Source organism: Tripterygium wilfordii, chromosome 13 (genome assembly GCF_013401445.1).
Source record: "Tripterygium wilfordii isolate XIE 37 chromosome 13, ASM1340144v1, whole genome shotgun sequence".
Taxonomy (NCBI): domain Eukaryota; kingdom Viridiplantae; phylum Streptophyta; class Magnoliopsida; order Celastrales; family Celastraceae; genus Tripterygium; species Tripterygium wilfordii.
This window is the reverse complement of record NC_052244.1, coordinates 16,609,653-16,847,979: the sequence shown is the minus strand read 5'-3', so window position 1 is coordinate 16,847,979 and position 238,327 is coordinate 16,609,653. Positions and strand designations below refer to the sequence as shown.

At 37.9% G+C, this 238,327-nt stretch overlaps 36 protein-coding genes, 2 non-coding genes and 2 pseudogenes across 67 annotated transcripts; 23 read left to right on the top strand and 17 right to left on the bottom strand.

Annotated features, from left to right (window-relative positions):
- Positions 1 to 12,032: 12,032 nt before the first annotated feature.
- LOC120013553 lies at positions 12,033 to 13,047 on the top strand. Its single transcript, XM_038865386.1, has one exon. It carries the CDS (start codon positions 12,089 to 12,091, stop codon positions 12,794 to 12,796), a length of 708 nt encoding a protein of 235 aa, XP_038721314.1. The 5' UTR covers positions 12,033 to 12,088; the 3' UTR covers positions 12,797 to 13,047.
- Positions 13,048 to 14,934: 1,887 nt separating this feature from the next.
- On the top strand, positions 14,935 to 16,093 carry LOC120013806. Its single transcript, XM_038865741.1, has one exon. It carries the CDS (start codon positions 15,083 to 15,085, stop codon positions 15,764 to 15,766), a length of 684 nt encoding a protein of 227 aa, XP_038721669.1. The 5' UTR covers positions 14,935 to 15,082; the 3' UTR covers positions 15,767 to 16,093.
- Positions 16,094 to 16,538: 445 nt separating this feature from the next.
- Positions 16,539 to 20,052, top strand: LOC120012687. The gene is made up of 5 exons (XM_038864121.1): positions 16,539 to 16,641; positions 16,687 to 16,848; positions 16,930 to 17,093; positions 17,169 to 17,242; positions 17,657 to 20,052. Exons 1-5 carry the CDS (start codon positions 16,539 to 16,541, stop codon positions 18,090 to 18,092), a joined length of 939 nt encoding a protein of 312 aa, XP_038720049.1. The 3' UTR covers positions 18,093 to 20,052.
- Positions 20,053 to 20,242: 190 nt separating this feature from the next.
- Positions 20,243 to 22,984, top strand: LOC120013354 (transcription factor bHLH147-like). 2 transcript variants are annotated; one of them, XM_038865135.1, is made up of 2 exons: positions 20,243 to 21,953; positions 22,094 to 22,984. In XM_038865135.1, exon 2 carries the CDS (start codon positions 22,139 to 22,141, stop codon positions 22,793 to 22,795), a length of 657 nt encoding a protein of 218 aa, XP_038721063.1. In that variant the 5' UTR covers positions 20,243 to 21,953; positions 22,094 to 22,138; the 3' UTR covers positions 22,796 to 22,984. The 2 variants fall into 2 exon arrangements, with proteins under 2 accessions (XP_038721063.1, XP_038721062.1); XM_038865134.1 differs by having other exon boundaries at positions 20,250 to 21,953; positions 22,091 to 22,984.
- A 7,942-nt stretch (positions 22,985 to 30,926) lies between these two features.
- LOC120012807 (calcium-binding protein CP1-like) lies at positions 30,927 to 43,791 on the bottom strand. The gene is made up of 2 exons (XM_038864334.1): positions 43,108 to 43,791; positions 30,927 to 31,018 (listed from the first exon to the last, which is right to left on the bottom strand). Exon 1 carries the CDS (start codon positions 43,738 to 43,740, stop codon positions 43,273 to 43,275), a length of 468 nt encoding a protein of 155 aa, XP_038720262.1. The 5' UTR covers positions 43,741 to 43,791; the 3' UTR covers positions 30,927 to 31,018; positions 43,108 to 43,272.
- Positions 35,649 to 36,310, top strand: LOC120012808. Its single transcript, XM_038864336.1, has 2 exons — positions 35,649 to 36,011; positions 36,099 to 36,310. The coding sequence occupies exons 1-2, from the start codon at positions 35,785 to 35,787 to the stop codon at positions 36,232 to 36,234; spliced, it is 363 nt and encodes a 120-aa protein (XP_038720264.1). The 5' UTR covers positions 35,649 to 35,784; the 3' UTR covers positions 36,235 to 36,310.
- Positions 36,731 to 39,121, bottom strand: LOC120012685. The gene is made up of 2 exons (XM_038864120.1): positions 39,118 to 39,121; positions 36,731 to 39,069 (listed from the first exon to the last, which is right to left on the bottom strand). Exons 1-2 carry the CDS (start codon positions 39,119 to 39,121, stop codon positions 36,731 to 36,733), a joined length of 2,343 nt encoding a protein of 780 aa, XP_038720048.1.
- Positions 43,792 to 44,499: 708 nt separating the features above from the next.
- LOC120012804 lies at positions 44,500 to 52,945 on the bottom strand. 5 transcript variants are annotated; one of them, XM_038864328.1, is made up of 16 exons: positions 52,501 to 52,944; positions 52,159 to 52,353; positions 51,912 to 51,986; positions 51,638 to 51,802; positions 51,246 to 51,409; positions 50,147 to 50,365; positions 49,317 to 49,443; positions 48,329 to 48,517; positions 47,873 to 47,959; positions 47,525 to 47,682; positions 46,551 to 46,670; positions 45,541 to 45,766; positions 45,370 to 45,429; positions 45,126 to 45,299; positions 44,931 to 45,039; positions 44,500 to 44,848 (listed from the first exon to the last, which is right to left on the bottom strand). In XM_038864328.1, exons 1-16 carry the CDS (start codon positions 52,519 to 52,521, stop codon positions 44,808 to 44,810), a joined length of 2,130 nt encoding a protein of 709 aa, XP_038720256.1. In that variant the 5' UTR covers positions 52,522 to 52,944; the 3' UTR covers positions 44,500 to 44,807. The 5 variants fall into 5 exon arrangements, with proteins under 5 accessions (XP_038720256.1, XP_038720257.1, XP_038720258.1 ...); XM_038864329.1 differs by lacking the exon at positions 51,638 to 51,802 and having other exon boundaries at positions 52,501 to 52,945; XM_038864330.1 differs by lacking the exon at positions 52,501 to 52,944 and having other exon boundaries at positions 51,912 to 52,051; positions 52,159 to 52,299.
- A 520-nt stretch (positions 52,946 to 53,465) lies between these two features.
- Positions 53,466 to 55,183, bottom strand: LOC120012806 (putative ubiquitin-conjugating enzyme E2 39). The gene has a single exon (XM_038864333.1). It carries the CDS (start codon positions 54,800 to 54,802, stop codon positions 53,696 to 53,698), a length of 1,107 nt encoding a protein of 368 aa, XP_038720261.1. The 5' UTR covers positions 54,803 to 55,183; the 3' UTR covers positions 53,466 to 53,695.
- Positions 55,184 to 56,144: 961 nt separating this feature from the next.
- LOC120013908 (probable pectinesterase 67) lies at positions 56,145 to 58,401 on the top strand. The gene is made up of 5 exons (XM_038865886.1): positions 56,145 to 56,449; positions 56,663 to 56,825; positions 57,403 to 57,609; positions 57,696 to 57,943; positions 58,066 to 58,401. The coding sequence occupies exons 1-5, from the start codon at positions 56,157 to 56,159 to the stop codon at positions 58,217 to 58,219; spliced, it is 1,065 nt and encodes a 354-aa protein (XP_038721814.1). The 5' UTR covers positions 56,145 to 56,156; the 3' UTR covers positions 58,220 to 58,401.
- Positions 58,402 to 59,239: 838 nt separating this feature from the next.
- Positions 59,240 to 64,881, bottom strand: LOC120011982. 6 transcript variants are annotated; one of them, XM_038863190.1, is made up of 13 exons: positions 64,210 to 64,880; positions 63,594 to 64,008; positions 62,850 to 63,513; positions 62,591 to 62,631; positions 62,089 to 62,157; positions 61,715 to 61,815; positions 61,427 to 61,520; positions 61,228 to 61,326; positions 61,026 to 61,109; positions 60,879 to 60,928; positions 60,698 to 60,779; positions 60,287 to 60,381; positions 59,240 to 59,783 (listed from the first exon to the last, which is right to left on the bottom strand). In XM_038863190.1, exons 1-13 carry the CDS (start codon positions 64,668 to 64,670, stop codon positions 59,657 to 59,659), a joined length of 2,382 nt encoding a protein of 793 aa, XP_038719118.1. In that variant the 5' UTR covers positions 64,671 to 64,880; the 3' UTR covers positions 59,240 to 59,656. The 6 variants fall into 6 exon arrangements, 4 of the variants coding, with proteins under 4 accessions (XP_038719118.1, XP_038719120.1, XP_038719119.1 ...); XM_038863192.1 differs by having other exon boundaries at positions 61,026 to 61,094; XM_038863191.1 differs by having other exon boundaries at positions 61,442 to 61,520; positions 64,210 to 64,879.
- Positions 64,882 to 67,232: 2,351 nt separating this feature from the next.
- On the bottom strand, positions 67,233 to 73,392 carry LOC120011984 (ATP-citrate synthase beta chain protein 1-like). Of its 3 annotated transcripts, none has more exons than XM_038863194.1 (17): positions 73,127 to 73,392; positions 72,287 to 72,407; positions 72,047 to 72,149; positions 71,531 to 71,596; positions 71,321 to 71,444; positions 71,037 to 71,171; positions 70,326 to 70,386; positions 70,144 to 70,220; positions 69,624 to 69,779; positions 69,380 to 69,508; positions 69,091 to 69,223; positions 68,867 to 68,994; positions 68,661 to 68,766; positions 68,474 to 68,550; positions 68,315 to 68,385; positions 67,918 to 68,202; positions 67,233 to 67,594 (listed from the first exon to the last, which is right to left on the bottom strand). In XM_038863194.1, the coding sequence occupies exons 2-17, from the start codon at positions 72,384 to 72,386 to the stop codon at positions 67,519 to 67,521; spliced, it is 1,827 nt and encodes a 608-aa protein (XP_038719122.1). In that variant the 5' UTR covers positions 72,387 to 72,407; positions 73,127 to 73,392; the 3' UTR covers positions 67,233 to 67,518. The 3 variants fall into 3 exon arrangements, with proteins under 3 accessions (XP_038719122.1, XP_038719123.1, XP_038719124.1); XM_038863195.1 differs by lacking the exon at positions 73,127 to 73,392 and adding an exon at positions 72,962 to 73,097; XM_038863196.1 differs by lacking the exon at positions 73,127 to 73,392 and adding an exon at positions 72,918 to 72,941.
- A 120-nt stretch (positions 73,393 to 73,512) lies between these two features.
- LOC120013966 lies at positions 73,513 to 73,652 on the top strand (annotated as a pseudogene).
- Positions 73,653 to 74,138: 486 nt separating this feature from the next.
- LOC120012126 (peptidyl-prolyl cis-trans isomerase CYP21-4-like) lies at positions 74,139 to 78,020 on the top strand. Of its 3 annotated transcripts, none has more exons than XM_038863407.1 (8): positions 74,139 to 74,279; positions 75,151 to 75,352; positions 75,474 to 75,516; positions 75,663 to 75,713; positions 76,209 to 76,294; positions 77,081 to 77,218; positions 77,305 to 77,452; positions 77,534 to 78,020. In XM_038863407.1, the coding sequence occupies exons 2-8, from the start codon at positions 75,204 to 75,206 to the stop codon at positions 77,609 to 77,611; spliced, it is 693 nt and encodes a 230-aa protein (XP_038719335.1). In that variant the 5' UTR covers positions 74,139 to 74,279; positions 75,151 to 75,203; the 3' UTR covers positions 77,612 to 78,020. The 3 variants fall into 3 exon arrangements, with proteins under 3 accessions (XP_038719335.1, XP_038719334.1, XP_038719336.1); XM_038863406.1 differs by having other exon boundaries at positions 74,212 to 74,364; XM_038863408.1 differs by having other exon boundaries at positions 74,212 to 74,364; positions 77,305 to 77,977.
- Positions 78,021 to 81,773: 3,753 nt separating this feature from the next.
- Positions 81,774 to 87,643, bottom strand: LOC120011963 (aldehyde dehydrogenase 22A1). Its single transcript, XM_038863166.1, has 14 exons — positions 87,395 to 87,643; positions 87,235 to 87,275; positions 86,630 to 86,734; positions 85,981 to 86,108; positions 85,622 to 85,744; positions 85,055 to 85,208; positions 84,744 to 84,847; positions 84,594 to 84,672; positions 84,209 to 84,304; positions 83,927 to 84,064; positions 82,821 to 83,036; positions 82,362 to 82,553; positions 82,057 to 82,200; positions 81,774 to 81,962 (listed from the first exon to the last, which is right to left on the bottom strand). The coding sequence occupies exons 1-14, from the start codon at positions 87,504 to 87,506 to the stop codon at positions 81,807 to 81,809; spliced, it is 1,788 nt and encodes a 595-aa protein (XP_038719094.1). The 5' UTR covers positions 87,507 to 87,643; the 3' UTR covers positions 81,774 to 81,806.
- Positions 87,644 to 88,192: 549 nt separating this feature from the next.
- Positions 88,193 to 89,121, top strand: LOC120011730 (pectinesterase inhibitor 4-like). The gene has a single exon (XM_038862836.1). The coding sequence runs from the start codon at positions 88,250 to 88,252 to the stop codon at positions 89,051 to 89,053; it is 804 nt and encodes a 267-aa protein (XP_038718764.1). The 5' UTR covers positions 88,193 to 88,249; the 3' UTR covers positions 89,054 to 89,121.
- Positions 89,122 to 89,513: 392 nt separating this feature from the next.
- Positions 89,514 to 91,828, bottom strand: LOC120012106 (ubiquitin-conjugating enzyme E2 32-like). Its single transcript, XM_038863380.1, has 5 exons — positions 91,534 to 91,828; positions 90,754 to 90,885; positions 90,590 to 90,674; positions 90,222 to 90,385; positions 89,514 to 90,140 (listed from the first exon to the last, which is right to left on the bottom strand). Exons 1-5 carry the CDS (start codon positions 91,642 to 91,644, stop codon positions 89,712 to 89,714), a joined length of 921 nt encoding a protein of 306 aa, XP_038719308.1. The 5' UTR covers positions 91,645 to 91,828; the 3' UTR covers positions 89,514 to 89,711.
- A 277-nt stretch (positions 91,829 to 92,105) lies between these two features.
- LOC120011949 (DELLA protein GAI1-like) lies at positions 92,106 to 95,921 on the top strand. 2 transcript variants are annotated; one of them, XM_038863136.1, is made up of 3 exons: positions 92,106 to 92,298; positions 92,681 to 92,815; positions 93,419 to 95,921. In XM_038863136.1, exon 3 carries the CDS (start codon positions 93,594 to 93,596, stop codon positions 95,190 to 95,192), a length of 1,599 nt encoding a protein of 532 aa, XP_038719064.1. In that variant the 5' UTR covers positions 92,106 to 92,298; positions 92,681 to 92,815; positions 93,419 to 93,593; the 3' UTR covers positions 95,193 to 95,921. The 2 variants fall into 2 exon arrangements, with proteins under 2 accessions (XP_038719064.1, XP_038719063.1); XM_038863135.1 differs by lacking the exon at positions 92,681 to 92,815.
- A 1,020-nt stretch (positions 95,922 to 96,941) lies between these two features.
- On the top strand, positions 96,942 to 98,007 carry LOC120012684 (DELLA protein RGL1-like). Its single transcript, XM_038864119.1, has 2 exons — positions 96,942 to 97,098; positions 97,208 to 98,007. The coding sequence occupies exons 1-2, from the start codon at positions 96,942 to 96,944 to the stop codon at positions 98,005 to 98,007; spliced, it is 957 nt and encodes a 318-aa protein (XP_038720047.1).
- A 1,355-nt stretch (positions 98,008 to 99,362) lies between these two features.
- Positions 99,363 to 102,205, top strand: LOC120012029 (DELLA protein RGL1-like). Its single transcript, XM_038863262.1, has 2 exons — positions 99,363 to 99,483; positions 100,019 to 102,205. The coding sequence occupies exon 2, from the start codon at positions 100,225 to 100,227 to the stop codon at positions 101,665 to 101,667; it is 1,443 nt and encodes a 480-aa protein (XP_038719190.1). The 5' UTR covers positions 99,363 to 99,483; positions 100,019 to 100,224; the 3' UTR covers positions 101,668 to 102,205.
- A 5,604-nt stretch (positions 102,206 to 107,809) lies between these two features.
- Positions 107,810 to 109,246, bottom strand: LOC120013803 (nicotianamine synthase-like). Its single transcript, XM_038865737.1, has one exon. The coding sequence runs from the start codon at positions 108,848 to 108,850 to the stop codon at positions 107,888 to 107,890; it is 963 nt and encodes a 320-aa protein (XP_038721665.1). The 5' UTR covers positions 108,851 to 109,246; the 3' UTR covers positions 107,810 to 107,887.
- A 1,764-nt stretch (positions 109,247 to 111,010) lies between these two features.
- Positions 111,011 to 132,131, top strand: LOC120012130 (PH-interacting protein-like). 3 transcript variants are annotated; one of them, XM_038863412.1, is made up of 25 exons: positions 111,011 to 111,298; positions 111,439 to 111,596; positions 112,809 to 113,172; positions 113,416 to 113,570; positions 114,218 to 114,457; positions 115,231 to 115,340; positions 115,441 to 115,518; positions 115,611 to 115,711; positions 116,164 to 116,258; positions 116,390 to 116,505; positions 116,671 to 116,774; positions 116,845 to 116,922; positions 117,020 to 117,098; positions 117,264 to 117,432; positions 117,883 to 117,953; positions 119,430 to 119,510; positions 119,593 to 119,663; positions 121,324 to 121,420; positions 121,517 to 121,576; positions 127,838 to 127,892; positions 127,997 to 128,397; positions 128,488 to 130,491; positions 130,592 to 131,158; positions 131,290 to 131,348; positions 131,630 to 132,131. In XM_038863412.1, the coding sequence occupies exons 3-25, from the start codon at positions 112,814 to 112,816 to the stop codon at positions 131,823 to 131,825; spliced, it is 5,346 nt and encodes a 1,781-aa protein (XP_038719340.1). In that variant the 5' UTR covers positions 111,011 to 111,298; positions 111,439 to 111,596; positions 112,809 to 112,813; the 3' UTR covers positions 131,826 to 132,131. The 3 variants fall into 3 exon arrangements, with proteins under 3 accessions (XP_038719340.1, XP_038719341.1, XP_038719342.1); XM_038863413.1 differs by lacking the exon at positions 111,439 to 111,596; XM_038863414.1 differs by lacking the exons at positions 111,011 to 111,298; positions 111,439 to 111,596; positions 112,809 to 113,172; positions 113,416 to 113,570 and adding an exon at positions 113,651 to 113,667.
- A 509-nt stretch (positions 132,132 to 132,640) lies between these two features.
- LOC120012716 (serine/threonine-protein phosphatase 4 regulatory subunit 3-like) lies at positions 132,641 to 148,075 on the bottom strand. Of its 6 annotated transcripts, XM_038864166.1 has the most exons (25): positions 147,761 to 148,074; positions 145,552 to 145,628; positions 144,620 to 144,700; positions 144,377 to 144,476; positions 144,176 to 144,260; positions 144,047 to 144,096; positions 142,994 to 143,073; positions 141,997 to 142,056; positions 141,280 to 141,379; positions 141,111 to 141,188; positions 140,579 to 140,646; positions 140,375 to 140,443; positions 140,222 to 140,299; positions 139,017 to 139,112; positions 138,187 to 138,257; positions 137,806 to 137,883; positions 137,563 to 137,656; positions 137,154 to 137,252; positions 135,461 to 135,678; positions 135,249 to 135,363; positions 134,424 to 134,555; positions 134,232 to 134,339; positions 134,047 to 134,156; positions 133,877 to 133,960; positions 132,641 to 133,797 (listed from the first exon to the last, which is right to left on the bottom strand). In XM_038864166.1, the coding sequence occupies exons 4-25, from the start codon at positions 144,417 to 144,419 to the stop codon at positions 133,248 to 133,250; spliced, it is 2,466 nt and encodes an 821-aa protein (XP_038720094.1). In that variant the 5' UTR covers positions 144,420 to 144,476; positions 144,620 to 144,700; positions 145,552 to 145,628; positions 147,761 to 148,074; the 3' UTR covers positions 132,641 to 133,247. The 6 variants fall into 6 exon arrangements, with proteins under 6 accessions (XP_038720094.1, XP_038720092.1, XP_038720091.1 ...); XM_038864164.1 differs by lacking the exon at positions 145,552 to 145,628 and adding an exon at positions 147,614 to 147,677 and having other exon boundaries at positions 134,047 to 134,339; positions 147,761 to 148,075; XM_038864163.1 differs by lacking the exon at positions 145,552 to 145,628 and adding an exon at positions 147,614 to 147,666 and having other exon boundaries at positions 134,047 to 134,339; positions 147,761 to 148,075.
- Positions 148,076 to 149,022: 947 nt separating this feature from the next.
- LOC120012986 (dihydrolipoyl dehydrogenase 2, chloroplastic-like) lies at positions 149,023 to 156,387 on the top strand. Its single transcript, XM_038864575.1, has 15 exons — positions 149,023 to 149,507; positions 151,061 to 151,207; positions 151,505 to 151,639; positions 151,830 to 151,947; positions 152,146 to 152,270; positions 152,970 to 153,095; positions 153,174 to 153,254; positions 153,557 to 153,619; positions 153,715 to 153,789; positions 153,863 to 153,941; positions 154,030 to 154,130; positions 154,355 to 154,468; positions 154,616 to 154,729; positions 155,773 to 155,844; positions 156,087 to 156,387. The coding sequence occupies exons 1-15, from the start codon at positions 149,181 to 149,183 to the stop codon at positions 156,132 to 156,134; spliced, it is 1,725 nt and encodes a 574-aa protein (XP_038720503.1). The 5' UTR covers positions 149,023 to 149,180; the 3' UTR covers positions 156,135 to 156,387.
- A 1,344-nt stretch (positions 156,388 to 157,731) lies between these two features.
- LOC120012988 (60S ribosomal protein L29-1-like) lies at positions 157,732 to 158,497 on the bottom strand. The gene is made up of 3 exons (XM_038864577.1): positions 158,366 to 158,497; positions 158,158 to 158,261; positions 157,732 to 158,043 (listed from the first exon to the last, which is right to left on the bottom strand). The coding sequence occupies exons 2-3, from the start codon at positions 158,257 to 158,259 to the stop codon at positions 157,960 to 157,962; spliced, it is 186 nt and encodes a 61-aa protein (XP_038720505.1). The 5' UTR covers positions 158,260 to 158,261; positions 158,366 to 158,497; the 3' UTR covers positions 157,732 to 157,959.
- A 273-nt stretch (positions 158,498 to 158,770) lies between these two features.
- Positions 158,771 to 161,215, top strand: LOC120012987 (GTP-binding protein SAR1A). The gene is made up of 3 exons (XM_038864576.1): positions 158,771 to 159,083; positions 159,172 to 159,303; positions 160,793 to 161,215. The coding sequence occupies exons 1-3, from the start codon at positions 158,955 to 158,957 to the stop codon at positions 161,111 to 161,113; spliced, it is 582 nt and encodes a 193-aa protein (XP_038720504.1). The 5' UTR covers positions 158,771 to 158,954; the 3' UTR covers positions 161,114 to 161,215.
- Positions 160,096 to 160,221, top strand: LOC120014006. Its single transcript, XR_005471537.1, has one exon. It is a non-coding gene; the product is annotated as a small nucleolar RNA snoR83 (small nucleolar RNA).
- Positions 161,216 to 161,528: 313 nt separating the features above from the next.
- Positions 161,529 to 171,451, bottom strand: LOC120012770 (calmodulin-binding transcription activator 5-like). 2 transcript variants are annotated; one of them, XM_038864253.1, is made up of 14 exons: positions 170,808 to 171,451; positions 169,899 to 170,044; positions 169,580 to 169,705; positions 168,782 to 168,897; positions 168,332 to 168,420; positions 168,150 to 168,192; positions 166,982 to 167,099; positions 166,709 to 166,825; positions 166,553 to 166,611; positions 165,586 to 166,005; positions 163,521 to 164,218; positions 162,680 to 163,226; positions 161,991 to 162,290; positions 161,529 to 161,901 (listed from the first exon to the last, which is right to left on the bottom strand). In XM_038864253.1, the coding sequence occupies exons 3-14, from the start codon at positions 169,683 to 169,685 to the stop codon at positions 161,854 to 161,856; spliced, it is 2,661 nt and encodes an 886-aa protein (XP_038720181.1). In that variant the 5' UTR covers positions 169,686 to 169,705; positions 169,899 to 170,044; positions 170,808 to 171,451; the 3' UTR covers positions 161,529 to 161,853. The 2 variants fall into 2 exon arrangements, with proteins under 2 accessions (XP_038720181.1, XP_038720180.1); XM_038864252.1 differs by lacking the exon at positions 169,899 to 170,044 and having other exon boundaries at positions 170,808 to 170,871; positions 171,020 to 171,451.
- Positions 171,452 to 172,370: 919 nt separating this feature from the next.
- LOC120013638 (AMSH-like ubiquitin thioesterase 3) lies at positions 172,371 to 179,808 on the top strand. The gene is made up of 14 exons (XM_038865520.1): positions 172,371 to 172,689; positions 173,167 to 173,231; positions 173,321 to 173,396; positions 173,486 to 173,692; positions 173,962 to 174,053; positions 174,561 to 174,666; positions 174,819 to 174,865; positions 175,041 to 175,368; positions 175,514 to 175,603; positions 175,693 to 175,755; positions 176,334 to 176,408; positions 177,160 to 177,222; positions 178,201 to 178,253; positions 179,133 to 179,808. Exons 1-14 carry the CDS (start codon positions 172,591 to 172,593, stop codon positions 179,305 to 179,307), a joined length of 1,539 nt encoding a protein of 512 aa, XP_038721448.1. The 5' UTR covers positions 172,371 to 172,590; the 3' UTR covers positions 179,308 to 179,808.
- A 1,248-nt stretch (positions 179,809 to 181,056) lies between these two features.
- Positions 181,057 to 185,746, top strand: LOC120012023 (annotated as a pseudogene).
- Positions 185,747 to 185,967: 221 nt separating this feature from the next.
- Positions 185,968 to 190,937, bottom strand: LOC120011939. Of its 2 annotated transcripts, XM_038863118.1 has the most exons (7): positions 190,691 to 190,937; positions 189,404 to 189,533; positions 189,228 to 189,286; positions 187,471 to 189,100; positions 187,265 to 187,419; positions 186,859 to 187,012; positions 185,968 to 186,753 (listed from the first exon to the last, which is right to left on the bottom strand). In XM_038863118.1, exons 2-7 carry the CDS (start codon positions 189,522 to 189,524, stop codon positions 186,089 to 186,091), a joined length of 2,784 nt encoding a protein of 927 aa, XP_038719046.1. In that variant the 5' UTR covers positions 189,525 to 189,533; positions 190,691 to 190,937; the 3' UTR covers positions 185,968 to 186,088. The 2 variants fall into 2 exon arrangements, with proteins under 2 accessions (XP_038719046.1, XP_038719045.1); XM_038863117.1 differs by having other exon boundaries at positions 187,265 to 189,100; positions 190,691 to 190,936.
- A 5,513-nt stretch (positions 190,938 to 196,450) lies between these two features.
- On the top strand, positions 196,451 to 204,240 carry LOC120012781 (protein FAR1-RELATED SEQUENCE 11-like). 3 transcript variants are annotated; one of them, XM_038864275.1, is made up of 6 exons: positions 196,451 to 196,833; positions 196,969 to 197,087; positions 197,686 to 198,678; positions 199,095 to 199,538; positions 199,611 to 202,078; positions 203,845 to 204,240. In XM_038864275.1, the coding sequence occupies exons 3-5, from the start codon at positions 197,710 to 197,712 to the stop codon at positions 200,439 to 200,441; spliced, it is 2,244 nt and encodes a 747-aa protein (XP_038720203.1). In that variant the 5' UTR covers positions 196,451 to 196,833; positions 196,969 to 197,087; positions 197,686 to 197,709; the 3' UTR covers positions 200,442 to 202,078; positions 203,845 to 204,240. The 3 variants fall into 3 exon arrangements, with proteins under 3 accessions (XP_038720203.1, XP_038720204.1, XP_038720202.1); XM_038864276.1 differs by lacking the exon at positions 196,969 to 197,087 and having other exon boundaries at positions 196,451 to 196,710; XM_038864274.1 differs by lacking the exon at positions 196,969 to 197,087.
- Positions 204,241 to 205,662: 1,422 nt separating this feature from the next.
- Positions 205,663 to 207,003, top strand: LOC120013337 (GATA transcription factor 15-like). Its single transcript, XM_038865117.1, has 3 exons — positions 205,663 to 206,134; positions 206,231 to 206,374; positions 206,465 to 207,003. Exons 1-3 carry the CDS (start codon positions 206,117 to 206,119, stop codon positions 206,726 to 206,728), a joined length of 426 nt encoding a protein of 141 aa, XP_038721045.1. The 5' UTR covers positions 205,663 to 206,116; the 3' UTR covers positions 206,729 to 207,003.
- A 2,224-nt stretch (positions 207,004 to 209,227) lies between these two features.
- On the bottom strand, positions 209,228 to 210,311 carry LOC120013266 (leucine-rich repeat extensin-like protein 3). Its single transcript, XM_038865019.1, has one exon. The coding sequence runs from the start codon at positions 210,116 to 210,118 to the stop codon at positions 209,612 to 209,614; it is 507 nt and encodes a 168-aa protein (XP_038720947.1). The 5' UTR covers positions 210,119 to 210,311; the 3' UTR covers positions 209,228 to 209,611.
- A 924-nt stretch (positions 210,312 to 211,235) lies between these two features.
- LOC120012903 (two-component response regulator ARR2-like) lies at positions 211,236 to 215,437 on the bottom strand. 3 transcript variants are annotated; one of them, XM_038864460.1, is made up of 7 exons: positions 215,247 to 215,437; positions 214,995 to 215,178; positions 214,346 to 214,498; positions 213,868 to 214,248; positions 213,368 to 213,444; positions 211,972 to 213,162; positions 211,786 to 211,860 (listed from the first exon to the last, which is right to left on the bottom strand). In XM_038864460.1, the coding sequence occupies exons 2-7, from the start codon at positions 215,164 to 215,166 to the stop codon at positions 211,786 to 211,788; spliced, it is 2,049 nt and encodes a 682-aa protein (XP_038720388.1). In that variant the 5' UTR covers positions 215,167 to 215,178; positions 215,247 to 215,437. The 3 variants fall into 3 exon arrangements, with proteins under 3 accessions (XP_038720387.1, XP_038720389.1, XP_038720388.1); XM_038864459.1 differs by lacking the exon at positions 215,247 to 215,437 and having other exon boundaries at positions 211,236 to 211,860; positions 214,995 to 215,166; XM_038864461.1 differs by lacking the exon at positions 215,247 to 215,437 and having other exon boundaries at positions 211,236 to 211,857; positions 214,995 to 215,166.
- A 5,813-nt stretch (positions 215,438 to 221,250) lies between these two features.
- On the bottom strand, positions 221,251 to 221,324 carry TRNAT-AGU. The gene has a single exon. It is a non-coding gene; the product is annotated as a tRNA-Thr (tRNA).
- A 229-nt stretch (positions 221,325 to 221,553) lies between these two features.
- LOC120011792 (protein DEHYDRATION-INDUCED 19 homolog 4-like) lies at positions 221,554 to 224,407 on the top strand. The gene is made up of 5 exons (XM_038862915.1): positions 221,554 to 221,790; positions 221,907 to 222,052; positions 222,609 to 222,686; positions 223,252 to 223,511; positions 224,062 to 224,407. Exons 1-5 carry the CDS (start codon positions 221,724 to 221,726, stop codon positions 224,168 to 224,170), a joined length of 660 nt encoding a protein of 219 aa, XP_038718843.1. The 5' UTR covers positions 221,554 to 221,723; the 3' UTR covers positions 224,171 to 224,407.
- Positions 224,408 to 229,684: 5,277 nt separating this feature from the next.
- Positions 229,685 to 230,305, top strand: LOC120012683. Its single transcript, XM_038864118.1, has one exon. It carries the CDS (start codon positions 229,685 to 229,687, stop codon positions 230,303 to 230,305), a length of 621 nt encoding a protein of 206 aa, XP_038720046.1.
- A 196-nt stretch (positions 230,306 to 230,501) lies between these two features.
- Positions 230,502 to 232,378, bottom strand: LOC120013471 (glutathione S-transferase T3-like). Of its 2 annotated transcripts, none has more exons than XM_038865297.1 (3): positions 232,154 to 232,378; positions 230,945 to 231,984; positions 230,502 to 230,813 (listed from the first exon to the last, which is right to left on the bottom strand). In XM_038865297.1, exons 2-3 carry the CDS (start codon positions 231,335 to 231,337, stop codon positions 230,517 to 230,519), a joined length of 690 nt encoding a protein of 229 aa, XP_038721225.1. In that variant the 5' UTR covers positions 231,338 to 231,984; positions 232,154 to 232,378; the 3' UTR covers positions 230,502 to 230,516. The 2 variants fall into 2 exon arrangements, with proteins under 2 accessions (XP_038721225.1, XP_038721224.1); XM_038865296.1 differs by having other exon boundaries at positions 230,945 to 231,972.
- A 797-nt stretch (positions 232,379 to 233,175) lies between these two features.
- Positions 233,176 to 235,350, top strand: LOC120011990 (major allergen Pru ar 1-like). The gene is made up of 2 exons (XM_038863203.1): positions 233,176 to 233,404; positions 234,892 to 235,350. Exons 1-2 carry the CDS (start codon positions 233,233 to 233,235, stop codon positions 235,191 to 235,193), a joined length of 474 nt encoding a protein of 157 aa, XP_038719131.1. The 5' UTR covers positions 233,176 to 233,232; the 3' UTR covers positions 235,194 to 235,350.
- Positions 235,351 to 238,327: the final 2,977 nt, after the last annotated feature.

The following is a 238,327-nucleotide window of genomic DNA, read 5'->3' as shown; positions in this document are numbered from 1 at the left end:
ATACATAGGAAACTTGTAGAGTAAGCTAACTAATTTACTAAAAATAGTAAAATACATTTAAGTTTGTTAATCTGTTATAACAGATTCTAACACGTGAGATATGCAAGTTGCAGGCTGTATGACATCACGTAATACTCCCCCTCAAGATGAATGAATGTCAAGCACATTCATCTTGGATAGAAGATTATGGAAAGGAACAGCTCCAAGTGGCTTGGTAAGTATATCAGCAATTTGATTATGAGAAGAAACATGAAGGGTCTTGATAATTCTAGCAACTAACTTTTCACGAACCACATGACAATCAATTTCAATATGTTTTGTTCGCTCATGAAACACAGGATTGTCAGCTATATGCATTGCAGCCTTACTATCACAGAAGAGCAAAGCTGGTTGAGAATGAAAAATATGAAGATCCTTCAGCAGATAAAGTAACCAAGTAATCTCACATGTTGTTGTTGCTAAAGCCCGATACTCTGCCTCAGCAGATGAACGGGAAACAGTAGATTGTTTCTTAGATTTCCAAGAAATCAGAGACTGATCCAGAAAAACACAAAAACCAGTAATAGATCTTCTGGTATCAACACATCCACCCCAATCCGAATCACTAAAAGCCTTCAAATGGAGAGAAGATGCAGCTGAAAAGAATAAACCCTGAGCAAGATTCTTTTTGATATATCTTAATACCCTATATGCTGCATTCAAATGACATTGTGCAGGCTTATCCAAAAACTGACTGAGCTGTTGAACTGAAAAAGAAATTTCAGGTCTAGTAGTTGTGAGATAAAGTAACCTGCCAATGAGTCTTCGATAAGAAGTTGTATCTGATAATAAATTCTTAGTAGTTCGTGACAACTTCAGATTGGTTTCCATTGGAAAAGAAACAGGTTTGCATCCTAAGTAACCAGCATCTTCAAGGACTTCTGTTGCATATTTTCTTTGACAAAGTGAAATGCCTTTGGAAGTTCTTGCAACTTCAAGACCAAGAAAATATTTTAGAACTCCCAAATCTTTGATTTTGAATTCTGCATCAAGAGAAGCTTTCAAAGTAGTAATCTGGGACAAGTCATTACTAGCAACAAGAATATCATCAACATAGACCAATAAAGCTATGAAATGAGTATTATGATGCTGAGTGAAGAGAGAATAATCTGACTTGGATTGAAGAAAACCTTGATTGAGTAAAAAATTTGTCAACTTGCAAAACCACTGCCTGGATGCCTGCTTGAGACCGTATAAAGACTTATTGAGTTTACAAACCAATTGTGCACCAGTAGTAGATTGCTCCCCCTTAATATGATAACCTGGAGGAATAATCATGTAGACTTCTTCATGGAGATCTCCATGTAAGAAAGCATTATTGACATCCAATTGATGTAAATGCCAACCTTTAACAGCTGCCATCGCTAGGAATAATCGGATGGTGCTCATTTTAGCAACGGGTGAGAAAGTATCCAAATAATCCACACCAAACTGTTGAGTGTAGCCTTTTGCCACCAAACGAGCCTTATACCTCTCTATACTTCCATCAGCCTTATATTTGATTTGATAAACCCATTTACAGCCAATTGGATGTTTTGAAAATGGCAAGGGTACTACAATCCAAGTGTTGTTGGCCTCCAAAGCATTTAATTCAGCTGTCATAGGAACGAGGTACTTTATGTGAAGAAATGGATAGACAGAATTTCTTGTGAGAATTGGACAGAGACTGATATGAAAGAACTGTGGAGATTGGATATGGTGTAGACTTGGAAACTAGAGAAGGAGAAGTGGAAGAAAGATGACAATGGTAATCTTGGAGATAAGAAGGTGGTTTAGTTGTTCGTGTGGATTTTCTAGGAGGAGATGAAGGACGAGAAGGTATGGATGAAGAAGAAGTTGGTACAAGTGGTGAAGAAGGAGGTGGTGGGAATGAGGAAGAAGGAGGTTGTGGTGGTGGTAAAGAAGTAGAAGATACGGGGATAGAAGTTGGATCAGGTGGTGGATATGAATTACTACAAGTAGATAAATCAACCATGAGAGGAGTAGGATATGGTTTGTTGAAAGAATGAAAAGAATGTAACATGGCTGGATTCTGATAAGGAAATGTGGTTTCATGAAAAACCACATCTCTAGAAATAATGACAGATTGAGATTGAAGATTATAGAGCTTATAGCCTTTTAACTCCATAAGGATAGCCAATGAAAATGCAAGGAATGGCTCTGGCATCAAATTTTGTTCTATTTCTATGTAAAGTGGATGCAAAACATAAACAACCAAATACCCGTAAATGAGAATAGACAGGCTGCCTAGAATGTAATTTTTGATAAGGAGTTTGATTGGACAGAGCAGGAGAAGGAATTCTATTTATGAGATAGGTTGCAGTTAAAACACATTCCCCCCAGAATTTTAAAGGCAAATGTGCTTGAAATCTAAGAGACCTAGCCACATTAAGCAAATGTTGATGTTTTCTGATAGCAATTTTTTGATCACTTAAAATCAGCAAACAAAAATTCCAAATTAAAATACTCGCAAGCGCACAAGACCGTAGTAGAATAGGCTATGCAAGAACGAGGTCGAACCACAAGGATTGGATAAACAATACGATTAACTACTATACTAAACTTAGCAAAAGGAATAATTATTGGGAGATGATTGATTTTGGATAGCAAGTAACGAAATTAAAGCAGCGAAGTAAAGGAAACACAAACTTGTTGATTTTGGTTGTGAAAGCAAATTTATGAAAGCACTAGGACAATGAATCCATCTTAATAATCCTCTCTAGTTGTTGATTACCTCACCTTTAATCCACTCAATCGATGTTGTTGGCGAATCCACTAAGGCGTGAATTACCTATGGTATCTAGGCTAATTCTTTTATCTTAACATGCAATTTGGTTATGGTATCTAACTCAAATATGAACATGCAAGATGTCCTTAAGTTCAAGAATTCATTAACATGCCATGTAAACCCTAGGAGCATGGAATCTACCCTAGGCGTTCCCAATTCCTAATCACAAGAAGCTGGTCCCAAACCCCGTATGGTATCTACGTGAGCTTGCATCAATTTACTTAATTGAAAACTTAGTTGGTGGCCAATCATCCAAGCAATCAAACAAGTATATAGCACGGTGATTAGAAATCCAACATCAAAAGAGCAATCAAAGATAAGAACAATAAACAAACTAGAGAATCATATTAAGACTTCATCAAGCCCTAGCCAAAGCGTTTAGTTACACATAGTCAAGAATGAAAACCACAAGAAAGGTTGGAGAACACCCTAGAAAAGTCGGCTGAATATCTGAGTGTCTGAACCCCCGAAAAGTTCCTCAGAATCCTATGAAGTCCTCCTTAAATAGCTCTCTCAAACCCTAGACTTCCTCTACAACAATTACTAAAACTCCAAGGAAATTTACCCTTGGTTTCCAAAACAATAAACCCAACAAAAAGGAAAGAGGTTGACTTCTTCTTTGATTAGGAAACTGGACTGCTGGATGTCTCGGACGTTTTTCCCATGTTACGCCCTTTAGAAAAATCTCCAAAAATATCTAAATTGAAGCTTGATGTCTTAGCTTTCCAGGGCTATCTCACACGTCTCTAGAAACATTATGTGGAATCTTCTAGACCCACTTCTTCACAGATAGCGCAGTTCTGCCGAGATCATATTTTAGGTCAACTTGTCTTCAAATTCTGGGTTAATTGGCTTCACCGAAAATTCCCAAAATATTCTCCAACATTCTTCAAGGTCTTAGCTTTATTCTCCAATTGACGGTTCTTCAAAATACTCAAAATATACCCCTTTCCATCAAAAACCATCCAAGTGCTCGAGAAAACTGAAAATGAGGAAAACAAAGTAATAAGTCTTTTTTAAAGCCAATCCTCTAACAAAAACCAAGTTTAAAGAGTACTAAAATGAGAGAATATATCAGCTTATCATTTTCTCTCAACAATACTGTTTTGTTGAGGTGTTTCAACACAGGATTTTTGATGAATGATACCTAAGGCAGAATATAAATCAGGCATATGGAATTCAGCTCCATTGTCACTTCTCAGAATTTTGATTGTCACACCAAATTGAGTATGAATGAGATTAATGAAAGACTGTAAAGTAGAGGTTGTTTCAAATTTATACTTCATAAGATACACCCATGTGCATCTGGTATGATCATCCACAATACTTAAAAAATAATGATGACCCCCTAATGTAGCAGTAGAACAAGGCCCCCATATATCACAATGAATCAAATCAAAAGGAGAAGAAGAAATAGTAGTACTATGAGGAAATTGCAACCGTTTTTGTTTGGCCAAAGGACAAATTGGACACAACAAATCTTTATTACAAGAAATATGTGGTATATGAGTACTAAGAATTTTCAAAGGTGGTAAAGACAAATGGCCTAATCTGTAATGCCACAAATCAAAGAAAACACAAGAATCAGCAACTGCAGTAACATTGTTACTGATTTTGCTATTACAAGAAGATGAATGAATAACATTCTTTTTATTTGAAAAAGAGGAAGCTGATGACAATTGCTGTGATAAGTAGTAGAGTCCATTGAATTCTTTACCCAGTCCAATCGTCATCCAAGAAGGTAGGGCCTGAATGAAACAATATGAAGATGTGAAAATTAGTGAATGACAATTTGTTTTAGCAAGTTTACTTGCTGATAAGAGATTGGAAGAAAAACTAGGTATGCATAATACTCCAGTAAGAATAAGATGAGGATTAAGCTGAACAATTCCTATATGACTGACTTCTGCAGTGTGACCATTTGGTAAGTGAACAACACTTTTTATGTGAGTAGGAGGTGAATTATAAAGAGATGAATCAAAAATCATATGATCAGTGGCACCCGTGTCCACGATCCAAGAATATTTAGAATTCTTGATAGTAGAACACAGAGATGATGTAGAGAAGATAGAGGAAGTCACCGATATACCTGTTGAAGCATTAACAACATGATTTGCTTCTGAAGAAACAGGTGGTGAAGAAGATATCAGTGCTAGCAGTTTTTGGCATTGATCCATTGTAAAAGGCATTTGGACAGCAGAGGTAGGCATTGTAGAGGAAATAGGATTTTCAGATTGCTGGACATTGTTAGCATGTGAAGTGCGTCCCTTTGTAAACTTGAAGCCAGTAGGAAAACCATGCAAACGATAACACTTTTCTTGTGTATGACCAGTTTTCCCACAATCAGTACATAAAGCAGTCTTGTTTGACAAATTTTTTCCTGTGCCAGATTTTGCAGATTTTGCCAGTAATGCAGATGCTTCCAGTGATGGTGAATTAATATCAGTAAGATCTCTCTGAATTTCTGCTTGAATAACAGTGGAAAATACTTTGTTTATAGAAGGTAAAGGATCTGTCAGTAGTATACGATCCTTAACAGAATCATAATATGCATGTAAACCATTCAGAAACTTCACCACATAGTCTTCATGCTGATAAGTAGCAATTCGTGATAGTGCTCCACAATGACACGCTGGTGTGCATTCACAAGCAGGTATTGGTCGAAAAGCTATTAATTCATCCCAAAGAGACTTCAACTGATGAAAATAGGTTGTAACAGAATTTGATCCTTGAATCAAAGAACCCATTTGACGTTGTAATTGTGAAATTCTTGCACGATTACCTCTTGAGAAACGCTCTTCCAGATCCAGCCAAAGTTCTCTAGCAGAGTTACAATATGCCACTGTAGAAGCAATTTCTTTGATAGTTGAGTTGCAAATCCAGGATTGAACCATGCTATTGTTAGCGATCCATATAGTAAAGTCAGGATGTGTGATTTCAGGTTGCTTCAAAGTTCCATCAATGAAACCGATCTTCCTTTTGGCTTGGAGAGACATAACCACAGTTCGTCTCCATGGTCCATAATTCTCAGAATTGAGCAATTCAGTAGTCAAAACATGATTTGGATTATCATTGTTTGACAGATGATAAGGACTTTGAGGATCTTGAAGAGGTGAAAGGGTTTTGACAGATTGTGAATTAGCAAATTGCAGATTGCGAATCCATGAGTGAAAGAGATGAGAAAAAAAAATAGAGAATTCTTTTGGCAATTTCAGATGCGGAAAGAAAAATTAAGAATTCAAGAAAGAGAAAAGCTTCGATACCATGTTGAATTGTATGAACGAAATTGCCATTGAAGCAAGCAAGTGAAGAACAGAGAAAAAGATTGTTTGAGAAGATGATTTGATCGTATTCTCATAAAGTTAAGTCTGTACAGGCTAGCTACAAGTTTATATACATAGGAAACTTGTAGAGTAAGCTAACTAATTTACTAAAAATAGTAAAATACATTTAAGTTTATTAATCTGTTATAACAGATTCTAACACGTGAGATATGCAAGTTGCAGGCTGTTTGACATCACGTAATAGAGTCTTCCTCAGGAAATAGAAGCTTTGAGGAATGGCCATTATGGGTGTGCTAATTATATATGGAATTTCAGATGCTGCCAATGGAGCAGATGCATGCGAGAAGAACTTCTCAGGCTCCAATACATCACCACTGACTGAAAGGAACAAGCTTGTGCTGTATCAGTCAGCGATTTGCTATTGCTATTCCTAATTATCAATGTTTTGTGGAAGAAAGGTCTAGAAGGGTTGTTGATTGTTGAATGCTCTGTCTCCAATTCTCCGTGCGTCTTCGTTGGGATTGTTTTTGTTTTTGGTTTTGGGCTTTAGCTTTATGTCTTATGGGATGGGCCCCAATGTCAGTTCTTACTATGAAATTAACATAGACGGAGGTGAAGAACTGAAGATATTTGAGATGGCCCAAATGTCTCTCTCTCTCTCTCTCTCATTTGATCCAATAACGCATATGGATTGGCTTGTTCTTTGTTAACGTAGATAGTTGACTTTTGTAATCGATACCTTTTATTTTTTTTATAAACACCAGATATATTAACAATTTAACATGAAAAGAAGGAACAGCAAGGCATCTGAAATGATGGCTGGAATCAACAACAATACACATCATATGGGAAATTAACCAAGCTGTAACGACTGAGACAAATGAATGCTTAACCCATCATAGACATAGAACATAATCTGCTCTCCGTCTGACTCCCTCTTTTGCTAGGATATCAGTGACGACCTCGTTTCTTTTTCTCGGAATATGCTTTACTTCATGTAACATTTGCTAGCTCATGAACCTTAATTTGCCACCTATATATATTTACTTATTTGATTAAACTTCCATGGCACCCTAGCCTTTACTGTCCACGTAAATAAATGCATTCTTCGAGTTTGTCTCTATGATGATTTGATTCTGAGCTAATTAATATGCATGTGATCCTGTAGATAGCTCCATTGCCTTCCTGATAGCTCTAAACTCTGCCTCATTTGAGTCACATACATGATACACCCACACTACATGAGAATAGACACAGGAAGGTTCCTCCACCACCAATACTAGCTGGACTTGGTTTCCTCCAATTAGCTGACCCATCCACATTCCATTTCACCTGCCCAAATGTAGGGGGATCCATTGGGGTGTTTTTTTAATTCCTGCTGCCAAACTCCAGCTCTGTAGTGTGATTGATGAAATGCCAAACTGATAACATGAATAACGGCCATGTCTCAAAATGTTAATGTAGATAATTGACTTGTAAATTTGTAGTTGATAGTGGTATACATTATATTAAACTTAATTCTAGGCATTACTTATCCCATTAGTGTCAAACGGTCTTCACAGTTTTTACTTTCTAATGCATACGAATACATTTGACCTTTTGAGTGTCGCAGTAGGAGCGCAACACGTGTGTCACAGTTGTGGTGCATTAGCGGGAGAGAAAAAGGGCAAAATGGTCCTTGCGTTCTTTAAATTTCAACTTGATCACGCCAATCGATTCGTACCTCACAAGACATCAAGACACACAGGCCGGCTTCTCTCTCCGAAAAATGGCAACCATCTCGATCGTTGAATACACGCCCTTCCTCAAATTATTGCCTCTATTCTTTTCTACAATTGCTCCTCAAATATTCCATAATTTGAGGAGCAAATTATGGGACAAGGTTCCATAATTTGAGGAGCAAATTATGCCATAATTTGAGGAACAAGTTATGCCATAATTTGAGGAGCAAAGTTGGCCATAATGTGAGGATTTAATGTCAATACTCCCCCTCAAGCTGGATCAAGAGGATTGATTGAGCCAAGCTTGGACAATAATCGGTGAAAATGACCAGAAGACAGAACCTTTGTAAAAACATCAGCAAGTTGATCATGGCTTCGAGTGTAAACTGTTTGAATAACTTGATTCTGAACTTGATGACGAATAAAATGACAATCAACTTCAATATGTTTTGTGCGTTCATGAAACACGGGATTAGCAGCAATATGCATAGCAGCCTGATTATCACAAAAAAGAGTCATAGGAAGACTACTTGGAAAACCCAAATCTGCGAGCAAACTCTTAAGCCATATTAGTTCACATGCACTGGATGCCATTGCACGATATTCAGCTTCAGCACTAGAACGAGCAACCACATGTTGTTTTTTGCTACGCCAAGAAACAAGATTTCCACCAACAAACATACAATAGCCGGAAGTGGACTTTCGATCAAGGGCATTTCCAGCCCAATCAGAATCACTATATCCTGTAATCCGTAAGTGACCGTGCTTAGCTAGAACTATGCCACGACCAATAGAACCCTTGAGATAACGTAAGATTCGTTTGACAATGCCCAAATGGAAAAGAGTAGGAGCGTGCATGAACTGGCTAACAAGACTTACACCATAAGCAATGTCAGGTCGAGTAATAGTGAGATAAATGAGCTTACCAACCAACCGTTGGTAATCACTAACTCCTTGTAAAGGTTCACTGGCTGTATCAAGATTTAATTTGCTATCCAGTGGAGTGGATGCTGGTTTTGAATTCATCATTTCGGTTTCCTCTAGCAAATCAAGAATATACTTCCTTTGATTTAGAAATAAACCTTTGCTGGAAACTGCCATTTCAATGCCAAGAAAGTAATTTAAGGAACCAAGATCCTTAATAGGAAATCGAGATTGAAGAGTGGTTTTGAGTTGAGAAATAGCATCAATAGTATTCCCAGCAATAATAAGATCATCAACATAAATTAGGACCACCACTATAGTATTGGAAGAATGACGAATGAACAAGGAAGAATCAACTGTACTGCGAGAGAAACCAACCTCTTGAAGAACGGTACTTAACTTGGCGTGCCAAGCACGCGGAGATTGTTTCAACCCATAGATTGATTTGTGTAGGTGACAAACCAAAGAAGAATCCGAACTCTGTGGATGTCCTGGAGGTAGTTTCATATAGACTTCTTCTTCAAGATCCCCATGAAGGAAAGCATTTTTGACGTCCATTTGACTCATAGACCATCCACAATTTACGACAACTGAGAGGAGAGTACGCACTGTATTCATCTTAGCAACAGGAGCAAACGTCTCTTTGTAATCCACACCAAAGGTTTGAGTAAATCCCTGGGCCACAAGGCGAGCTTTATGCCTGTCAATGGTGCCATCCGAGTGAAATTTAGTTTTATATACCCAGCGGCTCCCCACTGGTTGTTTTCCAGGAGGAAGTTTAACAACACTCCAAGTTTGATTTTCTGCAAGAGCTTGAAGCTCTTCACCCATAGCTTGTCGCCATATTTCCTGAGAATTTGCTTCCTTGAAATTCTTAGGTTCATGAACAGTAGAAATAGCGGTGAGAAATGCCACATGAGCTGAGGAAAGACGATGATAAGTGACATACTTGGAGAGAGGATGACAAGCAGAAAAAGTGACGTAATCTTGAAGTTTTGTTGGAGGGACGCGGTTTCGAGTAGGATTCCGTCGAACCAATGACGGTGAAACCTCATGATTATTAGTGGAAGCAAGCACATGCACATCTTGGAGATTCTCGGGCTGTTCGACTGGAGGATTTTCAACCAGATTTTCAGCTAGCACATTTGGAAGGAGTTCAGCCTGTCCAGTTGGAGGATTTTCAGCGGCCTGGTGCGGAACAAACTCAGCAATATTAGGCTTGTGAGGAACCCCTTCAGAAATAATCTCGGATATAGGCAAGGGAAACACGTCCTCTAAATCATCTTGAGAATTTGTATAATAAGGTGTTGCTTCTTCAAACATAACATCTCTGGAGACAAATAATCTTCGAGAATCAGGATGATAACATTTATACCCCTTCTGGGTCGAAGAATACCCCAGAAAAAAACACTTAGCAGCTCGGGCATCAAGCTTATCACGATGAGCTGCTTGTATATGCACAAAGCAAGTGCAACCAAATACTTTCAAGTGAGACACATCAATAGTTTTCTCCTGCAAAACTTCAAGGGGAGATTTAAAAGACAACACTCGGCTCGGAAGCCGATTAATGATATAAACTGCTGCTAATACTCCATAAGACCAAAAAACTTTTGGAACATGCATGTGAAGCATCAAAGCACGAGTTTTTTCCAACAAGTCTCTATTTTTGCGTTCTGCTACTCCGTTCTGTTGAGGAGTACCAACACAACTAGTCTGATGCACAATGCCATGAGAATATAAATACTGTGTCATATTTTTAGACATGAATTCTGTGCCATTATCAGAACGAAGTGTTTGAATTTTAGAGGAAAATTGAGTCTGAACAAGCATATGAAAATCTTTGAAGATATTCATAACTTCACTTTTTGATCTCAACAAGTACACCCAAGTAACACGTGAGAAATCATCAATAAATGTAACAAAATATTTAAAACCATCAATTGATTCAAGAGTAGGTCCCCAAATATCGGAGTGGACAAGTTCAAACATTCTAGTAGTTCTAGAAGAAGAAGACACAAAAGGTAATCTAGTAGATTTTGACAAATGGCAAATTTCACAAGAAAAATAATTGGTATCAACATTTGGCAACAATTTAGTGAGAATATTATCTGAAGGATGTGCTAAACGTTGATGCCAGAGAACATGATCTGCCGAGGAAGAAGGAAAAAACGAGACTTGAGTACTTTTGTTAGGTTGAAAATTTCCTGAGATGTAGTAGAGACCTTGTAAAAAAAAGCCTCTACCAATGATCTTCTTGGTGACAAGATCTTGAAAAAGTACCTCATGAGGAAGAAATATAACACAACAATTTAAAGCTTGAGTGAGTTTTCTAACCGAAAGTAACTTGACTGGAAAAGATGGAACATATAAAGCCATTGAAGTCACATCTTTAGACAACAATTTAAGTTTACCTTCACCAAGAACAGGAACACCATTCCCATTGGCAATTGACACATGGGATGGAGTAGAAAATTTTTTGAAGTCAGACAAATTGGTTAATTTATTTGTCATATGATCGGTGGCACCAGAATCAACAATCCAAAAATCATGCACGGTATTAAATTCTATAGCAGTAGAGAATGCACTGAAAATACCTTCAAAGTTGTCATTGGATTGATGTCCCGAGTCTGATAAGAACCCAGCAAACTTACCAAGGAGGGTTGTGGAATTAGAGTGTCCTATACCAGAAGCTCCATGTATTGAATTTGAGGTGTAATTTACTCTTCCCTTCTCCTGAAGATAGGTTGCAAACTCATTTATAAGGGAAATTGGATTTGAGGTGTAATTTACCGTATCTCCCTGTAATGTTTCTACAACATGACCTGCTCCGATACCATGTAGAAAAAAATAGGAGCAATTGTAGAGAAGAATAGAGGCAATATTTGGTGTGTATATATATTAATTTTACATTACAATTACAACCTCATATATATAGGGATCAAACATTACACCCTAAGACAAATGTTCCATAATTTGAGGAGCAAATTATGGGACAAAGTTTCCATAATTTGATCCATAATTTGAGGAACAAGTTATGCCATAATTTGAGGACCAAAGTTGACCATAATGTGAGGATTTAATGTCAATAGCATTACTTATCCCATTAGTGTCAAACGGTCTTCACAGTTTTTACTTTCTAATCCATACGAATACATTTGACCTTTTGAGTGTCGCAGTAGGAGCGCAACACGTGTGTCACAGTTGTGGTGCATTAGCGGGAGAGAAAAAGGGCAAAATGGTCCTTGCATTCTTTAAATTTCAACTTGATCACGCCAATCGATTCGTACCTCACAAGACATCAAGACACACAGGCCGGCTTCTCTCTCCGAAAAATGGCAACTATCTCGATCGTTGAATACACGCCCTTCTCCGACCACCGCGAATTCACTGTCCTCTTCTTCGGGACTCCCGTCAAAGTTACTGTTACCAAGACGTCCTCTGTGGTCCGTAGCTGGCTTCACACGGTCTTCTATCGTTACCGTCGCTTTTATCACAGGAGCCGCCTAGTGGTAGGCCTGGGCGTCCAATGGACCCCGTTCTCAGGCCCAAACTCACCGGCCGACACTCTCCAACTCTGCGTTGGACAGCGATGTCTGATCTTTCATCTTTGCAACGCCGACACTGTCCCGCGCAAACTCCGGCGGTTCCTGTTAGACCCACAAATCACATTCGTCGGGTTCTGGAACAGTATGGATGCAAGAAAGTTGAGGGATTCCTGGCATGATTTACAGGTCCATAGTCTGCTTGATCTGAGGAAGCATGTGAAAACTGATTTTGGAGAGAGCCTGGCAGGGGCTAGTGTAGAGAAGATTGTGAAGGAGTTTTTAGGATTTGATGGGGTGAGATTGGACAGGGAGATTAGCATGAGTTACTGGAATGCTTATGAGCTTACCCATAAACAGGTTTTGCAGGCTTGTGTTGATGCTCACGTGGCCTTTCTGATTGGGAAAAACATTAGGGCTTGGGAGATTGATGAAGATGATACTGGTACGGATGTATTTCTGGTTGATACTTATTCGGATGTATTTCTGGGTTTTTAGTCCTTCCACATTACTTTTTGCCGTTTTGGTTATTTTGAAAAGCTCTATGAAGTATGAACCTATTTGAACAGGATTGTAATACGTTCGCCCTCCATTTTGGTTATTATCAACAGCCTGGTGAACCCTTTTGGATAGTTTTGGTGAATCAATCAGCGATTGATGTAAAAGTAGACTAGATTTTGTTTCTGTTCATGAGGACTGTTATCTTTTTTACATTGATATGAGCACTAAGTTTCCCTGGTTCTCTTTGAGATTTTCTCTCTTCCATATATATATATTTTTTGGTGATGGCACTTGTAGAAAGATGGATTTCCTGATAAATCGGTTAATGTGTTATCTACCTCTCTGTTCACACCGAAATCAGATAAAACTTTCAAACATGCGTTTTTCTATTGAGGATAATGCAAGGCAGCTTTTCCAATTTATCATCATATCCAGTAATTTCTATTGGGTAAGATTCAATTAGATAATTAATTTTTAAATTTTGAACTAAAAAATGAAACAAGAAAAAAATTTAACTAATATATGTTAAAGATGGAGATAAAATTAAAGGATTTTAATCCTACTGTGGTTCGTCATTTTTAAAGATTGAAACTGTAGAAAATCTCACTATGGCACAACCCAGAGCCAGCCTTCCCACCATCTCGGTCCATTGGGCCGTGGCAGTTCCCAGCCCACCTTCCTGGAAAAGGCTGGACAATGAGTTGAAGACTTGGGCAAGCTTATAAACTAGACACCAAGCTCCTCAACAATCGATGTGGGACTTTTATCCCTTTAACACCTTTTAACACTCCCCCGCACTCGTGGACTGGGTACCAAAGCCCACGACCCAACGAGTGAAAATTTTTATCGAGGACGAGTGCACACCTGCTCCGATACCATGTAGAAAATCCCACTATGGCACAACCCAGAGCCAGCCTCCCCACTATCTCGGCCCATTGGGCCGTGGCAGTTCCCAGCCCACTTTCCTGGAAAAGGCTGGACAATGAGTTGAAGACTTGGGCAAGCTTATAAACTAGACACCAAGCCCCTCAACAATCGATGTGGGACTTTTATCCCTTTAACACCTTTTAACACTCCCCCGCACTCGTGGATTGTGTACCAAAGCCAAATTTTTATCGAGGACGAGTGCACACCTGCTCCGATACCATGTAGAAAATCCCACTATGGCACAACCCAGAGCCAGCCTCCCCACCATCTCGGCCCATTGGTATCGAAGCTGGTGTGCACTCGTCCTCGATAAAAATTTGTGGGCTGGAAACTGCCACGGCCCAATGGGCCGAGATGGTGGGGAGGCTGGCTCTGGGTTGTGCCATAGTGAGATTTTCTACATGGTATCGGAGCAGGTGTGCACTCGTCCTCGATAAAAATTTCCACTCGTTGGGTCGTGGGCTTTGGTACCCAGTCCACGAGTGCGGTGGAGTGTTAAGTGTTAAAGGGATAAAAGTCCCATATCGATTGTTGAGGGGCTTGGTGTCTAGTTTATAAGCTTGCCCAAGTCTTCAACTCATTGTCCAGCCTTTTCCAGGAAGGTGGGCTGGGAACTGCCACGGCCCAATGGGCCGAGATGGTGGGAGGCTGGCTCTGGGTTGTGCCATAGTGGGATTTTCTACATGGTATCGGAGCAGGTGTGCTCGTCCCCGATGAAAAAGTCCACTCGTTGGGCCTTGGGCTTTGATACTCAGTCCACGAGTGCGGGGGAGTGTTAAAAAGGTGTTAAAGGGATAAAAATCCCACATCGATTGTTGAGGGGCTTGGTGTCTAGTTTATAAGCTTGCCCAAGTCTTTAACCAATTGTCCAGCCTTTTCCAGGAAGGTGGGCTGGGAACTGCCACGGCCCAATGGGCTGAGATGGTGGGGAGGCTAGCTTTGGGTTGTGCCATCGTGGGCATTTTCTACAGAAACTCTTTAATTTTATCTCAATCTCTAAGAAGCATTAATTAAATTAATTTCTTATTTTCTAATTAAATTTTTTTTATCTAATTGAATTTTATGTAATTGCGATTATTGGGGATCCAGCCGTCCAACCCAGGAGGCTACTATTAGTATTAGTGTCAGATGTAGGTGCGATCATCGTTAAAAATTTGAAGTAGTATTTGCAGTTTCTACTGCATGTACTTTTTGCTTTTTTGAGTGTCACAGTAGGAGCTCTATCCCTATTTCATCACCATCGGCGGGAGACAACAAGGGCAAAATGGTCCTTGTCTTCTGCTAAATTTCAAATTGATCACGCCAATCGTGCCTCACAAGCCAGAAGACACACAGGCCACCTTCTCTCTCAGAAAAATGGCAACCATCCCGATCGTCGAATACACGCCATTCTCCGATCACAACGAGTTCACCGTCTACTTCTTCGGGACTCCCGTCGAAGTCACTGTTACGGCGACCCCCGCCGTGGTCCGTCGCTGGCTTCACACGGTCCGCTATCGTTGCAGTCACTTTTATCACAGGGGACGCCTAGTAGTAGGCCTCGGCGTCCAATGGACACCGTTCTCAGGCCGAAACTCACCGGCGGACACTCTCCAACTATGCATTGGAAGGCGATGCCTGATCTTTCAACTTTGCAACGCCGACCGCGTCCCCCTCAGCCTCCGGCGGTTCCTGCGGGATCCAGACATCACATTCGTCGGGTTCTGGAACAGTATGGACGCAAGCAAACTGAGGGCTTCACGGCACGATTTAAAGGTCCGTAGTCTGCTTGATCTGAGGAAGCACGTGGAAACTGATTTTGGAGAGAGCCTGGCAGGGGCTAGTGTAGAGAAGATTGTGAAGGAGTTTTTAGGGTTTGATGGAGTGAGATTGGAAAGGGAGATTAGCATGAGTCGCTGGAATGCTAATGAGCTTAGTCGTGAACAGGTTTTGCAGGCTTGTGTTGATGCTCATGCGGCCTTTCTGATTGGGAAAAACATTAGGGCTTGGGAGATTGATGAAGATGAAGATACTGATTCGTATTCATCTCTGGGTTTTTAGTCCTTAATTTCACACTACATTTTGCCGTTTTGGTTATTTTGAACAGCTCTATGAACCTTTTTGAACAGGATTTAATACTTTCCCACTACGTTTTGGTTATTATCAACAGCTTGGTGAACCCTTTTGGATAGTTTTGTGAATCCATCAGCGATTGATGTAAAAGTAGACTAGATTTTGCATCTGTTCATTTGAAATTTGAAAAACTGTTATCTTTTTAACTTTGATTTGAGTCTATTTGAGCTGTTGGTTACACTGATCCTTATTGTGATTTCCCTCTTCCTTATTGTTTCTGGTGATGGAACTTGTACAAAGACTCTGATTCCCTGACAAAATCGGTTACGAGTCATGGACCTTTCTCTTCTGTCTTCATACTGAAGTGAAATTCCTAAAATTTACACTATCTGAGACATCGGGGCACTGGGGCATAATGGTACGAATGGGGAAACCCTGAAAGAACATTGGCAAACTCATGCATTCGATGATGAAGAAAACTGAAACTTCCATCTTCTATACAAAAGAAAAGACTCAAACTATGGCAGAATTTTACTTTGGGCATGCAGTTTTTGTGGCATAAAAAAAAATGTAGTTTTTGTGAATCAAGAATGTCAGGGGCAAATAATTTGGGCTGTGTTTTGGGCTTTCGTTTTAAGGACGGTTCTCAACATGGACTTTAGACTTTGGAGTTGTGACTTGTGAGTAATGGTGAGTGGTGTCCATCGGGCCGGGTTCCGGGTTATCGGGCCGGATTTGACCCGATCCTATGTTTTTTGACATGGAAGTGACCCGCCCGATAATCCTGATAAGAGGTCACCGGGTTACCAGGTCCTGGGTCATTGGGTTATCAGGTTTTCCGAACCGGGTCACCGAGTTACCCGGTAAAAGTTGCATCAGAGGAATTGGATAATAATGGTGACTCGTAGGAGTCTTGCAATTGGAGTGGGAGAGAATTGATTCTGAAGCACCTCTTGTACCCACTAATCTTCAATTCTTTATGGATCTGTTACATTGCAAATGCCCCTTGAAAAATAAGAACAAACAACAAGAAAGAGCACTTTCAGCTTTGTTGATCAAAGTGGATCTAGGTAAATATATATTTTATTTATATTAGGAAATCTTATTGACAAGCTTGGTCGCATCTTTACACATTTGGGACCATTCTTCAGGAGCTTACACCGATACCGAGTCTTCATTTCCCAAAACTGAAAGTAAAATTCAAATCACTCCCGCCAAGATGAAGGACTACCAAACTTCGCAAAAGGAGCACTTGCGCTCTCTCGATCTTGGCAATCGCAGATCCAAGGAATCGCAGTTGAAGAAGCTACAGAAGGTACACTCGAAATCCTAAATTCTTTCATTTTTCTCTTTGTATTCAGCTCTCACCAGACGACTCTCTCCCTTGCAGATAGCTAAGAAAAGCTTGGGTTCTGTGTTTAGCGAAACACATGAAGATGTTTCAGATCCTTTTGATTCAATGATGTATGATTTGGTTCCAAATCTCGAGTTTTTTATACGTTGCTTTTGGTGCTCTTGACGATTTTATTTTTGAATTTTGTTCGAAATAACTTCTTTTAGCAGAAATATCACTAGTGTAGTTCAGATGTTGCCTTGATGTCTCGTTAGTTGTTATCTAATACATTGTATCATTTCTGATTTGCTCCGGTTTTTTTATTCGAAGAGATTAGAATCTACAAGGTAGTAAAACTAGGACGTGTGGTGGTTGATCTGTTAATATCATGTTCCACCAAAGAATTGCTTGAATATATGCTGTTTGATGCATGATTAGGGCTCGTGTATCTGTTTTTTGTTTTCATTACTTTGTATAATTTAAATTTATTGTTTTATTTTTTCAACATCAAGAGTTGAACCTTTAGTTTCCCTTGTTTGTGTCAGAGCTGTGTCAGAATTGAATAATGTTATCTCAGCTTCATCAGAAACTTCAATTCTCTCTGATCTAACTCCAACTTCAATGCGCACCACCAAGGAAAATGAACAAGTAGAGTTTTCTGCAATTAATCTCGCAACAGGTGCGTCAAATGGCTTCTCAGTAAAGGCTGAAATTGTGGCAAATCTTCTCATAGAAGCAAGATCTCAGGTCTTGAACTCAGTCGGTGCAGATCACCGATCCAAGAGGCTTCTGGACACACTTGTTAATATCGTCGTAGATGACTTCTTCACTCTGCCTGAGGAGAAAGACTTGTGCCTGCAAATTGTTTTTAAAAAAGCCGTGCTAATATGTTTTATGTTTTGGATGGTCCTAGCAATTGTTGCTCTGTTCTTCCTCGGTTCTGTAGCTCAAGGAACATCTGCTCGGCCTCTGCCTACTTGAGCCATTGCATGGAAAAAGGAAAGGTAAGTCCAGCACATCTGTTTTGCTACTCCAATAATTCAATTTTATCGTTATTACTATAATACTATGCTAGGATGATGTTGCCATGAAACACTTTAGACCTGCTTGCAATAATTGATGGATCTGAGTGATTTAGTAGAGCATTGTGTTAAAGAGTTGGTAGTTAGTACATTTATGTGATCTTCATAATAACATCTTAGGCGTGGTTTGTATAGAAAGCGACTTTAATGAGATTAAATGCTCATTTAATATTCTTTGTGCGTGATTTAGCTCAAATGTCTTAGTGCTTTGGCTTGACTCGTTGTAGGCCCTAGGAAGTAACTGACACATCTATCATTCTGCTGCTTCTGAATGAGGCTTAGTCTGTGTGCTTAAAAATGCCTGTTTAGTTAGGGAAGAAAGCAAATAAGCATGCTAGAAGAGATTGTTGTCCATGTGTTGTGTTGTATAGATGGTGCCTTCTTACTTCCACTTTTCTTCATAAACAGATGAAGAGTCCTCAGTGGTTATTAGTTATTACAACCAGTCATTCATAGATGTAGGGCTGTTACTGGCTGGCTGCTCACATACTTTCTTCTTTCAATGCAATATCGTTGGCCAGAGAAAAGTATTAGCTTGCAAGTTGGTTCACTGATATCTGATATTGTGTTTTCTAGAACCATCCTTCCTAGAATTTTACATTGGAGCTATTAAGTGTGGTTTTTGTAATAGGTGTTGCTTGTTTGTCACCCAACCCATTTTCAAACAAAAAGGTCAAAAACCGAGTATCTGATATAACCTTATCAATTTTTGAAGCTTTATTTCAAATGGATAATTTTTAATTATGATAACAAGACTTCATTGTCCAATGTAGAGATAGCGGTGTGGCAATGAGGAGGAATGAGAGAATTTTTATAGGAGATAGTAAGAGGCAACGAGGTAGACCTAAAAAGACATGGCTTGAAGTTATAAGAAATGATATGAATTTAATAGGAGTGGATGAATGTATGATCATTGATAGAAATGAATGGAGAAAACAAATACATGTGGTGAATTTCCAATGATATTCTCATAGACTCGTGTAGTCGATCCCAAAGTTTTGGAATAAAGTCTCGGATGATCATGATGATAACATGACTTCATTACAAGGCCTAATCGGCTATTTGACATAAGTAGTTAAACTTAGAAGGGAAGAGAGGATCAGACATAAAGATGCCAAATTAATTCTATAGGCTCTTTTGTTAAAAGTAGCTTTACCAGGGGGCAATAAGGAATCTAATTTGACATTCATGGAGATCTATTCATCGCCCAAGGGAAAACCCTGAAGATCCACTAGCATAAACTAGAGTTGTTACACCTAATGATGCCTTTGCTTGCAATAGTGTCTAGTTTTAATTTTCCATTAATCAGCAGTCATCCATCCATGAATGAGAACGAGAGGAGGGCTCCTTTTAGTTTTTCTGGGTACAGAGGTTTTTTGTGGAGGATATTTTTTGCTGTAACTTAAAGTAGGTTATTTTGCATAATCCGACAAGTTTTGTTGGTTGATTCTTGATTATGACTCATGAGAGAGGAAACCTCTTCAGCTAGCTGTACTCAAAGGTAAAGATTTGGTCTAATCCACCAATAAAAGATTTTAAACCGAGCCTTGTGTATCGAACTAAGATTTAAGTTGATAGTGGGTTTTTAGCCTTATGATAGTGGTTTTCGTTACGGGGAGGCTGTCAATGTTTATGTGTTTTAAGTTCTAAAACTTCTTGAGCACAGAATGACAGAATATAGTGTTGCTAGCATAATCAAATTATTATCAGGTCGGCCTTGTCACCTCTCCGGACATTGCTTTCTATATCTGAAGGGTATTGATACCTCATTCTTTCGATTTGTTTTATTTAATCTAAATCTATAAGCAATCAGTGCCACACTTTCTGGTGCTGTTTAAGAATCTTATCCCTTTCCGTCGCTCTTCATTGTGTCTCACTCTCACACAGGAAAGGCACTTACCCTGGAAGTATAATAATCCCCAATAGTGTCTTAGATCTTTTGAGTTCAAACTGGACACATGGTACCATGATCCATGATTCTGATAGGTGTTGTTGATAAGTATCCTACTATTGGTGATTATTTTGCAGATAAAAATTAGATATTTGGGAGCGGATTGCTGGAAATGTGGAGCACAACTGTCCACACCTCACAAAAGGAGGAAAACTCCAAACCACGTTCAACAAATACGAAACAAAACCTCAAGAGAACAAACAAATGCCAGAGAGAAAAACCACATTGATCTGCATTTTTTTTTCTTTGGTTTATAGTTCCTTGCCTAGGGATCATCACCTCCAATAATCATTGCACGGAATGAAAAAAAAAAGGAAAGTATTTTAGAGACCCCATTCTTTAGGTTAATTAGTGGAAGCCAACGCCAAAGTTCCATGTGATTACACTTTGTCATGTCATCAGTACGTGCTCCTTTCTTATTTTATCGATCTTTCGGGTCTGGGGGCTGGTCTTGGATTATATAATGAATTGTGTTAAAGAGTACACATAAATGGGTAGACCTCTAAGCATAATATGGGGAAAATGAGGCAGTAGGTTATTGATCTTTGGATTTTTATATAGCTAGCGACTCCCATGATTAATTGCTTGTGGATTCTTTCTTATTTTTCCTTATGCTGGTATGTAGATTACCTTCCGTCTGTATTTTTGTTGTCTGTGTCAAAAGTTGAAGACGATTGAGGATAGTTTTTGGGATTTGTGACAAGCTAGTTAGTCATGATAAATACTAGCGGATTTTCGTTGATTTTGCGTTCATATAGAACATCTTCTGTGGATGACTTCTTTTTAACATTTCCCTGCAATTATTTTCGAGTAACAAGCCCCACTTTAGTGATATGTCTTGTTTGACCAATATGATATTTATAACATTACAAATTTACAGGTCTCTTCTTAAATCATCAGCACAAGTTGCTTTAGACATGAACTCATTATGCTTAAGCTTCGCTTCCTGAGAAGACTGTTAGATAGTGAAGGCAATTGGTAAGCCTTTTTTTTTTGGTACCACTGCCTATGGCTATGCGGCATATATTTAGTACGAATTTGATAAGTGTTTTTTTTTTTTTGGTTTGAGCTATTCAAATGCTGACATGTTGTATATGATCTATGTGAAATGGTGGACTCATATTATTCATATGAAATTGTGTGTTTATCTTAATATCTTAGATGAATGTGACAAAAAGATAATGGATTCAGTATTTGAGATAACTGTGACAAAAAAATAATGGGTTCCGTAGGTAGATTGCTGTATTTAGTATGATTAAATATAATACCTTCTTCAAATCAATTATACCTTTCGTGTATTTTGCAATAGTCCAAAGAAACAAGTCTAGAAACAAATTTAGGGGAGTCAATTTAAGACAGGGGTGTCACCATATAAGAGGGCCAGCATTACAGTCAAAGGGATTAGACAGCTTGCTGGCCTTCTTATATCGTGCTATGCCAACCTCAATTATCCTGTCTGTTGCAAATTTGCAACATTAGAAAATAAATAATACTGTATAAAACAAAGAGTCATAAAAGAAAAGTAGTAGAGCAGAACAGTAACACGGCCTTTCATAAAAACCATTTAACTAACCAACCAAAGCGCACCCACTAAAGTAAACGCACAGCTTCATCCACAGAAGCAATAAATGTAGTTTTAAGGAAATGACGGGTGCTCTCTCTTGATTCCTTTATAACTCTCCTCTTTCACCGTTCCTCTCTCTACCTTCAACGCCCCACCCTCCACTCCGTCCCGTTTATTCTCTTCGTCCACAGATCCACCCCTCTTGTTGCACATGTAAAGATATTCACTCGATCGTATCTCAAAAGGTAACTCATCTCTCTTAAGCTCGGGATTCTGGTTTTAATTCTCGTGTTTTGCATTCCGATACCCGATGATTTGAATCTGAATTGTTTCCTTTTCTTCTTCTTTGTTTTTGTTGTTTTGAAATTTGATTCGATAACAGCAGCCTGCAAGAACAGCGAATCTTTTGAATCTTGTGAACTCTGATTGGATGGCGTCATCTTTGATCTCCAACTCTGTAACGAACTCTACCGCGGTTGTTGACCGCTCAAAAAGGAAAAAGAAGAAGAAATCGCTGGCGCAAGCAAGGGACCAGGACCAAAACGACCCTGCCAAGTGGAGAACCGAGAAGCAACAACAAATATATTCTTCCAAGCTTATACAGGCTTTGGGCCAAGTCCGGCTCAGTCCTCCTTCTCCATCGGTCCCGCGTCAAGGTCGATCTGTGCGAGAAGCTGCCGATAGGGCGTTGGCTGTTTCGGCGAAGGGGAGGACCAGGTGGAGCCGAGCGATACTGACTAACCGGCTGAAACTCAAGTTTAGGAAACAACAGCAACACCACCAGAAGAGACAGCAGAGAGTAATTGCAGCTGCTTCTGGTAGTACCCGGTCCAAGAAGCCTAGAGTGAGCGTGTTCAGGTTGAAAGGCAAGAGTCTACCAGCTGTACAGAGGAAAGTCAAGGTACTTGGCCGTTTAGTCCCTGGTTGCCGGAAACAGCCGTTGCCGGTCATTCTAGAGGAGGCCACTGATTACATAGCAGCCTTGGAGATGCAGGTCCGAGCCATGAGCGCTCTCGCAGATTTGTTATCCGGCTCCGGATCCATCTCTTCCGCAGCCTCTAGCTCCGCTCCTCCGCCGAGCCAATGACTCGAATATTTCTTTTTTTTTTCTCCCTAATTTTTTTCTCCCTCTCTCTTGCAAATAATTTCTTTATTTTTCAAGGAATTTTATCCGCCAAGCCTAAATACGAATAAACACATGCATACATACATATTCTGCATATTAATTATTAATCATGTTTATATTGAAATATATTGGAATAATCCAGTCCCAGTAGTAATGACTTGGCAGATCTATTATTGATGTAGTTTTTGGTATATATATCTGTGTTTTCTCTACCCAATCTACGGTGGAGGTGATTGTGTTGCCTTTCATCGTCAGATGTTGATGAGGAATCGTGGCTTCCAGGTCCTACAGTCAGCAGTTATGGGCCAATTAACATGGTTGCTGTGGTTTCAGCTCTTGCAATGAACTTGGCCGGGAATGGAAAAAGGGGGAGGGGACATCCAAATTATGTTTCATTTGACATGGCCAATTTGGGCATTAATTTAATAATCTCTCTCTAGTGCTGTCCCATTACACATGTGGGTTATTGTCCCACATTTGAATCAAATTTCAACTCTTCCGAAGTTCCAATGGAGTGCACTATGAACCAACTTAGCACTTCATATGGGAAGTACTGTAGAAAGTAACAGGGTCACTGCCACGAAGCCTCATTGAGCTTACACCTGCCTACTGTGTCCGTTTACGAAACAGCAATGAACTCTTTTGCCAGTATTTGGCTATCATTATAAAATATTATCTGTTATTTATATCCAGCTTATAGGCTTCCCAAAACCTTTCAGGTTATTTCAGGGTTCTATGACTTTAGGACGTGTCTTCCTAAATATGAAAATTCTTGGCTTATAATATGTCTATTACTATCTAAAACTTTATTTTAGTGTTGTGGGATTTTCTCGACAAATTCAACAGGAGCCACCTCTCATTTTGGGTGGGAAATCCAACTTTAATCAGACGAGTGCTTGGTGTTTTAACACTATCAATTAGAAAGCAAATTAAGGAAAGGCCATAGTGTTCGTGATGATTGTTTGTTGAGGATAACACATGGTGTGTATTCATTCGGGCATACAAACACCAGAGCACACATGCACCCATGTGCTTTGATTAAGCCTCTTTTGCACTCTTGTCAGTCTACAGAACTCCAGACTTTCTTTTTAGACCCAAATTTGAGTTTTATTCAACATTGGAGTGATCTGAATTCAACCCAGTTTGACTGACTCTATTTTAATTAGATTTTTCAGGTAAAACTCTTTTGGGTTGGGAGAGACTGAGTAGTGAGATAGAGAAACTTTTGTCATCACGTATTTGGATTTTGATCCAATTTATGCTGTTGTTAATTGAAAAACTTTTAGACGTATACAAATATAACGGGCCGAGTTTACGTCCGCCCATACGAGATGGCAAGCAAAAAGAAATGTGGAAGGGAATTCCAAAGATTAGTACAAAAAAACACAGACTTCTTAGGCATATTCCAGTGAGAGAAGATATTGATAGAAGTGGGTAAGTTGAAGTAGGCCATTGTTGTCGGCTCCATTCAGCGTCAAATCATTAGCGCTAAGCATGTGGCTCACGGGGTTATGGGTTGATTCTTATCTGCTGCTACTTAACATCATCAGTACCAAAGAATGTTTATGCTTCGATTATTAATTAGTACATTAAACTATGAAACAATAATTGAAATTTTGTTATGCTAATATTGTTTAATTAAGGGATTTTTGTAAGCCGGTATATTAGATTGTACTTAATTGTAAAAAGGTACAACCACTAAAACATCTTTTTAAAAAAGTACACTGGGACCAGCTTTTACCAAAATAACCTCAAATTTGATTTTCTCTTTCCACGAACTGTGATACAATAGTGATACTTTTAAACAGAAAGTCTAATATAGTGTTCAATTTATATCTTTTCCTCATAAAACGATGATACAAATGTTGGAATGTAAATTTGATTGCATTGTATCATTTTAGTGGATTTTTAATAACCTCAAATTTGATTTTCTCTCTCCACGAACTGCGATACAATAGTGATACTTTTAATCAAAATGTCTAATTTAGTGTTCAATTTATATTTTTTCCTCATAAAATGATGATAGAAATGTTGGAATGTAAATTTGATTGCATTACATGTATTTCTAGACCAATTGTATCATTTTAGTGGATTTTTAATAACCTCAAATTTGATTTTCTCTTTCCACGAACTGCGATACAATAGTGATACTTTTAATCAAAAGATCTTATTTAGTGTTCAATTTATGTTTTTTCCTCATAAAATGATGATAGAAATGTTGGAATGTAAATTTGATTGCATTACATGTATTTCTGAATCAATTGTATCATTTTAGTGGATTTTTAATAACCTCAAATTTGATTTTCTCTCTCCACGAACTGCGATACAATAGTGATACTTTTAGTCAGAAGGTCCAATTTAGTATTCAATTTATATCTTTTCCTCATAAAATGATGATACAAATGTTGGAATGTAAATTTGATTGTATTACATGTCTTTCTGGTTCAATTGTATCATTTTAGTGAATTTTTGGTGTTAGTGATACATCTCTACAGATATAAATATTTTTCAGAACAACCAAGAGAGGTACAAACCAAGAAAAGAAAATCAAGAAAGGAAAAATAATTAGGAAGAGGAAGTATGCATACTAGTTCAATTTGTATCTTTTTAGTGAATTTTTGGTGTTGGTGATACTATAGTGATACATCTCTGCAGCTATACAGTATCAATTTCCCTAAATTTTCTTCTGCTTATTATACGAGAAGAATAAAAGACAAAAAATATAAAACAAGACTAAACAAGAGTCATTCCGATCAATTTGATGAGGATCACCTCATCAGTTCTCACTCTCTATACTTTATAGTGTTGAGAAAATTTTCTATGAATCATACCGTAATATTTATTGACATGCTCCTCATACTTGCTGTACAAAGCAGGAATTATGATGGATAAGATGGTTCTTGTAACAGTATCAATGACAAAGATTCATAAAAAGCCAAATGGAATTTGAGATGAGAGAAGAAGAAGAGAGGAGAGAAGAAGAAGACGAAGAGAGGAGAGGAGAGGAGGAGGAGGAGGAGAAGAAGAAGAGAGGAGAGAAGAAGAAGAGTATTATAGGTATAAATCAAAAAATGTATGAAGCGAGATGATAAAATTACCCTTAAATTGCACTTCTTTACAATTTTAAAAAGGCCTATGACCTTTTTATAATTAAGTTATCCAAAGTGTTCTTAGTGACAATTGTCCGTTTAATTTGAAGTTTTTATTTTTTAATCATTCTTAAAGGAGTGGCATTCGTTTTGGTTCATTATTCTTTGGTATGATTTTTTTTTTGTTATAGAAAAGATTATGCCAAATAATTAATGTTATGCTCTATTTTACGCAATGCATTGTGGACAAAAATAAATTTCCCATTTGATTTCCAGTGTATTTATGTGTCTGAAGGTACTATGTCATATCATTGTCCTTTCAATACAATTGTTATAGCTCCTGCAAAAGGGTGCCCGGGACCTGCTGTAATTTTATTACAGCAGATTACAGCAGATCCCGTTGTAATATCCTTTATGGGTAGTAAAAAAATTTATTTTTATTTTTAAAAATCATAAATATATAGTATTTTTCATAACGAATCCAACGGTATATTTTTTGTTTAAAACAAAAATCAAATGCATAGTGATCAAAAACATCAAATATTTTGAGTTTATATCCGATGGTCTAGAATTGTCGTATCTTTTTCATGTTGAATTTGATTTTTGTTTCTAAAAAAAAATATATCGTTGTGTTCGTTGCAATGAACACTAAATATTTATAATTTTTAAAAATAAAAATAAAAATTTTTAATGTTAAAAACAGGTATTACCATGGGACCTGCTGTAATAAAATTACAGCAGGTCCCGGGCTTCCCCTGCGGAAGTATGCCCCAATGAAAATATTTAGTGTCTCAGTTGTTTAGGGTGTGATTTCAAAATTTGTCCACTGATTTTGACATATTTGAATGAAAGATGGGGACAAGAAATGTAATTTGACCTTTGAATTGTCCCAATACATAAATTTCACATTTCAATTTTGAGGCTTAATTCCGCTACCTGCCCTAACACTAGCTGCTTGTTTTGCATAGCAGAAGCGGAAGTGGACTTGCTTCCGACTTCCACTGTGTCAAACGGCACAGTGGATCCTCTGGCAATGGCCAGCAAATTCGTTGGAGTTTTATAAGTGGGAGCTTATACAACATTTCCGTTGTATTTTTTTTTTCAAAATTTTTTTTGTGGATCCCACATAATGATTACACTTTAATTACTTTTTTAATAAAGATTGGGCTCACATGCATTACAACATCAATTTCTTTTACTTTTTTATTAATATTTACAACATTATTTTTTATTTTAAACATTTTTAACTTAACACATTATCTTAATTAATTTTAAATAAGTAATTATTATAATATTTAAATTTTATACTTAACATTAATTTTATTAGTAAATTTTATTTAATAAATTAAATGTAAGATTAATAAAAATAAAAAATTATTATAAAATCATTATATTTATATTTAATAAAAATAATTATTTTATTAACAAAATTATATTTATTATATTAAATTTAATAACAAAATTCAATATAAACATTATAAAATCTAATATTATAATTCTTCAATTCAACAGCATTTTTGCTAGCATCAATTTTTAATTCGTCAAACACCTCACAACATTTTCGTTAGCATTGAAAATCAATCTATCCGCTCTACCAAACGCACCCTAGGATTATATCCATAAGCAGAAACAGCTTTGTCAAATATGTGCAATCCACAGCTAAATCTTTTGAATGCACTGGAAGTGAGTGATGATACATTTTTATATAATCGTTTCCTAAGTGGGTGTGAATGTGATTTTTGATTTGGGCATATCTCTCTCTGATTTGGTTTTCTTTCTTTTGTTCTTTAAAGTGATTATAGGCTAGCCTGGGTAGGATTCTCTCTGTCTTTGCACATTCAGTCCCAATTATTGATTAGTTAAAACGCACTTGGCTCCCACTTCATAAAATTATGTAAAATCATAAACCAATCTCTTTGAACCTTTCTTTTTTTTTTTTTTTATAATTGAAAATGACACCAATCTAAACTCAAGCCGTAAGAGCCATGCAATTTCTTTCAACTATGGCTTCCATTGGAAGCTAGTTGAGTATCTTAATATCTCCCAAACCACTTGTGTCCTTTCAGCTCCACCTCTCTTTACTTTTACCACTACTTTTTGTCCAGTGGCAAATATTTAAGGCTTGGACAACTTTGAACATGTAACTTGGATCTAAACAACTTATTGGGCCTGTAAGATATTGCCAGCATTAGAGTCGGACATTATTCAAGGTCCAATAAGTCAAAAGGGTGCTTGTGCATACCCACTAGCCTTACTTATTAGGACAGGAAAATTTAACACTTAACAGGCTTGGAGGACTTAACTACATCTATAAGCCTAGATCAGGATAATAATAACTAACTTTTAACCACACCCAAACGAACAATTAATGAATGTCTCTAGTGATGATTGAATCTACTATCATTGCAACTAAGAAAATTATTATTTTCCAATCACCCATTAATTGTCCACTGATCAACCCTAAAATGGCCACATAAACCACGATTAATTCCGAAATAATTGACCGCCAACGTTGAAAAGTTTATTAATTTATCAAAATCTCAACACATTCAAATCAACAATATTGTTTGCTTTGGACATATCGATTTATTGTGAATACATCAAGTCTGAACGACTTTATTTTTGTGAATCGCCACTAACAGTATTTGAGTCCAAAAAAAACATTGTTGTTTGTGAGAGATGTTTCGGCTTTTCTTATAAACCACATCGTTGGTCCTCTTCAAACGGCGTGCAATTACAAGTATGACATAATTATCAAATTTAATCATAATTACTTTCTTTAGTGGCCATCTCCCCTACTCCCACATATGGTGGCTACATTCATTTTCATTGTGATGATGCACCCACTACATTCTTTTTCACTGCTCGTATTTATCTAGTTGACGAAGCTTGCCTATAAATAGAAAACCCTAGACATCTCACTTGCAATATTTCTCCTCACACATCACAGGCTTCATTGATCAGTTCTTCTGTCAGTTAATTTCGGTCTAGTTGTGTGAGACATTAATTTAGTACTTATAAGATTTAATTGTTATTTACAGGGTTATATAACTTGGCATGCAAGAAAGCCACCATGAAGGTCTTGCCAGTGTTTCTTGTGATTTTTGTCTTGGTCTTGGAAACTAATGCAAAGGTGTTCACTGCGCTCGCGGAGGAAAACAAGGCAGCGATGACCAATCGTCGTCTCCTCGGTGAACCGACCGATCTCGGTCGAAAGGTCGGCGGTGGCAAGGTTGATGTAAAGAACGATGACGACAGCAAAAACGATGGTTTTGGCAACTATGACCAAGGAGATGGATCGTCTACAGAGACTCATCACCGTTTCACAACCACAACAGACCCAATAGAACCCAATAGTCAAAATTAGTGTGTGTGTATATATGTATGTGTGTGTGTGTCATAAATGGTATGTGCATGGCTTGTGTTTGTGATTAATAAAGTGAAAACTAACACCGGCCAGGTTGGAATGAAGTTTCACAGATCAAAATCCTTGTACCTCGCTATAGTTCGCGAGTTCAATTATTCTCCCCTGAGCCCTTGTTACCTTATGTGAAATTAAATTCAATTTGTACGTGCACGTGTAGTGTGAAATAAAAACGACAGCCCAGTGCACTAGTCTGTGATCCCTCGATCAAACTGAGCTGTACGGTTTGAAATTTGAGAGCAGTGTAATATATGTTGTGAAATATACAAGTAATTATTGGCTTTGTGTACAATCCACACGTGTGTACTATCCATTTCTTTCTTCTTTTTTTTTTTTTTCTTACAAAAAATTTAATTATTTACAATTTAACTTGCGAACAGAACAGAGTGAAAAATACACTAGATGAACGCAACAATAATGCCTATGGTACTTTATTTCAAACAATTGAAGCTTATGCTTCCAGTAATTGTGGAGAAAAACAAATAGCTAGACTGATATTGTCTACTGAACCCCAATAGCTGGCTACTGGCAACTGGTTGGAAAAATTGGGCTTTTATATGCTCAGTTCACTTCAGGTTCAAATCCAGATGCCCCTCCTCTTCTTAATTCTTCTCCATTAAGAAAGGAAAGAGGGGGAAAATATAGATACTTGTTGGGAGAGGAAACTAAATGCGCTTGTGCTGAACCACTACTCCATCAATTTTTGAAAAGGGCGCTTGCGCTTTGTATTGAAATGCTGCAATTAGATTATTATATTATGGTGTTCTGTTTGTCAAGGTACTCTTTTTTAATGACAATTTCTCATGGAACTTGTATTGCAGATTGAGAAATACGTGTTTCACATTTTCAAAACTGATAACCTGCGGGATCGGCTTTCCGAACAAGAACACATATTTGCCAGAAGGTGAAGGATTTATTTACTTTTGTTTCTTAATTTTTTTTCTTCAATATATTTTACAAGGTTGTAAAGCTAAAGGTAGAGAACGGCATAATATATTTGGTCTAAATATCCAACATTCTGCATTTTGCTAGTCAGTGAGGAGCTGTTCTGCTGCTTCCATCGCAGTAACTGTACTGTAATTCTACTCCATTAGATGCGCTTCCAATTTCTGCTGCCTTAAGCTCCTATTCAGTATGCCAAACAGCCAGCCTCCTTTTCTTCTCCTTGGTTCTGAAACTCAGGTTCTGTATTTGTGGGCTTGCTGCGTACTTGTTTCAAGGGAGCAAGCAGAAAGCCTCTTGGTTACTGTAGGAGAGGAGTGTCAACAAATCCACTTCTGCAGATTCGGCCCATTTCTTAATCTCGCAAGATTTAGAGCCCATTTGAATGTCGAAAGGCACAAATTCTCGTTTGATTGGGTTTTTGTCTTGTTAAGTGGGGAGGGGAACTTGAACTTGGGAATGCCTTAACTACCTCGGCTGAGGTTGTTGGCGGATAATCCTAATATGTTGTCCGTTTGATATATTATTCTAGTGCAAGCTTAGGTAGGCTTGTTTTGGATAGCTTATATTGCAATCTAAAGTTGGGCTCATTCGAATTCAAGTATCCCGCTAGTTCAAGACTGCCCTACAGCCTTCATGAATGTAAAAGAATATTTGGCATTCACGAGCTACAAAACAAAAACGACATATAATCGACAAATCTCTGAAATAGAAAAGTAGGCTTCTAAGCTGGCAAAGAAGGGTTTTTCGGAAAAGTAACACTTTTTTAAACCAAATTTTGAAAACTAACCCACTTTTTTAAAAACATGAAATCTAACACTTTTTTGAAAGGAATTGTCCCAAATACCCTTATTCCACATTGGAACGACATAGTTTTGGTTCAAAGGCCGGCCTCCACTTCCCGCGACATCCTTCACCTTCTTCTTTCTTCTTTAACGTTCTTTTTCGACGATTTCCGATAGTCTCCATTCTCGAATACACTGTCATATACGATTTCTGTGACATTCGACCTGGTACAGCATGGGTATGTTATGTATTATTTAGTGTTGTATTTGTGTTTCGTTCCAGTAAGCAGTGATCACGGTTTGTGTTTTTGATTTTATCAGTGGTGGGTGCTTAGGGTTTTAGTTTTTCCTGCTATAGGGTTTCCATATTTCATTAGCGTTTATGGGTTTAGGTTTCCAGTATGTTGTTAGTGGATTTGGGTATGATAGGTTGGTGTTCGAGTTTTATGATTTGATGTTCGGGTAAATAGATTATCCTGTTTGAGGATTTGGGTTTGACTGTTCTGTTCGAGTAAATATGGTTTACTGTTCGAGTTTTATTGGTTGATGTTCGAGTTTTCTGGGTTGACTGTTCGGGTAAATAGATTATCCTGTTTATATATTTGGATTTGAATGATCTGTTCGAGTAAATATGGTTTACTGTTCGAGTTTTATTGGTTGATGTTCGAGTTTTCTGGGTTGACTGTTCGGGTAAATAGATTATCCTGTTTATATATTTGGATTTGAATGATCTGTTCGAGTAAATATGGTTTACTGTTCGAGTTTTCTGGTTGATGTTCGAGTTTTCTGGGTTGACTGTTCGGGTAAATAGATTATCCTGTTTGAGGATTTGGGTTTGACTGTTCTGTTCGAGTAAATATGGTTGACTGTTCGAGTATTTGGCTGTTCTGTTCGAGTAAATATGGTTTACTATTCGAGTTTTCTGGTTGATGTTCGAGTTTTCTGGGTTGACTGTTCGGGTAAATAGATTATCCTGTTTGGGGATTTGGGTTTGACTGTTCTGTTCGAGTAAATATGGTTGACTGTTCGAGTATTTGGCTGCTCTGTTCGAGTAAATATGGTTGACTGTTCGAGTATTTGGCGGTTCTGTTCGAGTAAATATGGTTTACTGTTCGAGTATTTTTATTTGACTGACTGTTCGAGTAAATATTGGTTTGATTGTTCGAGTAAATATTGGTTTGATTGTTCGGGTAAATATGGTTTGATTGTTCGAGTAAATATTTGTTTGATTGTTCGGGTAAATATTGGTTTGATTGTTCGGGTAAATATGGTTTGATTGTTCGAGTAAATATTGGTTTGATTGTTCGGGTAAATATGGTTTGTTGTTCGAGTATTTGAGTTTGATTGTTCGAGTAAATATGATTTACTGTTCGAGTATTTTAGTTTGACTATTCGAGTATATATGATTTATTGTTCGAGTATTTTAGTTTGGCTGTTCGAGTATTATTAATTTTGTGTTTTAATTAATTGTCCCATGTAGACTATCTGATAAGTGAGGAGCAACATTTCCCCGCCCGGGTAACCACATTTTCAAACATATCAGTTGTTACCACTTCAATTAAATTGAAGTTGAATGAGGAGCAACTTGAGGTTTTTAGGCAATCATGCTTTGGCATGATGCTGGATGTACATGACATCAGTTGTTCTTCACAACTGATACACCAGCTTCTACTAAGTCAAATTGTTTCTCCCCAGGGTGATTTTGGAGAAAGATTGCATTTCAATATTGGTGGAAAGAAGTGCACATTTGGTATTGAAGATTTTGCGATTATCACCGGACTATTATGTACAGAATCTGTGCCCGATGTGTCAAGTCTGGTTGATACATCTGTTAATAGGCTAAAATCCCTTTATTTTGAAGAAAAATGTGGAAAGGGCAAGGGTAAGGGGAAGGGGACCAATGTAAGCAGAGCTGAGCTGGAAGAGGCATTCGATAAATGTGATAATGCTCATGATGCTTTGAAGTTAGCTTTGGTGTATTTTGTTGAGTCTGTATTGATGCCTAGAGAGAGAAGAAATGCCATTAATATTAAGTGGCTCCAACTTGTGGATGATTTGGATGCCTTCAACCAATATCCATGGGGAAGCGTTTGCTACGAACGTACTGCTACCTCTCTTGCATGTGCCATGATTGGAAGGGCTGAAAAATACTTGAGTAAGGGTAAGGCAAAGGAGACATACAGCCTTTATGGAATGCCAATAGTACTCCAGGTAAAAAAAAAAAAGATCATTCTATTTGTGTTCTGTTTATTATTTATTGTAATAATAGTTTACCAATATTTTTTTTGATTATTTGAAGATTTGGGCGTATGAAATTGTACCCATTATAGCCCAGAGGTATGCCACCAAATGTGGTGAAACACACCCCAGAATACTCAAGTACTCAGGGAATCAAACCCCTACTTCAGATGACATCGTGTCAGATGTATTTGAACTGATAAAGGTTAGTGAAGTTAAAATGTTTAATAAAATTTGTTGTTCGGGTAGTTTTAGTCTTATGTTCGAGTATTTGTAGTTTTATAGTTGAGTATTTATAGTAACATGTTCGAGTAGTTGTAGGTTGATGTTCGAGTATTTGTATTTTGGTGTTCTAATTTCACTCATCACTTTGTTTTAATCTTCACAGATTGAGGTTCATGATGCTCTAGTGCCAACGGAGGCTGAGCTGGAGAAGGATTATGTTAGGGAGGTTATGAAGAGAATTAAGAAAAGAGAAATTAAAAGAAGCAGAGATAAGTCTGAAGAAGATGAAGAAGAGAAACAGAGAAAAGAGAGAAGAACTAAGAGAAGGAGGGATTACAATGTTAATGTTGAAGAAAAAATGAGAAAAGAGAAAAGAACGAAGAGAAGGGATGATCACATCGAGCATGCACATGCACATAAAGCTGGAGGGAATTTGATATTGAAGGCCAAGTTCGATGCCATAGAGCAGAAGTTGGGAGAGCATGGTGGTCAACTTTTGGACATGAAAAAGGAAATTGTTGAAAGCATTACTGGTTTTTTTGAGACTACCAAGGCAATTTACGAAGGTCTGGCAGTGTTAAAAGGAAATTGGGAGAAAAAGGAGGATAAGGATGGAAATCAAGATGAAAAGGATGAGAATGAGGATGAGGGAAAGGATGATGAGGGTGAAAAGGATGACGAGGGAAAGGATGACGAGGGAAAGGATGATGAGGGTGAAAAGGATGACGAGGGAAAGGATGAGGGTGAAAAGGATGATGAGGGAAAGGATGATGAGGGTGAAAAGAATGATGAGGGAACGCATGATGAGGATAAAAAAGAGGACCAGGAGGAAACGTATGATGCGGATAAAGAGGAGGAGGACAATGAGGGAAAGACAGTTTCCCCTGTTAGACATGCCGATGATGTTGAGGATGCAGCCGTAGTTGCTGGATTGATGGATCTCACAGAACAAGTGTTTGAACAGCCAATGACAGACAAAAGTTCAATTGGAGTTGAAGAGATTCCAAAAGCCAAGTACACATTTACACGGGGAAGAAAAAGAGGTTCCACATCGAGACGTGTAAATATATATAATCCAATGCGAACAGAGTGTTAATCACAAGAAAGAAGCACCAACCAAAATATTGATGGTCCTTGGCCAATCAATTTAAAGAGGTCGTATTCGACTCTTTGGAGACAAGGATTTGAAGCATGGGTAAGAAACAGGGCTGAGGATACATCTTATTTGGTTGTTGGTGGAAAGAAGTTATACAAAAATTGGTTTATCAACGCAATGACACCCGATTACTGGTTGACAGACCAGGTAACATATATATAACCATATTTAAAAAAAAAATTATTCGTAATAGTTACTTATAGTTATCTTTGATTTTGTAGCATATGGACGTCGCAATGTACCTCCTCATGAAGAGGATCAAGCAATACCCTGCCATATTCAAGAAGAAGGTTGTGCTGTTGGACACTATATTCACTGTAAGTATTTTATATGTGTGTTCGAGTATGTTTGTTAGATGTTCGAGTTGTTGAACTTGATGTTCGAGTATATTAGTTCACATGTTCGAGTATTTTAGTCGGATGTTTGAGTATTTTATTTCATATGTTCGAGTATTTTAGTCGGATGTTCGAGTATTTTTATTTCATATGTTCGAGTATTTTATTTCACATGTTCGAGTTTTTTAAGATACATGATCGAGTTTTTTAGTCAGTTGTTCGAGTATTTTAATTCACATGTTCGAGTAGTTTAGTCGGATGTTCGAGTATTTTTATTTCATATGTTCGAGTATTTTATTTCACATGTTCGAGTTTTTTAAGATACATGATCGAGTTTTTTAGTCAGTTGTTCGAGTATTTTAATTCACATGTTCGAGTAGTTTAGTCGGATGTTCGAGTATTTTATTTCACATGTTCGAGTTTTTTAAGATACATGATCGAGTTTTTTAGTCAGTTGTTCGAGTATTTTAATTCACATGTTCGAGTATTCTAGTCGGATGTTCGAGTATTTTTATTTCATATGTTGGAGTATTTTATTTCACATGTTCGAGTAGTTTAGTCGGATGTTCGAGTATTTGAGAAAAAATAATATAGTACATTTTACAGGTATCAGTTGAATCCCACTTTAATGAGTTCACTAAAGATCCTCATAATGTTGGAGAATGGGACAAACATGAAGTCTTTGAGCACTATATTTCTGGAAAAAACCCTGAAGGGTCCATACCATTGAATGGTGTAGATTACATTTACTTTCCCATGAACTGGAGAAATATCCATTGGGTTGCAATTGAGGTTGAAGTTGGCAACAAATGGATCAATGTATATGATCCCAAAATTTCAATCACCAGCAAGGAGGATTGCAATAATCATATGAAACCGTTGAGGACTATGTTGCCATACATCCTTCGTTTGGGTGGGATTGATGCAGGAGTCGCCCCATGGCCTGCTCATAGATTGCAAGTTGTTCCTCAGCAAGAGACCGGGTAAATGTTTCCAGTGTTAGATAAATTTTTCATGGTGGTTAACGTTTATATATTTTTGTAACATATATGCTATCTTATGTTTTACAGGGGAGATTGTGGGATGTTCACAATAAAATTTATAGAGGTATTGAGTGCAGGAATGCCAATACAACTTATTAATCAGACAGACATGATGTTTTACAGGAGGAAATTCGCAATCGAGTCATACGGACAACATTTTTAACTTACTTTTGTAAATATTTATTTTCATCCTATTAAATTGTATATAACTCAGTGTAATACAAATATTGGTTCGAGTAATGCAAGGTACATTTGTTCGAGTAATTACCTATTATCATCGAGTAATATACTATAATGTATATTTGTTCGAGTACTTTTCTTATTTGATCGAGTAATATAATATTCACATGTTCGAGTAACCTATTAAATGATCGAGTAATTCACATGTTCGAGCATTTGTTGAGTATATTCGAGTATATAGGTGTACCATTTAGCGTATTTCTTGGGTCTATTCGAGTAATTGGTGGCACATGTTCGAGTATTTGTTGAGTCTATTCGAGTAAATGATGGCCCATTTCGAGTAATTGTCCAGGCTATTCGAGTAAAACATTTAACTGTTGGAGTAATACATTGATTCTGTTCGAGTAATACAGTTAACTGATTAATGAATTTATCAAAAATCATAACATTAATGATGTTGGAGTCAATGCATGTTACATCTATGATGTTGGAGTCAATGCGATTGGCTCTTTGCATGTTTGACGATTATGACCTCGCTGTCGACACCGGGAACATATCCTCATTGCTATAGTTTCACCAGATGATGGGATCCTTCGTTGTCTTGGCCTCCCCCCTTGACGTCTAGTCGCCGGTGGGAGCAATACGTTGTCCTCGCTAACTTTGCGTTGATCCTCAATAGTTACTGGGTATATAGCTTCAGCATAAGCTAACATTAGAGCCTCATTCGTATAGTACGGAGAACACAAGGAATTAAAAGATATGTTCCGAACTCGACATGCAGCCAATGCGTGTACACAAGGAAGTTGGTCAAGATCAAACACACGGCATGAACATGTCTTGTTTTGCAGATCAACCTGTCCATCTTGATCACCATCTCGTACATAGTACTCACTATGGCTTATCGGTTGAACATTTAGTCGTTGTGACCTATTGCTTCTCTTTCTAACTTCCTTGTCACACTCGCAACATAGGTAAGAAGTGACAGATGCTGCGTTATTACGACGAGCACTGAACCATTCCTGCAATTTGGCACGCAATTGTTCAACTAGCATTGTAATCGGCAAACTTCGAGCATCTCGTAGTATAGCATTCAAGCACTCTGCAATGTTCGTCGTCATGATACTATATCTCTTACCAGAAGACAGTGCTCTAGACCACCTATGGAAACCAGCTTCAACTAAATAAGCATAAGGTCTACCTCCGTCGACATTACGCAACTGATTCATTAAATGCTCGAATTCAGATGTTCGATACACCTTAGCAGCTTTAAGATATATAGGGATGATAGATTCGTTGAACCCTTTCGCCTTCATGTTTCGTTGGATATGGACGATACATGCGCCATGAAATGAACCAGGCAATACAAGTGAAACTGCCCTATCAATGCTAGGATTTCTGTCTGAAATGATACATAACCGTGAGAAGTCTTCAACTGTAATGGCATCCCGTAATTTTTCAAAAAACCATTGCCAAGATGCATTATTCTCAGAATCACCAATGCCAAAAGCAACCGGATAAATTTGCTCGTTTCCATCCAAAGCAGTTGCCACAAAAAGTGTACCCAAATACTTACCCTTCAAATGGGTGCCATCAACGACGATAACAGGGCGCATTGAACTATGAAATCCACGTAAGCTTGCACCAATTGCCATGAAAAAATACTTGAATCGATTATCATCATTAGACTCAATATGAGTAATTGTACCAGGGTTATTATTCTCCAATACAGCACAATAATGGGGTAAGTAAGCAAATGATTCTTCCGGTGAACCACGAAGAGAATAAAGCGCACATTCTCTAGCCCTCCATGCCTTATCATAGGTAATATTAATGCCATATTCTCTTCTAATATCCTGAATTATGTCATTTGGTCTGTAAACACGCCCAACACCTTCATATCTGGCCCTGATGCAATCACCAATCACCCTTCCTGATGCTTGCTTGTGCCCATGATTCACAAATTCCAACGAACATGTGTGAGTATCATTGAATTTTTTCACAAGAAAAAGTTCAGTTTCTTTTAGCTTTATACCTCTCATACGCCATTGGCATCCACTTGCAAGACACTCGACCACAAGCAAAGACTTCGTCGACCTCGTCACCCTGAATTGAAAATTCTTCTTAATAGCATAGAGGGATATATGCTTATGCAACTCTTTCTTGTTTGTAAAAATCACCCCCACATCAAACGTATCAGATGATTCGCTGTTGAGGTCAATAGTATTGCTCCCACTATATTGCCCAACCTGAATGTTCTCACCCGTCTGCGTATTAGGATCATTAGTTGCAGCAACATCATCAACAACAAAAGGTTGAGTTTCTGGAACATAACTTGCACCTCCAACAAAAGGAATGTCATCATCGTATTCATCATTAATATTATCTTCTCGACCCTGGCCATCTCTAACAGCATCAAAATCTTCTTCGAATTGGCTTAAACTAGGAAAATCATCAATCCGATTTCTGGCACGTCCAACAAAAGGTTGAGTTTCTGGAACATAACTTGCATCCTGCGAATGAAACTGTTGATGTTCTTTTGGTCTTACTGTTATACATAGTGGGGTACCCGGTTTCCGTGAAGCGTCAGGTCGCCGTGCATCATCATTCTGTCGTAAGAAGAATTGCAAGTCATCTTCATTGCTAACAACCAACGGTTCCATATGGAAATGTGTGTTATATACAAATTTCATGAGCAACTCATTTGAAGTTCGATCAATTCCCGTAATCTTGTATATCTTCTCCAAAAAATCCTCATAGGAAATGGACTCATTCACAACAAAACCTTTCCCAGTACCACCAATGAATTTGTAAATTCCTCCTGAAAATTCTCAATCTCCGCCGTATATAACAACAAGGTCAACCACACCCATTCCTGAAAAACAAAATTGCAAGAACTTGAAAACTCGAACAAACATCATAAACAACTCGAACATATATAATAGAATACTCGAACAGATATCTTCAAACACTCGAACGTATCAAAAAAAACACTCGAACAGATGGCATCTAATACTCGAACAGATATCATAAAATACTCGAACATATCCCTTCAAACACTCGAACATATCAAACAAAACACTCGAACAGATGGCATCTAATACTCGAACAGATATCCTTAAATACTCGAACATATCAAAGAAAACACTTGAACAGATATCATTAACACTCGGACAGTTATCCTAAAACACTCGAACAGATATCCTAAACACTCGAACAGATCTCCTAAAACACTCGAACAGATATCATTAACACTCTGACAGATATCATAAACACTCGAACAGTTATCCTAAAACACTCGAACAGATATCCTAAACACTCGAACAGATCTCCTAAAACACTCGAACAGGTCTCCTAAACACTCGAACAGATATCCTAAACACTCGAACAGATATCCTAAAATACTCGAACATATATAATAAAAAATAAGCCATATTTTTAAATAATATTATTTGGATAAAAGTGATATTACCCTTCTCTTTAATGGTTATTAGTTGTACGTTTTCCGATTTTCTATGTTTATCTTTTCAAAACGCTTGGGGGACATTTGATTTTCTATGTTTGTCTTTTCAAAACGCGTGCGAGACATTTGATTTCTATGTTTATCTTTATTGGTTATTAGTTGAGATTTAATGTTTAATATTAATTATGACGTTTCGATTTTTGATAAGCATTAAATACAGTGGAGTTAATACTTAGGATTATTCCTATATACATAGCACTATCAAACAATAAACACTCGGACAGATATCATACACACTCGAACAGATATCCTATAATACTCGAACATATGTAATACAACACTTGAACAGATATCCTAAAATACTCAAACAGTTATACTAAAACACTCGAACATATGTAATATAATACTCGAACACATATCATAAACACTCGAACAGTTATCCTAAAACACTCGAACATATGTAATATAATACTCGAACAGATATCATAAAACACTCGAACATATATAATAAAAAATAAGCCATATTTTTAAATACTATTATCCGGATAAAAGTGATATTACCCTTATCTTTAATGGTTATTAGTTGTACGTTTTCCAATTTTCTATGTTTATCTTTTCAAAACGCGTGGGATTAGTTGAGATTTAATGTTTAATATTAATTATGACGTTTCGATTTTTGATAAGCATTAAATACAGTGGAGTTAATACTTAGGATTATTCCTATATATATAGCACTATCTACGGGAAAGATATACATCAACCGAAAAGAGAAATCTCCTTTTTGTATAATATGACATCCTCTCGGACTGCTGTCAACACCTTGAGAAAGGAACTGGAGGAGGCATATGAAGACCTGGAAGATCACGAAGCTAAGATTGCAGAGCTTACTAAAGCTCTCCAATCTGCTGGGAGTTCATTGTCCCAGCTCCATGAGCTAGCTGAGAAGCGAGCTATGGAGCAGGACACCCATAAACTCCAGGACTCCCTCCTTGATCTATCTGTTTTGATCAACGAGGTTTTAGATAAAATAAGTGAAAAATTGAACATCTGGAGTTAGGTTGTAATAAAAAATTTTATAAATAAAATTTATATTTCCGTTACATTATTTGTTTCATTTAATATCTGTTGTAATATTTAACCTGTTGAAATATTTACTCGAACACACATCCATAATACTCGAGCATATATCACATAAAACTCGAACATATATCAAATAATACTCGAACATATGTAACAAAATACTCAAACACATATGAAAGATACTCGAACATGTGTAACAATATACTCGAACATATATCACATATTACTCGAACATGTGTAACAAAATACTCGAACACATATCACATATTACTCGAACATGTGTAACAAAATACTCGAACACATCACATATTACTCGAACATGTGTAACAAAATACTCGAACACATATCACATATTACTCGAACATATATCAAATAATATTCGAACAGATATAAGTAAATACTCGAACATATATCCAATAATAGACGAACATATGTAACAAAATACTCGAACACATATGAAAGATACTCGAACATGTGTAACAATATACTCGAACACATATCACATATTACTCGAACATGTGTAACAAAATACTCGAACACATATGAAAGATACTCGAATATGTGTAACAATATACTCGAACATGTGTAACAATATACTCGAACACATATCACATATTACTCGAACATGTGTAACAAAATACTCGAACACATATGAAAGATACTCGAATATGTGTAACAATATACTCGAACACATATCACATATTACTCGAACATGTGTAACAAAATACTCGAACACATATCACATATTACTCGAATCATTTAGGTTCAAATTTAATTCATAGAATTTGAAGAGTTCGAGTAGTAACCGTTTTAGCTTCCCCACGTTCTTTTAAAATAACTGCCCACTTATTAGAACGTTGTTCCTTCAACTATAAATAGGACATAGGAAGAAACTGTTTAAGGTCATCCTTTATCCTCTTAAATCAAAGATCACCCATCTCGATCTAAAATGAGTTCTTCTCATCGAACTTCTTCAAAGAGAGCAATAAATGAAGAGGAAGACCCCATTCCTCCAAAGAGAGCAAAGACTGAAGACCCGTCTTCTTCAAAGAAGACAGGGGTCCAAGAGAAAGGTTCCACTTCGACGAACACCGAGGAGCCTCAAGACCCTATCGTCGACATATTCACTGTATCTGAGGAGTTATATAGAGAAAATCCTGAGAACTCCATTGAAGGGTTGAAAGAACTACTGAAGGAAGCCGAAAGCAACCTTCAGAACGAATATGAACGTAACCAGTCCTACACGGACGTGCTCCGTTCAGTGAGGGATGCATTGATCAGAATTCGTGACAATGCATGGGGTCACGCTCGAGGCCAAAATGCTTATCGGCTACAAGAGTCCCATTTGGACCTTGCAGCCCATGTTGGAACTGCAATGAATGACATAAACGATGTAATCCTTACATGGGCACGTTAGAGTTTATTTCACCTAATGTCAATTTTTATCAAATATTTCCTTTATCATTCTGTGAAGTCAACAAATACTCGAACATCAATAAACAAAAACTCGAACAGATATATCGATAAATACTCGAACAGATATCAACTAATACTCGAACAGATATATCGGTAAATACTCGAACAGATCTCAACAAATACTCGAACAGATATATCGGTAAATACCCGAACAGATCTCACTCGAACATATCTACAAAAATACTCGAACATCAATAAACAAAAACTCGAACATCTATCGGTAAATACTCGAACATATCTCAACTAATACTCGAACAGATATATCGGTATATACTCGAACATATCTCACTTGAACATCTATCAGTACATACTCGAACAGATCTACAAAAATACTCGAACATCAATAAACAAAAACTCGAACAAATCTCAACAAATACTGGAAGAAGAACATAAACTAAATCAAATGAATATGGTGTGTATACGATTGAATGCAAGGTAAGAGAGTTCTAACGAAGCCTATATACCATGCGAACTTAAAAATCACTCACTTGGGGTTATTAATGTCGATATAGAGCAAGAATGACGGCAGCGATGGGAACGCCGATAAGGCTGAAGAATGCCCAAGCCTAAACCCCAGACCTCTCGAAGAAACACCCGAAGATTTGGTGCGGCAAATAAACACCGGTAAATGTCAGGAATGGAGTTTCGGTAAATCGGATTTTGGTTTTTCTCGATGGGTTACGGATGTCTCTGTCTACTGTGGGATGTCAATGTGTATTGTGGTATGTGATAAGGGTATTTCAGTCAGAAAAAAGCAAAAAAGTGTTAGATTTCATGTTTTTAAAAAAGTGGGTTAGTTTTCAAAAGTTGGTTTAAAAAAGTGTTACTTTTCCGAAAAACCCGGCAAAGAAGGCTAAAATACAACTTGTTTTGTCCCGGGATGACAATTCTAAACGAAACGGTGCGTTTCACCTGAATAGGTTTAAAAAAAAGAAAAAGAAAAAGAAAAAGTAGTCTCCTTTTGACCGGTGAACCTCAAACAACGGAGAAGACCAAACTCAATGGCTAGTTATCCATGGCTAAGATCTTAAGCAGACTATGATATGTCACGCCTTCCGTACCATCACCACCTCCCAATCTGATCATGGCCTTGATATCTTCATCATTTGCATCCAACCCGGCACGCTCCATATACCGCTTCAAATCTTCATGGCTCACTTTGCCGTCACCGTCCACATCCATCACCTTAAACGCCTCCTCCATCATTTCCCTGTCTGATCTCTCCTTCGCTCTTAAAACACATGTGAACTCCTCGTATTCCACAAATCCGTCCCTGTTCACATCCGCCGCCGTCATCATCGACCCTATCACATCTTCCTCCGCACCGCTGCCGCCATAGATCCTGCCGTAGAAGTTTTGGAGATCTTCGCGGCTTATCTTCCCATCCCGGTCGGAATCGAGAACGTCGAACGCTGCTCTGAAGTCTGGTCCGAGTCGGGGCTCTTCGCGTACGATTCTACAGGACGGACACATTGCAGGGAGGCTTCCTTGCGAGTCGGCTAAATGAAATGAGAGGGGAGGTTGGTTTGGTTTAGTTATATACGCAGGAAGGAGAGCTCCGGAAATTAGAAACACGTGACTCGGTTATCAAGACAACTGCAACGTGGAATGTTCCCAGAGGTTAATACGCACGTGGTGACGTCACATTTGTAAGAGGTCGGTCGTAGTCGTGGGGTTGGTTGAGGGGTTCTTGCTGTTTTTGGGTCTTTTATTGAAATCAAAGACAAATACATCAAAGTGGCTTTGACTAACTGGTTTGCAACCAGCCCAGTGGGTTGTTGCTGCCCATTCAGCAATATCATGGGCAAACCATTTGCTGATCGGTTCGCCTCCAAATTCAAAAACAAAGAAGACCTCTCATGATACTTTGGATAATTTCCAAATTTCCACCAGATTAGGGTTGTTAATTGCTGCAATTACAATTTCAGAGTCTCCTTCCAACACAGTCCCTGCTAAACCTCTAAGCTTCTCCATCCGCCGGATCAGGGGTAACTATGGGCTCTGCTCTAGCAAGAAGTAAATTTCCTGTGTGATCCCTTACTGCAGTGGAGATAGTCGCCCATTGTGCTCGTATGGCTACATCGAAATTGAGCTTTACGATTCCTCCTCGGAGAGGTCCAAGGTTCACGGCTCACAGTCGACGTAGCTCCATTTGCGCAAGTAGTCTTCCATGAAACTACTTTCAGTCAGACGGCAGAATCTCAAGCGGTGAAATTAATGGGACCAATCAAGTGATCAACAATAAGCAACTAGAGGCTATGCTTCCAATAATCGAAACAATTTTCAAATCCTAAGACTATTTCTTGCACTGTAGAAATACAGATTAATCCATCAAGACTCTGGTAAATTTCCTATATAGATTATGCAAACACTGGAGCCTGAATCAGTTGATAATCTCCCTCAGCTCATTCATAATCAGCGGACTGGAGATGAAAAGAAAATGACAACAAAATATACGAAAAACCCAGCAATAAGAATTCCTCCGTAGATGTAAGTTTGAGAAGTCTGCACAGGATACTTGTACTCAATTTCACAGCATCTCATTTTTTCCCTCTCACCGGCGAGAACATGATCAACTTACCTAAATGTGCAAAGAGTTGGATTGAATCTGAAAGCAGCTCAGGTGTAACCTATTGGAGAGATTATGTTCCTAAAAAACTTACTGCTGGGAGAAAATAGAACTTTGAAGATGTCTGAACTGTTCAAATGTGCCTCCTGTAAACGGTGCTCGTATAACAAGGAAGACAAATCTACAAGCTGCTCCTCAAGGCTCTGTTATAATAATATGAAGCAAAAGATTATGATCTTAAAATATTTAAATAAATGAAACATTTATCAAAAACACAAAAGTAGCTTACATCAAAATATTTCTCCAATCTTTCAACCAGTTCATGTGGTAAAGGTTCAGGCAGGTTAGTTGTTTTCTTGTAGAACTTTTCTAGCCATAGCTCAGTTGTAGTCTTGTTCTTCCTGCCTTTCACAGGTTCACCAAGAGGGGTTTGCAGATACTCTGCTGCAAAAACTTGCACAGCCTGCTTGATATACAATCAATTCAGTAAAATCATAGGATATAGTAAAGTAGCAGTGCAATGAAATACTTGCCTCTGAAGTTTCACGTATTCTGCGGAGTGCGGAATCAACACGTGCATATATGGTATTCCTCTGGCAGTAAAACACAAAAACGATTCTCAGATGCCAGTTTATACATAAAGTTATGACGTGCAACTGATGCAGCAAGATTGGCTCTCAATTAATATTGCGGCATCGAGTTACCAGCGCAACATCCCGTAGCATTTGGCTGACGAGAGAAGTATTAGAAAATGGACCAAATGGGTGACAGCCAGTTGCCAAGAGCCAGTTCACAACTGGCCTTTCATGCACATGAGAGGCCTTTTCATAAGGTGCACTCAGCCCACCAGCAACAGATGCAAGGCCAGCCAATATGTGGCGCTTTGCTTGTGATGGAATGGCATGCCTTCTTTCTGTTTCTGAAGCATAACTGTTGAACAGGACATTGAGCAAACAATTAAAGAATACATTGTGACCTTGGTGCAACAAAAGCATAATCAAGAGAGTTAAAAATCTATGGCTTCATATAAAAGCTTCAAGAAATTGGGAAAATACGACCCATCTTCCTTAAAATATACAGCATCTGTAAATGCCTGCATACTCAAGAGCCCAAGGCCACAGACAAGATCCACAAATTTTGGGAAATGCATAAGTGTTCTATGTCATTTGATCTTTAAAAACAATGAAGCATAAGAATTACCTTTAAGGTGTACTGGTCCTTACTCTATCAACGACAGAAGCAAGAATATTGATTATGGAAACAGTTAACAAAGAAGGATAATTAGGGTTGTCAAAAAGTTAACATGATGACACATAATTTCATATGTGAGAATTAAGGATTAAGAATCAGGATGACAGTCGATTGAATCATCTTGTAAATAAACATAAGACTACAGATGTAAGTTTGGGTGAATAATATCCATATTGATGGTTTTATGCAGACAAAAGGAGCAAAAGGCTGTGTTTGTGGAAGTGAAATGATGGTTTATTATTGTTATGGCAAGGGTGCGGTACAGAATAGCCAATTTATGACATGCCAAATACCCATATTTCCCCCCATCATTGCTTCGATGTTCGTCCCCAAAAAAATGTGTAGAGGGGGTTGAAGAGAACGCAGCAATATATTTTATCAACAAATGTATTCTAATATCTAAAACATTAACAGAAAGCATTTGTTGACATTACAAAACTGAAAACTAGCTAGTGACTTTCACCTTAGAGGTATCTTCTCGTTTTGGTGCTGAAGGACAATGACAACATCATTACTTGTCCATACAAGGCCATCATCCTCCATCATAAGGTGTGGATCCACGTCAGCCAATGATAGCACAAAGCTGTCAAAAAGGAAAGCGCGAAACAAGTTCAAATATCTATTATATGATGAGCTACTATCCCATAGGTTGCACAATCCGCTGTCTTAGCTTTATAGCATTTTGCACATAATTTTCATAGAAATAATCATGATAAATGATTTGTTCAATGACTTGAGTAAAATCAATACCATTTTGCGGCACCACGCTGATCTACAGTTGTTTCCAAAGGTAAACTTACATAATATTCTTTAGTAGCAGAATAACAGTTAAATGGCCAATCTATAGTTACTGTTAGTTAAATTCTACCCATTCTGCTGAAAATTTTAAATATCTTTTATGCCTTCAATAACCATCATCAGTCAACAAGCGCCTGCATAAATCACTAGCTAAAGGAAGTAATACAATGTCAATGTTCAATATGACCTAAACTATGATGTCAATGTTCAAGAAACTTAACAAAGAAAACTAAAAATATTTTTGGGTTGCAGTAAACTATTGACAGGTTACAGTAAAGTATTGGCAAGTAATTCCTGAATCCACAGCATAACATGCAATAACTAAATAAGTAACTCAATAAGAATAGGAATTAAAAGAGCTCTTCATAATAGACTAATACTGCTTGTTTTCCAAATACATTGAATTAGATGTAGCAACGGGCCAAAAACAGAAAATATATAATTATGCTATGCTTGTACAGCACCTGAAGAGAGAAAACAACTAGAAGCCGACAAGGGAAAAAAAATCACTTAAGTTAAAAAATTCTTACTGTGTTGAGGAGGAGGAATGAAGAAAGTAAAATATTGTGAATTTGGCCTCAAATACTATAAGTTGCCCATGTCTACAATACTAAAATACACATGCTAGGATATACTCACACAGGAATAACTCTGGTTCCATAAGTCCGGTACAGATCACCATGTTTCTTTTGTGTTTTCTTTTTCTTCTTCTTGCCACTTTTTGCTTCATAAGTTGCCCATAGCGGTTTATGCTTTAGAATGGAATCACTAGAGCCATCTGTATCATCCATCCAGTGCTGGGGACATGAAACTTATTTTAGACCAATTAAAAGAGCATGAGAAAGAGCATAAAAGAATACTAGTTGACTATTCATGATTGTATACTCCTAGTCTCCTAAAACATAATTCCTGTGACTTCGTCATGTCTCTCTTCGTCATTAAAATATATAAAGAAAAACAGCAAGGTAGACCTTGATTAAAACTGACCTGGCGAAGAAAAAATTTACTTGAAAGAGATGGATTGGCCACCTCAAGCAAACCTGCAGCTAGCACATCAGCAGATCGTTCCATCTCCTGCAGTAAGATAGAACAGTGTATCAAGCACAATTAACCAGCCAAATTCTCAAATATATTTGTTTACCAAATGCATAAATAATCTATATTCAGTTCCACCAAGAAGGTGAAACCCAAAAGAGAAAGTTACAATGAGAAAGTTATATGAGCAAAGGGAAAGAAGAAAAATGTCATAAAACCAAGGCTAAAAGCCAACACATTGAAAGAGACTGCTGCAAGTATAATAAGGCATCAATCAAGAAAGTATTGTAGCTAAGCACAGGTTGGAACTTAGCATTATTTTACTGACCACACCTACAGAGTGAGGTACGTTAACCAGACAGTAAATTTGAGTAATATCAAAAAAGAATGACTGAAAGATAAACCCACTTCTTTAAGAATGGCACCATCTAGATATGTTTTTGTATGGACATGGAAACGCCCATCCTTCTTAGTTTCTTGCAAGGAATAGCCCCGCATCGCTTTGGAAACAGCAATAGCCAACTTTTCATGGCTATGTAATGCATGTGTTCCATCAACAATTACAACTTCTTGACCATCATGGACCATCTTCTTCACCTGAAAAGGACAGAAAAAGAGAAAAACAAGGGCTTAGGAAGGATATCCCGCAAGACGTAGACCCAAAGATCTAATTAAGCAAAAATTTTCATCTTATTTCCAGTGGCGGAGTTAGAAGCCACAATTTGGGTGAGGCAAACATCCATTAGGAGTGTAATGGAAAATTTAGGGGGTGTAAAACACATATTAATATACATTGAAAGGTCAAAAAACTAATAAAACGTAAGTTTGAGGGCTTAATTATAGAGGGTATATTTTGAAAGAGGCTAAATTCACCACTGCTTATTTCTGAAAATATTTCCCATCAGTGAAAAATTTTGACCTCACAATCACTGGCAACCAAAAATCTTTTTTTGTCCCTATCCGGTTTTTCAGCTGTATCTGTTGAGTCATGATCATGGACTGTCCCATAAACTCATTTCAATACACTTTACTGCAGGTTTACACAGTGTTCTGATACAAGCTATAGACAATTGAGAACCCAGCAGAGAGTCCGATATGGATGCCCCTCATCCAGTGCACTTCGAAGAGTAATGAAGATGAAGAAATGGATAGCTAAAGTTGGCAACAAGTGAATTTTGGTCCACCAAACAGAATTTTGGCACAATCATTTAATTTAGAATTGGAAAACATTCCCCATCCCCTGCACAGGAATTTTAAATTAAAAAAAGAAAAGAAAAGAAGGCATCCCCCCTTGCCTGTCGAAGCCAAAACGAAATAGACTCAACAATATAATGAAACAGAGAAGACAATCCACCCTCTTAACTCATAAGCAAATATAGATAATTGGAAATCTCACCTCAGATTCAATTGCTCCAGCATTTATGCTGTAATTATGGCCTGGCTCCAAAATATTGTATCGATTATGGTTTTGGAGAACAATGATGGGTATAAGTAACCTTGTTGTCAAATCAACAATTTCAAACCTAAAACCACAAATCAACTTAAAATTAGATTTTTCGTAGAGGGTACAAAACCCAGAAGAAAATATAGCATTAATGTGGACAAGTCCACCACAGTCTTTATATGAGTGGTGGACTCAAGCAAATGCAAAAACAGCCATGGCATCTCTCAAGCCAAACAATTGTTTCTTTGGCTCGATCTTCATAAAAAGGGCTTTCCTTATGGCCCCTCTGAAGCATGTATGTGATAGAGTCCCACATCGGTAGTGAGTGGGGAGGAAGTGTTGTATATAGATGGGAGGTAGTACTTCTCCTTAGTACCTGGGGTTTTTAGCCTAAACTGGGCCTCAAGTACAACCCCTGCCAACACATGGGCCGTATGGTTTGGGCCAGGCTATGGGCTGGGCCTTAGGTACTGAGTGATGTGTTCCTCCTTCTCTATCAGTATGCAATAAATATACTTTCCAATCTAGTATCTAAAATTTTTAATCAAACAAAAAGCAGAAGAATATACTTCATCTAGGCAATGCACTTTCAAGACCTCCTCATAGCCAAAGACAGCCATTTGGGTTTTTAAAAACCGTTACTCCAAAACTTGAATAAAGAAGGAAAAGAAACAAAAGTACTTAAAAACTGATATGGGATCCAATTTCAACTCTGTGTGCAATATTCTCATAATGTAGATATAATGAAAATAAAATACTAAGACCAGTTAAAAACGAAGTACCTAACATCTGGAGCTATAACATGCTCAACTGTGGTTGCTACCAACATGGCAAGTTGTCCAAGAAAAATTTCAGGTGTAGAATGATCATTGACTGCAGTCTGACCTCTTGGAAACATCACATACCGTATCCGTGGCAGTGTTTTAGAACTTACACTTCCCTCCTCAGTTTCGATCTTTCCATATGTGCAAGGACCTGCTGAGAGGTCAATGACAACAAATCTGAAAGGTAACAGGATTATATTAGATCTCCAGACAAAAGGTAACATCAATACTTAATTTGGAATTGTCCAAGAAAACCAATGCAATTAGTAATAAAAGATGATATACTACTATTAACAAACAATAATTGTCATTAGTCTAATTTGATTATAGCCTATTAAATTGAAATTTATCTGGAAAATAACTAGTCGAAACAGTTGAGGAATTGTTCAAACTAGAATTGATAGCAACAGCAGCTTTCTATTTTTTAATTTTTTTCAAAAGAAGGTAAAATAGTAATTAGAAGTCAATAAAGTGCACCCAAGGGGTAATATATCAACTTGACCTCACAGCAGTGCTCCTAGCAGCACAATATCTACTACAAAATGTTAATAAACATGACCAAAGAGCTCAAGCAACATTCTTTCTATGCCAACCACTTTCTGATGACAGCACATTTAGACATCCATCACAGTAAAGTGGCTGCAATTGTATTTCAAGTTAAAGAAGAATACCTCTTGCATAGTCCACCATGGCATGCAATGTATCTTATCAATTTCCAGGTTCAAAATTTAGCTCAAGGTATGAAATATGTGTCACACGACAAAAACGACTAGACAGTGTTATTATTAGTCAAAGTTCTTTTTCCTAAACATTAGACAGGCAACTAACAGAGGAATGACAGAATTTTTTTTCTGACGAACATAAAATGAATTTGATCTACACCAAACCAATATGACCTAAAATTTTGCAAAATAATGGAGACTTGAGATTCCTTAACACACTCAAAAAAGAGAAAAATCTGAGAAACTCTGTTGCAAGAGAAGACTGTTTCTTTTATCAATAACACAGACAAAAAAAGAGAGAGCACTATTCCATGCATGATACATGCAAACTTTACCTGCCTGAGCCAAGCCAAACTTGTGAGGCTCCACCTCCATTGTATCTATAACGATAGATATAGTCTCCTTCTTGCTTTTTCAAATCTTCTTCAGTTAGCTGGGTAACCTTTCCATACATGAAACTGTCCAGATTTATATCCTTATTTCTAGGATCCATTCTTACCTGTGAAGGAAGCAGACCAAACCCATAAACATGTAAGGGTGAAGATGGTCACTATTCCACATGAAAAAAGTATAGAACTGCAGAGAATAGTAGATATTTTATATTTATATATAAAGCAGGCTCTTCAAAAAAAAGTGGCACATATAGAGGACCAGGGGGCAATTAATCTTGAGATAAGTGAACTTCATGGACGAAATTTCCGCGACTAATTGAGATTGGAAACAACACCTTATCAAAGTTGACAACAAAGATAGCACTAGGCATAGGTCCATCTGTGTCCGTCGATACCCCCACCTCATCCACGTCAAATATGTAGGAATATAGCTTCTGAAATACGGGTTCAACTTTTGTTGCTTCAACATCAAATGTAGGCACATCCCTTCCAAAATCAGTCTAGAAGTTGTAAAAAAAAATTAGAAGTCTACTTAAAACAGCATACATCGTACTCCTATCTCAAGCAAAACAAAGACCAGTGTTAATTAAATATACAAGTGACAATCACCTCTCTTGCCGACCCAGTATGAACCATAGCCTCCTTCAGTGCCTTCTCAAGTGCTATCAATTCTGGCTGCCCAGCCTGTTATGTGGATAGACACATAACACAACAACTATTTCAAAGCCATGCATTCACCAGTCACCACGCTATTGAGGATAAAATAAACTCAATATTGTACGCCAAATTATAGTAGTCAATACAAGACTACTTCGCCGCCGGCCAGAAAAAGAAAAGGGAAAGGAAAAAAGCTTACCGGAAAAACATTGTAGACAACGTGATGCTCAATGTCCAGGGGCTCGCCAGTCTCCAAGCATGACGGTCTGTGATTTGGGAAGCTGACCCTCAGTAACTCCTCCAATTTGTGCGCATCTACCGTGTACCTATAGCCTCCATCTTCATTAAACCCGATCAGCACCACATTCACTTCCAACGGTACCTGAAAAGGAACCTGCACAACGATTGCAGAATTAACAATCGGAAAATTGTTTTTCATAGCATTCAAAAGCAAAAAATCTAGAGCAATCGTGCTTCACAAATTCTTTAAAAAGTCTTGGATTATTCATTATTGAGGACAAGGAGTACACAAATCAAGCACCTCGGCTCGGGTGTGGAGCATGCGACGAACGTCGGATCGAACGCTATTACGGACATCATGGAAGGCGCTGTGGTGCCACTGAGGGTGGCCCGGGTCTCTCCTGAATGCTTGAGGGGCCGACTCCAACGGTGTCGCAGTAAACTCAAAGCGAGCAATAAAGGGAGGGCAAATTTCGCGCGCGACTTCATTGGCAACAGCTTCTCACTTGAAGAGATTCAGCTGTAAATGTCATCAGAATATATGTATGAAGTATGATAGGGTGTTCGTGCCTTGTGCCTTTGCTAGGTCATCTGCTGAAGGGTCTCTGACTCTATACAGACCGCCGGAGGATGGAATGGTGGTGCGAGGACGGCATTCCATAATTGCCCCTATAGTTCGTGACTAATTACCTTTTCTCTACCTGATTGGCTGATTCGTCGTGTAACCAAATTCGATAAAATCAACATCAAAAGTTATGAAGGCATTAACAAACAATGATGCCATATTTATCAAATCAAAATCTCCATACTCCTAAAAAAAACCTGTCTGTGTCTGTGTTGATAAAACTATGATATTAATGATAGGAGAAAATATTTCTAGTATTTTCAACAAGCTCAAAACTCAAATTTTCCAAATAGATTGGTTCGATTGTTGGTGAAGTTGGACTGGATACCAATACCCCTAAGGCCAGGCCCAATCCTAGCACGACCTCCAATATGGGCCTTACCCAATGGGTATACAAAAAGTTTCAGAACTAAGCTTAATTCACTTGCAAATAAACGTTGATTAAAGAAATTGACACTCTATCTATTGTTCATCTGATCAATGAAGTTTCTCTCCCTCTTTTTTCCCTTCCATTTTAGTGTCTGTTTCCATTGACAATAAGCTTAAGCTATTGTGACCTTTATGCCTTCTGGTATGCTTGGCTTGCAAGTAACATCGAACACAAAAGCTTAACCACAAAAGGCAGCATCAAGGAAAGAAGGCACAGCAACTCTTTAATCCCATTCTTTTATATACCATCATATCAAAAGCATTCTTACACAGAGCATCCCATCTATACCATCACTTTAGAACACCAGAAACCCTAACTAATCATAGTCAAAGAAGAGTAAAATAAGTCCCTTTTTCGTACTCTCCTTCTGCGAATCCTACTCTCTTATTTTCCTTGTCTAAAGTGGCGTTAAATAACAGAGAAAATCCCAGCTGGGTCCCTTCAAGACTCCTTTTTGACGTCGTTTCGGCTTCCCTGATCAGCTTTCTTGTTCAGTCCCAGAAACACCTTTACTCTCCCAAAAACCCTCTTCAGGATCCCAATTGTCCCCTTCTTCTTCACAACCACACGAGGATGATTATCATTGAAAGACCCAGCTTTAATCTCGACCTTCGCCTGATCGTAGAAAATACTCAACGGAGTTCCATTCTTTGTAAACGCCGCCACCAGCTGAGGATACAATTTGTCCACCAAACCCTTGAATTTGTCCGACACGTAGACCTTCTTCTTCCCCAATGAGGACGACCCATCACCACCGTCGTTTCTGTAGTACGCTACCATGGCACGGCCATTCATATAGGCATTACAGGCTGAAATTATCGCCTCTGCTCGTTCTCTGAAATGCCCTGCAACGAAATCCTCGAAGTTCTTTGGAGGGTTGCGTAATAGACACAGCATTGTCTTGCAAGACAAGACAAACACGTTCTCATTATAAGCCATGGACTTCTTATCCCACTTGACCCGACCCGACAACACACCCGGTTCGTTGTAATACGGTTTCTCGTTGAGAACCAGGGCTTGGATTGACACTAAAACCTGAAGAACCGTCGACTCATTCGCGTTCCACTTCTCGCACTTCTTGCCGCTCCAAGTGTTCAGCAGGCTCAGGCAGACCCGCCCGTTCTCATACAGGTTCGGGTTGATCCTCATACCGAATGAATGGTAGTGCACGAGAGGAGGACGGTGCGGGTAATCGATCGGGAAGGCTAAGTCAAAGAAGTAGAGTCCATCGTGATACGGGGTACCGGCGGCTCCGATAATCACTGCCTGGAGAAGATCGATGCGATTCTCGTAGACCCGAACGAAGATTGACTCCGGGAGGTTTCTCTCGAGGATCCGCCACTCCTGAATGACCTTCTTGTAGACGCTACTAGCAGCATTGACGAAGCAATCTTGACCGGTTGATTTCTTGGTGCTGTGCTTGTCGACGAAGTAATGGTGATCCGACGCATCTGATACGACGTCGAATTTGTTGAAGGCCATTTTTATCTCTTCAATCTCGGAACCGTTGGTGGGGTTTTGGGGTTCTGGGGTGACGGCGAGCGACATGTGAGTTTGGAGAACGAACCAACAAACGAGAATGACATATAAATTCTTTTTGTTTTTAACTTTTTAGTAGAATTTGGACTTTTACTGGACAGCGGATGGTGGGTCCTAGTTGGGCCTGGTAGTGATCTGATCAACGGTGATGGTGGGTCCTAGCTGTGACAGATTTTGCTGATCTTTAAATGGACGGCGATTAAAGCACTTGATAGTCGATACCTGCAATTGCGTAAAAAGATAACGACGATAAATTATGTTGTTGCCTTGCCTTGCCTGTAGGCCTCATCAGACTCTCTTGCGTTGCGGGATAAGGAATGCCAAATTGCCAACATATATGCGGCGTTATTTCCGGGTCACAGAAAAATTGTTTTCGTGTTTGGTTCGCAACTGTATTTATAATAATAATAATAATGTAAATAACACTTCAATTGCAACTAGTTTTTACTTTTAATAACACATGAGGATTCAAGTTGGTCATTTTATTGATTCAATTGCCTGAGATTAGCCGGGGAACAAGTTTATTTCACGACGTTAATATCTTACCACTTATCAGAATTTACAAAAGTTTTTTCTACATTTAAAAAGAATTTCTTATTACATGGTTACTCGATTGACAATAGATTAGGTTAGGTATATGCATACCCAAAATTCGATTCCAATGAAAAATAAAAATTTCAATCGTATTTCAAAAATAAAATAAAATACTCACAAAACTAAAAATAATATGTAAATCAAACTGCTTTATTGGGTATGAGAAAAGGGATTCATACTTTTCCTTCTTTTTTTTTTGTCAAAAGCTTGGCATGTGAAGGTTTTAATTTATTGGAGTTGCAGGTTATTTTGTCCTTACATCTCATTCAAACAAAGAAATTTTAATATAAGACCAATTATTTCAATTCGATCCAAAAACTTATAACTAACTTACCAAACGAGCTAACCAACTAATGTAAAAATAATCAAAAAATCTCAAAACCACCTAAATTTGTATATGAGATATTCTATTGGTATCCAACCCATCCGGATTAAAGGCATGCAATACAATGAATCTAAAACGAATAGCTCATATGACATTCACGTGTGGGGTATCTCGGATTGAGTAAGTACTATTGTTTACCCCCTAAAAGAATGGTCATGAATACCCTTTCATTTTAAGTAAATCTTACCAAATTAGTTGCTAATTATGACAACAAAATTGAAAATACAACAAAAAGAAACAGAACAATTCCACACCAACCACACAAAGTGTACCCTCCAATTCAAAGGCAACTAATCTTCCCTCCCCAGCTAATTAAACGCCAAAGAATTCTCCCCATCAAAAATCATTTAAAGCTCCAGCAACTCTCTTCGCATTTCTATAGCAATGGCTTCCATTTCTTGGCCTCCCAATGTCAGAGCAATCCATGTTGCCTTTGCTGCCATTTTTGTTGTTGTTGCCTCCTCTCATTTGAGCCATGTTAATGGTGCCTCTACGCCAACGGTGCTACCAGCCGTGATCGACTCCCCTTTGTTGACACAAAAAATCGCCACTAATCGCACGCTTAAGGTTGATATTAATGGCGATGGTGATTTTAAATCCGTCCAAGCCGCCATTGACGCCGTTCCTGAAGGAAATGGTAATTGGGTTATCATCCATGTAAGGAAAGGAGTTTACAGGTAATTGGGAAATATCTTGCTCTAGCTTTCATGGTTGCATGGAGGCTTGAACGATGAATTATGAATGTAGTCTTTTTACCACATACCCTTTTTTATTATTATTATTATTTTATTATTGAATGGCATCTAATGCAATAGAAATTGTTATCACCCGAATACCTGCTCACCAAACACTGTCTAATTATGCGATTTTTCTGGACTCTTGGTTGGCAGAGAAAAGGTTCTGATTCCTGTGAATAAGCCATATATATTTCTAAGAGGGAACGGAAGAGGAAGGACGGCCATTGTTTGGTCTCAAAGTTCATCTGATAACATTGAATCTGCAACTTTTCGTGTTGAAGCCCCTCACTTCATTGCCTTCGGTATTAGCTTCAAGGTAAATAACCATCCTTTTGTTCCTCTGCTATATATTATATTAATAGAATACATGAAATGAAATGATTAGGGTTATGGTTTCAGAAATTCTAATTAAACAACTGTAAGAAAATCTTGGTGGATTTTAGAGGAAACATAAGATATGGTTTGTTGTTGAATCATTGACACTCAACAAAACTATGGAACAATAGCTAGTTGGTTATATCTCTAGGCTTAGGATGGATGCATGTTACTAAGGTCAATGATTTTCCTGATCTCGTGGGCTTTTGACTCACTTCTTGGGAGGCATTAGGAGCTCAATTTTCACCTTCGACCAAATCTTACCTGTCGTCAATTTGGTGCAAACTGTTCTTACAGTCCAAAATTCACGCTCACTCAGCTGTCCTCTGAGTGCTTGATTCGTCGGTTACCATAAAAAAAATGACACTCAACTAAAGAATAAGATTAATGCGCATGGAATTACATTATCTACATGATCATCTTAACTTGTTCCCTCTTTGTTTCTATCTTCTCCCTGAATTAAGCCTAGCTTTTGATACTGATTTTATTATTTCTTCGTGTTGTTTCAACTGTTATAGAATGAGGCTCCAACTGGGGTTGCCTACACCTCGCAAAATCAGTCAGTGGCAGCATTCGTAGGCGCGGACATGAATGCATTCTACCATTGTGCATTCTACAGCACCCACAACACACTCTTTGATTACAAAGGGAGACATTACTATGACAACTGCTACATTCAGGGCTCAATTGACTTCATCTTCGGCCGCGGCCGGTCCATGTTTCATGTAAGTAAGATTCAGCCGACTTACAAACTGAGGATATTAATTTGATCAAAACTGAACGTATATAAGCATTGTTTTTGTGGATGCAGAATTGTGAGATCTTTGTTATTGCTGACAAGAGAGTGTCGATTCATGGGTCAATCACGGCTCAGAATAGGGAAGACCCAACTGATAATAGTGGGTTTGTTTTTGTGAAAGGGAAGGTTTATGGTATTGGCGATGTTTACCTGGGAAGAGCAAAAGGTGCCTACTCCAGGACCATTTTTGCCAAGACTTACCTGTCTAGAACAATTGTGCCCATGGGCTGGACCAACTGGAGTTATGATGGCCCCACAGAGTAAGACATTCTAATATTCCTTGCACTTAATTATATTATGATTCTGGCAACCACGGAACAATAGCTCAATTGGTTATATCTTCTACCACTAACGAATTACTGACGCTGTGAAATGAAAACAGTAACATGTACCAAGCAGAATACCATTGCCGTGGACCTGGAGCTGAGACCGACCAGCGTGCTCCCTGGTCGAAGCAACTCACTGAAGAAGAGGCTGAGAATTTCATGTCCATAGACTTCGTAGATGGCAAGAATTGGCTGCCAGCTTGGCTATGAATTGATTAAGCTCTTCATTTTCAAAGAAATGGATGCTGCCAAGCCAATTGATGTCTTCTTAAGTTACCAATTAAGCTTATTCTTTTTGATGAAAATTGTAATGAAATGCTTTACTTATTGTGAAGTTCAATTATGTAGTGTTTTGTTATACTACAATGAATGGTTTAGGAACTCATGTGTAAGTGGATATTTACATGAAAAATCTGTGGCTAACAATGGGCAAAAAAGAAGACCATGAAAACTCTGGTCTCTGGTTCACACAATGTGAGCTTTTAATCTGGGCTCGTATGAAAACTTACGTGGGCTAAGACTAAAAAGTCATTTCAAGGGGAAGTGTTATGGGCTTTTAATCTTCGCCCAAACCCCAAAGTACCTTACTTGGGCCCAGATTCGTCCTTTTGAGTCCGTTGTGTTTCTTAGAACTGGGCTTGTGTATTTGGATCCAAGTAAAAACAAATTGGGCTAAGCCCAGGTACCTTAATAGCGTATGCGCTTTTTTGCCCAACACGATTGTGGGCATTGGGCTTCCGCAATCACCTACAACTACAAGCTTAGATTAGAAGCAAGGGCTTCCTTCCCATTAAGTGATTAATCAATTACAGTAGGAGAAACTTTCAGTCTGAAGAGACTGTGCCCTAATTTCACTCAGAAGAGGAAGAATAGTAGGAGGAGAGAGCCATGGAGGGTGCAGATGAAGGAGGTGTGGAGAGAGTGGTGGATTCAAAGGACTTACAACAGCAACAGAGCAAAGCCTTCGACAAGCTCACCGACCGTGTCGAAGATCGCCAGCACGATTCAACTCGTGTTCAAGAGGTAGATATGTCCATCATTGTGAAGGGATTTTTTTCCAAGGCAAGACGTTTTATTGCTGTAAGTTACAATACAACAATAAAATCAAAAAAACAAACTCCCTCCGATACAAAAACTTCTGAGTCTATACTTGTTCCCGTCAAGAGTCCATACTTCTTCCTGCTAATTTTGGTGTTACCCCAAAACAAAATAAGCTTGATGTGATAAGAATGGCCATTTAAATTTTAAATTAGACAATGCAGAAAAGAAACAACAAATCAATCTCACTCTACATGTAACCATTTGAAAAATCATATACTGTACAGCTTTTCTACGTGGACCTAGCAACATTCTGTGGTATAAATATAATATCACAAAAGGGCAGAAACCACCACCCCCCCCCCCCCCACCAACTGCAACTCTGAATCACACAGCACCACTGGCCGATTTTTTTTTCAAGATTCTAGTGTTGTAATAATAAACAAGCATCACACGAATTGACCAATCTGCACAATATTAGGGAACTCGAATGTGCACCCTCCTCTCGCAATTTCTTCACTTTCTTAGTCTGCTGCCCCAGAAAACTAGAGGTCGGCAATCAGTTTTAGTGGCTTGATGAACAACACAAGCCAAGCAAATGTTTAGGTTCTATCGCTCCTTTTGGGTGCTATCCCCAGCTATGGACCTGGCCGCCTGGATTTGAATGGCGTATTGCCTCTGCAGATCTTTAAGCTTTTCCAGAATTTCCTGGAAGGTTGGCCGACAGTGTGCATCACTGGTTCACATCCACACATTGGTCACAATCACAGTCACAGTCAAAGTGTGCAACTATGCAAACGGAGGAGGGATAAAACAAAAGCTCAAGTCTTTGAATATAATAAACATCGCTATCAATAACTTTGCCCACCTAAACTACTCTCGCATTTTAAAGTACCTTGACCACTAAAATAGACACCCAAAAGATAAGAGGGACGCAAATATTATTCAAAACCAATAAATAGTCCATGGACCATTGGATCATGACCAACCTCAGCTACCTACTGGCCACAGCTGTGATCCATTCTATAAAAAAAACCAAATTCATGATGGAAAACCCTCCAGGTCAAATTCAGTTTCATAAGTTCATAATAATAATCACACGGAATTTTGTTTGAGCATATCTTGACCAACCACTCAGAGTCTGGTTTCCTCTTAAAAAAGAAAGAGCAATTGAAGGGGGGGACAAATAGATTTTTTTTTTAAAGAAAGCACCAAATATAAAGGAAAAAGTTCAAGCACCTGTGCCAGCAACTCTCGATTATAGAAGCCCATAGCGGATCCACATCTTTTGGGATCTCTAACCTTTGGTTCATGAACCCCACAGCTCCAATCACCTGAAAGTATAATAAACAAACTGTTGTTCATATGTGCACAGAACAGCATGCATTAGATTCACAGGTGTCGTTAAATTCATTTCGAATGTTCTTATAATTCTTGCCAGCAATAAGCAGTTTATATATTTGGGTGTGGGAATTTGGGCGGCTAATAACAATAAATAGGTTGAAAGCTACTAAAGAAAGTACTCTTGGTTTTGGACATGTAAGAAAATTATAGTAGAGACGTGTATTAGATCTCAAATTAATATCACAAAAATCTATTAAGCATGTTAATGAGAATGTTATGAGAAAATTTTTCAATCAAAATTTATACCTGCATAGGGTTGAGACTATCCCAGGGAATCTTCTCAGTGGCAAGCTCCCACAATATCACTCCATAGCTGTAAACATCAGACCTGATTGTTCCATGACAGCAAAAATGAATGTCAGCTCAAGCATAGAGTATTGAGGAGAGTCATTGACAGAAAGTATCAAGTTCAAAGAGCTGCACGTGCTTTTCATCTGAGGGTTCGTTACGAAGAACTTCTGGTGCCATCCATTGAGGCTATAAAAGATGAATCATAATGGGGTTCAACAGATTAGACTGACAATACTGAAATAACCAGCCAAAAGTAAATGAAAAAAAAAAACAGTTATATTACCGTTCCTCTTCCTGTCTTAGTTGTGAGATACGTTTCATGCTTAAGACGAGACAGGCCAAAATCACCAACCTGTGCAGCTGAGAACTGGATTAAGTTTCACTTCAATTAAAGCCAAAAGCCAAAAGGGAATCCAAAAGAAAGCCTTCAAAAGAGTCCAAAAATAAAACTTGAAGGAAAGACATTGGCACAATTACTGGCAGACCTTCACTGTCCAGTTCCTATCAACAAGAAGATTCGATGACTTTAAATCACGATGAATGATGGGTGGATTGCAATGATGAAGATAGTTCATACCCCGTGCCTGAAGGGAAGATTAATTAGTAAAATAACATGAATTACACCACAAGAGAGATAGTACCCAACTTAACATCATAAAAACAAAAGGGATATGTGATACTAACTAATTGAGTACTTACTACATCCAAGGCCATATGAACGCGTCGTCGCCAATCTAGTTTGGAAGTGCTTCTCTGTAGCAAGCGAAACAAACTTCCACTACATTTTCAAAGGAATAGAGGAGATGCCAGTCAGCCAAGAAGTACAATGAAATTAAGAAATTTTAATCCAACAAAATCAAGTCATTTAAATACCACCCCCCTTAGGTTATTCTTCTTTCTAGGTGGCACAGTAAAAAGATAGGTTGGATAGTTTGTAGCAGTGTATTTTCAAAACAAAAAATAAAGACACACCGGGGGAGGAACTCCGTAACAATACAGAGACGCTGAGGCGAAGTCACAGCTGCCATAAACAACAGAACATTTGGATGTCGAAGTCTCTTCATAAGGGAAACCTACAGAAAAAACCAATGGCAACATCATATTTTGATTTTTATTCACTGATAGATAACAGGAATACATACAGAAAGCACAAGAAAATGCCTTGAAAAAAGAGGGAGTTAGGGGAGAGATCCATTCATGTCCGAAAGCAGATTGACTTAAAATAAGCAATGAGTTAATAACTTTTTCAGGAAGCAATGAATTAACGATATAAACATAAACATGCATTCAATTCTGTTTTTGTCAGAATATGACTAAAAAAAGAATTTGAGAATAAGAAAACCCACCTCTTGTCTAAAGGAATGTATAACATCATCTGAATATTCTTGCTTTGAGAATACCTTGATAGCAACATCCTGCAATTACATGGACAGGATTCAACTAGACAGAACAAAATAAATGACGACAGTATTGTGCAACTTCTTTCCATTTTTCATATAAAAAGAGAAAAGAAAAATCCCACTAGACAGTGCGGCATTATAATTTACTAAAATGGAGTCAAACAATGAAGGTACAAACATAAGTTCTGATTAATTTGTGAGACATATATCCAAGTATTAGATGATGATATGGAATCATGAAAGAGAAGCATGCGTTGCAAGATGGTATGAGAAGTCGATTCAAGATATTACTAGCTATCATTTCCAATCTCATCCTACTAATGTTTTACATGACTTGATGGAAACCAACATATGTGACATTTGTAAATGATTAATATAGATCCGTCATATTGCTTTTGTTCATAATCTTGGAAGCAAGGCTATGAAAAGGAAGAGCAAAAGAACATACTGATCCATACCACAGGCCATGATATACAGTTCCACAAGAACCTGCAGCAGCAGAAGAGAGAAGCAGAAAACCAAGTATCAGAATCATAACCAAGAAGAACATAGTAGTAATGATATCAATGTAAATAGCCATAATCTTCAGAGAGTGATTAAATTCTAGAATCTTTGAGAGAATTTAAGTGATTCTGGTTAACAATGCTATAGTAATTATTTATGAAAAACACACCACAGCTAACCACATAGGTTTGTAAGGTGATTACCTTGCCCAATTTGTTCTCCAATAGTCAAGTCTTCCCACAAGATTTCGCAATCCAAGCAGTCAGTGTCCGTGTCCACCTTGTTAACAGCACTGCTGCTGGTACTGCCACAGCTGCTGACACTGCTTGTGCTGTTAACATTGGCCGAGGACGTCCAGGAGCCTGAGGCCTCATTATTGGTGGGTCGATTGTTTTCATTCAACTGGGTTTCCAATTTGACACCAAAAGAAGGACTCGTGTCATTCATTGACTCATTCTCTTGATCATTGTGCAACCAGGGCCATGCAAAACGTGTAATCCTTGCATCTTGCCCATCACGTTCATTACCTTTCCAGGGCCATGAAACCTTCTTACCAATCCATTCTTCTGCCTTGGAGGTAATAATCTTGTGAATTGCAGGCTTTCCATCACCTTCGTCACCAGAAACCCCGGAGGGTTTAACTGGTGTTTTCTCATCTACATGTGAAAATACACCAAAAGGAGATGGATGTACATCTCCTCTTGGGGTACTAGCTCCACTTGAATTAGCATCCTCCCTGTGGTCTGAGAGAGCAGTATCAGAGAATCCATGATCAGACTGATGGCTACCTCCACTCCCTCCTTCAAGATCCATGACATTGTTTCCTGTCCGAATCTTTGACTTGACTTTGTTGCTCACCTTGGATGCCTGTTTTGATATTCCAACAGTTAAGATACAACACATTTCAATATATCATAGGAACAACAAAACTAAACTAAGACACTAACCAAATTTGTTATTTTTGATGCAATCGAAACTTGTAAAGGCTGCTGAGGATCAAGACCAAGTGTACTCGTTACTAGATTTCTAGGCTGGCTAAAGCTTGAATCTGTTTCCAAGTTCCTTCCACCCGAAAATCCAACCTTCATTTCTTGAAAGGGCCGTGAATCACTAGATACACATATTATTCCAACTAAAGTAGCATCATCATCATAGAAAGGAGTATTGGTCGCAACTGCCATGAATCTCTCCCCGCGTTTGTTCTTGACAGGGAACTGCCCTGTCCAGCTCTCACCCATAGAAACGCGATGGACTATATTATTTGCCACGGAAAAATCCTGGGGATCAATCAGAAGGTAAATGGCATCTTGGCCTAAAGCCTCCGCCGCAGAATAACCGTAAAGGTGCTCAGCTGTTCGGTTCCTGCAAAAATTGGACAAATCCTAAGAATACCAATTTGGACTAAGCCCTCTTAACCATAATTAGAATCTCATTATTTTCATGTTGAGAGATTATCATTCTAACGAAATTAAGAACACAAGGCAGGGGCCAAAAAACAATTAATCACAATTGGATAAAGAACGAGATACAAAATTATCAGAAAACAAGACGAGCAATACTCACCAATAGATGATGCGTCCAGTAAGGTCAAATATGTGCACAGACTGTCCCATGGACTGCAATATATTCAAGTACTGTCTATCAGTGAAATTCACAGCAGAAGGTCCACTATTACCTCCACCGCCCCTATTAGCTCCTCCGTCACTAGCATTATTCACATCATTCACTGTATCGTGACTTCCCCTGCTTTCTCTTTGAAGTGGAGAAGAATGCCTGAACGACGCCGAATTCTTCTTCCAGCCGGCGATAGAATCTACTTCTATACCACCGCCTCTCCTCCTCGGCCCCGACCGTTGCGGCGACATGGAATGCGACCTCTGCCGTTGCTGTTGCTGTTGCTTATGCTGCTCCCAACGGTTAGCATCGGAGACTTTAAATTTAGACATCTCATCTTGAAGGTGCGCGTGTGCCGCCTCCAAGTCTTCGATCTTCCTTAGAAGCTCCTCCGCTGGTGGCGTCTCCATTATAGGTCAAATAGAAGCATATCTCTCTCTATCTATAAAAACAGTGACTCTTGAACACAAATCAATCCAAAGAAGTCGAACAAAGAACGAACAATCCAAGCTCAGATCAATCTTATCTTCCTCTGCTTTTTTATCACTTGCAAAGCTCCTTTTGAGAGGTCTCTGTTCATTTTTCTACTCCTCTCTCTCTCTCTCTATCTCTAGTTTTTTTTTTTTCTCTCGTTTTGGTCGGTTGGGTTTTCATCAGTATCAGCTGTATCTGAACAGGTCAGACCGGGTTTTTTTAATTTATTTTCAGTTCGGGAATATCTCTCCACGTCACGCGCGAATGTCGCATGTCGATGTTTTGTTAGCCTATAGTGGCCGCGGGACTTTATTTTTTCCATACTAACGGTACCATAAAGCCGGCGCGTGATCATAACACGATTGTTGATGTTTGTTTTATGCTGTCTTCGTTCGACATGGCCCTTTTTCGCTTTTATTGGACGGCCCATTAACTCCATGTCCAATCCAAAATTCATGAACACTCTTACGGATATGAAATTACACTTCTGTCCTCCTCTATGTTTTCCGTCTGAAATGTTGTGGAGTTCCACAAGGAAAAAGACCATTTTGTGAATTGCCTAAACATGCGTAGGCAGCTGCTTGTCTTAAACGACCATAGTTATGGATTCACTGTGGAACGTCATGTGTGAGACTAATGAACACTCTTTTACCTATTTATTTAAATTTAAAATATATATTTCAATAGAACTTTTTCAAACTCCAAGATATATTTATGTTATTTATCAAATGTCTTGAAGGCACTGAATAATAATTTCCTTTTTTATATTACTTAAATGTGAACGCGTATAAATAAGCTATCGTGAACACATTTGGTGTAAAAGACTGAGATTCAACTTATTTTATTGTCAGATGATAAAATTATGTGCGTGTGGGTTTGATGGTCATAATCTAGACCCATATTAGTTGTCTAAATGGTTGTTTTAGAATAAAAAAAAATGTGAATCCATTAGGAAGGTTATAAACTAGTTGTTGGACTTTTAAAATGTAGCATGATCGATTGTTAGTCCTAATTCTTGTTTTTAGGAAGAAAAAAGAGAGTAAAGGTATCCTTTATGGAAGCACATCTAACATGCCGTTACCAAAAACTCAAAAGTTGATTTATTGAGTTTTGACTTTATAAAGCAAATTCTATCTTAAAATATAACCAATAGTAGGGTATTTCATATATATTATTTCATTTTCCCAAGCAAAAAGGAAAGAAAGTCGAGACTAACGTATGGTCCTCCTTGCATTCTTGCCCTAGAAGGCTTGAAATCCTTCTTTTTTTTATTGATCTTATCTAATTATTATGGCTTTTAAATAAAGTTAAGTGGTTTAGCTTTTCGAAGCAAGAGACCAAGTTGGCCACCATGACTATTTAAGGCCATGCAGGAAGAAAGTTTTCAGACAGATGGAGACAAATGGAGGAGTTGAAAACGTCTTGTTATCCTTTCTCTCTAATGGAGGAAATACAGATAAAAGCAAAGCCACCATGAAAATGGAAAGACCAAAGCTGGAAAATGCTTTACTTGGCAACTTGCACCCTTATCTCTAGGACTAGGGAAGCCTTAATATGAAGTTCTCGTTTTTAAACTACAAGACAAACCAGTCAATTCTTCACTGGCGCCTCTTCACATACAGCTAGGGTCAAATTGACTATTTTGGAACTTGATGGGTGGACAGTACAGATACGTGACTCATTATGTACGCACCAGTGAAGTGAATAGCCTTGTAGAAGTAGAGCCCAAGGCCCATTGGACATCATTCTTTGGGCCTTTAGAGGGTACGAGAATGAGAGTCTATCCTTTGAGGAGTAGATTTTGACATTTTGTAAGGAACAGCCTCGCAGCAGCAGCCAGCAGGTAGATATGCTATAAACTCCGAGGTGGTTGGCTGGGTGACAAGTTGACGAGATTTGACTCTTGTAAAAGACAAGAGGTCCTGCATTTAATTCTCAAGTCCAACAAATTTGGTTGGAGCCACCCTCATGGGTCGAATGTCCTTTAATTGTTTGGTGTGTATTGGATAGTGGATTCATGTGTCTAAGATTTTTTATGTAGGACGGAGTCCAATGTGACCGTGTCTTGAATGAGTTTCTCGTTAAAAAAAAGGTAGATATGCTGAACGTAAAATATATCTATATACATATACGCACGCACAAAGATTCTTGGAGGAAAAGATGCAATTATGCAAGTCAATAAAACTGGGAACACAAAAACTGTGATCTCCAATGACAACTTGTCGGGCCACAGCTACATCAGTACTGCCAACATGACTGGAAGGGAAGTCTCCGAAGGGTTCATCACAGCTTATCAGTTACTGGGATGAACACTAGTCTTCGATAACTATGCAGGATAATTAACAGTGAAGAGTTATAAATTACATTCTGAATCAACTAAAGAACGGCGATGCACTCTCTGTCCATCACCCTCGTCATCAGGCTGATGCTTTGCGCCGCCCATTTAATATCGTTTTTGCTGTATGCAATCGGAAAACAGAACAGGACAGAGACAATGCTACCTTAATCTCTGGCTCATAAATTGCGAGAAATTCTATTATTTCTCATGGAAAAGACAGAAGCTTAAAGCTCTTGGAATACAAATCTCTGTGAATAAATGACTGGAAGTCCCTTTTTTAAGAACTCTGGATATAAGTACAAATGGTGGGTGATCAGCCAGTGTGCCATTAACAGTATAAACAATGATCTAACAACTGAACAACAGAGCATAGACCTAGAAATTTAGAAGATAAAAGGGAGAGTCGACAACAGAAATCAGCACTGGACCTGCTATCAAAGATTTTCTCACTTGGTGTAGAGAACGTCTTCCCATGGGTGACGGTATAGTGGCTGTTTCAACCTCTTTTGATCAAAGGTATGGCTGAGATGAACAAGAAACAAAGAGTTGGAAGCAAGTACGTGTGTATAATATAATGTTAATGAAAATAGGGTTCGCTTTATTTCACTTTATCATTAGACTATGATAACTAAGCAGAATACTAGAAAGAACAGAGCCATAAAACAGGACATGTCAAAACAGGTAAAATCTTTGAGAGAGATATAGTACGATCTGATGGAGTTCAAATAAACAGGCAGACAGTAGGGGTCAGGGGAATGAATCAATAACGTGGACTTATTTGTTGCCTATTAAGAAATATAAAGCAACAGGACGTGAAAGTAAAAGTTGATTGTAATCCAACTCACCCAATCAAACCAATGGAGCGTGCCAAGACAAAAAGCCCATTCAGGTAGCCTATCTCTACAATCTCATCAATCTCTTGCTTGGTAAACATTCCACTGCCGGCAAGAAGATCTAAGAACAGGGACCCGATTGCACCATCAACATTCAGGACCAGGTTATTCGCCTTTGAGAGAGTATAGGTTTCAACCTGAACCGCATATTCCATGTACTTCACAGAAGGAAAATGTGTCCGTGCAAACTGCTGCAGCAATTCTACTCTCTTATCTCTATTGTCGCCTCTCTTGATCCTTTTCTCGGGACACTTTAAGTTATCAATACTTCCATTTGCAAAAGTAGCAAGTAAAAGCATAATGTTGCAAAAATGGGGAAAACATACGATAGACAAGAAATTACTCGTACCTATGTCCAATTCCTGGCACACGAATGCCTTTCTTCTTCATGCTTTCAACAAATTCATATGGTGTAAGGCCCTGACAATACACAAAAAAGAAATAAACTTAGAATCAAACCAGCTAATCTCTCTCTCAAATACGCTGAATGTGTCCATTAAAGCCTTACCCTGTCATAAGCATCCTTGAAGTATCTAGCTGCGTCATCAATGGCACCTCCAAATCGGGGACCAATTGTAAGCAAACCTGTTCCAGAGCTCATAATTCAGCATCCATATGGCATAATAAAGACCTACTTTACTCAACACCTTACAAATAACCTAAGAGAAGTACATAATGCATGCCACTCTATTTACCTGAAACAAGACTAGAAACCAAGTCCTTTCCTGCCCTCGCTGTTACAATAGTGTTGTGGGCACCAGAGACACAAGGACCGTGGTCGGCACATAACATGATGCATATCTGACCAAAATCATATGAATATAGCAAATGGAAAAGAAAAGAGCAAGGAGGAGGAGATAAGCCGCAAACAAATAAAGCTAAAACATATCGAGCAATCTACCTCAATAAAATGGGTACAATAGCGAGGAAGGCTGCGCTTGAACCATAGCAGAGAAATAACATCACCCACACCAAAGCCCTTTTCAACAATGGAAGACATAGGCACACCAGCATAACAAGGTTCCTCACCTGCAAATTTGGTTGCAATAAATCAGACACCAGACACCATTTGCAGTAACTCAGACACCACAAACTAAGAGAACAAAAAATTAGTTCAAATCTTACCTCTGTCATCAGAGATGGTGGAGATGATATGAGTAGGAGCCCGAACTTTCCCACTTTTTATTGCAATATTAAGATCCTCAGGGATTTGCGGAGGTGTAACTTCGTTTACAGGTGTAATTTTCCCTTCTTCAATCTAAGAGAAATACAACAAAAACATTAGTGAAGCGGATTGAAGCACTTACAAAAAATGTATGAATAATTCTTCTCTTTTCTCTTTCATTTCTTTTCTTTTTAAATATTGGGTGCTTGCGATATATAGGGCAAGAAGGTTGGGTATGCAGATACTAACAATTTTGTCAAATGTTTCCTCGATTGCCAATTCAAAAGCTTCATATGAGGTGGGAACAACAGCTCCAGCATCCCTTAGTGCCTGATTCTTTGCTTGCGCAGAGTCCATCTCACCACCACTTTTAGCCCCCTGTTTCAGATAATATATAGCAAGATTAGAGCTGTGATCTCTTGTAATATTGAATATTGTTGACTTATAATTATGTTAGACCAAGATAATAATCTTTTCAGAGACAAGAACTTACAGCATGACCAAACTGTACTTCTGATTTGAAGAGACGTGCACAGGTGCCGCTGACCCAAGCAACCACCGGTTTGGTCACTTTTCCTTGTTTCAATGCCTCAACCAGGGAATACTCATCTCTTCCACCAAGTTCCCCAAGTACAACCATCATCTTAACCTGAATTAGACCAGAAGATAATGTCATAAAAAAAAAAAAAGGAAACAAATGAAGAAAATAAAACAATTAAATTTTTTTTTCAACCAAGTAGAAATTATCTAAAGTTTCTGTATACTGAATGAGAAAGTTCAAAGACACATAACTACACTATTTCTCCAAAAAAAAAGAAGAAGAACTAGGCTATTTCTTTATGGTAATCCGACATACTAATTTTTCTATAATCCCCGCTTTATACTATATAACTATTTATTGAATACCATACAACAAATCAAATGATTCTTTTGTCTAAAACAGAGAGAAATCAGATATAAAGTACTAGTGCAAGGCAATTGCATTCAGAGGAGAAGTGTAAGCAATAATACACCTGTGGAATGTTGTTAAACCGCAGAACATGATCAGATAGAGTGGAGCCCGGGAACACATCTCCTCCAATTGCAATGCCTGCAGAAATTCCAAAGTTACTCCAAAACTTTGTACCAACTAAAATCAGATGGATAAAAGGGCTATGATACAAATTGGAAAAAAAAGAAAAGATTCTGGTGATACCTTCATAAATTCCATCTGTCACACGGGCAATACTGTTGTATAATTCATTCGACATGCCACCCTGAAATTTTAAAATGACCAATAGCTTTCAGAAGAATTGCATTTGGTGCCCATCATAGATGACCCTTCTATAATGGCGAACAAAGGAAAGATTTTCATCTCATTCCATCAAATTGCAGAACAAAAAATATGATTTGTGTCCAATACTTGTCAAAATCATTTAGATATGAGGTACAGGACACATTAAAACAACAAAAGGAAAAAAGTGCTTTGACAAGGACACTCTAAAGCAAAATTTCGAAAGTCTGTTGGTTATCAAAAGAAACAGATATCTCTTCAGTTCATTTCACATCAAATTAGCACGGAAGTTTCACCAACAAAAATAGAGAAGAAGAAAAGAAAAAAGTGTCACCATATAAGCTTCCATTACTTCACCATTTTAGTGACCTCACTGATAACTTTGGCTTCAATCAATGGTTCTTCTAAATAAATCAAGTCAGATTAAACTAAATAAAGTAAAATGGATTATGAGCCAAAATCGAATATTGATTGTCTGCATCTCTTAGTAAATAAATCTGGTTTCCTCTTCTCTGAGGAGAATATTGATGAAAACAAATAAATTTCAATCACAAATAGGATTCTTTAAAGTACTAAATAAATAACGTCGGCAAAGGAAAACATACGTATAAAGAAGGAGGGACTTGCACATACAGATTTGGAGACAAAGCCAACAGATCCAGGCCTGTAAAGCTTGCAGTGAATTATGTTATCAATTGTGCCAGCAGTGTCACCTATCTTAAAAGCTCCAGCTTGTATGCCCCCAACAGTAGCAGGGCCAATAACAACCTTAAACACCATCCGCCATAAAGTTAATACATATGTAGAAATGTCAAAGTTAATAAATCTGGAAGATTGTTTGCTTGAAAGCATCAGCAGTAATGGCTGAATGCTCCAAATTTAATTTCTTTAGAATGGCTTAGCAACGGTTTGCTCACCTTATTGTTTGCCTTTGCATATGCAATCAACTGCTTGGTGTCTGACTCAGGAACACCTTCAGCTATTATCGCAGCAACTCGAATGGTTGGCTGTTTCAAGGCCGACATTGATGAGGCAGCAGCACTGAAAAAAATGAACATATCATGGTTATGCAGCAAAATTAAAGAGCTCTATACTCAAGATTGGAAGGAATAGAGAGGACAACTTGCCTTCTAAATGATGCAAAGTTTATGAACACATCAGCAGTTGGATGAGCAGCACAAGCCGCCTCAATGCTGCCAAAAGCGTGCAAATGATAGTAAAAAAATTTAAAGTAAAAAAAGAGCAAATTATCTTACAAACCCAACAACAAAGGTTTTGGCTTGTAATAGCAATCAACAAAACATAAAGTGCTTAAATATTTGATATCATTTTAGTTGAATGTGCAGCAAGCATCCTCCAACTTCTTGAATTGAAAGTTAGCAACAAGCTGCCACTATGCTGGTTTACAGCTTATGAGCACAGTCAATGAAGGCCTAAATCATATGCGACAATTTATGACCTAAACACCACTGTTGGCATCAATATGTTTCCCCATAACAGCATGTCATCATTACAGTCCAGTTCACAAAATCAAAGTGAATTACATTTGTTAGCAAGATCACCAGGTAATCTTCTCAAAATTCCATCAACAACATGGAAACAGTTATTAAAAGAGAGAACAGGGGCAAGAAAACACAGCATACGTTGAGTGAACAGGGATGGCGATTTCTTCTTGACCGAAAAAGAGTTTCTGAAATCCCTCAGATCCAGGATTGATGATTCCGGCAACAGATGGTGTCTCCCTTCCTATTATAATTAAATAAAATCAGGTGTCACAATTTGAAACCCTATTCGGCATGTCGGCAATATAATTCAAGCACCTATTGCAAGATCTGGTCACTTCAAATTCTAACAAAAGCAAATGAAAGTGACAATAAACGCACCACAGAGGAAGTCAAAGTCAAGCATCCGTTGAATGGGAAGCTGCTTATAGTTGTAGAATAAAGCCTGTGTGGTTTTAGAGAATAGTTGCCCAGTTGCCATGGCAGTGTAACCTCAAGAGACCTGTTAACCAATAGAATATTGCTTAGAACTATTTCGGCAAGTAAACAATGAGATCATTATCATACAGTCGTTCCACACAGCATGTCTTCAACCAATTAATCACTTTTACAAGGCTTGATTAGCAGTAACTGAAAGCATCAATCAGTCTTCAAATATAATTAACAACACAGAAATTCCCACAGAATTATTGAAAATCCTACAACTCTGACAGCTTTATGTCATTAACGAAATTAGCACAGTTCGATTCAATTCAAGATCAACAAATTAGCTATAACCGAGCAGATATTGTCAACGAAGATTAGACTTCGCAACAAACAATGAACAATATTAGAAGAAAAAAATCCTTGTAACTAACGCTTCCAACAACCACCACCAACCCACGCCTAAGTTGAAGCTAAAGCATACCAGATCCTACCGTTGAGAGATCATAGCTAAAACCAAGCAATGTAGTTAGTTAGGGATAACCAATGACCACGTCGAGTAATCACAAACGGTAACAACACCAATTACCAAACAACGAAATTCACGCCATAAGCTTCCGAAAAGAAATTCACCAAACAACGAAACAGAGCATAACACGGCTCGAATGTATCGAACGCCCAACAGCAAGAGCCAATGATTCGAATCGAACTTCAGGTCCGATATCGGAATTCAGAGAGAGAGAGAGAAATACTTGAAAATTACAGAACGGTCAAGGAGAGAAAGACATGAAACCTGACCTCTTCTGTATCGGTCACGTAGAGAGAGATGGAAATGACGCTGCAAATGTGGGGAACGTGACTGCAGCGACCGTTAGAGGAGCGGAGAAGGAGGCCAGGAGAGGAGAGTGAGGTGTGTCACGTCGCGCATGGTAAGTTTCCTCACCAGTCACCAGACTCTTGTTTTAATTTTTTTAATTAGGTTTTAATCACTAATTCAGTAATTAATTCTGACAAGTAATGTTAACTGTTATTGTTTTTGAGAGAGAGAGGAATTTAATTTCTTTAGAATGGGGCTTAGCATCGGCTCTACTACTACCGCAATCCCACATCGGAAGAAGAGTAAAGTTGACATGACGGGTGTGATATAAAAACAGCAACACAACTTAATATTAAATTAATATCTGATACGTGGGCCACTGGGCCATTGGTCTACTTGATATTAAATTAAGTTTTTTAGGGAAAAGGCCCATTACAATAGCTTGCTATTGGGGCCTTTACGTGTTGCCCAAGCGTTACACTACTGTTCGGGCCTGGCGCACCCCTCAAAACGTGAGTTCAATTTTTTTGGTGTGCTGTTGAACATGACGCCTCTTCTGGGCCGGAAGCATTCGCACTAGTTTTGCTACCCCAATTCATGCTTTTGGACTCCCCCCTGCCTAGTTGTGGCCTGTGGAGGGGGGTTCTCTCTGCCACATTTTAAAAAAAACGCCGAGCCCAATTGTATGGGCTTGTAACTCAACTGAAGGACCGAACCACATGATTAACCCATCGACAAGGCAGATTACCCTTATGAGTTGTGACCATTATCAGCCTGTCAAGTCCATGTCCAGAATTGGGCCATATGACATGAGCAATTGACCGCAAACGAATGGTCCCATGGGCCATGATTCCTAGAGGGATAGTGGGCTGGGCAGTGGAAGGAAGAGATGAGCAGCTACTCACAGTTTATTCCAACAAAAGCCATACCCAACGTGTCATTTTACATTTTACATCCCAGTAACTGCAAGGAAAGGAAAAAACCGACTAGGGAAGACAGTATTAAGTTGTTAACACCTAATTTGATCACAGCCGTCCGTTATATCTCCAGCTCATGCCCGTCGGTCTGACCAACAATTTTCAAATCAAACCCACCGTCTTCAACCCCGACGTGGTCATGAAAACGAACTGAAATGTAAAAGCATTCACTTTTAGTCTCTTATTAAACATCTTTCACCAAACTATCATTCTGCAGTAGCGATTGCGATCAGTTTAAGAAGGCATGTTTCGAATTATTCTTACGTTCCATAATCTTAATTGAATTTTCAGTCCATAAGCTTGGACGCAACTCAATTGTTAAGAGTTTCCATTATCTTGATTGAATTTTCAGTCCATAAGCTTGGACGCAATTGAATTGTTAGGGTTTTTTATTTACATAGTAGACTCCTTTGTTAATTTCTTTGATTGGCTTCCTTTCCTGTCGTTGCGGATCTTTTTTGCTTTTCACTATAAATTGGAGATCTCCGCAAACTCTGAAGTAACTGGTATTGTCATAAATAGTACAGTTGTGATAAGTGTGAAGTTTCGGATCTAGAGAAGGCAACGCTTTGGTACTTTAGCAGTATTTCGTATAGAGGAATATGTTGGTTGAATTGAAGTATTCTTAGTTTGTTCATGTCCCAAAGTAGAATTCGTTGCTCTTTTCTTTCTTTCCTTACCATAAAAAGGAAAAAAACGAAGGCACAAAGGTTGATGGAATCTGATTGTGTGTGTAGCTGAGTTGAGGGCTGCATATTTACTTTAGCATGTTTAGAGATGTTCTTTCAATTTCTTTTACGCTGATTTGCTCAGGAATAAGAAATTTTTGGGTAGTTGTTTTATATGTTATTTGCGTTCTGATTTTGGGAAAAGCAATTCCGTGTCTTTCATAATTTAAGTGGTAAGGTTTAAACTATGTGTTTGTGTTCTTTGTAATAAGCATAATAAATGAAAATGCCCTTTTGGGCATTTAGGGAGCAGATTCACTTTGATCTTTTGCTGAATTTGAATCATTCCACGGTTTGCAGGTTTTAGCTTTTGTAAGAGTGCTTCCTTAAAGATTGTGAAGGTCACACAGTTCATGGCAAGGATAAAGCCCCAGGCTCTGTTAATTCAAAGTAAGAAGAAGAAGGGGCCAAGTCGTATTAGTGCAACAACAATAGTTCTTTGCACTTCCATTGTTGCACTAATCATATTGCTTTTCTCAACTTACAGGCATTGGTCAAGAAGGTTTGTTTTTCATTTTTTATTGTTACATGTTGGTTTTGTGACACATCATACTTGCTCAAGATATTTGTTAGCTATCTTAACAAAAACTCAGGAATCATTGAACATACTGTTCTCTCTACAGGTCAACGGGGGACCAAACAGGGACCTCACAATCTGTTTTTGAGGTATAATTTGGAATTCCTTTCAAAAATAATCTTAAAGAACTACTCTCTTCTTTCATTTCAGTATTTTCATGAAATTTTCCTTTATTTACTCTATGCTTGTTCTTCTCAGCCTAAAGGTTATAACTGCTTCCAATTTGGTCATGCAGGACGCTAATGCTTTCATAGATTCAAAGAAGTATGTCATTCCTGGTTATGCTGTAAGCTATTCAATGAATTGGTCGCACTAGTTTCCTTCTATGTTATATGTTTTGAATATTTTACAACACTCACTATATCAGTTTTAGTGGTGGTGATGTTTTCCTTTAAAGAAGTGGACTGATTAATCTGCAAGCACCATACCAAGAAATGGTATCAACTTATGTTGATTGATAAATTTGATCACTGTCTTCCCAACTGCGTGAAAGACGTACTTCCTCTTAAATTAGATCACTGCAATTTTTCAGGGATCCATTCTTTTGCTTGCGGTATCCTTCAATGCATATTTGTTATTTGCATTGGCACTTATGATAAATCCATGTGATGCAAATTCTTCAGATGGGATGGATACATGTTTTCTTCACTGCTCAGTACCTTTATCTTCCTTTCATCTTTAGAGTTTAATGTACATATTAGTGTCATAGTTGCTCATGCACATGACAGTTAGCCTCTCTGTACTGTTATCTAAATTTGTTAAGGCCTTTGCTTCCTTGTAGATTCTGAATACATCAAAAGGTCATATAGTGGTGGAACTTTTCAAGGATGGCTCTCCCCAAATTGTGGACAAGTTCATTGATTTGTGGTAAACATACTGAAGTATTTTATTTCCTAGCTACCTCTGTCGATTCTGATAAGTAGACATGATTTGTACTGCTAATTTTTCATAAATGCAAATGAGAAGCTGAAAGCCAAATCACCAATCATGAACTAACCTCTGTCTTTGCAAGAGAGAAACGTGTTTTGCATGTATAAAGTGCTTGAACCTGCTCCTTGCAGGTGCAATTCCTATTGATTTTGCCTCATTGTGGGTGATGAAGCCTGAAAATACAGCTATATTTCATGAAATGAGAAGGGAGAAGAATATGCAGCTATATTCTTGAGAAATTTTAAAATGTTAAACTAATATGATGTATGTTACATATATAGTCAAATTGGTTCCTACCTTATATGTATAGATGATTACATTCTTGCAGAATTTGTCTTATATGTGAAAGGACAATTTTAGGTAATAGATTTCTGTCTTATACTCTTATGTTATCTATCAGCTTTTCTGATGAATTTGTCAGTCACAATGTTGGCAAACCTGAAAGACCTAAGATTCTATTTACTGACCCAGTCCTTTTTTCCCCTCCTTTTCTTTACACCTTTTGTAAGAAGGAATGGAAACTGGGATCTGATGATACCATGTTGCTACGAGGCCCCTCAGAAGTTAGGGGTGTCTTGGCTATGTTTAAGATTATCATTACCATCATCATTGTTTAGAGGATAACTTTAATTTTGCCTCCCCCCCTGAATATCTCTATTTGTATATTTATATGATCTTTGATCCAGACATCATGAAATCTTTTGAACTAACTGGTTTTTGCAGTCAAAAAGGATATTTTAAGGGGATGCCTTTTAACCATGTGATCAAGAATTTTGTGATTCACGGAGCATATTCTGAAGGGCTCGGTGCCGCTGAAGATTGGACATCAAAAGGGAAGCTTCATGATTGGCTTGCTACAAGGTTTTCTGGCTTGAAATTTGGTTTTAGTACCTTTTACTTGTATATGATGCATATGTGCTGATGAATTTTTAATTGTGATTTATCAGCCCAAAGCACGAGGCATTTATGCTTGGAACTTCAAAAACTAGAGACAGAAAAGTATTTGAGCTTTACATTACAACAGCACCGATACCTGATTTGAATGATAAGCTTTTAGTGTTTGGAAGGGTCATCAAGGGAGGGGATGTGGTGCAAGTAAAACTTCATATTTCTCGAGTTTTTTGTTGAATCATGTAATTTCTAATATGTATCTTTTGCTCACAATGTTTTTATCAGGGAATTGAGGACGTTGATACAGATGAACACTATCAACCTAAGTCTCCGATGGGAATCATTAACGTAACACTAGTCTAAAGTTTTTTCTACCCAGCACAGTGGTTTTGGAATAGCTTAACGAGCTTGTGACCCTATTTTTTTAGTACATGTGTTTTCGCTTTCCCATGGAGGTTGTAAATTTTGGTCATTCAACACATCATGCTTCTCAGGGGAGGGCAGTTTTTGAGAGTTTTTAATTATCGTGTTGATATGGAAGGTGGAAGTTTGATCCTGAAGCCCAGAAAATGCAATATTTATTTAGTTGTTCCTTATGCTCATTATGATGTTCTAGACTCTTTCCAAGACTGCCTTACCATTTCGGAGACCATGATTTGAGTTTTCACTCTTGTTATTTGGAGGTGTTAATTCTTTGTAATAGTATATATGAACATGCACTTCAGATTTCATGTCTTCGTTGACGTTTTGAGCTGAAACTAAACTTTTGTTTTGCTGGTTGTGCGTCTCTGGTTTTGTCTTTCGCATGCTGGAAAATCCTCGAGTATTCAGTAGGGGTAATAATTTTTCTTGCAGGCCCACAATTTTCTTCTTGTTTATTTATACGCGAAAAGAAAAGGGCCGTGGGCCCGAGGCATAGATACGGGCCTAAATATATTTTCTGCTACGATGTAAAGCCGACCTTGAACAGGTAGCCCGGAAATTCTCCCGTTTTATTTTTAAAATCGCGCCTAAACGGCAAGATCAAACGCCATTCTCGTCTCTCTCCCGCAAATCACAATTTCCCTCCCAAATAAGGAAAACCCGCAATTACAGATTTTCCGCGACATCAAGCATGGACGAACTCATGAGTCACTTCGACAAACGAATCTGCTTCAATGACTCGGATGGAGACTCGCACATGGAAATAGACGGTCCTCCACGAGTGGAAGAAAACGTAGAAGGAAGTCCATTTCTGGCTTTCGCTGAGTACGCGAGATCCGTTATGTTTCTGAAGACGAAGTAGAAGGAGAAGGAGGTTCTCATGATCGGATGGAAACAAAACGGAAGGTCGAGGGCCTGATTGGAGTTGGATCGTGTCTCAGATCCTCAAGTCTTGTATTGCTTATTCGAGCGGTGTCACCTCCGCGATTCCGCTTTCCGATCTCGCTCGGGTAATTTTTGCTCCTCCATGGTTCGCGAGAAAGTTGATGATTAAAATAAACAGACAGTATTCGTTTAATTTCTATTATAGTTTTTGTTTGGTTCAACTTGTTTTCGTTTGTTAATTGGAAACAATTGTCAACTAGGAGTATTATTCTAAACCCTAAATCACTTAGAGGTTGGGGTTACCATTTCACGTCTCTGAGTAACTTCACCAGATGAATTGGATAACGATTGTTGTTGATTCTCGTGTGAAGGCGTGGAATGAGCAACACAAGACTGGTGCTCCAAAGAAAAGGCCGGAATGTATAAATCAGTTAATAAGGAAACATCGGAGAAAGAATCTGCCAAACACTGTCACAATTGACTCTATATACGAGAATAATCTCCTGTCTTTGAGTAGTGTTTTAGAAGCCATTATAGAGTCATAGTTGATGTTTATGTTCTGCCAGGTACTTTAGAACCGGAGCAAAATGATTAAGCTGTTTAAATTAGTCATTATTTGATTGAGGAAACAAACCCAGCGGCTGAGAAAATAATTTTTGGACAATGTTTTTCTTTCCCTGCCTTGAAGGTTTTAAAGAGTAGGAAGAAATTAGACCATTTAGACTGGTGTTTCATGCACTCTTTTGAATGCTCTTAAGTTTCTTTCTTAGTGTTGGAATGCCTTATTGCCTTGTAGTTAGAGTGGAACAGATTCAAATATAAATGCTTCTTGCCTGTATTGCCCTAATCTTTGACCATATCTTTTTGCCTTCCGTGTGTTGCTGTTAAAATTTTTAATTATGTTATCTTTGTCAAATATTGATGTTTCTTTTTGTGTTGATGGATCTGGTCTTCAGGTACAAATATCTAGATGCTAAGTTTGGGGGATTTTTGAAGCTCCAATACCATTGATCTTTATCTCCACGCAGGTAGCATTTTGTATGTCTATGCGACTCTCTTTCTTTTTGTTCTTTAATCTGTTCTGAGGGATCATTAGTACATTCTGACATCTTTCTTGCCACTGAGAGAGAAGTGCATGTAACTATGAGATTGTAGGTTCCAACTTTTTAGTTGTTTTATTTAGCCATCTTTTTTGGTCCTTTGAATAGTAATCAATACTGCAATTGGGTACCAGTGCTGCTACATAGCTTTCTTAGTTGTTCTTGTTGTTTGCTATCTATATGTGCTATTACTTTCATGGTTTGAGGATTCTTGTAGTTGGACCAATATTTATTTTTCTGCTATGATTTCTTCGGAATTTGATGGTCTGTCATCAACTGATTGAATCTCAAACTCTTTAACCTCAAGTTGTTGAAGTTTATTGAAATGTACTTGGCTATAGTATTATAGTCCTAATAGAAGGGAGGAGAGATCTCATATAGTTGCTTGGTTAACTAGCTATGCGTGAAAATTTTCTACAAATTGCACTTTATTCCCCCATAAATCTCCTCTGAAATACAGAATTTTTATCTACAAACCACAAAAACACTATCTTTACATCATTTTTTGAATATGATAAGTTTACATAAAAAAATCATAAGTCTACAAAAAAAATTATAGTGAAAAGACCAATATACCCTTGATGTGTAAAATATTAGAAATGCTATTGTTAAGTTTACATATACATTGTCTCTCTAACCCCAAATTTAACCTCACACTCTCTTACTAATTTCATCACTACCCATGACAATATGACATATCATTCTTACCAAACAAGGAGAAACATTTCTTACTTCCCAAAATTTCTTTGATTGAACTGCATTTCCTTCATAAAGGAAAGAAGCCATGGCAGATCTGGAGTCAAGAACCTCAAGGTTTGAATTGAAAATGAGATGTAATTTTGAGGTGCAGCTCTCTAAGGTTTATACAAAATAAATTTTTAGGGGGTTTCAATCCGAGGTCGAGGGGATGTATTCTTGCTTCAACACGAGGCAGGTGAGTGTTAATGGCCCAATTGTATCTTACATTGTGAAAGAACGTGTTGAAGTTGAGGGATTTTAAGTGCAGGTCCCCATAGGATAATGGTTCTGACAATATTGGTGTGAATAACCCAGTTTGTTGGATTAATCATTTGTATAAACATGTTATCTTTTATCTTCAACGATTTTTCAATGAAATCGATCTTACTTTGTAAAATTTATTGGCATGTAAACTTTAATTTGTTTTTTTTTGGAGAATTATGGTGTAGATTTAATACTTTTTAATTCAATATTAAATATCAATTTATTTTTTATTAATAGTTAAAGGTTAATATGTCATTTTCAACAAGGATATTTATGTAAAATAAAAAAAATTTAAAAGTAGGGTAAACTTAGTAATTTAATGGTGTACAAATAAATAAAATTTCCTATAAAGGTTTAGTATCGATGAGAATCTAAGGGGACAGGAGCCCACTTAGCCCAGCCCGTCCCCAGCTCGTCGTCTATACTGCATTTTGGATGGGTGTGGATGTGTAGTTAGGCCCATCGACAAAAAACACAATTTAAGTTTCAGGTTGAGCCTTACCTACTCGGCCAAGCAAAAAACCCAGCCCAATGTTGGATAAGCATTTCTGGCTTTCTTCTAAGCCTTGGATAAAGCTTTGGACCAATGCTTTTGACCCAGGCCAACACGAAACTTTGGGCTGAATCCAACATAATGCTTGGGCTGGGCCGGCACTATAATATGAAATCAAAAAGTTCTCATACCCGTATAGGGCTCGGGCCAATCCCGCCACGGTTTTATGACGTCTAAATGTAAGTGACCATCGTATCACCCAACTCCAAGGTTTGTTCGTTTAATGTATAAATTAGTTGAAAATAAGCAAAAACAAGTTTCTTTTTATAAAGAAAACATGGCACCCACCAAATTGGAGCTACGCTCCATTAAAGGGACTCCATGGAACATAAAAACAATTAATCAATGCAAAATTTCCAGATCCTCAATTTTCAACTTTCAAGAATTCCAAAAATTAGAGAAATTAGGATATAAGCATGTTATGATTCCGATACGCAGGCAGAATTACCCAAATATGCAACTAAAACCAGGGCTTCAGAGCAAAATAAAAAAGGAGCTGAGAAAGATGCAAATGATACTCAATAGCCTCTCATGACATATTTCAGTCCCAAGAGTGGACAAACCTGGCTAGGTAATCCATGATAGCATCACACCATCAGTCATTTCTTCTCCTGTTGCTGGCACTAGGGTTTTGATCTGAAAGAAATTTAACAACATTGACCAATGCTCGCAGACGATCCCATATGTTCAAGCCATAAAGTGCTTCTACAAGTGATTCCTGAAACTCAAACCCATTTTCTGCAACAGGATACTATAGTAATGTGGAAAAATCAACAGTTAGTAAAAAGAAAATTTCCAATGAATAAAATTGAAGAATTTTATGTAATAAGGTTTTCAAAACTCACCTGAATAGGCTTTGGTATCTTGGTTTTTATGTATGGCCACCACCTATCCTCACCAACTGATTTTACAAGACAGCAAGCGCGCAACCCTTCCACACCAGCAAATCGTCCGAATCCACTGTCTTTCACACCACCAAAAGGCAGGGACTGAAAATTCAAGTGGAAACTTCAGCTTGGTCACAGTATCATAATAATTAGGGAATGACTCATAATCCGTGACTTATGAAGCACGTATTACTCGTCTCAAAAAAGAATACACGTGCAATTCATATAGAACTGTGTTATTAGCACTAAAGAAAAAAAATTACCTGGCACATGTAAGTTGATGCAAAGTCATTAATCGCGACAACTCCACAATGAATTTGGGAAGCTATCTCTTTTGCACGACGCTGATTGCCAGAAAACACAGCACAACCAAGCCCATATCTGGAGTCATTTGCAAGCTTGACAACCTCTTCATCAGTGCTAAATTTCATTATTGGCATGATTGGTCCAAATGCCTGCATGTTAATCAAGTTTGACATAAATCCAGTAGGCGCTTATCCACGCATCAAATGAGAGAGGAGAAAGATGTCCTAGAATTCTATATCTCATAAAATTGTACCATGTTTTCCATTTAAAATCAAGCCATTCTCAGAAGAACCGGTGCCCCCAAACCTAGGAGGTCTTGTGGTTTATGATATCTTCCATGCATAGCGTATATATAGATGCTATAGGTACTTTATGAGAAATATCAATTCACGCTAAAGAAAGAAACTTTTTGGTACCTCTTCTTGCATCAATTTCATTGTATGGTTTACATTTACAAGCACGGTTGGGGGGAAATACTGATCTACTGCACCTTCTGCCAAATGACCAAAACTTCCACGGGCAACAATCTCTGCTCCTTTATCCAAGGCGTCATTTACAAGGTTTTGAAGCCTATCAGAATGCTCTTGCAAACATATGGCTCCCATATCATACCTTCCAGCAAGTGGTGGACCCTGCCAAAAATAAAATTCTAGCTTTATGACAGAAAATGAATATATATCAGATGCAAGAAAATCAAAACTAATAAGATGATATGGGACAGTGAAAATTAATTTAAACAAATTTAAGGCCCTTAACATGTTCAATAAACTATAAAGAGTGATCACATCTACATGCTGTTATAATTGCTTAAAATCATGAAAAGAGAGGTCCACCTGCAATCCTATTTGGTTATGTGGCTTTACTTCCAGATCATTTTTTTATTTAACAATGGATTCATTCCACTGGAAAAAGCCTAAAAGAAAAGTTGCACTTTAGAAAAGATTCAAGGTAAAACCAATTCATCATCATCAAAGTAGTAAAGGGTTTGGAAAGGTTTATAGCGCGTTTGGATGTTGCCAAAATTGCCTCATGGGAATAACTTCAGAAGCATAGAAAACGTATCAATTTTCTTTCATATTTCAGTTTTTTGAGCACAAAAAAATGAAAAATGTTTCCAGACAAGAGCTGGTATGGATTTGAAAGAAAAATGTTTCTAGTCAAAAACCGGTATGGATGTAAACAAACATGTGTTTTTTTGGAAACATGTGACCTCTAGGTTGCACCCCCTGCAACTCTAGCACTGGGCCACATGCTCGATTGTACTCCCACATAATATTTGCTACCATGGTCAAAACAAAATACAGATGGATGTAAATGGAAACATCAGATACATGCCAATTTGGGTCAATATAAGTATAGTGAAAATGGCAGTATGGAATTGGGAAAAAAATTGACTAACATCCAAGTGTCCATTAAGTCAACACATCTGCTAAGAATCTACGTTAATGGTCCAAAGAAATCACAGAACCCAAAGTAAGATAAAAAGGATGCATGAAAAATCTATTGGATGCAACAAACTTACAGCTGAAACAGATTTCACAATTTTGGAAACTTGACTGACAAAAGAGGAATGGATATCCCTGTGAACATAAAACCTCTCAGCCCCTGCACAATTCTGCCCGCTTGATTGAAGAGCAGCCCTGACAGCAATTTGTGCAACCTATATTGTTTAGATATTCTTCATATCAGATTCATCGACACCAAAGACATACAAGTTTAATTTCAAATAATGTAAATGGGTGGCCGGTGTAAGGGTCAAAGATCCTCCCAACCCACTAGACATTCAACAGAAAAGGAATCATACGTGGGAAACGTCTACATCTTCACAAACAATAAATGCATCTTTTCCACCAAGCTCAAGAGTAACCGGTATAAGCATATCCGAAGCATTTCGCATTATCTACAAGGAAAACAAATGTTCCAGGCTATTAGTGATACAAAAAGCTGATACTTGAGATAGTCCTGGCATCGAACTTATTATATGATATCAATGAAGAATGTAAAAGGATCAAAAGAGGATCATGTTCCATTTCAACAAAAAAATACTTACTAGTCACATCTTTCACAAATGAAACTCATACTTGAACTAGATTAAGGATGCCCCCCAAAAATAAAAAGGATTAAGGAAAGCCCATCCACCAAACCCCAAAGGGGGAAATTCCTTTCAATTAGCCAGGAATAGACCGTACCCTCTTACCCACGCCAGGTGATCCAACAAATATGATCTTATCAACAGAGGACACCAGTGCCTCTCCCGTTTCAGCAAACCTACCAAAAGTTGAGCTAGGTAAATAAACATGTTTTTGCAGGGAATAAAATACTTCAACAGAACAACACACCCTGTAATTACGTCGACCACATTTTCAGGAGCTCCAACAGCAGCAAGAGCTGCTTGGATTATTCGGAAGTAGAAACAGCCAGACCAACTTGCATGCTCCGAAACCTACACTTAAAAGCGATATTTTAAGTCCTTGGTCTTTAACATGGTAATGAAGAATATTCTAAAAGCTAATGGGAAACATGGATTTCTCATAAACAGGCACTAGCGTTGATGGCTAACCTGCAAATGCAGTTGCCTTGATTACTAACGAAGTTACAAAATGAAAGGCAACAGAAGAAAAGAAAACTAGACACTCAAAACATTAAGTACCTTAATCACAACACTGTTGCCTGAAAAGACTGCTGCCAGCATTGGATTAAAAATATTGTGGAAGGGATAGTTCCATGAAACAATGGCACCGATAACACCAAGGGGATGAAATTCCACTTTAGATTTCTTGTGAAGCATTGATCTTCCAGAAGATCTGTAAACATTGGGAAGACGCATGTATGAGCTATTAACCCAACATATTGGCAATTACAGAAAAGTAATTAGCGATAGTGAACAGTCCACTACAAAGATACTCAAAACTTTAACAAACAGAGAGTATTAAAAGTGATTTCGGCCATAGAAATGACCCTCACATCTCAAAATGAACGATACATTTACAATGTCAATCTAAGATTCAACCAGAAAAGTAGTGATAAAGAACCAGTAAAGTGGATTGCTTACATGGTTACTCATTAGAAAAATTAAATGAGAAACTGCCTAGACTAAAGCAAATGATGGTATCACAATACGCTAACTCCTACGTTGAAATCACAATATGCAACTATAACCATCCTGTATGATTTTTAAAGGACAAAATAAAATATAACAAAAAGTAAAAGCACCTACCGGTATTCAGGCTTTAGCCACCGTTCACCCTCTGAAAGAAACCAAGTAATCTTCTCACATGTCGTCATAATTTCTCCTAAAGAGGCATCCACCATCGTCTTTCCAGTGTCACGTGAAGAGATTCTAATCAAATGGCAAATTGATTAAGATAAATATGTAAAATAGCAGAGCAATCCTGCGAAAACTCAAGTCCCTTGAGAACTTGATAGCTGTCTTAGATCCATTTAAAACTTAAAAATCTTCATAAAGGCTTGCTTGTAACAAATGAAAGGGTGTTGAATCTTTGAGCAAAGAAGAAAATAAAAAGACATTAAGTGATTCAAGGTTTTTTACCAGATGTGCATGAATAGAGTCCTTACTCGCAAATAAGCTCTTGGTGTTCAATGATGTATTTCAGAAGTATTCGCAGGAACTGACGCCTTTGCTTAAAGCTACTCTTTGCCCAGATTTTCTGAGCTTTCCTTGCTTGTGCAACACGATCCTTGACCTACACATGTAAATGCATTTGGACAGTTCATTTTGCAAGATTAGTAACACAAATGTGCATGTCTCGTACAAATATATATATTCATATCTGTATAGATAGATGCATAGTTGGGCAGAATTGAAGGATTTGAATGTCTCCAGGAAAAGCCATCCTAATAGTGAAGAGACACTTCAGTAGAAACATCCAAAGAAGGGCAAATACCATCTATCCTAACTGTTTACGCTTTTTCAAGCCTGCAACAGTAGTAAAGTATGTTTGGAATAAATATTGGACTTCACAGTTCACACTCAACCGCATCCAATCAAAAATATTTTATCCTTGATATAAATCGTTAATCTATTCTAAATATAATCAGTTACGAATTTCATTACAACATTCAATTGAAATTGAATCATCTAATTTCCTGCAACTTATATCCAACAGGGATGGAAAATAATATATATCAGAAAACAAGCAGCAAAGCGAAAGATGCTATTTAGCAGATAAATACACCAAAAGTTCCAACGCGGAGAATCACTAACCTCAGCAGGTGACAACGCTGGGAAAAATCCCAAATACTTCATAGTTGCAGGTTCATAACATTGAACCCTTTTATCAGACTGCTGTGTCCTTCCTCTTGGAGGTATCTGAACAGCAATTGCACCAATAAACAAGCAATATTTTGTGTTAAGTTCATACTACCATGCTATTTAACCTTTTTTTTTTCCTTCAATGATATCAAACTATTAAGCTTACCAAACTGACAAAGCATCAATTCTTTATTGCAACAAAAATGTTTCCATTCACACAAATCGAAGAAGGAACGTAAGCATTACCACTAGAAATCATTTCAAGCATAATTACCCTATAGCTATATAGATTAGATGTTCAAAGCACCAAATGCTTAATAATCTAATACCTCAAACAAAGCAGAGAAAATAAGAGCCGAATAGCAACGAGATCCACATATTCTAAATGACCATAAGAATATCGACATCGCATTCTAATCAAACTTATTTCGCCGAAGAAAAAAAGCAATTGAGCAAGAAATTAAGAAGAGGAAGAAAAACTTCAAGAGCTTCGAAATTAAACAAACAAGTAAATGCAAAGTCGGATTAAACACAAAGACAGTGATAGCTTAACTCACATATATGAAGCTGTTTTCCTGCGCTTGGTTCCTATCCAACACTGCCATTAATGTAAACAGCAAAAGAGCTCACTCATACATATACAAACAAAACACGATATGTAAAAAAGCAATTCCAAATAAAACGTATACAGGACAAGTGAACAGGAGAGAGAAGCACCATCGGAGGCGTCAACGTTGATAGAAGGCACACTGGGAGGGATGAGCATCAACAAGAATCGACAGATCGCGTAAGCGAATGCTAGAACGATCAATGGCCACCAGAAAGGCATGTCTTCGTCGCTTTATTCCTCCCTTCTGAATTTCTTGACGGAGAGATTCAATAGCCCTAGGTTTCTGCGTCAATGGAACGCATCGCATGAAATGTGAGAAGAGTGAGAGGAGTGAGCTTTGTGTCTTGTGAACCTGTCTTTTTGGTCTTGTGAACCTGTCTTTTGGAATATAATAAAATAAAAAAGAAGTATATAAATAACAAAAAAATAAAAGTAAGAGGAAACAATTTTAAGGTGTGATTTTTTTTTTTAAATAAGAAGTGTGTGTGTAGATGACATCTTATGAATATATGAGATAAGGTTAAGATAATTTAATGTTATTTTTTGGAATTATTGCAACTTAATGTAGATTTAGGGTCACATGTGTCTAGAATTATCTTAACTTGCTCTCTCCTCAATTTACTCACAAAAATATTTGGATTTTTTTTTGATAAGCTAAAATATTTGGAATTATTGGAACTAATGTAGCCTAAGTGTGAGTAGACCTTGAAGTGGAGAAGAAATTAAGACCATAACCATCCTCCACAAATACAATGCCAAAACAACAAATAAGCAATGGCTAGCCTTTCCTCATGAGATGCTGAATACACAAACCAACAATTTCTCTTGGTCATCCTATATTCATAAACAACTACCTTCTTTATTTAGCAACAATGAACTAAACAAGACCTCTAGCCTCTCCCCAATAACAAATCTTCTTTTCTTTTCACCTTCCCATTTCCCATTTCCTCAAGAAGAAAACAATGGAGACCAAGAACAATCAGCAACTGTTCGTCTTCTCATGCTTCATTCTCTCACTCTTCATTTCCGTCCACGCCATTTGCGTGCCTCGGAAATCTGAAAGTACTCCTTCTCAGCCATCGCAGCCTGTTTCATCCTCTCAGGTTCAGCCAAGAAAGACTGCAGCTTCAGCTCCAACGACAGATTCTCAATTCTCAACAAAGAACAAAGATTCAGTATCAGAGCCAGAACATCAGAAAAGCAATGGCTCGCCCCCATCAACCGCTCCAGAGCAGCCTCCGCTGGAGGCTATGCCTCGATTTCCTTTACTAGGAATGCTAAAAGGAAACCCAACTGATGGCTTCTCAGCAAATGTAAATCCTCTCATAAAGAAACTCTGTGCATCCACAGATTACTCATCTCTCTGTGTGTCCTCCATAACACAATTGCTATCTGGCGCGAAGGAGGCGACTGCTGATGCCGTTGCTGTGCTTGAATTGGTCATAAAGGCAGCCTCTGAACACACCAAGTTAGCCATTGCTAAGGCTGAAAAGCTTCTGGCTGCACCCACTACCCCTGCTAAGGTTGTAGCTATGATTAAAGACTGTAAGGATAACTATGATGATGCTCTGGATAATTACCAGAGTGCTTTGGATGCGATCCCAGCACGCGATATTGGCACCATTAATAGCATGCTTAGTGCTGCATTGACAGATTACACAACTTGTGATGACGGGTTTGAAGGTTTGAAATCTCCAGTAGCGGAAATTGATAGCTTGCTTAGTAAAATGGCTAGCAACACCCTTGCCATTGCTTCCTTAGTCTAAGTGAAGACGAGCTTTTGTATTTTTTTTTGTCCTTTTGATTTTTGGTTTCAGGAGTGTATATTTGATCATCAACCTCTCAAGAAAGGGAGTTTTCTGATTATAAGTTGGCACAACACAATTGAGTGATAACTACTCACAAATGCAGGAGGTCACAAGGAAATTTATAGAACAGAAATCATTAACCGAAAGTATAGTCCATCAAACTCCATTTGAATGGTAAACCCACGAGTCACGAGTCACGAGTCACATACAATACCTATAAACCACATAGGCCGCTGATTAGAAATAATGCCAAATGACGCCAGGATGGGTGTTAAAACCTAGCCAACCATTTTTTGTTGCCAGAATTTACCCCTAACATTGAAAAAGTATGGTCTGAAAAGCCAAACGAGGATCATATTTAAATTACACTATTATATGGAATTGAAGACGATTTTAGATACAGGCTTCATACAATTACATCAAAACATGAACATCAATTGACAGGTTATTAAAGTACGATTGCATTAACCAATTCAATTCAGTTGTTCTATATACTATTAACCACAAACAATTACCTTAAATTACAAGTTGGTCAATTATGAGGAAGACCTATGATAATTTTTCCCTTCCCCAGACTGTACTGCATGGCATTACAATGGAAAAGTCTGTATAATACCTACAACCCTTCATCCATGAATACAGCACCGTGTCCGCTAGTTTTCACGAACTTTTTCAACAAGAGGACCACAATTGCAATGGTAAGTCCAACGGCAGACCAAGTAAACAAACGATCGTCAGCCAATCGTTGAACCCTCACCTCTGGCCTTTGCACTGGCTCACTGGCGGATCCTCTGGTAGGAACTTCTCCAGATGCTCTCACTGCTGCAGGACTGGCAATGGCGTTCACAGGAAGGTCCTGGTTTTCTTCGATAATCCTATCAGCTACAGACTGATCTGGAAGTATTTCCCCAGTAGCAGCTATGGCGGCACCATCTTCAGAACTGTCCTGGACTTCATGTTCTCTATCGACAGATTGCTCTTCAGCATCCTTTGAAGTGCTGAGTGGAGGAACAGGGGGAGCTTTGCTTAGCATATACTCATGGATCTAGACAACCCCAATGTTCATCAGCAGAATGCCTATGAAATGTCATATAGGACAGACAAGAAAATTCTAATACAAGCTTACCTCATCGATGAGCTTCTGGCGTTCTGGAGTCCCATATCTGGGAGCTGCTTCACGAGATTTGATGGCCAGGGCACGCCTCTCTTCTGGTGAATAGTCTAGTGAGCCCAATGCACCATTTGGGTTGGTAGGCATGAATGCAATGAGTGCAACCAGAGCAGTCCGCACTGCCAACAATGGATAAGATCAGTCAGTATCTCAGATTTGAGAATAGGCTAGTTAATTTCCACCCAAGAAAATAGGAAATGAATGCTGTGGAAGCAAATAAAAGAAAAAGGGCAGAAGGATCGGGATACTCAACAATATCTCCATCTAAGACACAATTCAAACCCCACTGTAGTGACTAGTGTTTCGAGATTAACTAAACGTACCACTCCATGAAGGCTGCCAGTGCTCAGGGTGGTGATTTGATATGCTTAAGCATATCTTAAAGTTCGTTTCGAAACGGCCATTTGGCTGAAAGAAGAGCAGGAAACTTGTGAGTACATAATCAATTGAGAACGCCTGAAACTTTCTAGAATAAAGAGAATCTTACAGTCAACAACATGAATGAAGGAGGCTTAAATGGATATTCTGAAGGCAACTGGATCCTTCCATGATAAATCCCACCCTCGAATTCCGTACCAGAAGCACCCCTTACAGAAAATTGCCACTCGAATATATTCTCCTGAAGACAAAAAAACAAATGCTTAATAGTAAACACAGTAGCCTGGATTATAAGCTACACAAGAGACTAATTCAATAATATGAAATTGCACACACTGAAGTAGAACCATCATAAGAAACTAGTTCAAGTAAATTATTCTAAGTTATGGACCACATGTAATGGAAAATTACATGAATTTAAGATCTCCGACTCAGTTCATCTAATATTGATTCTAGAACGCCACAAATGATCAAATAAAATTCAAGATAAGACCAGCTCACTATGTACATGTCAAATAATTATTGACTATGACACAAAGTTTTAATATGTATGTACTCTACACAAAAACACACACTGATCGTGAATCACTAATGAAGGTGTTCTTCGAACAACTTTAAATCCTCGAATTGCAATTAATTTGAGCCAGAAGGTGACAACATTCCATACATTCCAAATTCTGTTTATGAAAGGAACAATCTGCCCCTGAGGTTTCCCTAATCATATATGGATACAACTTCAAGGCAGCAAATCTACCGCACAAATATATGAGAAACTGTGAAAGCACGTATCTTGCAGTGATATCACACTTTCAATGGAATATTCGAAGCTGGCAGACGAATACATACGATTTTGTACAAAAATCTAAATTAGGGTATGCAAAAGACGAACCTCGAGAGGGAGGCTCATGAAATCATCGGAAGGATCAGACTGCATCTCCTTAACCTCTTGTAGGATCCTCTTCACCGCCGGATTCTTCAGATTGTACTTATCCTCCGCCATTGATGACAAGCCTGATCTGAGATCCACCTCACACCGCCACCAACCACCGTCCGATCAGCCTACCAGCTTCAAAGTTTATACTTATTTCTATGTGTCTACGAGCTTATCGATTCGAGAGGTTCCGATCCTTCGTCTTATAGCCATGCGGAAAGAGATGCAAATGATATAAAATGCGACCCGAAATAAATGTGTTTAGGAGGAGACGACGACTTCAAAATTCAAATATTGTCAGGTGATGCCACGGTGCTGACGTGTAGATATTGTGGTGCACTGGTGCATGACGTGTCTCTGCTTCTTATTTCTATTGGCTGAGCTTTTTTATTTTTTTATTTAAATTGGGCATGGGCCATAAGTTCCCCAAATCTCTTCTAGATTGGGCTTTAAGTTGGGCCTGAAACTAGGTGGTTTAAAGTATTGAACATGAAACCCAATATGACAAGAATGAGAGCTTTGATGGCTTGAGGAAGAGCATGATAGGATCTATTCAGCTTGTTTGCGCCTTTTTGTTCGTCTCTGTTCTACTGCCGTATGTGTTTCTCAAGCAAAATCAGGCCATGGAGGAATCAGCCACTACACTAAATAACAAGGGTAAAAGAAAATTCATGGGTTCGTCGAAGCCTGTCGACAATTGATCTCACAAGGAATGACAGCTAGGTATCATTTTCTTCTCACGCAATTCACTGATTTCATGCTTGTTGTAGTTTTCAAAGGGAAATCTCTGTATGTGAAGCATGTCTTTCAATGCATTGTTACAATCTTTCAATAATTTGCCTGCCTGTATTTCTCTCTTATCCATGATTGTAATATATCCAAGCAGCGTTCGTATGTAATAAGACTTATGTGATTCAAAGCAGGCCACCTAGTTATTATCATCTACCTATCAAATTCAATTGTCCCTTTGTTTTGATTGTTTTTGCGTCAAGAATATGCTAGAATAGATTTAATTAATGGGAATTGTTTTTATTAGAAAAGGATTATTTGTATATATTTACACTCAGGATTGCTCTTCTTATATGGAAATCAATGATATTGATAGGTACCTATATATGCTAACTAGAAACTGAGCACAAGACACAGAAGTGTCTGAACATGGAGGAGGTTGCAGAGTTCAGTGAGACCTTGTTGTGTAAAATTCGCAAGCGTACGAATCACACAATAGTAATAATGGTAAGTAAAGATCGTTCCCACAGAGATTGGGTAAAACTTGCTAATTATGAATTATGACTATTTCTAAATAAGCTTGTGCAAGAAGGAAACTTGTGCAATAAGAGAACTAATAAGCCCAAGTAATGGCACACCTAAGTTCGTGTGGATTATTGTAACGTGTTTAGTTTTGGATCTCAATTTTAAAGGGATTCAATGAATCCAAGCATTGGTTGATTGCCATGACAAAGTAGTTTTTTGTTCTTTCTGTACAAAGGAAAGTAAAAAAGATAAAAGGAAAGACCTTTATTATGAGAACACTCAGTTCAAGTCATCAAGTGACATCAGACATGTGATAAAAGGTTCTATAGGAAGGGAAAAGAAAATTTTCACATGTATTATTGTGAGAGAGGGAAAGAGAGGAACATGCATTCAATATTTGTCTGCTATTACTCTCCTGATTAATGACAGCATTTTAGGATTCGATTCACATTTTGCTTTCCTTTTGATATATAATAAATAATAATTATCAGGTGATGCAGGCTGCCTTTTAACCTCAAGGCATCAATATCATTATTACTGTGGTTGTTTATTTTAGGTATAAATTTTAATGGAATTGTTTGGTCTTCAGGGGAATATTTTTCTAGCAATGTCTGCTGAATAGAAACAAAGCAAAAGAGATTAACAAAAGAGATTCCAAGCCGTTTTCCAGGTCTGATGCTGCCGATGCCATGTTTCCTTATAAGGAGTTCTGCTGGGGTGGGGTTCCTGATAAATTGTAATTCTGATAACGATTAGATAAGCATATGGAAGGAGTGAATGAAAGAAAACAAGATGAAGTTTTTGGAGTTGAAGACGGGGGAGAACCTGGGGATATCGACTCCCCTGGTCCTGAGTATGGTTTTCATCTAGATGATTTGATGAAAGGATTAATTTTCTATGAAGATCTGCAACAAGATTGTCAACTTCAATCATTTTCAGATGACTTGCTACTTGATATTGGTGAACACAACAATGAAGAGAATCATCCACATACTACAACATCAGTTGAGCTGTTCAGGAGGTTTCGTAGTGGGTTCAAACGAATAAATGGAGAGAAAATAATTGAGCCAACAAGTGAATCAATATGCGTGAAGGAGCCAACCACTAGACTGTCAACTGAAGAAATCATGAGAGTTGCTGGAACAAGGTTCATTCAGTCTTCTTCCCAGACAGTTGATATTATGCCCATACTTAGCAAACCTTTGGATCTTTCTCTATCTGGACTTTCAAGTGAGGAAATAGAAGATATAGAGCTTGCTGATATGCTTCTAGCTTCTGCAGAGAAAGTGAGCAATCAAGAATACGAGCATGCCAGTAAACTTCTTAGCCAATGTGATCGTTTATCTTCCAGCACCGGAAATCCCGTTCAAAGGGTAGTTTATTATTTTTCCAAAGCTCTTCGTGAGAAGAGTGATCGAGAATCAAAGGGCTCGAGGAAAAACCTTCCATTTGACATTCCTAAGGTGGTGATGAGTGCTCCTAACTCTGCAATTATAGCTAACTTCAAACACGTTCCCTTCTGTCAGGTTGAACAATTTGCTGGAGTCCAAGCCATTGTAGAAAACATGGCTAGGGCAAAGAGGGTTCACATAATTGATTTTGGCATCAAATGTGGAGTGCAATGGACACTTTTGATGCAAGCCCTTGCATCTCGAAGTGAATGCCCGCTTGAGAGTCTCAAAATAACTGCAGTCGGGTCTTGGGCTTGTTCAAGACAAATGGAAATTGCAGGTAAATGGTTAATGAGTTTTGCTGAAACCATGAACTTACCATTCTCTTTTATGGAAGTTACAATGTCAGCTTTTGACCTCAAAGAAGATCAGTTTGAGATTGATGCAGAAGAAACAATTGCTATCTACTCTGAGTTTTTCTTGTGGACTATGATTCCACAGCCTGATCGCCTGGATTCTGTAATGAACGTGATAAGAAAATTCAATCCATGTATAATGGTGATCGTTGAAGTTGAGTCAAATCTCAATTCACCTTATTACCTGAGCCGTTTTATTGAGGCTCTTTTCTATTACAGTGCATATTTTGATTGCCTCGATGTCTGTATGGAGAAGGAAGTTCAAAACAGGTTGTTCACAGAATCCCTCATGAATCAAGGAATCAAGAGTGTTGTGGTAGCTGAGGGAGAGGAACGGAAAGTTCGACATGTAACGATTGATGTTTGGAGGGCTTTCTTATCCCGTTTTGGGATGGAGGAGAAGGAGCTTAGCATGTCTTCCTTGTACCAAGCATATCTGATGGTCAAGAATTTTGCTTGTGGTAATTCTTGTACACTTGATAGGAATGGAAAATCCCTAATTATTGGGTGGAAGGGAACACCAATTCATTCGGTTTCAGTTTGGAAGTTCCTTTGATAAATGCTCAGAAATCAGAATCGCTTTCAGCATCTGACAGTTGCCAAGAAGTTATTTGTTATTGGTCAGATTAGGATATATATATTTACGCCCAGGATTTCTCTCCTTATATAGAAACCAATGATATTGATAGGTACTTGTTTATGCTAACTAGAAACTAAGCACAAGAGGGGAATACAGTAGTTTCTGACTTCTGAGCTAGTCTCCAAGTTTGATATGGCCACTGCATTGTACCCTTTTGAGGGCTGCGGTGGATTTTCTGGTAAGTGGACTCATTCTTATAATTCTTTGATGAGTGTAGAAGGAGTGAATCGATGGAAACAAGATCAAGTTCATAGAGTGAAATTCTGGGGACAGGCTTGAATAACTGATCCCTTGGTTCTGATTATGGGTTTTATGAAGATGATGGATTTATTTTCTCAAAGTACCAGCAACAAGAACACCAACTGCAGTCAATTTTGGGTTATGGACTTCTTGACAATCCAAGGATTGATGTCTTTTCTCCCCCACTTGAGGCATGCATGGAGGATATTGCAGAGTTCAGTGAGACCTTGTTTATGTAAAAGTCGAAAGCCTACGAATCGCACAATAGTAATAATGATAAGTAAAAATCGTTCCCAAGGAGATTGTGTAAAACTTGCTGATTATCGATTATGACTCTTTTTAAATAAGCTTGTGCAAGAAGAGAACTAATAAGCCAAGTAGTGGCACACAAAATTCTCTCTTTTACTTGTTTGATTTTGGATCACAATCTTAAAGGGATTCAATGAATCCATGCATTGGTTGATTGCCAGACAAAGTAGTCTTTTTTTTCCTTTCTATACAAAGGAAAGGAAAAAGATAAAAGGAAAGACCTTTATTAGGAGAACACTCGGTTCAAGTCATCAAGTGACATGAGTTAGTAATGTGAGAAAAGGTTCTATAGGTAGGGAAAAGAAAATTTTCACATGTATTATTGTGAGAGAGGGAAAGAGAAGATTTTAGGGCAGTTTCTCATCAAAGATAAATTCTTCAATCATCTTGATGACATTGATTTAAGACAATGTAAACGACGGAACATGCATTCAATGTTTGTCTTCTATTCCCATTTCGCTTTCCTTTTGATATATATAATAACTATAGTTGAATGCTGCAGGCCGCCTGTAACCTCAAGGCATCAACATCGTTATTACCGTGCTTGCTTATTTTAGTTTTAAATTTTAATGGAATTGTTTGGTCTTCAGGGGAATATTTTTCTAGCAATGTCTGCTGAATAGAAACAAAGCAAAAGAGATTCCAAGCCGTTTTCCAGGTCTGATGCTACCGATGCCATAGTTCCTTTTAAGGAGTTCTGCTGTGGTGCGATTCCTGATAAATTGTAATTCTGATAACGATTAGATAAGCGTATGAAAGGAGTGAATGAAAGAAAGCAAGATGAAGTTTTTGGAGTTGAAGACAGGGGAGAACCTGGGGATATTGACTTCCTTGGTTTTGAGTATGGTTTTCATCTAGATGATTTGATCGAAGGATTAATTTTCTGTGATGATCTGCAGCAAGATCGTCAACTCCAATCATTTTCAGACAACGGGCTTCTTGATATCGGTGAACACAACAATGAAGAGAATCATCCACATACTACAACATCAGTTGAGCTGCTCAGGAGTTTTCATAATGGGTTCAAACGACTAAATAGAGAGAAAATAATTGAGCCAACAAGTGAATCAATATGTGTGAAGGAGCCAACCACTAAGACTGTCAACTGAAGAAATCATGAGAGTTGCTGGAAAAAGGTTCATTCAGTCTTCTCCCCAGACAATTAATATTATGCCCATACTTAGCAATCCCTTCGATCTTTCTCTATCTGGACTTTCAAGTGGGGAAATAGAAGATATACAGCTTGCTGATATGCTTCTAGCTTCTGCAGAGAGTGAGCAATCAAGAATACGAGCGTGCCAGCAAACTGCTTAGCCAATGTGATCGTTTGTCTTCCAGCACTGGATATCACGTTCAAAGGGTAGTTTATTATTTTTCCGAAGCTCTTCGTGAGAAGAGTGATCGAGAATCAAAGGGCTCAGGGAAAAAGATTCTGTTTGACGCTCATGAGTTGTTGATGACTCCTACCTCTGCAGCTGTAGCTTACTTCAAAAACGTTCCCTTCGGTCAGGTTGAACAATTTGCTGGAATCCAAGCCATTGTAGAAAAGGTGGCTAGGGCAAAGAGGGTTCACATAATTGATCTTGGCATCAAATGCGGAGTGCAATGGACGATTTTGATGCAAGCCCTTGCATCTCGAAATGAATGCCCACTTGAGAGTCTCAAGATAACTGCAGTCGGGGCTGGTTCAAGACAGATGGAAGGCGCACGTAAATGGTTAATGAGTTTTGCTGAAACCATGAACTTACCATTCTCTTTTATGAAGGTTACAATGTCGGACGTGTTTGACCTCAGAGAAGATCAGTTTGAGATTGATGCAGAAGAAACAGTTGCTGTCTACTCTGAGTTTTTCATGTGGACTATGATTCCACAACCTAATCAACTGGATTCTGTGATGAAAGTGATCAGAAAATTCAATCCATGTATAATGGTGATCATTGAAGTTGAATCAAACCTGAGTCGTTTTATTGAGGCTCTTTTCTATTACAGTGCATATTTTGATTGCCTTGATATCTGCATGGAAAAGGAAGATCAAAACAGGTTGTTTACAGAATCCCTCATGAGTCAAGGAATCAAGAGTGCTGTGGTAGCTGAGGGAGAGGAACGGAAACTTCGACATGTAAAGATCGATGTTTGGAGGAGAAGGATCTTAGCAATTCTTCCTTGTCCCAAGCATATCTGATGGTCAAGAAGTTTGCTTGTGGAGATTCTTGTACACCTGATATGAATGGAAAATCTCTAATTATTGGGTGGAAGGGAACACCACTTCATTCGCTCTCAGTTTGGAACTTCCTTTGATAGATGCTCAGCATCTCACATTTGGCAAAAGTTATTTCTTATTGTTCAGGTTGGGAACTGTTCTTGAGGAGTCTGCACCCTGAAGACACCACGCTCTCCGTCCGAGTCTTATGTTTCAAAACTAGTGTTATCGATGTGATTTAGACTTGGTAAATTGCAGAAGTTTCATGCAAAATGATGGTTATCATTGTTGTTTAGATTGTGAGGGCTAGTTTGCATCTTTTCAACTGTTCGCTTACTACTCCTCCAAAAAGGTTAATGAAGCGGAGTGATGATTCTACCATGTCTTTGTTTTCACACCTTTTCTATCCATTCTGTGTTATGATCATCGACCACTTTTAAACCCACTATGTCCTCTCTTTGTTGGGGAAAATACCATGGTGTCTTTTACAAATAATAAATATGTAATATTCAACATAATAATCCAACGATATATATCTCTCTGTTTTCTTTTTTTCACTTCGGGAGGGACACTTTTTGCTAATTTAATTATTCCATTTCTAGTTATATAAAACAGAAAAACATAATAGGAAATGATAAATAGATAGAAAAAGTGAAAGTTTATTTTATTTTAGATAAATCTTATTTGTACCCCATCGTTTATTAAGTACACCCTAACAACACAGATCTATAAACACTCCCTCTTGACCCTACCATCTCCTTCCTCATTCTATCATTCTATCATTCCATTCCCTCTCCCCCTTCCTTTTTCATTTAACCTCACCGTCTTCTTCACCACCCCTATCAACTTCTTCTCTCATTACAGCCCCCTCTCACTTTCCGTCTTTGATTAATATGTTCAGTTTAGGTTTGATGAACAAGATGAATCCCCAATTCCTCTATATGGTTTGACGAAGAAGATGAACTTATTTTATTTTTTAATTTTCTTTAATTCCAATCCTTGGTGAGATCTAACAGTTGAGATTATGGATTACAATTTATAAAATTTTAAAAAAACATAAATTGAAGTGTACTTATAACTGTTATATTTTTTAATAAGATTTATTTAAAATGAAGTGTACATAATATAATAAATTATGGAGTGTAAATAATGTTGATCTTATTTTATCTCTAACTTATTCAGCCAGATGGGTTATGAGGGGATGAGAGGGGCTGGAATGATTCCAATCAATTTCACTCATCATAGCCGTTGATAGCATTTGATTGTTAATGTAATTAAGTGTAATAAATGATGATGCAATGACTGTGATGGGTGGAATTGACTGGAATCATTCCAGCCACATCCATCCCGGTTATGAGTTGGGCCTTGTAGTTGCGATCCACGCCCACAAGTCACAAGACTGGCCGAGAACGTAATAGACATGGACGTATCCGCTCTTGTTCTCCAACGCAGTGTAAGGTACGAATCATATTCTGCTTCTTTTTCGTCCGTTTCACTAATCTATTGCCCTAGTAGTTTCCTAGGAAATTTTTTTATGTTAAAGTTGGCTTCTCAATGAATTGTTTCGATGTCTCCTGCTTTTCTTGGTTATCTTATTCTTTGCTTGTTTGTTCTTATTCTTTGCTTGTTTGTTCTTATTCACGATTGTATCTCCGAATGAAATTCTTTTAGAATAAGATTATTGTGTTAAAATGTAGGCCGCATGGGGCTGTCTGGCTGTCAAAGTCAATATCATTGTTACTCTGCTTGATTATTTTTATTTTAGGTTTTGGAGACTATCGAATTCAGTTTTAGTTTTATGGGAAGTTATTTTTTGTCGCGAGAAGGATTATGTAACAAGATAGCCGAAAGTTCTCTTGTATATCTAGGACTTGAAATTGTTATACTTATGGAAAAGCAGCAATATATGTGGACAAATTACTAACCATAATAGGAAAATAAAGGAGATTTCTGGCTAGTTTTGATATGCATTCTATGGAAGGAACAAATGTAGGGAAAGAAGATCAAGGCTCTAAGGTTGAAGCCCCGGGAGAATCTGGATTTATTGATTTTCTTAGTTCAGATCGTTGGTTTCATCAAGACGATTCACTGGAGAACGGATACATTTCCTTTAGTAATCCTCAACAAAAACATCAAGTTCAATCATTGTCAGGCTATGGACATCTTGATAATCGAAGGTTCAATGGCCCTTCTCGTCCGATGGAAGGATGCCCGGAGGAGATTGCAAAGCTTGGTGAGATCCAAACTGGTGTTCAAGATGTGGAACCCAAGAAGTACCCACTTTCTCTAGCATCAATGGAGCTTCTTAAAAGTCACGGCAGCGGGTTGAATGGAGAGAGAATACATGAGCCAAGACTAGAACCATTATCCATGAAGGAGCCAACTACTAGACTGTCAACTGAAGATATCATGCGGATTGCTGGACAAAGATTTATTCAGTCTTCTTCCCAGGAAGTTGATGTCATGCCCATGCTTGGCTATCCTTTCGATCTTTCTTTCTCTGGACTTTCCAGTGAGGAAATAGAAGATATAGAGCTTGTTGATATCCTTCTTGCTTCTGCAGAGAAAGTCAGCAAAAGAGAATTTGAACGTGCTGGCAGATTGCTCAGGCAATGTGATTGGGTTTCTTCCAAAACTGGAAATCCTGTTCAAAGAGTAGTTTACCATTTTTCTGAAGCTCTTCATGTGAAGATTGATCGAGGGTCAATGGGCTCAGGGAATAAGGTTTCAACGAAGGACATTTTTGAAGTGGTTATGCGTCCTAGCTCTGTCGCCGTAGCTTACCGCCAACAAGTTCCATTCTGTCAGGTTGAACAATTTGCTGGAATCCAAGCAATTGTAGAAAACGTGGCCGAGGCAAAGAAAGTCCACATAATTGATCTCGGCCTTAAGTATGGAGTGCAATGGACTGCTTTGATGCAAGCACTTGCAACTCGACACGAATGCCCCCTTGAGCTTCTCAAGATAACTGCTGTGGGAACGTCTTCAAAGGAAATTGAGGACTCAGGTAAATGGTTAGTGGGTTTTGCCCAAAACATTAACTTGCCTTTCTCTTTCATGGTTGCTTCAATATCAGATGTGCTTGACCTCAAAAAAGATCAGTTTAAGCTTGATGATGAGGAAGCAACTGCTGTCTACTGTGAATTTTTCTTGTGGACCATGATTGGACAGCCAGGTCTCCTGGATTCTTTAATGGGAGTCATCAGAAAGATCAAGCCTTGTATAATGGTGGTCATTGAAGTTGAGTCAAATATCAATTCACCAGATTTTGTGAGCCGTTTTATAGAGGATCTTTTCTATGCTGGTGCTTATTTTGATTGTTTTGAGGCTTGCATGGAAAGGGATGCTATAAACAGATTTATTCTAGAGTCCATCTTTGGTCAAGCAATGAAAAATATTATTGTGTCTGAGGGAGAGGAACGGAGAGTCCGACATGTAAAGATTGATGTTTGGAGGGCTTTTTTCTCCCGTTTTGGGATGGAGGAGACATATCTTAGCATGTCTTCCTTGTTCCAAGCAGATCAGATGGTCAAGAATTTTGGTCGTGAGAAATCTTGTACACTTGATATGAATGGAAAATCCCTAATTATTGGGTGGAAGGGAACACAACTTCATTCGCTTTCAATTTGGAAGTTCCTTTGACAGACAAGTTGAAATACGGATTTGCATACAGTACCGAGTTTAGGCTCTATGCTGATTTTTTCATCTATATCGTTTCCAATAAGTTTTTGTTAATAAATCTGAACGCGGGATAATAAGCTGTACAGTTGCTTTTGATAGGTTGATCAAAAGCAATTGTGCACTAAACACCGTTCCTTTTCTAGTCTTTTGTTGCATGATTGCATCACTACTGTTATTCATGTGCTTTTATTAAATTGCAGAATGGTGAGTTTCGCCCAAAATGATTATATATTGACTATCATTTTTATGTTGATCCAAAGAACCTGTATAAGCAACCTTTTGTCTTTTCAAAACTTTCGCCTTCGTATTTCTGTGAAAATAGTATGATGGAAATGTGTAATGGTAGCATATGACTCTAAGAATGCAAGTGCTATAATGACTCTGTTTCTTGAGTTTTTTTAGTAAATTTTGAAAACATTGTATTTCAATTGCATTATCTTTTCTCTCCATCTACGGTCTCAATTTATAATCATTGACATATTTTGTTTGGGCAAAGACTGTGTTACTCCAGACCAAACTATGTTTCAACTATGTGTAGAAAATCCAATAATCAAGATGAGTTGGAGCTGATTTTGGCTGTTGTTGAGGTTGCAAGTTGTCACGACTCCATCGCTTCAGGATTTCAGCTCTTAGACTGTAAAATATGGTCCTTGACTTCTGTTGATATTTTTCAAATGTGTTTTGACAATTCAATTACTCAGCAGGATTCTTCTAGTACTTTCACCTACCCCATTTCAGTTTCCAATGCCCTTGAGTTGTTTTCACTTTATTGAAAGTTTTAAGTATTTGAATTATATATGTTTAAGTGTATTAGCATATGCAACCTATATATTGCTTGCAAAGTCATTGACCCCTTTTTCTGATAACATATTTACTTAACTAAGCTGCCTCATTTCTAGAATCAAGTCATTGAATTTATCCTGAGAAATAAAATTGAAAGAGAGAAAGGGATAGGTGTGGGTGGAGAAGCTATGTAACTGACCTGTATGCTACTTTTGATTGTGCCCTTTCACTATCCATTGATTTTCTGAGTCTTGATTCCGGTATTGTACTTGATTGTTCTGCTAAATTGTTTACCGTGATTTTGATTGATTATAGGTTATAGGATTTTCAGGTCATAAGGAGAGTAAAAAATTCAATTACTGAGCACAAGTGTGGAGAATCCATTAATTAGCTCTACTATTACTACAATCATAGCCAGACAATACCCTTTAATATGGCTCGTATCCTAAGTTCGTATGAATCAGTTTAACCTGTTCTATTTCAACATTGCACTCATTTGAAATCGCAATTTGGAAGATTGAATCCATATCCTTTCTTACCACTTCAAGCCATGTCTTACTCTTCGCTTACTAATCTCTCCTATACAAATTCTCTTGATTATCCTCACCGCCACACCACTATAGCTACATTGAACATGCCCATATCATAGCTGTTAATGTTTTTATTAATATATCCTTGCCTCAGACTGGAGAATCAAAGACAATTATTCATAAGAAGGTTTGGGGGAACTGTAATCAGTGGAACCTATCACATTTTCACTGAATTCACAATGGTTTCAGAGGGTTTAGTTATATATTACCCCGTTAATAATATGACGTTTTGTTGTGCAGTTGTTTGGTGCACCAAATGTTAGTTTAATAATTTCGTGTGAGGCTATAAAACAGGAAATATATTACAAAATGGAGAAAAAATTTGTTTTCCTTAGTCGGCCAGGTGAGTTATGTGTTGGGCCTTCTCATTCTTATCCATTCCCACGAAGCTGGACAAGCTGGAAACTGGCAAAGATTGTCGAGTTGGTCTCTTCTGACTTCTGAGGTCTGTCCTATTCAATAGCTGAAGACCAAGGAAACAAGGAATGTAAAGATATAATTGCAATACCCACCCAAAACCTGCCTGCTGTTGGTCTCCTAGGGAATAGAATATTGTAAGGTATGAATCATATTTTGCTCTTTCTTCTTGACATTTACTTCACTAATTACGTTCTCTTGTAGTTTTCATAGGAAGTGGACTTCTCAATGCCGTGTTTCTGTCTCTGAAACTTATCTCTGTTATTTGTTCTTATTTAAGAATATATCCAAACATTTTATTAGAACAACATTATTGTGGGACAATGCAGGCTGCATAGTGAAGTCTAGCTGTCAATATCATTGTTAATCTGCTTGATTATTTTATACGTTTTAGAAGCTATCAAATTAAATTTTAATTACAGGAATTTTTTTGTCTTGAAGTGTTCTGGAACAAGATAGTCGAAAGCTCTCTTATATTTAAGACTTGAATTTTTGAACTTATAGAAAGTAGTTATATATGCTGTCAAAATACTAAGGAAAAGAGAAGAATAAAAGAGATTACAGGGTAATTTTGATTATGGCTTTTATGTACCCTTTTAAGGAGTTAAGGTGTGGTAGAGCTGCGGATAATTCGTGTAATTCTGATATAAATTTGACGACAGTGGAAGGAAGAAATGGATGGAAGCAAGATCAAGCTTCTAAGATTGAAGACTGGGGAGAGTCTGGCAGTATTAATTTTCTTCGTTCTGAATGTGGGTTTTATCAAGATGATTTGTTGGACTATGAACTTCTTGATAATCCAAGTACCAAGGATCTTTCTTGCCCAATGGAAGCACGCCTGGTGGAGATTGCAAAGCTTGGTGAGATCCAAACGGAAGTTCAACATGTTTTGGAACCCAAGAAGCAAGAGATGTATCCATTCTCTCTGGCATCAATTGAGCTGCTTGAAAGTCACGGTAGTGGGCTCAAACTATTGAATGGAGAGAGAATACTTGAGCCAAGAAATGAATCAATGTGCATGAAGGTGCCAACTACTAGACTGTCAACTGAAGAAATTGTGCGGATTGCTGGTAAAAGATTCATTCAGGCTTCTTCACAGAAAGTTGATGTCACGCCCTTGCTTAGCAATCCTTTTGATCTTTCTTTCTCTGGACTTTCCAGTGAGGAATTAGAAGATATAGAGCTTGTCGATTTACTACTAGCCTCTGCAGAGAAAGTGTGCAATAAAGAATTTGAACGTGCCACCAAATTGCTAAGCCAATGTGATTACTTTTCTTCCAAAACTGGAAATCCTATTCAAAGATTAGTTTGTCATTTTTCTGAAGCTCTTCATGTGAAGATTGATCGAGAATCAAAAGGTTTAGGGAATAAGCTTTCAACAAAGGACGTTTTTGATGCAGTTGAGCGTCCCAGCTCTATGGGTGTAGCTTTTCACCAAGAACTTCCCTTCTGTCAGGTTGAACAATTTGTTGGAATCCAAGCAATTGTGGAAAACGTGGCCGAGGCAAAGAAAGTACACATAATTAATTTTGGCATCAGATACGGAATACAATGGACAATGTTGATGCAAACTCTTGCAACTCAACACGAATGCCCTCTTGAGCTTCTCAAGATAACTGCCGTGGGAACTGATTCAAAAGAAATGAAAGACACAGGTAAATGGTTAATGAGTTTGGCCCAAACCATAAACTTATCATTGTCTTTTATGGCTGTTTGACTTCAGACATGCTTGAGGACAAAGATTGCTTTGAGCTTGATGATGAAGAAACAATTGTGGTTTACTCTGAATTTTTCTTGTGGACTATGATTGGACAGCCGAGTCACCTGGATTCTTTAATGGGAGTAATCAGAAAGATCAAGCCTTGTATAATGGTGGTGATTGAAGTTGAGTCAAATCTCAATTCACCAGATTTTGTGATCCATTTTATAGAAGATCTTTTCTACATCAGTGCGTATTTTGATTGCCTGGAGTCCTGTATGCAAAGGGATGATAAAAACAGAATGACTCTGGAGTCAATCTTTAGTCAAGGAGCGAAGAATGTTGTGGTGGCTGAGGGAGAAGAACGGAGAGTCCGACATGTGAAGATTGATGTTTGGAGGGCTTTCTTCTTCCGTTTTGGGATGGAGGAGCAAGATCTTGGCACATCCTCCTTGTTGCAAGCAGATCGGATGGTCAAGAATTTCGCTCATTGGAGATCTTGTACACTTGATATGAATGGAAAATGCCTAATTATTGGGTGGAAGGGAACGCCACTTCACTCCCTTTCAGTTTGGAGATTCCTTCGCTAGACAAGTTGAAATGTGGAGTTGCATACAGTACAAACTCTAGGCTCTAATTGAATTTCTTCATCGATTTGTTGCCAGCAAGTTGATGCTTATTAGTTAGGAACTGAAAATACATTATTTGAACAAGTGCTTTTCGTAGGCTGTTGTTGATATGCTTTTATTAAATTCCAGAATGGTGAGGTTCCACCCAAAATGATAATCATATGTTGCCGGAATTTTTTGCTAGATTGTATGAACCTGTATAAGCTACTTTTATCTTTTCAATTTTCTCCTTGGAATTTTCTGTGGAAAAACATTGATGGAACTGGTTGTAATGGTAGCAGATGAGTCTACATAGTCTTCGGTTTAAGGATGCAAGTGCCATATTGTTTCCGTTTCACGCGTTTTTCTTAAGTAGATTCTGAAAACATACTTTTTCAATTGCATTGTCTTTTTCCCTCCACTCTGTCACATTTTTTCATTGAGACATTAATATTCCAGTTCATGCTTTTTATTGTTTGGGCAAATATCGGTTTACTTCTAACCAAGATGGTTTCAACTATGCATAGAAAATCCATTCAATGTAAGTTGAAATAATTAAGTTTTCACTATCACTTGATTTTCTTTTTCTTAGTCGTTATTTTAAAAATCTTATACTTGACTTTTTTTGCCCAGATTTTAATTGATTACAGGGTAGAGGAATTTCAGGTCCTAAGGAGCGTAATAATTCATTTACACAGCACGAGGGGTTGAGGGTCTACAAATTTTCTCTACACTCATATTTCAAGGCAAGCCAATCCGCAGTACCATGGCTGTTGTCCTGAGGTTGTATAAATCAGTTTAATCTGTTTTATTTTGAAGTTTCACTTATTTGAACTCTGCATGAATGTGTACATCAGTTGATAAAAAACTATAAGAAAGCTATACTGCCGTTTTTTTCCCTGTCGGGAGGAACGGGAAAGACAGAAAGAAAAACCTTTGTAATGAGAACACTCACTTTGAATTATCAGGTGTTACATCAGTCTGGGTTTTGTAGAACCCAGTAAATGATTCAGTGAATGGACAAGCCTTGCATTGATCACTGAATTATTGACCTCTTTTGTGGGATGACAGACTTAAAAGAACTTCAAACTTCAAAGCCCTGTGGGTCACTAGGACAATTACCGGGTATAGGAATGCTAGATCTCCATGTGCTCTTCCTTAACAGAAGAAAAGCTTTAGGTGTTGTGTGCTAAGCCAAGTAAGCTATTACTCATTAGGCCGGCTCTTTCTTGTCCGTGCAGAGCAACAAAGAACCTACAAACTGTTGGCTTGAGTCCTTCTTGTCTCATTCCAAGGGCTCATTTACTATTTTTCTTCTCTCATTTACACAAAGCCTGTCTGCTAAGTGCTAACTTAAAAGGTCGTAGAACATTCCGCTCTAGTTTTTGTCCTCAAGGATATTTTTATTTAAGATGGGAAGTCGGTCAGAAACCGTGTGACTATCCTTAGACAGCTGAGAACATTTTCTGGTATATTCATGTCTTGGATTTCCCTAGTTATAGGAATAATCTAAGTTTGACATGTCCTTGACTTCCCTATTTATAGTAATATACTAAGTTTGAAGGTCTGCAGTGTTCCTGGGAAGTTTAGCTGTGGTGCGGTCGCTTGCAAGAAGAGTAATTCTGATAATTTTTCAACAAGCATAATGGAGTGAATGGATGACAACAAAATCATCATCAGCTATATAATCTAAGGAATATGTCATTCCTACCCATGCACTGGAGAATGCAAAGCTTGGTGAAATCCCAACTGGAATACCGATAAGGCGATAATACACTGCGCAATCATAACTTTCTCAAGACTACTGTATAAGCCGGATGCTGGTACAGTACTTTTTTCATGCTGATGTCCCAAGTTTATGTGGATCTGAATAACTTATCTTTGTTTCAGATTTTTTTTTAATCCCTATTCCACCTAGATTTAATTTGTTCATATGCCAGTTGATGAACCATCGGAAAATATTGCTTCTGTTCTTATGCAGTGGGGAATAAAAAAGGACAGAAGTATTGAAAACACTTGATTGGAATCATCAGGTGAGGACATGACTCAGACATGAACTTTGTAAGAGGGGTACAAAAGAGGATTTAGGACAGCTTCAGCTTCTCCTCAATGGTCACTTCCTCGATCTTGTTGCCATGGCTTAACAGATTGAAGTCATGCATATCAGAGCATTTACCAGGCAATATTGTAGAACCAACCCCTTGATTCAGTGAATGAATAGGCCTTAGTACCTTCCGTGCAACGATCACTGAATTAATGACTTCGTCTGTTGGATGATAGATTGAAAGAACTTCAAAGCCAAGAAGTTCACTAGGATCGATAACTGGGTATAGGAATGCTCGAGCACCGTGTGCACTTCGCAGCAGAATAGAAGCTCCAGGAGCCATGTGCTCAGACAAGTGAGTAATTACTTGAGCCTTCCCTTTCTTGTCCATTCCAACTAGAGCAGCCAAGAAGACAACTTCATATTGTCTCAACTCACTTGATACATTCATAATATCGTCTGTGTGGAAAAACATTCTCTTCGACAAGTCAGGATCCGATGAAACTAATTTGACGGCCTTAGAATTCGCTGATGAATCAATATCATAGTTATGAAAGCAAGTAGTTTTGAGGTGATCTCTGGCCAGGACGATCGAGGTGAGAGGGAGAGGGCCAGAACCCACGAAGGCAATCCGGTTAGGAACCCGAGTGCAACTTTTGCTAAGCAGTGAAAATTCAAGTTGGGTGAGTTTGAGGTAATTGGAATAGTAAGGGAAGAGACTGATGTTCTTGATGGGGTTCTGGTGATCAGCTAATATGAGTGCAGAAAAATGACTCTCTAGGTGTCCCTCAGCTTCCCCACAAAGGTTTATTAGTTTCCACCTTACTTCAGTCACTCTCTCACTCAACTTTGTAATGTCAATGTGACATTGGGCGATGCATGTTTCCACAAGTTGGGTGAAAAGGCTGTTGACATGAATTGAGGGTTTGAGATTGTCTAAGCTAGAAATTTTGTGATAGATTTCACAGACTTTTTCCACAAGCAACTCCTCTTGGCAACCCATGAGGATAGTAGAGATATGAGGGTTTGAATAAGTAAAGAGCAGAGTACTCTCTCATACTTATAAGTAAGATGAGAGTTAGAGCAGAGGTGACAGAATGACTCAATGAAGCAGTGGTCTTAGTCAGGAGGCACTAGAGCCATGACCACTCAGACAACCGGTTCTGCATTTGGTGCATTCATGTCTGGTGGGTTTCTTCTTCCATCCATTAGGCCATTTTGCTCTTGCTCTGAGTAGAATGCCTAGGAAGAGCAAACCAATATGCTCATTTTCCGTAATTTAGCCGCAAAGTGATGCATAGTCTGCCAATGCTTTTGCACGCCAGCAATGGGATGATGAGACACAGCACCATAGATAAGAAAAGGAGGCACTCCCGGACTGCCTTGTGAAAAGCTTATGAGCATATTATGTCGACATTTGATGTCGTCACCGAAGTTCATTTTAAAAAAACCAATTTTAGTGCGGTATTTTTTTATATTATTACGCTTGACGAGGTCCAAAATCGGACCGGTTCCTTGATTATTCGGTACTCTGGCTGCTCGATTCTATCGACGTATCAAGGGTCGAGCTAGAAATCAAGAAAATGATGTTTTGTCCTGAGTAGGAGAAAATGTGAGTTTTGGCATTCTTGAGGTGTACCTAGGCTCTAGGGGTACGCTTCTACACTCAAGTATGCTTGATAGAAACTAAAGTTATGGATGTTACTCGGTGCTAGGAGCTCTCTTTAGCTAACAGTGAAATTGTGTCCCTGATTTCCCTAGGTGGAGTTCCCTTTTACATGATTCATGAATAATTGATTTATCATGATTTGGGGTGAGATTTGTGGGGTGAATTTTTTCTTTATTTCTTCCTTATTTGACGGTGAGAGCTATTCCGAGGTGTTTTGGTCTCCTAGTTACTAAGGTATGACTCTTCGACCCTCCCAAGAAGTCTTGTCTAGGTGACATTTTGGTTGACAGAGATGTTTCTTGATAGGTTATATTGCTCGGTTAATTCCCTTTTGGTCAATGGGATGATGCGTGTCAACATCTCGTTAGGAGTAGTTTCGGTATCATCAATACTAATCCTATTTTGTGCGTTGGATCTCTAATGATAAATGTAGTTAACTGCATGGTTTCTTTGCATGTCTCGTAATCCCATTTAATTGATCAAATTCTTTCAAATTAAGCAGTAATTTTTATGGATTATTTTGAAATATTTTCTTACAGTCCTCTTCAATTTGTCAATATTTTCCTAGAAACACTGATATTATTGATATCCGTATCGCCAATCGGATCATCTCTATTAGGCCCAAGCCTGATCACTCAGTAATCACGTACTAACACCCAGGCCCATTATCCTGCATTCCATCATACATTACCTAGGCCCACTATGGACATCGCTAATAGTGACGTGAACTCGGCGGGGCTTAAAATTGTGCATGCAAATTATTACATCTACGGATATCGATATTTGGCCCATCTGTGGTCATTGGGCTCGGACCAGGCCCATAATTGTACACGCAAATCTTCTCCATATCCACATGCTGGAAGCAGTTCTTGTTTCTTGACAAAACTGAAGCTTTTGGAGAGTAGGGATGGCAAATTATATCTGGTTTGGATGATTGAAATGGGTAAATATTTTTTTAAGTAAATGGAGGAACTTGGTATTAGGGCAAGTTTTAATCACCAACATGACAAAACATAGTTTTTGATATATGTAACTGATAATATCTTGGTAGTCGTGGTAATTATTTTAAAATCAATATTTGTACCTTTGATGGTATCTACTGTAAATTATTTTCCGCCATTTGTGAGTACGGTTTCGGATTGGACAACATAATGTATTTACGAAATATTTATATCTTCGGACTCAAACACGGATTGAATTTCGGATGTATTTAATTGATCACATTCAAATTGGTTTAAATCCACACAAATAAATTGGACAATAATGTTATCCGGGTTAAGGTCCGAAGTCCCAACAACTAAAATAAATAAGATTTATATGTTTTAAGCGGAACCCGATTTTAAATAGAAAATTAAAAGAAAAAAGGAAAGTAGTAGAAAATTAAGCAAATCTGGACTCAGCGGTTTTCACGCTTCCCTTGGCGCGTGGGTGAAACAACGTTCACGGTTCATCTAACCCAGCAGAAGATTAGGCCTGAACATATAAAACGGCCTCGTTTTCAATCTTGTTCTCTGTTTCATCTTCTTCTCTACTCCCTCTCCAATTTCTTTTCGTTTTTCCTAGAGGAACCGTACAGAACGAGGAACTCGGTCTCCCAGCATCTGAAAGTCTTCGTCTCGCTCGTGCTCTACATTCTTCTTTTTCTTGTTGAATTTAATTTTTATAGTTGCAGTTTTTGCCCTCATCGATTCCCATCGACTGTTGCCTTTCAATCCGCCAAGCAAGTTACAAAACGGCATCCTCTTGTTTCGAAAGAATACTCCATTGAATGCTTCTGTTACGGTAAGACTTCTTGTTTGGTAATCTTATTTGATTGTTGACGTTTTATTTTTAATTAGATAGGGATTGCTCATATGTGAGATTAGATATCAATTTTGGTTTGTTTGGTGAAGCTTATTGTATTTTCGATTGTGTAATGGTAGAAGGTAGAAAAAAGGGATTGAATTCTAGGGTTTGTGATTCTGGCATAGAGTGATGCATTATGGATTATTGCGGCTCAGGTCTTCAAAAGCTTAGAAAGGCGGTCTGGGATTTTCAGGGACTGCCTTTATGGTTAAGTCTAGTTGATGCATTATAAGAGGTTCTTTCTATTCTCTCTCTCTCTCTCTCTCATCTTTTTGTGTTTTCTCTATGTATCGGCGCAGATTGAATGGAATAGTGATTGCTTGTCAGAGTCAGTTGAGTGAGTTTTGAATTGCATTGTTAGTTTATTGCAATACACTCACTCTCCATCTCACTCACACACACTCTTTTATGTACTATAGCCTTTGGCTGTAAAGATGCGTATCATTTGGTCGCACAACCGGTATTTTCTAATGGATTGAGGTTCACAAGTTTAGCGAAGTTATACACTGGCTGCCAAACAACCCCAATCCTCCTCCTATGAGGTTTGGCAGGATCATCATGTGAAGTTGCCCTTACCCAGCAGAGTTTCATGCACCTATGTATGTAAATATGTATATGTATATGTATATAGGAAGGGAGATCATAATTTTTTGGTTTTGTGGATGGATTGACCGTGATATAAACAGTGCCTGTGTGGTGATATATGACGAGGCTGTGAGCTTTATTTTCTTGGGAAGCTGGAAATTTTGCTTTGGGGAAGTGGGAATATATGAGAAACATCTCAGAATACTAAAAATGTAGATGGAAGCTTGATTTTTGTTGCTAGAGTTAGCTGAGTATTTCATGCCAATAAATCCACCTATAATTCTTTCATATCAATAAATCCCCAATAGTTAAGTCTTCGCTAGTCTAGAGTTTGAGCTGGTATATCGTGATGACTTCATACTCAGTACTATCACTCTTATCATGATGATTTCATACTCAGCACTATCAGTCATACCTTGTTAGTAAGTTCAAGCGATGATAATATTAGGTCATTATGCAATGGAAACTTCTTGGTTGTATCATTCCTCGTGGTTATCAGGTTATGTCAAAGTCCATGTTTTATGTGGGATATTTCAATTGCTTTGTTACTCTTTTTTTCTTTTTTAATGTCGAAGAAACTTTACTGAGGGTCACCAAGTGAGTGCAACCAGAAAGCAAAAGTACAAAGCAGATGAATTACGAAGAAAGAAAATAAAGAAATGAAAGAGCACTGGTTTCATCGAAATTTATAATTTCTAAAAGGTTGACCAAAACCTGGTCATAGAGAGCCAGTTGTACTTGAATTTGCCCAATTCAGTTTCTTTCCCATTGAAGAGTTTGTTGTTTCTTTCTCATTTGATAAATGAAGTATTTTATTTATGATTTTATTATATATTGAGTTTTTTCTTTCTATGATATACAGTAAAAATGGCTTTCCAGAAATACATTCCTTGTGGTGGTGCTCCTTCTGCGAGTATGAAGGCTTTGGGTTTTTCCTCTCGGGTGTCGCAAAATGCTCAACTTACAAATCTAGCAAACCCAGAGACAAGTCATACGGATGAGCCTGAAGTTGATATTGATCTCAGAGAAATTTATTTTTTGATCATGCATTTCTTATCAGGTGGCCCATGCCACAGAACTTATGAACAGCTTCAGAGTGAACTTCTTGAACGTCAACTCTTACCTAGGAGATATCATGCCTGGTACTCAAGGACTGGGGTATGTAGGGGAGATGAAAACGATGATGGTGTGTCTTTCCCGTTACCTTACACAAAGTTGGCTGAGAGGTATAATATGCTTTCTACGTTGTGCTCTCCTTTTTTTTCCTCTGGCCAATGTTAATTGATGTTTTAAGCAGTCTTATTTTATTTATATTTTGTATAGTGGTTGCTTATAGTCATGGCTAATGACATTTTTCTTACTAGATTTTTATTCTAACAGAAGCTATTATTTAGGTGAAATGCAGATCGTGCGTGTTTTTTTTGCCTGGGTGTATATATTATCACTTTCTGTTATTTATATGTTCTTAGGTACCCTCACATTGAGAAGGATCACTTAGTAAAGCTTTTGAAGCAGTTGATGATAGCTGAAGCCTCTCCATCTCAAGGCATGATCCTTGGACATGCTCCAAATGCAGCTGATGTTCCTACTCTTTTGGGAAAGGGGTCATATTCACTTTTGAGCCGTATGTGAATTACTTATGCTAGACCTTATCTGCAAGTGTATCTCTCATTTAATTTGAAAAGATTGAAGCACTGAGGGGGGACTGCTTGTGTTGTACGGTACAAAGTCTATTATGAATGTTTACGAGATATGTTGTCATTGACGTAAAAAATCTAATCCACATGATTTGATTGCTAATAACAAAAGTTACAATTAGTTATTATAGATGCGGTGGCTGCTAGTTTCTCTCTTTCCACAACAAGAATGTCTGTCATATAGCTCCTCCAATCTTTCCTGATTCCTTTGACGAATGTCGTCCCATTTGCCCCAAGCAACACTCTCCTGTCTAATTATAGCACTTTTGAACCAAGATATCCCCATTCTGTTAATACTATTTGTTTTTAATTGAGCTAATTGACGAAATGTCTGTTTTTCTTTTCCCATTTAATCTGGAAAGTACATTTTTCCTGTTGATATGCTCGTGTGTTTTTTTTGGATATTATATTCATTTAGATTTGTAAGAATCCTCGATTCTTTTTTCTAGTTTGCTTTCTTTGTGGAAGGAACTTCCTTTTCCTTTACATGAAGGGAAATTTTCTGTTTAAAATATAATTTGTTTGTGCAATCTTTTAAGGTCTTCTTATTTTTTTATGTACTTCTCTTTTACAGATAAAAGGGACCAAGCAAAGAATGAAATCAAATCTCTTCCTGCTCACATGCGTTGGCCTCACATGCATACTGACCAAGTTCATGGGTTAAGCCTGAGAGAGATTGGTGGTGGATTTACAAGACACCACCGTGCACCATCTATACGCTCAGCATGTTATGCCATTGCAAAGCCGTCAACAATGGTACAGAAAATGCAAAACATAAAGAAGACGCGTGGACACCGAAATGCTGTGTATTGTGGTATGAGCTTTATAATTTTTTTAGAAGTGAAGGTTTAATTCATATTATATCTTATGTAGTTAGTTCTCATGTTAGGACTAAGATCTACAAAAAGTGTACAGTGAAAACTAGAGCTCATAGAACCGAAAGAGAAGGGCTCTCAATTTCATGATCTTGATTTTTCTTGCATTGTATGGTTTTTAGTTATTTACTTTATTATTTTCGTGGCATAAGTGTGTAAGTACATATATTTCAAGGCATTATAGAGGAAAAATTAAAGATGGGATTTTTGTTTGTTGAGAGAGTTCTGCTTCTGCCCAACCTCAAGAGTCCTTCCCTGTGAGTTTCATCAGTTTATTATGGTCATCGATTCATAGCTGTTCTGTGTTTATCCTCTCTTTTTTTTCCTGGAGCGTCATTTTTAATTGAATCTTCTAGGAATTACCATCATGCGTCTCCTGCAACAAATTCGCATTTCGTAAGAGCTTCTTAAATAATGTTGAAGTTTAACTAGCATTCGGCTATAACTTTTTTTGAGGCAGTTCCCCATCTTTATGGTTCTTGAATAATAAAGTCAGGTGCTTATAGATCTGTGGTTGTTTGGCTCTAGGTCTCACTTTTATTCAACTCAAACAGAAAAAGGTGCTTTGTGTTGTTTATTTGTTCCTTTTTTGCCTTCCAACTTTGCTACTTAGTGCAATTTCTCATTTGACTTTGTAAGGTTGAGCATGGTTCAGCATTTTCATATGTTCAGATGGTGATCACTAATGTTATTACCATGTGTAATCCTGCAGCGATATTTGACCGCTCTGGGAGATACGTTATTACTGGTTCAGATGATCGCCTTGTGAAGATCTGGTCTATGGAAACTGCATATTGCTTGACGAGCTGCCGTGGTCATGAAGTGAGTTGGTTATTCAATGTATCAAACTTCTATTGATTGTTTGTATTTTTTGGTTTTTGCCTGCTTTTAGTTTATGTTACATTTTCTTGTATGCAACAAGGGTGACATTACTGACTTGGCTGTGAGTTCCAACAATTCTATGGTGGCTTCCTCTTCAAATGACTGTATCATTCGAGTTGTAAGCTTCATTATCGTCTTAAGCTATATGTCTTTTTTTTAATCTCTCCCCCCCTCAAACTTGTTTTCTTATGTTGTTTCTGGTTCTTGCAGTGGCGTTTGCCTGACGGGCTTCCAGTTTCAGTTCTCCGTGGACATACTGGAGCTGTTACTGCCATTGAATTTAGGCCTGGCTCTGCATACCACCTTCTTTCGTACGTCTTATCCCTGATCGTTATGGTTATTTTACATGGAGTGTCTACACAATCTTTAGGTTTTTGGGTGTTTGCTGGCTTCTATTGTAGAACTTAATCACAGGCATCATGTAAAAGTTTACTGGGAATCAAATGTGCCTTTTCTTCTCTGTTTTAAGGAGGGAAATCACTTCTCTGTAGTTTAAAATTTGACTATTAACTTGAAGTAGTTCTTGATTTGTTGCTCTGCTTAATTATATGGTGTGGATTCTAGCACTGTTTTTGTGCTACTTAAAAATAGTCTGCCTGCAGATGAGAGTTGATAAACTTAATTGTTTCCTATTGACCCTTTCCTTATTGAAGGTAAAAATTTTGTTGGCCTATTGACGCCTTTTGTGGAAAGATATGAATAGATGCACTTTGAAACCTTCATCTGGTGATGTTAATGTAACGTTTCCTTATCCTCTGCACAGATCGTCTGATGATGGTACATGTAGGATATGGGATGTCAGGAATTCCTCACCTGGTCCACGCATATATGTTCCAAAGCCTGCTGGTTCTATATCCGGTTAGTATTTTTTTTCCCTCTTTACTTTATCCAAGTGTACTTTTTTATTTTCTTTCTTTTCTTTTGGTGTGAACATGATTATTTTTCTGCTACATGTGAAACTAACTATAAGAAAAATGGAAAAATTGCAGGGAAGAATAATGGTGCTTCCTCAAGTGCTGGTCCTCAGAGCCATCAAATCTTTTGTTGTGCATTCAATGCTAATGGAACTGTCTTTGTCACTGGTAGCTCGGACACCCTTGCTAGGGTACATCTGAAGATCTTGGCTTTCACATGTTTTATGCATGAACATTTTACCTGGCTATGCTAGCTCGGATACGCTTGCTAATTTGTGTGTAACAATTTTTAGTGTCTCTGGCTGCTTGTGTGAGAGACCTGCTGCTTTAACTTTACAATATATTGTTACTTGCAGGTGTGGAATGCTTGTAAACCTAGTTTAGAAGATTCAGGTCAGCCAATGCATGAGATAGATGTATTGTCTGGCCATGAGAATGACGTCAATTATGTGCAATTTAGGTTAGTATGTCATTTCTACCACCATATACAGTAAGTCTTGACTGCTGATATATGATACCTTATTTTGCAGTGGATGTGCTGTGACATCTAGATTTTATCTGGTTGATAGCTCAAAAGAAGATGGTATTCCTAAATTTAGAAATTCATGGTGCGTATGGAGATCTATCTTTTAGGTTCTTTGAGACATGGACTATTCTTTTTATTGCTGATACTAATATGCAATCATGTCATATATATGTTTTCAGGTTTTCTCATGACAACATAGTCACATGTTCTCGTGATGGCAGTGCAATAATCTGGATTCCAAGATCGCGTAGATCACATGTAATCTTAACTATGATAGATAACTTTTAGTTTCTGCCTTTTTGATTTTATAACTTTTTTCTAATGAGATTGATTTTATGGCCTTTCTGTAAATTTGTTCTTTTATTCCTTTCAGCCTTGATTGTTTATTCTCTATATTTATGTGCCCATTGTTTGTGTTTCCAGGGGAAAGTTGGCCGATGGACACGTGCATATCATCTTAAAGTTCCCCCTCCTCCTTTGCCACCTCAACCTCCAAGAGGGGGGCCTCGTCAGAGAGTTCTTCCAACTCCTCGTGGTGTCAATATGATTGTGTGGAGCCTAGACAATCGCTTTGTCCTTGCTGCTATCATGGGTTTGTGGTTAATTCATGCACCAACTTGTCTTTGCCCCCTTCCCCTTTAACTTGATCCTTTAATAAATAGAACCAGTTCGTTTTTGGTATACTACTCACAGTGTATTCACGGCATTATGGAGAAGCAATGAAGCAATCTTACCATTGTGTCAAGCTGTTTCATGCCACACATCCCAAACACAATGTCCCACTATGCAGTCTAAAAAATGTGTTCTGATTTTGATTCAAAGTATCTTTCATATTTTCTTTGTTTGCAGTCTTGATTGAAGCATTGCCTTTGATGCATCATATTTTTAATCATTGTCTGTTTGAATAAATCGTGGAGAGCCTTACACGGGTTTCAATTTAATTTTCTTGAACAATTCTGAAGCACAATGCTCTCATCGTGCATTTTGCTGAGGTGCCAAGTCCTACTATTTCAATGAATAATTTGTTTTTACTGCAATGCAGATTGCAGAATATGTGTTTGGAATGCAGCTGATGGTAGCTTAGTTCATTCCTTGACGGGTCATACTGAATCTGTGAGTGGTTCAATCGTTTGAAGTTGATTTCTGCTTGAATCTTGTTATCTTGTGTTTGTTAAAAGTAAGAACATTTGTAGGACAAAAGATACATCATGTACCTTTATATTTACCGTTTTCTTTTGTTTTTGTATTTTTTTTCTTCTCAATATCATTAGATTGCCTAATGAAAAATCTGTGACAACGTGGTAAAATTGCTTGACCACAACCCAGGAATCACATGTTCAAATACTGGAAACAGCCTCACAATGTTTGGCTGAGGGTGCGTCTGTATTTCTGTTCCCGTCTCTGCCTCCACTTCTGGAGCCTTGTTCACGGGAGTTATCTTGTATTATCTTCTAGTCAATTGAAGTGTATGAAATATGTGTGGGATAATTAGTGTCTAGTCTACTTCCTCCGTCCTTGTGCTGTTGTGCACTGGTTACAGTCTCTTTCTTGTTTCTGCTGATCACGTTCATGATTTCTTGAAAATGTATCTTAAGGGTGGAAGTCTAGAAAGAGGTTATCAGGAAAGCAACTAGCCTTACGTAGTCTTGATTGCAAGAGATTCATTGCAGTCTGTTCTGCGACACTGCTTGCATAAAATAATTCATTTTCTTCCTGATGACCATTTAGTAGCTTATATACCATATTATGTGTTGATTATGTTAATTGCAAAAATTTACTAGGTCAGTATGAGCCCCATCCCTTAGATTTAATAAATTCACTGCATACTGACCATGTACCAGATTCTGTGTTGATTAAGTTAATTGCAAAAGCTTAATATGTCATTATGAGCCCCGTCACTTAGATTCTCTAAATTCAATGTATACTGACAGAGTTTGATCTAACTAGTTAAATGGTGAAAATATTGTCTTTAGAAAGGGTAGAGTGAACAGGATAGAAGAAACATCTCCTACATCAGATGCATTCCTTATGTCTTGTTGATTCTCTTTGCGAACCATATCTGTTCTTGATCCTTTTTTGATTTCTTTTTTAACTCCATATTTAGTCATTGGGAAAGTATTTCAAATACATAATAATCTTGTTGTTGAAGCATTGTAATCGTAATCTTTTCCTACCTCCCATCATTATGTATAGTTGGTCATGTTTGCCCTGTTGCTGTTGCCTTCTTACCTTCTCATAGAAATGTTTTGAGTTCTTTTTTAAGTCTCTTAACCTGCTCTTTTTTGGAGTTGATATGCATGCTTTTTGTCTCCAAAAGATGCTATTACGGTGATGTGCAGTCCCAATAAGGTTTTGCAAATGATCAACCTTTATGTAATAATCCTTTTGAAAACTAAGATTGTCCCTGTAAGCACTAGACTAGAGTTTCTTTTGCATCTTACTCATCCAATAACCAATTTCACTTTTTGCTTCCGGCGTCAGTGCCTGTTAGTTCAATTGTATGGATCATGTTGGATTTCATTACGTTATGTACTTTACTTATCAGATCAGTTAGATGTTTACGTCTAACCATAATTGTTTTTTCGGCAGACATATGTTCTGGATGTTCATCCCTTTAACCCTCGGATAGCTATGAGTGCTGGCTATGATGGGAGGGCAATAGTGTGGGATGTGAGTTTTCAATTTCTCAAAGCCTGTTTTCGTAAGAGTTTCTTTTAATTTATTTCTATTGAATGGTTCATTTTTTATTCAGATATGGGAGGGTGTACCGATTCGAACATACGAAATTTCGCGTTTCAAATTAGTTGATGGAAAATTTTCACCGTAAGTGCATTAATAATGAATATTGATTCAATTTCTTCTTGCACCTGATCTACTTGACACTACTCTTCTATTTTGGTCATGACTTTTTATTTGCTTGAGCACTTATTCTTGGTTTCATGGAAGTTTGATATCTGATTTTTTTAGAACTGTTATTGCTGTGTTTTGTTGATACTTTTGAATAGTGTCTGAAATGGTAATGTTTCTGGCAGTCCAAAATAATTTCCGCTAACCTAGGTTTCAAATTATACAAGGACATAAAATTGGCCCATGACCTTCATAAATAATTACAAGATATGAAATGCCTGAAACTTCTAATTGTGGAAAATATTTTTTTCCTACACATCACTGGGTTACCTAAATCAGCAAGGAGTGTTTTCGTATGACTTGATGGAATCAGAAGTATGATTTAACCTAGTTCACCCGTTGAGTTTGAACTGCCAGTATACTTGGTTGCGATTGAGGACTAGATTAGTAGATTGGCATCATTTTTGCTTATTGAAGATTGGTTAAAGAAAGCAGTTTATAGAAGCTTATATATGATTCAATTTGAACTTGCATATTTTTTTAGTGCTTATGCTTATTTTGGGCGAGAAATGGTGGTTGGTAAATTTTTTAAAAGCAACTTACGAGACTTTGCTCCTACTTATTGTTAAGTGTGAAAATGTATATAAAAGGTGTGAGACGCTTCAACCCAACAGGTTAATTTATTGGGTTCAAACATTACCTTTTTGCGTTTGTTGTTGCCCTAGTGTTGGGCCTCGTTTGTTGTGCTCATGTTGGGCCATTAGAGTAGTCCAGCCCACACGTGAGGGGGAGTGTTAGAATATATATATAAAAGGTGTGAAATGCAAACCAAGAAGTTAACTTATTGGGTTGAATGACAAAGTAACTAATCTTAACAAAAAGTATCTGTGTGAGTGCCTGATAGAGTCACAGAATCAAATAGGGAAACAGAGAATCAGAGTGTAAATCTCAACTAATGATATTGATAATATATAAGAACCCTTGTCTATTACAACCAGAAAAGGTAAAGGGAAACAAAGCAACAATGAAAGATAACTCTAGTCTTCGAGGGACTAGGACCTCCTACTATTTTTTAGAATTCTCTGGACTTGAATGACCCCCTCCTGCCAACGGCCAGCACCTAAAAACACCACCAGCAGCACCAAGCAGACAGACGTTAAACCAGTGAGACAAAAACAGGTGCTCCACTAGTAATCATCCACGTGTCACTCTCTTCTGATATTTTTTAATAATAGTGGGTCTATCAGTGCCTAGACACTTTTATTTTCAATATATAATTAGCTATTGAAAAACTGTCTCTCTTGCCCTTCCCCTACCTCGCTTCAAGTGGGGGAGTCTTGTGTAGAGATTTGTTTAACCACTTAAAACGTGTATAAAATCTTCTTCAAGCAATTTTGAATAAGGACAAGGACACCGAACTGGACCTGAGCTTGAGTCTTAATGACACGACTCAGTAAAGCACACCCAAAATAGAGTTATGTCATGCGATTATGTGTTTTTCATGGTAGGCATGTGATGTCGTTATCAGACAGATTGTTATCTATGATACTGTTTTTTTTTCTGAATTTAGTTATGTGCATCACAATATAGATGGACATGGATTGACCTTATTCCATATAACCTCTCTATGATGTAGGGATGGAACATCCATAATTCTCTCGGATGATGTTGGTCAATTATACATATTAAATACTGGCCAGGGTGAGTCCCAAGAGGATGCAAAATATGATCAGGTATTTGGACACCAAAAACTATTGGTTTATAATGTTTTGCTCATAGATAGCATCCTGGGATTTTTGTTTCTTATTCTTTATTCAATTCTCTAACAGTTCTTCCTTGGCGATTATCGTCCCCTCATCCAAGACACGTATGGAAATGTGGTTGACCGGGTTAGTTAACCATTTAGATTTTTGTCATCTATTTTCCTTTTTACTTTTTCTGCTTCATCTTATGTATATCAGGTAGTGGTTTGCTATCATTTTAGGGAGTTTGTAATTATCATAAAGCAGATGTCCTTGTTCCTCCTACAAGATCGGTATTAAGAACTTGTTTCCATGTTCATTAGGGAAAATTTATTTTTTTCACACTAATTTTAACCTTTCCTCTTCATGTTCTCGTTGTTGCATGTGTAGGTATGACAAAGTAAATAAATCATGTCTGTATGTGAGTGAGTAAGTGTGCGTGTGAGAGAGAGAGAGAGAGAGAGATAGGGCACCACAATGGTTGATTTCAAAAAGTAACTTATCATGTCGTGGTGTCTGTTACGAAAGAGACAGTAGTCGAAAACCTTGTATTTCATACATCTCATACATTACTACATATACAACCCTAATACTGTCTAGTATACTCTCAATATATATGTGCAATGACTAAACTAACCTTACATATTCTAACACTCCCCCTCAAGTTGGAGCATAGATGTCAATCATGCCCAACTTGTTACAAATATTAGTTATCCGACTCCCTGGTAGAGGTTTAGTAAATACATCAGCTATTTGATCTCCAGTCCTAACATGCCTAAGACAAACCATTCCTTGTTGGAGTTTCTCTCGAATGAAATGACAGTCAACCTCGATATGTTTTGTACGTTCATGAAACACTGAATTAGAAGCAATATGAATAGCTGCTTGATTATCACACCACAATTGCATAGGAGCTGAGTCCTTCATACCAATCTCCTCAAGTAGGTGACGAACCCACATAAGTTCACAAATAGATTGCGCCATGGCTCTATACTCAGACTCTGCACTCGATTTTGCCACCACACTCTGCTTCTTACTTTTCCATGATATCAAATTCCCGCCAACGAAGACACAATAACCGGTAGTAGACCGTCTGTCTATAGGACAACCCGCCCAATCAGCATCCGAGAATCCTTCCACTCCAATGTTATTGTGATCTTTATAAACAACACCACGACCTGTTCCTTTTACTCTAACGTGACCGTGATCCTTATAAACAATACCACGGCCTGGAGCACCCTTAAGGTACCTCAAAATGTGAATTACTGTATCCCAGTGAGATGTCCGAGGAGATGACATAAACTGACTAACCACACTTACTGGAAAAGCAATGTCTGGCCGCGTCACCATAAGATAATTAAGTTTTCCAACCAATCGCCTGTACTGTTCTGGATCAGCAAGTAGAACACCATCTTCAGCAGCCAATTTCACATTAGGCACCATAGGTGCCTCACAGGGTTTAGCATCAGTCAACCCTGTTTCATTGAGTATATCAAGTACATATTTCCTCTGAGATAGAAAAACACCTTGCTTACTACGTGACACTTCAATACCCAAGAAATACCTGAGAGGTCCAAGATCCTTTGTTTGGAATTTGGTGTGAAGAAATGACTTGAGAGCAGTAATACCCACACTATCACTCCCAGTAATCACAATATCATCAACATAGACCACCAAAAGTATACAACCTAGTTTAGATTGTCTGTAGAAAACAGAATGATCAAGAGCACTCCGGCACAATCCAAACTCAATAACCACATCACTAAATCTACCAAACCAAGCGCGAGGAGATTGTTTCAACCCATATAATGATTTCCGAAGAAAACATACCTTCCCAGACTGCCCCTGAGCAACAAACCCGGGTGGTTGCTCCATGTAGACCTCTTCTACCAAATCACCATGTAAGAAGGCATTCTTAACATCTAACTGATGTAAAGGCCAATGATAGGTAGCAGCCAGAGAAATAAACAATCGAATAGAAGCAATCTTGGCAACAGGAGAAAATGTCTCCAAATAATCAACACCATATGTCTGAGCATAGCCCTTTGCCACTAACCGAGCCTTCAAGCGAGCCATAGAACCATTGGGGTTCACTTTAACAGTGAAGACCCACTTACGACCAATAGCATGTTTTCCAATTGGGAGGGAAACAAGATTCCAAGTACCATTCTCCTTAAGAGCAAACATCTCATCTTCCATTGCCTGCCGCCACCCAGAATGAGAAAGGGCCTCGGAAAGAGACTTAGGAACAGTAACAGAATCAAGAGAAGAAACAGTTGACCGAGAAACAAGAGATAGACCTTTATAAGAAACAAATGAAGAGATAGGATAGGTACAAGATCGTTTACCTTTACGGAGAGCAATAGGTAAATCAGGACTAGCATCCGGAGTGAGAGAACTCGAATCTGGAGATGAAGAGGCAGGTAAAGGCTGAGTGTCTTGGTCTGTCATAGGTGCCACAGAAGAATCCACTGGAGGTGCCGAAGGATGGTGCCAGCTATGACGAGAATATGTGTGAGTGCTGGGAGGACGAGAAGACTCAGGAGGAGGATCAGGTTCAGACATACGGTAGACAAGAAACTCATCCTCGGGAGCAAAAGGAGATGTAGAAGAACTACTACCATAAGGAGTAGACTCAAAAAATGTAACATCAGCTGAGATTAAATAGCGACCTAGATCAGGAGAGAAACAACGATACCCTTTTTGATGACGAGAATATCCCAAGAAGACACATTTCAGATACCGCGGGTCAAGTTTAGTGACTTTAGGTCGGACATCCTGCACAAAACACACACATCCAAATATACGTGGGGGAAGACAGAATAGAGGCTGAGAAGGAAACATAACCGAAAAGGGAATACGACCATCAAGAATCGAAGAAGGCATACGATTGATTAAGTAACATGCAGTATGAACAGCATCAGCCCAAAAGACCTTAGAAACTTTCATATGAAATAATAAAGCCCTGGCAACTTCCATCAAGTGACGATTCTTTCTTTCAGCCACCCCATTTTGTTGTGGGGTGACAACACAAGATGACTGATGAACAATGCCATTTTGAACAAGATAAGAAGAAAAAGAGTTAGAGAAATACTCTTTGGCATTGTCACTACGGAAAATCCGAATAGAAGCATTATTCTGAGTTTTAACTTCAGCATGAAAAGCACAAAATATAGAATATAACTCAGAACGATTTTTCATTAAATATAACCAAGTTACCCGAGTAAAATCATCAACTAAAGTAACAAAATAACGAAATCCAGACTGAGACATAACAGGACAAGGACCCCAAATATCGGAATGAATCAACTCAAAGGGGGACGCAACCCGTTTATGAACTCGAGGAATGTAAGACGCTCGATGGTGTTTGGCAAACTGACATGCCTCACACGCTAACTGAGACACTGAACCTAAAGACGGACAAAGACGCTTTAAAACTTGTAACGAAGGATGACCAAGTTGACAATGCAGCTGATAAAATGAGGTAGTAATAGTGGAAGCAACTGGCCGTGGCACTGGTGAAGATTCAGCAGCAAGAACGTACAGACCATTGGACAAGCGACCTCTACCAATAACCTTCTTCGTCACCAGATCCTGAAATAGACAATAATCAGGAAAAAAGTGAACAGAGCAATGCAATGCTTGAGTGATTCGACTGACAGATAATAGATTAAAAGGGAAATGAGGTAAACACAAAACAGAAGAGAGAGATAAAGTGGAAGTAGGTGAGGCCGTGCCACTACCAAGCACAGGAACATGTGAACCATCGGCTAGAGTGACATTTGGTAGAGTGGGGGAGGACTGAAATGAAGAAAGGATACCTGTGTTGCTAGTCATGTGATCGGTGGCTCCGGAGTCAATGACCCAATCACCGAAGGATGAAGAAAGACATGCAGTTGGATTACCTGACTGAACAAGAGTGGCAGCAGACTGGGTAGCTTGAAATTGAGTAAACCGAGCATATTCATCGGCCGATATCAGAATATGGCCATCAGGTTTGGATGCTATGGAAGAAGATACAACCCCGGTAGGAGTAGGCAAAATACCCTCCTGAGTGACAGCATTAGCAAACCGTGAAGAGGCAGATGGTTTACCATTCAATTTCCAACAATTCTTTTTCAAATGACCCTGCTCACCACAATGATAACATATCCTTGGACCTCCACGTCCTCCACTATCACGGCCACCACCACGAGCTCCTCGACCACCACTACGACCACCCCTATTACCACCAGCTGGTGGTGTCCAACCCAATAAAGTAGAGGTATCACCCGAAACAGCAGATACTCCCGAGGTGTCGTGACTAGAATCCTTACAAACTTTGCGCAAGCGAGAGAATGCTTCAGCTAGGGAAGGTAACTCTGAATCAGTAAGTAGTTGAGTACGAGCAATCTCATATTGCGACTCCAACCCAGCCTGTTGGGTCTGAATTTTTTTCACATCAGCTGTAATAGGATACAAAGTCCGCATCTCTTCAAATTTGGTTTTGAAGTCAGTGTAATATTCAAGTAAAGGACGTCCCTTCTGATCTGCACGATATACCCCAGCTAGTAGCTCATGAACATGAAACAGATTTTGCTTACTAGAATACAATGTTTCTAGATATTGCCACATCTCCTTGACACTATCACAATGCCCAATCATATCATCTACAGAATTCTCCATAGTATTTTGAATTAAAGTGAAAAGTTTGTCATCTTCCTTCTGCCATTGTGCCTTGGCCTTCTGCTTAGTCGATGCATCCTCGGTCAAGTGTTTCTCCATATCAATACCCGAGAGATATCTTCTAATGACTCGTTCCAATGACCATAGTTTGTACCATTTAATTTTCTGTCTGTAATTCGATAAGATGTAGGGATGATCTCGGCAATTGCCTTCTTTTCACTAGTGTCAGCCATGGATCTCAAAAAATCAACCAAACACTTGGCAATTCACAAAATCTCAATCTGATTGCCACCCACCAGAGAACAAAGAATATAATCACAGCACAAATATAGAGAATCAAAGTCTCTGCAGTAATATAATACCAACCAGAGAACTCGTACCACACAAACCACTATAGAGACAACTCAGTCAACCACCAGACCAAAATTGCACTACCAGAATAGTGAAACCAGAACAGAATACCAACCAGAGAATCACGCCACTAGAAAGAGAAGAAGCCAGAGACAAAATCGAACCACCTAAACCTCCAACAGAAGAGAGACCAGAACAAAGAAGAACCAGAAACAAAATCGAACCACCAGAACTGCCAACAGAAGAGAAACCAGAACAAAGCAGAGACTCTTGCTCCACCAGAAAGAGAAAAATCAGATCAGAACCTCCAACGAGTACCTGGTGCGGGTTCGAACTGGCAGCAATCACGAATCCAAATAACAGAGACCTCCGACAGAACCGAAGAACCTTCAACGAGTACCAGCAGACTTGTCGATCGCCGTTGTCGTCCAAAGCTCCGACTGGTCGACCGCCGTTTTCGTCCAAAGCTCCGATACCATGTTACGAAAGAGACAGTAGTCGAAAACCTTGTATTTCATACATCTCATACATTACTACATATACAACCCTAATACTGTCTAGTATACTCTCAATATATATGTGCAATGACTAAACTAACCTTACATATTCTAACAGTGTCTTTATCAATAGTTCAACTTTATGTGCATTGAACTTTTGAATCAGTTAATTTTTTGAAGAACTTTGCATTGTCCTTGTTTAAAGTAGTTTCCTCCCAATTATTTACGCAAAAGTCTATTAGTGGGTTAGGTTTGATTTTCGATAAGATTGGAACACCTGCCAGTATTGAATTTCACGGCTTAGTCAAATACTGGGACAGAAGTAGAACCAATTTTACAATTAAACATATATGCTTTTCAAAGAAGTGAATTTTCCTCGTCTCCGAGACACATCTTTAACACATATTTGCCCATATTTTCCTAGTTTGATAGCGTATATAATATGTATTTTGTGAGTTTCCTTATGCTTAAATTCTTGATATTATTTTGGTAAAATTATGGAAACAGTCTCTGACATTAGTTGTCAAACTGTGTAAATTTGCCTTCTCTGGAGTCTTACCTGAACTGCTCTCACCTGAACTCAGTCTCCTTTCCAAGCCAATTTCTATCAAGAATGCTGGCCTATTATCAGTAACTCCATATGGTTTGCTGATTTATGAGAGATTCCATCAGAATTTGAATAGAAAGAACTTGACTCTGAGAACATTTATGTTGAACATTAAGCAGTGAGATGTGATAGTTTTCTCTGATAACTATGATTTGAACTTTCAATTAGTATCTACTTTCATAAATTTTTTACTAGCATGTGAAGCTGATGTTCTTAATGTTGAATTTGTAATACATAATATTCTGTGATTGCTTCTTGTTAACAATCAATATGGCACATGTGATTCAGGAAACTCAGCTTCTACCCTATGTGCGAAATAGGCAAGATCTCCTTTGTGACTCAGGTTAATTATCTCAACTCTGTCCTAATTAGTAGGAATTTTTTTAAGGCTGTTTTTCCTATGATATTTTCATTTCGTAGACTGATAGTTGGATTGGGAAATTTTAGCTATGGAGCCATACCCGGAACCTTATCAGAGCTCATACCAGAAAAGACGGCTAGGAGCTCTGGGATTGGAGTGGAAACCGTGTTCCCTAAATCTTGCTGTTGGACCAGACTTCAGCGTAGATCCTGATTACCAAATGCTTCCCCTGCCAGACTTAGATGTATTGGTTGATCCACTGCCAGAATTGATAGCAACCATGGATTGGGAGCCGGAAATTGAGGTGCACAGTGATGATGCTGATTCAGAGTACAATGTTACTGACGGGTATTCTTCTGGACAGGAGCAAGGAAGTTTAGGTTCTAATTCCTCAAGTGATCCAGAGTGCACTGCAGGAGACAGTGAGGTCGAGGATGCACTTAAGCATGCCCTTCGCAGATCAAAGAGGAAAAAACAAAAGTCTGATGTAAGTTTTCCGCCCCTTGTGAATTTGTTTCAGTTTTTCATTTGCCAATGCCTTAACCTGAAACGCCCCTTCCCACCTCTCTGTTTTCAGATTGAGATCATGACTTCATCTGGGAGGCGTGTGAAAAGGAGGAATTTAGAGGCAAATGATGGCAATTCATTTAGAAGTAATCGTACTGGGAAGTCAAAAATTGGACAAAAAGCTTTAAAGAGGAGGTCTTCCACGTCTAAATCACTGAGACCTAAGAGAGCTGCTGCACGTAATGCTCTTACTTTGTTCTCAAGAATATCAGGAACATCTACAGATGGAGATGATGAGGATGTCTCAGTAAGTGATTCTTCAGAAAATGAAGATCCACAAGATTCAAGCAATGAGAGTCAAGAAACTGATGGATCCCTGCAAAATGAGCAAGCCAGGCGTTCGAAAGGGAAAGAAATTTATCTAGAGTCTATAGATAATGTCAAATCTCATGAACTCCCTGAATCTCAAATGATAACTGGAAACAGGCGGAGACTGATTCTTAAATTGCCCATTAAGGATTCAAATAAACTTCGTCTGCAAGAGAGTGCATCACTTGGAGCTGAGAACCAGGTTGCTATCATAGGCTCATCATCCAATGCTGCTCATGAAGCCGTTGATGTAAATGGTAATAAGGGCTCCTCTGATTCAGGTTACACTGCTGGGGATACCAATTGCAATCTTAAGGAAATACAAGGGAGAGGACAATTAAACAAGGTTGAAAGTCATCCAGACCTGAATGAGGGTTACAAAAATGGTAATATTAGATGGGGTGGGGTCAAGCCTCGTTCTTCCAAGCGTCTGAGATTAACAGAGTTGACATCATTGAAGGCATATGGTCCCCTTGGTGCTTGTCGCAATGATTGCAGAGAAAAGGAGAATAATGTTAATGGATATTTAAAACCTGAGAAGGAGCACGAGACACCATCTGCTTGTTTAGAAGTTTGCGATCATGAAAGTAAGATGGATGAATCTATTCCGCTGAATGGGGAGAGTAACCTGGATGGCAGCTCTGATGTTGTGATTGTTGCGGAAGAAGCTTGCAATCATGCATCATCTAAGATGGATGGATCTGCTATAGCAGACGGGGAGGATGATTTACATGGCCCCTCTGAAGTTTTGAATAGTGCAGCAGAAGCTTGCAACCACCCAGTTAAGATCGATATATCAGCTCCATTTAATTGGGCATGTGACGGGAATGGCGCCTCTGAAGTTGTGAATGGTGCAGCCAATACTAAGGAGCACTCAGATGGTAATGAGAATGGCGCCTCTGACCATCGACCTGAAATTATAGAGAGACTTCCACCAAACTTAAGGATTAGGTCAAATTCCGTCTTGATGATTCCTGAAATGCCTCTGCAGTCAAAAGTGGAGCACTCAGCAGAAATTCGGAGCAATGGTGCATTTGATTTGGTACATGGTAAAACTTTGGACATCAAACAGGATTCGGTTTCAGAAGTGCCTCAGTATGGGGGCACCAGTAGTAGTGGTCTTCGTGGTGGAGGAGCAGGAGAATTAGATCCTTGTTCCGTTGAGACTTCAACTGGTGCTTTGGGTGATTCACAGTTAAATCCAAAACGGATGTATGATGTTGTTTATAGGAGGTCAAAGACACTTAGGGATAGAAGTAACTTAGAAGGGGATGGTGGAATGAGAGCTAGCACCTCCAATGCTGTCGGTGTAGATTCCCATGAGGAGATGACTGAAGGGGTTCACCGGACTCATCAGACAGACCTAAACGGAAACACACATAATGGGAATATTGAGAACAATGAACTCAAGATGGGGCAAGGACATCTATCAGAGAATGCACATAGAAGCACGAGAAATAACAATGATAGTTCCAGAGACAGAAGTCAACGTGCATGTGAAGAATGGGGATCAACCTTTAAGATGACTGTTGGATTGAGGTCTACTCGGAATAGAAGAAGCAGTTATCATTTTCGTGATACAAGTCCCATAGATAAGAAGTCGCATCAGGTAACAAAGGAAGGATCGTGGTTATTGTTGTCAATGCCCGACGAGGGCTCTCGTTACATCCCCCAGCTCGGGGATGAGGTTGTATATCTGAGACAGGTAAATCTTGGAAAATGTATTTTACTGATTTAATTCTTCCATTTTCATTTGTTAGGATACTCGATATCAATGCTTTATACTTACGCTTACTCTTTTTCAGGGTCACCAGGAGTATATAGAAGGTGCTCACTCAAAGGAAGTAGGGCCTTGGACCTCAATAGGAGGAAACATACGAGCAGTGGAATTTTGTAAAGTTGTAGGCCTTAAATATTCCACAGTTCCCTCAGGGGATAGTTGCTGTAAAATGGCACTCCAATTTGTTGATCCTTCTTCCAGTGTGTGTGGAAAATCATTCAAATTGACCCTGCCAGAAATTACTGGTTTTCCAGATTTTATTGTTGAAAGAAGTCGATTTGATGCTGCCATGCAGAGAAACTGGTCAGTACGGGACAAATGTAGGGTCTGGTGGAAAAATCCAGATGAAAAAGATGGTAGATGGTGGGATGGCAGAGTTGTATCCGTGCAGCCCAAATCTCCTGATTTTCCTGACAGTCCATGGGATAGGTTCTCTATCCTGTACAAAAGTCAACGTGATAAAGAATCGCACAGTCCCTGGGAGCTTTTTGATTCTGACTTGCAATATAATCAGCCCCATATTGATGACCATCAAATAAATAAGCTTTTGTCCGCCTTTGACAATCTGGAGCAGTCTGGTACCAAAGCCCAGGTATTTAGCCCTACGAGTTCTATATGCAAGGATTCTTGCAAAGTAGAAATGTAGAATAGCAAATAAAAAAATGAAAGTTCGAAGATGCAACTGTATCCTGCAAAATCTTGTTAACCTTGTCAATCTTTCAGGATCGATATGGGATTCGAAAATTTAATGAAGCTTCGGAGAAGTCTGTTTATAGAAACAGGCAAGAGTTTTGCTATCTGGTTCTCTTTTTATTATTATTATTTATTTTATTTTTTTGGGCCTTCGATTCATTTTAGCTGACGTACAAGTTCTATATATTGTCTATATATGAAGATTTCCCTTCAACTAGGTTTCAGAGCGTTAGTCCGCTTCTTGTTTAGCAATCATATAAATTTTACTCGAACTTTTCTCTTTATCCATGAATTCCAATTTGCACAGGTTCCAGTTCCAATGTAGAGAGTTTAACTTGAACCTTTCTTTCATACTCATGAAATTGAGCAGGTTTCCAGTTCCATTGTCTCTTGATTTGATCCATTCAAGGTTAAAGAACAACTATTATCGAAGTTTGGAGGGATTGAAGCATGATATTGGAGTTATGCTGGAAAATGCGGAATCATACTTTGGAAAGAATGCAGAGCTCTTGGCGAAGATGAGGCGCTTGTCAGATTGGTTTACGAGGACATTGTCATCCTTGTAGCTGTAAGCCTCTAATGAAGTCTTGTAGATATCGGCTGGCCCTATTGGGTTCTTCCTTTTGTAGATAATTTTTTTTGTTGTATTTGTTGAAAAGTTAAGTTCTCTTTATCACCTAGTCTCGTCAAGTCCAATTTTTGGCATCATTATGATAACTTTTCTTCTTAAATTGGGTCAATAGATATCTGGAAGGAAAATCTAGCTGATTGCTGTGGAGAAAACTTCGCAGTTGATTTCATTGTAAAGATGGATACTTCATCAGCATCATCAATAACTATTTTTTTTTTGCCTTAAAACGCATAGTTTCCTCGCAAAGCTTGGTCCCTTTGTATAAGTAAACACGTATCTAGGTTCTTTTCCATCTTCCAGGCTGAAGGCCTTGTGGAAGCATAACAAAAATACATGCGAGTCATGGTCTGGCCTGTATAAGGCTTAGTTGCTGACAATATTTTACATACTAAGCACATTTACAAAAAGTAAAACACACCGCAGGTAGCTATGCGGTGTGTTTAGGGTTTAGTTGCTGACAATATTTTACACAACGCAGGTAGCTATGCGAGTCATGGTCTGGCCTGTATAAGGCTTAGTTGCTGACAATATTTTACATACTAAGCACATTTACAAAAAGTAAAACACACCGCAGGTAGCTATGCGGTGTGTTTAGGGTTTAGTTGCTGACAATATTTTACACAACGCAGGTAGCTATGCGAGTCATGGTCTGGCCTGTATAAGGCTTAGTTGCTGACAATATTTTACATACTAAGCACATTTACAAAAAGTAAAACACACCGCAGGTAGCTATGCATGTTCAAAAATTCCTGAATCAAAGGAAATGATTTTTTTATTTGCAATCGAAGAAAGCTTCCAATAATAAATGTTGCAACAGCAAGCAAGATTCTAATTTACAATGGGTTTACAAATGGAGTTTCTACAACTGAAAAAAATTGGCGTCCAACCCACTTGATTTCCTCTATTACAGCCAAACCCGCCACAACACTAAACAAAGAAGCACTATAAAGAACATATACTGATGCCCTATCTATCATATGGTTTCACTTTTAACATTTTAGGCATTTTCGAGACACGGATAAACAAAAGTAGAGGGGGATTCCAAAGAAAGGAAACGAGACAAGGAGATTGAACAAAACAAAATTAATGGTAATGAAGTTTTAAAGCGGCAACAGTTACTCTGCGGCCACATTATAAGTATAGTTTTCCTCCCCCGGCGTTAGTTGCGTAATAGAGTACCCTCTTCCTATGATTGCTTGAAGGCTACAACCCGTAATCACCATGTGCCATAATCAATGATATTCTGTCGGCTCATATATTATCCCCAATATGCTGTTCCTTTCACAAACTTGATTTTCACCAAGCGTGTCCCCAGGTTGAACAATACAAAGAACAAAACAAGTCACCCTGCTAAAGTCTAAGAAACACCTTTAGATCCATTTACTGCCACTTCTGGCGAAGGTTTTTGTGGTATCAACGGAGAATCCTCTCCAACTAACTGCCTATTATCTGGGGTCTTATGCGCACAATCGGAACAGCTTCTAGCAGCAGGTTCCTTGCCTATGTGATTTTTCTCATCTGAACTGCTGCTGTTATCAGAAAAGTTTCTAGAGCTCACAGGTTCCTCCTCTTGATGATTTGATTCACTGGACCCCATGTTCCCATCAACTGTCCTCGGAGCCATTTGTATCATGATAGAAGTTTTCTTACTGGGTAATACTGCTTGGCTCAATGTCGAACACAAAGCGGCAAATACGCTCTCTCTTGACTTGGAAGTCTTACCCAAGCGCTGCTTCTTGACTAACTCAGGCTCCTTGTCTGTAGAAGAAGCCGTTTTACGCTTCAACCTGAGGGTCTCAATCGTTCCTTCATCATCTTCTGAATTTTCCTGCTGTTTCTTAGGTGGAGGTTTATAGTTTTCGTCATCTTCATCATCATCATAATCAACAAGTCCACCAGATCTTGGATTACAAAAGTCAAGATGAACATACACAAATCTCGAAATATAAAATGCCATGTATTTACAGGCTGAAGCAACCACATTACCTTAATGATGCAGTACCTCCATTGGATAAAGACGGATGAGCTTGTATTTTTTGGTTACGTACTGCAGCCATGTCTTCCTCATCACTGCTTATGCATCCAACATCAGACACTACAGTAAATTAATGAAAAAAATCTTTAGCTAATGTAATTTTCTATAAAGAAATGCATACCTGTCCTCGTTGAAGTAGTCTTCCTCCTGTTTCTCCAGAGCACAATCATCAATTCGTTTTCTAGAGTTCGATGCATTTACACTACTTTTTGCCCCAACATTTTCCAGACACTGTATTTTAGAATTTGTCAGAACCAAGAGAACTTGTAAAGCAGTAGCTATACAGAGAAAGTCAACGGAAAATACCTGCTCATATTTAACTTTAAGAGAGTGAATAGAACCCAAATACTCGAATTTAACTAACTCATTCCAAAATGAATCAACTATATATCTGACCAATGATTTGAGGTTTTCCTGCACAACAGTCACCAGTCAATCAACAGAAACTTCAAGATGCATCCCAGATGGAAAGACAACAACAATGAAAAGGATAGGCACCTTGCGGATATACTCAAAAAGCTCTAAGACTGCTGAATGCAGCAGATTATAACAGTCCCCATTGCTGATAAAAGCATCCACAATTGGTTTGAGAAGGTTATTCTTAACCATATGATTTACAAGATGCTCTTCCTGCATGTTGATGCATCACCCCATATTGTCGAACATATAACAGCAGTGAAGAAACAACAGTCCACCGAATATATCAAGAAAATAGAAAGCACTATGAAGTAAATGCAATAACTAGCATTGTAGAATAAACAAATTGCAAAGCAAGCAATCTCAATTGTTTTAAAAGCCATGGACGGATGCATGATTGCACCTGGCCAAGAGGTGGGAAACAGCCTGTTATACAAAGGGACAAAGATGTCCATTTCTTCCTCAGCAATCATGAACTAACCACGAATAACAACAGAATGAATGGTAATAAATTTGACAACAGTTACAACCCAAAATCAGTAAACCTGATTGAACGCACTATTTATCCCTACCAAATCCAAATACATAAGAACTTTTACAAACAACATTTCAGCATTCTAATTTAAATAATGTTTCATGCCATTTTGTTTCTTACGCCAATTACACAGCAAATAGTAAATAATTATTCTCCCACAATAGCCAATTCATGAATCCAATTTTTTGAAGTTGCAATCAGCCAAAGTACGCATCCTTTATCACAATTATAACTACCAAGGTATATTTTCAAAGGGAAAAAAATGGAAACGAAAAAAGGTATATTTCTAATGTCCTCATCCACAATTGAACATAAAGTTAACTCGTGTCAAAACGTGTGCTGTTTGCAATGATGAAAATGATTTCACTTACGTGGCATGACAGAATTGCGCGAACAAACCGTACAGCAGAAACTACTAGGTACTTTTCCTTTCTTTTGGTGAGTAAAAGAACTTTGTCGATTGTGTTATTAAGGAGAAAATTACACCTGCGTAGAAAACATCAAATATTAGATATTTATATTTTATACAACTTTGCAGCACAAACTCATTTTGATACGAATGCACAAGAACACAAGAGTTTACTTTATTCTAAAAGGATGGTGCAGAACGCAGAAGCAAAGTAATTCACAGATATTTGAGAGAATTTCTGGCATGGCATAATCCTGATTTTCAACATCTTCACTAGAACTTCCAGATCTACCGACTGAGGGACCAATGCCATTGGGAGGACATGATGCCACTATAACATCAATCAATTGGTCTAGATGCTTTTCATAGAAAATCTCAATAATAGTATCTCTCTGCAGTAAAAGTAAACATGATCAAGCAAATGTAAAATAGAGAATTCATGGTAAAATATTTTCAAAATTAAAAGGGAGAGAGTCCATCTTACATAAAAGTATTTCGAACAGTTCACCAGAAATCCATGATAATGAAACTAATCAACATTCAAAATGTTAAACCTACATGGATAAAGTCAAATGCATTGCTGACTCCAGAAAAGCACAGCTTCACAAATCACAAGACAATCTCAAAAGTTACAAAACATAACAAAAAATTTACTTTGAAAGTGAAGGAAAGCCGTGAAGAGGACAAAATCAGGGAAAACTGCCCAGAACCTACAAAAGCCAACGCTCACCAAAAAAGAAGGGGAAAAAACACACTATCTAGGAACATCGACTTCATAATCTAGATTACCTTACAATATGTAAAAAGTCAAATTAAATCCTGCCATCCTACCACATGAACTGAATGGCCAAAAGGTGAAACAGAATAAGGTACCACAACAATCTCATCCTTCTCAAAAAAAAATTCACATATCTTGATGATTTCTCCACAATGGTTTTACCCAAGTAGTTGGCCCAAAACTGGCACATTAAGAGAAGAATATCCTAGGAACCCAACAAGGTTTAGGGTTTAGGGGAATAAAGGCTCATTTAGAGGAAAAGGGGAGAGCTCTACTGAGTGCCTCTTTGCTGTTTCGCAAGAGAGCATCAATGTCTTTGGAGAATGAAAGAGATTAAGAATTGGCCATGAAGGAAAGATCATGACAGGAATAGATCAAAACCCATCAAAAGGAAGCGTAAAAGGAAAAAACTGCAAGCACAAATGGGACATAAGAAACCTTCCTTCCTAGTTATTTAAAATTGCAAGTTCTCCGTCATCTATCCTAGAAAGAGTTTCACCACATTTTTTCTCCGGTTGTTTTTGCTGTATGCAGTGCACTAAACCCTGGAAGGCAGTAACAACAAAAATATATCCAATCATGTGAATACTATATTTAAACTGCATTTATGCTTCTCTTGGATCGAGTTCTACTACTCGAAATACGTATTTTCCAATTGATTGGTATTCGGAGTTTCAGACAAGATGTAAAAATCCAGATCAAAATTTTCTATAACGAGCCATCATCCAGAAAGTCAATTAACATTTTCCCACAACTGGCGCCTTCCCTAAGTCAAGGGTGAACCTATATCATAATAAGGCAACATTTAACAAACTGGAGAAACTGAATCATATTTCAACACACTAACACAGTATGCAAAAGCTACTAGAATCCACTCAAGCTGGTTACACTACGCCAGGTGAGGTTCAGGCTCAACCACAGTGTAAACACCATGCTGTCTGCATATTTGATGAATAAGGCATAGTTGGGAAGCAGGAAAAAAAAAATAAACAATAACTTCAACTGTCATAAAAATTTCATTCACTGGACATACTTAATTGATAATGGAAAATAACAGGCACATAAGAGATGAATGATCAAGGCATGCACCTGCGCGCCAGACAAAGTATACGAATCCAGCAAACTTCGAAGAATTTCAAGAAATTGGCAATGCATGTCTTCCCCAAAATCTGTTATCATTCCTTTAACCTGTAGGCAAATGACACTTACATGTTAAATTCTACCCATGAACAAAATGGAAAGGCATAGACGACTGAAATAGACACACATTAACTCATATATATATACACTTCAAGAAATCAAGTTGAACAAACTACATTGATTCTCTCTGTACTCTATTAAGAACATCAATGGATACAAATTTATGCAGCATTCATAGAAATACACAAAACCAAGCGGAACACAGAATAGAAGGATAACAAATCAATCTTTCCACACATGTTGATGCTACAAAAAGTCCCACAGATATGTGCACAAGAAAATTTCAACAAATATGTACCAAGAGTCCGAAAAGTGGTATGCCTTCCTGCCGGACAACGTAAGAACGCAAGATGTCTGGATCCTGATTTAAGAAAAGAATGAGGATATCTGTCCTGCGTTCATAAGAATTGCTTCTTGTTAGGACTAACTAATAGGAAAGGGTAATGAACTAAACAACAAAAAAAGAACACATATGCAGTTCAAGCATTATTGTAAAAGCAAATAATATTCTTAAATTAAGAAATCAAGGAACCACCATTACCCAGTAAGTACAAGCTTCTTGTCCTGACTCTGCAAAGCAACTGTGATGATGTCAAAGATGCCTTCATTCATGAGATCCCTGCATCGTAATTTAAAGTTTTGACTATTAAAATACAAAAATCTTATATGGAAGAAAAAGACTTAAAGCCTGGCCGAGCATCGAAATGGTTCCCTCTCTTTCCTGCCAAATAATCACTGTATAGCAATAAAAGAAAAAGAAAGCGAATGGAAGATGTCTCTACAGAAAAGCAATGAATTTTTTGTTTCAAAAACCAATTTTTTAAACAGGAAAAGATCATGATCCTCAGTATCAGAAAAAAAAAGATGACATCCTGATAACTTATAAGTTATAAAATACTATTAACTTACAGGAAAGCAATACCTAAATAGGCGAAGCTGCTGGACCATCTGGAGGCTCTTACTTAGACTACAAAACTCGAACAAGAAATATACCTATTTCATATAAAATAATAACATGAGAAGCATGTCATGACAGTTGACAAAAAGATTCCACAAGAATAAGCCTCGGCAACTTAATTCGCAACCATTTTTAAATAATTTAGAATTGTAACTCTAGCACCATCCTGTACACTGTACAGTAATCACATCCATAGCCAACCGTGATCATATCCATAACAAACACTGAGGATAGTTTTGACTGGCAATTAGAAGAACCAGAGTAGAGCACAACTAAAGAAAGATCATAAGGTTGCTCATCTACATTTATTTAAAAACAAATAAGGAAGAAAATCACATGTCCACTCTCTCTCATATCAAAATTAATGTAGAACAAGAAGAAGAAGCAACAAGTCCACAATATCAGCTTTTTTACTCTTCCCAATAAGTTTTCTAGAGGATATTCAATATTTGGAAGTGCCAGGCTGAGGCAGTTAGTGATGGACTAGTTGAAGATTGCAATACTGCCTGAAAATAATTGAAAATATGGCTTAGGACATGCTCGATGATTTCAAGTCCAAACCAGGATACTTGAATGGTAAAAGGCACACTAGTTACAAAAATTTGAACTTACAATGAAAGAGTAATCTGCATCTGTGGGACAAAACAGATTCCAAATGAACAATAAAAAGTAAACGGATGGAAAAATAAAGAAAATGAGTCATTCTCAGCAATCACAGACTAATCTACAATTACCAAAAGTCATTCTCAAAAGTTCAAAGACTGCGAAAGAAACAAGAGAATGTTAACAATTACCAAGTTTTTCTTTGATTCTGCCGATGCTGTAGGTGATTTCAACCTTGCAAACAACTCCTGAATAAAGGTATTATCATCTTTTAACAAAGAAACAACCTGCAAAAGAATGTCAGTTGTATGAAAACATGTCGTTATTTGCATTGTATGAAGTTATTGTATTCTGCAGTATTTGTGCATCTTTTGGGATAAGGGAGTTGAGGGAAGTAATTGCCATCATTGTCAATCCTTTATCCCATACAATTAGGGGTTAGCTACACGAATCCATAAGAGAAACCAATTGAAATCCACCACATGGATTCTCCCTTGCCATTCAATCCTATCCAAGGCTACGGTCAGTACCAACCCTATATATTCACGTCAGGGGTAGTGACTGTATTATATTATATCACTATATCAGATGTCTTATTCAAATAGGTGTGAATCAACCATTGTATCAAGGAGGCGAGTATTCATATTCTACATTGTGGTCTTTACTTCTATCATGGAGAAGTATCCATATGTGGTAGTACAGTTGCTACAAGAAAATGAATCTTATAATGAATGTGCCTAAAATTATATATCGAAGAACTGACAAACACGGAGTTGCAGACTCCCCGCGTGTCAAGGGAATAGGGGCTGATTTTGAATTTTTGATGATAGGATCCAACACAACATCATGGATGGGAAGGTCATCATGGCACACCAAAATATGTACTAACCAGGTATGGCACAGAGTGGGTACTGATTAAAGCAAAAAGGGATCCTAAACACGTTTCAACGCAGAAGGCAGTAAATGGAACACCAGTCATAACTTCCGAGAGCCCAGCTATTTGTAGGTTAGACTTCATTGGATTCAACAAGTAGAACATTCATCACAAAATGGCAGGTAATGCTGGACATCATAAGTCGAAGATGAAAGTGTATGTGGACAATTAACAGACTTATTTGTGGCATGGTTTTGTTCCTACCATGAAAAAATCTAATAAAAGGAAAAAAAATGTGAAGGATAATATATCAAGGGTACCAAGTAGGTAAAACCCAAAGATAAGAAGCACATACAACAAACCTAATAAAACCTAATTTAGCCATCCAAAATAATCAAAATCTTATATTAATCAAGCCACTAAGTATCCTTGGTTTATTAACAACAAAGATGTTAAAATAAGCCCCAGTTGTTAAGGCTTCTTTAACAGATAGAGATAGAGAGAGAGAGGGAAGGATCTTACAATGGCATTATTTGAATGAATTATGGAATTGAAAGTCGCAACCGTGGCATCATCCAATACTCTGGCCAAAACAACATCCTACAACAAATTACTTGAGTTAAGATTACACCTCCAAAACTAAGAAGTTAACACTCAAGATTCAAAGTTTCAAACCTTCAAATAGCCAACTCTGTAAGTCTGGTGAATCTTTGACAGTACTAGTGGATCTTTGATTGGTATGGCCTTTAAAAAAATAAAAGTACATATCAACATGTAAGAACTCACTATGCCAGAAATTCTCCAACAATCACATTTCCACTAATACACAAATTCCAAACAACATTAAAAGAAGTAATAAGAAAAATTTACAGTATGTACCTCCTTGAAAACGACATGGTCACTTAAAAATTTTCGATGATGCTGGACACTAGAAACTTCAGGATCATCTGGGCAAATTCGAAGTAGGGCACCATCAGAATACTTCCCAATATAATTTAATATATTGCACAGATTTATGACAGTCACCTTATAAACAGTCAAGAGGTTACATTATGTATAAAAATTCCAACTACATGTTTGATGATACACCACTATCCATTGGAATGTCCCAAGAATAAACAAATAAAAATCTGTAAAGAAATTAATCCAAACCTCACACCAAAATCTATAAAATTTCAACTACAGACCACAAAATCATTCATGACTTCCTTCAGAGATAATACATATAGTAAAATGAGAAAGAACAAATGCTGAAAGTATATTCCCCAATTGGCCAAAAAGGCAGAGTCCATTAACATTATTGATCACCAAGCTGTCTATTTTTGCATGAGAAAAACAGAATCGATAGATAAATTGGTTTTACCAAATACGACCTATATGAATAATACAAACCAGAATTAAGCCGACTTACACTCGAGTGCCCCAATGATATCCAAAATAAAATCGTCTCCAAATATCTTCTCAAAGATCTGAGAGCTATTTAGAAAAACTGCAAATAACCACATGCATAAATCACTGGGTTTAATAAAAGTAATGAGACCTAGCACATGATAAAATTTCAGCCAAGAAAAAGTACTAACTGATCCCTTTGATAATTTTGAATATCATTTGAAGGCCATCAATATTTTCCAAGTCTTCACAGATTCTGAATAGTTCCATCAGCATTCGAAAAAAGTCCCGCTGCATTGAGTCAAGAAATTCCATTTTAACAGAATTCAAAAAAAAATTGTTACTACCAAGAGACAAGAAACACGATTGGAGAAAAATAAATAAAAGCAATATCACTAGAACAAATAACTCATATAAGAAGATAATAAGATCAAGATAATGATAAGAACAAACAAAGGCTAACACATATAGAGCACTTTAACTTCTTTTTCAGAGACCAAAGAACAGTGCCAAAACCAGAACAGGAACTCCAACATATTGGATCCAGATGATCAGAACAATTTCTTGGAACTTAATAAATGACCTAATCTACCAACAAAGTTTTTTAAGAGAAGCATTCCCAGAAACCTTAGAATAAGCAATCAATAAAACTAAATAGAGCACTATGGTGCTGATATACCAGTACAGTACAACATCATGCAATGTATAAAGCCACATTGGATTCTGCAGTCCTATCAGTAGGAAGAAGTTCAAAAACCACGAACATATGAATAGACTATGGAAGGATCACAACAACAATATGTATGATAGACCAATTGTCCCAACAAAATAGGAGAGACCACACCACACACTAAGCAACCCACACATGAAAGGTCTGCACAATCTTGGTAAAAAAATAAAAGGTTTACATCATTCGCTATAAGTTCCGTCATTCGCATCTGATCTGCAATCCCACTCTCCGTCACCATCTGCAAAGGCAAAACTTTCTCAGCTTAGTTAATTAATTTTCATTCATATAGGGTGTCCATAGGAATACATAGCATACACAGGAGCAATGGTTAAACCACTTCCTTAATGTAACATAATTAGGACATTGTTGCCAGCCAATCCCAAGCAGTTTAGAGAGACAACCAGAAACTGCCCTGTGTTTCTTGGAAACAATGCACTGTTTTGAAATAAAACGTCCATGGAGATTATGCAAGAGGCTTCTAGACAGGATCAAGAGGTAATCAACTGGACAGCAGTAACACTTAAATTTTTATAGAACAACCATCAACCAAGAGATGCTACTGTAAATCAGATAAAGAAAAGAGAAGAAGAAGATTGTCATTACACTCGAAGCCTCCAATAGAAGTGGCGATATGGAGAATCACATAAACATCTACATCTCAGTCATCCAGTAGAAGATGTGGCTATTAATGCGTCCATCAAAATCTAAGGCGGTTCAGTGTCCATTACATACATTCCTCAGGCACATTTTCAATAGTATTAATACTAATATATCAAAGACAACCATAATATAATCTCTTCTCAGTTCTTTTTTGGTTGTTATCGGCAAATCTATAGAATAGGCATTACCCCCGTTCACGACAATAACATAATCACTTGCCATCATTTATGTTGTTGAATTGCAATATAAAAGCAACAGCAAAATTGATAGATGGCATAGACTGAGGGAAGGGCTACAAGAATCATGATAATAGATGCAGAGAATAAGATCGACCCATCACCGAAGTCTAATAATAAGAAAAGAACAACAATGACAACTGCAGTGCAGCACTATCAACAAATTCATCTGCCAACCATTATCCTGGGCCTGAATAAACAAACACAGACAAATAAGGATGTCCAAGACAACTGTATGAACAAAAAAATAAAAGAAACACAAAAAGTGTCCATCGAAACCTTAAGGATCAAAGGAAGTGTTGAGAGTTCAACAGCAGGGAACTCTTTCAATTCACTGTTCATGCCATGAAACGTCTCATCTGGCAAAAAATAAAAGGATGATATACATCAGAAAGTCTCCGGACATTCATGGCCGAAAATAAGCAACAACGATGAATGACACAGAAAATGCATTTGGTTCACATGTTGGTGACTGCTAAGATTATGGTAGGGAAGTTGAGAACAGTGTTCAAGCATCAATTCCATTTTCATTTGTGATCATTCTGTTTCAACCCAAACCAATTAGAATCTCAGGTTTCAGAGATTATAATACGGTGATTAAAGGGACAAAAATTTTGGAAGTAAATGTGAGATACGACAAAATTTCAAGAGAACATACGACAAACACTCAGAATGATCTAAAAACTTACTCCCATGTTGTTTTCTTCATCAAAATGGCACAAATCTATTATCTAAGATATAAAATAAAAATCCAAAAGCAAATGAAACAAAAGGAGCAAGGATTTGTGCCTATTTGGACGACTATAGGTAACACCAATAGCATCATACCGCAAGAAGGAAAGACCTCACACTTTAACACAGTCCTTATGTAAGTGATAAATTTCTTTTTTGAAAAAATGATTTCCATTGCAGGGGAGAAAGAGTGAAGTACTCCATAAGTTTAGGGCTGAAATTGACTTGTAGCCACTCACAAAGCCATATTTACATCCAATTGGTTTTTTTGATTGCAAGTTTTGTTGAATATGTTCTCTAGTTTTCTTTATGATAGAAAAAGGAAAGCTTTCCCCATACATCTCAATAGTTACAATTGCTAATCCAAACAGCTCCACTTTCTTCAAATCCAATTCTTAAATATCAAACATGAAGATGACTGGGGCATATGGAGTGGGTAAAAGATATGGAAAATTTTCGTAAATAAGATGGCCAGGGATAACAATCAAGTTGCATGATCCAAATTTTATAGCAAAGTACTTGGATGTTCAAGGCGCGGCAAATAGAAAAGAAGGAAATAGAACCCTGCAAAGTTTCAAGGATGAGATTGCATCTACTTACTATTAATATTATTAAATTGAAGATTTCTTTGTAAACTAGAGATGTGATCCCTGAACAAAACAAGAAAAGCAGTTAGAAGCATCACATGAATTGGCAACCAAAGGAAAACAGGAAGCCAAAAAAAGTTACCATATGTAAGAGCACCCAGCTGTCTCTTGAAAGCTAAGTGCCAATTCAGTTGAAAATTCAGGATCTCTCCATGAGATAATTGTATCTGATTTAATCAAACGAAAGAAGTTGTACTCAACTCATAATCAAGCCACTGAGAACTATATTAGATATTTAGATTATAGGTAACAAACGAAAAACATATACGAAATGTGGTGCTACCTTCTTGCTTTCTATAGATGTCGTGTGGGCTAATTCGATGCATAAGTAATGTCTCATTGTCTACTTCATCAATGACAAGCAGACCCAGCTCTTCTGATCTCTGCAGAGCAGCAGTTATGATCACTATAAAGATGCACACCATTTCTCGGACAAATTAATCCAAACAAGTTTTTGACAAAATTACTAGAATAATCTATAGGTTAGGTTCAAACAACATAAAACATATCAAGCATTCAGACAGACCTCTAAATAGTCAATAGTGACATGCCCGGTTCCTTGGTCATCCCATTTACCATCATCATTCAGACGATAGACTTTCACCCGCTGAGATTACAACAAGAGTAGGGAATAAATAAATCTAGCAGTGACGCAAAAATAAGCAGCACTGATTCAAAGCATGAAGGAAGAGGGCAAAGAAAACAACCATGCACATTTAAGATGTATCTCAAAATACAATGAGATGACAAAACATAGACGAATCATATGCTAGATTTTCTCAATTTGCTCAAGATAAAATGAGGCATAAGCAGATTAATTGACACAAGTTCTTCATATTAATATTCCAATTAGAGCAGCCACAAGTCAAAACCGAAGCAGGTCCCATTCTTTTTCTTGAAAATAATTATGTTAAACTCTTGCAGACTAAAAAGAAAGGGCAGATTCGTACTTCTATGTGGCTATGTGCATCAAAATGACTTAAGTCAAAACTTTAATTGAAAAACAAAGCAGATACATTGATAAAACCAGATAAGCACGAAAAGTTTATCAAGTACAGTTATGTATTTACTATTTAATCTGCAAGCACGCAATTCTGACCATTCAAAATTTCAAAAATTTACAATGAGAACACATATAAATCAGCAAAAATACAGTACAGCAATCACTTCTCTATGGTATGTATGGGACACAACTTCTCCCTTCATGTGAAGACACATTTTCATTTTAACCAATAAAAACTCCTATGCTTCGTTCTAGTGCCCTACACTTACTGATATTTGAAAACAATAAGTAAACAAGCACCAGCATTGGCGACCTACAACCACTACAAAGTTCTCTCAAACGAAAAATTTTTTTGTTTCCCTTGATTGCAGATTTCAAATATGAAAGGTAAACAACCACCGTGCACAATGCTCCCGTAGTGGGTGGGGTCGAGGATAGATGTACGCAGACCTTACCCCCACATAATGTATGGAGAGGCTGTTTCCAAGAATTTAACCTGTGACCTCTAAGTTGCACACCTACAACTCTACCACTGAGCCATAAAAAAATGAGGATTAAGTTGTAAAGCAATCAAACATCAAAAAAAGCAAAATAAAGAAACCATAAAAAGGAAATGCAATAGAAGATTTACCATAAAATAATGACACTTTATATGTTAACATTATATAGACATTTTTTTGAATGGGTTAAAGTTTTACTAAAGCACCAAGGGGGATATTAGTAGTGTAGTGGGTTAAACCCGTTCTTTTCATCAAAAAGTAATCTGTTTGATTGCAATTGGAAAAACTTCAAGAATTAAGAAAATAAGAGGTAACCTTTTTCTCTTTTTAGTATCCCCCACTTGAATTATTTCGACTCTTTCACACAACTGCATTGATCTCTCCATGATGTACATACCAAACTTTCTTAGCCTATCTTCTCAAATCTTAACCTCGATCGGTGCTACATTGCTACCCCTAACCTAGAAGGAATAATTATTTTCCTATCTTTGTTGATTATTCTAAATCCTTTGGATTCCAAAACTTGTCTCCATGTTTCTAATTTCAAACTAACCCTTGATAAGATCTCATCCACTAGGAAAACTATAGAAACCGCTGATACAGAAAGAATATGAAATGAGAAGCAAACACCACAAGGAAATAATACATTAATACACACATATAAACTGCCATGTGTCAGGACTCAGGACATTTCATCAAATAATTTGACCATAAAGAACCAACAATGGTGCAGCCATGAAACCAAGAACCCGGGAAATTGATCTCTCACCAAAATAAAAGTGAACCAAGATGCCAATGAGCTGTGTACGAATCTAACCAAGACTGGAAAAGCACATTCTTTGAAGACAATTTCAAAACTATAGAAACCACTGATACAGAAGGAAAATGAAATGAAAACTGAAAAGGAGATAATACACACATATAAACTGCCATGTGTCAGGACATTTCAAGGAATAACTTGACCATACAGAACCGACAACGGTGCAACAATGAAACCAAGAGCCCAGAAAACTTCTCTCACCAAAATAAAAGTGAACCAAGATGCCAATAAGCTGTATACCAATCTAACCAAAACTGGAAAATTACATTCTCTGAATACATTTTCAATACTATTTTTAATCTTAAAATTCCTTCAAAACTCAAAGAAATAATGTTATTTTTATCTTGAAAGTATTTACGTACTCATTTTATAGAAGAATTTGCCAGTAGGCCCAGTACAGAACCAATGATTTGTGCAGAGACAGAACCACAAAACAACCCTCCAAATTTCTCAGACACAAAGATAAAGACAAAAAATATACCCAATTGGATGCATAACAGAACAAAAGAACATGATCCTTTCAACAGGTTCAATCATACTCTCAATATTGATGTTATGCACAAACACTAGCATCAAACTCAAACGAGCTAATCTTTGACGATAACACAGATGTTATCATTCAAATTATTAAAAGTTAGGCTCCAAATCCTCTTACTGTCAGTAATTAAGCATTTAAACCAGAGAACTTAATCTTTATATCCAGCCTACCCAGTTAAGCATGTATTTGTGTCAAACTCTAGATAGTGCAAATCACTCTGTACTCTGCACAAGCTGCCAGTAAAAGTAATTACCATATGTTAAGCGAGTGCACAGCACCCACAAAATAAAAGGTACTTGTATTTATTTATTTATTGATAAGAAGACATACTTTCAAGAAGAAACATCAGCAGGGAAGGGATTACATACTCCTTAGGAATGAGCGGAGCAACAAAAGTTGGGAAATCCTCTAACCCCACCCGGTATCCCTCAACAAACTCCCGTGACAAACTAAATACAAATGCAACATTGATTTTCTGGTTCCACAGTACCACGCACTTCAACACAAGACTTAAATCAAACATAACTCCAGCAGAACTAATAACCCATACTTGAGCAAAATATATACTAAAAGATAATAGCGCGCAAACCTAACCAATAGCACCCAAAACATAATAGAATTAAGCACCATAAATTAAATTCCAGCGGATATAACAATACCAAAAGTAAAAAACACCTCCGCATCGAACTCTCTCTAATTGGTAGCTTGCTCGCTTCGAAAATCCTTATAGGAAGTACCAGCTCCAGCTCTATTTTAGGGGAAAAAGAGAAAAAAGAACTTTAAGCCAAGTATGCAAACTGACTCACCTGCATCGAACTGGCTTTGGGAGATTTGTCTTGCTCGGCCATCACAGTCCAGCACAAATTCGAAGCCGAGACACGGAGGAATTGAAATCGAAGTAATTCCCTTTAGAAGGAACGCTTAACGTTTCGAACTACAGTCGGAGATAGATGGAGAGAGTAGTACGTAAGTCTAGGCGGGAGATTAAGGTCTTCGTGATCAATAGAAAACCCTAACTGCCATTGACGTTTCAAAGTGAAACTGTCGATAACTCGCTGTCTTCTATTTCCGTCGTATTCTTTTCTGTGCAAGAGCCTGTCCCAACCCGTCGTGCCCGTTTGGGGGACCGTTTATCACCTGTCAAACGCAACAAACGTAGTAGGCCCGAAAATATCAGGCTCAGACCGGCCCAAAATATCAGGCTTCCAAGCCCGGCACTAAAGAAAACTTGATCGTAGTGGGCCCGTCCATGGTAGTTCATCATAAGAATATAAGATATATATATAGTAATCAGCCGCATTTCGAAATCTCCGCCCAACTCTGAGGGGTTGTCCGTTTGGAGGGTTGGGGGATGTTGGTTGGGAGGTGTTGAGTTGAGAGAGATTGGGAGATATTAAGAGGTGTTGGAATTTTTATATATAATCTTATAAAGAGATTTTATCCTAACAGTAGGGATGATAATTGGTTGGATACTCTTTCAATTAGGAAATATCAAAATTGTTTTCATTTAAGATACTCTATATCAAAACCGTTTAAAAGACCATTTAAATTTCTCAATCCATAACCGTTTACCGTTTAACTTTTAATATTTTTATTTTTTTCTTTGATGATTATATTAATATAAATTAATATTGAGTATGGTTTATATTCATTATGATTTTATAATTCAAATTAGTTTAATTTATAGTTTTATTAGTATGTTTCTATAAATATATATGTTTTAATATGCTTTATCATGTTATAATTTAATATCCTAATAGTATACCTTTATAGATGATTTATAATATTATTACTATAATGGATCTTTTTATTAAACGATTCGGATACCCTAAACCCTGCGTCAAAAACCAAACCCGATCCTAAATCATGATGGGTTTGAAAACCAAAACCAAAACCAAAACCAAAATCGTTTTTAAAACCTATAAGATTGATTTTCAGGTTTTAAATGAATCGGATACCCTACAGATAATACTCGATTTTTATTATCATCCCTACCCAATAGTCTCAAACACGTGAAACGATTAAGGATTAAAATGTATTCGGAACAAACTCCTCTCAATTCAACACCCAACATCTTGAACACCTCAAACGGAGAGGCACTTAACGGACTTCTCAAAGCTCCCTCACAATAAATTTTCCCAACCCCTTCTCTAGTTCTCTCTCGCGATCTTAAACCCTCTCTCCACTCTCATTTCTCAGTCACCTCTCAATCTCCGCCCAAGCAAAATGCAGACCTCACTCTCTCAATCACCCGCCACAGCAGCCACCACCATCACCTGCGGCTCCAGATCGAGTTATTTACTTCCTTTCGGTCATTCAAAGCCAGTTAATCTTAAATTCTGCGGACTAAGAAGGGAGGCATTGGGATTCTTTTCATTGAGCAGTTCTTGTTCTCGACGAGTACAAAACCACCTCCCGAGTCGGAAGCACTCCAAGCGCGTTGCTGCTTCTGCTGCAGATAATGGTTCCCCTCCTAAATCTTTCGATTATGATTTGATTATCATAGGTGCTGGCGTTGGTGGCCATGGAGCTGCTCTGCATGCGGTCGAGAAGGTATGCTTAAATTTTGGATTTCTTTTTGGTTCAGTTTCGTGTGAATTATCATCTTTTTAGCGATGAGTTTGAAAACTGTTTAAAGGTCTTTTGGTAGTGTGATTATCTGCGAATTGGTCGTGTACGTGCTTAGAGTGAATGAGCGGATGATCCATGCTTCGCGAATAATCTGGTTCAGTTTTGATGCTCCATTCGTAATTTCGAGCTTAATTTAGTTAAAGAACTGGTGATCATTTGATACACTTTGAATTCCTTCTATTTTATTGTTATTAACTAGTTTGCAAGTTGAAAGTAGGATATTCGCAGAACTTGTTAACTTTGGTAAAGCTTCTGTTAATCTTTAATTGGTTGAGAATTTTTGATCGTTTATTTTTCTTGCATTTCTGGTACGTAAAGCTTCTGTTCATCTTTACTTGGTTGATGAGTCTTTAACCGTTTCTTTTTCTTGCATTTCTGGTACGTGAGAAAGCACAAGCCTCCATTTTTTTGTCTTGTGTAAACTGCAAAGCACAAGCCCCACTTAGCAGAGCTTTGTATGGCCAACTATTCAAGCCGGGTTTCTATTTAGTTCTTATACAAACACAAGATACATTTACTAACTCGTAACTTCTTTACTCTTTCAATTGCATCAGTTAAAAGAGGTAACCATGGAGAATAATATCATCATTTGTGGTTACTTTAATTTTATGTTGGAAATCTTGGCAAGAACTCTTTGTACTTTTGTACTTGATGATACGTCATGCTTAATTATTTATTTTCCAAATGTTATTTTGCTAGTACATAACTATTCAGCTTTATTTCTTTACAACAAATAGCTACTCAAAAAATGAAGAGGAAAACTTTTGTCTATGGTTAAGAAGGCTATTAATTTCATTGTGTTATACTTCTTAGAGAGTGAATGTCTTCCTAATGAAGTCATTAGGGCGTTTATTTGTGATTCCTATTGTTTAATATTTAATCTAAATCCTATAAGAAAATTACTTATTATTCTGATTGTTATAAGCTTGATGCTTCCTTTTTCAAATTAATATCAAGAGATAACAACTCCGATTGCTTTTATTTGGTTGGGAGTCTTGGGACAATAATCCATGGGAAGGATGATTTGAGGATGAGGGATTATCATAATTATTCACTTTTGTTCTTCCCCCTCAATTTATTCCTACCCCTTCTTAGTCGGATTTGTCTTGCAACAAAACCTATATTAGATTGTGTGTGCACAATGTGAAAAGTGGATGTAACATCAAAGACATGTGGAGGTTGCGTATACAATAGTGAACTAGCTATGTATATGACAGTTTGATGTGGAAATATCTCTCTTGGTGCTCCTCTTAATAAATTAAGCTTTTTTGAATTAAGAAAATGATATGGACAAATTTGCTAGATTCGCAGACAGAATATTCTTTTTCTCATATATTCTATCTAGTAGTATCTACCATTACTTTTTGCTCAACTATGGTAGTGATGGTCTTGCAAACGGCTCTTATGTTGCACATTTCTTCTTTTCTGGATGAATCACTTAGGCGGCTGTGTGAATTTTAATATGATGTTTTCAGGGTCTAATAACTGCCATCATTGAGGGAGATGTGGTGGGAGGAACATGTGTAAACAGAGGCTGTGTTCCTTCCAAAGCTCTTCTGGCTGTAAGTGGTCGCATGAGGGAACTTCAAAGCGAGCATCACATGAAGGCTTTGGGTCTGCAGGTAATAGGACCTGTTGCAAGCAACACACTCCCCCCCCCCCCCCCCCCCCAACCCTCGCCCTTCTTTCATGGCTGCTTTGCTGGTCCTTATTTCCATTAATTAGGGACATTAAGAGGTTCTCTTTTGGGAGGATTTGGTGTTTTGGGCAAAATATTTATGGGCATCCATTCCTTCCTCCTCTAATTTCCGAGATTTATCTAAGTTTTATTACATAATTTTGTCGAAAAGCATTCATAAATATGCATTAAATGCATAAATTTTTTAGTTTGCTGCCTGTTTCCCTTTCATTTATAATAGGTTTCAGCTGCTGGCTATGATAGACAAGGAGTTGCTGATCATGCAAATAATCTTGCTTTGAAAATCCGCAGCAACTTGACAAATTCAATGAAGGCTCTTGGTGTGGACATATTAACAGGTGTTGGCGCTATTTTGGTAAGTTGTATTTCTTGTGTTTTGTGGTTGGTGGTTGGTGGTTGGTGGGACCACAAAAAATTGTACTTGAAAATTCAAAGAAAAGTGGATTTACTTCTTGGGGAGAAAGGGGGGAAACAAGAAAAAAAAAATCAATTCACCTGCAAATCTTGTATGTCCTAATGTTTATGATGTATTATAATTCATTCAGGGTCCACAAGAGGTCAAATATGGTAAAGCTGGTTCCCCAGACAACATAGTAACTGCAAAAGATATTATCATTGCAACTGGTTCTGTTCCTTTTGTCCCCAAGGGCATTGAAGTTGATGGTAATTATTAAATGTGTTTTCTTGGTCCTCTTAATCTCTTATTCAATGCCATTTTTCATCACATTTTAATGATTTTTTATTTTATTTTTTAATTCAACCATAAGAGATGAGACGCCATACTTCTGGAAAGATTCTAAAAAAATGATACCTGTCAACTACATATTTTTGGATTGATTACTGGATTCCAATTACCTACAGGGAAGACTGTCATTACTAGTGACCATGCACTCAAATTAGAGCATGTTCCGGACTGGATTGCAATTGTAGGAAGTGGTTATATTGGTCTAGAGTTCAGTGATGTATATACTGCTCTTGGAAGTGAGGTAGATCTATGTTCTTTATCTTCTGTACAATGCCTACTTTTATCAGTAAATGATGAGCGTGTCTGTTAGCCCTTCCCATCCTAACTTGAACTGTGGTTATGTACATTTACTCAACTTTTGGTAACTAAACATCCATAAAAGATTCATTTTCTAGAATACCTTAGGAATTGTTGCATCTTGATTGTTGCTTTCTTTTCACTCCAACTTTAGATTTGAGACATCCTAATTTCAATGGGGAATAAATTGTGCATGTAATTTGTTAGCTCAGAATTTGCTACAGTAAAGCCCAACTCAAAAGTTGGGTTAGAAATTTTAGGATATTGAGTATTCATCTACTTCAATCAGGAGCTGGATTTTCATACTGAATTTCCCTGAAGTTTTCGATGTTTGCAATTTGTCTTGGAATTGTTTTTAAATATAGTTTGTCATATATTGAACCTCTACGTAGGGTTTCAAGATTTATTTCAAAGCATATTCTTTTATGGTTCCTCTAGAGACATAATGTTAACAAATTTCCAGCTAGTTAGAGACGGAGAACTTCACTGATGAAGCCTTCAATTAACTTTCCTATATATTATATAGATCAATTCACAGAGAATTGCTTCATCTTTATTCTTTAGTTAGACTTTTTTAGTACAAAATTGATGTTTTTAACTTCTCTCAGTAGACACATAAAACAATTAACGAAGTATACTGCAGGTGACGTTTATTGAAGCTTTAGATCAGCTCATGCCTGGATTTGATCCTGAGATTGGGAAATTGGCTCAGAGGGTTCTCATAAATACGAGGAAAATTGATTATCATACTGGAGTGTTTGCAACCAAGGTGAGAAATTTATTATTTTCGTGTTTTCTGTGTTGCTTCAAACCATTTTTCATTAATATGTTTTGGTTTTATTTTCAGATAACTCCAGCGAAGGATGGAAAACCAGTCAGTATTGAGCTTATTGATGCCAAGACAAAAGAACCCAAAGATACTTTGGAGGTAATTTAAGTTGCATGACCGGAAAACTCAGCTAACCCCGACTCAGATAGTATTTAGAACGTCACGTCATGAGGCTGCCTTTCTATGTAATGGCATGTAGGATGCTAGATCAGTGGCTTTTAGATTTCTATGGGAATTTGTCTTGTCTAATGCGAAGGCTTATGAAACATCGCTATTACAATACAAACACATTCTTTTCTTTGTTCTCCAGCTTGAGTTTCCCTTTCATATTAGTTTTGACTTTTGATTGTTAATCTCACCTCATGATGACCATCATGAACATTTGTTTTGGTTTACTTTAGGTCGATGCAGCATTAACTGCTACTGGAAGAGCTCCATTCACGAATGGTCTTGGCTTGAAGAATGTATGTCTTGAATGATAATGTGGTCAATATTATATGGAGTTGTTCACAGGAAAGGAAAGGCTTTTACAAGTACTTTTCCCCTCCTTTTTTGCCAGATCAATGTGGAAACACAACGTGGTTTCATTCCGGTTGATGAGCGCATGCGAGTAATTGATGCAAATGGCAACCTGGTTCGTTTTCAATTTTCATAGGAAACCTATCTCTATGGTAATCACCGGTTGTTATTGACTCAAAAAGTTGTAGGTTCCTCACTTATATTGCATTGGTGATGCAAATGGAAAAATGATGCTTGCTCATGCAGCCAGTGCACAAGGAATTTCAGGTAGTGGTAACTGACTAATTACTTGGTATATGAGTCCGACACTTTTCTTCAATTCCTCTTTCAACTTTATGTAAATCTCTTAATGCAGTTGTTGAACAAGTCACTGGAAGAGATCATGTGCTTAATCATTTGAGCATCCCTGCTGCTTGCTTCACTCATCCTGAAATTAGTATGGTTGGTTTGACAGAGGTAATACTACATTCCAAGTGCACTAATTATTACCTTATTATTGATTTAATTGCATTACGTATTAACAAGTATCCTTGATTCAGTTTGTTTGTTGACTTCACTTGTTTTCTCTACCTTTTTGTTTGTTTACACACTTTTCCTGGCGTTACTGATTTGCAGCATAAGAGCCATCATCTAAATGTATTAAAAGTCTAAAATTTTGACTGGATTTTTGAACTGGACAGCCCCAAGCAAGGGAGAAAGCTGAATGTGAGGGATTTGAAATAAGCGTTACCAAGACGAGTTTTAGGGCCAACACTAAGGCCCTTGCAGAAAATGAAGGGGAAGGACTTGCTAAGGTAAATTTCTTAGAATTCAGTGAGCTTGAATTGCTAGTATTTGCTATCAGAATGATGCAATGACTTAATTTCAGTTTCTGTTTTTGCGCTGTATACTATCTGTTCACATAGGCTTTTATAGTGGCTAATATTATTGTTTTTCAACAGTTGATATACAGACCTGACAATGGAGAGATACTTGGAGTTCATATATTTGGGTTGCACACTGCAGACCTGATTCATGAAGCGTCAAATGCAATAGCATTAGGGACACGTATCCAGGTAGTCTTTTTCTATCCATCATATGTCATGCAGAATGATGCTTATGATTTGGTGGCTCCAGAATATATGAATTACAAGAAACTTGAAGATTTTTCACTGATTTTTGCTTGCTTCCAGTAACGTGACTTCATTCTCTTGGTAACTTAATTCCATTTTTTGAACTTGCCATTCCCATGCCAAAAGTAGAAAATGTCGACAGGACTGTGCTCAGAGTCCCTTTTATTCCATTATCTTTATCTTAACTCCATGTTTTGTATTCTCACCTCAATAGACGGCATGCACATTGGGGCATGATCAAGTTTCTGTATCTCACTCTTCCTCGAAGCAGCCTCCAGAATGGGTGATCCCGTGGAAATTTGAAGTTTTTTCTTAGCATATCCTTATGGGACCAAAGTGGGCATGAATATCAGGAAGCTCAAACTTCATCATGTCTAAGCAGTCCTCGTACGCACCTTCCCAAAACTGGGGAAAAACCTCACTTTTAGGATGCATCAGTCCTGTAGCAATTTGAAAAGGAAAAAAAAAAAAGGTACCCCACTCCCAAAAAAAAGAGGAGCTTTTGGCAATAGTAAAATTTGCTTTGCCAAAAACCAGGTTATGCCATTTTGCAATTCCAAGGCCAACTGTCTTCTGCCTGCTTTTTCTTACAAATTCAGATAATGAATAATTTTCTCTCAAATTCGTGAACTCTCTTGTAACTCTGGATCAATTACGTAATATTTTACTGCTTTTATTCACTCTTATGAAATTTGTGAGGTGGCGTTAGTATCCAATAGTTATGCCTATTCTGACGTTAATTTTTTAAGAGAACATACTCATAGATTTCTCACAAATTGCTGTTATTTTTTTCTGCCATGATCAACTTGTATTGTTTAGATTACTTGGGAAAACTTTACCCTCCCAAATACAGAAACCCGCGTTAGATAAGCTCCTCTTTGCTTGAAGTGGAATTAAGACTTTAGTTTACCCTGGCTTCCCCTCCACAGAGGCCAAACTAGGATAAACTCTCAATCTGCGCTGATCATGTCTTTGGCACCTGGCAGGATATAAAATTTGCAGTTCATGCGCATCCCACTCTCTCCGAAGTTCTTGATGAACTCTTCAAATCAGCGAAGGTAAGCTTTTGATATTGCTTCTCACTTATTGTTCAATGTAAATGGGCTGTTTCATCAGTTCCTTTATCGTGATAAATCATAAAACAACACAAATACAGCTGGACAATCTTGATGACGCTCTTCGTTTAAACTTCTAGTTATATTACAGTTCGACCTGACATTATGTCATAGTTTACCGGTTATTATGTAAACAGGTCCTCTTTTTATTTACATCTAATTTTGCCATCTCCCATATGAAACAGGTCCATGCTCATGATTTTAGTCCAGTGAGTGAACCAGTTGCAGTCTAAGCTTCTCCCCACTCAAAAAATCATATCAGGTTTTTGAAGAAAGTTGTTTGTATTAGGGAGTTGCAAGGAACCACGCGTCGTCGGGCAAGAGAAGACAAAATTCAAGAAGAAACTTATCAGTGGCTTGATGAAATCTTTACAGATACGTTAATACCATTACGCATTAAAAATTTTGTGTTTTTAATGATTGATATTTTGAATCCAAATGGTGAGTGGTGAAAAGTGAAAACACAAAAATATGATTTGAGAACTACAGAGCACAGCTCCCAGATCCGCACGAGAACTAATAATACATATATCAAGCCTTGCTAGTAACAAGGAGAAGTGGGAAACACACAATCTCTTCAAAATCATTGGGGCCATGAATGTTCACTTTAAAAAAATACACGTCATTATTCGCAGTTTAGCCCTCTCGGGTTCATGAAGAACTTGAAATTTTAGGACTAAATGAATCTACAAAAAGAGTGTAATTTTCAGATAAAAATGAATCCAAACAAAATGGTTAAAGAACGCAACAACAGATGAACAACATTCAAGAAACTTCAGCTCATTTCACCGTTCATGAGGAGGTTCTTTTTCTCTAGGCGGTGGAACCACTCAAAGATTGGGTATATCATTGGACCAACCATAGATTAGTAGCAACAACCTTCAAGTCACTAGTATAAAAAAAAAATAATCTGCATTCCATCACTATGGATGCATTCAAACCAGAGAACTCTGCTATGAACCATGCAATAGATGAACTAAGAACAAAATTGTAACATGGTCACATTAATCAAAATGAAACCTTCCGTACACCGTGCAGAATACTTGGGGTATAACGTATTAACAAGATAAACCATCTGAAGAAATACCAACTACTAATTAAGACAAGAAGCAGCCTATGCATTATCACGGGAATCCTTGGTAAAAGGGAGACCAACTTTCAGATGTACAAGGAACAACTGTAGAATCTACAAGCAAATCATGCAAAGTACAGTATTCAGGCAATTACAAAAATTCGTAGATGGTGACTATCGTAGCAACACAAGGAAGAAAAACAATATCTCAAATTATCAACTCACATATAAAAATGTAGTACCCAACATGTAAAAACCAAGTAAATTCAGTAACATGGTCCGTATCAATCAATATGAAACCTTAAGTACACCGAGCAATATACTTCGGGTATAAAGTATAAACAAGAGCAACCATCTTAAGAAATACCAACAATGTGGTGTAAAAAGTAATTAAGAAAAGAAGCAAGTAAGCAACCTATGCATTATCATGGGAATCCTTGGTAAAAGAGAGACCAACTTTCAGATGTACATGGAACAGCCATATTCAGTATTTACAAGCAAATCATGCAGAGTACAGAACTCAAGAACCTAAGGTAGAAAATCAATATCTCAAGTTATCATGTATATACAAATGTGGTACCCAATATGTAAAATTCCAAGTTTAAAGCTCTAGTTTTCACAAGTCCATAGCACAAGAAAGAAACTTCAAGAAAAAAATTCTACAGTTCATCCATTCACAGCCTGCCCTATCTTAGCAAGGATCACAATCAAAAATAAAAACATGAATACAGAACTTCTACACAAAATCAAAACGGAAATGATTCAAAATCAATGCTGAACTCCAATAAACCCAATTAGCACATATAATCCTTGAATAACATTGGTAATAATTCAGGAAAGTTCATGAGAAAACCCCATTGCAGTAACGCCAAGACTCTACACTAATAGAGATTCGATAATTTAACCAAAAAACATAGAACACCGATGAAACCAAAAATTAAAAACTCTGAAGGGATAAAACTCCAAATAGCTTCATTTTCATACGACTACTCTTCCTCTGTTGCTATCTCGTTGCCCTTCTTGTTATGCTTACGCGCGTACCTCTGGTTCCTCAGGAACTTCGGGTCCATCTACACACAAAAATCATTCAAGACAGACAATTAACTTCACAAAAAAAGATAATAAAAGGAAACCAAAAAAAAAACTCAAAAGAAATTAGAGTTGTAGCAGGTGAAAATACCCACCCCTTTGGTGGAGGTGTGGCGATGCCTCTTGGGCTTCTTGATCCCATTCTTGTGAGCCTTGTAAGACTGGTTGTGAGCGGTGTGATTCTTAGACTTGGCCATTCCTGCAACCAAAATTACGAAAGGATGAAAACTACAGCAGTGATTTATTGATTTCAAAGTCAATCTAGAGTCCAATCTATTGAAATTGTAAAGGATTATGCCTGACCTCTGCTAGGGTTTCCCTTTGACGGAGAGGAGAGGAGAGGAGAGGAGAGGAGAGGAGAGGCTCTTATGAGAAACCCTAATTCTTGATGACTTGTATATTAATCTCAATGACTTAACTACCCTTATGCGCTACTCTGCCCAGCTTGGGCTTCAAAGCAATGACCTAATGTGGGCCTAAGCCCAACATGAGCCTGGTTTGTTCTTTCTGGCCCAATATTATGTTAATGAACGGAATGCTCTGGGCTTCAACTCTCATTTTGGGCTACTATAGCTTTTAAAATTGGGCCCTAACCATGTCATTTAACTGGCCTGAAATTTTCGGGCCCAATCTGAGCCTGGTCATTTTCTACGGCCCAACCCAACAAATATAATAATGGGGATTTTCAGCCTCCTAGGCTCCTAGCCCTCGAGTTCACCTACTCCTCTGGGTTCTCTTGACTCTCTCTCTCCAGTTGCAACGTTGAACCAATTTTCCTTCAGAAAACGAGAGAAACGACAACACAATCAATGCAGATATCATTCGTTCTACAGAAGCATCTTTAGATCCCTTTGTTTTGGCCTTTCAATCAAGTAATCTTTGAGAAGAAATCATGTTCTTTTTCGATTGGTTCTATGGGATTCTTGCATCTTTGGGGTTATGGCAGAAAGAGGCTAAGATTCTCTTCTTGGGTCTCGACAATGCTGGCAAGACCACTCTCCTTCACATGTTGAAAGACGAGGTTTGATCCGCTTGTTTGTTGTTCTGTTTTGATTATTGAGTTTCTTTTTCTCTCTTTTTGGGGTTTAATGACGTGGGATCTTATGCAGAGACTGGTACAGCACCAACCAACGCAACATCCAACATCTGAGGAGCTGAGTATCGGTAAAATCAAGTTCAAGGCTTTTGATTTGGGTGGTCACCAGATCGCTCGTCGAGTCTGGAAAGATTACTATGCTAAGGTAAAACTGTTTTCCCTATATTTCTTAATGTTCATTATTGGTTCAAAATGAAGGAAAAGATGAGCCATGATTTTGACCTTTTTGATGCGAGTATGCGACTGTAATCTGCTGATCTATTTACATTACTATACTGCTGAAATGGGTTTTTCTTATTGGGTTACTTTTGGCTAAGTGCGATTTGAATGTTTGTTTGTACATATTTCAGTCAGTTTATTTCATAGCAACTTTGCAAGTGAATGACAAAATATGGGCTTATGTAATTGGATTGATCAACTTGTTGGACCATTGACATTTGCTTGTTGGTGGAGCATTGCGGATCTCACGTGTTTTCTAACTATTTTGGTTCCTTCTATGCCATCTTAACTTGTGTGATAAATGTAACCGCAGCATTGCAGGGATGTGGACGTTGGTTTCTAATGTTCTATTTTCTGTTTCTTACATTCATCTGGCCTGGATGATGTGATCAAAGCAATGGATTTTGTTGTTTAATTGATAATGACACTGATGAACACAACAACCTTCTAAGGCTTTTGTTTCACATGAATCGTACAACAAAGAATGTGCAGTATGCTTGATGATTTCTCTTTTCTCCATGGATGCATGTTGTTGTTCATTGTGATTTTGTTGGTTTTTTCTTGTGTGCATAGAAGAGTAAAACATCTTTCAGCTTTCAATTATTCTCTATATATGTATATATCATACTCTTATTAAAAGTTGCTTGAACTTTAAGGGTTCAATTTCTTTTTCCTTTTTCATGCCGATGGCCAATGTTGCACATCCTCTGCCTTCATAACCCCATTCAGGCTGCTATTGTGTTTATCTTATTCGTGGGGGGAATAGATTGGCGATGGATGTTTCGCTGGTAGCATTTCTTCTCTCTTTAGGGGGAGGTGTTTAATAGCAGCATTCCAGCCATTATGCCCTCAGGGCTGGCTTTCTGATGCCTAATATGAAGCTGTCTCAAGAGAGAAATTCAATTGATTAATGACAGTCCTTTTAAAAACTTTGAAAATATTTCAAATATCACTTTGGTTTTCCTTTAAACAGGCCGGTGTCTTTTTCCCCCTCTTTCCTTTAGGAGGATAAGTAAAGGAGAGCTCTAATTTTCTGAAAAAAGACAAGGAACATGGTATTCCTTTGAATCTTTCATCTGAACTGTCCATTGCATCACATGGTTAAAAATGTCCTACCTCATTTATGAAAAAATTAAATGAAAAGTCTATGATTTTCGCTTTGTTTCCCTTGTTGTTGCCAACAAGAAGAATGAAAACTATGTACTTCAGATGGCATAAGAGACTGGTTTCGTACTAAGAGAAAAGATCGTGACATCAAATCTCGTTCCGAGATTATTTGGTTTTTAAGGTGTTAAAATTAAAAACCCTAATTTGTTATTGCTCCAAGTGTAGGCCTTTGTATGTGTTTGTTGCTGTCCCAAGTTGAGGAACTTAAAACAGTTTAGACTTATACTCTTTCCCTTCTTCTTGAGCAGGTGGATGCTGTGGTTTACTTGGTGGATGCATATGACAAGGAGAGGTTTGCAGAATCGAAGAAGGAGCTGGATGCCCTACTTTCAGATGAATCCTTGGCTAATGTTCCGTTTCTGGTGTTAGGCAACAAGATTGATATTCCTTATGCTGCTTCAGAAGACGAGCTTCGGTATCATCTCGGGCTCACTAACTTCACAACTGGCAAGGGAAAGGTGAATCTTGTGGAATCCAATCTTCGACCACTCGAGGTTTTCATGTGCAGTATTGTTCGCAAGATGGGATATGGAGACGGCTTCAAGTGGCTCTCTCAATACATCAAGTAGAGTCTAGTCACGGAGCAAGTGGCTTGTATTTTATCAGGACTTTTTGCGCCATTTTTGCAGTGCATCGGTTGTTATTCAATTGAAATTTCTTGTTTATCTTGACCTTTACATACTAGTTCTATTTGCATTTGCTTACATGGATTCTCATTGTTGTTAGTTATTGTTCCTGTAATCTTCTTCTGTGATTCCAAATCAAGCTATTTTTCTTCCATGCCTCGTTTATTTTATCACTCCTCCGAAAGATCACACCGTCGAGTTCATTATCTGATTCCTAGGACATTAGTGAATCTATTGTCCATTACAGTAACATATAAGAGTATCTAATCCTGCTCTCAACAATGTAGTCATCTTTGAGTTGGAAAGTGATGATCAGGACATAAAGTGGGTTGATTTTGTGACATCAAAGATCAAAACGAGAAAATTTAAATTTCAAGAAAATCAGGTAAAGAAAACTCACAACATTGATAGAAGATTCCAGTTATGCCTTCAACTGTTTCCCAACACACACTTACCTTCAGATTCATGGAGGTTCCGAACCTGAACAAACCTAAATTTGCTTTGACATCAAATTGACATTTCAGTCTTTAAAAGGTTTGAGAGGGCCAGGACTGCTCATCTACTTAAATTATATTCTGGCATTTATAGTTACAGGTAAATACGAAGTCTGGGTCAGTCATTAACTCATTATCATCACACAAACACCATTTCGAATAGCCTTGGCTGTCTCAACCACATCGAAGTCAACTGTACATACCAGTATCATCATTGAGAAGCCCCTCAAATTCAAGCTGCGACAGAACAAGATTCAATTAATTTATTTGGTTTGTTTGTATAACGATCGAATGAATAACAGAATAATTTTGTGTAAAATAACTACCTCCGCTTCACTATGGGCCAACTTCATTCTTCGATACTCCTGTTGAGCTTTCCTCGAGCGGAACATGGCCTGCACAAAAACCACAGACCTCTCAACACGGTCTTCAGCTTGTTTGCGGCCGGCTCTGTAGAAGTCTTCTTCTGGGTCACTTTCATTAGTCTGGTCTATAATTGTCTCAATCTGAAGTCCCCGTAAACCTTTTCTCTTTAGACGCCAGCGCAGAATTGCTTTCTCAAGCACTCCAACTGACCACGTAATCTTACGATACTGTCTCCTTACTTGTAGTCCCCGAAAAGCAGCCTACACAAGAATTAAGTTGCAATCAGTGGTTTCTGAAAGTTCTCTTGTAACAACTGCTACATTCACTTGCTGGGTATACAAACGAACCTAATACAGAGAACAAAAGAGAAGCTAGGTTGACCTGCAAATAGTCTCGGCTTTCCTATGCCAGCATGACACAGGTTTCAACCAGTGATTACAAGGGGGGGAAAGCCTTGAAGATTGATATCAGACACAGTAATTACATAGCTTGCCTTGAAGAATGCAAATCAAATTTTATTATTAGGGCCAGATGAGACTTCTCCTAGTATTATCCATGCAAGATTAATAACTTTGAGAGCATGGATGCTGCATACTCTCGGTTTTTTTAGCAAAATTAATCTGCCAATACACACGTGAAAAAACCTTACCTGAATTCTGATTGCCTGACGACGCATATTCAGAAATTCTCTACGAATTTTCCAAGTACGAAATCTATGCTGGATGCGAACAGCAGCACCCATCTTTTTTCGTGTCTCAAAGTTGCGGAAGGCATGCTGGATCTTCATCGCTGCAATTATAATCCTTGCTTCCTCCTCAGGATTAGAAACTTTAACTGCTTTGGTCCTTGCTTTAAACGAGTGCTCCCTGAATGCACTCTGTATTCGTCCTGCCGCATCAGCAGCTGTACGGTATGCTGCCAGAGTATCCTTCAGATATAGCTCCTCCTCGCTGAGATTTTCAGAGTTTACTACATCACTTGTGCTAGTTTCTAATGTGCCACTAGCATTTCCGGCTATAGACATATCCTTGAAATGTTCAACAAGTGCCTTTTCTGAAAGATATGCCGCCAAGCCATCATGGCCCTGTATAGATGCAAGATCAGCAGCAGTGCATCCACCAGGGTTATCAGGAGTGGGGTCTGTGACCAAGTTTGGCTTTGCCCCAGCTGATAAAAGGATTGCAACCATTTTCTCCCTACACAAATGAATTTTCAGACATCAGTGGAAAGTAACCAAAATAATTTAATGCCATTCTCAAAACCTGTACATAAAGCATAAATTTTATGCATGTTGGCACTATCCCGACTCCTCATCACACTAAGCTTATTAGCTGAAGCAGTAACAGTGGCACAGAAAGAGCAGAGTGCAATCAAGTTCACATTACAGTGACAAGGATTCTACGAGCTTCAAGAGTTTGAAAAGATATAGCATATAAATGAATCATGTAGAAATATAGCAGAAATCAATGCAATATGTTGGATATGCATACCTTCCGTAATACGCTGCCCAATGAAGAGCTGTCCACCCATATTTATCACGGAAATCCAGGGATAAGCCCGACGAAGAAAATAGATATACAGCCCATGTATATCCAAGTATGGTACACAAATGTATTACTCCTTGGCCTAGAGCATCATATTCAGGTGTTCTAGAGCCTTCAACTATTCTTTCCAACAACCATTCTTTTAGTTTATTCTTCACTGTAACTTCTAACAGAACATCTTTTGCTTGTGAATGTGAAACTTTGTTGTCTTCAATTGACTTGATCATATATGCCCAACTATTGGCAATAGAAGAGGTTTTGCTGGAAAACTTTTTAGCCTCTTTCAGGGCATTTGGTGGCACTTTATTATTTAAGATGTTAAGACTCTTAGATGTGGAGAAAAGCAAATAAGCAAGTCTCATCAGAACCTGGAACTCTTCCCACTCGGTCTTCTCCTCTGATGATACTATTGGATTAGGCAATGAAGGAGCACGATAATCAAAATTCACAATTTGGCTAATGGGTTTTTGGCCATCAAGACTCATAGAGAGATTTACTAAACTAGGGGAATGAGAAGGCAGAAAACAACGATAAACCCCTATCTGAACAATTTCTGCAGGAATACAAACTCCATCGCAGACACAAAATAATTTGGACTTCACCAGGTGTAGGTACTGCTCCTCAAAAACTCCAGCGACAAGGATCTGCAACAAAAAAAATTATTTGACGTCAATATAAATGCATAGAACAAAATCTCATATCTGTCAATCCCACAATCATAATTAATCATTACAAATAATGACAAACAGGAGGCTAAACCTAATTCTATGAACCATTTGACTAACCTAGACGGTTTCAAGCCATTTAAAAATTCATATATACACATATAAGACAAATTTTTATACAACTGCTAACTCACACCAACTTATCAGAGCTTTAAATTTCTACATCAACAACAGAATGTGACATCACCATTTAATAAATATGAAATGAAACCATGGCTTAGGTTCTCAAGAATTAGAACCATCACACACAATTAGCTTTGGTGGTAATACAAAATCTTATTCTAACCATCATACACAACTTCTTCCAAGAGATCCATGAAATCCTAGTCTAGCCCCCACGCTTGCTAATGCTGAGTACACACGACCTAGCATGCAGCATAACACTCAACCAGGTAGAATTTTTAATGCTCCTTCAAACATGATCACAACTACAATATTCATCTCAGAAGTTCAAGTATTGGAATATATACATACCATTAGATACAATGCCATTGTTGGTAAAAACTCAAAGTTCTATCTCCATAAGAATTTTAAAATGTCAAACTCAAATCCAAGCATGCATATGTAAAAGACGTGTTCTTAGCAAAATTCCCTCATGATGCAAAAATCAAGAAGGGCACATTTTATGCAACTCAATTTCAACACCCCTAATTTAGTGCTGAATATTAGTCAATCAAACCAAAAAAAAAAAAGAAGCATAATAATCAAACAAAATTTAATATCAATCGATCAAAACATTATATCACAGGCGAACATATGGCCTAGTAGTAGAGTTGTATGGGTGCAACCTAGAGGTCACAAGGTCAATTCCTTGAAAAAACCTCTCCATAAACCTCTCCACATATTATGTGGGGTAAGGTCTGTGTATCTTGCATGTTCCCGTCCCAGTCACTGAGAAAGCCTTGTGCACATGTGTTGTTTACCTTTACCATCAAAATGTTATATCACTATATATGTTCACTTGCCAAGACATGGTCTTTGTTCAACCAATATGTAGAGCAAGGCCATTAAGATTTAAGATTTATGATTGGTAGTAGAACAAAGTAAATTGAAAGCACATTTATACAATAACTCAAGTTATCCATCCAATTCATCCATCCATTATTCTCTTCCTCTAACTTGCTACTTCAACCCTTCTGCCTTTTTCCCTACTCTTCTTACAGTGGAATATAAATGTCAACTAGCAAGCCACGTTTCTCTACTTAAAGTTGGGTGATAAAAAATAACGGCAGTGATTAATACATGCCAAAACAGAAGAGAGGTTAAAGAGTGGGGAAAAAAAAAACCTTGGTATTTTCAGTTGAAAATGCCCATGCAGGTGAGATATCCGTTATGGTAAATATTTGCTCTGTCTCAGAACAGTGATGTTGATGAGGACTGAATGAATCATGACCAGATGAAAATGAAGATTCAAGCACAGGATCTTCTACTGAACCTGGAGAGTCACTTATAATGTCGTTCATCCACCTACCAAAACTGTCCTGACTTTGCAAACCATCATTGACCAAAATGTCCACAGAATCACAAGCTTCCACAGCTCTAGAATGCCTTCTCTGCACATTGGAGTTAACTTGACGCCACATTGTCTGACCGTTAATACTATCCAGAACATTGAATTGATTTCTTTCACTGGTAGCTACTGGCTGAGCTAAATTACCCGGTAAGGAAACTTCAGTTGATAAATTGTAGGCTGGAACTCGGCTACCCTGGAGAAACAAAATATTAAATACTCATACTAAACCAACACTGGCAGCCAAAGAATGTCGAAGTCAATAGAAGAAATCTTCACATGGCATTTAACAAATCAAGTGAGCCGGAAAAATAGAGGAAGTAACATCTCTAGAACCTAATAAATTAAGACCATACTAATGGCAGAGTCTATTAGCAAAGTCAACTAAAGTTGATAGTCTAGGTCCAAACTTGTGTAAAAATAATAACATAAGGTAAACAACTCTTGTGCACAAGACTCCCGCAGTGGGCGGGGTCGGGGACGGGCAAGATGTACGTGGACCTTTACTCCCACATAACATGTGAAGAGGTTGTTTCCAGCAATTGAACACGTGACCTCTAGTTGCACCCCAATGCTCTACCACAGGGCCACATGTTCGTTTGTACACGAACATAAATAGGATAAAAATAAAAGTACGTAGGAAAAAAATAAAATACAACTAGTTAAGTATTAGTCCCACAGCTGGACCACATAAAATGAAAAAACATAATAAATGACAAAGAACAATGAAAAAATGTGCTTACATCATTCATGGACCCACAAAATGTAGTTTGATTCTGCTTGTCTAAATATAGAACATTTCCTGTAACCAAAAACCAAAGGATAAATATGGTGATAAAAGCACAATAATTGAACTCTCAAACTATCTGCTCAACCGGAAACAGCATCTAGTTCCTCACCTCCATTAGATGCTGTGAGATTGTTAGCGTCATTTGCAACTAGCTCATCCCATTCAAGTGTGTTGAGCTCATGAAGCCTCATTTCGTAACTTCTGACAGTTAAACTATCACGAGGCTCTGCCGACGCCAAATTGCAGATAATGAGGTCACAGTATGACTAATTTGAATGAATAATAAATGATTTGAAAGTCCATGTCAAGGTGGAAACTCCAGCAATAATAGTTTCTTTCACTATATATTGTATTGTAATAACTAATAAATTAACAAGCACACCTAATTGTTTATATGCATGACCAGCTCCAGAATCAAATTCCGATAACAGCGAAGGAGCTGAGTTGTCAGAGACAGGAGCTGAATTTGAGTTGACAGGTGTGACTGGAGAGCCAAGCAACTGTATCATAGGACAAACGAATCCCATGAGAAGAATTAAAAATATAGTTATTTCACAGAGAGGAAATGCAAAAGCCCTGGGCCAGATAAACATTTAAGCATAAAATTCTACTTCATTTCCCTTTATTCAGGAACTCAAACGATTACAAACGTTCTCAATCTAAAATAACAGTGCTAGCAAGAACATATGGTAATTCATGAAAAACAATGATTAATTTGTTTCAATAAACAAAGGGGAAAAAAAGAAATTGGGATAGATTCTTCAATGAGTGATTGTTCAACATATTAGCTACACATAGATTTTAATAAAGAAAAACTTGAAAGAATGAGCATATCATTGTCAGGCCTCAAAACAAGAGACATTGCAATTTGTACGAACACCTGTCACCTTTATAGATTCTGCCTGAATGTTTGAGTCCTAATTTAGAGACAATATTTATCTATCAATATATGCAACTCTTCAACAAATGTTTTAAAATGAAGCACCAAGGCCTGACAATATGAGTGCCTTCGCTTGGAACTATAGCAACATAAAAATACCTACAATAGTGGAACAGTTAGAATTGTAGGTAACAAAAGGTTTAACAAAGCAACAATAAAATGGGAAAACAATTTTGGGCAATAAAAGAGGTACAATAAACTGATAAAGTATTCATTACATACTAAATCGTTACGAGAAAGGCAAATGTACCGTGATTCAGAAAAACATTCAAGTTTACTTTAGTCAAGTGAATGGCATTTTTTATGTCATAGATGCTATCTGCTTTATAACACTCAAGACATCGGTTGGAATAAGTAACTAAGATATGGCAGGAGTACAGCTTTAAATTGACAAGAAAACAAGAAATTAACTTCATCCCTACACTACAACAGTAGCATCAAGCATGCATGATAGTAAACGATCAATTTCATGAGCAGAAAAAGGTATGTTGACTACAAAATTGGAACCATCAAATCCTGAACCATGTCATTTTTTTGGCAGAAAAGGAAAAGAACCAGATCTAACATGTTACATTTTGAATAACAGAAAACAAGCAACAAGAAAACAAACCTCCTGGTCACGATAGTGCACGAGGACTATGTGCTCTAGAGACCTAAAACAAAAGAAACGCCAAGATACTTACGAAGAAATTAACAAAACAAAATAAAATCCTGGAAGAGGTCTGAGAGAAACATTTTCATATGAAAGGCATGATTCACTAATGTATTGTTGTGAATTTAACTATCACATACTTGTCAAGCAGCCAATAACATCTGCGAGCAAAGTTTGGGTTATCTTCACCACGTGCATAGTATACATGAATCCTTTCTTCATTACCAACCTGAACATTGAAATAAAACAGGCAATACTAAAAAACATATATCACTTAATTATTTACACTATATAAAAGGAATAATTACCACAAATTGCTTGATACACAGTGCAAATTCTGCAAAATGTTGTGAAAAAATGAAGATTCTAGATTCATATTCCAAAGCTGTAAGGGCCTAGAGGGTAGCTAGGAAAATGATAATGTTGACCAAATACGAGTGAAACATTTTGGCTCACAGCAAGAAAAGGGAAAAGAATCAATGCATCCAAGTGAACATTCACACTCATAATACATTTCTAGAAACCTTCAAAACTATACTATACTTCATGCATAAGAATGCACATTGGTGTGAATAATCATATAACCTCACCTTCAAGTGTTCATGCGCTTCCTTAACAGTCTTTCCATCGGTTTTCTTTTTCCAGTTGTGACCGTCTTTGCGAAAATTCCTAAGCATTCTACGATCGAACAATACAATAGTGCCACCTATTACATGAAATGAAACCAAGATCAGAAACTAAAACCATCGGCAGTTTTCCTTCTTCAATAGAATAACAACAAAACACTTATGAATATAGTGTATATATACACACACAAAAACACACACTTGTATATGCAAATTATGTGTTAAATAAACATAATACACCATACTGAACACTATCAACTATGCCTCTAAGCCATAACAGTAACTGCATTGGTTCTCCTCCCATCATAGAGACATAGACACCTAAATGATGGATTGCCATACATAGGCATGCATTATTTTATTGAGAGTCCAGATAAGTTAATGAGAACAGATAGCAACTGTCAATGGGCTTCTGTAGTCTCCTACATTGGCAAACCCATAATGCCATCAGAATGGTAGGACCATGGACCTATAGTAAGTTCAAAACAAAAATGCCTGGAAAGTAGGACATTGGGAAAGAGAATGCCAAGTAGAGGCACTAAATAAGAGAATGTCGAGTAGAGACACACTATGTTGTTTATGATGGAATGATTTGATCTGTTCCAGTCACTTTTATGTTGCAACTAACCATGTTATAGTTTTCAAGTATATAACTGCTCACAGTATAAACATAAACCTTTTAAAAAATGCAATATGTATCACAATAAAAGGATGAAAAAGTTGTCGTTCATGTCAGCACTACTAGTAATGAGTAGTACTTACTTTTGGGCAAGTGTACTGGCTTCACATTAACACTGAAATACTTGTAATTACAAAGTATCGCATGAATCTCATTTGGGCGGAGCCATCTCATTCCAGCTTCCTTCATTATGTTTTCAAAATCCAAATCTGCAAACAAAACAACATTCATTCTATCAGTAAGCACGAAAATATAAGTATATGCTTCGATATAAAGTACGCATAAGATTTCCAAGGGAAAATGAAACAAAGCAGGAGGAGGTCAATAACAAATTTCTTTAAAAAAAAAGAATTAACAAAGCTCAATCCATGTCGTAAGGAAAATTATTAAAATTCAGCATACCAGTATGCTCCCTTATTGGGTCAAAACAGTCTTCTTTATTTTCAACTCCAACCGAGCCCTAGGCATTCTGCTTATTCTTGGGCAACTTTTACTATAGCCACACCAATGCTTGCAACCATTATGATTTATGCACATTCTCTCTCTCTCTGCAGAGAGTTACATTCTGGAGTAAAAACAAAAATGCACCATTTTCCAAATCTATTGTTTTCAGTTCTTAATTTTCTCTGAATCTCTGTCATAATTTTCCTTAATCAATATCACGTATCTAATTTCATTGGGGCTTGCTGAATGAAACGTCGTGGTAAACAATTTTAAACGAACTGCATCTCAAAACCTTCCTCATTTTCTACTAACAATTTCACACTTAATTATCAGTGAATTTAGCAAGAATCCATCTCACGTAAGGCAAAAACAACCTTTAAAAAAGGAAAGAAAATAACATTTGTGAGACCCTTCATTAAGTTCTTCAACATGTAGAGGCAAATAACAGTTCCAAAAGTAGTATCCATTTATTTCATAGTTCAATGTGGAGGAAAAAAAAAAGATGAGAACAAATATTTATAAGTCAACAAAACTTTGATATACAAGTTCCACGTATCCACACACCTTCAGAGAAAGGAAAGCCTAACATATATTTAAAACCCAGAGTTCTTCTAGCTTGTAAGAGTGAAACTCCAAGCAATGATCAATAAAGCTGGTGGAATTAACAGCTTGAAAAAAAATGTGCCCAATATCAAGAGAAGTACTTCCAAAGCACAACAAGTGTCTTTGATTCTAGTTAACACTTCCCATATGCTCAACCCCGCCCCCTTTCATCAATAAAAACTACACATGCTTAGAAAACAAACAGACGAGAAAGCTAAAAACACCTGATCGTGCCAAAAAATTCACCAGAATCACGCAGCATACCTTTCATCGTATGAAACCCATGAATCTCCGAGCCCGTGAGCTGACCCAAACCCGCACTTTCCATCTTCAACAAAAAAAATCCAAGAAAATCACGAATCTCTCAAGCCAATAATCCCATCAATCAAACACCCAAAACAAACAAGTTCGAGAACATAATCATCAACCAAAAGCCATCAAACGGGTAAATCGCTAACGAAGCAAGCGATGACTACCGAATTAGGTGAGACCGTGAGAGGGTTTTGGGTTAGCAAAGTGTTTATGGATTGGTCAAACAGAGAAGGAAATGAACCAACGCGCTTTTTATTCAAGTAATTTTGGCTGCTCTTGCGCGTATTTAATCGGTGATACTTAACAGTGAGAGATAATTGTGAAAATACAGCTAAAATATAAGGACGATACAGGTCCCGGTGAGTGAGACATTGCGAGTGAGTTTTTCGCTGAGTTCACTGATTCTGATCTGATAGGACCACTTCCGCTGTTGACTGGCATGCCGTGACTCGTGAGGCCTCGTAGAGTTGAAACACTACCACTCCACCGTCCGCGTTTCACTTGTACAAAATACGCATATGCGCAATCGGATTCATTGAATAGTCAGATCAGTCTCTTTGATATGCAGAGTGCAGTAAAGGTTTCATAGTAATTTTGAAGCTCATTAAGGGATTGAAGCACAAAGCAGAGGCTCATGGCCTATTCAGTCGATCTACGGGCGTAACGGGCCCAAGGTCCTGCGAAAACTCAATAGATTCACGGCCTCAACAGCAGTCAGCTCAGCAAAAACTCATGCATCTATAAAGTCGACTTGCCGTCCAATGGTTCTCACGAAAGCCCACGGCCTAGCCAGGAGCCAACTCAGCAAAGGCCCATGACCTTCACAATCAGGCTACAGGCCCACAACCTTTATGAAAGTTTAAAAGGGCCACAGCCTATATATGAGTTAAGGGTGAAAATGGTCGCTTATTATTTTCAATTTTTTTATATGAATTTCATCGATTAATCAATTATTTTTATTATCGATCGATTCTTTAAACAAATACGTAAAATTTGTTTGAAATGACCAATCAATCAATTTGGCTATCGATTATATCCGTAATTTTTGTACAATCTTAACATCAGTCGACCCAACACGAGCCCATAACCCAAGAAGCTCTTCCACAAGTATACAATCTAACCAAACAAAGGCTTAAAGTTTGTCCAGCTCAACATCCACATGCTAGACTGTCAGTGGTGGGTCGTGTGAGTGAGTAGTCTTCAAATACAAGAAATATGGTCACATTAAACTAATACAATCAATTTTGAAGGTATCTAACACTCTCAATTTTTAAAAGTTCTTCTCTCACTCAAATCTTTAAACCACATCATTAACTTTTGTCGAAGCTTCCCAAATTGGTACTACACTGACGTTAAGCTTTCACAATATATGCTCTCTGTCATATTTGTAGAGTCTTACCATTTCACTCTTGATTTTAATTTTAACTTTTTAAGTAATTTAAATTAGTTTTTTCATAACTGGGCAGACGGACCGGTCCGACAGATTGAGCCGGAATGTCGAGAAAATCAACGCTGATGATCAGAGGCTAATAACGTATTTAACTAAAAACCCCTCTTCTGCACTCGCCATGTCGACATAGGAATCAAAAGCTTCCTTCTTCGAAACAACGAGGTTGTCTTCGCTCGCACGTTCAGGTGTTCAACGAGAAGCGAACGTGAGAATTACCGGCGTTTCGACAGGAGCTATGCAGTGAATTGGCAATTTTGGCCGAAGAATTTTAAGCAGACGTACAAGATGAAGATTAATGTAAACTCGATCGCTCGAAAGGTCGAGGTCGACAATCGGATTCCTCTCCGGAATTACTATCGTATCGCCGATAATCTCCTCAGACAGGTTCGTTCTACAATTCGATTTTCTTCCCAATCGCAATTTGTAATCCTCTCGCGTTAGTAGATCTTGATGTGCTCTCTATGATAATCATCTCGGACTTCTATTTGCGACTGAGATTGTTAGGGCTTTTTTTAGCGTATTTGTTGTCTAGAGGACAAACTATATGGTACTGATTTTGATGCTCCTTTGCTTAACTTCGAAATTGTAACTAATGATCATTGCTTATAAGTCTTATTAATTCCTGGAAAGTTTATTTGTATCTTTGATAGCTTAGAATGATATTTATTTGTATCTTATTAACATTGCTCATTCACTTGATTTATGAACTATGGTACACCGTCCTCATTTTAATGCAATGCGTTTTGAATCACTCATTTGTTGTTGCTTGGACCACATAGGAGCTCATCAAGCAGAATTTGTTTTGGAATTTCTAATTAATTGTAATTTTTTTCGTAATTGGGATCTGATTATTATTTTCAGGCAAACATTTACCGAGAGGAGAAGAATGTTGTAGATTTGTATATCATCCTTATTAGATATTCAAGGTAAATAGATTTATCCTATTTAGTTTTTACATAATTCCGAATTTATGGTACATAATTCATCAACATGCACTTGTATTTGATATTTTCAGTTTGGTATCTGAAACCATACCATGCCATCGGGATTACCAACGTTTAAATCCAAAAGAAAGATCAGCTTATAAAAAGGTTTGGTATATATTTGTTCTTGTGGTTACGCTGTTTTGTGTTTCATGTGGAATATAATGGTGTGGTTTCTTTCTTGCATTGTTTTCCAGAGATTGATTCCTGTGCTAGACGAGCTTGAATCATTGAAGCCTGAATTTCAACGTCAAGTTGATGAACTTAACAAAGCTCATTCTGGAGTTCAACTGCTTGAACTTGATGATTCTAAAAGAATTAGTGGTGGTTTGGAAGCATCTTCTTTGGAATGGCAACAGCCCCCAGTCAGCACAAAATCTTACTTAAACGGGGATATCAAACGGGTACCACAAAAAACAATTGCACCATCAATGTGAAATTGTCTCATTGCTATGGCAAAGTTGCTCATATGTTATCTTGTTCAGAATTAAAGTTGTTTTCAATGTGGATTTTCGGTCACACAAGTTGCATTTTGAATGTATAGTTAATCCAGTTTATTTGTTCGTAGTTTTCTGGAAGCTTTACCTATGATTGTTTGACTTGTATGATTTCTTTTTTACTTGCTTTCTGGTGGAAGTTTGTAGTTTGAATTTTCATCTTTATTTTGCTGCAGTCTGCTATTATGGCATCAAATTCTTCATTGAACTATGGCAGTAATCAAGCTCATTCATATCCCTTGCAGATGGACAACCAATTCCAGAAGCTGTGAGTATATCCTTCTTATGAGTCAGTTAGCATCGACTCTCTAAATGATCCACTTCTGTGTCTTACTAAGGCAGTTCTTATCAAAAGAGCTTCATTTTACTTCTCAATTTCGTATGTTGATGGCTAAGAGCCTGTGACAATGAAATTAATTCATTCAGTACAGGATATCCTGTATGGTTTTCTTAGGTTGGAAAGATCTACTCTCGTGCTTGCTTGATCGGTTACCTAGATCCTAGATGCTTTGTTTTGCTTCTAACGTATATTTTTGTTGCTTTGAGCCTTTGGCAATTAGTTTAATTAATTAGATGCACAAAATTCTCCTTGGCATTTTACATCAGTTGCTTTTTGCTGCTCTTTTTTATGTTATCCTTTATGTTCTTGAATTACGCTATGTTGTATTTTAATATGAGAATGCTGGATTATGCCTTGCTTTACCTTCAGTTGTGGTTGCTTTTAAAATCTAATGCAGACTTGTCCTAACTATACCAGTTTGTGGATATAATGCAGAAACCTTAACATGCCTCTTCCGAAGCAAGAGACCTTGTCTCGACACTCATTTTTAGGTCCAAATGGTCTTCGGGGCCAGTGGCTAGGACCTAGTTCACAAATTAAGGTAATTTATATCTGGAGACTCCTTGTCATTCCTTGCTCCTCCTCCCCTTCTTCTTTTTCTCTCTCTATATCCCCGTCCCCCTCTGTCTGTGTGTGTCAATGCTGTACACTTTAGAAACTCTCATGAACTGTTGGTTCTGTTGTGTAATACAGGTCCAATATCCAAGCAGCAGTGAGTTAACTTCTACTGAAAATTCCAGGTCAGTACCATTACAAGATTCATCCATACCATAATCTCCAACTTCGTGCCTTATCAGATTTTGCCCAGTTCGCTTATATGATTATGAGTCCAAGATGCTTCCTTTGATACTCAATTTTCTTTCTAAAATGTGGCTTAATGTAACCTGGTCTTATTTTGGTTACCAATGATAATAGCCTGATTCCGGATGGGCAACATGAAATCTTGACAATAAGAGATGGTGAGCCTGGAGGTGCTGGATCTGCAATGGAATCAGTTCTCTCCTTAGATGATGGTAGATGGTCACATCCTGCAGACGATTTGTCTTCTCTTTTAATAAACGAGGCTAGGGAAGATCCTTTCCAGTTTGTCAGTATCAAGCAACCGTCTCCTCCTCCTGTTCTTGCTCAAGTGCAGGACTTAACTCCAATTCCTCCATCAAGAGTTGCTGATCCGAGACCTGGACCCGTGAAACCTTGTTCGGATGGGTCGCCAAGCCCTAATTCTTATCAAGATTTACATGTTGTATGTCTACTGTTTATTCTTCTTTTACATATCCTAACGACATTTCTCTCATTCTTTTTAAGTTTTTTTCTTCCCTGACTAAATGCTTAACATTCTTGATGAGTATGGTAGGGGTCTCTTAATGTTCAATTTTGATTTACTGCAGTCTGTGAATATGATGGAAGACTTCTTGAGATTAGCTCGGGCAAATACTATGAAGAATTTAGAAACATGTGGCGTTCTTGCTGGTTCATTGGTAGGATGTCTTTTGTGAAGAAATTTGAAGTTTAGGCATGAAAGCTTTTCAACATGGTTTCTTATACTGTCAATTTGTTGTGGGTGTAGCAAAACAGGGTTTTCCAAATCACTACACTTATAATCCCAAAGCAAGAGTCAACTTCTGATTCGGTATGACATAATTTTTATAGAAGTTTCTTCTCCATCTACTGCTATGTGTTTCAGGTTCATTTAGCATTTCCCTTCATGTCCCTGCAGATAGCTTCTTTCCATTATGTTGTATTGTGTTCCATCTGCTTTGATTAACTGAGATATTTTGAAAGATGGTTCTGAAGTTGTTATGACAACAAGACAATCTTGCTTGTTAAATTGGTGATTCTTGGATATCAAGATTAGTGTTTTTATTCCCCTCGGTTAGGTGCATTTGCATTCTCATCATCAAAGTAAATCCTATTTCCTTTCTAAGAAATTATTTTAAGCATCCATCCCCTGATTAAATTGCACTGTTCCTTAAATCCTACTTCCTTTCTTTGTATGTTTTCCCCCTTTCGGATTCCAGATGACATGCAAAAAAATTTAAATTCTAACTAGCATATATACTTGTTATGCCGTGCAAAATTAACTTAATATGAGTTGCCATTTGATTGAAAGCAATCATTTCTGTCTGCTTTTAACTTAGGCATCAGCATGTTTTCTTGTACTTGTTTGTGTTTCATGGTCATGTGTTTGAAATATTATTATATTTTCAGTGTCAAACTTTGAATGAAGAAGAAATATTTGAAGTTCAAGACCGATTGTCACTTTTCCCACTTGGCTGGATTCATGTAAGTGGTTCAATAGTTTTTAGAGAATGGTATTTATATGTGATTCTGCTGACGTGGTTGTACTGCGTTCTATATTCTAATTTGCTTCCTGTTAGAAGCAAGCTTTTCCTATTGGCTGCTAAACTTGCAAAAAAACTGTGTCCATTATTTACTTCTGGGTGTTGGTTTCTTGAGGACAGTTTGGGCAAAGCAATGAAGAAGTAATATGTTGATTAACTCGATATTGACACGGAATGGTTTCTTTGTTCGTTTATGATTATCCCTTCCACAGTTCCACTGGTGATGTAGTGCCCTTAAAATCTGGAACTTAAGCACGAATTACTCTTCTACTAATCCACTCAAGTTGTCAGATGTCTGTTGGCTTCATGATCAGATTGTTCCTTAAAAATTGGAAATCATGCTATCATAAAAGTATCATATTGCTCTATATTTTGAGATGATCTGATTTTTTTCTTTTGCTGCGTAAACTACTTAGACGTTGTTTGTCGATAATTACACCATGTAGTGTAGACACTTGCATAAATAAAGGTTAATAACTCACATGCACATGGCTCCTCCTTGGAGGTGGGGTTGGGGAAGTACCTTTCCATCCCGTCAAAGAGAGGTTGGTTCTGGGAGACGCTTGTATAATTACCATCTGAAATTCTGCCTGAGAAAATGGAAATTTTTGGGAATACATATCTTTTCCTGTGGATTTTATGTCTACTTTATTCTTGTATTGAACTTACATCACTTTTCACTTGGATTTCAGACACACCCTTCGCAGACCTGTTTCATGTCGTCGGTTGATTTACACACTCATTATTCATATCAGGTAACCGTAACATTTGCCTCTGCAAAATTTTCTAATGCTGAATGAGAAATAATGTTCGTCTAACTTTAATTCATTATTAGGGTAATCTTTTGTATTTAATATGAGGGGCAAATATCTAATAGTCTCTTTGATGGAACGGGCTTTAGGTTTTTGCCTTAGTTTTGTCAAATTGTTTGACCATATTTTTGCATTCCCAAACCCTAGAATTCTCTTCACTACCTACTCTCACAAACTGTTTTATCCCTAAATTAACAAAAGCTGCCCATAGGAATTCCACTACTGTCTGGCATCATGTTTATGTCATGAGTCTTAAGATTCTCAACAGTCAGAGATGATAAAGGCTGGTGGGAAGATTGGAGTACTTGTGTTTCTTTAGATGTTCTTCATGGTGTACGGTTGATAGCTTTCCGATCTTGATGAATAATTTTGGTGGAAAGTCAATCATATAATTAGATGCTGTAATGATACACATTTTGCCTTTAAGGAAGTGATGCTTATATCTCTTTTGGAGTGAGTTAGACTTTGAAGAGTTAAATAACTTTGAAGAACTAAGATTCCCACCATTTATTTACATTAATGTATAATTGCGAAAAGCTGAAAACATAAAATCTCCCCCTTTTACATTGGTCTTTGTAATAACCTAAAATTGTTTCTACTGTTTAACAAACTCTCGGCCAGCTCTCTTTTTTTCCCTATTGTCTGGCCCAACTTTTGGGCAATGGGGAAGGGGGGACATGAATCCATGACCTCATGGGTGATTGGGTAGAAACTACCACTTAACCAAGTGGTGTTTGTTTCTCAGCCAGCTCATGCAAAATGACTATCACAAGTTGCAGTAGTTGTGGAACTCTATTGTTCATAACTATTGCAATTTGGACCTTCTGCTCATATTAGGACTCAGTTTGAGGATCTGTAGTTTTCTTATAGTATCTTGTGGACTACTGAAACTTTTATTTTGATCTTTTTCTTTTGGCCCAGATAATGTTACCAGAAGCAATTGCAATAGTTATGGCCCCAACAGATGAGAGAAGGTAGCTTTTCTTTCCTTTTTATATGTCCCTATATCCTGGTTGGCAATTTCTTTGAGTTCATAAATGGAAGGGAGTAATGTCAATTACTGCTTGTCATTTTTGGAATTCGTATCCTTCAGTTAGACAAGCATCAATTTTGGTAGGGACTAATAGTAATTTAAAAAAAATACTGAAGGCTCGCCTGAAAAATAGAATTTGTTAATAAGGTTTTTCTTTTGAGTGGAGTGTTGGTGGGGGTGAGTGTACTAGACTGGTTTTGGCCACAGTTGCCACTGCTTTGTTCATTCAGTACCGCAGGAAACTTTCATTTGACGTTCATTCAGTACTGCAGGAAACTTTCATTTGACGAGTTTGCTTAGTGTATGATTATTCTCATAATTGTTTCTTCAATGCACCTGATAATCCATGTTTTACATGGTCATTTACTCTTGAACTGGATGGTTGGAGCAGTACCACTTTTAGTTGGGCAATGCTTGTATCAGTTATTAGTTTTCTGTGAGTCATTTGTCCACTTGTATAGTTATGCATAATAATAAGTATGGAGGAGTGGAAAATGTCCATAAAGAAGGAATTTAGTCATTTGGATTGTGTTCTGCTGTAATTTGTGCTTGGATGCTGGCGATATGGTTTGTAAACAGTAAAAGGCTGCCCTTTCCGTAGAGTGTGAATTAAGTTTGAAATTCCAACCCACAACCAATGCAGGGCCATTTTTGGTTCTGAATTGAATGATACTGCAGTTGGTGATGTCAAACATATATAACAATAACATTGAAACCACGAAGATACTGTAATCATAGATTTTATCATCACATGATTTAAAATGTAGGTATATTATTATTATATTTCCTTGCATTTAACACATCCACTGTGGTAATGCAGTCCACATGGTATATTTCATCTGTCTGATCCTGGTGGTGTCTCCGTGATTCGTAATTGCCAGCAGCGGGGTTTTCATCCCCATGAAGAGCCCTCAGATGGGAACCCAATTTATGAGCATTGTTCTCATGTCTATATGAATGAAAAGTTAAAATTTCATGTGATTGATCTTCGTTAAGGTCTGAATCCTTTACCATCATGAATTGACTACAGGAAACCAGTTTTCTCATAAGTTACGCATTATCAACATGTAAATTTAAAAGAAAATATGAATCAGAAGTATGATGGAACTAGAGCTCAGTTATCTTGATGTTCTTTTTGTTTTTTGTTTTTGTTTCTTTCGAAAACCATCATATTTTGTTAGCCTTCACAGGATATATGGTTACCCAACGTGTCACTGTAAATTGTTGTGTAATTAGTGTCGCCATTTTGAGCTTTCAATAGTTGTGATTATCAAGATGTAATTTGAAGGATACTCGATATAGAAGTTGGATCGCGGGGACACGCTGTTGGTGCTTTTCAACTTCTAGGTATGCTTCACTATATCTTTTGTGCATACCCTGTGATTTTCAATTCTTTTCAGAAGCATGCAATTCTAATAGCTGACTGACTATTGTATTAGATGTTAGCATATCTCTATGTTAAATTAATCTCAAAGCATATATGCAAGTGTTTGATATTTTTATGCGATACAAGGCTTTCTCCGTTAGTTTGTGATTCAGTGTGATGAGAAGAAGATACCATCCCCATGGTTTCATTCTATGGCAGAAATCCATATATTTTGTTGTATGAGATTGTTAGAGAGTCCATTATTGCCAGTTGCACACCTAGTACTGCGACAGGCCTTGAAAAGTTTTTCCTATATATTCGGACCACATCCAGAGTTTAAAGACCAGGTGGAGAAGAATGTTTTAGTGATAATTTATGAAGACCTGTTGGCAACTCAGCCAGGATTGATAGCTTGTGAATCTTTAATGGTTCGTGAATTTTCCTGCCGAACACCATACTTCCGTTCTATTATTCCTATTGCATTGAACCTTGAAAGCTACAACAAAGCTAATGATATGATACCATTCTTGTTAACAGAATTTTATTGAATTTTTGCTCTGGCGGATAGGCAAATCCCAAATTGTTGGGGGGAAACTATAACTAAAAGCTCCAAGATTGACCTTTAAAATTCGTGGACCGGAATGGACTCTGTGGTAGGGTTCTAAGGAATTGATTGGTCGGTTATTTTTTAAAAAAAATTTACATATTTCTATAATAGTATTGATCAATAATTGAAATAACTAATTTTTTTTTTTTAATCTGACAATAGAAACACACACATGTATCACATATGTATCCCTCTAACTTATACACATAACTCACGCACACTCACATAATTCACACAAATGTTACCCACAAGGATTGAACCCTTGATCACAAGGTAATTGTTGGTTTGGTTAAATTTATGTCAAAAAAATCGACCTCCTTTTGCCCTTCTTTGTGCATGCCATTCCCTTCAATATCTGTCAATAACATTTTCAGCAAATAATTAAAATAAAATTATAAATTGAATTAGATTTGGAGACAACGACGTGGTCGACAAACTCAACTTAGCAAAATCATTTGCGTACTGTTGTGATTTGGCCCATTTGGGAGGTGGTGTAGCTTAGTTGACAATTGACAGGCAGACATGGGCCCACCATGAGTCTTCTTGGGCTTTAACCATATCAATGGGCCTACGAATTCATATCTGGAGGGAGTTTACTAGATTAGAGTCATTAGACAGCCCGATATGGGCTCGCCAAGAATCATCTTGGGCTGGAATCTCCCTCGTCCTTGGACCTTGAGCATCTGAATAAAAAAGTTTTGGAGAGTTTTAGTCACACCTGATTTGTATTAAAGACATTCCTTATTAATAACAATCCAAATCTTTTTAAAATTTTCTAACGACACCAAAAGGCACATAAAATATCATACTTTTTAGAAATGTACCCCATACACAAAACAAAGCTGAAAAAACAGAGGAACGGGAGGCAGCATCTAATTCTTCATTTAAGTTGGGCAATACCGGCGAGATCAACCACTCTGCATCAGCCCCTAATCTTTCAGATAATGAACAGTTGTTAGCTTTGGTTGAAAAGATACGTGCTGCTCTTGAAAAGATACTTGTGGACAGTTTGTCACATCTTGTTCTTGAGTTGGCCATGCTTTGTCCAGATGTTCAGAAGCGGAAAGAGCTGGTTGATGCCTACAATGCCAGTCTGCAAGCAAATGGGAGGGGCCAAACCAGTGGTACCCGATGTGAGTGGTGGGGGTAAGCAACAAAAGAAAACTTCGAAGTTCCACAGAACGCAGGTTGGTGATGGTTCTGTGACTGCAGTTTTAGATCTCAAGAATTCTAACCCTGATGTGGCCGAAGGGCGGAGGTCGGAAGCTTTTCTCTAGCTAATGTGTAGATGACGGCATCACCATAGCTCTCCCTCCGTGCTCCAGAGCGTTGTACCTTCCGTTCTCCATCGCGACTTAGGTTCTCCATTGACAGAATCACTCTCCCCTGTTCTGAGCTTCAAAGGCTTGGAGTATTATGGGTGTTTTAAGCCTAGATCTTAAAATATACGAAATCAATGCAAAGTCAAAGTAAATCGAGGCATCCTTAGTTAAAGTGGGGTGTGATTAAAGCTCTCTAGATATCTCTGTATTCTGCAAGTCATTCGGCTTGGTTTACACTCCTACTCTACTCCCTCATGGAATCCTTGATCCTAATCACAACAGGATTCAGTATTTCGAATCCTAATTCCCACTGTATATATATATACGGTCTGCAACAATCCGTCCTGTATTTTATTTTTGCGATTCCAGATTGTGATCAGCGTTTCTGCAAGCGAGAGGCACGATTCCAACCGAAGCGGGAGGATCGAACCGATAATTGTATCTGCCTGTGTCAAATTAGCGGAGGCAAGAAAACCCTAACTTTAACCCTCTTGTGTTTCCATTGTTATTCATAGAGTTTTAATGGCCGCCTTAAACGACACTATGACGAAGCTCGAGTACTTCTCCCTCGTTTCTAAAGTCTGCAGCGAACTCGAAACACATGTTGGTTCTAATGATGTTGTATTAGCCGAGTTCATCACTGAATTGGGTTCGAACTCTGAGAATTTCGACCAATTTGATGAGAAGTTGAAGGATTATAGGTTTGAGGTGCCCGATTACTTCGTTCGTACTCTTCTGACGATCATTCACGCAATTCTCCGGCCGAACCCTACGCCGGAGAAGGAATGCGTAGATTATGCTAAGAAGACGAGTTATGGCGCCTTAGCTATTGCGAGTAGTAAGGAAAGAATGAAGGAGCTCGAAAAGGATATCACGATGGAGGCTAGTAACCACCAAAGAGAGAAAGAGTCGGATAGGCATAGGGACAGTGGAGGCAGGAGAGATGGAGATATGCTCAGAGACAGAGAGAGGTACAAAGATCGGCGTAACAGGCATGGAAGAGATTGTTACAACGCGGACAAAGATGTTAGACAGGATGGTGCGCATGATAGGGGCCGAAGGAATGGGCAGTACTATGCAGATGAACCTGAATTACACAAGGTGTATAAAGGAAGGGTAACGAAAGTGATGAGCACTGGTTGTTTTGTCCAATTGAGTGACTTTAGAGGGAAGGAGGGTTTGGTTCATGTTTCTCAGATTGCAAATAGGAGAATTGGGAACGCAAAGGATGTTGTGAAGCGGGATTAGGAGGTTTATGTAAAGTTAATTTCGTTTTCAGGCCAAAAATTGAGTTTGTCAATGAGAGATGTTGATCAAAAAACTGGTAAGGATTTGCTTCCGCTTAAGAAGAGTTCAGAGGATAATACATTTAGGAGCAGCCCTTCAGGGTACAAGGATGGGTCAGCTACAAGGACTGGACTTTCAGAGATTAGGATGGTGGAGGAGATGGATGCCGTTCTATCATGCACGCCGCTAAAAAGAATGAGCTCACCCGAGAGATGGGAGGCCAAACAGTTGATTGCTTCAGGGGTTTTGAGCATTAAAGAATATTTAATGTATGAAGAAGAAGCAGATGGAGTATTATATCAGAAAGAGGATCCTGAAGAAGAGCTTGAGATTGAGCTGAATGAGGATGATGAACCAGCTTTTCTGCAAGGCCAGACCAGGTCATCTGTAGATATGTCACCAGTGAAGATATTTAAGAATCCGGAAGGATCGTTAAGTCGTGCAGCGGCACTCCAATCTGCCCTCATAAAAGAAAGGAGAGAAGTTCGGGAACAGCAGCATAGGGCAATGCTTGATTCAATACCAAAGGATCTTAACCGTCCTTGGGAAGACCCAATGCCAGAGACTGGTGAGAGACATCTTGCACAGGAGCTTAGAGGTGTTGGGTTGTCAGTTCATGGCATGCCTGAATGGAAGAAGGATGCTTTTGGAAAATCGTTGACATTTGGGCAGAGATCAAACCTCTCCATCCAGGAACAAAGGCAGAGCTTGCCAATTTACAAATTAAAGAAAGAGTTGATTCAGGCCGTGCATGACAATCAAGTTCTTGTAGTCATTGGTGAGACTGGCTCAGGTAAAACTACCCAGGTAACACAATATCTCGCTGAGGCAGGTTACACCACAAGGGGTAAGATAGGGTGTACTCAACCACGAAGGGTGGCTGCTACGTCTGTTGCTAAGAGGGTCGCAGAAGAATTCGGTTGTCGTCTTGGGGAGGAAGTTGGTTATGCTATTCGTTTCGAGGATTGCACTGGATCAGATGCCGTGATCAAGTATATGACCGATGGTATGCTTCTTAGGGAGATCCTGATTGATGAGTATCTTTCACAGTACTCTGTTATAATGCTTGATGAAGCTCATGAGAGGACTATACATACTGATGTTCTTTTTGGATTACTGAAGCGGCTTGTTAACCGGAGACCTGATCTTCGATTGATTGTCACATCTGCCACAATAGATGCAGAGAAATTTTCAGGGTATTTCTTTAACTGTAGTATCTTTGCAATTCCTGGGAGAACTTTTCCAGTGGAGATACTCTATGCAAAAGAGCAAGAAAGTGATTATCTGGATGCTGCTTTGATCACTGTCCTACAGATCCACTTGACAGAACCCTGAAGGTGACATACTTCTCTTCTTGACTGGTCAGGAGGAGATTGATTTTGCATGCCAGTCTCTTTATGAGAGGATCAAAGGACTCGGTAAAAATGTTCCTGAGTTGATTATTTTGCCTGTTTATAGCGCCCTTCCTATTGAAATGCAGTCAAGGATTTTTGAACCTGCTCTCTCAGGGAAGAGGAAAGTGGTGGTGGCCACCAATATAGCTGAGGCTTCTTTAACTATAGATGGTATACATTATGTGGTTGATCCTGGGTTTGCAAAACAAAATGTGTATAATCCGAAGCAAGGGCTTGATTCACTGGTCATAACACCAATTTCACAAGCATCAGCCAAGCAACGAAGGGGCGTGCTGGGCGTACTGGGCCTGGAAAATGTTACCGCCTCTACACTGAGAGTGCCTATTGCAATGAAATGTCCCCTACCACAATTCCAGAAATCCAGAGGATAAATCTAGGACATAATACGCTGACAATGAAAGCCATGGGAATAAATGATCTCCTGTCTTTCGACTTTATGGATCCACCTTCACACCAAGCTCTCATTTCTGCCATGGAATAACTGTACAGCCTAGGAGCTCTGGATGAAGAGGGGCTTCTCACTAAATTGGGTAGAAAAATGGCAGATTTTCCTCTGGATCCTCCTCAGTCTAAAATGTTACTAGCCAGCGTTGATCGTGGGTGTAGTGATGAAATCATAACAATAATTGCGATGATTCAAACTGGGAACATCTTCTACCGGCCGAGAGAAAAACAAGCTCAAGCAGATCAGAAGAGAGCCAAGTTTTTCCAACCTGAGGGAGACCATTTGACTTTACTTGCTGTCTACGAGGCTTGGAAAGCAAATAATTTCTCAGGACGTTGGTGCTTTGAGAACTTTGTCCAGTCTCGATCCTTGAAGAGGGCAGAGGATGTCAGAAAACAGCTTCTCTCCATCATGGACAAATACAAGTTGGACATTGTGAGTGCTGGAAAGAACTTTACAAAGATCAGGAAGGCGATCACTGCAGGGTTCTTCTTCCATGCAGCTCCAAAGGACCCACAGGAGGGTTATAGGACCCTAGTTGAAAACCAGCCAGTTTTTATCCACCCTAGCAGTGCTCTATTTCAAAGGCAGCCGAGCTGGGTTATCTACAACGAGCTGGTGACGACCTCAAAGGAGTGAAGTAATAGTTATTGATCCCTTGTGGCTTACGGAACTGGCACCAAGGTTCTTCAAGGTTGCTGAGCCCACAAAATTAAGCAAACGCAAGCGACAAGAACGCATTGAGCCTCTGTTTGATGGATATAACGAGCCAAATTCTTGGCGTCTTAGTAAACGGCGAGGATGAGTTCTTATGCAATTAGTGCTAACTGATGTTGAAATTCTGTATAGTTTGGTTGTAAATTTTATATCTTGTACAGGCTTTACGAGGCCACTTATGTTTCTAGATTGATTTTTTCAAATGCATGCTCTGTGGGCACTTTTGCTGCAGGAGTTTGGTTGAATTTTATCATATTCTTTTGTGTTTCCCTTAATTGGATTTCAAAATAGAATATTTGCTCAAATCTTCCAAGCTCAATTCTTTTCTGCTGCTGGTTTTAGATGGAAACATAATCATATACCCTTATTAGTTTGAGGACTCGGATTGGTTTACTGTTATGAATGCTGCCCTGAAATAGAACAGTTCCATTTTATTCAGAAAACTTGGTTGGAGTAACTTTGCAATGTTAGCAAGAACTGGATGTTATAAGAACTCAAAAGGAATAGAATGGTTTAGGAATAAATGAAGCAGTAATTACAATGACAAGATCATCAACAGAAAACAAAGGAGGAGACTTGCACTGAGGTTGAGCAATCATAATCCTTCAAGGCATTAATTAAAACTGCAAGATATCAATAACCATTTCATCAACCAAAGAATCAAGAATTTGACTCTCAACTTCCACTCCAAGTACAAATTCATCAACTTCAAAGTCCAACCATCTTCCATATTGACTCATGTCTTTGTCCACAAGCTCATCCACCATGCAATCCCCCATTCCTTTCCAACCAGAAATCTCCTTAATAACTTCTTCTGCCAACCGATCCTTTCTTCTCACTGTTGCTGTCCCTTTCACCCATGACTTGCATCCCCCTCCCACATAACGCCTGCATCTTAGGTCTAAGCATTCACTCACACAATCAAATAATAACTTCCGCTGTAGCTTAGACACGCCATGAACAGTTTCAGAACTCCCTCTTCTACTGTTTAACTGCTCAAACAGATGAGGGTTGATGATCTCACGAGACCGGCCTAATGTGAAGTCTTTAAACATCAGTTCTACATTACAAAGTATCTCCCTCACATATTCTAGGTCCCATGGAGTTGATTTTGTGGAATGTGTAACAGTTATTGTATCCAAATGCTTTCCAGGTACACCTCCGGTTGATATAGAGGAAGCAGAATCTGATAATTCTATATCAGCCTCTACGCAGTTTAACTTCTTTAAAGAACTCAAGCCAAGTACTTCTACAGCTTGCACTGACGAACACTGTTTACTTCCTGTAAAAAATTTGGTCACGTAAATTATAGCTTTCTTGACTCAAGAATATATTGATTTGTAATAAAAGTAGCCAAGTTTAAGCATCCAGCATGCATCACTCTTACCTTCTGTGCTACTACTATTTGTACAATCTGATGAGATGCAACTTTCATTTGAAAAAGAAGGTTCAAGAATAGAGATTGGACTGGGGAGTCGACAATCAAGCAACTTCCTAAAATCATTATGCTTGCTGTTAACCTCATCCACATAATCAGCTCCCTGAAAGTGGCATGAATTGCATCAGTTGCATTAAGAATGATTTTGTCAAAGTATGCGGCAAATAATTTTGAATACCTCACTTATTAAGGAGAAGATAAAAAAGTGAATATTGGAGTAGCAAACTGGTTTTCCATATGGTAAGTGGTAAGTACATCATTAACTTAAACTAACAGATTTATAATCAGTCAGCCTAAGAATTTGTATTCCCAGAGATTTCCTTATAGATTAGATGTGAAAGTCAGAATCATGTACCTGAAACGCGTTTTCAGACCTGAAAATTGGATGATCGTTGGAGAATAAGTCAGAGTCATAAGAGCTACTCAGTTTATCTCCATGAAGAGCATGCTGATTTTTATTGTACTGCAACCGAGGCACAATTCTTCCTGTGTTTGCAGTTGATGTGGCATCTTGTAAAATTGACGTGGAACTAGAAGTTGATCCCACTTTCATGGAACCACTGCAGGAAGACTCAATTCCATAAGATAGATCCCTTAACTTTTGTTCCAAAAGTGAACTCAAAGCATCTCCCCCTATAACATTATACCCCACCGAAGAGAACTTCATTCCATCGGCGTCAAGGAACAATCTCTTCCCTCTATTATCCATGCCAACACCATTAGTATTCTGCTCCAACTGCCCTGATGATGATCGTGTGAGAGGAGCTGTGAATGTAAATGAAACAACATCCATGGATTTCCTTTTGTTTTCTTCAGGCCAACTAAAATGCTTTTCAAAAATTGGACTAGATTTAACTGGCTTCTCATCAATGTCCATCAACGCACTCTCAGCTACTCGATTTTTTTCAAAGTGTATGTCAGGGTCAAGTGACCTTTTCTTTCTAGGAAAGTTCTTCATATTGGGCTGAGTGGTTCCCTTTTCACTATCTGTTTCCTCCAAACCCTTCCTCAATCCAATTTTGGAGCCAGCTGTCCTATTTAAAGTTCTCTGCTGCCCATAGGAAGGATGCCCAGACAATACTTTTTTAGCAGACAAGTTGGAAGTGGATGTTTTTGGAGCTGATCTCTCTTTATCTATTCGGCAATTTTGTTTCTGGTTGTTCTGCCTAAGAACACCGGATGCATTGTGCGTGGAAGATTTCTTATGCAAATTCTTATGTGTAGGTGGTTGTCTCCTAGAGGGAATGCTTGACTTAACCTCACTCGGTTCTTTTAGGCCTACCAAGCCTCGGCTGCTACTTGGATTTAAACCTTCCCTTCTTTGGACATTGACTTTTGCTTGGATTGCAAGGGAAATGGACCTCCCTTTGTTTTTTGAACCATAAGAACTTTGGTCTCTATCAGGGGAATCCCGAAAAGAAGAATCTACAGATCCATTCCAGCTCTTATTCAAAGGCTGTCCCTTGAGATATTTGGCCGCATTTGACTCAAAGGACCTTTGAAAAGCTTCCGCAGGCCTGGATGTTTTATTTGCACCTTCAACTCTCTCTTTCAGATCATGGGCTTTTAAGGATGCAGAAGAAGAGTCTGCTGAAGACATTTGCTGCGCAGCCTGCACCTTTTCCTTCAGATCTCGAACTCTTAGTGGTACTGAAGATGATCCAACCAGGGGCATTTTGGCCTTGGCCTCCTTAGCATGCTGGCTAGACTCAATTATTTTTGCAGCTGCTTCCATTATATGTGCAGCATTCTTAGTTGGGATGAAGCCAGGATTCTTTATTGGAGAAAGAAGTTTGTGATGGGTAATCGGAATTGATTTGGCTGATTTAGGAGGTAAAACTTCGGTTTGGAATTTCTCAATGGGTTTGTTTATCTTTTGAGGCTTTGACTCCATGAAGTACCGGGAAGAGCCCTCCACTTTATTACGTAGGTTTCCAGAATACATGATTTGATGGTCTGAATAATCGTAATTCTTCCTGTGATGTCGTACTTCTCGAAGAGATTGGGTATCAGAAAAGGGAGTAGAGTAGGACTCAGAAAAATTAGATGTCGGAATAGAATCTAAACCCATAAGCCTGGCAACCACCCCAGGGGCCCTTGCTCCGTATCCATCATCATCTGTAACTGATGAGGCACAGCTATAATCACTACCTTTGACGCTGGATCCTGCTCCTGTTTCATCCTCATCCATCTGGGAAAAAATGGTTGTAAATTTGTCTTTTAGATCCAAAAGACAAACACATTCAGTAAACATATCTCATTGAATGAAAAGAACGAAAAAATAATGAAATTTATTGAACGAATGGTCATATTCTTACGAAATCAAAACGTGTCGTTGGCAAGTTCCCACCACATTTCTTTCCTTGTTTTGAACGTTCTACAAAGAATGAAGAAAGAAAAGGCATATCCAGTCATAAATGCAGATGGTAATCCATACAAGAATTGCAAGAAAGAATTGTTAGCCATATTTTTATGGCACAGAGAAACATATTACCAGGTAATTCAGACTTGCTTGAGAATAACTTCTTCCGAGATTTTGATGTCCAATCAAACAACTGAAAGAAACCACCAACATAGCCTCCTCCAGTTTTTGAACCATCCTTCTCAAAACCCATTGTATTGACCTAAAATCATGGCATTGTTAGCATTGATGGTAAAAAAGGAAACAGGAAGAACAACAAACTGATTCCATCAAAAAAATGTCATCCGCAAGTTTATTTAAATACACAAAAGAATGAGTTTATTGTCCCCATTTAACTGCGTTCAGCACTAGGCATTGATATAATTCCCAATGAATAGATATTATTTGAAGGACAAGGCCAAGGGAAAACACAATCATATTTGTAACTTTCAATTACCATTCTGACATTTTAGTGACCATGAACTTGAAGTCTTCTACTTTTTTCTGCAATGAAGACTTGCCATTTGGCAATAGAATAATTCCATTGCACACCAATGATACAAAGTGTAAAAACTATGCTCAAGCACCATTTTATAGAGATGAGGCGGCAGCATCACTTTACAATCCTAATTCACTTATTGTCTCAACCCATTCATAAATCAAAGCCAAGTCTCCAATAAAATCAAAATTCATGCATCAAGCTATCAACAATAAAAAACAAACAAATGAATTTCCAGTCATCTCTGTCACCTTCGCAATTGTAAGATGGTTCCCCCACTCAATCACTCCCTTTGGCCCTCATTATCTCGTTATTGCCGCAACACAAAACCACCTCCAACTTTTGCAATAAAAAAGGCCTCATCTTCAGTAAAACTAGACTAGCGTGATCAAAATCACCTATACCGTACATATTGGTGACATTCTACTTCACATTGACATTGCATTTTCCTTTAGAATACTTTCTCTCCATATTCAAGCATAACATTGAGAGATTCAACGATGTATCTTCTGGAATTCGCTTCAAACCAGCTTCAAAGGGCTCAAATTACACCAATCTACCAAGCTAAATCCCCAACAATCTGAAAATCTCTGATTTAAACAAGATCCTCTATTTGCAAAATCAGTAAAAAAAAACAATGGCAAAACACTCTCCTATAATTGTATCCAGCAAAATCATAGGCGTTGCAGTAAACAATCCAATAATAGACAACCTTTCAAATTAAATCCTATCTCCCACATTTTCTGAGCAACCAAACAGAACCCAGGAGAAAAAAAAAAAAACCTAGCAAAATTGAAAACCTAAATACTAATTTGAACAGAACAAACAATTCAATATAAAAACCCTTAATCCTCTCGATGAAATCACGAGAAGATACTTACTTTACATGAAACAGCGATTGAAAGATCAGATTAGCCTCTGGATCCCCATCTGTCTCTTCAGTATCCACATCAACTTCTGAGGGGAAAGTGTTAGGGCTCCGCTATGTCGAGAGAGAGAGAGAGAGAGAGAGAGTTGTGTAATTAAGGTTTCCCAGAGACGGATTTCTGAGAGAGAGAGGGAAGTGTTCGAGCAGTGAAGTGCAGTTCAATAGAATTAAATGGCGAGAGAGAGAATAAATTTGGTTTTTTTTATATAAAAAAAATTTTAAATTGCCCTTTTAGTTTTAAAAAATCGGTGGAGAAATATTGTCATTATTTAAAGGTGAAAGATTGTAACGTCTCTTTTTGGAGAGGGAGTGATTTCAAATTCCAAACGGGAACTTGGAACCCATGATAACGCTACAGCTTAGTGTACACAAAGAACAAGACCCTACTCCGTGATTTCCACGTTGTTAGTAGCGGAGTGACCTGGCAATTATTTACAGTGGTGTAGACGTGTCAAACAATGGGGAAGGGAGTATGCATATGTATATACACCAGCATAAAGCCAATGGTTTCAAACACTGAGAGCTCCAATTGAAATTACAGAATACCGTGTGATAATGATAAAAACCACAATAATGACGATAGGTGACACCAGGATGTTACACGTGGCACCAAAATGCTGAGTCGACAAATTATCGAGATATTGAACGAGCTCTCACCGAGCTACCTACCAGGCAACATCATCTTGGAATCCCTGAGTGACCAAAAACCATAGGGAACCAGGACTTTAGAGGATTCGGACTGCTATTAGAAAATGAATTACGACGTGATTCGTCCTCTGAAAAATCCTCCTTGAAGAAATAGATATATTCCTACCAAAATCAGACGACCGAGACTCATATAAAAGAGACCTCCAATGTCAACTAAATGATCTTGAACTCTTAACTCTCAATTGTTAAAAGAGAGTTTTGAGTACCAAACACATTTTACTCTCTTAGTAGCATTTCAACTAATTTAAACAATAGGACATTCATTTGAGGATTTATCTCGGGAACCCCTTAATTTACATTTCTTTTTGTGCATATCACTGAAGCATATCCGAGAAGTCAATTCATGACTATTAACCCGACCACCAGATACGTTAACATGACCAAGCGAGATTTGGACGATATCACCCTATTGTGCGGGCATACCCACAGTCACCATTGTATACTTGTGCGAGAGAGATATTGGAGTATGAAGAAAATGTCTTTAATCAAGTAAAAAAAAAATGCTGGAATCTCCTCTCTTGTTAATAATAATATATATGATTTCAAAAAACATTAATGAAGAACAATACAATAATGATTAACCAAAATTTATATCAAGCAATGTGACTGATGTTGTACTATAAGGACATTCTATGAAATTTGTAGTGTTTTCTCCAAACGTACAGACCCAGGCCCACAGCCCACATGGGGTACCTAGCTAGACACATTTAGAGACACTTGAACAGGTATTTGCAGTTCCTGTTGGAATATAACATGCAAAAAACCAATTAATATTTATATTGCATGAACAGTGAACAAGTTACAGAAATAAAACAGTAACATTAATCAGAAACAGTAACATCAGCATATATGAACTCAATAATTGATGCTTAAATTAAAATACCAAAAACCGTAAACAGTTGATAGGAATAGTGGGAGCGAGGTACGCCTTTCGCGAATCTCCTTAAAGAGAAATGTCCAGCCACTGGTGCCAAGCTCTCCGGACAGACTCTTCCCAAGATACAACGCTCCTCCGCAAACCACTAGTAAGCAGCACTTCAATACTAATGGACTTAGACGAACCAATTTAGAATTGCACTCTCAAACAGATTGAAGACAAGGAAAACGAGACTTAGAAGAGCAGCAGAATGACAGAAGAAGAAGAAGAAGATTTTTTTCTCTTTTGAAGCTGCTGCCAAGGCTCTCCTTATATAGGAGGCTTAGCAACAACAACCCAGAAAAATCAGTGAGAAATCACTGATTTTCGGGTTGGCAATTTGACCAAGCAAGGTTGCATCCACCAGCCCATATCTTGGGCTGTTGCAACTGCTCTGGTTGACCAGGTAAAGATGCCAGTCATGGGCTGGGCTTGAACAGTTCATATTCAATGCATTTGGGCCTCTCTTATGGGCTTATAACAAAGTGCAAAAATGTAAGAAATTATTGGGCTAAGTCTGCGAAGGGCTTGGCCCACACGCACGCTCGCCTCGGCGGGCGGGCGCGCTCGTGTTTTAGTCCAAGTTCATAATGTGGAGCCTCTCACTCCTACAAAAGCTTGGGTGCCCTTGGGCCCAAAGTTTTACTACAACACTTGGACTTATAAACAACACATCCACATGGTATTTTTCCAATGTGGGATTCCCATACACACACTTATTGCACTATGTCCATCATGCTCATCATGGTCACTTTGGAGTCTTTTTACATTCAACCGATAAATGATTTGGTCACACTAATTACTCCAGTTTATTGTCCTTATAACAAGGATCAATTGCCCATAAATTTCATTCAATAATTATTATTGAGCTTTCATTTAATAATGGTCAAAATATAGTTGACCATCATTTTCTAACAGTTCCTAATTAGCTGGGTCGCATATAAGGACTATATAAGTAAGGGCCCGTTAATTTGTCGGTCGCGGATCAATCAAGGATGGATTCCATAATTCTCATCCAACTCCTCTTTCCCAACTAACAAGCCACGCAGCCATCAAACGAGATAGGAGACCTATCGAATCGAAGTTCCCGACCTCCATAAATCATTTCCGACCATCAACAACCATCAAAAGCCACTCATTTCGTCAAATTTATGCAGTTGTCCAACACAAACTCTACTTGCTCCACCCCTTCACTGGCCAAAATAGCCACTAAATGCCGGCGTTATTTTCGATTGGACAAAACTGGAATAACTATTGTAAACGAGGGCATAATTAGAGAATTCCCCGTGTTTTCGGCATAAAAAATGCATCGTGAAACCCCTTAGAAGCAGCTAAAATCCGCTTCACCCTCCACCGCAAATTGTTACGGCAACACGCCAACACCCCAACCCGACTCACTGCCAAATGGGTTTCTCACTAACGCAGTGGAAATTAGCTGCAACAAGGTGCATTTGGCATTGCCAAACACACCCACCATATCTATGTTTACATTAGATATATTGTTTGGCTATTATAAAGCATAATTGAATCAATAACTCATGTGTAACATATAACAATCGTTGAATTAAAACATGATCAATCATAAAAGAAAGAAAGTAATTAAAAAAAAAAAAGACTTCCTCTCTCTTTGTAGATGTATTTTAATTAGTATCCATGCACAATTGCACCACATTTATTCTTTATCCAACGCAACCCACTCCTTAAATTGGCCTTCATTTTTCCTTCCACCGCATAGGCTTTGTACTTAACAACTCTACGCTGCCGTTTCAATTCTGGATCCACGTTAAAACTCCACGAAGACGACGTCGTACTACTATACGGATTGATAATGAGATCATGATGCCCATTCCACGAAGGAACCATTGACGACGTAGAAGATGTTCTACAGGCATTATAGGATACCGGCCGCCGGTTGTCGTACCCTTCGTTTTCAAGCCTTGGGCAGTCGCAACTGTCGGTGTTATCGTATGTTGACCGGAATCCCAATTCCTTCTCTCTCATAGCGTCTGACGGGCGATTAATCATGTTTTGAATGTATACGTACACGTTTGAGACCGTGAAAGAGAGATTCGGACTATGTTTTGTGGTTTGTTGAGGAGGTTAAGGTTTATTTAAAGGTTGGTTTTGTCTGTTTGTGAAGATGGAGGTGATGAGGATACAGTGAGAAAATTAACGTATGAATTATTGCAGCAAGATTCTTATTGACTAATTGGAATTTTCTTTTTTTTGTTAAGGAGAGGATGGCCTGAAATTTCTGCTTTTCTATATATAGGCTGATACACAGGGCTTGGTTGCTTTGACCAAAAAATAGCAAATACTTAATTTCCAGAATGCCAACTAATTAGTCAAACAAATAGTAAAATCAGTATTGGTAATTTCAGAAAAACATGATATTTCAGGGGAAAAAGTTGAACAACAAGCATTGTATGTGAAGCAAAATTTATGGAAATGTCATTACCCACCATTATCTCTCGGGATAGGGGGGGCTGGAATTATTCCAGCAATTTCACCCCATCTCCACCATCCAATGTAAAAATACATTGATTTGACAACACTACACTTAATACATTCAATGGTGGAGATGAGGTGGAATTGCTGGAATAATTCCAGCAAATCCTTTTCCTTATCTCTCACTAGACAAATCATCCACTTTATTGTATGCTCTGAAAAGTGAACTTCAAGGGATCTATTGTTTTCGGGCTCCAATGCTATAAACAAAAAACGAATGTATTTAACTTATAAATTACGGATGTTCGCATAAGAGAAATGATATATATATAATTGAGAATCATTAACAATGTTTAGGACTTTTTTATTTATGAAGTATATATTCATAATTGGTGATGGATTATATAGCTCAAAGCCTCAAACCTATCTAAAGAAAAGAGTTTATTGATTCAACAAACGTATTTGACGATGATTATGATAATTAGGATTTCAAAGTGAAAATAATGGGAATGACAGAAAGTGACAGTGACCTCTCATCTTATGCGTGATCAGATCCAACGAATGAGATGAAAATCCGTAAGTTAAAATTTTATATGAACGTCCGCAGAACACTATATGAGCCTAGAGGCTTAAAGGTTAGAACATGCTACATTTTTAGAACCAAAAAAAAAAAGTTAAACGAGACCAACTAGGTTTTTGATTGGGAGCAATTATTTGCACACATAGTTAAACTCAATGCACACACCTACTCAACACACCCAAGGAAAAAATCTAATACACACATTGTACTTCCTAAGTTACCCTTTCATCCAATAAAATAAATTTGTTTTTCTCTCTTAATCAATTTGTCAATTTGTGAAGAGGGTATGCAGGATCAAAAAATCGTCAATGCCTTACCAACAAAAAGGATTAAAACCCATTCGACTAAATGTCCAAATAAAAAAAAAAATTGAATCGCATTGAAAATATAAAATTTTCTATTCCTAAGGCACTAGTGCTTCTATTCAAAACCAGTCAAACAAGGAGAAGAAGCAATCATGGTTGACATTTCTCTTCCTCTCCTATAACAATGAAAACCACCTCTCCTCTTTCACTCTTATCTCTGTCTCTCTTCTTTATCTCTCTATATTTCTCTTAGAGTTCGTGACAAGATTTACAAGTTCTGTTGGGATATTGGGAGCAACAAAGCATATAAAGTTGGGAGTAACTTTTAATTTATCTTTAATTGAGTTTGAAATTAAGAAGACTTTATGTGTTAAAAAAATTTAATTAAAAATATTAGGGTTATAATTTAATTTGATTGCATTGAGAAAGAAATATGGGTGTAAAAAGTAAATAGGTTTTTAAGTAATTTCATATAAGGATAATTTTGTAAATTTAAATATTTTAAAAAAAATATGTGTACAATGAATCTAAGTTAAGTTCGTGTGCAAATAACAGCTCCCTTTTTTATTTACGATTAGTATAGTCCAACTAACTCTAGTATCTATGAGACTAATATGGGCCTAGAGGCCTACCAAACTTTCGCAGCACATATCCATGAGGCCCAATACTGCAAGAACTCAAAACTCGTTTTCGGCCCACTGGGGGTTCCGTCTCACTCTAACATACGCGTCCGGGATAAGACACCGACGTCCACCCACACACGCTTTTCGTGCAAAGCAGTTGATTCGCTGCACAATCTGCGTAGGATAGCAAAGATCCCTAAATTTCCAACGGGACCAACACGACAGACAAGTCCGATGTTTGATCCGACGGCCGCCAACCATCTAGGCGCTTGATAACTTTGTTTAGATGAACGGGGGTTCACCACTGCGGCGCATGATAGCTTCTCAAGATTAAGAATAGTAAGCGTTCTCCACAGGATGCGCTTTGCTCCCCACTCTGAATCTTCGTCGCCAGTACGACATCCTCTGTAACTTTGTTTGAATTACCCAGTTCGTTATGACATCCTCTGTAACTTTGTTTTAAATACCCAGTTCGCTAGTTAGATGAACATTTCAGGTCCTGAGATTAAAGCACTGGTAAGCATATGATCATTCTACTCCTGTTTTTTTAAAAAAATTTTATGCAATCCCGCGTTCTTTTTTGAAGATTTTCTGCTTTTTTGTTAGTGGGTGCGATTTATTTGCTATATTGTGTTTGCTTGGTGTGTCAAGGGTCGATTTAGATACGTGGGTTGGGAAGATACGATTGAATTTCGAAGTTTCATTGTACTTGAAATGATCACGGTAACGTTCAAGACTCGATGAGACCTTGACAGGATTCATCAATGCTGGTGAGAAGTCGTAGCTATCAAATGTTTCAGATATACACCTTGTTAAATAAATGCAATACGTTAGTACGCTTTATTAGGTGTGTTGTTCTGCTGCAAAAGCTTCCATACGTTGATGGATTATGTGGGAGTTGTTGAAGATTATTGATCTGGGAAAAATGTCCGTATGTCATTTAGTTGATATATTTGTTTCTTTGGTGTTATGGTGTAACAGGGTTGGAGAATCTGCTAGACAATATCAATATCTAGCATGCCAACTCATGTATAAGCCTACTTGTGCTTTGGATTTGACCCAATTGCAGACCCGATGATCTTGTTGAAATTCATTGTGTAATAGTTGGAATTCCCTTGATAAGAAGACTATATTACTGAGTCATTTACACCTGATTTCATATTGAATAATTATCAATGCCAAAAGCTTAAGCTGAATGAAAGAGCCCAGCAACTTTAATAGCAGACAATTGATTGCTTTGCATTTTGTTAAAGCCTACAAAAGACGAAGTGGCATATGCTGCGGTTCTTTATTGATGTAGATAATTTCATGTTTATGTTTCTCATTGGGGATGAATCCATTTAATGACTCTTGCTAATTTATCTGCAGTTGTTTTGATTTGTCGTGGAAAGAATGTCAGAGGGAACAAACATGGTGATGGAGTCTTCTGAAAATGGCACTGATTTTTCCCAGGATGATACTGGAACAATTGAGGAAACACCTGAAGACACAATATTGTCACGACAAACTTCTGTGAACCTTGTTCCATATATTGGACAGAGATTTGTCTCTCAAGAAGCAGCTTATGAATTTTATTGTAGTTTTGCGAAGCAATGTGGCTTTTCAATTAGACGTCACCGTACTCGTGGAAAGGATGGGGTTGGTCGGGGAGTTACGAGAAGGGATTTCACTTGCCATCGTGGTGGATATCCACAGATGAAACCATCTGAAGATGGAAAGATGCAAAGGAATCGTAAGTCATCACGCTGTGGTTGTCAAGCATACATGCGCATTGTGAAGCGCGCTGATTTTGATGTTCCTGAATGGCGTGTTACTGGCTTTAGCAACATCCACAACCATGAACTACTAAAATCAAATGAAGTGCATCTTCTTCCTGCATACTGTGCCATATCTCCTGATGACAAGAGTCGAATTTGCATGTTTGCAAAGGCTGGAATGTCTGTTCGACAAATGCTTAGATTGATGGAGTTAGAGAAAGGTGTAAAGCTTGGGTGTTTACCATTTACGGAACTAGATGTCAGAAACCTGCTACAAAGTTTCAGAAATGTAAATCGAGATAATGATGCTATGGATCTTATTTCAATGTGCAAGAAACTGAAGGATGAAAATCACAATTTCAAATATGACTTCAAAATAGATGGCAACAACCGGTTGGAGCGTATTGCCTGGTCTTATGCCTCATCAGTTCAATCATATGAGGCATTTGGAGATGCACTGGTATTTGACACTACCCACCGTCTCGATGCCTATGATATGTTATTAGGCATATGGATTGGAGTAGACAATTATGGGATGACATGTTTCTTTGGGTGTGCTCTTCTATGCGATGAAAATATACAGTCCTTTTCCTGGGCATTGAAGGTGAGAATCTCATTCGCATATAGCTAGTAATTGAGGAATTTTATCTTAGGGATTACTTGTTTTACATAATACATTACTTTTTAACTCATGTAACTTGCTTGGGCATAGTCTAGTTCAAACCTTTGTTTTGGGTGGAATATAAAAGTTAGGACATTAGTAGTGATCTGTGTATTTTTCATTTTGGAGTGTCTAGTTGCAGTCGCATTTGTATGCATGGCATGATCTACCAGAGGTTTGATTTTTGTTCTTCTTTTTGTGCTGTGATAAGCATATTGTGATAAATTGTATGGCTGCCTTCATTGGACGTTCAATTCCTTCTCCTATATGTTATTAAGACTCTAATTTATCAACCCATGTTCTTGCCAAATAAGCAACTGGATTTTTTTTTAACTTAATCAATGTTGATGATTATACAGACATTTTTGGGCTTTATGAAAGGAAAGGCTCCGCAGACAATACTAACTGACCAAAATATATGGTTGAAAAAGGCAATTGCTATTGAAATGCCTGTAACTAAGCATGCCTTTTGCATTTGGCACATCATCGCAAAGTTCTCGGATTGGTTTTCTGTACTGCTTGGGTCATCATATGATGAGTGGAAAGCTGAGTTTTATCGGATTTATAATCTTGAATTGGTGGAAGATTTTGAGGAGGATTGGATTGAGATGGTTAATAGATTTGGACTCCATACGAATAGGCACATTGTCAGCTTATATGCACTACGAGCATTCTGGGGTTTAGCATTCTTGAGGCGTTACTTCTTTGCAGGGATGATGAATACTTGTCAGTCGGAATCAATTAATGCCTTTATTCAAAAAATTCTGAGCGCTCAGTCTCAACTGGATTGTTTCTTGGAGCGAGTGGGTAACTTGTCTTCTAATCTTTGATTTAAGTTTTTACAGCGACCCTTTCTAAAATAGTTTCTATCGCAGGTGGCTGATATTGTTGATGATTATCGGGCTGGATCAAAGCAAGAGATGCAACGTAAAGTGCAGAAAGTTTCCTTGAAAACGGGTTCCCCAATCGAATCCCATGCTGCCACCGTTCTGACTCCTTATGCTTTTGGTAAACTTCAGGAGCAACTTGTGCTGGCTCCACAGTATGCATCTTTTCTGGTAAATGATTGTTGTTTCCAAATTAGACACCATACTGAAGTTGAGGGAGGGTGCAAAGTGATTTGGGATCCCTGTCAAGAGCACATAAGTTGTAGTTGCCGTGAATTTGAGTTTTCTGGCATCTTATGTCGGCATGTCCTACGTGTTCTATCAACTAATAACTGTTTTCATATTCCAGACCAATATCTCCCCACCCGCTGGTGTTCCTTTCAGTCTACAACAACAAGAGAGCACTCTGAGAGGATTCAGTTTTTAGAGTCAATGGCTTCCTCACTTTTGACAGAATCTATTGAAACAGAGGAACGCCTGGAGACTGCTTGTGAGCAAATTTCCCTAGTATTATCTCGAATTAGAGACATTCCTAGGCCAGCACCTGGTGTCAATGCCTATTGTTGTCCATCTGACACATTAATTTTACCGGAGGTGGAAGATGCTGATAGAATTGTTCAGAGTTTCACAATGGGCACCGTGCATGATTCTATCACTCTGGGAAAGCTGAAAGAGAGAAGATCAAGAGAGGGAGTTGATATTACTAGAAAGCAAAGGCATTGTTCTGGGCCTTGCTGTGAACATTTTGGACATGATCCTTCAGACTGTGCAGTAATGGGAAGTGATAATCTGAATGGAGAGGCACTTGGGTATTTGTAGAAATAGAATGAGGCATTGGAGATGGTGTACAAGAAACAGGATCACATTACCCATCATTCATTACCTGTAATGGCATCTTTTGGATGTCCTTTTGAATTTAATCATAGCTTTTCTTTTTCCTTTTCTGATAGGGTAAAATTTTACCTAGATCCCAATGTCACATATAAACATATAGAGGTGTAATTTGAGGTTCCTGACATATTCCACATTCTGCAAATGACATACCTGTGGCACAGACTTTCCTTTCCACATGCATCAGTTAGTTTTTGTTCGATCTGCAAATCGGATTTGTTCCATTGTCCACTGTTGCACCTTAACCTTGATTTGCCACACATTTGAGAATTATACTTCAAAGCTTGTGAGGACAAGTCTGGGCTTATTATTTCAATTTACCTTTACCTCAAATTCAGGGAATTGCAATATCTGCCTTCAGCATGTTTGAGGTCAAGCATGGGCTGATTTTTTCAAGTTCCCTGGGGAAGACTCGGTATTTCATGTTTAGTTATCATTCAGCCAAAATGGTAAACTCCGTCCCCAGCCGTCAATTTTCTTTTTCATATTTTCCTGTGGTTGCTAATAATTCCTTGCTCATGTTCTGCATAATGTGCTTTAATTGCTCTTATTCTTGCTTGAGTGTCTCTGAGATATTAATTGTCGTCTTTCACCTGTAGAGCCTGCTTTCAATTAGTACTGCTTCTTCTGTGGCTTTCTTGGTTTTTACTTTTTTTCGTTTCTTTTCTTCCCCTTAGGTTTGGAATGGGGAAGGAGGGTTGGTTTTAAGGTAGTCATCCTCTTAAAGAAGCTAAATTTCATTATAGTTTATCTCACCTTCTGAATATGACCTATCAGGACAACTTAGCCTTTAGTGAGCCTTGGCTAAACCGCTGGTTGGGTTGGATGCATATACCCTTTTAAATTTGTATATCTTTCCTTTGTACGTCTCATTGTGAATTATATGATGGTTTGTGGGATATTTAAATTAGATTATTGAAATCCCATGGTGGTGAAAGTGAAATACTTGTGCACAGGGATGAATCTATAATGCATTGGCTAGAGGTAACATATATGTTTGACCTTCTCTGGCAAGCCCAGAATTTTGATGGCCATCCCAAATTCCCAATACAATTTAATATTGTAATTATAAATGTTGATCACGATGAATGATGTACAAATGCTTGGGACATTTATATTTTTCTACATTTATTACCTCTCCTTTTATATGTTACCACAATCTCTCTCTCTCTCTCTCTCTTCTCTAGACACACTACTAAAGTCTGGGATTTTTGCAAATGGCGCAATTACTGTGCCTTAGTCTTCTGGATTATCGGCCAATGAAACTTTACTTAGCCTGCTGGGCAACAATCCGGCACCAGTATTTGCAACTTTTCTGCCTTTAGCCCTCCGGCGGGGTGGCTGTGACCCATAAAGTGCTCTCTGCGCCAGAGCTTTCCCCAGTGTAATGTTGGTTGTGCCTTTCGTATTTGGTTCTTTGTCCGCAGGAATTTCTTGATTGCTGCTGGTGGAGGCATCTAGTTTCCCAGTTTTTGCCTGCTCAGAAGCCATGTTTCCCTAGATATTGAACTGCAATGCCGAAAGATTAATGGAAATGAAGTAGCTTTGGAGAATTTCTGAGACAGGTATGTCTATATATGTGTTTATATTGGTGTGATTTCCTAAGCTACCAACAGAATATGTTGGAAACAAGTGTTGAGACTTGAGAGCAACAAGCCATATTTGTGGGGCGCAGAAAGAATCTCAATATAGATTCTTGCTCATGGAATAAGTTTCTGCTGTCTTGTGTTTGAAGAAACTTAAGATGCACCATTACAGTCATTTTTCTGTCATTTTCTGGTTCAGGGAGCTCTAGAAAATTATATTTAACTCATGGGTGTCTCTTAGTTTTGCATTTACTGTCGATCGGTAAAAAAACAATCATTATATTAGATGGAAAAAAAAAATCAGAGGAATATCTGTAAAAAGAGGATGCGTTAGGTTTCAATCTCTTCCATATGTCCTGCAATGGAAATAGCATAAGTGAAACACACAATATGTGCAGGAAGGACAAGTTGAATCAGATTACCACCATCTTTATTAAGTTCTTTCTGATGGAATGTCTTTAAGGTTATGGAATCCTTTAGATGGAAACGAAGAAGGAGAATAAAGGATGGTGACATAAGGTTGTTTGAGTTGATATGACATAAATTTCGATCCTATACGCTCTCATTATGAATATTTGCACAACTGAACACAGAGTGGTTAGCACATATGCATGCATTTGCCCTTAGTTCCAGTGTTTTCTGGAGAATGTGAATCCTCTTCTTACCTTGCAATGTTTGGCAAATTTGTGCCGACCGCAAAAGAAGTAGGCAAGGACCTTGATTAGTAGAATGCCTCACGCGGGTGAAAATGGGGCTCCTAACTCCTCCCTGGAAGTGGGCCTAACCCCAAGAGACCAGTAAAAACCCAGGGAAAAATTCCCAGCTGGTTCAATCATTTGTAACATATTGTTCTTTTTTCTGTGTGCGCCCTAATTAGGTTGGCCCAAATTCTTCCACTCCTTTGTGGTTTATTGTAGTAACGTAGACACCATTATTCAATAAAAGCTTTGGTGAAAGGGTGTTAATTTGACATGCATTAGGTACCTTCCTCACTAGGAAGATCTTGTAGAGATCACTTAATGCATGCCCACCCACAATATTCTTTTATGCATACATCACGTCTTTACTTCTTTACCCACTAATGCTTATTTGATTTGCCACTCCCAACGTATGCAATTCTGACCTTGCAATGTCAAAAACATTCGAAAGGTAGCTTAACACAACATTATGAGGCCAAAAAAAGTAAATAATTTATTAATTAAGAGGTGGGCATCACCATCCATTCTCATTTTTAAGGGCCTTGGTTTCTTCCTTATTTTGGGGGTATTCAAAACCAATCCAAAACAAAACCCAACTGAAAATTTTAATTTGGTTCGGTTCGGTTTTTCTGGTTTGGTTTGGAAAAATTAAATTCGGTTTAAAACCGGAAAAAGGAAATAATTTATTAATTAATTTGTGTATATTAATAGTTTACTTATTTATTTGAATTATATATATTAATATGTAATTTATATATAAAATCGTAGAAAAAAAGAAGCATAAAACAAGAGCAGCCATTCACGCTGATCTTGCACCAAGTCCTCAAGGAGCAGCAGACTTGGGCAGCAAAACTAGTTCATTCTTTATAATCTTAAGCATTCTCTGTGGCCTCTGTTGCTTCATTCTCTTCATCATCGCTGAATCCGCTCGCTCACAAGTACACACACATTAGGCCAGTTATCAAAACCAATTTAATTTTGATATATATGCTAATAAAAACTTTGTTTTTTATCCCTCATATTTATGGGGTTTTCTGATTGTTGCAGCTGGGATGGGCAAGCACCGGTGATGGGAACAGGCAAGAGTGTGTGTAAAGTGGGAGCAAGAAGACACCATTGTTGTGTGCTTGCTGCAAGTGCATTTCTTGGACTAGCTGGTGCAATGGTTGCGGAGCATGTTTATGTGTTGATTTCGGTACTAATCTCCTCCTCCAGCTCTTGTTACCTGGGACCTTAACCAAGCTCCTGCTGCTAAGTCTCTTACATGGCAAGCAGCTTTGTTTCTTTGTCACAACTTGGTAAGTAAATACTTTCAAACACCATTTATCCTAGAAACTCAATTGGCCGTTATTCACTGGACCTTGCAATTAATTTTCAAGCATCTATTGTAAGAAGAGAAATCCCTTAACATGAAAATTTTGGCTGATGGTCCATACTTGATTAGATGAGACCCAACTGGTCCTTGCTAGCTAGTTGGGAATTAATTGGGGTAGTATGAGCTTTCATTTTCATTCTCTTAGACATGATATCTGTCCTTTTTCTTTTGTCTCTTGCTACTCTTATCTTTATTACTTCACAGTTCACGCATCATTTGAACTGGAGCTGTGCACCACATACCTGAGAGACTGGACACACCACCTCCTCATCTTACAAAATGAATATTGTGTGATCTTCTTTTAGAACATGCATGTCTTTGTTGTATCTAATACTAATAAAAATGAGCGCAAAATCTCTCATTTTTATGGAGTGGCCTCTGTTTAGCTACTTGGATAATCCAATGCCACTTGTTTCTGTGTCTTCATGCCCGTAAATCAGAAAGCCCAACTTTTCATTTTCTCGCCCGAAGGGTTAAGCCGGGTGAGACACAGCACAAACCACTTGAAAATAAGTGTGTTAGCTTAAAATCAAACTTCTTACCTCGAGCGAGATTCATTACACCCTAAATCCATAATCGAACTCCTGACCTCGAGTGAGATTTATTATGCTCTAAGTTCGGACACCAAGAGATAAACAACTAGGCTATCATCGAGTGGTTGACATTTGTAAACAATCATATTAGCCTGTTGCTAATTTATTTTCAAATTAGTCGGCAACTAACCTTATCATCCTCACCCTCTTAACAATATGAGCAATGGGAAACACCCCTTTTCCTTTTTTAGCATAACTTATCCTGCAAATACCATATTGATATTGGTTTATACTTTTGACTCCATTCAATGTGATTGACCAAATTAAGATATGAATATTTAATCCAAACCCTTTTGAGTTTCGAGCCACTTATCATATGATGTTCATAATCTTCCACGTTGAAGAAAGTTGGTAGTAACAGTATCACAATTTACTATTTGTGTTAAAGTGTAAGGACAACATAAAGAGAGAGTGGTGGTGTCGTACTTGTTGTACCTTCGGCTTGACCCAAAAGTCAAATGGTAGACATGAAACATGTCATCGATACCTAATCATAACTTCATAAGGCCTTCATTGTCCATTCACTACTCCAAAAAAAAAAATACAGTTAGAAAATCCGGCCCAAATACCTCTAAGTTATATTGTATTCACTCTAAGCTAAATGTCTACATAGATTTATTCGTTATTCTCTTATCTGAATTATTTCGACCCAAAAAATACATCACTTGTGTGAGACTAATTGAATCGTCATTTATATATCAATCAATTGGGTTTTGTCAATTCAATTTGGGACTATAAAAAGTATTAACATATCCAATTGGGAGCCAAAAAACCAATTCAATGGCGCCCATTTGCGAGCCAAAATCCAAATTTTGGAAAGAATGGGCGCTTTCGTCATTTCCTTTTAGGGTTAGGGTTTCATAGTAAATCTGCTCTGCTGTTGCTGTGTGGGGACGTGTGCGGGTCTGTGCGCATATTTGTGTCGGTCTTGATTCCTCATTTTATCTGTCTCTCACTCAATACACTCCGCTCTCTCTCTCTCCCTCCCTCTAGATCATTCCAGGTATATGTTGGTTTAATTTTTTGTTTTAGGTTAAGAAATCAAGCCAAATTTCGATAGTCTTCTTTCATTTCTACAATCATTTGATCTTACTGTATCTCTGTGTATTGTGAGTCGACGTCGATCATTTCCATAATCAATATTTCGCGCACTACTGTACCGAAAAACCGTGATTCGCTGTCCCTGTCTCTAGGTTCTTCGTCACTCTAATCTATTTCTTCGTCTACGAATCCGATCTCAGTTTGTCTTGATCATTAGGCTTTTTAGCTCCAAATCGTGATCACCCTTTAGAGCTATCGAGCTATATTCATCTGGGTTTCTCTTAGATCTTCAAAATAGCTAGTGAAAATAATGGATCCAAGTGAAATAGTGAGTGATCTTGCTCTCTGTTTCGTTCACAAGTGAAGCTTAGATTTCGATCCAAACCTTGATGCTGATCATCTCAGGTTTTGGCTTCTCTTGCAGGGATCAGAGTCCGAGGAAACAAATAGGAAAAATCCCGATGGAGAACCATCCATAGGGAGTCCAAACGAACAAGGCAAGAAGACATGTGCTGACTGTGGAACCACCAAGACTCCACTCTGGAGAGGCGGTCCAGCTGGTCCCAAGGTAACTTGTGATCATGATCTAACAACAGCCCAGATCATGGTTTCTCTGTTTTTCTTCTATCTGATCGTGTTTGGATTTTGATTTTTGCAGTCACTGTGTAACGCTTGTGGGATCAGGAGCAGAAAGAAGAGGAGAGTCATTTTGGGTCCTAACAAGGGACAAACAGACGAAAAGAAAGCCAGAAAAGCCAATAACAACAAGCTTGGTGATGGATTGAAGCAGAGATTGTGGGCACTGGGTAGGGATGTGATGATGCAGAGATCAACGGTGGAGAAGCAACGGAGGAAGCTAGGAGAGGAAGAACAGGCTGCTGTGCTATTGATGGCATTGTCTTGTGGTTCTGTTTATGCCTAGATGTTTTCTTCTTTTTTGGGGAATAATGAAATATCAAGAAGCCAAAAATTCAAAACCCAATTTGTAAAATGTTGGTTGGGCTTATGTGCTCTGCAATTTTTGTAATGTTTGTTGGGTTTATGTTATTTTTCTAGTATTACTAACTTCTTGTATTGTATTATTGTATGGTGGGGTTTTGGAGGGGAAGGATTTGGAGGAGAAAGTGTAAGAAAGTAGAGATTTCATTTAATTTTTTTTTTCCTAACATAGTAATTTATGTTTTGTTGTCCCTTTAACCTTTATTCTCTTTGTGCTACTGTGTAGTATTCTTGGTGGGTGCCAAAGGATTTTTATAATGCAGTGTTATTTAATGAAAAAATCAAAGGCATAAAAAAAAATAGCCAAAAAGGTCAATTGAAGAGATAGGAAGGGTGATCTTTGATTCTTGTATGTATTAGTTTACAGGCAACCCTATTTACCAGAATTGATGTAGACGTCCCTGGAGTATAGGGATGAAAACGGTAGAAATCTAATATATCGTCAAATCAATCGATTGGTTGATTATTTTTAAAAAATTTTATTTGGAACCGATTGAGATAATTGAAATAATTGATGTATTTTCTCAAATAGAAAATTGAAATAACCGATGTAATCATCAATAATCAATCAAAAAATCAATTGTTAATAAGATTGTTGGAGTATAAATCATTACAGTTTTTTTATAATTTTTTAATCATAAATGTCTAATCTATTTAGGGTCTACACTTTTGAAATGATAAATAGATTGAATTGTAGTTATTTCTGTTGTAGGGCTGTATTTTAGGTTTTTAGCCCTCCCTAATCCATTAAACCCTGAGTTGTCACCACAAACACATGCATCCAAACAACGCCTACCACTTGTCCAGGCCACCTGTCTTCTGTCTATCCACATGACACATCATGCTTCAGAGTTCACATATCGGGTAGGCTTGGCTTGGGCCTAAATACTTCTACTGGGCCACGGCCGGTATGCTAGCAGAAGTCCAAAACAAGTAGTCTTGAGTTGGGCTCAGCTTATGTATCCAATGGGGCTTCATGTGAGGGCCTATAGTATTGAGGCCCAGTCTATCAATTTTGGGCTTTGGACAATTAGGCTCAGCTTATGGATCCAAAGGTGGACTAGGGCTAGACAAAATAAATGTGAGTGCCCTTTATTGCATAGGATACCGTGCCCACTAAGTATGACCCCACAATCCCACATCACCAACCCATCACTCACAAATCACAACGCGTGCCATCCAGCTATTTATCACAATATTTTTGTCTCCTTCCCAACATTTTTTTTCTTAAAATACGTAAAATTATAAATATCCAAATTGTCATCCTCACATAAGTGTTCTTGCTTTTTATGTCGCCGCATAATCTCAACAATTGATATTATAATTATTTTAATTATTGAATTAAACGCACAATATCTAAATGAATTCATGAGTTTCATATATACCAAATGATGTATATGAAATTATATACATCAAACTCAATAATTGAGATATCAGCGGCTAGATTCCTATCATTGATGTTGACAGAATCATTTCTGGTAAATCAATAGTCTACTTCTTTTCGGGGTGTATTCTTTTCATAAAGAAAAAAAAAGGGCATCACTACACGTCAAAACGCGAAAACCCATACAAGAAAAAGGGAAAAGAGAAGAAAAGGTGCAATCATTGACGACGCTCCTCGTCAACACACTACACTACCACGCCACCCTGCTTTCTTTCTATAATCTCTCTTGACATGGGTGATTGAATTTGAAGGCGAATTTTATATTTCTCCATCGCAAAAACAAAATTCTAAACTCTTTAATATTAGTATGATTAAATCTTTTTTACATGGAAATTTTATTCATTTTTACGTGTATAAGCTAATTCGATTAAACATTTTAGAAACTTACGTATGCCATATAAGAGCTAAAATGCGGACCTAAAATTCATTGATTCCAATGAAAAGTGTTAGCAACAAATTATTTAACATAAAGCCCAATTATGTTTCTCCGCTCTGAACTACTTTTTAAGAAACCTGTTATTCTCTTTAAAAAGTGTTAGATTTAAGACTAATCACTATAAATCCATTTAGTACTCTCTTTCGAGTGAAAATTTTTGAGCTTGAAATGCTATTTTAATAGTTAAGCCATATACTAATACCTCATTTAGCACTTATACTTAGGTCCAGATGATTGAATTTGTCTTACCCAAATTAAATCAAATTTAGACATAAATTATATGTTTGAAATTCATGTTTGATTTATTTGTCCAAATTTAAACCAATATGATTTTTATCCATTAAATATGTCTGAAATCCAATTCGAATTAGGATTCAAACATATAAATATTTCGTAAACACGTGCTATTGTCCGATCCAGAATCGACTTTGACTAATTTTTTGCCATCCCCTACTTATAGTGGTATAATATAACTTAGGAACAGCTTTGATTAATTGAATCAGAGCTTCATGCTATAGATTGAAGTAGGTCACAAACGCTAATGATCGATAAGAGAGAAGTGTTTTATTCCGAATGAGTTTCTATATTTTGCTAGGATGGAAAAACTCATATTTTTACATATATTTTCCAATTAGTACTCGAAGAAACAAAAATAAGTACAATTAAATTGTCAACAAATTACAGACCACTCTGCACTGAGAATGCATGAGGACGAGATAGAGAGATCGAAAACACTTGACAAATCACAAATACCTTATTTACAGTGTAAACTTCTGACTTCCAAGTTCCAAGCTCGGTTCGGTTCGGTTCGGTTCAATGGAGGCCATTCTCGTAAAGTTGACAAGTCCCAGTCTCGACGCCTCTCTCCATTCCTATCTTTCAGATCTGTCAATCTGTTTCATTATTTCACTTTCTATCACTTTCCATCAAAACAAACAGAGCCAAACAAGTACCGAACCAACACCATATCCCACAGAACTCCAAATCAACTTCACAGGTGCTGAATTAGATGGTGGAGGAGGAGTGTGATAGTAGAAAGGGAAGTAAGGCACAATTGGATTTGGTGGTGGCGGTGCAGGCCCGTAATTTTGTGGAGGAGGATAATAGTAACTTCCTCCACCGCCTCCGCCTTGTGGCGGTGGTGGAGAGGAGTAGCTGTATTGAGAGGGAGGTGGTGGAGAGTAGTAGTAATTGCCTGAGCTCGGCGGCGACGGGGGCGGCGGACAGATGGTTGTGGAGGCCGGCGGAGATTTTACTGGTACCGGCGGCGGCGGCGGTGGGGGGTCTTGGCCACATGGATTTTTGCACGATGAGCACATTGTGCATTCGATCTGGTACTTTTTAGTCAAAGTCGCGTAATTCGACATTGATGAGGATATTAAGGAAGAGAAAATCAGAAGTAAGAGGAGCGTCCTTTTGTTAATTTGTTCCATTGTTTGAGAAATCAACAATAGAGGTGTTGATCGGATGATTTTGTTAAGGAAAAACAATAACTTTTCTCGAGAAAACGGAAGGGAAAGTGTGAGAGAAAGAAAGGTAGTATGAGTGCAGGTGAGAGGAGTAGTAGTGTTAAAGAGGGTGTCTCAGTTATGTGGTCTTTGAAGCTAAACACCACGCAAGCGAATGCACCTTTTTTAAACAGGGAAAATGATAAACCTCCCAACAATTAATATCTTAATTGTCTAATTGTTATTCCAGCTATGTGAATTGTCGAGTTGTGAGTTGGACTTATAAGATTCTAGTGAATTCGTGAGCTCCATGTGTCTTATGAGATGTACAAGAAATTCTATGCGTACTACTCAATAAGTAGGATCCCTATCATAACTATTTAAATAGAGGTAGTGTTAACCACTTGAATGGTAACTTTATGGTGAGTCATTTTGAACAAAATCGTTCGTATGTACTCAGAAGATATTGAATTTGATTTTCAATTGAGAGTAATACTCTTTGACACTTTGACCTAACTTATATTATTTTTATGTGAAAAGTTTACGTGTGTTAGGTGTGTGCAAGCCTAAATTTAGGTTTACATAGAATGTTTAAAGAAAATAACCCTTGGGAAAAGGTAAAAGTTGGTAACGGTGAAACTTTGAATGGTCATGATAGAGGGGCTTGACTTTGGTGCATGAAATGTTCAGACGTGGAGGGATTAGATTGGGTGGTAGACTGCAACGTAGTGCGAGAATTGCAGATGTAAGGAAGACGCAACTTCCACGTGGAGATTGGCTTCATATATTGGTTTCAAGTACAGAAGTGGACGCGGCCAAGTTGTTTCAACATTCTCGTAGCATGATAGCATCCCATGTGAGTGTGAACAACAAAATGTATGTGGATGATCTTCAGCTGGTTTAGTTTTGGTATCAACAATTAAGAACTGGTGCCGCTAGGTTTGGCAGAATTAGACATGGTCGCCGCCCACTTGAGCTTTCCAGGCTGGTTCGGTTGACGGTGGTCACACTAAAGTCTAAACATCTATAGCTGGATTGGTTAGCTAGACTTTCCTCTCAATAATGTAACTTTCCACTCTCAAATTTGCTGTACCATGCGAAGTAGACAAACACAACACCCATAAAGAATAACTAGACTTTGTGTCTAGGAGCCATCACATGGCAATATGTACATAACAGTCTGTCTATTTCTCAAACAGGAAATGAAAAGAAAAACTAACAGAAAGGGAATAAGAAATCCGAAAAGCTCCTAAAGTCTCTCCAACTATCTAAAGAAAAAAAACTCATCCCCACAACTAGAGAAATGTTTGCAATGCCAAAAGAAACCCGAGCGCCCTAAATTACCTCCTTCTTTCTACATCTCGATGACCAGGTAGTCAAAACTTTGCACGCATGCCTTCGCATATCATGCAGTGGTATCCTACATGCTTCGCAAATTTCTTCCGGCACCATTAATTCATCTGCAAGTTCCATTAGTCTTATCTTTTATGTTCAAGCAGGACAAGCATAAGGCTATATTCACAAAGTAACCCTGCACATGAGGATGATGGTACGTGGATCTCAACTTCGATCGCGGAAGGAAAATGCCGAATTATCTTTAGCAGTATGTACACCAGAAAACTGCTATCTTAAATAGAAATATGAAGCATGTCCTACACAGGAATATTATCCATGGGATACCCATCAAAGTCGAACTCATTTTCAGCCGGTCCAATTCCTTCTTGCTGCTGGGGAAATGAAGATTTTTTGAAACTAGTTATATGTGAACTTGGAAATGTGAGAGTTATGCGCAAATGTTTAATAAACAGTATGTCACAATTACAGAGAAAGAAACCAACCTGCTTGAGAAGTGCGCTCATGAGATCCTCCTGACCGAAGTGCTCGGGGAAAAAGCTAGTCTGACAGTTAGAATCAGGAACTCTTTCAGCCTTGACTCTTATTGGATTTTCAACAGGGAGGGTATTGAGATGCTGACTGAGATTTTGTACATTGGCGTGTCCGTTTCCTTCACCCATAGAGAACATTCCCTTCCCCACAGCAGATACGTTCCTGACCTGTCTGGTCCTTTGACCAGATGAAGTCCCTTGACTAGCCAAAACTGAAGCCATATCAAAGTTCGCTTGCAGAGAGCTTGAATGCTGAGAAGCATCGAATGTCACGCCTATGTTTTGTAACTCCCAATCATGGGATCGATGCTGACGCAAATCACTAAAAATATCATAACTTGGCATGAATCCTGCCGATCCTTTTATGTCTGAGCTAACCTCTTCTTGAAACTCCCCCTTTGATGAGAGACTCGATATAGCTGGGTTTCCTCCAAGAGAAAAACTATTTCCTGGCAGTTGCTGCGCTGTCTGGTTCAATTGCAAATTCATCATTGAAGATGTTTGAGGAACTGTCGCATTGTACCCTGTCCCTCTTCCTTCTTCACTGATCCCATTTCTGACTAGGACTCCACCAGCAATCCCATTCGATATAGAAGGCTGCCCTATGGATGATGGTAGCCGGGGGCCATTAGCACCTGTATTTTCATTTAATATCTGCCCTCGCGATTGTGGTTGAGTCATCTGTATCAAGTAAGAGTTATTCGGGCTGCTCTGGCTCCCATGGTCACTGACTAGCAAATTGATGCCCCCGAGAGGCTGTGCAGTACGTTGCAAGTTGGAAAGCTGCTTTGGCTCGATAGTTGCTGGAATTCTTTGAACTAAGTTCATTTGCTTATTGCTGCTCATATGTTGTTGTTGGCTCGCACCAAATCTTAACTCTTGATTTTCAAAGCTAAAAAGGTTCCTTTGATCACCAAGGGGCATGGGTAAGCCAGGTTTGGCAGATGACCTACCAAGTCCAGCAGCTTGGAGAGTGGCAAGACTCTGGGTTGATAGTTGACCAGTGGCAGCAAGAGTCTGAAAATCAATACCCCCACCAAGTGGAGACAACCCAAAACTTGCTTCTGAGAGATTGATAAAAGAGTTGCTCATATTGCCCTGGTGCTGCACACCACTTAGCCTCCTCAGATATAACCTATATTTCTGCTTCAGAAAGTTCATTAGTGAGAATCGCTAAGGAAAACAAGCCACGAAGTCAAAAGGTAAATGATGGCAATGTGCATCTTGTTTTTTCCAATGATTTGAAAAGAGAGAGAAAACAAAACAGAAGAATGGTAGCAATTTGATACAAGTTTTCCTGTTTCCACATAATCTTTCAATTTTCTATGTCCTATAACATATTACCAACCTGGAGGTGGCTAGCAACATTCTCTCTGGTGAGTCCAGGAACATGCATCAGCTCCAGAATTTTTTTCGGAACAGCCTCTGCACCACACATCAAATTTAGAAGCATAAGAGAAGAAAAATTAAATCCAATGTGTAGAAAGTCAAGGCAAAGCTTTTAAGAGACACCTCATAAAGCACTACATATGGGTTGAATTACCAATATTTTCAGGGAAAATGTTAACCTATAACACAAAACCCAATTTGGTTGATTAAAAATTCCGGAAAGAATTAAAGTGTGTTGCAAATGATCCAAATAATAAAACATAGATATATCAAACAGCACTCCGTAAGGTATGCATCGATGCCTGAAGAAGGGTGTTTTACTAAATTTGTACAATGCAATTGCTAATTAAACCAGCTCTCAAGCACTACCTGTGGAGATATGATGTACTCTATATGTAAATAAGGCCAGCCAATAAACGAGCATAAAGTATGTTAAAGATATTAGTAAGATGTCCGTACTGTCAATGCCTAGTTGATTGACAGCTGCCACAAACTGTTGATGAAGCTCAACTGACCAAACGACCCTAGGTTTCTTCAATGCAGATGCATCGTCCTTCTCCTCTGTATCATCTTCTTCATCCTTCCTCTTTTTCGAGTTTCTCCAACTGCCTTCATTTGCAGAGGATGAGTAATCTGCATCTTCGGATGGCTTTTGCTGCCGATCTCCATCTTCAGCACTTCCTGAATGCTCCACTTCCTTCCACTCATTCTTTCTCCTCCGAACCACATGCTGCCATATGTTCTTTAGTGCCTCAATTCGAACTGGTTTGATCAGGTAGTCACAGGCACCATGAATCACACCTTTCATTACAACGCTTTTCCCATCATCCGCAGACATCACTGTACAATAGCACATCGTATGTTACACTCTAAGCGTGCGAAGCAACTGAGGATCAAGACAGAAAAATCATGTCAAGTGAGAGAAATGTGAACTTACTGATAACAGGCAGATCCATCTCCAACCCAATGTACTCCAGGAGTTTGAAACCATCCATGTCTGGCATATGGACATCGCTTATAACAATATCGAACCCATTTTTGTTTTCTCGAAGCAGAGACAATGCAATTTCCGCTCGATTGCATTTTGTAACTGAAGAAAGAAAACCCAACACAGACTACATGAAGAAACACTCACCAAATAACACAAGCAAAAATCTTCAAATCTTTATAAACTCCACACAAATCGCGAAAGGAAACATGATTCTCTATCCAAGGAGGCACAAATCAAATTCTACCCGATCTAATACTTGGCTAAAGACTCCAAATTTTAAGAAAGACTATACAAAATAAACTATAATTTATGAGTCAATAACTTGAGGTAAAATTCTTACCTGATCAAAACATGATTGAAACCCAAATATTACAGATTGGTTCCAGTACCACGCATCGAGAGCAAAAATCTTACTCAGACTCAATAAAACTAATAAATGATCTGTCACATGCTAATTACAATTCACCAGACACTAAAAGGGAAAAGCAAAATCAGCTCTTGGAGACAATTTATCTAAAAAAAAGCTCTTGGAGACAAAAATAAGAGGAAATGAAATCAGGAGTAAGAATTGAAGTTAATTTCCAATAAAGAATACCCATATAAAGGCAGGTCCTAAGCATCTTCTCCAGGATCATGAGACAAGTGGGGTCGTCATCAACCACCAGAACACGCAGACCCGCCGGGAACTGATCCAAGACATCTCCGGCCTTCCAAGATGCACTCGAGCTTGCAGTTGACATAGATCCTCTGCCGTTACTCAGATTCATTGCTCAAGAACACTATGATTCGAAACTCAACAAATCAGCAAACAAACTAAGAGCTCCACCACAAAAAATCAGTGACTTACATGATTTGAACTAGTACTTGGCATCAAAAGGATACCCAGTTGAGTCCGTGAAGAATTTGAAAGAAAAGAAGGGAGATTTTGGATTATTAGAGAAGATGATTATTTGTATTATATATATGATATGGGATTGAAAGTTGAAACAAACATGGCTTGTATCAGCTTCAAAGCTCAAATTTTTTCCTGGAATTCTTTGAATATTTTGATTGGGTTATTAATTTATTTTATTAGTTGAAAAAAAAAATTATTCAAAAGTGGGTCAGTCCTTGAAGAGTGGATCCAGCTCACATATGAAGTTAACCAACTCCACCTCAGCAGCAGCAATACTTCAACGTTGATTTATTTATTTTTTGATAAAAAATATAAATCTGCTTTTCTTTTTTAACTGCAATGACACCATAAATTCTACCCTTCAACATTCAATGGACCCGCGTACATCATTTTCTCATATAATGATATGATAAATTGATAAAAATTTAGTTTATAGTCACAAATGATTATCACAATAAGAATCGAATCCATAACCTTCCGATAATGTATTTTAGATGTTTGTATTGTTTTACTATACTACCTTCTAGTTTCTCAAGATAGGGGTTTGAAAAAATAATTTGAAGTGAATTAGGGAACATTATTGAGTCAATTGATTTCAAAATTTATTTGGATTCTATTAGTTGAAATAAGAAAAATTCATTTAAATTTCACCAAAACAAAATCAAATGCCTAGCACATTCAAAATTCAACAACATTCCCTCACTTTCAAGTTATAGATTTTGAGCAAAACCTAATAATCTACATACCATTTAAATAGTTGTTTGGATTTGAAAAAAAAAACCCACTTCTTTAAAACAACTCTATATGGATTTGAATATTAATTAGTAATCTTCAAAATTATGCCAATTTAATTAACTTCGCATTGAGCAGTAAAATTACTAGAATATTCTTTTATATTTCTCAAGAATTTTCCTTGATTGAATATTTGGCACCAAAAGCAGGCATTGATGTGCTCAATTAATTGGATTGATTAATGAAAGCTAATTATGTTTCTTTGAAAATTTTGTACCTGTGAAAATGAGAAGATGATTTGTTTGAAGCAATTGTTGCTACACAAAACCACTTGGAGAAGAAGGTGGAGATTGTTTAGGTTTCCACTTATATGTTCAAAGACTGGCCTTTCACATTTGGTTGCCCAGACACATATACATATACGGATACATAAATTTCTAGACCTTCAATTTATGGTGACATCAAGTGATGAATAAATTTTAAACAAAATATGACAAAATAACGAAGCAATAACTCAGTTGATTATATCTCTAAATTTAGTATGGATGTTAAAATCGAGAGTTAGAACCAGTTGAATGTATATCTCTAAGGTTTTGCTAATTTTATAGAAACTCTATTTTTCACCTGCATGAGCTATGACCTAGTAGTATGGTGTAGGTTAAAAGAATACAAGAAACAGATCCTTACGGATTCGTGGTGAATGAAATGTGGGCATCTCCTTTCAGGCTTTCACGCTCTTCTTTTTAAGCCTTTGTTTGATGATAACTCTTCAATTTACAAACACAACAATAAACAAAACAAAAAAAAAAATCCTTCCTTTACCCCAAACCGACACGTGTCTTCTGTCCTTTTACTCGGATAAGATATCTTTGGTTTGAATTCAAGAAAATAGTGTGAAAATAATTATTTAAAAAATGTCAATTTAAGAGTTTTTTTTTAAAGAAAAACGATTTACAGTATTTTTTGGGTAATCTACACTATATAAAATTTTCATTTATACAACTAATATGAATCTAAATTCATGTCATTAGGCATATGCACACATAAATATTTCAACGGAAACATTTGAACCCATTTATTTTTTAAAAAAAAAAAGTGAAAACCTCAAAATAGTTAAACTATTTTTTTTTAGTGTTTTTTGAACTTTTTAGTGAATAATAATGAGTGTTAATTATAATAAAACATGCTTTAACTGCAAAGAAAGCTGCGACCTGGCTAAAGTGTATATAAGCATACTGCGACCGTATATTCCTTTGTGTCCCTTTTGTATCTTACGATGAACAAAAGTCTTTCGCACACCATGAAACTGCGCCGTTTCCGATACCTTTTTATAGGCTTTGAGAGAGAGCTCCAATGGCCCAACACTGTAACTTGTGAAGCTTTATTAAAAAGTAAAACTAAGAAATTATTTATTTATTTATGGGATTTAACTTTTTCGTGGAGGAGATATGCTTCACAATTGTCCACGCGTGCGATGGCTTATAGGTGACCCAACACCCCGCCACGTGGCCTATCGTGGAAGTTGGAAAAAGTTCCATCAGCTTTTTCTTATTGTCCTTTTTATCTTGCTTTTGTTATCCCATGCCTATCGTAAGTATTAGGCCTATACAACGTATCATATGCGTGAGATAAGCTATATATTTATTTATACACCATTCAATTGAGTTATGTCAATTCAATATAAGACTATAATCTAGTTTGGTAAAGTTTTTTCAAAGTAGCAGATATGCTAGTAGAAATTATGGTGAATGAATGTTTTAGTAGTAGATATACTGAATGGATGTTTGATAGTGTTTGGTTTAACTTTTACTGGTAATAATTATGTTGTATGGCATATTGTGACAAATTACGTGTAGGGTTATTATGCATTCTAATTGTAATAGAGATATATAAATGTACTTAAAAATAAAAATTAATTTATAAAATAAAGATAATTAATTAAAATAAAATAAAGATAATTAATTTTTTAAAAAATTAATTAATTAATTTTGTTTTAACATATAATTAAGTAATTAATTAATTTATAAAAATAGCGATATTTAATAAATAGTCGGGTTATATTAGGAATAAGCTTGGTTGTTCTTGCGTTAACAATAATCGGGGTATAATAGGAATAAGAACAAATAATGGGGATAAAAGAGACAAATATTAGGCAAATGCTACTAAAATGCTTAAAATTTGTACCATTTCAAAAAGACAATAAAATGCTAGGCAAAATCTCTCGAATTACGTGCACTAAAAATGTTATGTGGATGGAGCCTAGCATTTATACTAGCAATTAGTATAAATATTTGTAAAAATCCCTTACCAAAGAGACCCTACAAGTCTTGTCATTTCACATATTTGTGAGCTCGATTATGCAATACCCAATATGTGGACATGGGTGTAAGTCATGTCCATATGATTGAATATTTGCTCTAAAACCACGTTAGAAAATCCAGTTCAAACCCCATAGAAATGATATTGTCCATTTTGAGTCATAGGCAAGCGCAAATTTATTCTCTTAAACCACCTTCTAAGTACTTATACCCACATGTATGAACGGAGTTGGACCTTTACTTGTTTACCATTTAGTTGTGTACGCCAATATGACGTGAGAACATAAATCTTAAAAATTTCTTAATTCTATGCATTCCTAAATTTTCTCTCTTTGTTGGTGTCCCACATTGATAAATGTCATCTCAAGCCACAACTCATTTATAGGTGTTTGATTTGATATGAAGTACTAAACAAAAATAAAATTAAAAAAAAAGAATAAGAAAACATAAATATTGCCAAAAATTTGCCCTTAAATTGGTCCCTCAAACATCTAAATTGATTGATATGGAAAATGGAGGAGCAAGTTAATACCAACCCCACATGGTCTTTTGTAAGAAATGCACTAGCACTCACATGGTGCTATCATATGGTCATCAAAATAACTTGAATTATAAAAAAGAAAAAAAAAACACACACACAGACACACTAACAAGAAGCACGTTCTTGCCCTTGTGTCACTTCTCTTTTGGTATAAGATTATTCTTGACTTCATCATTTATTTCTTTTGATTTGCTATGTCGTCACTAATTAATGACAAGATTACCGAAAGATCATGCAAGATATTTGGACATGTTGGCATAAGTGAGGAGCTGAAAATCCAAATGAGATAGTGGAGGACGAGATTTGAAAAGACATTAATAGAATTGTTCAATGATAATATACACGACTTTATTTTTTGTAGGAAGGTTTTGAATAATTTCGCTTAATGTAAATAATATGCTTTGGTGATAATAGTTGTAAGCAATATCCCTGTGATCACATGTTGAGTTTAGGCTTAACTTATCATGTCGTAAAGTGAGAAATTTCTATCCGTATGGGCTCGTTGGTACGAGTTTAAGCCCATATCAAATGTTCAAAGGTCAAATTTATATGGTGTCGTTAAATGGTTAGAAAAAATAGTCATGTAATTATGCATAAATTCCATTAAAATATTTACGCTATGAAATTCAAGAGAGTAAAGGACATATAGTCACATAGAAATTTTTATTTTTATTTTTTTCCATATATTTTCCTTTGCAATCCTGAAATTTACAACAAAGATCCAGCTATACAGCAACAATTAACAAATGGAGAAGCCCACTAAAGGGCCCACAATCACGACAGGTCCACATCATCAAACGGAGACATGACGTGCTCGACGACCCACAGCTCACCATCAGAGGGCCACGTGGTGGTGTCCAATGTCCATTGTGTTTGTAGCGCAAACGGGTCCAACCTGAGTAAAAGAGTGCCTAATGTTACGGACTCAGTGGATCAACGCGTAAGGAGGTGTATGGCCCGGCCCCTCAAAAACTCAAATCGGTTGAAAGTGTCATTGGGGGCCCAATTGTAGTAGTCACTACGTGTAGTGTACCTTTGATTGATTGACATCCCCTATCACGGATCAACACAAAAAGCCCAAGCAAAACATGACAAATTGACAATGGAGGCTCACAAGGGTTTTGGTTATTGGGATAGGACTTAGGTTAGGAGTTATTGGAATCATTATAGTTGATTCCATAGACACAAACCGTTTGATGTATTGTATGTACAGTTGTTTCATCCAATGCATTGGAGGCTGAAAATCATTCCAACGATTTAGATCCAAGGAATCAGTTGGAATGATTTCACCCCTCTATCTCTTGGTTATTCCTAACACAAATACCTTTGATTTTTTTATAATATATGAGAATTACATTATATAAGTTTAGGTTGTGATCCATATATAATGGATTGGATTGTGGATTTCTTAGTTGCAATTCGTATTAGTTAAAAAATATTTAATAAAAAAAATGAGATTCCACACACGAGACAATATTTTCCAAGTCAAAAGTGTATGCATGTGTAATATGTGATTGGTTCATAAAAGGATGCATGAATCTCTTTTCAGAATATACTGAAATATTGAATCTAGCTATGGAACTTCCTGGCCAGCCAATGAGTTAGAATAGTTTTAAGAAACAGTACATTTGCCAGGCTTGCAGTTAATCAAGGTTGGTCCACACCATTTGATTCTGCTTTCAAAGGATTTGAGTCATTTGACCTAGAGCGTGTCGTACTTGGCAGGGAAAGTTTACAAATATTTACTGCCTTAAGGTTTACTACAAAGATGTTTGCAAGTTTAGACCTATATTAGGCTTTTAAAGACAAATTTGTACAATTTCGATATTGATAAAAAAACATAATCCAATCATGGTTGAGCCACTTATCTCTATGTCCATGATTGGAGCGAGTCAATTACGAAAGTATCGCTTGACGCCAATCAAAGCTGTCACCCACAAAGAATTTTCTGGTCACTTGGTTAGCTGAGGAGAGCATTTATGAACAAATTCCCAAAAGAAGCCATGCAAGTTGCTGTTGCAGGTCCATAGATGATTGATCTTTACCCACAACTATAGTTGAGTTTTTATCACGAACTGAAGCATCATGGTTGTTGCTTCACCTAAGACAATTGCATGTAATAATATATATATATATGGAGCAAATTACAATTCAGTTTAGCCACCGTGGGCCTAACATATGAGAACATGAAAAGCCTATAGGGCCCTCTACGGCGAACCATTAAATTATGCCCAATTAAGTGCTAGTCAGTACTCAGTAGTCACTGTATGTTGGGCTTGATATAGCCCACCTAATTTGCTGCAAAAAACGGGCTGGGCTGGTCGAACTTCCAAAATGCAGCTTTTTTAAGCCCAAAAAAAACTTATGCTCTCGTTGAGAGTCGAACTCAAGACCTCCCGCTTACTAAACGGGTGCTCTAACCAACTGAGCTACGAGAGCTTTTTGGTGTGTGGGTCACTGGTTTCTTTTAACAACGAAACTTATACTGAAGACGTTAAAAGCCGACGCGCTTTGATAGCCCACTGAGACGTCTGTCCAATCAAATTCCTCCATGTGACGCAATCTCCACCAGTCGTCGTTGAGGGGCAATTGCGCAATTCCAGACAAATATGAGGGGCATGACTGCAAGACGTTAGACAATAAAAACAGTCTGCCAGAAGTTCGGTGGAGGGTTCCTCTACTCCCTCTTACAATTTCGTGGCGCATTCCTCACCGTCTCCCTCGACTTCTAGGGTTTATGTTTTCTGTATATTTATATGCCTAAGACTTTAACCATATTTTACACGGCCGCCGCCAAAGTCTACTCTTTGTAACGAAACGCTCTTTTTTGTCAATCGGATGGCGTCTGATTCGCGGAATGCTCGTCTCTCGGCAACTTCTTCCCGGCGATACCAATCACGATCTGGTTTGTTCCTTGTCCTGAATTTCCGATTTTGTTGCTCCTCCATTTTCGTTTGTTTCCGCGGAAGTGGAAATTGTTTATTATTTATATTTGCCTTGTGGTTTTCTGCTTTGGATTAGATCTGTTATATGGAGGGCACGATGAGATAGAGGTCGACGAGGATTCTAGACTGGAGTTCTTATGCCCGTTTTGTGCTGAGGACTTCGACATTGTTGGGCTTTGTTGCCACATCGATGAAGACCATCCGATTGAAGCTAAGAACGGGGTAATTTTTGTTTACTATTGTCCATTTTTTGTACTTTTGTATGGTTTTTCAATATTTTTTTGTCTTTGTATAGCTAGAGAGTGTGCGCGGAGCGTTTTGCACGGGAGGTGTTTAGTTTTGTATGCTTAAGAGTGTGCTATCGCATATGAAGTGATTATATTACAAAGTTTTTAAACAATTGCAGAGAAAAGTAATAGGCAGTTTACTTATATCATATTTTTTATACTTATAGCATCACCCTTTTTAGTATAATGAATCCGGGTTGTGGAGTTCTTATGGCATCGGTGATGGCGAATGGAGATATGAGAAAAGGGGAAGTTATTACTGAGTTTGAGAGTCCTGGATTTCCGTTGTCTTGAGTGGAAAAGTAATTTTTTAAAAGCACAGTTACAGACAGACTATAAAGATGCATGCTATATGTTGATGACCTGAGGAAAAAAAAATATTTAAGCTAGGAAGTTCCCATTTCATATATCCTAAAAGCTCAAGTTGATAGCAAGAGGGAATCATTTGTTGAATATGTGATCATTGATTTTTTTGGGACTGTTTCTTTCAGGTGTGCCCAGTTTGTGCAAAAAGAGTGGGAATGAATCTCGTTGGCCACATTACCATGCAACATGGGAGCTTTTTAAAAATATCCTTTATATCATGTTGTCAATGTTTATGTTCTGTCACTTGTTTTAATTTTGGTATTTTTGCTAAACTGAGAGGGCTGTTTTGTGAATTCTCTCAAGGAAAGGAAAAAAAATCAAACTCACCATGTTTGGGACTGGCGTCTAGGACTTAAAAAGTTGAAGTTGACTCTAAAATTCTAAATTGAAGTTGATTGAATCTGAATATCCATGTTTGTTGAAATTTATAGGAAACACAAATATTTCAAGTTTCGGTTTATGTTTTTGCTTGGGATAGTTAGCAAGATGAGCGGACTCCCCTGAGAGTCATCACCCTGAATTGCTTGACAAGTTTCTATTTCCGTTGGTTGTGTTTCCATTAAAGATGACCATGGCCATTCTCATTTTTTGCCCTTGGGTTCATGTAAACCAGTCTGCATATGCATCTTTTTTTTATGTAAATCATCATTTACTTGTAACTTCTATTTTTTCTGTGTAGCATCTACTCCTGTTCTTTTAGTTGCTCAGTCTCATTTCTTCTGTGTGGCAACACTTGAGAGTTTGCAACTTTCCTTGACTATAGATCACGTGCAGCGTAAGAGGAGATTGCGTAAGGGCGGATCTAATTCCTCATTCTCGATGTTGAGAAAAGAGCTGCGGGAAGGAAATTTACAGTCCCTTCTTAGTGGAACCTCGTGCATTATTTCTTCCTCCAACACAGAGCCTGATCCATTGTTGTCGTCATTTATATTTAACCCTGCTGTTGATGAACCTGTGATTGTAGAACCGCTTCCTTCATATGAAGCAAGCTCTGTGCAGGAAACTTCAGAAGTGGAATTTCTAGATAGGTATGAGCCATCTATTGTCTGAAGCAATGTTGATTTTTTTTTTCTTTTTGAATCTTGAGCGCCCAGGGCTTCTTCTAGTGTGGGTAATGAAGTTTCACACTAAGACAAATTTTTTTTGGGAAGTTTTCAGTTTGATAATGTTAATCCACATGACATTGTGCTTTTATTTTTGCTATGAGAAATGACATTCAGTTGTTATTTTCGTCCTTGTTAATGGGGAAAGAGGGTTAGAGTGGAGGACGATTTTTGTGTAGGTTGGGCTTGAATGCTTAGTATGAATCCCCAGTGTGTTGCTCATTTGAATTTAGTTCTGTTTTTACTTGAGTGACATTAATTGGTCGCTAGTGATACCGTTCTCTTAAAATCCCTGCTCATGTTAATAGCTTCCGGTGGACACAATCGTGTTCTCGTTGTAGTAATAGATCTAGCTACCATGTTTAAAGTATATATCTACACATCATGAAGTGTTAAGTGCACTGCTTACTGATGACGAACTTGGCGCCTTACCTTCACAATCAATCTCTGATGTTTAGCACTGTTTTGGATACAGAAAAGTTCAAGCTCCACCTTTATCAGACAAGGATCAAGAGGAGAAGGCTCGGAAGAGTGAGTTTGTGCAAGGACTGTTGCTGTCTACAATGCTTGATGACATCTTATAAACGAGAATGTGTTTGCAAGCACAGGACAGCATTGTCTAGAGATGGTGATAGTAGGACTGGGTCAGAAGTAGTGAGGGGAAGCGTTTAATATTTTGTGATAAGTGGTAAGAATTGGGGGTATTTCTCCCGTTGTATGTAAATATTATGTGTATAATAAGGTTTAAAACCTCGTTCCTCTGTGGTTGTTCTCTTACCAGACTGGTGAAGGAAAAAACCCTGGGGTTCTAATTAAGTAGATGTGTCATGCGTGCTGTGTTGTAGAACCAGTTGATCTAAAAGCTGATATGCATATTGTATTTAATGAAACTGACTCCCAACTGCAAAAATGTCGGTACTTTGCTATTTACAAACTGCATAACTGTTGGTCATCATCCAGACCAGACCACCTTATTCCCCTCTCCTTTCCTCTCCTGGATCCGAAAAAGAGAGTGCTCGAGTTCCCAGTGACTAAATAAATCTGAAAAAGGATCCCAAAGAGAGTGCTTGGGTTCCCAGTGACTGAAGAAAGAAATCTGGAAAGGAAAACAATGTGAACGTAGTTGATGTCATGGATTTTATGTTCCTTTTCATTAGGCTATTAATTAGGAATTTGTTTATTAATAATCCTCAATTATAGAGGATATCTGTTTTGACTTTTTCCAAAGTAGTTATACCACGTATTAGGTCATGTAAACGTGGGCTGCAACTTTCAGTTTTTCATTCTCGTGTAAGGCTTTATAAGCCAGATTTGCTTGAATATTGGTATGAAACAGTTCTGCCAAATTCACTTATAATCTTCATATATTCTAACTCTGATATTTGGTATCGGAGCCACCATCACGTGGCCTGATTGTGTTGCAGTCACAAGAACATGACATCAGAGAACAATTTTGTCCAACCTGCAATTCCTAGGTTCGATGGACATTACGATCATTAGAGTATGCTAATGGAGAATTTTTTACGATCAAAGGAGTATTGGAGTATCGTGGAGAATGGCGTTCCTGCAGCAGCAGAGGGTAACGAGTTCACTGAGGAGCAAAAGAAGACTGTCTCTGATCAAAGGCTGAAAGACCTGAGAGCTAAAAATTATCTATTTCAGGCCATTGATCGGTCAATTTTAGAAACTATTTTGAACAAAGATACATCAAAGGCTATATGGGAGTCTATGAAGCAGAAGTACCAGGGCAGTGCAAAGGTGAAGAGAGCCCAATTGCAAGCTTTGAGGAAGGAGTTTGAAGTCCTCCACATGAGGGGAGGAGAATCTGTGGATGAATACTTCGGTCGGACGCTCACAATTGTCAACAAGATAAGGATCCATGGTGAGAAGATGGATGACGTAGTGGTTATAGAGAAGATTCTTCGCTCAATGACCTCTAAATTTGACTATGTTGTATGCTCTATCGAGGAATCCAATGATTTGGAGACCATGTCCATCGATCAACTGCAAAGTAGTCTTCTGGTACGTGAGCAGCGGATGAACACTCATGAGTCTGAAGAGCAAGCACTGAAGATCACTCATGGGGAATATGTAGGAGGAAGAGGAAGAGGTCGAAGCAATTTTAGAGGAAGGGGAAGAGCAGGTGGAAGAGGTAGGCAGTACTTTGATAAATCTCTTGTGGAATGCTACAGTTGTCATGACTTAGGACACTTTCAATATGAGTGTCCTAAGAAAGGAAGGGACGTCAAGGCTAATTTTGTTGAGACTCATGAAGAGATGTTACTCATGGCATACATTGATGTTGAAAAAGAGCAGAATCAGGAAGCATGGTTTCTTGACTCCGGGTGTAGCAATCACATGTGTGGTAAGAAAGAACTTTTCTTCTCTTTTGATGCCAGTTTCAGAGAGAAGGTGAAGTTGGGAAATAACTCAAGTCTGGCAGTCATGGGAAAATGGAGTGTACGTATGGAGGTCAATGGCACATCACAGACTGTTTCTGAAGTGTTTTATGTTCCTGATCTTAAGAACAACCTCTTGAGTATTGGACAACTTCAGGAACGAGGTGTTACCATTCTTATCAAGAACAACAAATGCAAAATTTATTATCCAGGAAGAGGACTGATAATGGAGACCTCGATGTCATTAAACAGGATGTTCATTTTGCTTGTCAAACAAATTCTGCAAAATCAACAGTGTTTTAGCACTACCTCAGATGATCTTGACACCTTGTGGCATCGCCGACTTGGGCACTTAAGCTACAAGGGCATCAAAGTTCTACAACAAAAAGAGATGGTGCGTGGCCTGCCAAAACTCAGTGCACAACCAAGAGTTTGTGAAGATTGCCTCGTGGGCAAACAACATAGGGATTCATTCCCTAAGGAAACTACATGGAGGGCATCTCAGGTACTTCAATTGGTACATTCAGATATATGCGGTCCTATTACACCTGTTTCAAATAGCAACAAGAAATATTTGATTAACTTTATCGATGATTTCAGTCGCAAGACTTGGACCTATTTTCTGTTTGAAAAATCTGAAGCATTAAGTGTTTTTAAGCTTTTTAAAAGTCATGTTGAAAAGGAAGCTGGTTGTTGCATTAAAGCTTTGCGTTCTGATAGAGGTGGTGAATACACCTCACAAGCCTTCAAAGAATTTTGTGCAGTACATGGAATTCAAAGGCAATTGACAACTCCTTACACTCCCCAGCAGAATGGAGTAGCTGAAAGGAAGAACCAAACGGTGATGAACATGGTAAGATCCATGCTTTCAGGAAAGAAAGTTCCAAAAACTTTCTGGCCTGAAGCAGTAAATTGGACAATTCACATTTTGAATAGGTGTCCCACTCTAGCAGTTCGCAATATTACTCCTGAGGAGGCTTGGAGTGGAATTAAGCCTATAGTTGATTATTTTAGAGTGTTTGGATGTCTTTGCTATGCTCACATTGCAGATCATAAGAGAGCCAAACTAGATGATAAAAGTTTGAAATGTGTCTTTCTTGGTGTTAGTGAGGAATCAAAAGCATATAGGCTTTATGATCCAATCTTGAAGAAAATCATTGTGAATAGAGATGTTGTGTTTAAGGAAGATGAATGTTGGGATTGGGATGGAAGTTATACACAGGATATTCAAGCTGCATTAAGCTGGGGTGATGATGATGAAACTGCCAGTATTCATGATGATGGCTTTGAGGAGAGGGAAACTACTTTCAGTGAACCTGTGTTAGAAGAAACCAACAATGACTCAGAAGAATTTCAAGAAGTAGCAGACTCATTTTCAACAAGAGAAAGGAGGGTCAGGAGACCACCACGGTGGATGGAAGACTATGAAAGTGGAGAATTCCTACCTGAAGAAGGAAATGATGGTGTCAATTTTGCTTTGTATGCTGATAGTGATCCTGTGCAATTTTCAGAGGCTATTAAAAGTGCAAAATGGAAGGCTGCAATGGACTCAGAGATGCAAGCTATAGAGAAGAATGGAACTTGGGAACTCACTGATTTACCAAAGGGAGCTAAGAGCATTGGAGTCAAATGGATTTATAAAACCAAGCTCAATGAGAAGGGTGAGATTCAAAAACACAAAGCACGGCTTGTGGCAAAAGGTTACTCACAACAATATGGCGTGGACTACTCAGAGGTTTTTGCTCCTGTGGCTCGACTAGATACAATCAGGTTAGTACTCTCACTTGCTGCACATAATGACTGGCTAGTGTACCAACTTGATGTGAAATCAGCTTTCCTTCATGGAGAGTTGAGTGAAGAAGTATTTGTAGATCAACCACTGGGTTATGAGAAAAAAGGAGAGGAGAACAAAGTTTATAGACTGAAAAAGGCACTGTATGACCTTAAATAAGCCCCCAGGGCTTGGTACAGTCGAATTGAGAGCTATTTTCTACGGGAAGGCTTTGAGAAATGTCCCTATGAGCATACTCTTTTCACTAAGAAATCAGAAGGAGGAGCTTTTCTGGTTGCTTGTCTCTATGTAGATGACTTAATTTTTACTGGAAACAATGAAGATTTGTTCAAGGACTTCAAGCATTCAATGATGACAGAGTTTGACATGAGTGACTTAGGCAAGCTGAGATTTTTCCTGGGAATAGAAGTCCAACAGGGTGACCATGGAATTTTCATAGGACAAAAGAAGTATACTTTGGAAGTACTGAAGAGGTTCCAGATGAGTGATTGCAATTCGGTTTTAAATCCTATTGTACCTGGATTTAAGTTGACTAAAGATGAAGGAGGACAAAAGATTGACAACACTTCCTATAAACAGATTGTAGGAGGCCTCATGTATCTCAAAGCTACTAGGCCTGACATTGCCTTTTCTGTGAGTCTGATAAGTAGATATATGGAGAATCCCACCCAGTTACACTTGCAAGCTGCAAAAAGAATATTGAGATATCTAAAGGGGACTATTGATTTTGGGGTGCTATACAGTAAGGGAGGAGGAAGTAATCTAATTGCCTATGTCGATAGTGATTACGGAGGTGATCTTGAGGATAGGAAAAGCACTTCGGGATATGTCTTTATGCTTGGGTCAGGCGCTGTCTCATGGTCTTCGAAGAAGCAGCCCATTGTTACCCTTTCTACCACAGAGGCAGAATTCATAGCAGCTGCATCTTGTTCCTGCCAAGCTGTATGGATGAGGAGAATTTTAGGAGAAGTTGATCATGAGCAAAGTGAAGCTACAGTGGTATTTTGTGACAACAGCTCAACTATAAAGCTCTCAAAGAATCCAGTGTTACATGGTCAAAGCAAACACATTGATGTTCGTTTCCACTTCCTTCGAGAGCTCACAAACGATGGAGTGGTTGAAATGGTTCACTGTGGAACTCAAGAACAAGTTGCAGACATTATGACAAAGCCCCTCAAACTTGATGATTTTGTGAAAATGAGAAGTCGACTTGGAATGTGTACTGGTTCTGTTATAAACTGATTACTGGACATGATCAGTTTAAGAGAGGAAATGCCATGGATTTTATGTTCCTTTTCATTAGGCTATTAATTAGGAATTTGTTTATTAATAATCCTCAATTATAGAGGATATCTGTTTTGACTTTTTCCAAAGTAGTTATACCACGTATTAGGTCATGTAAACGTGGGCTGCAACTTTCAGTTTTTCATTCTCGTGTAAGGCTTTATAAGCCAGATTTGCTTGAATATTGGTATGAAACAGTTCTGCCAAATTCACTTATAATCTTCATATATTCTAACTCTGATAGTTGAATGTCAACAAGTTTTAGTTTCGTAAACGAAAATAAAGAAATTTTTGGAGCGTGGCAATCGATACCAATTAGTTCTTCAGGAAAAAGTCAATCACGATCCTCTTCAATGATACTAGGGCATCTCCAACAAGAGGTATAAAAATGGATATGCATAATTGTACTATGCATACTTGAATAGTGATATACAAACCCATATACATATTTTAATGGAATCTCACTCCAACAATGAGTATGTAAAATTGGTTTCCATCTAATTTACCACTTTTTTTTATTATTTTTAATTAATGTATAAATATGTGTAGCCTTCATTCATCATTTTGTGTCAAATCATTGTGTATTTTACATAAAAATCTTATCACAAACTTCAAACTTCTCCATGGATCACCCAAATGTTAGTTATGAGATTTTGAGGGAATTCCTTGCCTTTGAGTCCGACTCTGAAGATGAGTTGGAGCAGCTTTTTAATGCACGAGAGACAGATGATCAAGAAGCAAATGGGAGGAGACGAACTGGCCACCGTGGTTCCATTCCAGGCCATAGAATTGTTCAACGTAATCATGTTGACGGTCACTCCAGATTGTGGAATGACTATTTCAAGCCAGATCCTGTTTACCACGAAGGTCTATTCAGGAGAAGATTTCGAATGAGTCGAAATCTTTTTCTCCGTATTGCAAATGCTGTGGTAGCGAATGATGCATATTTTGTCCAGAGACGGAATGCAGCTGGAGTTTTAGGGCTCTCTGCTCTTCAAAAGATCACCGCAGCGGTTAGGATCCTTGCATACGGGAGTCCATCAGACTCTTTGGACGAGTATATACAGATTGGTGAGAGTACTGCAATTGCAAGTTTAAGAAGATTTGTTAAAGGAGTCGTTACAGTATTCGGAGAAAGGTACCTGAGGGCACCCGACCAAAACGATGTTCAACGTTTATTAGCACAAAATGAAGAACGTGGTTTTCCTGGTATGCTTAGAAGTATTGATTGTATGCACTGGTAATGGAGGAATTGCCCAACTGCCTGGCAAGGGATGTATACTGGACATTGTCGTTCGCCCACCATTATTTTGGAAGCAGTGGCATCACGTGATCTGTGGATTTGGCATGCTTTTTTTGGAATGCCAGGGTCTCTAAATGATATCAATGTGCTTCAAAGATCTCCTGTATTCGCCGCACTAGCTAATGGTAGTGCACCTGAAGCAATTTACATGATTAATGGACATCATTACAATATGGGATATTATCTCGCCGATGGAATATATCCCCGTTGGTCAACGTTCGTGAAAACAATTCCATGCCTAATGGTCTATCTTGATTAATTGAACGTTCATCATCATATCCGCCAATCGATGACTCGTGAGTGTCATGTAGGGAGACACTAGAAGTCTTATGCCTCTTGTTTGAGAGAGTTTCTTGCCATTTGACTTCTTCCTTCAATAAAATCCAACAATGTTCAAGCATAAATGGTTTACGCTCTAATTCAGCGTACATGGATTTTGCATTATCAAGCTGTATCAGAAATAGAAGAACCCCAAATTGTCAAATATCATCAAATGGCAAGAAACATCAATAAGAAACAACAATATGAACAAAAATTCCAGTACAAATTTAGTCACATATTTATAAGTAGGAAAAATTACCATTCCTTGTTCGGTTTGTCCGCTAGGGTGTCTTCCTTCTATTTGGCTTAAATATCCAGAAAATTTTTGACACTTCTTGTTAATGTCATTCCACCTTTGTTTTAGCGATGCTTGGGTGCGGGGGCCTCCATGGGTGTTGAAAAATTCATTAATTCTTTGCCAATATCTGTTAGAATTTTGAGCATTCCCTTGAATTGAATCTTTGCTGGTATTTAGCCAAGCGGACACAAGGAGTTTATCATCGTCAATTGAGAAATTTTGACTTCTTCGACTAGTTCTTGTTGAAGGCACAACCTCGGATGGAATTTGTGAATCCAATTGATCAATATGATGATCATCGTCTAATTCATCACTCATGAGCAACGATGCATATGAATTGTATAGGGAATTCATATCTGATCAAATTGAAGAAACAATTCAACAATATAGATAATAAGCCCATATAACCAATTCAGAGCTTTCAAAACATCACGCATGAATTCATCAAGTTGGTTTTACTCTGAGAAGTTATTTGTAATCTATATATATGTCGAAGTTAAACCAATCAATTCAAACCCAAAGATTGCTCAACTTCACCATCAAACCCAAGCTCTGTTCAAACAGCACAACAATTACCCATAAGAAAATATTAAACGAACTAACATTCATCTATAGAACCCAAACTACGTTTAGAATTAGCCTTAATTCTTAAAGCCACTAACCAATCCATCAACACAAGTTGTTCTACAGAAAAATAAAGTCATCAACTGCATAGGCCATAATCAAAAGTAAACGCACACAAGTATGTTGACACAATAAAATTACCCAAATAAAAAATTAATTCCAATCACATCCTCTATCACTTAAAGCCAATCCTTATCAAAGGAGGAAATAGAATAGAAAAATCTACCTTCATTTTTCCTTCCTGTTGATTCCCCCCCGACAATAAAGCTGCACTTCCTTCTAACAAGTGGCTGAGAGTTAGCAAACAACCTTTGGCCTCTTGGTTCGCTGTCCCCTTCCTTTCCGGTTCGGCCACCGTACGGCACCTGAACTCGAAGCTACGATCAGATCCAATCTCAACACAATTTCGGTAGATCGGAAGCTTATAAACATGCAAATGCAGAGATCTCAAACTATTCCTCTGCCAATTTGGAAATAGTGATGTGGGAGCAAGAGAAATGACAGTGTTGGTGAGCGAATAGCGATCATAAATGTGAACATTTATACCTGGTTTTCGGCACTATTCATAGCCGTTGCTCAACACCCGCGCTGGTTTGCGACCTTCGTCTCTCTCCTTGCCAGAGTCGCAAATATGGGAACCAGAAATGGGGTCGTAAATTTCCGAATCGGTTTGCGACCTCTGTTGGCTTGACGAAAATGACGAAATGGGTATGCAAATCGTCCGTTATCCATTTACGAACTGCTTTACGACTCTTGTTGGAGATGCCCTTAATGGTGAAGAGAATTCCATATACCACCATGGAAATTGAAGTACATACAATAGCATCGTTTTTCCAATGCTAAATATGCTATGTTGAATAGGAAAAGCATGCAAAACTGTTAAATCTTTGACTGGCATATATATATAGCAGCCATAATTGAAGTTCACTAAGTCAAGCATCAACATGTCATTGCCATAGTTATTTATTTATTTATTTATTATTATTATTATTATTTATGGGTGTCTTCCTTTTTCCAAGCTAAAAATAAATATACCTAAATTAAAACCCTATTTATCGTAGAATTTGTTAAAATTGACTTATAGTGGCCGTCGTCCAGTACATTCTCCCTAAAAGAATCTATTAGAGAGAGGAGAGAGTATCACATATATGAACATACAATTCACTCAAATTAGATGATGTGAGACATTTATTTTTTAATACTCCCCTTCATTCGTGGACGGCACAATCCGAAAGTCCAATAAATGTAACAAATGGGTGAATCATGACTTAAGAAATGAGTAGAGATAAGGCCGCCCGACAACACATAAGTAAAATCACATTTGGAATTGAGTGGAACATGAGTGTTGGAGTGTGTACCCTGACCTGGCCTGTATAATTTACTCATGCATACATGTGTCATCCTTGACTAATAGCTTCAAAATGATTTTTCTTTCCAGTGGAATTTGTCACCTGCACCTCTTGTTAAATAAATATATTATCTTGTACAGTTATTCAAAGCTGCTGACTTTGACTCCGTTATTGTTACTTGTGATAAGTTTATAAAAGGAAATACTCCTTCCACCACATTTACAACAATATCTCAAACACAAGAAATACCGAGTGATCAGTTGCTGAGTTGAAATCATGGGTGTTTTCAGTTTCGAATCGGAGACCGTTGTGGCAGTCGCTCCGGCCAGGTTGTTCAAGGCCTATGTCCTTGATGGTGTCAATTTCTTCCCAAAGGTTATTCCTGGCATGAAAATTGAAATCCTTGAAGGCGATGGTGGTGCTGGAACCGTCAAGAACATTACTTTCGGTATGTCATATATATATATATACACACACTTCTAATTATATGTTTTTGATTACTTACATATGCTTCGATAATTCTCCATGTAAGAAAATCCAACACAAATAACTTGTAGAGGTATTGTCCGCCTTTGAGTTTACGTCTGCACGATGACCTCTTCAATTGAGAGGTGTTTTTTTTTTTTTTTTTTGAGAAGAAACATTTCATTAAGAAAACAGCATTACAGGAGATGAAATTGATCCTTTTCAACAAAGGCCTCAATTTCAACAGGATAAGAGTTTGACCACACATATCGACCTCTAACATTTTTGGTCATTCTCGCAAGAGAATGAGCTACACCGTTACCCGAGCGAGGAGAGTGTTGACATTGAGACACCCCAAGACGACCCATGATAGACTTTGCTTCCTGAACAAAGTGGCCTAAGCGAGAGTCTAAATAATCTTCTGTTTGCAAAGCCCGCACAACATTGGAGGCATCCAACTCAATAACAAAGTCTCGAAACCCGGCTGCTTCGAGACATCGGAGGGAACACGTGACAGCAAGAAGCTCAGCAAACATCGGATCAACACACACCATTACAATCTCAGATAGACAAAACAACACTCTGCCATAATGATCCCGAAGGACAGCACCAACTCCTATGCCTCCACACTCCTTAAAAATAGCTCCATCAACATTCAGTTTTAAACTATCACCAGAAGGAGCCAACCAGCCCCTATTCCTTACACTGTCCTCTTGTGGGCCATCTCCTCCACCATTTCTTGTCACCACTACAGAGAGAAACTCATTGGTGAACAGCCACACCTTTTGGAGGATATCATCATGGTTAAAAGCCTTTCCTTCATGTATAGTAGCATTTCGAGCATGCCATAAAACCCATATCACCGTAGCAATAATAACTAAATCAGAATTTGATCCATTTTGAAGAGCAGCTGCTATCCAATCTGAGACATTTAGATGCTTATCCACCCGAAGGTCTTCAGCTAGAGGAATAGAATCCCACACACCGACCTTTTCCTTCAATTTTCGATGTTGAGACTTTTATCTTTAACACTCCCATGCACTTGTCGATTTGGTTATGCGAGGCTCAACAAGTGAATTATACATATTAGATTATGATCCTCTCACATGTGGGTAGTGTGTTTATTGAATATCATAAAAACCTATAAGTTACCCATACGGTATTGAGATACCCCTCACTTGTGGGTTGCCTGTTTGTAAGGACATTAGAAAAGATCAACAGGTGATCCAAATGGATTGAGTTAAGTGAAACCGACATCATAGTTGGATCCCTGCTACAATACTACTATCTAATAAAATCTAACCCAAACAGTTTGTAGAGATACTATTTGCTTTGAGCCTTAAGACCCTTGTTTTGAGCCTTGCGAAGTGTTAAATCTTAACTTATAAGACACTTTTGCTTTTTCTCAATTTTCCGACGAGAATGTTTTATCTTAACAGTATGTGTGTGTATATATATGTATATATGCAGCTGTCCCCCATAATACTCATGTAAAGCACAGGATAGATTTGGTAGACAAAGAGAGCTTGGTGTACAATTACAGCATAATAGAAGGCCATGTTTTGGGAGAAGACACTGAGAAACTTGAATTCAAGAGCAAGATTGTGCCGTCTCCTGATGGAGGATCCATCTGGAAGTCCACTGCCACTTACTACACCAAGGGTGATGCTGTGATCACTGAAGAGAAACACAAGGCTGCAGAAGAGAGAGGCAAGGGATTATACAAGGCCATTGAAGCTTATCTCTTGAACAACCCTAATGAATACAATTGATTATTTATACATATATTTCTACTATGTATGCTTGCTTGGTTATGGCCTAAGGGCTAAGGGTGTGGTTCTTATCATCCTCAAATAAAATGTTTGAATAAACGAATTGCGAGACAAAATTCTGAAAAAAGAAGTTAGTAATGTATGATCAATTTTCTTTACCCCCGAAAATGCCAAGGATCTCGTGTGCAATCATTTCAACATTTGCCATAAATGAGACAAAAAATGTTTGAGATTTGCAATTGTTGTTTTTTCCTATCTTGGTTGTATATTTCAGATAAGGTAAGGTGTGTGTTCTCTAGGGGTGTACATCGGGCTTTGAAATTGGCCTGACCCGATGCTTTTCGGGTTGATCCGAAACTATTTTTATCGGTCTGGCTCAGACCCAGCCCGCTAAGGACATAACAATACTTATCGTGAAAAAATGGACTGCAAATGGACTTGTTGATGGTTACCGGTTAATCCGAGAACCGAACCCGATAGCTAGGTAACCTAGTGGCCCAAAACATGATAACCCTTAAGAGAGTTATTAGTCGAGTTTGAGGAAACTTAAAAAGTAATGGGTTGGATCCGACCCGTATTGAAAACCCGGGACTCGGCCTGATGTAAGCTCAGTCTATAGTCTATACTCATACTTGCGTAGCACTAGCACTAGTATTTTTGGCCCAAGTAAGGCCTACAGAAGTTGGGCTAGACCCATTTCAATTAGTCTCTCACTTTTCAACATTCGGCCCATACAGTTGGTCAAATTTCCTACTGAACCGCATATAGGCTCAAACGAACTGCTAATGTATGGTCGGCCCCGATCGTTTCTCTAGGCCGGCCCATCTGCAGAGGAGGCCCAGGCCCTACACGAGAAGGCCTTGAATTACTATACGTGGCTAGCCCATTTATTGAAGACGTCTTGGTTTGAACTTTTAATTCAAAAACTTGTTGCCTACATAGAGTTGTTCCAGATGAACAGCTTATTTGGTCGGTCTCGAAGTGGCTTGCAAGTTTCGGTAACAGAAAAGAAAAAACAGGTATGGCTCCGTCTGAGGATCGGTTATTGCGTAGGTAGTGAAACGACCAATCGACGGCCCTACCCTTACCTTATTCCAGCGAGTAGCGACTGAGTGTAGCTCTGTTAAGGCAGGTCATGGCGATCCCATTGGCTTTTGTTGGGGTAAGGATTGTTTGAGCAATTGGCGTAATCCTTGCTAATTGATTCTGAGCAACTTTATTGAGATCAGAAGCGAATTGCACAAAGGCTTCTAATTCTGCTAATTGAGCCAATTTCAATTTTAATTTGCCCGTGACTTGTTTTATAGCTTTAATTTGAGCCGCGGATCCTACTCTCAAGACGGAAATACCCACACTAATTGCAGGCCTGATTCCATAATTAAATAGATCGGCGGATAAGAAGATTTGTCCATTTGTAATGGAAATTACATTAGTAGGAATATAAGCTGAAACATCTCCTGACTAGGTCTCAACTATTGGTAAAGCAGTCATACTTCCTTCACCTAACAAACAATTCGAAATGCATCGTCTCTTTTTTAGAACAGGTCCGAGTCAAATAGTAATGAGTCAAAGCACTTCTTTTTACATTACACTATTTTGGAAACCCAGGGACTCAATCGTATGGATATGTAAAATATAGGATTTCCAATCCTAGCAGGAAAAGGAAGGAAACAGATACTCAATTTAAAATGAGTAAACAGAATTTCATACTCGATCTCATAGATACATATAAAATTTTGTGGAAAGCCGTATTCGACGAAAGTCGTATGTACAGCTTGGAGGGAGATCTTTCATATCTTTTGAGATCCACCCTACAATATGGGGTCAAAAAGCCAAAATAAAATATTTTAGCCCTTATAAAAAGAAAAACAAATTCTCGAATCCCTTTCACGCTGTTTTTTAAAATACGGAATTATATGAATAGTGGATAAACTCCATGAAAGAAAGACTAATGATTCATATAAATTACTTAATGGTAAATGTCCCAAATAAATCCAACGAATAACTAATAATCCAGTTATACAGAAAAAAATGGCTATCGTTCCCTTTTCTGACGATGTCCGCTAGGGGTGTCAATTGGTCGGTATGGTCGGTTATTTGGTATATTCATCCCTGGGCCGAAAGTTCGGTTTTTTCATTAGTGAAAACCAATGACCGATCAGTTTTTGTAATAGTGAGGTTATAACCGACCATTCCACTTTGGTCGGTTTGGTCGGCTTTTCAGTTAATACCTCAATTTAGAAAGAAATTTAGAATAAGTAGATCCATAAAAAAATCGCAATCAATACCTGAATCAAACTATTGAAATCGCAGCATTCTATTAATATCTCATTCTCATATTAATATCAAATAATTAATGGTCCAAATTGCAGAGTTATATATATGTAATTATATATATATATATAATATTAATATATACTTATTATCTAAATATATTAATATAAATCTCAAAGTTTGAGTCTATTAAGTCATAAGTAGTCAAGTAAATACTAATGACTAATCATTATATACTATATATTGTATAAAATATATATAAATTAAAAGTTAATGACTAATCATTATATACTATATAATATATATAAATATATATTATAATATTTATTATGACGGTCGGTCTGTTTTAAATTATCGGTTTTATAAAAATATTCAAAATCGACCAATTATTCGGTTTTTTATTTGAAAAAAACCAATCAATCGGTTTTCGGAAAAGAAAAATAATTAAATCGACCAAATGATCGGTTCGGGCGATCGGTTTGGTTTTCTCTAGTTTTTTTGACAGTCCTAACGCCCGACTTCTATTATTGGGAGGTACTGAGTTTGATTCTCATTAGAAGTAATATTAATTATTGTGACCACTCGTTAGACCTTGACCCAATTTACTCTGTCATTATATCAGAATATTATGTGCACGCAAACTTGGTATAGCATATAAATCTTCCTCATGACATGCTTATCTCATGTAGCCTTATCTTCATTACAACTACTTTCATGATTATCATATATCTCTTGTAACCTGCACACATCTGTAGCCTTATCTTCATTACATCTGTAATGTTTGTTGTAACAACTTGTAAGCTAGACTAGGCTTATCTCTTGCTTTGTTTTTTTATCTGTTAGTCTGTGTATATCTTCAT

What these genes read in the sequence shown, in the direction of transcription:
- LOC120012808 (XM_038864336.1), top strand. Translation starts at nt 35,785, where the DNA reads ATGAACTGGAGAAATATCCATTGGGTTGCAATTGAGGTTGAAGTTGGC. An exon ending in GTTCCTCAGCAAGAGACCGG is followed by an intron (nt 36,012 to 36,098) that starts GTAAATGTTTCC and finishes TATGTTTTACAG; the next exon opens with GGGAGATTGTGGGATGTTCA.
- LOC120011939 (XM_038863117.1), bottom strand. Translation starts at nt 189,524, where the DNA reads ATGGGTTTTGAGAAGGATGGTTCAAAAACTGGAGGAGGCTATGTTGGT. An exon ending in AAGCAAGTCTGAATTACCTG is followed by an intron (nt 189,287 to 189,403) that starts GTAATATGTTTC and finishes CATTCTTTGTAG; the next exon opens with AACGTTCAAAACAAGGAAAG. An exon ending in AAATAGTAGTAGCACAGAAG is followed by an intron (nt 186,754 to 186,858) that starts GTAAGAGTGATG and finishes AATTTTTTACAG; the next exon opens with GAAGTAAACAGTGTTCGTCA.
- LOC120011730 (XM_038862836.1), top strand. Translation starts at nt 88,250, where the DNA reads ATGGAGACCAAGAACAATCAGCAACTGTTCGTCTTCTCATGCTTCATT.
- LOC120013638 (XM_038865520.1), top strand. Translation starts at nt 172,591, where the DNA reads ATGAAGATTAATGTAAACTCGATCGCTCGAAAGGTCGAGGTCGACAAT. An exon ending in ATCCTTATTAGATATTCAAG is followed by an intron (nt 173,232 to 173,320) that starts GTAAATAGATTT and finishes TGATATTTTCAG; the next exon opens with TTTGGTATCTGAAACCATAC. An exon ending in AAAGATCAGCTTATAAAAAG is followed by an intron (nt 173,397 to 173,485) that starts GTTTGGTATATA and finishes ATTGTTTTCCAG; the next exon opens with AGATTGATTCCTGTGCTAGA.
- LOC120012126 (XM_038863407.1), top strand. Translation starts at nt 75,204, where the DNA reads ATGGCAAGGATAAAGCCCCAGGCTCTGTTAATTCAAAGTAAGAAGAAG. An exon ending in CCTCACAATCTGTTTTTGAG is followed by an intron (nt 75,517 to 75,662) that starts GTATAATTTGGA and finishes TTGGTCATGCAG; the next exon opens with GACGCTAATGCTTTCATAGA. An exon ending in CATGATTGGCTTGCTACAAG is followed by an intron (nt 77,219 to 77,304) that starts GTTTTCTGGCTT and finishes GTGATTTATCAG; the next exon opens with CCCAAAGCACGAGGCATTTA.
- LOC120012903 (XM_038864460.1), bottom strand. Translation starts at nt 215,166, where the DNA reads ATGAATCTGAGTAACGGCAGAGGATCTATGTCAACTGCAAGCTCGAGT. An exon ending in TAGGACCTGCCTTTATATGG is followed by an intron (nt 214,499 to 214,994) that starts GTATTCTTTATT and finishes TTCTTTCTTCAG; the next exon opens with TTACAAAATGCAATCGAGCG. An exon ending in GATGGATCTGCCTGTTATCA is followed by an intron (nt 214,249 to 214,345) that starts GTAAGTTCACAT and finishes GCTATTGTACAG; the next exon opens with TGATGTCTGCGGATGATGGG.
- LOC120012781 (XM_038864276.1), top strand. Translation starts at nt 197,710, where the DNA reads ATGTCAGAGGGAACAAACATGGTGATGGAGTCTTCTGAAAATGGCACT. An exon ending in CCTTTTCCTGGGCATTGAAG is followed by an intron (nt 198,679 to 199,094) that starts GTGAGAATCTCA and finishes ATGATTATACAG; the next exon opens with ACATTTTTGGGCTTTATGAA. An exon ending in TGGATTGTTTCTTGGAGCGA is followed by an intron (nt 199,539 to 199,610) that starts GTGGGTAACTTG and finishes TTTCTATCGCAG; the next exon opens with GTGGCTGATATTGTTGATGA.
- LOC120012986 (XM_038864575.1), top strand. Translation starts at nt 149,181, where the DNA reads ATGCAGACCTCACTCTCTCAATCACCCGCCACAGCAGCCACCACCATC. An exon ending in CAGGTGTTGGCGCTATTTTG is followed by an intron (nt 151,640 to 151,829) that starts GTAAGTTGTATT and finishes TAATTCATTCAG; the next exon opens with GGTCCACAAGAGGTCAAATA. An exon ending in GTATGGTTGGTTTGACAGAG is followed by an intron (nt 154,131 to 154,354) that starts GTAATACTACAT and finishes TGAACTGGACAG; the next exon opens with CCCCAAGCAAGGGAGAAAGC.
- LOC120012988 (XM_038864577.1), bottom strand. Translation starts at nt 158,259, where the DNA reads ATGGCCAAGTCTAAGAATCACACCGCTCACAACCAGTCTTACAAGGCT. An exon ending in GCCACACCTCCACCAAAGGG is followed by an intron (nt 158,044 to 158,157) that starts GTGGGTATTTTC and finishes TTTTGTGTGTAG; the next exon opens with ATGGACCCGAAGTTCCTGAG.
- LOC120012807 (XM_038864334.1), bottom strand. Translation starts at nt 43,740, where the DNA reads ATGTGTCCGTCCTGTAGAATCGTACGCGAAGAGCCCCGACTCGGACCA.
- LOC120013553 (XM_038865386.1), top strand. Translation starts at nt 12,089, where the DNA reads ATGGCAACTATCTCGATCGTTGAATACACGCCCTTCTCCGACCACCGC.
- LOC120012029 (XM_038863262.1), top strand. Translation starts at nt 100,225, where the DNA reads ATGGAAGGATGCCCGGAGGAGATTGCAAAGCTTGGTGAGATCCAAACT.
- LOC120013266 (XM_038865019.1), bottom strand. Translation starts at nt 210,118, where the DNA reads ATGGAACAAATTAACAAAAGGACGCTCCTCTTACTTCTGATTTTCTCT.
- LOC120011982 (XM_038863190.1), bottom strand. Translation starts at nt 64,670, where the DNA reads ATGGAGACGCCACCAGCGGAGGAGCTTCTAAGGAAGATCGAAGACTTG. An exon ending in CTAAGACAGGAAGAGGAACG is followed by an intron (nt 60,929 to 61,025) that starts GTAATATAACTG and finishes CATCTTTTATAG; the next exon opens with CCTCAATGGATGGCACCAGA. An exon ending in AACGAACCCTCAGATGAAAA is followed by an intron (nt 60,780 to 60,878) that starts GCACGTGCAGCT and finishes TGGAACAATCAG; the next exon opens with GTCTGATGTTTACAGCTATG.
- LOC120012683 (XM_038864118.1), top strand. Translation starts at nt 229,685, where the DNA reads ATGGATCACCCAAATGTTAGTTATGAGATTTTGAGGGAATTCCTTGCC.
- LOC120012770 (XM_038864252.1), bottom strand. Translation starts at nt 170,871, where the DNA reads ATGGAAAGTGCGGGTTTGGGTCAGCTCACGGGCTCGGAGATTCATGGG. An exon ending in AAGCGCATGAACACTTGAAG is followed by an intron (nt 168,421 to 168,781) that starts GTGAGGTTATAT and finishes TTCAATGTTCAG; the next exon opens with GTTGGTAATGAAGAAAGGAT. An exon ending in TGGCCCATAGTGAAGCGGAG is followed by an intron (nt 161,902 to 161,990) that starts GTAGTTATTTTA and finishes GTTCTGTCGCAG; the next exon opens with CTTGAATTTGAGGGGCTTCT.
- LOC120012687 (XM_038864121.1), top strand. Translation starts at nt 16,539, where the DNA reads ATGGAAGTGACCCGCCCGATAATCCTGATAAGAGGTCACCGGGTTACC. An exon ending in AGTTGAAGAAGCTACAGAAG is followed by an intron (nt 17,094 to 17,168) that starts GTACACTCGAAA and finishes TCTCCCTTGCAG; the next exon opens with ATAGCTAAGAAAAGCTTGGG. An exon ending in GATCCTTTTGATTCAATGAT is followed by an intron (nt 17,243 to 17,656) that starts GTATGATTTGGT and finishes TGTTTGTGTCAG; the next exon opens with AGCTGTGTCAGAATTGAATA.
- LOC120013337 (XM_038865117.1), top strand. An exon ending in GCGGTCCAGCTGGTCCCAAG is followed by an intron (nt 206,375 to 206,464) that starts GTAACTTGTGAT and finishes TGATTTTTGCAG; the next exon opens with TCACTGTGTAACGCTTGTGG.
- LOC120011949 (XM_038863135.1), top strand. Translation starts at nt 93,594, where the DNA reads ATGGAAGGAGTGAATGAAAGAAAACAAGATGAAGTTTTTGGAGTTGAA.
- LOC120013803 (XM_038865737.1), bottom strand. Translation starts at nt 108,850, where the DNA reads ATGGGTTGCCAAGAGGAGTTGCTTGTGGAAAAAGTCTGTGAAATCTAT.
- LOC120013806 (XM_038865741.1), top strand. Translation starts at nt 15,083, where the DNA reads ATGGCAACCATCCCGATCGTCGAATACACGCCATTCTCCGATCACAAC.
- LOC120011792 (XM_038862915.1), top strand. Translation starts at nt 221,724, where the DNA reads ATGGCGTCTGATTCGCGGAATGCTCGTCTCTCGGCAACTTCTTCCCGG. An exon ending in CGATTGAAGCTAAGAACGGG is followed by an intron (nt 222,053 to 222,608) that starts GTAATTTTTGTT and finishes TGTTTCTTTCAG; the next exon opens with GTGTGCCCAGTTTGTGCAAA. An exon ending in AACATGGGAGCTTTTTAAAA is followed by an intron (nt 222,687 to 223,251) that starts ATATCCTTTATA and finishes ACTATAGATCAC; the next exon opens with GTGCAGCGTAAGAGGAGATT.
- LOC120011990 (XM_038863203.1), top strand. Translation starts at nt 233,233, where the DNA reads ATGGGTGTTTTCAGTTTCGAATCGGAGACCGTTGTGGCAGTCGCTCCG. An exon ending in CGTCAAGAACATTACTTTCG is followed by an intron (nt 233,405 to 234,891) that starts GTATGTCATATA and finishes GTATATATGCAG; the next exon opens with CTGTCCCCCATAATACTCAT.
- LOC120011963 (XM_038863166.1), bottom strand. Translation starts at nt 87,506, where the DNA reads ATGCCTTTCTGGTGGCCATTGATCGTTCTAGCATTCGCTTACGCGATC. An exon ending in CACCAAGAGCTTATTTGCGA is followed by an intron (nt 85,745 to 85,980) that starts GTAAGGACTCTA and finishes CCATTTGATTAG; the next exon opens with AATCTCTTCACGTGACACTG. An exon ending in CATCAACTTACATGTGCCAG is followed by an intron (nt 82,201 to 82,361) that starts GTAATTTTTTTT and finishes TTGAATTTTCAG; the next exon opens with TCCCTGCCTTTTGGTGGTGT.
- LOC120011984 (XM_038863194.1), bottom strand. Translation starts at nt 72,386, where the DNA reads ATGGCAACTGGGCAACTATTCTCTAAAACCACACAGGCTTTATTCTAC. An exon ending in AAGTACAGTTTGGTCATGCT is followed by an intron (nt 69,509 to 69,623) that starts GTAAGTTCTTGT and finishes TATCTGAAACAG; the next exon opens with GGGGCTAAAAGTGGTGGTGA. An exon ending in GGTTTCTAGTCTTGTTTCAG is followed by an intron (nt 68,551 to 68,660) that starts GTAAATAGAGTG and finishes GCTCTGGAACAG; the next exon opens with GTTTGCTTACAATTGGTCCC.
- LOC120012804 (XM_038864328.1), bottom strand. Translation starts at nt 52,521, where the DNA reads ATGCTCCACACCCGAGCCGAG. An exon ending in TTGTCTACAATGTTTTTCCG is followed by an intron (nt 51,987 to 52,158) that starts GTAAGCTTTTTT and finishes TCCACATAACAG; the next exon opens with GCTGGGCAGCCAGAATTGAT. An exon ending in AGTTCTATTTTCTCCCAGCA is followed by an intron (nt 44,849 to 44,930) that starts GTAAGTTTTTTA and finishes TTGCACATTTAG; the next exon opens with GTAAGTTGATCATGTTCTCG.
- LOC120012806 (XM_038864333.1), bottom strand. Translation starts at nt 54,802, where the DNA reads ATGTCGCTCGCCGTCACCCCAGAACCCCAAAACCCCACCAACGGTTCC.
- LOC120013354 (XM_038865135.1), top strand. Translation starts at nt 22,139, where the DNA reads ATGGCGTCATCTTTGATCTCCAACTCTGTAACGAACTCTACCGCGGTT.
- LOC120012716 (XM_038864162.1), bottom strand. Translation starts at nt 147,802, where the DNA reads ATGGCCGAGCAAGACAAATCTCCCAAAGCCAGTTCGATGCAG. An exon ending in CATCTATAGAAAGCAAGAAG is followed by an intron (nt 144,261 to 144,376) that starts GTAGCACCACAT and finishes TGATTAAATCAG; the next exon opens with ATACAATTATCTCATGGAGA. An exon ending in GACTACTTCAACGAGGACAG is followed by an intron (nt 133,961 to 134,046) that starts GTATGCATTTCT and finishes ATGCATAAGCAG; the next exon opens with TGATGAGGAAGACATGGCTG.
- LOC120013908 (XM_038865886.1), top strand. Translation starts at nt 56,157, where the DNA reads ATGGCTTCCATTTCTTGGCCTCCCAATGTCAGAGCAATCCATGTTGCC. An exon ending in GCGGCCGGTCCATGTTTCAT is followed by an intron (nt 57,610 to 57,695) that starts GTAAGTAAGATT and finishes TTGTGGATGCAG; the next exon opens with AATTGTGAGATCTTTGTTAT. An exon ending in AGTTATGATGGCCCCACAGA is followed by an intron (nt 57,944 to 58,065) that starts GTAAGACATTCT and finishes AAATGAAAACAG; the next exon opens with TAACATGTACCAAGCAGAAT.
- LOC120012106 (XM_038863380.1), bottom strand. Translation starts at nt 91,644, where the DNA reads ATGGCGGAGGATAAGTACAATCTGAAGAATCCGGCGGTGAAGAGGATC. An exon ending in CTTCATTCATGTTGTTGACT is followed by an intron (nt 90,675 to 90,753) that starts GTAAGATTCTCT and finishes CTCTTCTTTCAG; the next exon opens with CCAAATGGCCGTTTCGAAAC. An exon ending in CTGGCAGCCTTCATGGAGTG is followed by an intron (nt 90,386 to 90,589) that starts GTACGTTTAGTT and finishes CATTGTTGGCAG; the next exon opens with TGCGGACTGCTCTGGTTGCA.
- LOC120012684 (XM_038864119.1), top strand. Translation starts at nt 96,942, where the DNA reads ATGAGAGTTGCTGGAAAAAGGTTCATTCAGTCTTCTCCCCAGACAATT. An exon ending in GCTTCTAGCTTCTGCAGAGA is followed by an intron (nt 97,099 to 97,207) that starts GTGAGCAATCAA and finishes ATTTTTCCGAAG; the next exon opens with CTCTTCGTGAGAAGAGTGAT.
- LOC120012130 (XM_038863413.1), top strand. Translation starts at nt 112,814, where the DNA reads ATGGCTTTCCAGAAATACATTCCTTGTGGTGGTGCTCCTTCTGCGAGT. An exon ending in GTCAATTATGTGCAATTTAG is followed by an intron (nt 116,775 to 116,844) that starts GTTAGTATGTCA and finishes CTTATTTTGCAG; the next exon opens with TGGATGTGCTGTGACATCTA. An exon ending in GGAGGGCAATAGTGTGGGAT is followed by an intron (nt 119,511 to 119,592) that starts GTGAGTTTTCAA and finishes TTTTTTATTCAG; the next exon opens with ATATGGGAGGGTGTACCGAT.
- LOC120013471 (XM_038865297.1), bottom strand. Translation starts at nt 231,337, where the DNA reads ATGAATTCCCTATACAATTCATATGCATCGTTGCTCATGAGTGATGAA. An exon ending in GACAAACCGAACAAGGAATG is followed by an intron (nt 230,814 to 230,944) that starts GTAATTTTTCCT and finishes TTTCTGATACAG; the next exon opens with CTTGATAATGCAAAATCCAT.
- LOC120012987 (XM_038864576.1), top strand. Translation starts at nt 158,955, where the DNA reads ATGTTCTTTTTCGATTGGTTCTATGGGATTCTTGCATCTTTGGGGTTA. An exon ending in TTCACATGTTGAAAGACGAG is followed by an intron (nt 159,084 to 159,171) that starts GTTTGATCCGCT and finishes GATCTTATGCAG; the next exon opens with AGACTGGTACAGCACCAACC. An exon ending in GGAAAGATTACTATGCTAAG is followed by an intron (nt 159,304 to 160,792) that starts GTAAAACTGTTT and finishes CTTCTTGAGCAG; the next exon opens with GTGGATGCTGTGGTTTACTT.